Source organism: Typopeltis vanoorti, chromosome 18, assembly GCF_054136105.1.
Source record: "Typopeltis vanoorti isolate ZY-2024b chromosome 18, IOZ_Tvanoo_1.0, whole genome shotgun sequence".
NCBI lineage: Eukaryota > Metazoa > Arthropoda > Arachnida > Uropygi > Thelyphonidae > Typopeltis > Typopeltis vanoorti.
Genome location: NC_143566.1, coordinates 87,753,254 through 87,969,604, shown reverse-complemented (window position 1 = coordinate 87,969,604; position 216,351 = coordinate 87,753,254). Strand labels below are relative to the sequence as shown.

General features: G+C 36.5%; 2 protein-coding genes across 4 annotated transcripts; one reads left to right on the top strand and one right to left on the bottom strand.

The window, feature by feature from the left end:
* Positions 1-5,173: 5,173 nt before the first annotated feature.
* On the top strand, positions 5,174-111,406 carry LOC150096907 (kelch domain-containing protein 4). 3 transcript variants are annotated; one of them, XM_090408275.1, is made up of 9 exons: positions 5,174-5,374; positions 15,124-15,215; positions 24,127-24,205; positions 36,828-36,926; positions 43,156-43,385; positions 59,937-60,160; positions 67,010-67,401; positions 93,592-93,970; positions 111,172-111,406. In XM_090408275.1, the coding sequence occupies exons 1-9, from the start codon at positions 5,267-5,269 to the stop codon at positions 111,177-111,179; spliced, it is 1,611 nt and encodes a 536-aa protein (XP_090264401.1). In that variant the 5' UTR covers positions 5,174-5,266; the 3' UTR covers positions 111,180-111,406. The 3 variants fall into 3 exon arrangements, with proteins under 3 accessions (XP_090264401.1, XP_090264403.1, XP_090264400.1); XM_090408277.1 differs by having other exon boundaries at positions 110,766-111,406; XM_090408274.1 differs by having other exon boundaries at positions 110,400-111,406.
* Positions 111,407-129,277: 17,871 nt separating this feature from the next.
* On the bottom strand, positions 129,278-209,185 carry LOC150096906 (uncharacterized). The gene is made up of 6 exons (XM_090408450.1): positions 207,880-209,185; positions 182,070-182,347; positions 164,396-164,898; positions 143,841-143,959; positions 141,194-142,476; positions 129,278-130,261 (listed from the first exon to the last, which is right to left on the bottom strand). Exons 1-6 carry the CDS (start codon positions 208,289-208,291, stop codon positions 130,175-130,177), a joined length of 2,682 nt encoding a protein of 893 aa, XP_090264576.1. The 5' UTR covers positions 208,292-209,185; the 3' UTR covers positions 129,278-130,174.
* Between the last annotated feature and the right edge of the window lie 7,166 nt (positions 209,186-216,351).

Here is a 216,351-nt window from a genome sequence, read left to right as displayed (position 1 = left end):
GTTTACAAAAGTCCTTTGCTCATAGGATTTGTACGACTCTAGACTTAACACACCCAAAAGAACAGGCAGGCTATCGAAGTGGCTTTAGTACAATGGACCATATTCAAGTTGTACAGCAGATTATTGAATGGTGTAATGAATCAGTTACCATTTTGTCATGGTTTATTGATTATGAGAAAGTTTTTGATTTAGTAAAACTTGTGCAATACTTAAAGCATTATGATACGAACAAGTGGAGTCATATGCCAGGACCATCAAATCAGCATACACCAATGCCACAGCAGCAATTCATTTCAATAGAACCATCTCTGCTTTTGAAATATTCAAACTTCTTGATTGGGAAGGGAGAGGTCTGAAGATAAATGGAAGATACTTAAGTCCTTTACGCATTGCAGATGACATAGTTATCTTTACTTCAACTGCATATTAATTACAGACTCATATCCATGAACTCCAAATTGCTAGCAAAACAGCTGGCCTAAAGATAAACCTAAAGAAGACCCAAGTTATGTTCAATAGCTATGTCCAACCAGAAATAATAAAAATCAATAATGGGTAAATTAAACACGTAGATCGTTACATACTTAGGACAACAGATATCAATGGAACAAAATATCCTGAATAAAATTAGAGATGCACAATGCTTGGATGGAAAGCATTTGGAAAACTGCATTCAATATTCAAAAGCCAACTACCATTATGCCTAAAGAGAAAAGTTTTTAACCAATGTTTTTAACCAATACGTTGGTTAAATACAGTGGACATTAAATGCAAAGGAAATTTAAAAATTAAAAACACAGTTTAGTATGGAAAGAAGTATGCTTGGTATCAAAAGACTGGATCACAAAAGGAATAAGTGGATAAGGAACCAAACCAAAGCCTCTGACATCATAGGAAGAGTGAAACATCTGATGTGGCAATGGGCTGACCATATTGCTCGAAGACAAGATCAACGATGGACAAAAGAAGTATTAGATTGGATTCCACAAGAGGAAAAACGACCACGACGCCGACCTAAACCAGTGTGAATTGATGATATCATCAGATTTGCACGAGTGACATGGGAAAGGAGAACCATGGATAGACAGTTTTATAGTAATCTTGGAAAGACCTTCATCCAGCAGTAGATCAACAATGGCTGATGATGAGGAGGATGACATAGAGTGGTGGCCAGTGAAAATTTTAAGTGGGGGTACTGGCTGCATATACAAAAAAAAAAAAAAAAAACCACTTTTTTTCCCTTATCAGTAACGAATTTATTAATAAATAAATTTACATATTAAAAATTGCTTTGTTAAAAGTATTTCATCCTCACCACGAACAAACACCAATAATAAAAGTTTCGTATCAATAACAATGACAAGTGCAAACGAACATCGGCAGATCGCAGTGCATTTGTTTGTGTAACGATAATTGAAAAAATATAATTCTTTTCATATTTTCAACAGTGACACTCGTCATAATTTAGCCTTGTATCTATAATAAATAAATAATTTTATTTTAACAAAATAAAATAAGATTTACAAAAAATAGTTCACCACGCACATGCTCCAATAATAAACATTTCAGAGCCTCTGCTACTAATGGCTCAGTTAAGTAAGTTTGAGCGCGGTTAGTAGTTGGAAGGGATCCAATCGTTCGATGCTGTTGGCACACTCTCCCTCGATGAGTCTTTGGACTCCCTGGAGGTGTCAAATAATAATAATAATAATATCTCACAGAAATAAGGCGCTTAAACATACTAAAAATACACGGCCGTTTGAGCAGTTACAGTTGGGAATGAAGTAACCTTGCAATGCCAAGCGCAAACTATCGGCGTTAGATCGCAGTACATTTGTTTCGTAATCTAAAGCGTTAATCGAACAATTTCAATTATTAACTATTCAATCAATGTCAAAACATAAGCTGTAACCTTTAACATGTATTGCATTTATATAATGTTGTAAGCATTGTTATTATTTATAAACACAAACAAATTTTAATTTTTTCATTTTTTCCTTGGGGGTGCTGCAGTGGCGCAGTACTTATGCACGGGCCGCCACTGATGACATATGAAGTAGATTGAATGATTGGAAGCCGAGACATAAAAGTTTTCAAAAAAATCAGCTTACACCTTTTATTCCCGTATAGGGAGTAGGCGAGGCCGCTTTGAATACATTCACTGTCAGGGAACTTACAACCAATTCCGACAATCCATTACACTCAGTCACAAATCTCCATAGAAAAAATTTGGTTTCACACACCCTACTAACCATATTTTTACACAATTTCCACCGATTACCTCTAGTTCTCTGACTTTTGTAATATGTTGAAAAATTTCACTTTTATCGATTTTGTAAAACCCTTTTAATATCTTAAAAGTTTCTATCATATCCTCTCTTATCTGCCTATCAAATAAACTTTGTAACTCACAAACTTCAATCTATCCTTGTAGGGAGTATTCCACATACCTGTCACTATCTTGGTCACTCATCTCTAAATCCTCTCCACTTCTTCGTGTTTCTCAAGAAACCCAGGTAACCAAATGTGTGTACAGCAGTGAAGATGTGACTGAATCGTGGTCTTATCAAGAGGGATAATAACTTCCTTTTCTTTACTTGTTAGCATGTTTTTCAACATCCAAATAATATTTATAGCTATTATACCAACTTTTGCGATATGCTCTATGAACTTCAACTCTTGGTCCACCATTATCCCCAAGTCCTTAGCCTCATCAATTTCCTGCAATCCAATATCATCAATATGATTGTATTGACTTGCAACCTTTTCAACCTGATGTGCATATCCTTACATTTTGCAACAGTAAATTGGCAATCATTATCCTTTGTTTGGAGTGACAATTTATTTAATTCTTCCTGCAGGATATATATACATCACCTTCATCAACTATTGCTCTCCCTAGTTTTGCATCATAGCAAACAACTGAATATTCCCTCTTGAATCTCTTCCTATGTCATTGATATATAAATTAAAGAGATGTGACCATAGTAAAGAACCTTGAGACACTCCACTAGATAACCCTGATTCTCTTAAATTTTACTCCACCATATACTATTCTCAGATGTCTGTCATCCCACCATCCCTTCTAGTAGCTTCATATCCATTCCAATTTGCTCCAACTTTTTGTAATAGTTTTTCATCATATTCGGTCAAATGCATTTGTAAATTTCAGCAGTATCATAGTTAGCCATTTCCTTTATTCAGTTCTGTGAAGTTAGTATGGCAGAACCTACCTTTTATAAAGTCATGCCGCCAATTATAAAGTATCGCATCTCTATCCACTCATTGTATTATTTTACCTTTCAACAACTTTTTCAGTACTTTAATAACCACTCCCGATATATTAATTGGTCTAAAGTTTGCTACCTCTGTCTTGGAGCCACCTTGACGTAATGGTATTATCTTGTCCTCTGTCGAATCCCTTGCCTGAGATGAGACTTAGATTGAACAACTTCGTCAGAGGCAATGACAGTTCTCTTGCACATTCACGTAGTAGACGGGCTGATATGCCATCCAGTCTCACTACTGCTTTCACATTCATATTTTTTTAATATGCTGAACACCTCCTGTTCGTCTACCTCAATGTTGATATTGATTTCTGTATCATCAGCAACTGTGAACTCACCAAATGGATGATACACCTTTGCAAAATGATCACTCAGCAACTCAACTGTTTCTATTGGTTCAGTCACCTTCCTACCAACAAATTAATATGACTTATTACTAGGTCTGCCTTTTTTTTTTTTTTTTTTTGAGTATAAGGGTTATTACAGCATAGTCCTTGGCGAGGACGAGCTATCTCTGATTGACTACCGGTAGAGAATGAAATTCCCCCTCAATCCCCCATAAGGTAGATAAGCTTATCCCGTATAAGAAGCAGACCTCAGGGCCGGCCTTCTCTATAAAGGACCCAGGATGAAAGAAACCTTTTGGGGCCCTAAAATATTTTTCAAAGGTAAAAATTAAAGGATTCGAAATAAACGTATTGTAAAACCTCTTACTTGTAAATGATTTTGGCACAGGAAAACAAAAAAATACACATTCGAAATATAATACGTTTCCGCAAATGTGTACCGACTGTGCCCACTCGATCGTGGGGCCCGGGTACATTGTACCCATCGCACCCCCGAGATGGTCGGCCCTGGCAGGCCTCGCTTACTTCTTATATGGGATAATAGGCTTTAGCTGATTTTTTAATAGGAAAATGAAAACTTTTTACTGACTTCTTTGAATAGCCATTTTCGAGGAACTGGTCAAATAGGATTTGAAGTTCTTCTTTTCTTTTACTTCATCATTATCGGTGTATTTAGAGCAACATTTCTTAAGGTTTTGATAATACCTTTTTTGTGGGGGAGTGATGGAAAGAACGTGCATGTAGCTACCTACTCGTGTGCATTTGTTTCCTGTAAACTTCTAATGTAAATCTTCCAGCGCTGTATTTTTTAAAATAAGTTAATAGCAGGGTTTTTTCTCCCGGAAACTCGGGTTTTTCATCCCTCATACATACAAATCGGCCCTTCAGAACACACGCAATTTACAGACAAAAATTACTAGTTGTGGTAGTGTTGGAGGTGGGCGGTAGATGGCGTTGATTCGTAGTAGAGGTAAGATGTAGAGACAGTTGAAGATGTCCTCCCGCGATGAGTCTTCGGACTCCTTGGAGGTATCAGGAATAATAATAATAATAATAATAATAATAATAATAATAAGTTAATCTAGTAATAGTAATTTACTGCCCTTGATTTTCGAATGGCGATTATTCAGAAAATGTGCAAATTCTTCAAGATCCTTCTGGATGTGTTTTCAATTAATAAAAATATCATCAATATATCTCCTCCACACATGTGGCTTTAGGATAGACTGTGCTATAGCTTCTTCCTCAAAATTTTCCATATATATATATATATATATATATATATATATATGGCTGTTATTAAAAGATTGTCTTAATGTCTGCCACACAAACAGCGAAACATGACCGAGAATATCCAATTTTAATGATTTAAAAGTCTATGAGTCAAACCTGGTTAATCATTCAATAGTTGATATAAACTACTCGCAGTAAATTACTTGAAACATATTTTGTTCTATTTTATCTTGAAGAATTAAAATAAGAATTATTATGTGTTAAAACTACTTTGAACATTCCAGATGGCAGTAACTGTAGTACACGTGAATTCTAACGTTATAGTGTTTATGATTATTGATATTGTGGTAAATATGTGATATTCAGGTTTGGTTTTCTGGAAAAGAAAAAAATTGAATCATGGGCAAGAAAGACAAAAAGAAAGGTAAAGGAGCAGAGAAAACTGCCGCAAAAACTGAAAAGAAAGCTGTGCAAAAGTTGAAAAAAGAGTTGGCAGCTATAGGCGAGGTTGGTGGTAACAAGTATTTCAGCATTGTCAAGAAGTTTTTTTTAGTAAATTTTAACATGCTAATAACTTTTTAAATGGGTTAATGAAGAATAATAATAATAAAACATATTCAGGTATTCTGTATTAGAGTATCAAGATAAGATCTCACCCCAGGAATTAGCATTAATACTTATGTGTGAATGATGTAAGGAATGATCTCTACATTGATAGATTGAGAGTTGGTTGATAGGCCGAGAATAGGGGATATAATAGTAACATTTAAGTTACTATTATATCCCCTACTAAAAGGTTTTTATAAGATTGATGCAGGGAAAATATTTCAGCAGTGGGATAATGGTGGATCATCACTGGAAATTAAGGAAAAGTATGGTTAACAAGTGTGTGAAGATTAGATTTTTCACCAGGAGAGTGGTGAATGAATGGAATGCATTGCCTGACTCAGTTGTGAGTGCTTCCTCTGTCAATGATTTCAAGAAGAGGTATGATAGGTATTGTGTGGATAGGCTGGGTCTCTTGTAGTGGTGCACCCAGAGGGGGATCAGTGCCCCCCCCCCCCCAAAGAAAAAGGAAAAAAACACTAGAAAATTTTCCAAAAATCTTTTTCTAATTAAAATTCATTTTTTTTTATTTATGTTGTGTCATGTCTTCCATTTCTATACTGCTTATGAATTAGTGATCATTGCAGATGCTCAGTCATAGGTTGTATGCAATTGTATATTCTCAAATCGTCTACTCAACTTGCCCCCCCCCCCCCCATCTCCCCATGTTTAAATCCTGAGTGTGCTACTGGTCTCCTGTGATGAGTTTACTGACCTCATGGAGATACTCATATAATAATAATAATGTTAATACATCAAGCTGGCAAAGGTTGGTCGATTGGTAGAGCCTCTGATACTAATGGCTCAGTTAAGTAAGTTTGAGCGCGGTTAGTAGTTGGAAGGGGACCATTCGTTCGATGCTGTTGGCACACTCTCCCTCGATGAGTCTTTGGACTCCCTGGAGATGTCAAATAATAATAATAATAATAAAATGATAATGACAGGACCCAGAAGTTATGATTTATACCCATGATACATCAGTGTAGTGGAAGGACAGACTAATTAAGGAATCTTCTCTGGATATAGAATGGTATGCCCCTCAGGTCATTGTAGACCTGAAATAAGCAGTGAATGCTGGTCTCATACTAGGTGACGGAAGCAAACTACTTCTAGGAGATAATACAAACAGTCATGTTACAATGGAATTTAAACCCACATTCTGGAGATGGAAGAGAAGAGCAGAGATGCTATCCATTTATTCAGGCATTCTAGCAAACCAGGTTCTCTGCAGTATGCTACATCAGAATTGCTCTAAAGCTGGCTTATTTACATCATTAACAGCAGTTCTAGTGATGTAATCCATCAATATAGAAGTAAACAAAGGAGCTATTGCTTATATTCACTTTATATTTTTTTCCAACATCACTTCATCCTTTTGAAAACCAGGTGACGAAATCTGTGCACAGTAGTTCATGTCAGAAACATGTGTGGTCTAATCAGAGCTTTATACAATGGAACAAGAATCTTCTTACTTCTAAAATATTTTTAAAAGATACGTGTTTATCTGCAAAATATTTAAAAATCCAACCCATCTGCATCATCAGGACTCGGCATTTTGTCTCCATTCTTCTATCTTTTCACTGGTGACATAACTTTTAATACATGAAACTTTATCAAATAGTTCGCTGTCATTTATATTTAAGTTCCAAGTGACTGGAAATGAACAAAATGAACAAAACGCTTTCCTCGATCTTCTCCCACAGAGGGATTTCTCATGGTAGGACCCTTTCAAATACTTCCATTTCCACGAAAAAGCTGTCCCAGTTATTTAAATAATCAATGCAGGTTTGGTAAAATTTATGAATTGCATCTTTAAATATGTTGGCATCAATATTCAATTTACTATTTCAGTTCACAAAATAAAGGACAGAATGGCTATTTAAAAAAAAAAAAATCTGAAGTACAGAACAGTGAAATAAAGGACTTATAGTCACCATACATATAAGCCTTTGCCTCTCTTGTTACTGCAAGATATCTCTTGCAGTAACATGATATCAATAGAGATATCAATATCTCCACATGGATGATATCTCCACTCTTGCAAAGTGTTCGCTTAGTAATTGTACTATTTTGTCTGATTCAGTTACCTCTCCTCTACCATTGGCATTCATTAAAATCATTCTGCCATGAACATTTTTCTTTTTACTTGCAACATACCAAAAGAATTCTTTGGGATTATCTTTGGTCTTTTTCTGCTAATTTCCTTTCATACTCTGTTGTTTACCTTTCTTACCACACTGGTTACCCTTCTGGCCTTTGTACTGCCCATGTGCCTGCTAGCCACCTTTCTTCCTGAATTTCCTCCACAAATTTTTCTTGTTTTGTAGCTCCAGTTTAATGATGGTATTCATCCATTTAACTCCCACTTGAGTTATTTTTTGGATTATAGGTATGCATTCTGCTATTACTTCCTCAAACACCTCATTACCACTTTACATGCTATATCAAAATCCAGCCCTTGCAGTTTCATACATATAAGATCATACATAATCTGAAGAATAACAGATTGATTTGGAGAAAAATTATTAATAAGAAACTAGTTATATATTATGTTAGCTTAAACATATAGTACTGTCATTATATTATGTACATCCCTTGAGGGTCCATATCAGGAAGTTGATGATGATAAAGATGGTATTACATTGAACTCTGATTATTATACAGAAAAAGTGGTAAAATAATAGTTAATAAAAACAGAAATATTGGGCTGTTGAAATGGAATGGAAAAAGGTAGATGGAATAAAAGAAGAAATTTGAGCAGTGACCATTGAAGTACCTGTAGAATAGACACAGAACTAAAACTGTCTGTGAGATGGAGATTGAAGTGATTCTGTAAGATAGGGATCATCTGAACTGAATTGCTCTCCTATGGGCAACATCAAGTTTAGAGAAGTTTCAGGTGCTCCATCCCAAGCATGTGAGCAGTATTGTAATAAACATGGACATTTGAGATTTGTATGTAGTTAAGAGGATGAATATATTTATACATAAAATTTATATTGATATACTCAGTCATTCATATATATATATATATATAAATTCAGCTGATCTATGAAGTTAGGGGAACAAATATGAAATTTCTCATAAAAAGGGAGCTTGATAGGTTGAGACAGGGGACAGCTTGCAGGTGTAGCATGGAATAGGAAGTTAGCTGAAAAGGAGATCAGTGCTGTTTGGGTAATATTCAAGAACTGTCTAGTAGAAGCAATGTCTAAATGTATTTCAAGAGTCAGAAGGCTAAATAAGGTATGTGTGAAATGGATGAATGAAGAGATTAAGCATGCTGTATAGAGAAAAAAGACATTATGGAGGCAACATAAGATGAGTGGTAATAATCAATTCTATGAGGATTACAAAGAACAGGTAACGAGGATGGACTTGGTTGGTAAGGGTAGCAAAAGTGAAGTACGAGTAGCAGTTAACTAATGAAGCCAAAAAAAAAAAAAAGTTATGGTAGGATGACATTGATTGGAGAAAATGGTATAAGAACTGCTGTGGATGATATATTTGAGATATTTAATGAGCAGTTCATAAACCTTTTTCATTTTTGTGAATGTGACATTGTGGAGAGTGCATGATGATGATGAGAGACTGTGAGCAAAAGGTATATGAGGAATTCAGCAAACTTTATGTTATTAAGAGCTCAGTCTAGGGTAAGAGACATTATAACAGCCATTAAAAGATCCAAATGGCAATGGGTAGGTCATATTGCAAGAAGTAACACTAAAAAATGGATGAAGTTGATATCTGAATGGTATCCCAGAAGTAGAGCTGTAGGAAGACCAAAGAGACAGTGAGAGGACGAGATTAAAGAGATGGCTGGAACTCAATAGCATAGAAAATCTCAGGACAGGACTGGATAGAGGACTTTAGGGGACTTTACATCCAGCAGTGGTTAGATGATATTGAAGAGGATGTAAAATAGCATATTGAACGAGAGAGAGAGAGAGAGAATGCCTAGTTTTTTGGATGTAAAGGAAGCTGTTGATGTCATGTGTTTGTGCCAGGAGAGACTGGAGGTAAATGTTAATCCAAACAGAGAGATCTGATCTTGTCTGGTGATTTTGTATTGCTGGTAGTCAGAGAATGCGAGCTGAGATCTCTTTTGAGAGAGAAGAGGCAAGACTGTGTGTTGGTTATAGGACAGAGCATTGAATATGACCAGATTATTCTTTCCCCATTGAAGGATAGCATATAGATCAGTGTAAGGCATTGGTTGTAGATGATCTTGATCCACGACACTCATTGAATGACCAGAGAGGAAGCCTGAAATCCAATTAGGGCAGCAGGTAGACCAAAGAATGGCAGTTTGTTTAGCAAACCTCAGTACCAGACATGATTAAAGCTTGGGACATGTCAATAGCCACAGCACAAGTTTCTCCAAACCTTTCTGTCGCACACTTACAATGGTGGGTGATGTAAGCAAAGATGTCAGCTGCGGATCTGGAATGGTGGAATGCATACTGGTGGTTGCTTATTAATTGGTGGGCTTCTAAGTAATGGAGAAGTTGGCTGTTGATGACTTTCTCCATTATCTTGGAGAGGCCTGAGGTGATGGCAATTGATTGGTAGTTTGACATTAGAACTTCTCCACTACTTAGAATAGGCTGGATATGTAATTACTTCCACATATTGGGATAAGTACCAACTATATATAATATATATAAAGTGTGGAGAAAGAAAAAAACTTCAATTTAAGAGTGAAAAGAGTAATGAAGGTGATAGAAGATGCAGTTGAAGAAACAGTACCAGAAGAAGAGAAGATCAAGAAGAAATGGATTACATAAGAAACACTGAAGTTAGTACAGGAGAAAAGAATGTTGAAGATAAGAAGGGATACATCAGAGCAAATAGAAGAGCAATATAGAGGAAAGTGTAATGAGGTGAAAAAAGCAGTCAGAATGGATAAGATGAAATGGTTAGAAGCCCAGTGCAACAATATAGAACAGTACTGTGGAGAGCATAAAACAAGGGAGGTATACAAAATGATCAGAATCATTAATAGAAAGTGGCAACCAAAACATACCACAATTAAAGATGAAAATGGCAAAGTATTGATGAATAAAGAAAAAATTGTACAGCGGTGGACAAGATACTGTAGTGAGTTATATGAAGAAAAACTAGATTCAGATAGCATTGGGAAACTGACTGAAGAATTGAAGCAGATATCACCACCAGGTAATGAGCATGATATGGACATTTTAAGAGGAGAGGTAGAAAAAGCAATAGGACGGCTAAAACACAACAAGTGTCCTGGTAACGATAACATTACTGGAGAAATGATTAAATATGGTGGTGAAAGTATGGTTACAGAAATGCACCAACTATATAATATGGTATGGAAAGAAGGGAAAATGCCAGAGGAGTGGGTGAAATCAATATTAGTAGCATTATACAAGAAAGGAAATAAGCTAGAATGTAAAAATTATAGACCAATTGCCTTGATAAGTCACCTTGGTAAAGTGATGATGATCATATTGACAGAAAGATTGAGAACACAATTGGAAGCATACCTTGCAGACGAGCAAGCAGGATTTAGGAAGGATAGAACTACAATTCAACAGATTTTGACAATGAGGTTTATAGCAGAGAAAGCTAGGAGAAAAAACAAAAACATATATACTTGCTTTGTTGATTTTCAGAAAGCATTTGACAGTATTGACCAGAAAGTGACATTAGCAGTTCTGGAATCCTATGGAATTGATAAGAAACTAATAGCTATACTAAAAGATGTTTACCAGAATGCAATTGCAGCAGTTAGAATAGGTGATGGTTTGGAGAAATGGTTTAAAACAAGCAGAGGTACTAGACAGGGAGACCCAATATCACCAAGCATTTTCATCGCACATTTAGAAAGAGCAATGGAAAAATTGAAGGAAGATGCCAAAGGAATATCTGTATACAGAATGAGAATTAACAATCTGAGATTTGCAGATGACATTGTTGTTATTGAAGAAGACGAAAGAGAACTACAAAAAACACTGAAACTGTTAAATGAGGAAGGGAAGAGATTTGGACTTGTTATGAACTTGGAAAAAACAAAAACAATGGTATTTGGTGAGAAGAACATGAAACAAAAGATACAAGTGGATGGAACTGATATAGAAAATGTAGAACAATTCACATATTTGGGAAGTAAACTGACATATGACTTGGACTGTAAAAAAGAAATAAAGATCAGGATTGCAAAGGGAAGAACAAATCTAAAGGCCATGGATAACATCTGGAAAAGTAAGGTGATCAGTCTGCAAACAAAACTAAGAGTACTGGAAGCATGCATCTTCAGTGGTGTACTGTACAGATCTGAAACATGGGTAATAAATAAGGAATCAAGAAAAAGAATTTTGGCATTTGAAAAAACTTGTTACAGGAAGATTCTAAGAATAGGATGGGTACAGAAAATCACCCATGAAAAGCTCTATCAGAAGATACAACCAAAACAGAATCTAATGCAGAAGATTATAAAATGGAAGCTGCAATTATTTGGACACATCTGGAATGAGTGAGGACTGGAAGATAAAGACATTTATGTTTGGTATTTTGGATGGTTTAAACAGAAGAGGTAGACCATACAGAGAATGGATAGATGATATAAAAGACTGGTGTGGAATGGGTGTACAAAAACTGCGACACTGTGCACTGAACAAAGAAAAGTGGAAGAAGATAGTGAAACAGGCATCAGACATCAACGGGCAGTGAGCCCATGGTTCGTGATGACGATGATATATAATAGATTCTTTCTTTTAAGGTTAGACGGTGATCAGCACTCATATTTGTAAATTTAGGTACACAAAAACACACGTGTTGAACAGATTATTTTATTAATTACTAATAAAATAAAACTTGACGTTTCGACCCCTATATCGAGGTCATCATCGGAAGAATACAACTGTATAAGGAACCAAGCTACATGCTCATGCCCTGTATACCTGGGTATGTAGCATGTAGCTTGGTTCCTTATACAGTTGTATTCTTCCGATGATGACCTCGATATAGGGGTCAAAACGTCAAGTTTTATTTTATTAGTAATTAATAAAATAATCTGTTCAACACGTGTGTTTTTGTGTACCTAAATTTACAAATATGAATATGTAATAGATTGTGTGGTCAATACAGAATGTGTATTAGCTCTGGAGCACAACGTTTGAGAACAGTTGGAGAGATTCCATCAGAACCAGGAGACTTTAAATTTTGAATTTTGAAAAACTTCAAAATTTTTTCAAAACAGGAGACATACGGTGGTCAGATGCTGGTATGGTAGGAGGTGATTTCCCTTGATCATCAATGCAGGAGTTCAAGAAAAAGAGCAATCCTATGAGGTTCAGCTATATCTTTGGGTGAAGTGACAGTGGTACCATGAGGATGAGAGAGGAGTGGAAGTACAGGTGTGCAGAACTTGCGTTAAACAGCCTTAGCAAGGGGCTAGAAGCATGGCTTCCATTTGGACAGTAGTTAAGTTTTCTGATGTTGGCCTTTATGAAATCATATTTAGATTTACTAATGACTGTTTTGCATTTGTTGCATTCTTTAATTTAGGCAGAGTATTAAGCTGGGGTTCATGATGTGAGCCACCTGTAGTAAGCTGAATTTTTTTTCTTCGACTGCTCTGATACACTTTTGATTGAACCAGGGCTTGGAAAGCAGATGAGAATTTTGGGTGGAATGGGTGATGAAGGCGTTCATAATGGTGAGGATAATTTCTGTGACTTGTTCAGAGCAGGTGTTAGAGTTGGATGAGCTGAAGCAGTAGTCAGATATTGGAAAGGAAAATTAAAAATTCCTGCGGTCATCCCATTTGGCATTTTAGTGTTAGAGGATGCACAGTAACTAGTGGCTTGAGGAAGGCCATTCTTTGAGAGAGAAGACTTGTGCAAGATAGTGGTCTGAGTTGCCTGAGAGGGTAGGTGACCTCTACTGTGCATCTGGAAGGAGAACTAAATAAAAAGAGATCCAAGATATTGGGAGAGTGAAGAGAGTTATCAGAAATTTGTGTAGATAGTAAATGAATCATTTGTGTGAGATCATTGCTTGTTGCAAAGATATCTGCCTCTCATCCAGCTTGGTCATTGGTGTTGGAAAAGGGTAAAGAGTTGGAATTATGGATGTTGAGATCACCTAGGAAGATAACCTTGCCACTTGGATGGCTGGATTGCAACTGGTTGATTTTTATGGAAAGGAATGTTAAGATGTCTGAGTAATTATCAGAGTTTGGAGAAAGGTAAATGCAGTAAATGAATATTACTAAATGGAGCAAGGGAATCTTCAATCAGAGGAAGTCCAAAGCATGGGATTCTAAATTAACCACTCTCTGGCATGCAGTGCTAGTGCACTACTGTTTTAACTGATGTACCTTAAAATGGAAGAGGTTATGGATCTCTAAATATGTATGACATGACCTTGAAGGGTATTACTCTTTCATTGCATGGAGTAGAGAAGGGGAATAATGGAAACTGGAATTTGTCCTCTGGAGACCAAACATGGCATATGCCACACTTCATGCCTTAAGTATGCAAGATAGACTGAATTATTTAGATGTAAGTAAAGCATTACATTTCCTTAAATTAAATATAGAATTATTGTTGGTATGGCACCTATGCATAGCAGAACGATGGCGGCCAAGATGTCTTTGTTGGGTGAGCTAAATTTGCATCATTTTGTGCAGCATAAAATTTGTGAGATGTACTCATCATGAAAGTTGTGAAAGATTTGTGGAAGGAGAGCGTTTATTATTTTTCAGTGATAATACTGAAAGTGCAATGGCAGAAGGAGAGTGCAGAAGACCTGAACAAAGAAATTGCATTTTTACAGGTAGTCCTTCACAGGACAAAAGCATGAGATTGAATGGCTGCAAAACTGATAGGAGATCAGTCGAACTAAAAACAGGGAGGGGGGGAAGAACAAAGTCCAAAGCCAAAACGAAAATTGTAAGAATAATCCAGAGAATGAGCATAAGCAAATAATTATTTATAGCCATTCTATGATGAAGGAAATTCTTCATAAAAGTGCTACAAAATCTTGTTTCTGTTTCCCTTGTGCAAAAATTCATATTAGTAATACTGTCAGAATGCAGAAAGGGAAGGTGTGGAAGAATTGATTGTTTTGACTGGAACTAGTGACCTGAGAGGCAAGAAATATTGTATGGGAGAAGATGTCAAACAGTTGCTGGAAGAAGTGAAAAAGAAGAGCAACAGGATGAGTCTGCTGCCATGCTATGATAGAGGCAAACTGAGAAAGATAGTGATGATAGCTAATGAATTGATGCACAGGTTGTGCAGAAGGAATGATGTAGAGTTTGTGGACCTATGGCCTGAGTTTGATGGATGGAAAAAATTGTACAATTCTGATGGATTTGTACTTAAATGGATTTGGAGCTATATTCACCAAGAGTGTGAAAGTGCAAAGTCAGGAAAACTAAAGCAATAATGGTGGATGCAGACAAGCATGCGAAGGCACTCATGAAGCACATGAGTGTGTAACAAAAAAGTGCCCTCTTAAAATCCCTCCAAATTTTTTTTTAATTATAAGAAGGCACTTCTGCTGCAGAAACTGTTTTTATATATGGTATGGAATGACTGTTTTTATATATGTATGGTATGGAATGACAAAATATAGAATGACTTTTTTTTATGGAGGTGTTAATATTTTTTTAGGAAGATATTGAAGAGTTAATTGCTAAGTTTCAGGAAGAGGACAAAAAACGCAGTTTGGTAACTGAAGAGACTGTACAGCCACCATCAGCAAGGTAATTTAAATTTTAATCATTGGAGAGAAATAGATTGAACACCTGATAAATAGTAAATGAATATATTAAAAAAAAATTGCGATATCAGATAGTTGAATTTGGATCTGAATGAATTACAGATGTGAAACTTTTCTTAAAAAATTGAAATTCCATAGTTTCAAGTTGTGAAGTGCTATCTCATGAAATTGATATTTATCCATTAAATTTCTGCAGCAAAATAATTTTACTGTTAAATACTATACTTAAATACTTCATGTACATTATTATATGTATAAGCAGTTGTCACAATATGCAAATCATAAAAATTACTTAATAGTCAGAATAGTATAAAATTGTAGCAGACAACATAAAAATTAATTAAAGTCCCTGATTCAGCAAAGTCCTATGGTATCCTATAAATATTAACACATAGAGCCAAGGCTATCTGTTTCAATGATACCAATCTTACTACTGAACCTGTCTGCCTTTTGGCTTTAGCCAATGGCTATAACCCCCCCCCCCCCAAATAAATAGCACTAAATGCCCCACCCCTCTGATCATTGACTTTCATACACAAGACCACAGTAAAACTGTCAGAGCACATCTATAAAGATATCCTTAGTGCTTAATAAGTACATTCTCCACTCCACATTCAAGCATATCAAAGTAGCAGTCCTTATCCATGCCCTTAACAAATGTAATTCTTTATCACATTCAGGAGTATATGAACTGTCCTTTATGACCTTGCTTACTATGCACAGACAGGAAGATCTGCTGACTACCACCTCAGAAACTTTATATTCACCACCATCGTTATAGTCAGTCCAGACTAGTAGACCATGTTTTAGACACCTCTTAACACAGGATTGCTACAAAGAAGTCATTACAAGTCAATTTTTACAATCAGCAGCATCTATGAAATATTCCTAAACCTCAATAGGTGTGGCAGTATCAATTTGCCAAAAGTTTGGGAGATAGTCATTCTGGTGCCAAATTAGAATTTTAGTTCTTTATGTTCTCCATTGCAATTTTAAACTATTCTCACTATTGCTGTATGTATACTGTAACAAATCGTGCCGTGAAGATTATTATCAATATTAAAAAAAAAAAATCTGACTTCCTTTGTGTCAAAAGACCCAATGATCTCATTCCACATTCGTGGAATGAGATCAACACTCTTGTGCACAAAGATCATCAAACTGTGCATTAAACTGCATTAACAGTTTCTACACTCACTATACTTTCAGGCAGTGCATTCCACCCAACCACTCTCCATGCAATAATTCTTGTCTGCCCTTGTCTCCCTCTACTCAAGTATTTTCCAAACTCTTTTACTCATGGGACACTTTTCATCTCACAGTATATTTATGGAACACATTCAAAATAATAATTTGAAATACTGATAATTATCAAAATAATATTTATATGAGAATGTGTTACTTCAGTTATGCATTATGCTTACTTACTAATCTCATCATTGTGAAGGCAGTCCACATTGCACCACCAACACAACCTGTGTCAGCATTTCATCCACCTAAACGACATATGATATCAGTTCGCTACCCCCTCCCCTCAACCTGTGTACTCCAGACTAAATTACATGTGAATGGCATATTAGATCACCACATTGCTACTTTTTCACTGATCATTACCTCTATGCAGATCTCACCAAAAGAAAGTGTTCTGCAATCTGTTTGATTATTAGTCTGTGCCAGTATATTAATAACTGAAAAAAAAATGTTAAAATTATAATGATACTAAAGTGGTATATGCTACAAATATGCAAAATTTATTTTTTTAAATTATTAATTACAATTTTTCATGAAACATTCATTCATATCTCACAGAACACAGTTTGAGAAATGCTGCTTTGTGAACAAATTCCTCCACATTAATCTGGTAACAACCCCTCACCAACTTATACATCGCAATCATATCGCCTTTCTTTATTCTATTCACAAGACTCTACAGTTATATTCCCTCATCTTTCCTCATAGCCCATATTCCATATCAAATACCAGCTTAGTGAACCTTCTTTGTACCCCTCTCTAAGATATCTTCATCTGTACTATAGTCCATATGCAGCCTGATCAAGGCTCTATATAAGAAAACCATAAACTCTTTGTCTCTACATATTAAAGTCTTCATTGTTTTCATACCCTATTGAAATCTTACAATTTAGCACTGTAACCCCTAAACTTCAAGTTTCTGTCCACCATTACTCCCAGATGTCTTATCTCTTCCACCTCTTCCAAAATTTCCTCATTAATTGTATACTCTGCATCCCGTCTTACCTGCCAGATTTCAAGACTTTACACTTTGCAGCATTAAACGCAGTTCCTTGTGTTCCTTGTGAAAGGGGCTGCAACATCTGCTCTGCAATCTTTGCTCATGATGATGCAGATATTATTGTTACAAAGGCCATTATTGTCCAATTTCATTAACATAGAAGTTGAACAGTAATGGCCCCAAAACAGATTCCTGTGCACTTCTCTTTTAGGATAGTGACTTTCCTCTTAACAACAACTCCAGATGTACAGATTGGCCTATAATTTGCATCATCCTCTTATCCCCTACTTCTCACTTTCACTCCTTTGGAACTGGTCCTGTTGCAAGATTCATGTTAAACAGGTACACCAAGAGCGCTGTTAATTTCCTGGAGCATTTCTTCAAGATATGCAGTTATATGTTTTCAAGTCCTACCACAAATTTACTCATATCTCTTGCTTACTCACTGTCAGTCTCTCCTTCACCATACGAAATGTACTCTAGCTTTTCATGATGTCACCTTCATGAGAATGAGTACATTGATTCAGCTATATTCTCTGTATCCTCTATTGCCATCAATTAACATCATCCATGAATAGTCATTCCTCTTTCTTCTACTTTCCACAAATTCAAAGAACTCACTAGTATTCTTCACTTCATTGGGTAATTTCTGCTTACACTGTACTTTTGCTGTCTTTACAAATCAAGTCACTTTTGTTGCTTGCTCTTTGTATACCTTTTCACTTTTGGAATACACCACATTGATTCTATTAAATATCTCATTATCACTGCCCACACAGCATATGTGTCCTTTTCCATTCAATTTCCCTCCACTCTTCATGCTATAGCTCCTAGTTTTCTCTTTAGCTTTTCATAATCACTGGCCCTGTAGTTCCACATATATTCCTTCTTTACTGAAGTTCTCATGTGACTGCCTGCAACCCAGGTGATTTCCCCATCGTTACTCTCATTAACTGGGGTGGGGGAGGGAGATAAGACACTCATTTGCCATCACATTTGATGATATGATCAGATCTAAGACACTGAATCCTTGTCTTAAGAACTCAAGACATTCATTCCCCTTATTCCCTGAATACTCATTTCCTTCTCTTGCTCGCTAAGCCAGTTTGCCTATACATTTCTTTGTCTCGGCATTCCCCAGCCTATAGCAACACCTAACTAAATATCTTATCCTATCAACCTCCACCACACTGCCACTTTTCTTCCTTATATCTCAAACCTTATGCTGATATAATTCTCCCCTGTCATCAGCAGTACCTTCCCCTTCTTGCCTTTTCTATTCTCACATACAATATCATATTCCTCTATTTCTATTTCCATCAGGATTTATTCTAATCCTGCCATGTTTCACTTATTCAAACTATTTTCAGATAAATAAACTCAATCACTGCAACAATTTTGTCTCCCTTATTTCTGATACTCCTGCCATTTGTAATTAAACATAGCAATTTGTTCCTCAGTCTATAACTTTCTTGGTATTTCTTGATAGCATGTGGAAGTAGCAGCTGCACGAGGCTTATAGATAACTCTTTTTTATTTTAGTAAGTTGAAAGGACTTACTTTCAACTTTGAAGTTCTGTGTGTGCTTGTTTGCAAATTTTAATATGTGATAGCCTTCAAAATGTGTCTGTACCTTTTACATGGCACTGATGCATATGAAAATGTTTGCCAAAGCCTCTTGCTTAGTGAGTTTAGCATGAGGAATATCATTTGATGTAGCGAGTATTCAATGTACTCATTGCAATGAGTGAATGGTTTATGATAATTTAGTGAGAGTTGAGAGCGAATGTCAGAAATGTTTCATGTGCAAGTGCAAGAAATGCAAGTCATGTTGAAAGTGGGAGAATGAAGTAACTAATATTAACAATGTAAGGCAGGAAAGCGAAAGTGTTGTAGAGAATACAGTGGAGTTGATACAGCAGGAGAAAGAATGAAAGAAAAAGATAATGTTGATGATTAGGTGACAGGTGAGGAGGAGGAGAGAAATAGCACACATGTGGAGTCCCTCACAAGACAAAATATGAGTTTTGAGCATCTGGAGAAATGATTGGCATGGGGTACAGCAGGAGGGAGAATGAAAGAAAAGTGAATGGGGAATGGGTAAAGTATGAAAGTGTGAGAAACTGGAAGCAAGAAGAATGTGATGTATGAAGATTCAGTAATAGAAGGTTTATTTAATGAGAAAGTAATGAAAACATGTTTCCCAGGTGGTTAGTGAATCAGCTAGTCTGCAGAGTGAAGAAGTGAAAGAATTGATTTTTTTGGATGGCATAAATAATTTGAAAAGTGAGAAATGTGCATTGAGAAAAGATATGAAAGAATTACTGATGGAAGTGAAAAGAAGAGTGAGAAAGTAATGATTGAGTCTGCAGTCTTAGAGGATTGAATTGAGAAGAAGGGCCATGATTGCTAACAAGTCAGTGAGAAGATTATGCAGGTGGAATGGTGTGCAATTTATAAATGTATGGAGTGATTTTAATGGATGAAAAAACTAGTATATATGCCTGATGGACTGCATTTGAATGGTTTTGGTGTTAGGTGTTTGGAGAGAGAGAGAGAGAGAGAGAGTGTGTTCTTCACTTCTTGGTTGCAGTGCAAAATCAGGGAAACCAGAAGTACTTAGAGGGGGGGGGTGCAGTCAGCTGTGAGTTCAGCCATTCTTGGGATAAATGAGTGTATGTATGAAAAGAATTATGCAATACTAAATGCAGCTTCACAGGTTTCAAATCTAAATGGGCTGGTAATGACTCACAAGGGTAATAATGAGTCCAAGGGGATGTTGGAATGCACATACACAAATGCCTAAAGTATTAGAAATAAAGAGAGGAGTTTTTAGCGTTAGTCAGCTCAACGCGACCAAAAATTATAGACATCAGAGAGACATACTTAACAGGAAATGATATATTTACAAAGCCAGAAGATAAATGATGTTGTATTTTTATGGAGAATAGATAGAATACAGGAGGTGTCATATTGCTGATGATAGCTTAAAAATTTCAACCAACATAATTCAGTGTTAAAGAGGATTTTAGGTCTGAGAGAAATTGTTAATTCGAGGCTATCTGGTGCCAGGTAGAAACCAAGAAGACAAAATATATTGTTGGTTACTGCTGTAGACCAGAGGTTATACCAGGATGATGCAGATCCCGTGCATTGGCAGATTAGTGCAATGAGTGCAGCACAAGCCATGCAGTTATATGGGGGAGGGGCTTCAACTGTGGAGACATAGACTGGAGGGAGGAGAGGAGGCATGGCAAGATGGAAGTGGAATTCATAGTTTATAAGGGATAATTACCTGAAACAGCATGTCATAGAGGGTATCAGGGGTTTGAAAGTGCTGGACCTGGTAATAGTATTAGAAGATGTATTGATAACCAAGGATGTTCTGCCTCCCATTAGTGAAAGTGATCATGCAGTCTGGTTCTGTGAGGTTGCTAAACCTGTGTGGAATTCTCTGTAAAGAAAGCATTTATGCTGAAGTATAAAGCTGGTAATTATAAGATATTTAGGAGGCATCTTGGAGCAGCGGCCAGGCTTAAGAAGCTTCAGGGAAAGAAAATATGATTACATGGGGATTGTTTAAGAGAATCAGTATCAGAGTACATAGAGATATGAAGCAGGATCTGCAAAAATAGAATGCATAGTCATGAGCAGTACACATTGCAGGCAAGAAGGGGGACGGTTTGTTAAGGAAGGCCAAATTAAATTATGAGAAAAAATTTGCTAAGCAGCTCAAAGTAAATTCAAAAGAGTTTTTTTTTTTTATTATTATTATTATTATTATTATTATTATTATTATTATTTAGCAAATAAGAAAAAGAATGATCACGGAAGGTTGACTTTAATCAATTCCGATGGTAGGAAGGTGACAAAAGCAATAGTTGAGTTCTTCTTAAGTGATCACTTTGCCACTTTTCATCAAGGGGAAAATTTTGCAGTTGCTGATGTGAAGGAGAATGGTGTGAGAATTGAGGTAGGTGAACAGGAGATACTCAGCATATTGAAAACTCATCAATGTGAATACAGCAGTGGGACTGGATGACATTTTAGTCCGTGTGATACCTGAATGTTCAAGAGAATTAGCACTGCTTCTGACCAGGTTGTTTAATGTAAGTTTCAGCTCTGGCAATGTTTCAAAGAAGTGCAAAGAGAAGTTGGAACTAATGGGAATGGATATGAAGCTGGTGATATTGATAGGATTGTGGTTGACAGACACCAGAGAGTAGTATATGATGGAGTAGTATCTAGGAGAATAAGAGTGACAAGAGTGCCTCAGGATTCTATACTAGGGCTGCTACTCTGTTTAATTTGTATATTAATGATATACAAATTAATGATAGGGAATGATTTAAGGGGAGTTATTCAGTTGCCGATGTAGAACTGGGGAGTGCCATAGTTAGGGCTATGTAAATATTCTGCAGGATGATTTAAATAAATTGGCATTATGGGCAAAGGGTTATGGTGTTCATTTAATGTTGCAAAGTATAAGGTTATGCACTTTAATGAAATAATGTTAGCTCTAATATCCACTTTGCTTATATAATTATGCACTTTGGTTGAAAAGATCACACACATATCACATTGATGGTACAGGATTGCTGAAATTGATGAGGTTAGTGACAAAGAATTGAAGTTCAGAGGGCATATTGCAAAAGTTGGCAAAACAGCTGAAAGGATTACTTGAATGTTGAAAAACAACAGGAAAAAAATAGGGAATGTTTTATCCCTCTTTATAAGGCTATGATTTGGCTGCATATCTTGACCTTTGCACAGACTTGGTCACCTGGGTTTCTTAGTGATCAGGTGGTGGTGGAGAGGATTTAGTGACAAGCAGCCAAGCTGGTGACCACAAGCCTGTGGAATGCTCCATGAGGATAGGTTGAAGGTTACTAAGCAGAAAGGAGGGATAGGATATGATAGAAACTTAAAATAAATTATTAAAGGGGTTCTGTAAGAGTAACACAAATGAAATTTTGCAATACATGTCAAACAGAGAAAGAACTAGGGATTACCCCTGGAAGTTGTGTAAGAGTGCGCAGATTTTTTACTTGGAGAGTGGTTGATGAGCGGAATGGATTGCCAGAGCTGTGATTGTCCTAACAGCTAATGAGTTTAAGGAGAGATATGATATTTATTTGTGTGTGTGTGTGTGTGTGTGTGTGTGTGTGTGTGTGTGTGTGTGTGTGTGTGTGTGTGTGTGTGTGTGTGTGTGTGTGTGTGAGAGAGAGAGAGAGAGAGAGAGAGAGTGAAGGTTGTTGTTTTTTCACCTGTAATGTCTTCTGACTGAATTGAGATACCCATGTAATACTAATAACCACTCCTACCCATTCCACCCCTTATCTAACACCTGCTTATCTTTATCCTTTGCCCAGTGCATTTCCTTTAAATCAAGTACTTCTTATGCACACTAGGCCATCCCATTCCTGTGCTAAACAGTAATGAATGCATTCATTTCTATTCAGTACTGGAATTCACTCTCCTTATACTATCTCCATGGCTCTCCCTGTTTTCTTGTCCAACTTTCATTCCTGTTCTCACATTCTCATCTGTCAAACTACATCTATCTATCTCCATTCACAAAAAAAAAAAAAAAAAAAACCTACTCAATTTTGTTTAATCCACTTTCCTGTGTATTTTCATCACCTGTAACTTTTGCTGATACTTCACCCTTTGTTTACTAACAGGATTAAGTAATGCAATATCATTAGTGAACCAAAGAAATTTAAATAGTTATGTATGAAAGACAATAACAATTAATAAAATAATAGTAAATAAAAGTAAATAGTAAAAAATAGTAAATAAAATCTATCTGAATAAGTTTGCTTCTGAATGGAAAATATTTATCAAGAGTGGATGCTTTATCTAAATGAAACCAATAAGTCCCATTTGATTTTTATCCTAAAAAAAGTAGTCATTGCAAACTTACTTCCTGAATTGATTTAAAGATCATACTGTATCAAAAACTTCTTTTTATTTATTATATCAAAGTACATGGTGGTTTTGAATAATAATAATAATTATTATTATTATTACACAGGTATCTCCATGGAGTCAGAAGATTCATCGAGGTAGATCCATACTAACCTTTATACACACAATACCTATCATACCTCTCCTTAAACTTGTTTAAGGAGAGGTATGATATAAAAACTCCTTTAAATAACTAAGTTTTTATCATGTCCCCTCTTTTCTGTCTAACAACTAAAATTTGCAACCTGCAAACCTTCTTTCTATCCTTACAGAGCCATTCTATAGACCTATCACCAGCTTAGTCACTAGTTTCTGAATCCTCTCCACCACTTCCTGATCCCCAAGAAACCTAGGTGACCAAATCTAACAAGTAAAGAGAGGGACAATATTCTCCCTTTCTTTACGTGTTAGCACATTTTTCAACATCCAAGTAATCCTTTGAGTTATTTTGTCAACTTTTGCAGTTCCTTCTAAACTTCAACTCACTTTCCACCATTAACTGCAAGTTTTCCTAGCCAAACCAATCCTCATCCATCGATGCAAAGCACAGTGTGTAACTTCTTTATCTTTACTTTTTAGCATGATTTTCAACTTCCAAGTAATCCTTTGTAATAATATATTTGTATTTATTTCTAATAATACTAATATATTTTATTTATTTTTTGTTGTATAGAAGTAGCTTCACTCTGAATGCCCACCCTGACAGAGATGAATTGATATTGTTTGGTGGTGAATATTTCAATGGCAATAAGGTAATGATTGTAACAAGTTAATTGACTTTTATTCAGTTGAAGGTGAACATTAACTTTCTTGTTTCATAGTTAATTTGCTTGCATGTTTATTGAAATGTTAGATACATGATAGTCATCACTCCGTTTTAGTGTGTGTGTGTGTATATATATATATATATATATATATATATATATATATATATATATATCCATTTTAGCTGTGATGACTATCATGAATCTGTAAATAAATGAATTTCCATAAATTCATTTAACTTGAATGCCTACTGCTTTTGCACTTATATGCAAAGAATAACTATATATATATTCATTATTCAAATTAATCTAAATTATATATATATATATATTTTTTTTTTTTTTGCAAAGCATTGGCAGAATGCTGCATGATAAGTTGATATTTAAGTTGCAACATATGGGTTTAGATATCAGATTAGTGAATCAGATTGGAAATCAGCTGTGTGATAGATATCAGAAAGTTGTGTGTATGGGGAACAGTAACATCACCTCTGTTAACTTATTCCACTTAGTAATCACTTTGTACAAACAACAACAAAAAAAACTAATCTTTGTTACTCACCAATAATAAAAAGCAAGTACCATCACACTTGCTTTTTATTATTATTATTATTAAACTGCAACATTAAATTGGCACCTATTAACCTTTGCCCACCAGCTGTTCAAATTCTGCTATACGATTTCTGCATCAACTTTGTTTATTACGGTCCCATCCAGTTTGGCATAATCAGCAAACAGCTAGATATATTCCATCTAATCATCATCATTATCAGTAACGTGCAATTACACATCACAGAACCTGGTGGCATGCTTACTTATCCACTTCATGTTTTGTTTCTTCCAGATAGCTCTGTTTTGAGCTACCAATTTAACTTTACTCCAGCACTCCCAGACAACTATTCTTCGTTTTCCTTTCTGGGATCCATGTCAAAGCCACTCTTGGAATCTCTGTCATCTGCATTTTTTCATTTCATTGGTGATACGTTTTTTTCAGTTTATAAGTCATCATTCATTATATGTAGGATTAGCCAAAATATTTGTAATATTTTATGCAGACATTTTGTTTGAAAACTGTTTAATTTATCTTCTTCTTTTTTTTTTTTTAAGTATTCATGTCTCTGATCCATATAATAATATGGCCTTAATACTGCAATGAAAGATCTTTATTTTGGTTCTATTATGATATTTATAAGGGGCAACATAGTTTTGTGAAGGGTAGATCTTGCCTTAGCAATTTGCTCACTTTCTATAATGAAGTAACAGTGGAGTTGGATAAAGGAAATCCTTTTTCAGTGATCTGCTGAACTTTGCAAAGGCATTTGATAAGATTCTGCATAAAACTCTGTTGCATAAATTGCCAAGGCCTTTGACAGGATTCCACATGGAATTCTAATCAGTAAATTGCAGCATATGGGAATGGACATAGGGTTGGTGAGATGGATAGGAGGGTGGTTGACGGAGAGATATCAGAGAGTGGTTTACTCGGGAGTAGAGTCCACAAGACGGCCTGTGACTAGTGGTGTGCCACAAGGATCTGTTCTTGGACCACTGCTGTTTAATTTGTTCATAAATGATATAGGAAATGATCTGAGAGGAACAGTACATTTGTTTGCGGATGATGCGAAGTTGGGTAGGGCAATAGTGAATGCAGATGACGTCAAAATTTTGCAGGATGATTTGGATAGATTGGAGGTCTGGGCTAAGGAGAATGGATGTCAGTTTAATGTGGCAAAATGTAAGGTTATGCATTTTGGGATGAAAAGATTGGCAGCAGTTTACTGCATTGGTGGAACCCTGCTCCAGGAAATTGATGAGGCACGAGATTTAGGAGTGTTGGTGGATAAGGAATTGAAATTTAGGGGACACATTGCAAAAGTGACCAAAATAGCTCATCAAATCACTTGGTTGCTGAAGAATACGTTGAGAAGTAGAGACAAGCAGGTTATTGTTCCTCTCTATCGAGCCTTGATAAGACCCCATCTAGACTACTGTGCTCAGATTTGGTCACCTAGGTTTCTTCTTGATGGGGAGGAGGTGGAGAGGATCCAGAGGCAAGTGACCAAGATGATAGAATTTCTGTGGAATGAACCGTATGAGAACAGGTTGAGGATTTGTGGGTTGCAAAAATTGGTTGATAGGCGGAGGAGGGGAGATATGATTGAGACATTCAAATTACTGAAGGGTTTCTATAAAATTAATCCAGAAGATATTTTTGAGAACAGGGCTGGTTGTGGGAGGACTAGGGGACATCCATGGAAACTGGGCAAAAGTGTGGTTAGTAAAGGTGTTAGAGCTGGGTTCTTTACTTTTAGAGTAGTGAATGAGTGGAATGCGCTCCCTGAGTCTGTGGTGGATGCTGTGACAGTGAATGAGTTTAAGGCGAGGTATGATAGATACTGTATGAATGTCAGATAGTTGTGATGAATATGATTTGGGGCCTCCCTCGATGAGTCTAATGACTCCCTGGAGTTGCCCGTAATAATAGTAATAATAATATTTGAATGATTTCCATGTATTAATTAATTTTCTTAAAGCAGTATTTGCTTTTGTCAATCTTTGCAATTGGTTATTGTCAGTTCCACCTTCAGTATTATTTACATTTGCTCCCAAGTATGTAAAATTTTTAACTTCTTCTACAGCATTTAATTGATTTTAATTTCTTTGTGGCATTTGCTGTTTAATTTAAGGACTTCTGTTTTTTAGTCATATTTATTTTTAAAACAATAAATATGACCAATCAAAGAATAAATAGGTTGGGAGTGAAATGGTTGCACAACCTTATCAAGTAAGAGATCCACAAGAAGAAGATGATGTGGAAAGAATATGAAAGGAGTTATGAAATATATAAAGTGGAGGCCAGAAAAGTAGCATATAGACCAATCAGAATACCGGAAGTGGTGGTTAAGGTTCTGGAAAAATTGATAAAAATTAGAATTCACGACTGGGTGGACAGCAATAAGATTCTTTATAAGGGGCAACATAGTTTTGTGAAGGGTAGATCTTGCCTTAGCAATTTGCTCACTTTCTATAATGAAGTAACAGTGGAGTTGGATAAAGGAAATCCTTTTTCAGTGATCTGCTGAACTTTGCAAAGGCATTTGATAAGATTCTGCATAAAACTCTGTTGCATAAATTGAAGCAAATGGGTATGGATCCAAGGCTAGTGATTTGGATTAGAGGGTGGCTAGTGGATAGATATCAAAAAGTGGTTTATGGTGGAGCAGAGTCCAGTAGAAGGCAGGTGACTAGTGGTGTACCTCAGGGCTCAGTGCTTGGTCCTCTATTATTTAATTTGTACATCAATGATATTGGGAATACTTTGAAAGGAGATATCCACTTGTTTGCTGATGATGCAAAACGTTACTATATTAATGGAACTGAACTGCAAGAAGTTGATGAGACTTGGGAGTTATTGTGGACAGAGAACTTAAGTTTCGAGGGCATATTGCAAAGGTTGCTAAAACTTCACATCAGATTACATGGTTATTGAAGAACACATTGACAAGCAGGGATAAGGATGTGGTTATCCCACTTTATAAGGCATTAATAAGACCTCATTTGGACAATTGTGCACAGATCTGGTCACCTGGATTTCTTGGTGATATAGAAATGGTGGAGAGGATTCAGAGGCGGGTTACGAAAATTGTTGCAGGCCTGTGGGATGTCTCTATGAAGATAGATTGAAGGTCTGGGGGCTTGAAAAACTAGTTGATAGATGTAGGAGAGGGGGATAAGATAGAGGCATATAAATTATTAAAAGGGTTTTATAGGATTGATACTGATAACTTTTTTAAGACCAGTGCAGGAAGGGAGCAAACGAGGGGTCATCCATGGAAATTGTGTAAGAATGTGGTTTACAAGGGTGTTTGAACTAGATTTTTTGCTTGGAGGGTTGTAAATGGGTGGAATGCATTGCCAGAGGTGGTTGTGAATGCTTCATCAGTGAATGAGTTTAAGGGGAAGTATGACAGGTATTGTGTGAATAGCGGTTAGTATGTTGATGCTGGATCTCCCGCGAGAGTCTTTTGACTCCATTGAGGCACCTTATATATAATAATATAATAATATTGAGTGGAAAGCTAAATCGTAGTGTGAAAAGAAATTGGCTATGCAAGCTAAAGGATAAAGAATTTTATCATTATGAAGCGAGCAAAAGAAAGAAGAATGTGGAAGAATTACTTTATTGAATGCAGATGGTACTCTAGTGTCATAAGCTGATGAAATATTTCAATTAATGAATGCTCAGTTTGCTAAGATATGTCAACTAGATGTGTGTAACATGGTGCACAGTGCTACTGCTACATTGGATAAAGAATTAGCAATGCATAAAAATGAGGTTGAAGAACAGTTGCATAACCTGGATAAGAATTTGTGAATAGGGACAGATGGAATATCGGCATGTTTGCTAAAGGAATGTTCAACCAAATTGGCTAGGCTTTTCACATGTTTTTATAACTTGAGTCTCAGCTGAGGAATGATACCACAAGAATGTATGATAGTGGATTTACTAAAGGAAGGTCATGTTATTTTATAGCAATGTGTTACAGCCAAATTGGATAAAGGGGATGAATTCACTATGATAATCAGGGACGAATATTCCAGGTGTGCGGTGCTCATCCACTGAATACCAATATCACTGATATTATATTTTTGCATTTATTCCTGTTAAAGACTCTTCTAATTGTTTCCAGACTTCGCATGATTCCTAAAAGTAAACACAATATACTAATGCTTCATGAAGAGGACATTTTTCGATGCGTAAACATCGCATCACACTCACGTTTATAGCTGGGGTGTGTGCGTTCAAAATGCATATACCTTCGAGCCTTTTGAAAAGATGTCAAATGCTTAGCGTTCTAGTAGTTTTAAACTGCTCAGAAGGAAAGGCAGGGTGAGGTCTGAGACAATAGCACCTAGAGGCTGTGATTGGTTATTGTGTCCACCAATCCAATTGAATGTTGTCGTTTGTCATGAGCTGTTGTTTTTGTTTTCTGAGTTTCATCTGTTTTGCATGCATGAAGTGTGAACTGATGTGGTAGGCATGTTTTTATATATAATATAGACAAGTTTTTAATATTCAAAGGAAGATTCAAAGGAAGACTCTTATTATTTTTAAATAAAATTTACTCAACTGGTATCTCCCCAATAGAATGAAAAAAGCAATTGTAATTCCTATCTTTAAGAAAGGTAATAGAGATGACCCTAAAAACTATAGAGGTATCAGTATACTAAATTCATGTTACAAAATATACAGCAGAATCTTAAATAACAAACTAATGAAATATTCCGAAAACTTTATTCTAGAGGTACAAAATGGATTTAGAAAAGGACGATCATGTATAGACCCAGCCTTCTGCCTAAAATTAATAATAGAGAAAAGAAGAGAATATAATTTAGAAACACATATTGCATTTATTGACTTTGAAAAAGCATTTGACAAAGTTAAAAGAAACATATTATTTAACATATTAAAAGAAAGACAAATACCAAATAATATCCTAAAAGCTGTCACAAGTATATATGAAAATAATCAAATACAAATAAGATTAAATCATGAGCTATCATATACAAGAGAGATAAACCAAGGGGTCCGACAGGGATGTCCCCTCTCAGCAACTCTTTTTAATATCTACTTAAATGAAATAATAATAAAATGGAGTAAAAATTTACATCAAGGAATTAAACTTTCTCTTACAGTGAACTTAAACACTCTCCTTTTTGCCGACAACCAAATAATAATTACAAATTCTGAAGATAACTTACAGAAAGCTATTTTAAATCTAAATGAGATATCCAAAGATTATGGTATGATAATATCAACGGAAAAATCAAAAACTATGGCCTTTAAAGGACAAGATCTAGCAAGAACTAAAATAGTATTAGATAACAAGATCTTAGAACAGGTGAATTCATTTAACTACCTAGGATGTATGATCACTTATGAAAATGAAAAAGATATAAACATAAAAATTGCAAAATATTTAAAAATAACAGGAGTAATTAACTCTATATTTAAACCAAACCTAGTTCAAAAACAAACCAGGCTAAAAGTATACAATACATTAGCACTACCGGTCTTAATGTATGGAAGCGAAATCTGGACAATAAAACAAAAAGACAAACAAAGATTAACAACAGCAGAAATGAAGTTTATGAGAAAAACTGCAAAGTATACCCTATTTGATCACAAAAGAAACGAAGATATTATGAAAGAATTAAACCAAGAACCAGTAATTGAAAAGATTAAAAAATATAAACATAGATGGATGGAACATGTTCAAAGAATGAAAACAGAAAGATTACCAAAACAAGCCTTAAAATACAAGCCATTAGGAAAAAGAAAACCAGGACGTCCTCTTAAACGATTCAACGATGACTTCTAAGGCCGGAACAGGCCATACTAGGCCTAAATCCTTGATACGTATGATGATGATGATGAAGTTTTTAATATATAATTTTCGATAAATTTATAACTTTTTTTGCACATATTTACAATGCGAAACAGTATTGTAGTCGAAAGAGGTAAGCCTCGTCTTCCTTCTCTTCCAAATTTTTCACCTTTGAGTAATTCAAATATACCAACCAAATATAGCATTCTCCTTCATTATTGTTTTCTAATATACAGTATCTTAAAACAAAACAAACTCTGTTCCACTCTCTGTGCATATTTGGTTACAATTAATTGATAAATTAAAATATTCAAAGTTATCCTACAGTTAATTGCATTGGACCAATTAAGATGAGCACTGATGTGCTATACACTCTTAAAACTTTCATACATCGATAAAAATGCAATCATACATTGAAATTGATGGGAATTTTGTAACATTGGTTGCATAAAGAACATGACAGCACACCCAATTAAAATGGGCATGCGACGCCATTGATGATAATGTTGGATTTTGCTAAGGCTTTCGATAGGATACCACATGAAAGGCATAAACTGGAGAATATGGGATTGGAATATAAACTCTATATGTCCATCTGTCAACCATGGATGGTTGACAGATGGACGTCAAAAAGTTGTATATGTTGGGTGTGAATCTGCCATATTTAATGTCACGTACCTCTGTGTACCTCAGAGTCCAGTCCTTGAGCCATTGTTGTTCAATCTGTACATTAATGACATTAGGAAGGGTCTAACAGGAGATATGTAATTGTTTGCAGTTGATGTGAAGATAGGCAGGGCAATCAGGGATACTACTGATAGCACTTACAAAATGATTTGAATAGGCTGGAAATTTTAGCAAATGAAAATGACTGCGAGTTTAATGTTAGTAAGTGTAATCATGCACATTAGTGTAATGAGATTTCCAGCAACATATTATATTAGTGGGGTTATACTACAAGAAACCGATCAGGCTAGGGATCTTGGCATAATGGTGAATAGGAATTTGAAGTTCAAAGGTCACATAGTAAAAGTTGCAAATACAACTCAGAGGATAATTGGATGTTGAAGTCATCCTTGATGTGTAAGGATAAGGAAGTCATTTTGTCTCTGTATAAGGCCTTGATAAGACCACACCTCAATTATTGTGTGTGGATCTGGTCTCCCAGGTTCCAAGGGGATAGAGAAGATGTGAAAAAGAGTGAGAAGAAGAGTTACAAACATTATATCCAGATTATGGGATTTAGATTGTGATGACAGATTGCAAGTTTAGATATTAGTTGTAATGTAAAATTTAAATATCTTTTTATAGGAGATCTTTCATTATTGAACTTCTAATCATGTCATTTATATATATTTATATACTAGGGGGGGCTATGCCCCCGTGTTCCAGACTGGTAGACCATTCCCCATGAATTCTGATGACTGAGCCCCCCCCCCTCTTTTGAAGACTTGACACTCAGCTTAGCCCCTGAGTGTCGAGTCTTCAAAGGGGGGGGCTCCTCCCCCGTCACCTTATTTGCTAAACATGAGTTTGGCTCATGTTTAGAATGATTAACTAAAATCCATGTGCAAACAATTCCTCACACACAAGTCAGTCCCACAGCTACTGAAATATATGGTATTTCTATGCTCTCCTCAAAACTAATCGTGAAAAAATTGGAATATTCTAACATTTTGAACGACGTTAAAAATTATTCTAATTTTGTGAATACATAGAGCTCACATGATGTGCTCTTCTGATCCCCTTTTGTTAGATTAACTGAATAAAATTAAAACCAATCTTATATGTAAGGAATACAACAAAACTACCATTCAAAAAAAATTATTGATAATTATTGTCCTTCCACCAGACTACAATCTGATGTGAAAAGAATTTTAATACCTTGATTTAAAGGAACCTTGGAACAAATAGCAAGGATTTTTCGAAAATTCAATCTATACACTTCTTTCAAACCACTTTGGAAGATGTCTTCCTTTCTTCCATTCACAAAGGATGCATTACCACCTCTTTCCTTACCAGGTGTCTATCAAGTACCCTGCTCATGCCATCTTTGTTATTTTGGACAGACTCACCATTCTGGATTGATTAAAATTGAAGAACATCATGACTATATTAGATTGTTGGAATCTGACAAATCTGGCCCTGCATGCTTATATCCAAGTTATGGGAAGTGATCATTATTAACTTTTTTTTTTTTTTAAATCTATGCAACTTTTTACAATTGTTGGAATCTGACAAATCTGTCCCTGCATGCCTATATCCAAGTTATGGGAAGTGATCATTATTACTTTTTTTTTTTAAAATCTATGCAACTTTTTACAATTCTTCCTTTAAACTCTGATAGTGGGATATCATGTACTTTAGCTGCAACTGAGACACTAGCTAATATCTGCATGAATTGTTACTCATTATTGTTATGCATCTTTTGAATGTTGGTAATGGTATTGTAACGAAGGCTGTCTGCTGTGCTATTGTGATATCTTGTGTTATTTGCCTATATTGTAATATCTGATGTCTCTTTATTCTTTATTAGCAGTGTGCGCTTTTTCTCTCGTAATCTTTCTTACTTATTCTATTACGTACTATGTCTATCCACCTTTTGTATTTACTAGTCATATGCCTATGAACACTGGAAAATTTATTTGAAAAGACTGTGCCACCAGTATTTCTATATCGGCACAAGACTCAGTAAAACGTCCAGTAGATTTCTCTCTCTTACTAGCGTAAGTTCCTTCAACAAAGTTTATATAAACATAAAGAGTCCTGGTTCTTAAGTACTTAAACTGCGCTTTTAATGCCTTAGTTGTTTTCCGCTCACAAGTCCGATTATTTTTAGGAACAGTGCATTGTAAAATAAACAATCAGGCAGCACTCTATTGACATATAATTAAAACACATTTATTTACAATAAAAACAAAGTAAAGTACATTAAATAAGCCATAGGGAAGTTACTTTCTTTCTACCTATATATTGGTATAAAGAAACAAACTTTCCCTTTTCAATATTAAATGACTATACAATGTAATTACTCTGTTACTTCTCTGCTTAAAAAAATCAAATTGCCGAGACTAATTTTCTCATAAAGAGATTAGCTAGCTATGGCAAGAAGGGCCAGTGCGAAGAAAATTTAGGCGCCCCTATACATTGTCTCTCTATATATATTTTGTCAGCGAGTACCAGGATGGCTTGACTTATTTCAGTTTTTTATTATTAATCAAGGTTTTACTAATTTTTTTCGAAGGTTGTAATTTTTCCCTGAACTATGTAGCAAAATCTGGCACTCAGAAGTCTTAGCGCCCCTAGGCGATTGCCTAGGATTGCCTAATGATAAAACCAGCCCTGGTGGCAAGTTATCTTACAATTTACATTCCAGTTAACAACAAATCAGAGGACTCTCTTATAGATATTTCTTATTACTATTTCTTATCAGTCCATCTATGACATATCTCCTAGATTACAAAAAGAATGTACATAAAAGGATGTAAACACACTTACAGAGGCTCTTTGTCACGACACCTTCCAGAGTCCTGCATCAAGGTCTCTATGGTTTTTCTTTCATCTCAGGCTTTAGGTTTCCGTCCAGAGAGTCTTGCTTCAGGGGGTGTTTCATCGGAATAGCAGCAGGTCTTGGACTGTAATCTCCCCAGTACTCAAAAGCTCAGGCATTCAGGCTTGAAGATCGTTCTGCAGCTGTTGACTTCCCGCAGCACTAGGACATCCAACCGGCACTTGACATCGGCTGTTCTCCTGATTTTTCCTCTGGCTCTCTTCGGTAACAGCACTTCGCCTCTGCTCTCTTGGCAACTGGATCTTGGCTCCCCTCTCGGCAACCGGACCTGGACTCTCCCCTTTCGATGTTTGGCTCAGTTCCCTTTTATTTACCCCTTCTCGGGACCTTGCACCAAGGGTTGTAAACCCTGAAGAAATCGGCAGTTCTCCTTGATCCTTTTGTTAAGGCCGACCCCTTCTTTCTTCTCCACCATGCACTCTTTTGTCTTGTCGGACAGCAGAAACTTCTCTGAAACTAACGAATCTCTTTGATACTAACTTTGAAGGTGTTCACGCGCAGAGCTCGCAAACAACTTTCTCACACATTTAATCGTAAACAACTTTCTTGTGTTATTATACAAAGTTCTGATGGCAAAGCATTGCCTTTGTTTTTGACATTCTAGAAACTTTAGTTAAAACAGTGAATACAATCAATTCCCATAGGGTTATTTACATTAATATCTAACATAAAATGCATAGAAACAAACAAGGTTATTTTTGTAGCATTCTCATGGGACTTGACCTCTGTAAAAATCGATGTAAAGCGCTTTGGTATTTCCAAGCTACATTGAGTTTTACAGTATGTCTTCCTGATGAAGTCCATGTAACATTGGATGAAATATATTGGAGTTTTTAAATAAAATTTATGTAATTTTTTGCTACAGTTATAAGTAAGTTATTTTATAATAAAAGCATTTACTTGTTTCTTTTCTTCAGAACATATTTTCCTTCTCATACATTTTCCAGTGCACCATAATGTTGCAGTCTTTTGTGCTTCTTTTGGCAAAATATCCATATAATTTCTTTTATCTGCTCTTGTCTTGCAGTTCTTTTAACTGACTTGTCTTACTCTCTATAATTGACAAAATTAATTTCTTTAGTTCTCCGAGATTTAGCATTTTCAAATGCATTTTAACTTTATGCCTTTCTTCTATGGGTTTCCAGGTTTTGTCAGATAACCAGTCTTTGTTCTTTTTCCCTTTTTAGCACCCAACCTCTTGCAACTTCATTATGTAAAATTTAAATTTTTTTCCATTGCTCTTTAATCATGTCTTCTGGCATTCTACTTTCTAGCTTATTTTCCAAATTATGAAACTCAATTTTTTTATCATAATAGAAAAAATTTTCTTTATTTCATTCATTTTTAATTTATACATATCATATTTTATCTTTCCATTTTGATTTCTCATTTTTTTTAATGGTTAAGGTTTTTCCATCTGTGATATCCATGTCATTTTATGTATATCTTTATACATAAAACTCTCAGGATTATTCATTTCACATAAACGACCAGTAGGTGGTCACCATTCTCATTTCTTGGACTACCTGCTTCATTATGTTTTGCTCTTTCATCATCATTATTCCTTTTACCAACTTTAGCATCATGTCACTGATAAGAATAATCATATCATGCATTGCCATTTGTTCTATACATCTCTATAACTCATCATAATAGTTCTCTTTCTCTTTGAGATCCTTCTAATTTGTTTGTGCATAAACCTGTATCATGGTTAATTTAATGCATCTTGAATGTAATCTAGATATTATTATTCAATTACTTTTGGGCTTCCAATTTATTAAGCTTTTACGTGTCTCCAAACTTTAGTGTGATATAAGCGCCACTCCTCTTTTATGATCTTCATTCATCCAATCCTGAATACAGTATTTGATATCCATCTACAGTCTCACTCCACCAAAGCCTGTCCATTTCAGCTCACTTGTTCTTATAATATCTATTCTGTACTTTCCCAATTCCTTAATAACTTCTTGTGTCTTTCCATTTTGAAACAGTTCTACCATTTCATTTTGAATTACTGTACTGTTTTTGTGTTTTGGTGAAAGTGGTGACCTCATCTGTTTCAGATGTTCCTGTAGGCTTGACCCTTGAAACTTCATTCATGCATTATCCTCTAGCCAACTAAATAGTGGTAATTAGGAATCTTACAGGCCAGCACACCTGGTATATTTATTGGCTTACTTGGGTTCTAAGTTTCCATAATCTGGGAATTTTTACAGGGAAGGATGATTAGTCATTTGCCTAATCCTCCTCCTTTATCTGGGTTTGGGACTGGCAACGGGGTGACTTACCCCAAGGCGTAGTTCTTGATTCTGCTCCACCACATAGAGCTAACTCTCACTGCATTGAACACCATTATAAAAAACTCATTCACTAAAACAGCTACTGGGAACTACCAACCAAAGCCCCATAGACATAGTGCTATTGTAAAGGAAATTCACTATTGCTAACTACCCACTATAATGAATTATTGTATCTACATATTAGTTATAGTGAGAATCATCAGTTTGATGTACTGACCTTTGATGTTAACCTATCACTCACCTTCCTCTCAGACTGTTTTCCATGAATGTTTTTAGGAATGCATAATAGATTTTTTTTCTCTTATATTTATAACATGTTTATAACCATTTATTTTTACTATTATTTTTAGACTTTTATGTACAATGATTTGTACATTTATAATATCAGGAAGAACCAGTGGCACTTAATTCACTGTCCAAATAGTCCTCCACCTCGTTGTGCTCACCAGGTATGTAAAATATTAACATTTCATGATATTACTTCTTTTAGATCAGCATTTCCCAAACTTTCAGTACCCACATACCTCTTTTAAAATTTTAATAATTTTGTCATATCCCTTTCAGAAAAAGGCAATTTGGATAAATTATAATGTTGTACATGTAGATTTCAGTGGTTAAGCAGTTCTGTAGGTAGTTTTCGGTATTAAGACCACATTGTAATATAAAGAGTTTATTAAAAATAAATAATTAAAACCTGACAAGTTTCGTATGTAATAAGACTTGCATCATCAGGGTTTAGTGGTACATAAAAGTTTTACACAACAAAACCCCGTTAATGATTAATTACACATATTAGATGTTTTTTTATTAATTTAACAACTGTTAAATAATTGATAAATAACTGATAAATGAGAATACAAATGATAAATTCATTACTGCATGCATATTGGAACTTTGCTAGCTGTTGCTAGCATGTTCTTTGGTATCACGCATGCTATATCTTAGGTCCATGGCAGTTAAATTTTTGATGAAAGCAGACTATACTTGATGTAAAATGAAGCCTTGATTTCTATTGCATTGTGTAGGGATCCTAAGCAGCACTTGTGAAACAGTTATTATCAGTATATGACATTTTTGTTTGTTGCCAAAATACTTGATCGTCAGTGGTAGTTGTGTGGAATGCCAGGCCTGATTTATGCTCCCTTCTTTTTTCGATGTCTTTTACGTGTTCAGACATGCAGATCTCTCTCTCTCCCCGACCTTCTTGTCTGGCCTACATAACAAATGCCACAAAGGGCAATGATTGTTTTTTTTCATGGGGTAGTCTTGGCACATGTAGGAATCTAGATATTTTTATAAAGGTAAAAAAGCCACTTTTATGTTGTACTTGCGGAGCAATGCTGCCACTTTGTCTGTGATGTTTTTAATGTAAGGCAGTGTGATTGTGTTCTTGAAATCTTGTTTAAGTAAGGGAGTTGCAGGAGGTGTATTAAGAATGTTTTTGATCGTCTTGGGTTCAGAACCATCACGTGCAAGGTTCTGTGTTATGTAGTGCAGTTCTTCATTTCTTTTAATTGGTGTGCTAGATATATTGTCTGCCCTGTCTTGTAAAGTTTTAATTATGGCTATCCTTTGCAATGGATGGTGGTGTGAAGCATCATTGAAAAAACTTCCCGTTGTGGTAGGTTTTCTGTATACGGAGAAGGATAACCTTTTCCCTCTTCGTTTACTTCAACAAGGATATCTGATCTGATCCTGTGACTTCCTCTCTTTGAGAGGGTTGCAGCTGATTACTAGGGAGATAGTGACGCAAGGTGGTTTCCCTTTGCCTTCCTTACTGTATTTTTATGACTGTAGCCTGTGTGTTCACGGATCTGGTTTGCCTGCTTGCGGAATGAAAAACCCTAGATAAACTGGCAGAAAAAACCCTGCTGTCCATGCCCAAGACCGGCTAACTTAGCTATGGCTGAGGAAGATCCTTAAACTCCTCACGTCGTCGACGGGAATCGAACCTAGGACACTCCTTCCCCAGGCATATGGTTGCGAAGTGCATCGCCACTCAGCTAACCGCACAGACAACAAGGATATCAAGGAAAGATAATTCTTTGTGCTGTTCTATTCAATAGTAAATTTTATATTGGGATGTAAATTGTTCAGATGATCTGGATGAGCTGATTGCTTTCAAAGATCATCTGAACAACTTGCATCCCAATATAAAATTCACTATTGAACTAGAACAGCACAAAGAACTACCTTTCCTTGATATCCTTGTCAAAGTAAACAAAGAGGAAAAAAAAGGTTATCCTTCTCCTTATACAGAAAACCTACCACAACATGAAGATTTTTAAATGATGCTTCACACCACTATCCATTGCAAAAGATAGCCATAATTAAAACTTTACGAGACAAGGCATACAATATATTTAGCACACCAATTAAAAGAAATGAAGAAGTGCACTACCTGACACAGAACCTTGCACGTAATGGTTTTGAATCCAAGAAGACCAGAAAAATTCTTAACACATCTCCTGCAATTCCCTTACTTAAACAAGATTTCAAGAATGCAATCATGCTGCCTTACATCAAAAACATCAACAACATAGTGGCTGCATTGCTCCATGAGTACAACATAAAAGTAGCTTTTTTACCTTTACAAAAAATATCTAGATTCCTACATGCACCAAAACCATCACATCACCCCATGAAAAAAACAGGTGTCTGTGAGATCCATTGCTCTTGTGTCATTTGCTATGTAGGCCAGACAGGAAGGTTGGGAGAGAGCCTAAATCAGGCCTGGCATTCCACACAACTACTACTGGCCATCAAGTACTCTGCAACAAACAAAAATGTCATATTGTAATTAAAATAAAAAGCCAAAAGGCTAGTTTTCTGGCAATTGAATAGATATTAAATGGATAAGAATCCTATATTGTTATATAGCCAGTAAGTGAAACTCAAGATCGATAATTACGATCTATGAGTTTCAATGCCGAAAAACTATCGGCGAAGGCAATTCGAAGCAAAGGTGGAGCAACCTCCCTCACTATTCTTGATATTCTCTCATAATGTAAAACACAGCTCCTAGGAGATGTAATACTGTCATTACATTATGAGGGAAGGTCACTACCCAGACTGGTTTCAACCTTTTTTGAGGTCTAATCAGTGAGTAGATAGACCTGGAAAATATCAAAGCTTAGTGAAAAGAACTTACATACCTTCACTTTGCTTCGAATTGCCTTCGCCGATAGTTTTTCGGCATTAAAACTCATAGATTGTAGTTATCGATCTTGAGTTTCACTTACTGGCTATATAACAATATAGGATTCTTATCCATTTAAAAATGTCATATATTGATAATAACTGTTTCACAAGAAAATTTAAAGACTCACAAATGCTTAGTATCCTTACACAATGCAATAAAAATCAAGGCTTAATTTTACATCAAGTATTGGTCTGCTTTCATCAAAAATTTAACTGCTACAGACCTAGGATATAGCACATGTGATATCGCAGAATGCAATAGCAACAACTAGCAATGTTCCAACATGCATGCAGTAATGAATTTATCATTTGTACTCTGGTTTATCGATTATTTAAGTTGTGAAGTTATAAAAAAATCTAATATGAGTAATTAATCATTAATAGGCTTTTGTTGTGTAAAACCTTTATGTACCATTACCCCTGATGATGTAAGTCTTACGATGCATGAAGCTTGTCGGGTTTTTAATTGTTTATTTTTAATAAACTCCTTATGCTACAATGTGGTCTCAATACTGAAAATTTCCTACAGAACTGCTTAACCACAAAAACCTATGTTTACTTAAAAAATAAAAGTATCTAGGGATGTGAGGATTTGGAATTTGTATAGTTAGTTGCTGGGTGGTTGAAAATAGCATTTTGAGTGGAAGAAAATACCTAATTTTTTAGATGCTGAGGAAGCCATTGATGTGATGTGTTTGTCAGGAGAGGCAGATAAATATCTGTCCAAGGAGAGATCTGATCCTATATGATGATTTTTGTTTTACTGATGCTGAGGGTAAGTAAGCTTTCCCTAGCAAAAGAGAAAAGGCAAGACTTCATTTTAGTTTTGTTGAATGAGTACTCCTTATCCCCATTGAAGGATAAATGGAGATAGTGTTTAATGCACTGGTGTTGAAGATGATTGTGAAACTTGGGACATCTGAGCACTGTATGTTTTCATTTGACTTCTGGCATGGAGACCACATCTGTTAACAAGAATTAATTTTATTAAACTAACAATAAAATCTGATAAGTTTTAAGTCATTGGACTTACACCTTCAGGAGAGTATAAGACCTGTATAAAAAGACTAGAAAGAATAAATACACAACAGATTTTTCATGAACATCAACAGTTTGTTATATATAATGACTTAAATAATGTATAAATGTTCAAACAAAGCTAGTTGTTGCTGTCACATTCTGTGTCATAAAGCATGTCATATACCAGATCTGTGGGTGTTAGTTTTTTGATTAATGCAGACAAAACTTGGATTTTGTTACAGTGTATGTGGATACAGTGCATTTCTTTGGATTCTTTAAATTTTCTTATAAAACGATTATAATTAGTATATGACATGTCTGTTTTTTTGCTTGGTGGCTCGTATTTATTATGTGAAAGGCTAATCCTGATCTGCACTTCCTTTACTTCTCAACAGCCTTTTCATATTTTGGCATGCCTCTAGAACATCCTATCTGGCCAGCATAGCAAATACCACAAGAATAATGAATTTTATAAACTTCTGGTTTCTATATGGTCATATGTGGAGGTTTCATTGGATGTAAGAACCTAGAATTTATTTATTTATTTTTTTTTTTAATCAATTACTGCATCTCACTCACATTGCATGTTCCTTTGATACCATCATGTGGCTCATACTATTTTTTAAATAATCTATATATTTGATCACATTCGACTCTACCTCACATCGTGTAGTACTTACAAACTCGCAGCTACATGGAAAACTTACTAATATTGCAGTCATACCCTAACTGGATTCAAATCTTCTGATATCGTTAGCTTTACATCCCCCTCCTCTCCTGTCTTGTCTATCTTTCTTAAAAATGCTGTATCCTTTACATTTATTAACAGTTAGTACTTCTGCTTCTGAGAGCCAGGTCTGACTAATGTCAATAAGCTGAAGCCATGACATATTCACTGAGGCAAGAAACTCAGCTTCTTTGTTCCTGATACTCCTTATATTTGTTACCATCTAATAAGTTACCTCCATGCTTTTTTGTATACTCCTTTCTGTAGCGTGCATGACCCAGTTAGATAACTTTCATATTCCTGTTAAAACAGACATCCTTGCTTCACACCTAATAAGTCCAAACCAGATGAGCACCCAATCATCTTTTCATCATAATCACTCATAATATACTTGCATCACTTGGTTGCGCTTACATACAGATCCTCACCATTACTCCTATCATAATCTAGTTTCCCCCTAGCTCTCTGTATTAGGTCTCATACCAATAAATAATTTATTCAGATCCTTGTTACTAAACATATTCAAGTGCAAGCCATCCCTCTTATATAAATCTGTTCATTAATGTTCACCAGACTCACTTCATATATCAAAAAATGTGCTATCATTCTTCAATCCTTCTTTTTTTTTTTTCAAATAAAGTGTTGTTTTTTTGTTACGTAGGTGTCTCTTACCTAGTATCTGTAAGCTGTGTGAGATATTTAGAGAGAAGAGTAGAAAGAGACAGATGAGAGAGGTGAGTGAATATCTGGGGTCAACTATGAACCACTGTAGTATGTCTTACTAGTGTCTGTTAGGTGCTCCATAAATTCTTGGAATTAGATAATGTCTAGATACAAGATGTTTCTTGGTGTCAGCAATTTTCCACATTAGCATATTGGTGTCATCCTTGGGAATATTAGATGGAGATGTGTTCACCACATGGGCTAGCTCTCCAAACCAACTGCACAACTTCGTTGTTTATCTTAACAGCATTCATCCTCATATTAAGTTCACTGTTGAATTAAAAAACAACGACATATCCCTGACTTTCTCCTGGAGATCCCCAAACAAAAGAAATAGCTGTTTTCATTCTATAGAAAACCAATGTGCAAAGTCCGACCACCATCTATCACAAAACATTGGTATAATAAAAACTCTTTGAGACGGGGCATATGACATTTCCAGCAGCAAGGAGAAGAGAAGCAGTCATGGACAACATGTCAAAGTTATTGTGTCACTAAGGGATAAAAGTGCTTTCTTCCCACTAAACGTCTCAAGTGTTCTTTGACTTCCAGAACTCATTCACTCATCACTCAGAAAAAATCAGAAAAAATAACCATATATCTGTGATCTAAATCACAGATATATGGTTAACTGGTCTGATTGGCAAGTGGATAGCATTCTTGCCAACAGCAATAGTTTCCATCCCACAGTAGCATAGATGTTTGTGGGTCTTTAGCTGGTAGATGATTTTTGTTGCTTAATGTGAGGCTACTCCCCTACTTATTAGAGGCCTGAAATGGCTTGGAAAAAAAATTCCATGGTCTCTAGAAAGCAGGTTACCAGATTACCTAACCCTTATCAGCACCTTATAATACTAATGTGCAGTAGGTTTACAGACTTTCATGGGCAGAAGTGATTAAAATAGTGAAAATTATTCATAATCATTTTCTTTATTATTTTTATTATTAAGCAAAAACAGTTGATATACCATCTGACTCTGCATTTGTATCTTGAACTATTCAAATAGTCAGTAACAGTTTCTCAAAGAGGAGGGGAGCTATGGATTTTTGGAGGAGAGTTTGCAAGTCCCACAAGATCTCAGTTTTATCATTATAAAGATTTATGGGTATTTCACTTGAGTGAACGTCGATGGGAAGAGGTTAAAGCAACAGGTGGTCCATCCCCAAGAAGTGGACATCGATTAGTAGCATGCCAGAAGCAGCTAATAGTCTTTGGTGGCTTTCATGAAAACATCAAGTAAGTTTATTTAAATTGCATCAGCACTTTGATGTAAGTAAATTGCCAAATAAAACTTTATTTTACTTATTTTTTCTACTTATATTCTATAAGGTCATGAAAAAAAAAACTCAGAGTAGTTTACAATTCATTGGGTGCATCCTATATATATCCACAAAATAGCTTCTAGAGGAGATGCCATTCCTAGCTGAAGAAATACAAACAAAATTCTTCACCTGTTGAATGGTTTTCATTTACCACTACCATATTTATCAGAGACCTGAGGTGTCCTCAGTCCGTGTTTTTCTCTAAAGCATGGAGTAAACGACACATTATTACTATCAGTCATATTTAAGATAAATTTAAGGAAACCCTAAGGGGTGGGGGGATTTTTTTTTTTTTTTTTTTTTTTTTTTTTTTTTTTTAAATAAAGAAAGGTGCAATAATGAGAAAGGAAAGGAAAAATGAGGATATGAGCTTAGAAAGTAGTAAAGTAAGTGAAAAGAAATATTAGAGGTTCTTTCATTGAGTAGGTACAGAAAAAATGATTATGGGAGAATGATCTTCCATAATTATTAAATGAAATAGTAGATCATTTTATACAGGCAAAGATAAATTTGAATATGATATAATGGAAGAGACTGGTGAAGGAATAATTAACTGGAAACTTTTGGTATTGTGATTCAAACATAAGTAAGGTAAAAGGACTAGTACAATGTAACATATATATATTAAGAAAGTGTAATAGTACTTTCAATTTGGCTGTTTAATGAGATTTCAAAACTTTATAAACTTTTATGAATCCTAAACAATAAATATGAGATGATTTCTTCAGTCATCGGGGAAATGAGAGGATGAACTTCTTTAGAATATGATGCAGTTTCAGTAGAGTAACGTGAACAGATATTACAGTGAGAAATTGGACAATGCTTTCATCATTTAAAAAAGGGAAGCAGAATAAAGGGAAGAAAAATTAAGAGACCTGTTTAGTAGAGTAGTAAATGAATAAATAAACTTACAGAATTTGTTAAGCCCTGAGAAATTAAGGGCTAATAATAATGTCAAACATCTGCTGGATTTCTGCTTATTACATGGCTCATAAGTCAGTCATTACTATAATCATGAGCCAACCAAATCTGCGCATAATTTAGTTGTTTTACAACTAAATAGCTTACAGCACATCAATAGATTCCTATTGATGTTTTTTTTGAAAGATGTAGTTCTTAGGAGAAAATGTAGAAATCTGTTCCCAAAAATAAAGGTAACAAAAGAAGGGAATGAGCAATTCTTTAGGTAGGCTTTAAGCTGCATTCACTGAAGGATCAAAGCTAGCAGGTGACCTACATAATTTGTAATGTGGAGAACTTGAAGGAATCACTCAGAACATTATCCTTTCTAGATGTTTACCTCCAGTGAGAAATTGATGGTTCTTTCTCTTTCCACATCAGCTTGGCACTCCTCTGATCATCATCATCCATCCCCAAAATAACAAATAATTAAATCTGTTGACAGTAGATCACATTATATTTTCAGTTAAATCAATACTTCAGGCCTCCAATAAACAGAATAGTGGTATTTCACTGGATAATGAAGGTATCTTCCACCTAGTAGATCTAGTTGGCATTTCTTCCAACTAGGAAGATATTCCAGTTGGATAGATATTTATTGAATGTCTATCCAATTTATATAGATTATAACTAATCTATTGAAATCAGTTTGCAGCAATTCTATATTACATTTATTTTACTCTTCCTAACTTATCATCAGCAAATAACTGAATATCACACTCGAGACTTACCACAAGATCATTAATATACTTGTGAAACAATATCAATATAAGTAAATAACCCTATAGTTTGCCACTGTTACTTTTTTCCCCATAGACTCAGCAGCAGCATACATCACTTTCTGACACTTATCGGTCAACCACTATCCAATCCATGATACAAGTTTATTTTGTGATCCTTTGGATTTGAATAATAGCCTTCAATTTGAAATCCTGTCATATGTCTTGGTGAAAGTCCAGACATATTGTGGTATATCCATTCTCCTTATAGAACATGTGTGCTAATGCCAGACCTACCTTTAAGAGATCATGCTCTCCTCTATAGAGGATCCTAGTGTTGTCTCTCACCTTTCGATTTTATTCTTAACCATCCTTTTAAATGCCTTATGACACCTCTATTCATTCATCCATTATTCAGAAAGTTATGGGTCTGCCAGGAATGTATACATTATTAAAGTAATCAATTAACAACTCAGCTATAGCTATATCTTTATGTATATGACATCTCTTTACCATTCACGTTCACGTTCACTCAAGTTATTATTCTTTCATGGTCTTTCTTTCATTTTACTTGATATATAGTGATAATATTCTTTCATATGTGCTTTGGCCTGTTCGGCTAACTTATTTTCATATCTGATTTCTGATTTCGCCTTAATAACGGTGAATACATGAATAATAGGTCTCCTGCAATGAGAATTCTGGCTCCACGAAGATACCCGAATAATAATTCCATGTGTTTCTTCTTGGTCAAGGCTCTTACATGCTTTGTTACCTATCAAAATGATCACCTCATTTATAGACAGATATTTATCAGATGCTTTTATCAGATCCAATGTTCTTGTACTGAAAGTCTCTTCCATCATATGCTGCTTAAGGTAGTTATTCCAGAGTAATTCTATAAATTAATTTTTGCATGTTTTCTCCTACCTCCAGTCTATATTCCCATAGTGAAACTCACCAAAATGATAACCACCTTGTATACCATATGATTTAGTTGTCTGTGCAGTTCACAGTCCTCTTTAGATGATCCTGGTTTGTAGCAATACTCAACAATATATTTCATATATTGTGCTGTTAACCTCTTTCTCACACCAAACAGCCTCGAACACATTTACTGCATTACTTATACCACTACAACCTCCATTGGAGATTTTTGTTTTCATTGGATTTAATTCTTATGCAATCATTAGTAGTATTCCTTTGCCTTTGTCCATCAGTAAAATGAACTCATCACATTCTGTTCCTGTGATAGTATTGCTTTCTTTCAACCAGGTTTCACTAATGCCTATAATCTTTGGCATGTGTGAGATAATTTCACTTCATCTGTCAATGTTAAGAACTCCTTGCCTTTATTCCTTATGCTTCTGGTATTAGCATATACACATGATGTTGGCAAATGTATATATGCCGACTGATTGCAGATGACTTGAATCTAGAACCAAATTTCCCTTCTTATTTCCACAGTTAACAGTTTTCTTGTTTGATAAAACTAGTCTTGCAAGTTATCATTCTCACTCCTCTATCATTACACTCAATTTCTGCTGCTTAATCCAGACATGGTGTATACAAATTAGTGTACAAATGAAAACTGGGCCAATCCTTGAATCTTAAACCAAATTCCTCTTCCTTTTTTCCCACAATTCACATTCACTCTTTCACTGAACAATTCCAATCTGATTGAGATGCAATCTATCTTGCATATACATATTTCTTCAACCCTCAAAGGCACCCTTTAATGGTTTAAATACACCAGCAAAACATTCATTGCTCCTCATCCATATGCCTTTAATCATCATTTTCTAAGCTTTAATCTAAGCTTCAATTCCCTGTCCACAATCATCCCCAATTCCCTCTGCATTTCAGTTCCATCAATATAGTACACAGCTTATGATCTCTCCTTTCCAGAGTGCATCACCTTACACTTAGACTGGCAGCCATTTACTTCATTTATTTAAGTCATCATGTAGGATCTTCATTTGATCACCTTCATTTACTGTCACTTTTCCTAGTTTTGCATCATCAACATGCAACTGAATATTTCTTGTTAAATCATGTCTATATCACTGTGGTATACTATTGGTCACCTGTCTTCTCCTTGGCTCAACTCCTCCATAAACCACTCTTTGATATCTATCCATTAGCTGCCTACTAATCCAAATCATCATATTCATTCATATTTGCTCCAAGTCCAGCATTCCTTCACAAAACCATGTTGCTCCTTACAAAGTATCATATTATTATTATTATTACGGGCAACTCCAGGGAGTCCCTAGACTCATCGAGGGAGGCCCTAAACATCATGTCCACACAACTATACGACATTCTCACAGGAACTCACTCACCGTCATAGCACCCACAACAGACTCTGGCAGCTTATTCCACTCATTTACCACTCCAAAAGTAAAGAATCCAGCTCTAACATCCATGCTAACCACACTCTTGCCCAGCTTCCATAGGTGTCCCCTAGTTTTCCCACCACCAGTCCTGATCTCAAAAATATCCTCTGAATTAATCCTATAGAAACCTTTTAGCAATTTGAATGTCTCAATCATACTTCCCTCTTCCACCTATCAACCAATTTCTGCAACCCACAAATCTTCAACCTGTTCTCATATGGTTCATTCCATAGACCCACTATCATCTTAGTCACTTGCCTCTGGATCCTCTCCACCTCCTCCCCATCAAGAAGGAACCTAGGTGACCAAATCTGGGCACAGTAGTCGAGATGAGGTCTTATCAAGGCTCGGTACAGAGGTACAATAACTTGCTTGTCTTTGCTCATCAAGGTATTTTTCAACAGCCAAGTGAGTTGATGAGCTGATTTAGCTACTTTTGCAACGTGCCCCCTAAACTTCATCTCCCTATCCACCAACACTCCCAAGTGAATTATCTCTTTTTATGAATTTCTTCAATACCTTCCTGAGATATTGATTGACCTATAATGTGCTTCTTCTTTTTGGAACTTCCTTTATGTAGTGTCACTCTTTCCTCTTCTTTTCACTCCACTGTCATCTTCCCATTGCTGAGGCTTAAATTAAACACTTGGTTCAAAGGAATTGGTAACTCCCTTGCACATTCTTATAATACACAAGCTGGCATGCCATATAATTCCATAGCCATGTTTGTAATGATGTTCGGCAATATTTGACAGTATAATTAATTTCCTCAACGTTTGTTTTCCCATTTATTTGGTTTGCAGTTTCCTTATGGTCATTCATTGTGTGTCATGGTTGATGGCTTCCTCTCATCAGATTTCTCTATCAATGTTGGAATACACCAGGATTCTATACTCTCACCCACACTCTTCTTCCTTTACATGACTCTCTGACTTCAAAGTTCATAGTTTTCCTTCATTCCCTTCCTCATTCGAGGAACACTGTAGTACTCAAATGATAGAAGCCTTGAAATCTTCCATAACCAATGACTTAAAAAATACTGATCTCCTCAACATCTTCAAATGGGATGAAGACAACATAGTAAATTTCAATGCCATAAAAACTCAGGCCTGCCTTATTACCTTCAAGAAAGATCTTACTTCACTCTAAACTTGGCCTTCTAAACTTTTAGAAGGCCAAATAGAGGTTCAGGATCAGATTTTCTCAATTTATTACAAATAGTTGAGAAGCCATCAAAAAGTAACAAGGATGTGTATTTGATTTTTGTATATCTAGAAAAGGAAATGACAAGGTACCAAAAGAAAAGTTGTTCAAATCATATGTGATATAAATTGGTGATTTAATTGACAGAAAATGCATTGTATCAAGCAAAGTCTATATTTGAGCTTAAGTCTGTTAGAATAATTGAAGGAGTCAGAAGAAGATGGTTCGATGACTAAATCAAGTGTGAGACAAGGGGTACACATTATCTCCCCTCATAATCATCATCATTATGCAGAAAAGTGAGTGACATTAAACCTGATACCAAAATTGGATATAATTCAGCTGTGCTCTTTACTTTATGCAAATAGTGTATTATTGAAAAATCCATTAGAAGTCTTCAGGATTCACCAACTAAATTGAATAACAGCTAATAAATATGATCTGAAAAGCAGCAATAATAAGATAAAGACTATGAAAATAGGCATGAACTGTAAACATTAACTGCATTAAGTGAATGGAGAATCTATAAAACACATAAAACATTTCAGCTATTTAAGGCACAATTTTTAGTGAAGATGGCAAACTGCATATGGAAATAGACAATCCACAAAGTTGGTATCGTAGGAGTTCAAGTAGGTAAATTTATATAGAATCAACACAGTAGCCTATATAAGACTTTGTTCAAACCCTTTTTAACATACAGATCTGAGAGTTGTATATATTTCTCATATCTTGTTCTAGTAAAATAATTGATCTACAACAAGATATGAGACTTCTAGAAAAGCATTAGAAGAGTGAATAGGTGGTATCAATGGCATAACTATGTTAAAAAATTAGGGTATGATAGGAAGAAAGTTTGTTAGCTCTTACACATGTTCAGGAATATGTGTAACAGCTAATCTAAAATGGTTAGTCACTTAGGCAGAATGGGAGGAAAAAGATAAGAAAACAAACATTCCCTGCCAAGATGGCAGGAAAAAAAGACACAGATCAAGGTGGAGTGATACAGTAAGTCCCTTAGAATGACCTTTCTCAAGAAAGAGAATTTTCACTAGAGAATTTTATTAATAAATAATTTTTTTTAATCATAGTTTGTAAATTTTCAGTTACAGTTAAGAATATAAAATATTAAAAATGTTTTTTTTTACATAATTCCTGTAATTTTAATATGATAATATGCATACTTAGAAATCAACCCGAAAGAAACAAGAAACGGAAAATCACCTGGAGAAGATAAGCTAGGTTCAGAACTATATAAATACACAGGAACAAGATTCAAAGACAGACTCTTATTATTTTTAAATAAAATTTAATTGACTAGTATCCCCCCCCCTCCCCCAATAGAATGGAAAAATGCAATTGTGATTCCTTTCTTTAAAAAAGGTAATAAAGATGACCCTAAAAACTATAGTATACTAAATTCCTGTTACAAAATATATAGCAGAATCTTAAATAGCAAACTAATGAAATATTCCGAAAACTTTATTTTAGAAGTACAGAATGGATTTAGAAAAGGACGATCATGTATAGACCCGGCCTTTTGCTTAAAATTAATAATAGAGAAAAGAAGAGAATACAATTTAGAAACACATATTGCATTTATTGACTTTGAAAAAGCATTTGACAAAGTTAAAAGAAACATTATTTAACATTTTAAAGGAAAAACGAATACCAAATAATATCCTAAAAGCTATCACAAGTATATATGAAAATAATCAAATGCAAATAAGATTAAATCATGAGCTATCATATGCGAGAGAGATAAACCAAGGGTCCGACAGGGATGTCCCCTCTCAGCAACTCTTTTTAATATTTACTTAAATGAAATAATAATAAAATGGAATAAAAATTTACATCAAGGAATTAAACTTTCTCTTACAGTGAACTTAAACACTCTCCTTTTTGCCGACAACCAAATAACAATTACAAATTCTGAAGATAACTTACAGAAAGCTATTTTAGATCTAAATGAGATAGCCAAAGATTATGGTATAATAATATCAACAGAAAAATCAAAAGCTATGGCCTTTAAAGGACAAGATCCAGCAAGAACTAAAATAGTAATAGATAACAAGATCTTAGAATAGGTGAATTCATTTAACTATCTAGGATGTATAATCACATATGAAAATGTAAAAGATATAAACGTAAAAATTGCAAAATATTTAAAAATAACAGGAGTAATTAACTCTATATTTAAACCAAACCTAGTTCAAAAACAAACCAGACTAAAAGTATACAATACATTAGCCCTACCAGTCTTAATGTATGGAAGTGAAATCTGGACAATAAAACAAAAAGACAAACAAAGATTAATAACAGCAGAAATGAAGTTTATGAGAAAAACTGCAAAGTATACCCTATTTGATCACTAAAAAAGCGAAGATATTATGAAAGAATTAAACCAAGAACCAGTAATAGAAAAAATTAAAAAATATAAACATAAATGGATGGAACACATTCAAAGAATGAAAACAGAAAGATTACCAAAACAAGCCTTAAAGTACAGGCCATTAGGAAAAAGAAAACCAGGACGTCCTCTTAAACGATTCAACGATGACTTCTAAGGCTAGAACAGGCCATGCTAGGCCTAAATCCTTGATACGCATGATGATGCTGATGACTATGCATACTATTTTATCACACACTATATATGTCTCAACATGCAGTTGTGTAGTGATATGTGAAATGAACCACTATGTAGTCAGTGTATGCTGAGAAATGCTCTGTCTGTCTTCTACCCACGTGTAATCTGGAATGGTTTCCTCTGATTTTTGAGAAGAATGAATTTCTGCATATAGTCACTGTAATAACTTAATAAAAAGAAAACTTAGTTCATTTTTATCTATTAATTATATGAAACTCTGGATGTACTTTGGAATGCAAATCTAGTGAAGCTTGTGAAAACGTTAATAGAGAAATGTGACAACTATAGTGAAGATAAAATGTACGTGATGCAAAAGAGTCCTATTAGTGAAAATGAGTACTATGAAGAAATTCTTCACATAAGAACAATGAACAAAATGGAAACTGAAAATAACAAAAAAGTAGAAAAGAAAATATAACACCGATTTTTTAAAACTGGAATTTTCTTGGATAGGAGATGAAGAAAACCACACTCTAGTCTTGTGTTTTGTGTTTTGAATCTTTCAATGACGAGTAATGAAAGTCCACAAATTAATGTGTCATTTCCATGTTAAGAACACAAAGGAGCATTGGAAAGCATCTTTTATTTTTTTATTTTTTCTCCAGTATTTTGAATGATTTCAACTTTGCTTTGCAAGGAAACAGTGTTATAATCATCTTTATTGTTCAAGATTAAGTAAAAGTAATTTGCACTAAAATGGAACTATGGCAGAAATGTTTTCGTAATCAGGATTCTGAGTTTCACATCTCATCATCAAATTACTGCCATGTACCCTCAAGGGGGTGTACAGGATATGATAGTACTACATGAAAAATTTACATCATTACTAACTTCCTATCTACAATTTTCCTCCAAATCAGTCTGTTAATTGTCAAGACTCCAACATTATCAGATCTTATATTTCTATCGTCTAAGGCACATTGTACCATATCAATCCACCTATATCTTGGTCTTCCTCTAGGTTGTTTTCCTTCCAACCTGGCAGAGAACGCTTGTTTTGCTAATTTTCCTCATCCATTCTGTTTAAGTGACCATAATGTAAAAATTCGATGCAACAAGAATAAATTTTGTATAACGAACGCATCAAGTTTTTACAGTTAGGCAGAACCCAAAACACCTGTAAATAGTCTTTTCTCTTAACATTTAGTATTGTATGTAACATGTGTACAGGCCAACAGGAATTAGCTATCTCTTTGAACAAAAGATGTAAAACTTTCAAGGCTAAGGGAAACGCTCTACAGTCGGAACGCCGTTTGAAATTTTGTTTACAACTTCAACTCTAAGTGACCTCAAGGTCAATGCAAAAAGGGGGCAGCAAGATTTCAAATGGATGTTCTGCTGGCTGACTTAATGAGATTAGAACACGAAGACGGAGAAGAAAGGCCTTGTCAAAGGTTCCAGAAACTAGGAGTCATATGACAACATAAGGGGTTCGCGTAAGTGCATGCAAGGAGTTCATGGGGTTTAGAAAACTGAACCCAGGGTCTCGGAACTGATCGAATATAAGATGGGACTTCCAGAGACAGTGGGAGTTTTTTTTGCACAGAGAAGAAATGAGCATACGAGGAGACAATGTGATAGAAAGACTTAGAGTGATGTCCTGACGTGTCAAGGAGAGAAGCCATGTCACGCGCCGTCATTTAGCCGAGAAGTGTAGATGGCCAGGGGACGAAACAGCTGAGGAGCAGCCGAACTTGTCTGTGAGTCGTTCCGCTTATCTAAGTCTGTGAAGGCCCTGACAATTCGCGACCCTTCGCTAGTGTATTAACGTGCCGATGAATCGTCACCCACATCCCACAAGCCAACTTGATGAATGGCCAGTATCCCAAGGACCTGGAGGAGGAGAAATCCAAAACCCGAGACGAAGAAAAGGAAACATAGGAAGTCACAGCCAATGGAATTGGGGAGCGACTTTCTATGTTTAACCCAACAGAAGACAGCCCGTGTGAGTTAAAATGTTGTTTTATTTAGACTGTGTGACGCTATAAGAATAAGTTGTAGAGCTGGAAAAATGCATGTAAGAGGGATATTAATAGCCAGAATAACTTTTAGAGACTTGTTCTGTCTGGATTTTGATGATTGCATCTAAGAATGAGTATAGCTTTGATGATTGCATCTGAGAATGAGTATAGCTAATTCCTAGGAAATATTTTGGGTTATGATTTTTATCTAACGCCTGTATATAATCTTGTATGAATTTTCTTAACTAAGTTTACAATATGTTATATTAATCATAACATGTCCTTAACGCCGATTATTCAAGTATTAAGATGTTTGTTAATGATATTTCTTTAAGCTAGAGAGATAACATGTGTGCTTTATATTAATTGAAGAGAGATATATGTAGGTATTAAGAAATTTGTTAATGATAATTCTTTAAGCTAGATAGATAACATGATGTGTGCCTTGTATTAATTGAAGTAGAGATATATGCAAGATTGTTTTCAGAGTTTTTTTTTTTTTGAGAATTACAGAGGATCACCCTCAGTCTTATAGCGTAAAATATGACTGTTTGTTGACTATTAAATCCTATGTTGCATTTTAAATGAAGTTTTTGCCTGATCTTATTTTTAATTGCAATGCATTGATCTTAAATAAAAATCGAATCTAAGCAGGAAATGTTGATATAAATAGTAAGTGAGAAAAGGGCCAGGACTGCAAAGTTTTTGATAACTTGGGGACTTCCTGCAAAGCAAATTGATAACTTGGGGACGATAAAGAGATTTTGTTCAGAAAGATGTGATAACCTACTAGAATTACTATATTTCTTGCATCATATCGAGGCATGGATGGCGCAGTCATAAATCTAAATAAATATTTCCATTGCTCTCGGGTAGAAGGAGTATAGAATACAGAAGGTAGGATCTAGAGTATTAAAAGGGGAACCTATAAAATAAGTGCCGAGAATATTACATTGCCGCAGTATAACCTGAATGAATGTAAAAGAAAGAAACTACAATATATTATGATATCGCAGCATCCCTTGGATATATAAATAAGGAAACACAAAACATTACAAAGGTGCAGCATCGACAGGATATATAACCAAGAAAGGAAAAACTGACACGTTATACAATACCACCTGAGATTAGCTCTGCTAACACATTCCCAGATGCTGACAATATCAAGTTCTTTCCTAATATCCTCGTTTTTAATATGATATTGCCATTGATGCCATCTGTTCACGTCTCTAATCTTTCTCAGGACTCTCATATCCGCAGTCTCTATTCTTTTGGTCAAGTGATTTACTTCTGACCCAGCTCTCATATCCATAAGTTAAAATTGGTTCGAACACTGTCTTGTATACAGCTAATTTAGTGTTTCGACTAATTTCTCTCATATTCTATATGAATTTATTCAATTAACTTCCTACCATACCAGCTTTGTTGATTCTGTTGTCTATTTCCATATTTAATTTACCATCTTCACTAAAAATCGTGCCTAAGTAGCTGAAATGTTTTACATGTTTCGCAGGTTCTCCGTTCACAATGCAGTTGACATTTTCAATGCTTCTGCCTATTTTCATTGTCTTTGTCTTTTTATTGCTGACCTTCATACCATATCTATTACAATAGTTATTCAATTTAGTCAGGGAATCTTGCAGACTTGTTGCAGATTTATATAGAAGTATAACATTGTCCACATAAAGCAAAGAGCTCACATTAACATCTCCAATTTTGATATCATGTTTAATACCACTTTCCTTCATAATGTGATCCATATAGATAATGAATAACAGAGGGGATAATGTACATCCTTGTCTCACACCAGATTTAATATTAAACCATCTTCCTGTACTTCCTTCAATTCTAACTGCTGACTTACAACTGAAATACAGACTCAGTATTGCTTGATATAATGCCCCATTGACATCATATAACTGTAATGTTTTGAATAGCTTCTCTCTTGGCACCTTGTCATGTGCCTTTTCCAGATCAACAAATCTTAAATACAGATCTTTGTTATATTCCAATGATTTCTCCACTATTTGTCGTAAAGTGAAGATCTGACAGCCTCTATTTGGCCTGAATCCAGCATGTTCTTCACCCAGCTTTTCTTCTACAATTCTTCTCAACCATTTCTCAAGTATACTGGCATAAATCTTACCAGGAAAACTCAACAGGGAAATACCTCTGTAATTCTCACATTCAGTTTTATTTCCCTTTTTATATATGGGTACTATGAGAGCTCTACTCCAATCATCGGGAATTTACCCTTCTGTCCAGGCCTTCTGAACTATGCCATGCAGCCACTGTAACACCTTTATACTAGCATACTTCAGCATTTCTGGTCGAATATCATTTTCTTCAAGTATATGGATATGTATTCCTGACTATATGCCTGTTGAGTGTTTTTTACCACTGTACTATCACTGCTTGTTTCATTTAGCTATTTTTTGAAGTAATTACTCCATACTTCAAGGATATCTTTTTCTCCCGTTTTCATGTCACCTTTATCATCTCTAACTCCTTTTACAGCACTCTTTCCTCCGTTGAAAAAAAGAAAAAAAGTTGGTGAGTTGGTAAGACATGGGTTATTAATCAGTCAAATTGCTCTCCTCCATATTGAGTCAAGCATTTTGAGGGAGCTCTTATGTCCCCTCCCCCCACTCCAAATGTAAGAGCAGTATTCAATAGTTGGGCAGATTTGCCATTTGTATAAGGTTAACAGCTGTTCAGAAATGAAGTAATGGCTTGAACAAAAGAGAAATCCTAGTTTTTTAGAAGCTGAAGATGCTATGGTTGTGATGTGTTTATGCCAGGAGAGGCTTGATTTCAGGATAATTCCAGGAAAAGAAATCTCATCTTGTCTGGAAATTTGAGTGTTGTCAGAAATAATATTGGGATAAAATGGTTCTTTTTTGTGAGAAATAAGTCAGAACTGGGTTTTACTAGCGTTGAAATTGACGAGGTTATCTGAACCCCCATTGGAAGATGGCTTGACAATCAGAGTTGAGGACAGTAGTAGTTGATGTTCTGTAGGTTGAGGTGAGTTGTGTAAAGTAAGGTTTATCAAATGAAAGGGAGGAATGTAATGTGCTGTCATCTGCAAAACTGTGTATTGGTTGAAGGTCAACTGAAGTAGGCCATCGATATATAGAAGGAAGAGGGTTGGTGAGAAAACTGAACCTTGTAGAACCCCCAGCATTAGTTGAATGGTGGGAGGATAAGAAACCATCACTATCACACATAGTGTACATCCAGACAGAAAGCTGGCAGTCCAACTGCAGAAGTCCTGAGACAGACCGAATGATGGGCAGTTATTTAGTAAGCCTTTGTGCCAGACCTGGTCAAAAGCTTTGGCGATATCAAGTGCAACTACTAGAGATTCATCAAACTTCTCCATGGTATTTTTCCAGATATGTATGATATATGTGAGTAGATCTCCTTTTGATTGGCAGTGACGGAATCCATACTGGTGGTTGTTTATTAGGTAGGTGCCTTTGAGGTAGTGTAGGAGCTGGGAATTGATGGTTCTCTCTATTACTTTAGATAGGACTGAGGTGAGTGGGACAGGACAATAGTTTGACAGCAGTGATTTGTTGCCCTTTTTTCGGAATGGGTTGATTATAGGCCAATTTCCAGGCTGCAGGATAAATACCATTGGAGTAAGACAATATATACAGGTGACATAGGACAGAAGTCAATTCTGGTGCACAAACCTTCAGGACAATTGGAGAAATGCCATCAGTGTCAGGAGGCTCTTTTTTTTGGTCTAATTTGGAATATTTTTCTTATCTCTTTTTGGAAAAAGGATATAGGGGCATTGTATATTGGGTATCTGGAATGGTTGTGGGGGGGGGGATTTACCATTGATGGTTATACATGCATTGGAAGCAAAGCGTGAAGCTAGGAGATCGGCTTTTTCTATGGATGATGATGCAATAGAGCCATCGGGCATGATAGAGTGGGAATAGTGTTGAGTAAAAGTTACGACTGATTGCTTTGGCAAAAGAGCAGAATTCTTGACTGTCGTTTGGACACTGCAAATTTCCTGCTTTTTGCTCTTTCAAACTCTATTTTGAACTCTGATAGTTTCTTGCAGCTATGTAGAGCTTGAGTATAAGCATTAAAGGAGGATGGAGTTCTTGATATGAGCCAGTTGTGGTATTCTTGATTTTTTATTAGTACAGCCTTGGCACATCTCTTGGAGAACCATGATAAATTTGTGTACAGAGATAGCATATTTAGAGAAGAGATTTGGAGGTGTAAGAAGAAAGGTGCCATTGGCAAATAAGTCAGTGATGAAGGATTTCAGTGGAATGGTTGGAATGGTGGAAGTGGTGTATGGGGAAAGATATGAAAATGGAGCAGGTAGTAGCAACAATATGAAGAGTGACTGAGGCTGCAGGCAGGAGAATGAATGCAGAGAAGTTGACTATGCTGGTTGCAAAAAATAATTAGCAAGAAAGTGTGAATTGAATAACACAGGATTTGCAAGTTTTGCTAGACAGTGAAGTGTGATGTGAGAGAGAGAATTGAGTGTATTGCCAAAACATGATAGCATAGAGTTAAGGAGAAGAGCAGTGATAATTAATGGCATAATAGTTAGAATGTGCAGGAAGAGAGGACTTGAGTTTGGATGTATGACATAAATTTGAAGATAGGAAATAGTTGTTTGCTGCAGTGTCTGCATTTGAGTGGGAGTTGCAGTGGCTGGGTATAGTGTTGAGGAGAGAAAGAGAGTGTGTAGCCAGTCAGGAAAATGAAAACTAGATGGTGGGACTATGAATATACAATATGAATTGGGGCAAAATAATGGACAAAGGAAGATGAATATGAATACACAGAGAGATGGCCTCAATGGGAGCAGCAGAGTTAAAAATACTTGAATGATAGAGTAAGAAACTTAGAAAGGAAGAGGGTCCAGGGGAAAGCTACTGTGCTTATACAACAATGCAAGGAGTATTAGGGATAAGGGTGCAAAGTTGCCTTGATATAGTTAGTCCATAAATCATTGGGGTTAGTGAGACATGATTAATAGATGACATATTCATGGGAAAAGAATGTGATGGTTATAGTATTTTTCGAAAAGACAGAAGAGATAAAAGAAGAGGTGAGATATTACTGATGATTTTAGAAAACTTGTGTCCTCTCAGTGTGGAACTTGAAGAAAGCAATAATGGTAATAGCTTTGAGGCCATTTTGTGTGAGGTTGAGGTAAGCACAGATTTTAGATATTTAGTAGGATATTGCTACAGGTTCTGAAATGATGAGACTAGTAAGCAACCGAAGAGTGATAATAATGGGTAACTTTAACTACGGTAGCATTGACTGAAGCAGGAAATATCACGTGTGAGTAAGAAGATCGAATTCCTTGAGCTACTTAGCTACACTGTCCCTAAGTAGCTCAAGCAGTGTGTTGAAGCAATATGTAGGATTCAAATATATATTAATTGTAGTGGTGAAGGTGTTAGGGAAATTGGTTAGAAACAGAATACAAACCTGGATTGATGAGAATGAAAATCTTTCAAGAGAGAACTTAACTGCATGGTTTTGTTTAGGAGAAGTCATGCTTTAATAACTTGGTTACATTTTATAATAGAGTGGCTTGTGTATTATAAAGTGGAGTTGCTTATGTCGTGATTTATCTGGATTTTACCACAGTGTTTGATCAAGTACTGCATGATAAACTATTGTTGATATTGAGCAGGATGGGATGAATAGTCATTTGGTACTTGGTTACAGGGTTGATTGGCTGATAGGAGCTAACGAATTTTTTATGGACATGTAGTGTCCTGAAAAAGGAAGGCGATAAGTGATGTACCACAGAGTTCTGTTTTGAGTATGAGGACAGAATGAGAGAATCTGGTATTCAGAGCTTGGCAGATAAGAGATAGTGTGGTGATATGATCAAGATGTATAAGTTGGTGAGAGGAGCCTATCAAATAGATACAGTGGAATTACTGCATACAATAATGGGCAATGTGACAACTATAGGTCATCCCTGGAAATTGTATGATGATCATGTGAGTAAGTAAATGAAAAGGAGATTTTTTGCTTGGTGGGTATTTAATAGGTGGAATGCATTGCCAGAGTGGGTGATGAATGCTCCAGTATTGAATGTGTTCGAGGCAAGGTATGATAATTCTTGTGGTATGTCACTGTTTAATCTCCTGTCTTTAGACTCCATGGAGACTTGGAAGTAATACTAATCTGTATTTTGTGCAGTTCATAAATATGGATGGATGTGTGAGTGCAGATTTTATTTATATATGTTGTTGACATTCGTTTGCTTTTATCACATTAGATCTGCAATTTCTGATAAATCAGTTTTTATCAATTCTTTACCAAGTCTTATGCCTGAGGCTATGTCTACTTCATTGTCTCTGAACATCTAAAACTACTGGGCAGTTGACTAGATTTCAGTGAGATTGGGACACATGATTATTGATAATAATTGAATACTGATCAATATCATGCTCTCTAGTATCATCAAAGGATTATTAGCAAGGAGTACTGATAATGTAAAGTTTTATGTTTGCAAATTGTGTTTTTTCACCAGTATCAATAAAAATTACTATCTTCTTCTTTCAGAGATTATAAATACTTCAATGACATCTATCAGTTTGACCTGGAGAATTACCAGTGGCATAAACTAGAGCCTGGAGGTGTTGGCCCATCTCCCCGTTCAGCATGTCAAATGGCTCCACTTGCAAATGGCAGAATGCTGCTATATGGAGGATATTCAAGGGATAAAGTCAAGAAGGAAATAGATCATGGCATAGTGCACTCAGATATGTTTATTTTGCAGTCTGATGGTATGTTTATTCTTTTCATTACAGTTAAATACTATAATTATATTAAAAAAAAAGTATTCAAATAATGAGTGAAATTACCCTCCTTCCCCAATTTGCAGATGCAGCTATCAAACTTTGTAAGCAGAGAGCACATTTAAGCCTTTTTCTCCTAAGGTAATTTTTACCTAAAGAGGCTTAAAAATGTTATTGTTAAATAATATTTGAATCGGTACTGGTTAAATGGAATTTGAATCAGCATAATCTTGAAACTGCTGTTTTTAAAAATTAATTTCATTATATCTTTTTTAGATAAAATTAAATTAATTATTTTACTGATTACATTCATGCAAAAGGAATATTTGAATATGCATTCCAAAGGGCAAGGAATTTTGAACAGATATTTTAGGAAAGAACCTAAAATGAATAAAAAAGAATTTTATTTGTAGTATTTCCAAATGAAGTAGATTATATATTTATTTTGCACATTTTTAGCATATTATGGATACTCGTTAATGCTGATCTCATGGTTGGCATCAACCATCATAAATACTTTGGGTTAAATAATAAACATATTTAATTAGCCACAAAATGTTTTACTTTATAACCAAATTATCCTTGGTGTAGAAGGATTGTACTCATGCAGGATAGAGAGAGAAAGGAGGGCTGTTGCTATTAACAGCGGAAGAATTGCAAATAGCCAAAGTAGACGTTCAACAGTTGGCCTGGGGAGTATAAAGAAACATGGCTAACATGCATTGCCAAATTATCTCACCTAGCACAGGGTAAGTGCTCATTGTGAAAGGCATCAGCTATACATAGATTCAAAGGAGGAAAGAACATACAGGGAGAAAGAACTGGAATTTATGCAGCTATTGGGAGCTGCTTACCTGAAACAGTGTGGGATGAAAGGTACCCAAAGTTGGTTATAGCATTGGAGAATTTGTCCATAACCAACATAACTATCTTGTCTCTAAATTAAATTATCTTGTCATGAAGATACTTCACATGCAAACTTTGTTTGCTTACACTTGGGTAAAAGATTAAATAAGAATATAATTTCTTAGCAAGTATAATTTACTTTGTAACAGGTGAAAAAACTTTTTACACATTTTGTCTCTAATTGTGAGAGTGATCATGCAGGCTTGAATTGAGACATAGCTCAGCACATGGAATATTCAGTCTAGTAGTAAGGCTTATGCATTGACTATTCACAGTTGTATTTTTTAAGGAAATTGCAATGTAGATTTATATATTAAATAAAATAAATTTAATTAATACTTTCAATATTTTGGCAGTCAAATTGCTATCATCAAGCATCACCATTGACAAAGCATAATAGGATATGTGATACATCTTCATTACTTAATGTAGAGCATGCGGGCCTAAAAGTTCTAAATAGCATATCCTAGGGGACTAGGGGAAATTGAATGTGGAGGATGAGAGCTTCCTATATTTGGGGCAGTTTCATGCAACCAAATTTGTTGAGGTTAGGGTAGTTTAAGGTAGAAGCAACTGAAGGAAAAGTCTTTCATGTTTATATTTGTTGTGATGGAGAGAGGAAAGAGATTTATTTGCAAAATATAAATAGCTAACTAGTAATAAACAGTGGCTTTATACATTGATAGCTTTATAAATGGGCTGTCCTGTCTGTTTGGTTATAGTAGGATAGTTTACAACTACAGGTGACTGTTAAACACCTGTTAGGTCTAGGGACTGTGGTTAGTCTTTGGTGTAGCAAAGATTTTTGTTAGTTTTTTAAATGTGCCTTGGATATATGGAATACTGATAGCTTTGATGTAGCCTCTGTTCTGGAGAGGAGTTATGAGTTAGGGATTTAAATATTTTTTGGATATGGTAGGAATTGTAGCCATTGGCCAAGAAGGTTTTGTGGAGATGGTCAAGTTCATTGGGGGAGGGCAGTGTTATCTGAACTAATGAATTTATCCCTGTTGTATTAAGTTTTAATAATTCTGTACTTTGGGGGGGGGGTGACCGTGTGTGTGTTTGGGTGGGTTTCTGTAAACAGAGAATGCCATTAATCCATCAGACCGGCATTGAATTAAAGTATCTAGGAAGGGGAGACTTTTTTTTAATATGAACTGGATCCTGGGATGGTGATTGTTTAAGTGTATGTTAAACATATGTTGAAACTATCCAGGCCATGTGGCCTAATGGAAAACACATCAACAAAGCATAGCCAAACAGTGGATCTGGTATAGAGCAGAGTTTAGTGTTGTCTCTTCAGATGTTTCCATGAAGAAATTTGGTGGGGACGGGGGGAGAAGAGCGCCCATAACTGTCCCTGCTATTTGTTTGTAGAATTTTCCTTGCCATATAAAAAAAAGCAAGAGTTCATAGTGAACTTAAACAAGGCGGAGATATCGGGAGGAAATTTAATTTGAATAAGGTTTCAAAATTGTCTTTAAGTGGGACATTGGTGAACAGAGAGGAAACATTGAAACTGACCATAGTGTCAGTGTGTTGGAGTGTGAGGTTTTCTACACTAGCTTTAAAGTGGGCTGAGTTTTTTGTGTGTGTGCAGGGGTGGGGTGGGGGAAGGGTGTTGCCAGTATATTGAGAAAGCACTTTTGCTAAATATTTGGCTAATTTGTATATTGGTGAATCAATGACATCTACAGTTAGTCATAATGGCACATTCTCTTTATGAATTTAAGTCATAAATTCATAAAGAATGGCTGAATGGGCAGCCATTCTTTATGAATGACCAATGGGCAGGGATTTGCAATATATATGCAATATACCTCTCCCTGTCATGTCAACCCTGCCTTCTTACAGTGTGACCTGTTTCTACAAAAGGAACTCTGGAAAAATCAGCGAATATTCCTGCTACAAAGGGGATACCTTCTTGTTGGAGGAAATGCCAGCTAGATACTATGTGGTAAATGTTCTTCATTGCCCTTTGAAATACCACTGCCTGTTTGGTCTCCAGAGTAAGGGTTCTGGTTTTGGTTACCCCCCCCCCTTCTCTGTGCATTGTGAGTAATATCCTTGAAGGCCTTGACAAACATACTTAGAGACCTAAAAACTCCTCCATTTCGAGGGTAAAGTAGTTAAAATGATGGTGCTGCAGGCTGGCCAGCTGCCAGTTAGTGCACAAACCATAATCTGTCAGTAACGAGGCAGAAGACCTTCCTGATTGACTGGTACATAATCCCATTGCCACATGCTCAGCCATGTAATGCCTGGTGGGGAAGTCTGAGTAGTGGTATGTGAGGGGGCACTGTTGAGACCACATCATAGCGCAGAGGCTGGTTTCTCTCTGTATGGAAGTCATGTTCAAGAGTCTATCTTCCCTCACTGCACATCTTCACTATATTCTTCCATCTAATCATGAATAAACTTACTTATGAAGACGCTTACGAACAATGACAGTGACACTATGACAAAAGGGAATAGTGTTACTGTCATTGTTTGTAAGAGTCTTCATAAACTAATCATCAAAAAAAAAAAAAGTCACATCACAATCAGTCACAACATACAAACCAACCCAGAATCTCTTCACTAAAAACTCACTTTCATGTTCACTTTACTAACATCTGTGACATTAATACAAACATAAATGATGTTTGCCATCACTTGGAGTCTTCCAGACCAGGCATCTGACAGAAAACTTAATCACAACTCATCTACTACTGTTTACCTCCAATGCCCACATGATATACTTTATGATTCTTTTCACCACAAGGGTGGCATCTGTGTCTTTGTGAAATCTGACATAATCTGCCTGAGAATGGCTGATTAGAATCCCTTCTTTTGACCTTCTCTGGCTCTAAGTCTCCTTTTCTCATTTAGTAACATCCATTTGTTGCAGTTACCGGTCACCAGACACTTTCAGACCTCTTCACATTCCTTTCCACTAGACTTGACCACTTTCAGTCCAGCTATCCAAATAGTGAGGTCATCTTCCTGGGTGACCTCAACATTCAGATTCCAACTGGTTCCCCCTATTCCAACACCACTGGATGAGAAACAGAAGTTTTTACTATCAGTATCGACCTAATACAAATCATACATCTACCTACTTGAATTCCTGATGACACTCTTTGCTCTCTAAATACTTTGGATCTCTTTTTGATCAGTTCTCCTTCCAGATACACCATAGAGGTCAACTGTTTTCTTGTAAACTCAGATTACAATCTTGTACAAGTCTCCTCTCTCACAGAATGTCCTCCTCCAATCACTCCCGACCTGAAATCATACATCTACTTACTTGAATTTTGGATAACCATCTTCACTCTCCTCTTTTTTTTGGTTTTCCTCTTGGTTTTCCTTCCATATACACCATAGAGGTCACCTCTCCTCTCGGCAACTCAGACCACAATCTTGTACAATTCTCTTCTCTCACAGAATGTCTTCCTCAAACCACTCCTGACCTCACATCCTCAGGCACCACAAAGAAACCAGTTGGAATAACCTCTGTAATTTCTTCTACTCCTTTCCTTGGTCTGACAATTGCTTCCACTCATCAGACCCTAACACCTGCTGCAAATGAGTCACAGAAATGATTCTCACTAGCATGAAGGCCTTCATCCTCCATTCAGTCCATAATCCTTATTTGCTTTCCAAGCCCTAGTCTGCCGAAAGTGTATCAAAGCAGTCAAAGAAAAAATTCAGCTTACTACATGTGGCTCGCATCAAAACTCCAGCTTCGTACTTTGCCTATACCAAAGCACGCAGCATATCCAAATCTGACTTCATAAATGCCAGCAGCAGAAAACTTGCCTCCTGTCCAAATGGAAGCTGTGCCTTCCATTTGAAACGATGGCACCACTTTTACTTTAACCAAAGATGCTTATCCTCCTGGCATCACTCTCTTACTTGAACTTCCACATAGATGACCAAGGGAAATCATCTCTTACTATACCAGAATCAAGTACCATATGCTTCCTATAGTTTTCAGCAAAAAAAAGACATCAGAAAATTGCTTAATAACTTGGATACTGAAAGTTTTCTGGTCCTGATGGCATCTCTCCAGTTGTTCTCAAACATTGTGCTTCAGGGTTAACACCTGTCCTGCATCATCTCTACATTTTATTATACATATATGATACTTATCCCATTGCATAAAATCAATCTCATATCCATCCTATTTCCAAAAAATTGTGATAGAAGTCTACTGTCAAACTACTGACCAACTGCCATCACCTCAGTCCTCTCCAAAATAATGGAAAAAGTTATCAATGGCCAGCTCCTCTACTACTTAGAGACCCACAAATTAATCAACAACCGCCAGTATAGATTCCACCATTCAAGATCCACAGCTGGCCTTGTATCTTACGTCACCCACCACTGGACATGTGCCATGGAAAGGTTTGGAGAAACTTGTGCTGTTGCCCTTGATTCTTCCAGAGCTTTCAATTGTGGGTAGCCAGCTTTTTCTCTTGTCATTCTCTGTGAGTCATGTTAGATGGCTCCCTCTCTTTGAGCTTCACTACCAATGCTGGAATGCCTGAAGGCTTTGTCCTATTTCTTACTCCTGTACATAAATATCCTGCTTATAATCACCACTAATCCTATCCACAGCTTTGCAGATCATAGTATTCTCCACTCATTATATTCATTTGACAAACCATGCAGTACTCTTGGCATCCCAGGCTATAAGAATATCTGCAACTAGTGCCATAAATATTGATCTACATACTATCGTTCAATGTGAGGGGGGAGGACAACCTTGTCATGTTCAGCACCACCAAAATATAGTCCTGCCTTTTCTCTCACAAAAGAATTCTCAGTTCATCCACTGCTACTCTCTGTAATGTGCACACCTCCAGACTTCTGTTTGGAGTCAGGTTTACCTCTAGTCTCTCCTGGCATAAACACAACACATCAGGTAGCCTCCTAACATTTAAGAAACTAAGAATTCTCTATCGTTCAAGAGGCTATTTTACATCCATCCAATTGTTTACTATATGCAAATCCCAAATCCTCCCATGTTTAGAATACTGCTCAACTTTTTGTAGTGGTGCACCCAAAACTTCCCTTAAAATTCTTGATGCTGTTCAGAGGCAAGCAGTTAGGCTCATAAATGAGCCCTCTCTTACAGATTCACTTCAGCCTATCTCACAGATGCAGTGTTTCTGCACTGTGTCTATTCTACAGGTACTTCCATGGTCACTGCTCCAGTGAATTTGCAACCAACATTCCTCTGCTTTCTGTTACACCTTAATACAAGATCAGCAACTGTCCAGCATCCCTTTACTGTGCAGCTGCAAACACACCAAACCTGCTTCTCCCTCCTCTTTTATTCCATCTGCCTCTGTCCCCTCGAACAACCTTTCATATGAAGTATTCCCAAAGAACTAAATCTGCAGTTCCTCAAAAAGATCAATAAATTTCTATCTCTGTCCTCATCTGCACTCCCCCCCTCCCCCAGCACATAGCACTGGTGTGTTTATAGGTCTCTCAATCTCTTATGTATTGGATCAATAAAAAAAAAGATAGTTTAGTTATCAGAATGGCTAATGGCCTTCCTGCTGTGTTCAGATAAATGAATTACTGTATGTATATTCACATATATATGACAGGCATGTAGACATCAGCATGTTTCATTCTAAAACAGGATTTTCCCACTATTTAATTCATCTTGTTATATGTTCTCATCTCCTTTCCAAGACGAGGCCTACTACACAAATTACCATCGTTTGGTCTCCCTGCCACTCTCTGTAATTGGGTGACCAGCTTTCTCTCTTGTCGTTATTCATCGCTATCCTATTAAAATGAAAATTCATGGACAGTAATAATTTTATTATTTATTGTATATTATTTCTGGGAAAACTCCCATGGAAAGGGAAAACTCCTCTTATTATTTATTATTTATTTTTGCATTCTTTTTTTTTATTTTATCTATAGAAAAAATTCCTGGTTTGATCAAATGGAAGTGGTCTCAACTCAAACAATTAGGAACAAAGCCTTCACCCCGATGTGGTGTTTCACTAGCAGTTTCTCCTAATAATCGTGCCTATTTCTTTGGTGGTGTATGTGATGAAGAAGACACTGAAGAAATTACTGGCACCTTTTATAATGATCTGTACATTTTGGAGCTTGATAAGGCACTATGGCTTCCTATACAGTTGCATGCTAAGCAACAGATATTAGAAAAAAAGCACAGAAGAAAACAGAAGATAAATGAAAAAACTGATAGTGAGTGTAACTCAGATGATTGTAGTCTTGAAAATGAAATTGAAGAATGTAGTCCTATTGAAGACCCATCATTGCTAGAAAGAACTGAAAGGAATCCACAGGTAAGTAAAAACTAGTGAGTATTGTTAAATACAGTAATATAAATGTGATATTATTTCAAGGCTTAATGACTTATCATAACAAAACAGGTAAAAGATACAATTTTTTTTACTATATTTTGCCTCCAGTTACTAAAGCATTCTCAAAGTTATATAAATCTTATAATTACCTGGATGGACCTGTTGGTTTCATTCAGGGTTTCTCTACAAATGCAGCTCGCAAAGTTTCCGGCTATGGTGATCTTGAGCCATTCTTCTCCACTTGTGTCCTATCACTCTGGTTAGAGGGTCTTCCCATCTAGTTGGAAGCCAATAGTTTTCTCTTGGTTGATCTTGGATACCAGTTTGTGACACAGTAGGTCCACCTGTTGTCATTAAGTCTTACAATATGATCTGCCCATTGTGCCTTGTGGTCACATGTGGTTTTCACTACATTTTTTACTCCAGTTAATTTTCTGATAGTCATATTTGTGATGTGGTCTTTTTTTTACTTATCCCTAAGATTCTTCTTTCCAGAGCATGCAGGATGGTTTGAAGACTAAGTTTCTCTTTTTGTGTGTGTGGTGCTCCAAGTTTCAGAGGCATAGGTTAAAGATGAAAGAACACATCTGTTGAACATGCTAGCTCTTATTTTAATTCTAGCTCAGGATCTATGATTATGGATTTGATACGGTTAAAGGAGGTCCATGTAGCTCATGTAGATATTTCTTCAAAAATATCGTTGTCTGTGTTTATTGTTTAACCAAGGTATGTGTAGGATTCTACACTTTCTGTAGTGAAATTATTTAGTTGAAAGGTGTGTGTTTGGCAGTATTTATTTCTCATCCATTTGGTTTTGTCAGGGTGAATTTTTAGTCCTATTTTATTACTGGAATTATTCACTTAGTGAAGCATTGGTTCAGGTTACAGAGGTTCTTGAACTGTAAGTATTATATCGTCTGCAAACATTAGTATTTGGAGAGCTCTCCATCAATGTTTATGCCACCTTTTAAGTCGGTTTTCCTTAAAGCACTTTCCAGAGTACATGTAAAAAGGTTTGACATCTTGTCGCACACCTCGGTTTATGGTGATAGTTATAAGGTTATTTGTGTAGAGCTACCAGTATTAATTTCTTTAATTAGATTGATGTAGAACTGGATTGATGCCTTGTTCTAGTAGTGCCTGTAAAATTGCATTATGTTCTATGGTGTCAAAGGCCTTTTTATAGTCGATAAATAGAAAGCAAAGAGGGATCTAGTATTCTTGGCATTGTTCACTGAGTTGGGTGACTACTTGTATGCGATCTATTGTAGAATATCCTTTTTTGAATCCTGCTTTTTTTTTTTTATGTTGGATGCATATACAAGAGGTTGGCTGGTCAACCTATAGTATGTTAGTACCGTATATGGGTGGTGGGTTGCAAAAGGAGAAACTTGTTTACATTAGATTTGAACGCCTGTATGTTGTATTTCTTGGGAAATACGTCTGGGGGAAGACTGTTCCACAATACTGCAGTAGTAGGGATGAATGAGAAGGAAAAGAAATTTGTTCTGTGGGTTTCAAGGTGTACTGTGAAAGGATGTTGGGCAGCAGCTGTACTTGTTCCAATGGGCTTAGTACAGGGTAGGGGAATTATTGATGCTGTTTCAGATGAACATTTCCCATGGAAATATTTATAGAATATACAGATTGTGGAGACCGGGCATCTATATGAAAGTGTGGGGTTGGTGAGGGATAGGTCATTTATTAGTCTAATTGCTCTCCTCTGTATTGAGTCAAGCATTTTGAGGGAGCTTTTTTGGAGGCCCACCCTAGATGTGAGATCAGTATTTGAGAACTGGGCTACTTCACCTCTAAACAGCTGTTTAGAGGTGAAGTAGTGTCTTGAGCGAAAGATGAAGCCTAGTTTTTTGGAAGCTGAGGATGCAATGGTTGTGATGTGTTTATGCCAGGAGAGGCTTGATGTCAAGGTAATTCCGAGAAGAGAAATTTCATCTTGTCTGAGAATTTGAGTGTTATCGAAAACAATGCTGGGGGAAAATGGTTCTTTTTTTGTGAGAAATAAGACAGAACTGGGTTTTACTAGCATTGAAGTTGATGAGGGTTATCCCATTGGCTTATGGCTTGGAGGTCAGAATTAAGGGGCAGTGGTGGTTGATGTTCTGTGGGTTAAGATGAGTTGTGTAGAGTAGAGCTTGTCAAATGAAAGGGAGGAATGTAATGTGCTGTCATCTTCAAAACTGTGTATTGGGTTAGAGGTCAACTGAAGTAGGTCATTGATATATATAGAAGGAAGAGGGTTGGTGAGAGAACTGAACTTTGTGGGACCCCAGCATTTGTTGGATGGTGAGAGGATAGGGAGCTATCTACCATCACACATAGTGTGCATCCAGACAGGAAGCTGGCAATCCATCTGCAGAAGTCCTGAGGCAGTCCAAATGATGAAAGTTTGCTTAGTAAGCCTTTGTGCCAGAATCGGTCAAAGGCTTTGGAGATATTGAGTGCAATTACTTGGGATTCACTGAATTTCTCCATGACGTTTGACCAGCGATGGGTGATGTATGAGAGTAGATCTCCTGTTGAACGGCTTTGACGGAATCTGTACTGGTGGTCACTTAATAGCCGGGTACCTTCAAGGTAGATTAGGAGTTGAGAGTTGATGATTTTCTCCATTACTTTAGTTAGGACTGAAGTGAGTGAGATAGGGCAGTAGTTAGATGGTAGTGATTTGTCACCCTTTTTAGGAATAGGTTGAATATAGACCAGTTTCCAGGTTTTGGGATATATGCCAGTGGAGTAAGAGAGTGTGTACAGGTGACATAGGATAGGAGTCAGTTCCGATGCACAGACCTTCAGGATAATTGGGGGAATGCCGTCAGGGCCAGGAGATTTTTTTGTGTCTAATTTAGACAACAGGTTTGTGATGTCTTTTTGGCAAAAAGATACAGGGGGCATTGTATGTTGGCAGTTGGAATGACTGGAGGGCTTTTGCCATTGTCAGTTATGTGTGCATGGGAGGCAAAGTGTGATGCCAGGAGATTAGCTTTTTCTATGGGTAGTGTTGCTATTGAGCCATCTAGGTATGATAGAGGTGGGAATAGTGTAGGGCAAAAGTTACAGCCAATTGCCTTGGCAAGAGACCAAAAGGCACGGCTGCCGTTTGGACAGGCTGCAAGCTTCCTGCTTTTGGCCCGTTCAAATTCTGTTTTGGAAGTATTGATAATTTTCTTGCATTTTTTTCGGGCTTCAGTATAGGCATTGAATGAGGATGGGGTTCTTGATTTGAGCCAGTTGTAGTATGCCTGATTTTTTGTTTGTACAGCCTTGGCACATTTTTTGGAGAACCAGAGTTTAGTTAGGGGAACGACAGGTCTGAGTAGTGTAGGGAATATATGTTTTCATGCCAGTGAGGACTTTGGTGATGCATTCAGTGCATATGTTTGGACTGGAAGGCCAGAAACAACAGTCTAACCATGAGAATAAAGCATAGTAGTCTCTAAGACTGTCCCATTTGGTACTGTTATAATGCTAAGCTACTCTTGTGTAGGGGTGACTGTGTAAGCATTGCTGCATGGGAGAGATGAGCACTAAGTTGTGGTCAGAATTGCCCATGGGGCTCACTACATTCACTGCATATTTGGAGGAGTCATTAGTAAGGAAGAGATCTAGGGTATTTGGGGAGTGGTTTGGGTTATCTGGTATTCTGGTCGGTTTTTGAACAATTTGTGTGAGGTCATTAGTGACTACAAATGTTTCAGCATCTCTGCCTGCATGATCTGTATAACTGGAAGAGGAAACCAATTGGTGTTATGGACGTTGAAGTCACCCAGGAGGATGATTTCGCTGTTGGGAGAGTGGGATTTTAAGGAGAGGAAATGGAAGAGTTCAGAGTGATTGGTGGTATTAGGAGATCGATAGAGACAGCAGATGAATTTGACTGAGTGGGGAAGGGATATCTTCAGCCAAAGAAGGTCGAAGTTGGGCGATTCTAAGTTGGTTGCTCTCTGGCAGGGTATGTCAGAGCAGATATATGCACAGACGCCACCATTGGGTCGAAAGGAGTTGAATAGCGTATAGTTAGGAAGGTTGAGATGAATAGTGCTGGGGAAAGGAGAGATTTGAGTTTCTGTTTAAAAGAGTAGGTGGGGTTTGGTTTACTGCAGATGGTAGTGGATGCTATTAAGGTTGGAGTTGAGGCCACAGATGTTGGTGAAGTGGATATGCAAGGTTCTGTTAGGCATGGATTTGACCCCAAGGGTCTTTCACGTTTCCTATGCAGTGCCTGCATACTGGTATCCTTCATTGCTGCTAGTGGCATCGCTTGGTTTTTGTACTAGTTTGGATTGTTTGTAGTCTATTACCCAACTGTTGTCTCCATTTTGGCGTTTTTCTTCTAGTTGGCGTCTTTATTCTCTCTGGGCAAAGGTTGAATCAGGTCGAGCACGTATGCGCGACTGGGGGCAAGTGTCCTTTAACTTGTTGTTTATCACTGTTATAAATTTGGAAGGAAGGCACATCGTACAGAAGTAGGGCTGGTTTAGATTGGTAAAATTTTTGTGCGCAGATTCATTTATTTTCGCGCAGGAAATATGTAGCCGGCTGCAACAGAAATCACACAATATACCTTTTTTCCTTTCTTTGACTTCGGTTTCACAGCTGCGGCACTTTGTAATGTCATTTGGTTTGTTGGTGATCGGTGACACTATGCTGATGGGACTCGAGATAGTCTTCCGTTGTTTAGCCACCATATTTACTTCACACGGTAGGCATAGAGCTTTCACATGGCTGTTTTTTAGTTGTAAAAAATAACCAATTTAATGGACTATGGGTACTTACGAGTTGTACTGTAGTAATCGGCTGCTTAGTACCTTCTGTGACTTTTCTGTTTTCTGCTTATTTTGCACAAAAAACACTTACAATTACGATAAAATGCGGGAGCACAAGTTTAACATTATTTATCCACAGGCGCCACCTATAGTACGCTTGTTCTTACTATTGTTTTTTGAAGGGTGTTTTTGATTCTGTTTGATATAATTTTTGTCATTAATAAATCTTATAATAAACCTTTTGAAACCTTCATAGTAATATATATAAAACCAATAGATAAGTCTAAATATACATTTAAAAATGTGATAATAAATTGACAAATTATAAGTTCTGTAAATTTAATGAACAAAATACAGTTACTGATAAAACAAACTCTCACCCTCACAAACTGGTATAATATGCAACTTTCGAAGCATGCATTTTTTCCCCATAGATACATACATACATGCAAGGGGGGGGGGGGGCTGAAAAGTTCTGATAAACACCTAGAACAAAAATTACATTAAAGCAACTGATATAACCACAAACCCTTTAACCCCAATGTTTCGTCAAATTGTAATAATTTGTTCTTTTTCTTTTAGGATGTATAAGATCTGTCAGAAGTTTTGAAGAAATTCAAAGACACAGAGGTGCAAGTCATCATCAAGTTTTTCATGCTGCAAGAAAAGTCTGCAACTGAGATTCTCCAAACTTTGTATGAGACTTTACAGGACTGACCAACATATTCAACAGTTGCCAGGTGGGTGACCAAGTTTAAAACTAGGCATCCTGAGACAACAGATGCCCCCAGGTCAGGAAAACCTTCTGCAGCGATCGTACCTGAAAACATCGATGCAGTCATGGGCATTCACAGACGGTAGGCAAACGGGGCACCTGCCTCCCCCGGGATCGAGTAAAAAAATTCTACAAAGTATAATTGTAAAAGTGATTGAGATATGTAACTTTACACCCTCGACCATGGGACACTTTGTCTTAAAATTTTATTACAGGTTGGCCAGTTTTGGCCCTCGACTGGTAACCATAGAACTCGTGTTTTATCTATTGCAGCAATAAAACAACGTGGTATGAAAAATGGACAAATTTTCCTTCGATTGATGTTCCCCAAACTTTACCAGAAGTTTTGGAACATTGCAACTATTTCCCTTCTATTAATTCAGCAATAACTATTGGTATGGCATTACCTGTTACAACCTGTACCATTGAAAGAAATTTCAGCACCTTGAGACATGTGAAAACATGGTTAAGGTCCACTGTCTCAGAAATGTGCTTATCAGGGTTATGTATGATTAGTGTGCACAGGAAGAAACTAGAAGAGGAAGTGGTAAATGAAATTTATTGAAAATGTCATCAATAGGTTTGTAAGAGATAGACGGAGAATTCAACTCTTATATGATACGTGATTATTGAAATTATTATTTTATATGTATATATATGTATACAGTATATATTAATCCTTGTTTTCTTTATATTATTAATTTATATACATTATGTATGTGTTTTTTTATATTGATGCAATACTGTATTCTATAATTTACTTATGAAAAAAAAAAAAAAAAAAAAATTCAATAATTCAATAATAATTTATTGATGTAATTATTTGTCTCCAAGCTTTGCCCACCCCCGTGGAAAATTTTATGCATAGCATGATCCCTTGATGATAGATGAATACCAACCAAGAACATTGCAAAGACTCTGAGAATATCTGGGGAATATGTTGAGATCATTATTCACCAACATCTGGACACGCAGAAGCTCTCTACAAAGTGTGTCCTCAAATGTTTGAATGACGACGAAAAGAGAGAACATGTTCTGTCGTCTCGAGGGATTTTGAGTCATTTTGAGAAATTAGGTGCAAAATGTCTGGCTTGTATTGTGACTGTGGATGAAACATGGCTTCATCTCTATGACCCAGAGACCAAACAATAGTCAATGGAGTGTAGACACAAAGATTCTCCAGCCAAAGAAGTTCTGAACCCAAAAATCAGCAAGGAAGGTTCTTGCTATTGTCTTTTGGGATATTGATGTAACCCTTACCAAGTCCTCAAAAAAAGGTGAAACTGTTATTGTAACAATTTATTCAACAGCTCTGAAGGAATTGAAGAAGGCACTGAAGGAAAAACACCGCAGGAAACTGAGCACAGGTGTGTTGCTTTTGCCGGGCAGTGCATCTGCTCACACTGCTCATGAAACCCAACAGATGATATATAACTTTCAATGTCTGCCTCACCCACCATATTTTCCAGACTTGTCCCCGTTTGACTATTTCCTATTCCAAGATTTAAAGAAACACTTGAATGGAACAAAATTTACCATTATCTTCTGCAGCTGAGGACTGGTTTGTGCAACAAGGGAAAGATGTTTTTCTCACAGGATTGCAAATGATGCCACAGCATTGTAACAAGTGTATAAACACTTCATGGGGAATATGTAGAATAATGTGTAAGTTACATGGTTCTACCTCAATAACTTCAAGGTGATTATCATAACTTTTCAGCACATTCTCGTACATACATACATACATATATATATATATATATATCATCATCAATCTCCTGATATGTATCCCTAAGAGTTGTTCAGGTTACTACGATAGAATTACATGATTAAGTCATCGTCATCAAATTCCTGCCATGTACCTTCAAGGGGTGTACTGGATATGATAGTACAACATGAAAAAAATTACATTATCTAACTTCCTATCTACAATTTTCCTCCAAATCAGTCTGCTACTTGTCAAGACACCAACATTACCAGATCTTATATTTCTATCGTCTAAGGCACTTTGTACCGTATCAATCCACCTATATCTTGGTCTTCCTCTGGGTCGTTTTGCTGCCAACCTGGCAGAGAACACTTGTTTTGCTAATCTTTCCTCACCCATTCTGTTTAAGTGACCATACCACCTGAGATTAGCTCTGCTAATGCATTCCTGGATGCTAATAATGTTAAGTTCTTTCCTAATATCCTCGTTTTTAATATGATATAGTCATTGATGCCATCTGTTCACGCCTCTAATCTTTCTCAGGACTCTCATATCTCCGGTCTCTCAAGTCTTTGGACAAGTGTTTTACTTCTGACCCAGCTCTCAGATCCATAAGTTAAAATTGTTTGACACTGTATTGTATACAGCTGATTTAGTGTATTGACTAATTTCTCTCTTATTCCACACAAATTTATTTAGTTGTAAAAGATTTCAGCTTAAGTAGCTGAAATGTTTTACTTGTTCTATAGGTTCTCCATTCACATTGCAGTTGATATTTTCAATGCTTCGCCTATTTTCATTGTCTTTGTCTTGTTATTGCTGACCTTCATATCATATCTATTACAACAGCCACTCAATTTAGTCAGGGAATCTTGCCTTGTACTGGATTTATTTAGAAGTATAACATCACTTACATAAAGTAAAGAGTTGAGATTAACATTTCCAATTTTGATATCAGGTTTAATACCACTTTCCTTCATAATGTGATCCATATAGATAATGAACAGCAGAGGGATAATGTACATCCTTGTCTGACACTGGATTTAACATTAAACCGTCTTCCTATACTTCGTTCAATTCTAACTGCTGACTTACAACTCAAATAAAGACTAAGTATTGCTTGATATAATGCCCCATTGACACCATACAACTGTAATGTTTTGAATAGCTTTTCTCTTGGCACCTTGTCATATGTGTTTTCCACATCTACAAAATTTAAATACAGATCTTTGTTATATTCCCAAATAAGTCTCATTGTCTAGTTCCCCATTCTGATATTTGCCCACATCACTCTACTTGATATTGCATGCCATTCAAGAAGATTAGCCTCATATTTAGTGTTGAATACTATAGGTGCTCCTTCTTTTCCTTGATTGTCATTGCCTGGATATAACATTTTGTATTTATTGCTCAGAAAAATCGTCCAGTTTTTTTCTTTTTTGTTTCAGTCACTCCTGTTATGTTGATCTGGTACTTATCCATTCCTCAGCTAGCTCCATTTCTTTGCCATTCAGGCTTCTTATGTTGATAGTACCGATTTTGAACTCTGGTGATGTTGAATTGGGGATGTGTTTCAGTATTTGTTCCGGTAGCCGACTTTTTTGCTGTTCACCCTGGTTTCCTGGCGAAAACAATGGGGAGGGGGGACTTGTTAGCCGGGCGACACTCCAGTCGGCATGAGATAATTCTGTCATGTTATACCATCATTTTATATTGTGGTTTAAGCCAATAAGAATACAATTTGGTTGGCTAAATACTAAATTGCCAGCCTATCCTCGTTCATTCAGTATCCAAATAGATTCCTACAGCATGCACCATGAGAAGGTGATGATTGGGCATTAGGTCAGAAGGTCAGAAGCCCTGGTCACCACATTCCTTTAAAGGCTATGTGGAGGTCTCCTCTCAGTTATACAGCTTTGACCCTTAAGCACTCCATATATCCTTGTCTTACCCCTGATTTTGCATTGAACCATCTTCCTGTATTTTTTTCAATTCTAATTGCTGACTGACCACTTAAATATGGACTATGTATTGCTCCTTGAATAATGTTCCATTAACTCCATATAATTGAAGTATTGAAAAGCTTTTCTCTGGGCACCTTGTCGCATGCCTTTTCCAAATCTACAAAACTTAAGTAGATATCCTTGTCATATTTCCATGATTTCTTAACTCATCATCATCAAATTCCTACCATGTACTCTCAAGGAGTGCAGGATATGATAGTACTACATGAAAAATTTACATCATTACTAACTTCTTATCTACAATTTTCCTCCAAATCTGTTACTTGTCAAGACTCCAACATTATCAGCTTATATTTCTATCATCTAAGGCACTTTGTACCATATCAATCCACCTATATCTTAGTCTTCTTCTGGGTCGTTTTCCTGCCACTCTGGCAGAGACTGCTTGTTTTGCTAATCTTTAATCGCCCATTCTGTTTAAGTGACCATACCACCTGAGATTAGCTCTGCTAACGCATTCCTGGATGCTGACACTGTCTAGTTCTTTCCTAATATCCTCATTTTTAATATGATATTACAATTGATGCCATCTGTTTGTGCCCCTAATCTTTCTCAGGACTCTCATATCTGCAGTTGCTAGTCTTTGATCAAGTGATTTACTTCTGATCCAGCTCTCAGATCCATAAGTTAAAACTGGTTTGAACACTGTCTTTGTACAGCTAATTTAGTGTTCCTACTAATTTTTCTCTTATTCCATATGAATTTATTCATTTGACTTCCTACCATACCAGCTTTGTTGATTCTGTTGTCTATTTCCTTATTTAATTTACTATCTTCACTAAAAATCGTGCCAAAGTAGTTGAAATGTTTTACTTGTTCCACAGGCTCTCCATTCACAACATAGTTGACATTTTCATTGTCTTGTCATTGCTGACTTCATACCATATCTATTACAACAGCCACTCAATTTAGTCAGGGAATCTTGCAGACTTGTAGCAGATTTATTTATAAGTATAACATCATCTGCATAAAGCAAAGAATTGAAATTAACATCTCCAATTTTGATATCAGATTTAATACCACTTTCCTTCATAATGTGATCCATATAGATAATGAATAACAGAGGGGATAATGTACATCCTTGTCTGACACCAGATTTAACATTAAACCATCTTCCTTTACTTCCTTCAATTCTAACTGCTGATTTACAACTCAAATAAAGACTAAGTATTGCTTGATATAATGCCCCATTGACACCATATAACTGTAGCGTACTGAATAGCTTCTCTCGTGGCACCTTGTCATATGCCTTTTCTAGATCTACAAAACTTAAATAGAGATCTTTGTTATATTCCCGTGATTTTTCAAAAATTTATCGTAAAGTGAAGATCTTCACAGCCTCTATTTGGTCTGAACTTAGCTTGTTCTCCAAGTTTCTCTTCCACAATCTTTTTCAACTATGCTTACATAAATCTTACCTGGAACACTTAGTAAAGAAATTCCTCTGTAATTCTCACATTCATCTTTATTCCATTTTTTTATAGATGGGTGCTGTGAGAGCTCTGCTTGAATCATTGGAAATTTGACAAAGACCAGGCCCTCTGAATTATGCAGTGTAGCCACTGCATAACACACACACACACACACACACACACACACATATATATATATATATTTTTTTTTCCCTAAAACTAATATGATGCTTTTCTCCCTAAATAACTACATGAAAATATTTTGTGCCTGAATGACATAATCATGTAATCTTGACCTTGAAGGTAGCAAGGCATATGAAATTTTTAGTTAAGAAGGGATATATATAACCCTTCTCATTTTTTGAATTACAATGCTGATGATTGTAAAAAAAACTCAGAAAGCAGTGTCATGACGTGAGAATCTGTAGAGGAATGATGTTAGCCATAAGAAATTGTCAGTGGGTATTGAAGCAAAGCAGTATATCAGGTTGCATACCTAGTATGATAAATCAAGTAGGAGTTAAATTAGTGACTAGCATCATTAAACAAGAGCTACAAAAAAAAGGAAGGATATATTAGGAGAGAAGTGATCAGTTGGCTCATGAGCAATATAAAGCACTGGCAAGAAGAGTGACTAGCCTGATGAGAAGGCAAAATCAGAGGGAGAAAATTAGCTCAGCTGCTCAAAGGAAATCCCAGAGTTCTTTTGCTATATGGCAGACAAAGAAAATAATGCTTATGGACAATCATCTGTAATGGTAATTTGCTGATAGAAGATGCAGAAGAAAGAGAGGAATTACTGAGTGATCATTTTGCAAGTCTGTATCGTGCAGATGGAAGTAATGTAGTGGCCATTGTAACAAGATCGAGATGAATAGAAGTATATGAACTAATATTAATAAATTTAAGTGTAATAAATCTCATGTCAGCTGACATCTTTTCCATTTCATGGAGTTTGATGAGATTTCATCCATGTATTACAGAAAAGCGCAAGAGAAATTGTAGTTTTAACTGAAGTGTCTGTGCCAAGAAAGTAGAAAGGGAGTAACATAATTCCATTGAAACAACTGTAGATGAAGGATATACAGAAAACAGAGGTTCCATGACTGTTGAGAAGTGGAAGAAGGCCATATTCTCAGATGAGAGCCATTTCTTTGTCCAAGGAGAGCAAGTACCCTGTGTTCACAAATCAGCAGCTCAGAAGACTTCTCTCGCTCACTTCAACAAGCTCCTAAACACTAAATAGATGTTCTAGGGTTATTTTAAAGGTTATTTTACACATCGTGGTCCAGGATCACTTGTGCCTGTTGACAATATGATGAAAAGTGACCAATGCATAAAAATATTGGAGAAAAAGAGTGGTCCCACAAATCCAGAAAGACAAAGAACTCATCTTCCAACAGAATCTCACTCCGTGCCACACTTCAGAAAAAGTGAAAGAGTTCCTCTAAAATCACAACATCCAATTGCTTCAGTGGCCAGGTAACTGATTAACCCAATAGAACTGGGTTAGACTCCTGGCATTAACCCAATAGAAAATTTTGGGCCATAGTGAAAGAGACTTGGAAAAATTAAATTGTGATAAAAAGGATAACTTAATGCAATCCATATAAAAGTATGGTTTCAAGATGCAGAAATAAGAAAAATGTGGTCTATGTTAGTAGAGTTCATGCCTAAGGAAATTAATGAACTTATTAGGAACAGAGGAGCACGTTTAAATTACTAGGTAAAGTTGGAGTTTATTTTGTTTGTTACTGTATATATATATATATATCAAAGTTTGTATATATGTGAGGATTCTTCTATTCCCTGTTTCAACAGTGATTCCAAGATAGCTGAGGTTTTGATCAAGTCACATTCTTTTACCAAGTCCACAAAAACTAAACAGAGAGGTTTATTATATTTATTTGTTTGTTTGTCTGTCTGTCTTTTCTATAATTGACCTAAGTCTGTGGATATGATTAGTGGATCTGTAATTACATCTAAACCCTGCCTGCTCTTCTGATTGGATATACTCGAACTGTTGCATTAGTCTGTTATTATTACTTTTGTAAATGTTTTGTGTACTGCTGATAATAGGTTAATGTCTCTATAATTTTTAGTATTCTCCTTTTCACTTATTTTTATAAATAGTAATTATTATTAATGCATTTTATGCTTCTGTGATCTTTCTTTTTCTTTCTTTTTCAAAGTGTGAATTACTTAAGGGCAGAATTATGGATATGGATATATATGGGGGAGGGGATAGAATGGCTATGTGAAGTGTACATTTTATCTTAGTAATTTACACTTTTGCAATATAGTGATAGGAGTTGGATGATGGAAATGGCTATACCATGATATTGCTGGAATTTGAAAATGCATTTGGCAGAAGACCACACCTGTTATGGAGCTCTGTTATGTAAATTGGAGCAAATAGGAGATGAACATAGGAGATGAACATACATCTAGTGACATGGAGAAAAGATGGTTGATGAACAGACATTTTGTGGAATTGAAACAAAGAGAAGCTAACTGACCAACAGTGTGCCACAGGACTATGTACTTTGACTGTTGTTCACTTTCTTCTTGAATGATATTGGAAATGATATCTAGTTGTTTGCTGATGATGCTAAACTAGGTGGGGCAATGGTTAATGAGGCGATGTAGAGATCCCACAGTTGATCTAAATAGCCTTGTTTTGGAAAAAGATAATGGCAGCTAAGTCAGTGTATCAAAGTGGAAATTTATGCACTTCAGGATGCAATGCAATTCCATCCTGAGATGGAATTGCATTGCAAGAGATTGATGAGGCTGAGAGATTTTAGGAATAATAATGGATACAGAGAGGTTCTTTAAGGGTCAATGCTAAATTACTGGGAGGAGATCTCCATTACCCATTTAAGGGAATGAGGAAAGCCAACCAGGGCTTCTGACCTAATATCCGGTCCTCACCTTCTTGTGGTGCACTCTCTTAGGTGTCTACCTGAATATTAAATGAATGACAATGGGCTGAAAAATTGGAATTTAGCCAGCCAAGTGTATTCTTATTGGCTTAAACCATAATGCACAGTGATAGCACAACATGAATTTCATGCCAGTTGGGCCATTGCCCAATTAATCAAGTCCCCTGTTGTTTTTTTGTCAGGGAACCAGGGCGAAGCAAAAAGTCAGCAACTGGAACAAATCCCAGAAAATACCCAGCGTCTGAGATTGGCACCATCAACATAAGAATCATCAATGGCAAAAAAATGGAACTATCAGAAGAATTAGATAAGTACCAGATCGACATAATAAGTTTTACCAAAACAGGTGAGATCTTTCTAAGCAACAAATACAAGATGTTGTATTCAAATCATAATAATCAGGGAAAAGAAGGAGAATCTGTAGTATCGTTATCATCAACATCAAATTCCTGATATGTACCCTTGAGGGGGGGGGTACATGATATTATTATAGTGCTACGTAATAATAATAATAATTATTATTATTACATAACACCTCCAGGAAGGACGTCTTCTCTAGAACTCTCCATATCCACCAACCACAACTACTTTCATCATCTACACCAATGCCACCTACCACCAACCACCACCACTAGTATTTTCATAGACAATCACAAACATCCATGCCCACGGCGGGATTCGAACCCACAGTCTTTTGGCTGGAGAGCGGATACACTAACTGCTCAGCCAACCCAGGCCGGCAATATCTTCATATTATAATAGTACTACATGAAAAAGTTACATCATTACCAACTTCTGATTGACAATTTTCCTCTAAATCAGCCTGTTATCTGTCAAGACTCCAACATTATCAGATCTTATTTTTCTGTCTTTCTTTTAAGGCAACTTTTTTTATGTATCAATCCACCTACATTTTGGTCTTCCTTTGAGTTTTTTTTCTGGCATTAAACTGGCAGGAAAAAGACACACTCTTCTTTTCATATCACCACGATAAATCATATCACCCCTCCTTTCCTGTCCCATTCTCATTCCTAATATCTTCATTTTCAATATGATTCTGTCATGATGCTATCCATATCAATCCACCTACATTTTGGTCTTCCTCTGGGTCTTTTTTCCTGCCAATCTGACACAGTAAATCAGCTTGTGCTCTTAGAGAGTACAGAGAAAAATGTAAGAAAGCAAAGTACTATGTAAAAGGAGTTAAACAAAAGTCATTGGAAGACTTTGGTAAGAACATAGAAAATAAATATCAGGAAACTCGCAAAACATTTTGGAGGCTATCGAAAAAGCTTAGAAATTGAAGAAAAGGTGCTATAAATGGAATCAGATGATCAGGGTAACATGAAAACTGAAGATAAACATATTCTAGATAGCTGGAGTAAATATTTTGAAAGAATTTGAAAGAAATAATTGCTAAATGAAATATGCTGTGACAGAATGGTTGTAGAAAACACAGTAGAAATGCATCAGGCATACATATCAATACTTGAAGTAGCAAAAGCTATTAAGAACCTGAAATGTGAAAAAGCAGCTGGAGTAGATGAAAAAATCCTGTAAACCCTTTCAGAAGTTTGTAAGTCTCAATTATATTAGCCCTCTTTCTCCTGTTTGCTAGTGTCTGCAGTCTACAAATTCTCAGTCTGTCTTCATAATCAGTATTCCACAATCCTGATATCATTTTAACACTCTTCCTATATCAGAATCACAATGGAGACCAGATGTGCACACAACGATAGTCTAAGTGAGGTCTTGTAAAGAGGCAAAATGACATCCTTATCTTTACATGTCACAGTTCATTTCAACATTGCAATTATCTTTTAAGTTGTATTTGCAATCTTTGCTACATGGCCCCTGAACTTCAACTTGCTATCTACTAACATTCCAAGATCCCAAGCGTGATCCTTTTCTTCTAGCATATACCCATCAATACAATATGACATTGGATATTTAATCATGCCAAAGTGCATGACTTACTAGTATGGAGATGTCAAGTTTTACAGTGGCTACACTGCATAATTTACAAGGTTTGGTCAGAAGGTTGAATTCCTGATGAATGGAGTGGAGTGGAGCTAACATACTGCTCATTTATAAAAAGGAAAATATAGCTGAATATGAGAATTATAGAGGAAGTTTCCTGCTGAGTGTTTTTGGTAAGATTTATACAAGTATACTTGAGAAACAGTGCTGAGAAATTGTGGAAGAGAAGCTTGGAGAAGAATGACCAGGATTCAGGCCAAATAGAGGATATCAGGATCAGATTTTCACTTTGAGGCATAATAGTTGAGATATCATGGGAACAAAACTTAAATACAGGGATCTGTATTTAAGTTTTGTAGATCTGGAAAAGGCATGTGACAAGGTGCCAAGAAAAAAAAAAGCTGTTCCAAAATGCTACAGTTATGTGGTGTAAATGGAGCATTATATCAAGCAATACTTTGTGTGTATTTGAGTTGTAAGTCGTTATTCATCCTCTATGTGGATCACATTATATAAAAATAAAACCTGATATAAGAATTGGAGATGTGAAACTTAATTTATGCAAATAATGCTGTATTCCTAAACAAATCCAGTGCATATCTCCAGGATTCTCTAACTAAACTGAATAGCAGCTGTAATAAATTTGGTATCAAAATCAGCAATGAGAAGACAAAGTTAATGGAAATAGTCAGAAACACTGAAAAACATTCACTCATCCTGAAGGAGAATGTATAGAAGAAGTAAAACATTTCAGTTATTTAGGCACAATTTTTAGTGAAGATGGTAAATTAAATATTGAAATAACAGAATTAACAAAACTTATATGGTAGAAAGTCAATTGAATAAATTTATATGGAATAAGAGAGAAATTAATCAAAACACTAAACTAGCTGTATAACAGGATAGTGTTCAAACCAATTTTAACTTATGGATCGGAGTGCTGGTTAGAAATAAAAATCTTGATCAAAGTCCACAGATACAAGAGTTCTGAGGAAGATTATGGGAGTGGACAGGTGGCATCAATGGTAGTTTCATATTAAAAATGAGGATATCAGGAAAGAACTTGACAAAGAAGTAATAAGAAATAAAAAAATATATTTACATAAACAAAATTTAATTTTATAAACATTGAGTTTCAGAGAAAGAATGAATTTATTAAGACTAAATCCATTTAGTAACTTTTTTGTTTCTGAAACATAAATAAATTAATAATGAATATCCAATTTTTCGATTATCAAGATAAAAAATTCGTATTTTAAACTTAACTGTTGTACTAAATGTATGTTAATTATAAACAGTGTATAAATTTTAATGGAATTGCTCTCATGGGCATCAAGTATGTTATGTTTACATTTTATATATATATACACAAGAAGTTTTAAACAAAATTTGTCTCTTGGCATGCATCGACTTACCTTCTGTTCAAATCTTGTCTGTTTGACAGCACAATTGCATTACAACCACGTGGTTTGAACTGGCAGCATTAAAAGGTTAAATTCAAATAGTTCCAGCCTGTTTAGCTCTGCAGAAGTGACATTTGCATCCACAGCACTAGGCTGCATGAAGAAAGACCTAAGTTCAATTCTAGTTGCTGAATAGAGGAACTTTTTCTTCAAATGGTTCCTGAGTTAATCGATCTCTAGCTTGAGCAAACAGATTTTTTTCTCCCATAAACTCAAGATAACAGTCCTCACTTATTGCTTCACCATTTGTGCCTGCATTTCTTCATGTACCAGAATACACTGAAGTCATTTTGGCTACATATTAATAATGAATATCCAATTTTGTCTGAAAAAGCTCTTAAGTATCTTTTGTCATTCTCTAGTTCATATTGCAAAAGTTAGGTTTTCTGTGTTTATAGAATTCAAAAAAATAAAATAATTAAAATAAAATAAAGAAAAGTTTTCTTGACGTGTAGTCCCATATGTGGCTAAAAATAATAAATATGCCAACTAATGTCTTCCCAATAGAAACAATTCATGTTGTTAATTATTACTATTATTGAAAATTTAAATTTCATAATTTTTGTTTCTTTTTGTGTGTATATGGATTCATGTAACAAATGTATTTAATAATTAAAATATGTTTCACATGTAAATTATTATAATGCAAATGTTAAAAATAAATACTTTTATAATTATTTGTGTTTGAATGAAATATTACTATATAAAATTTCTCCTAAATTGGCATTCCCTGAGAAGGAGTATGCCAGTCTTACTAAAATTTTAAAAGGAGGTACACTACATTAGACTAATAATAAGTTTATGCTGAAGCTACTGGTGGTAAAATTTCACTGAAACATACATACTCTAGAAATTAACCAAGGACTTCACAAATTGAAACATCTTATTTTCAGCCATTTTCTGTCCACTGCTGGACGAAGGCCTCCTCCAGTTCTTTCTACCTTTCTCTGTTCTTGGCAATGGTTGACCAATTTTTCTCAACAAGATTTCAAACTTCATCACTCCACCTTCTTTTAGGGCATTCCCGGTCTCGTTTCCCTTCTTTTGGAATCCAGTTCATTACTATAGTGGTCCATCACACATCTTCTCTCCTGGATAGATGTCCAGCCCATTTCCATTTTAGTCGCTTATGGTGAAGAATGATGTCAGTGATGTGAGTCTGGCTTCTTATCTTTTAATGTTATGCCTAGCATCAGCCTCTCCATTTTTCTTTGAGTTGTTGTTAGTTTATTTGCCAGTGCTTTTGTTAGCGACCAAGTTTCACAACCATATGTGATGACTAGAAGTATACACTGGTTAAATGTCTTCCTTTTTAAACAGAGTGGGACATCATTGTTTTGAAAAATCTTTTCAATTTTCTGAATGCACCCCAGGCAAGTTGAACTCTCCTATTTATTTCCTTTTGGAGTCCACAGTTTAGGTCAATGAGATGACCTAAGTATGTATATGAAGAGACTTTCCAAGAAATTGTTTTCTATTATTTATTATGTTTTTTGGTGTTACAAAATGATTAAACATGATTTTAGTTTTTTTCTCTATTTATTTTTAGACTGACTTTTCTACTTTCATGATATAGGTCTTCTATCATTCTATTATGGTCTTCTGGAGTGTTTGCAAAAATGATGATATCATCTGCATATCTTAGGTGTGTTAAATTTCTGTTATTAATTTTTAAACCAAGGTTTGTCCAGTTTTTATTATTAAATATTTCTTGAAGAACTGCTGTAAAGATTTTGGGTGATAGTCTCTTTGTTGAACACCTTTTTCAATTGATATTTTATTGCTACTTGTGTGAAGTTGGATTGTTGCTGTTGCAGTGTGGTATATTTCCTGGAGGAGGTCTATATATTCTCCAGGAACTCTGTTTCTGGAGTGCTTTGAGTATTGCATTAGTTTTGATGGAATTGAATGCTTTTTCATAATCAATAAAGGCTAAACAGAGAGGCAATTAGTTTTCTTCTGCTTTTTCTATTATTTGTTTTATTGCATGAGAGATGGCGGCACATTTGAGCCGTCTCTCTTCACTGCGTACCGCTTAATTAGTGATAGCCTTGGGCCATCTGTCTCTGATTGGGTACCAGTGGAGATTGAACTGCCCACTCAGTCTCCAGAAGTTAGATAGGGCTAAATGGCCTCGCCTACTCCCGTATATACGGGAATAAAAAGGCGTTAGCTGATTTTTTTTTTTTTTTTTTTTGCATGAATATGATCAATTGTGTTAAAGCCTTTATAGAATCCTGCTTGTTCTACTGGTTGATTTGAGTCTAGAAGAGGGGTTAACCTGTTTGTTATTACTTTTGTGAGAATTTTGTACAGATTAGAGAGAATACTAATTGGTCTATAGTTCTTTACTTCTTCTTTGTCCCCCCTTTTTAAATAGCAGTATCAGAGTCGTATTTTTCCAGTTTTCTGGTATCTTCCCCTCTTCTATGCATAGATTTAGTAAGTTTGTGACATGGTGAATGATATTATTTCCTCCCCATTTAATTAATTCTGTATGAATTAGATCTTCACCAGGATTCATGACTTATTTTTCACGGTATTAACAACACCACACAATTTTTTCAAAGAGATGTTTTATTAACGCTTATATTTCACTGATTTTCAACTCAGCATCATCAGAGCACAACACACTTGTACACGTGACAGTGAGTGAGTTAAACAATATAATTGCAAAAGCAATTATATTGTTTCACTCATTCACTGTTGAGTTGAAAATCAGTGAAATATAAGTGTTAATAAAACATCTCTTTGAAAAAATTGTGTGGTGTTGTTAATACCATGAAAAATAAGTCATGAATAACCATCAACACCTAAGCTTATCTGTTAGATTGATGATTCTTCACCAGGATATTTTCCATTTTTCATTTATTTTAATGCTTGTTTTGTTTCATCTGAAGTGAATGGGGGGGATGAATTCTATATGCGATGGAGAAGAGTTATTTATGTTTGATTTATCTATTGAAGGATCACCATAGAGTTCTTTATACAATTCTTCTAGCCTGCTTAGGATTTGTTCTTGGTTCCTTATTATAGTTCCATTTTTGTCTTTTATTGCAGTTATTTGACTTTTGCCAACTGATAAATGTTTTCTTAGTATTTTCATATTTTTATTGTTTTCAATTGTTTCTTTTATTATTTTAGTGTTATAAGATCTTATTTCATTTCTTATCTTTTTTCCTTATTGTTTTGCATATTCTAATTTAGAAATTAAGTTTTTGTCTTGTTTCATATTTCATCTCTTTTTTAGTAGTTGTAAGGTTTCCTCTGAAAGTTTATGGTCTTTTCGCTGTTTGTTGCTTTTGAATTCGTTGCCTGCTGAGATTATTACTTCCGTTAGGTTTCTGCTTATTTTATTTATGTCTTCTTCTTCAAATATATTTATTAAGTCCAGTTTTTGATTGAGTGTTTCTTTGTAATCCTTCTTTTTGTTTTCAATAGGTTTTAAGTCAAAACTTTTTGATTTTTTGTTGTTTAGCCATTTTATTCTTTCCAATTTGGGGTTTATTTTAATTTTGGCTCTCACCATTCGGTGGTCACTTCCTGATTTTACTTGATTTAGTACTGACGTATCTTGAACTATTTCTTGATTGTTACACAGTATATAATCTATTTCATTTTTTATTTCTCCATTTGGACTTCTCCATGTCTATTTTCTTTTGAGGGCTTTCTTAAAAAATGTATTCATAATGTAAAGCTTGTTACTGATAGAGAATTCTGTAAGAGCCATTCCTGAGTTGCTGCTTGTACCATATACATGTGGTCCTATTGTGTCTATTTGGTGAATGGGATGACCTACTTTGGCATTAAAATCACCCATTGCTATAGGAAAGTTTTGATTGCTATTTCTTTTTTTTTGTCTAGAGTGTGCTGCAGTGAGTCATAAAATGCTTCTATCTCTTCATCAGTGCAGGATGAGATGGGAGCATATATTTGGATGATCCTGATTTTAAGTTTGGTGTTTATTTTAAATGTAATTTCTATTATTCTTTCATCTGTATAATTAAATTCTTTTATAAGGTGTGTAGTTGTTTTCTTAATTAGAAATCCAACTCCGTATTGTTCTTTAGTTTTCCCATAATAGTATAAGTAGTCTCCATTTTTTGGTTTTTATTAAATGTTCATCTTGCCTGCGAACTTCATTTAAACCTATGATGTCCCATTTAATGTGTTTTTTGTTCTTGCTGTAAGATGATAAGGTCTTCCTCTTCTTTAAGTGTTCGACAATTAAATGTTCCTATATGGAAGAAAATAGGATTGTATTGATTACTGTTATGTTTATGAATTCTTTGGGCTATTCCAGTATTGCTTATTATTTGGGAAAGCTTCCCCACCACATCATGCTCTGGTCTCCATAAATGGTTTCGATCAGAGTAGTCATATAGTTGGGGAAATTTAGTCACATCCACTATTTGCCCATTCTGGCCATGGGCTTAAATGTAATATGAATTTTAACTTACATAAATATTTTATTGGCATGAAATATTCACCCTAGTATCTTCAAGGGTTTGAAAGTCAAATTTGACTTAATTTGAAAGTCAAATTAAGCAACAGAACAGAAACTGATAGATACAACAATGAAAACGTACACGCTTCATGTACATTATGTAGAGTGTCATGATCTAAAAACATTAAGGTTCTAGTAAAAAATAACTTTAACAAGAAAAAAAATTAAATTAAATTAATTATGGAACTTGTAAAGAACTGTTTCCTATAAGAGGGATTATTTAAGTCTATCACTTCTATTTAGATTTGATTGGTATAGCAAGGTGTCACAAGTTTCTTTGTATAAACATTCTAAGAGATTATTACTTTTATGGAGAACCTTAATTTTCTTCAAAGGATTGATATCTGGTGGTGATAGTGTGTTCTTCAAGTCCTGATTGTTTTGGCAAATGGAATTTAACATAGTTCAAACGTTTATCATGACGCATGGCCGACGATCTACCTATTTGGCCAAAATCCACACTGACAAGGAATTTCATACATTCCAGAGTGGGCCAAAGGCAGAAGCTTAACTTTAGTTGAGCTTAGAAAAGTAGATATTTGTCTAAAAATCTAGACGTAAGAGGAAGAATTCATCATAAAATATTATTATCAGAATCACATTTAATTTAAATTTGTTGTAAGTTATTTTGAATATTTATTAATGCTAATGGAGCTATTCTCCTGCAGTCAGTGCACATAATATCACATGCTTTCAATTGAATTGTTCTTTTTTATGTTTTCCTATAACTGTATTATTGACAGTGGCTGTGAAAGTTGGCTAAAAATTTTACAAATCAAGGCATTTAAGTTAAATGTAAGTGATTCTGGTAATAATATTTTTTGATGAACAAAGCAGATATCTTATTGATAGAACAGAAGAACACTTGTAAGCCAACAGTTTGATTACACCTTCTGAGTCACTTTTAGCATAAGGTATGATAACACGGCGGACCAACTCTATATCACTATCACGGCAAGTGGCAAAGAAACTATAATTATCAATTATCTTATTGACATAAGATTTGGTAAAGCCATTAGCAAGGAAGGTAGGACGATGTGAAGAGATATCTATATAATAAATATTGAAAAGAAAAAGTATGTGTGAAAGTTTTAGGAAGAATCAAAAGCAAACAGCTTTAAGTGGTGAACTATAGACTAAAATGTGGTGAAGTTGGTTTGTAAGGATAGAAAATCTGAACCACATTATGGACTCAAGAAATTAAAGAGGCAGCCTGAAAAAAAAATAAAAAGCATATCGAAAGTTCATAGCAAAGTAACTCAGCAGATGTGTGATAGAATTCCAGAAAAAATTTAAGAAAACTATGCTCTGTGTAGAAGTAATTAAACAAAAAGTTATGGGTAGGCCAGTAAGAATATCATAGTGTAAAATATATTCTTAATACAACTGAAATGCTTAGTAATGGAGAAAAGAGTACTGCAAAAGAAATCAAAGTTGATAATATTGACAACTAAGGATTACATTAACATAACAACTGCAGTAATTTCATTGCCTTGGATGAGAGCACTAACCAGCTTATTGGAGGCCTGAAGTGGTTTGAAAGAGTTCCATGTTTGGTCTCTAGAGCAGAATTTCCAGACTGCATGTACTATAGTTTACAAAAGCCAGATATAACCAAATATAAGAATTATAATAGAATTTCCTTACTGAGTTCCAGGCTGGATTTATGTAAGCATACTTAAAGAAAGGCTAAAGAAGAACAAATGGATTCAAGCCAAATGGGTCAGGGTCTGATTTGGGGTACGTAAGGATCAAAGTTGGATAACTGAGAGGAGATCTCCACATAGCTTTTAAGGAATGCAGAAAAAAAACTGACCAGGGCTTCTGACCTAATGTTCAATCCTCAACTTCTCATGGTGCTCCCTGTTAATAAGTATCTATCAGGATACTGAACAAATGAAGATGGGTTGGAAATTATTACAGCAGTTATTCCATTTGGTTAGGGAATCCTGCAGATTGTCCAGGATTATTTAGGAGTATAACATCATCTGCATAAAGTAAAGTGCTGAGATTAACATGTCCAATTTTGATATCAGGTTTAATACTGCTGTCTTTCATAATGTGAACCATATAAATGATGAATAACAGTGGAGATAATGTACAACCTTGTCGCACACCTGACTTAATACCAAACCATTTTTCTGTACCTCCTTCAATTATAACTGCTGATTTACAACTCAAATAGAGATTATGTATTGCTTGATATAATGTCCCATTTACTCCATATAACTGTGGCCTTTTAACAGCTTTCTGTTTTGGCACCTTCTCATATACTTTTTCCAGATCTACAACACTTAAATACAGATCCTTGTTATATTCCCATGATTTCTCAACCGTTTTAAAGTGAAAATCTGATCCTGACAGCCTCTGTTGTGCTGGAATCCAGCTTGTTCTTCTCCTCCACAATTTTTCTTAGCTGTTATTCAAGAAAACTTGCATAAATCTTACCAGGAACATCAGTAGAGAAATTCCTCTGTAATTCTCACATTCAGCTTTATTCCCTTTTTTATAGATGATGAGTGCTCTATGCCAATCATCTGGAATTTGATCCTCTGACCAGGCCTTCTGAATTATGCAGTGCAACCACTGTCAAACTTTTATACCTCCATATTTGAACATTTCTGGTTGAATATCATCTACTCCAGCTGCCTCTCCACATTTAGGTTTGTGATAGCTTTTTCTGCTTCAAGTACCGATGGCATTCCTTTTGGGTATTTTCTGCCATTATGATGTCACTGCTTGTTGCATTTAGCACTCTTTCAAAGTAATTACTCCACACATCAAGAATACCTTTAGCTTCAGTTTTCAAGCCCCCTTTATCATCTCTAATTCCTTTAATAGCAGGGTTTTTTCTCCCGGAAGCTTGGGTTTTTCATCCCGCATACATACAAATCGGCCCTTCAGAACACATGCAATTTACAGACAAAAATTACTAGTTGTGTGGTGTTGGAGGTGGGCGGTGGATGGTGTTGATTCGTAGTAGAGGTAAGGCGTAGAGACAGTTGAAGATGTCCTCCCGCGATGAGTCTTCGGACTCCTTGGAGGTATCAGGAATGATAATAATAATATTACTCTTTCTTCTATTTCTGAACTTTTTCAATAGCCTCCAGAATATTTTACCAAATTCCTGATATTTATTTTCTGTGTTCTCACCAAAGTCTCCCCATTACTCTTGTTTAACTAATTATGTACAATGCTTTTCTTTTTTACATTTTTCTCTGTAATCCCTAGGAGCACAAGCTGACTTACTTGCCAGGAACTTTTGATATGCTTTCTTCTTTTCCTTGACTGCCTCTTTAACTATCTGAGTCCACAATGTCATTGTGATTTTTCTATCCTAGCAGATTACCTCATTATATGCCTCTCTGGCTGAATCAGTCAAAGTTTGCTTTATGATTTGTCACTGTATCTCCTAGGTTTGGTTCTTGTTTTCAAAGTCTTTCAGTTTTCTTGAATAATGTTTGTGTATTTTAGCCTACAGTTGACATCTGATAGCTGTTCGACTTTGATTTATTCCAAAACTTTCTTACACACCCTTCTTTTCAGTATAAAGTTCAATTTATTATACTCAACATTAAATGGTGATTACTTTCTATTTCAAATCCTCCATATACTCTTGTGTCATGAACCAGTATAAAAACATCACTTTCGACAATAACATAGTCAATGAGGCTTCTGTGGGACTATAAGCACAAATAAATCTCATTGTCCAGTTCCCCATTTTTGGTATTAGCCCACATCACTCTATTTGATATTGCATGCCATTCAAGACTATCCTCATATTTAGTGTTGAATATTATAGCTACTCTTTCATTTCCCTGATTGTTATTGCCTAAATGTAACATTTTGTATTTGTTGCTCAGAAAGATCCCACCTGTTTTTGTCTTATTTGTTTTGGTAACACTTATTATGTTGATCTGGTACTTATCCAATTCTTCTGCTAGTTCCATTTCTTTTCCCTTTATGTTTCTTATGTTGATGGTACCAGTATTCATCTCTGCTAATGTTGGTTGGGGTTTGTTCCAGTAGCTGACTTTTTGCTGTGCACCCTGGTTCCCCTAATGAAAGCAACGGTGGCTTTGTTTAACTGGGTGATGTCCCAGCTGGCATGAAATTAACTCATGTTGTGCTATCATTTTGAGTTATGGTTTAAGCCAATAAGAATGCAATTTGGTTGGCTAAATCCTAAATCACCAGCCCATCCTAATTCATTCAGTATCCAGACAGATACGCTATTGGATACACCATGAGAAGGTGAGGATTGGACATCAGTTCAGAAACCCTGGTTGATTCTCTGCATTCCTGAAAAGGCTATGTGGAAGTCTCCTCCCAGTTATTCAGCCTGGACCCTTAAGCACCTTTACCATTGATGACATTCCTCATTATGAGAAAGAAAGTTTTTAGGAGTGTATGAGATAGATACAAAGAGTTAATTCTCTGTGTCCTGTATGATCCTTCATTAATCTAACCTTATATATATATATATATATATATATATATATATATATATATATATATATATATATATATTAGAAGAATATCTGAATAATACCACATTATTTCTTTTTCTTTAGGAAACTGCTCATACAAGTGAAGATGGAATCTTTACAGTCACAATTGGGACTCAGTCATCTGACAAAGAGATAACAACACAAGTTGATGGAATGGCATGTTCAGTGCTTGTAAAGGAACCCTTTGTACCTCATCCTCGTATGAATGCAGCAATGATAATGAAGCATGGTATCTTATACCTTTATGGAGGAATTTTTGAAGACGGAGACAAACAGTTTACACTTTCTGACTTTTATTCACTAGATGTACATAAATTAGACGAGTGGCAGACAATTATACCAATGGATGTAAAATTGCAGGAATGGTTGGAATCAGATGATTCTGATGAAGAAGAGGAAAAGGATGATGCTGAGAAAGAAGAAGAAAGTTCAGAGGATTCAGGTATTATTTGTATTTCATTTTAAATAAAATATAAACTCACAGATAATCTTTACCTTTCTTCAATGCATATAACTGGTAAGATGTGAGATACTCAATTGCTTTATTTCATAGCCAAGTATTTGCTGTAGTTAAAACAAACACCGAAACACATAGACATGAGATCTAATAACACTTTATTAAATCAAATATTTAGATTTAAATATAACATCATTATTAGTGTTCAACACAGTAGAATAGCAAGAAGCCAGAAGCTTATAATACAGTACAATAAATGCAAACCATTAAAAAACAAAAGAAAAAGAAAACTACTGCTCACAACTAATAAGGATAAGACTCCCCCAAATTTTAGATAAAGAAAGACAGATATTATGGTTTAAGTTTGGACGAGCACTCTTTCTCTTTGAACAAATACTCAATTTAAAATGGCAACAATGTAGTAGTCTCTTTCTTTTAAGGTTACACGGTGATCAGCATTCATATTTACGAATTTAGGGACACCAAACACATGTGTTGAAATGATTATTTTACTTATTATTAATAAAATAACACTTGACATTTCAATCCCTGTATTGAGGTCATCATCAGAAAGATACATGTGTATAGGAAACCAAGGTACATGCTCTTGAACTCTATAAAGGTAAATTAAATCTATGCTGTTAATTAATCTTTTTCTTAACCCCTACCTCTAGTGATAAAAAAAAATAAAATAAAATAAAAATATAAAAATAAAATAAATAAACAACTACAATAAACTCTGCTAAAGTCCTCCTGTACTAAGATTCTTCTGGACTTGTACAGTTCAAGTTGCTATTGAATGATGGATGGGGGGGGGGGGGACCCTTCATCAAGTCTTCTTGTATTTTTCTTTGGCTTGTTCTGGCTGCTATAAAGGTTGCAAATGTATCCTCCACATTCTTGGAATGATTTTGTATCCCAAATTCGTACACATGAATGTAATAGTCTTATCTTAGACTAGAAGATTTTGCAGTCAGTGTGAACTCCGTGCTGTACTAGGCTGACTGCTCAGGTGTTTTATGGATAATATAAGATTGATGTTCTTATAGTCTTTTCTCAGTGGAACATCCAGTTTATCCAAAGAGAATGGTGTAACTTGTCTACTTTCTTAAGCAATGATGCAACAAGCTCTATCTTGAAGTTTCTCATGTACTGCTCAAGGCTAAACTTCTAACTTTTTTCCAACAAAGTTTAAAGCCTTGAGATGCAACAGCCAAGATGTGTATTTCTGGCAGTAATGCTTGCCAGGTATGTCACGGCCCCATTTGTGGAAATAGGCAATACCGTGGGAAGATGAGGATGATGTGATATGAGAGGCTATATATTGCATATCAACATCCCTTTAATAGCTCAAAGCGTGTTTTGCTGTCTCAGAGTGCCGTTAAACTCTCATTTTTTTTTAGATGCTTAATTCACCTTCAAGCTGCCCTTCCTAGATGAGTTTGGCTACCCATCACTTAGCTTCAAATAATCTCCTGCTACACACACATACACACCTTTTTCATTAGAGGAACTTCCTGGATCTTTGAGGTGCAAGAGTAAGTTTGCCAGTCTTGGAAAGAGAGAGAGAGAGATCGAGATATGGTGGAAGTTGAAAAGTAAATTTAAAAATAAAAATTATTTACTCGCCAACATATTTCCTCTCAGTGATACTAAGACTTTAAATTTGTAATTGCCCTTTACTGTTCAACTAGTTGTTTAATACATGCTGCTGTTTAACCACTGGACTGGACTTGACGTGTATGTACAGTTGACCCTTGAACATCACGGGTTAAGGGCACACCCCTCCCCCACGCATTGTTCAAAAATCCACATGTAACTTTTGACTCCCCAAAAACTTAATTACTAATAACCTACTGTTGACCAGAAGCCTTACCGATTAACACATATTTTGTATAAGTTGATTAACACATATTTTGTATGACATGTATGTATTATATACTATATTCAGTAAGCTAAGGAAGTGAAAATATATTTACAGTACTGTATTTATTGATACCATAAGTTTACGTCGTCTGTTAACAAGATGAATCGTGTGTCTGTCAGTACTTACATCAATATTGTCTTAATAGATACAAAACACTGTAGATGTGATATGTATTACTAATACTAGACATTAAAAATAAAATGATAATGTGAAGAAGAAATTCATATTTATTTACAGGTATAATGATTCATGCAATGAAGAAGCAGCAATATGATTGCTTTATGGTAGCCTAGCTTATACACTAATGAATCATTATAAAATTTTAATTTTATGCAGTTGTGATTTAATGCTGCATTACATTTCTCTCGACTGCAAATTGCCGTGTGTGGTCCATAATGGCCATGTATGTTATATGTGCATAAGTTTTAATAAATTTTAACCTTTTATGATAGATTTGTATACATATACTTTATGGTGGTAAAATAATGCTAAAATAGACTAGTGTCTACATATATTTTATGCATTCATGACATGCCTAACTTTTTCTTAATTTTTTTTTCAACATTTCTAGTCTATGAGATTTGTCTGCGAATTTTTTTAAATTGTCACAAATCTTCAAAAAAATTTTCCAATATATTTATTTAAAAAAAAAAAAAAAAAAAAAAAAAACTGTGTTTAAGTGGAACCGCGCAGTTCAAACATGCATTCTTCAAGGGTCAACTGTATATCCATAATTACATGGATACGAGTGTCCATTGTAGTCAGTATGACCTTTGGATATTATAGAAATAACATGGATACAAAGTACATATTTTTTTAATATGTTTTATCCACGTGAAGGTTGGGATGTTTATCTTTTGTTTTCAAATGTTGTACTTGATATGAAATTATATTCTTTATCTTTATGTTTATTCTTTATTCTATAGAATATTTTAAATATTCTATAGAATTCTAAAGAATATATTCTACATTCTTTATGTTTTAATCCTTTATCCAAGCAGAAGTCATATATTAATATTTATGGCTATTTTGTCTATTTTCTTAAGGAGTATTTATTCATATTTATTTACCCTTGTATTACATCATTGGCTTTTTACTCCAACTGACTTAAACATTAACGATATTTTAAAAACATAAACTAAAAGAAAAACATGGAAGGAATAATTTTTTGACATACCTTTGTAGAATCCTTGAGATTATCTTTTTATGGACCAGCATCAGAGATATTACCTTGATGGACCTGTGTTTCACTCAGGATTTCTCCATGCGTGCAGGTCACAAAGATGCCTCCAACGATCTCGATCTTGAGCCTCTCTCTTCCATGTTATACCCATATATTTCACTAGTGGATCTTCCCATCTTGTAGGTGGTCTTCCTGCGTTTGTCTATATTCTTGGTTGCCAGTTGAGTATTCTATATGTCCATCTGTTATCCCTGAGTCTGGCTATATGACCTGCCCATCTCATCTTGCTTTCATATACTGTAGTTACCACATCTTTTATGCCTGATCTCTTTCTTAGTTCCATGTTTCTAACATGTTCCATTTGGCTGATGTAAATTCAAATCCTGTGTTCTATTGCACACTGAGTTATTCTGAGAGTTTCTTCTTCTTTTCTTGTTGTGTTCCATGTTTCTGATCCATATGTGAGTGATGGAAGTATGTCACTATTAAATAGTTTTGCCTTTGCAGAGTGTCAAGATTTAGATCAGTAAGTGTTTGTTTTAGTCTGTTGAATGATAGCCATGCAGCTTTCTTTCTTTTTGCTAGTTCTTCATATAAATCATTAATCATTATTCATTTTTATTGTTTGTCCTAAGTAATTGTAGGAGTCAACTTGTTCTATGGAGATGTTATCAATACATGGGTGACTGTCACTTGTGTGGATGTTTTTGATCCATTTTGTTTTTTCTTTTTTTTCTTACTGCTGTTTGTGTATATTTTTTCACCCATTTCTTCTAGGTCTTTTGGGTTGTGGGATATCAGTACTAGATCATTGGCAAACATAAGGATTTGTAGTTTTTCACATCTATGCTTATTCCTCCGTTTAGGTCTATTTTTTTTCAGAATGTATTCTAAAGTACCGGTAAATAGATTTGGGGAGATCACATCCCCTTGACAGACCCCTCTCTTTATATCTAAATTTATAGGTTGATCAAATAGGATTATTTGTGTGGTCTGATTTTTGTTAATTTCTTTTATCATGTGGATGTAAGTAGAATTCACATTTATTTCCAGTGAGGCACTGACTGCAATGTGTTCTATGGTATCAAATGCTTTTTTAAAATCAATAAAGAGGGAGTCGATATTCTCTGCATTTTTCTGTTAGTTGTGAAATGACCTGGATATGACCTATTGTGGAGAAGCCTCTTCTGAATCCTGCCTGCTCTCTACTGGAGTTGTCTTCAAGAGTGTTTTGGATTCGAGGGAGTAGACAGATTGGACGATAGTTTTTTATGTCTTCCTTGTTCCCTTTTTTGAATAGAAGTGTGGTTTTTGTTTCCATTCTTCTGGAATCTTTCTTTTTTTGAAGTACCACATGAATCTGGCAGCCAACGCTTTGAAAATAATTGGTCCACCTTGTTGGATTTCTTCAGCCTTAACATGATCAAGTCCTGAGGCTTTACCTTTACTCATTTTCTTAAGGGCATGTTATATTTCTTCTGGAAGTACATCTGGTATCTTGGTTTTGGAATGATAGGTTCTGAAACTTGGCACTTAGTTGTATAGAGATCATTATAAAAATTCTGCACAATTTCTTCTATCCTTTTTCTATTAGTATGTTTTTCTCCTTGATCTTTTAAAGCGGATGGAATTGACTGTTTAAAATTGAAGTCGTTCTGTATTTTTTTCAGGCTGGTTTTTGCCTGCACTGCTTCTCTTAGTTTTTGTATCCTGAAAGCTTTGTAGTCTCCTGAATTCTTTTCCTTAGTAACTTACAGATAATTTTGTATTCTAGAAAGTTTTCTTCAGATTTCTTCAGTTGTTTTCTCTTTTTCAGTAATTCTATAGTTTGAGGTGAGAGTCGTTCTCTTTTCTTTTGTTTCACAGGTATTTCTGATTTTTTTTTTTTGCACTCATTGAATTTATTAATAAAGTCAATATAGTCATCATTTATGTAACAGTTCTTAATAGTCCATTCAGTCTCTTCTATGTACTTCCTGAACTTGCAGTAGTCTATTTGTTTGGGTTGTCTTTTGTGGTTTGATGTTGCCCTGATATATTGTTCTTTTTTGTGGTCTACTCTTATAATGACTCTGAGGAGTCTAGGGTCAGAATCTATGTTGAAGTATGTTTCGCCTGTTGTACCAACATTTTGTACCAGTCTTTTACAGTCTGTTAAAATGTAGTCAATTTCATTTTTTGTGTCTCCATTCAGTGATTGCAAAGTCCATCTTCTTCCTGGGCGTTTGTTGAAAAAGTGTTCATGATAAAGAGTTGTTCAGCTGCAGCAAATTCAGCTAATCTCTCTCTCCTCTTCTATTTCTTTCTCCCAGGCCTGTTTTCATCTGCGAGATTCTTAGCACCCCTGGCCTCACTCGGTGCCTTACCGCCACCGTAGAAAGGTGAGTGTGGGCCACACAGGACTCAGGGCCATTTCTATTGTTGTAATGGCATCTTTGCTGTGGTCGCATATACACTTCTCCTGACCAGGGCATCAGAGATATATTGATAAAAATTACATAACTTAAGAACTTCAGAATGAACTGGATGATGGACTATAACTCTTTAGGACTGTCATTTAAATACATTAGGGCTTTTTTTTTCCCCAAAATATAAGAGGCAAGGGAGAGGGGGGGAAATATATAGGAACTAAAAAGGCAGAAATTAAGCCAAAAACTATATATATATAGTAATTTCATAATGGTTTTGTATCAAGGATGAACTACAAAATTTTTTTTAGAAAAAGGAGAAAGATAAATTATAATAAATAAAGATTAAAAGTGGGAATCTTTATCTAGAGGATATTAATAGAGGACAATTTATCTTTCTCTTTTTTCTAAAAAATTTTTTGTAGTTCATCCTTGATAAAAACTAGTATGAAATTACTATGTAGTTTTCGGCTTTTAATTTGCATATCTTCAATTTCTACATTTTTAGTTCCCATATATTTTTCTGCTTATCCCTTCTTTTTTGAAAAAACATTTATCCAAATGCCAGCTCTAAAGGGTTATAATCCATAATACAGTTCATTCTAAAGGTCTAAAGTTCAGTTATATAATTTTTATCAATATATTTCTGATGCTGCTCCATAAAAAGATAATCTCAAGGTTTCTACAAAGGTATGTCAAAAAATAGGTGGCACTGTGATGTGTGGCTGGTGGTCGAGTTAGCTGTATAAAGTTGTTTACGCGTTTTAGTGAAATATTTTTGTTGAGGAGTATTTCTTTTAAAATTATGATGTTTAGGTTGAGCACATTGCATATAGGTTTGTGTAAATTGTCTATTGGTTTTTAGTGAGTATCCTTTATGAAACTGTAGTGATAGAGAATGTGCGAGTAACTAAGCCTAATTTGAGTAGAAGCTTATTATAGTACTTTGTTGTATGCAACTGCTTAAGAATTTCTGTCACTAGTACTATGCTGCTCAATTTAGTTAAGGAATCCTAATATAAGAGGAGGGTTAGCGAGGGGCCAATCACCCCTCCTGTAAAAACCCTATTGGTTACGAAACAAGCACCACAGAAGCCTCGGAATTCGAACGCCTTTGCGACTATGATTATTAATCGTTTTGGGACCCTGGAATATACGTAGTTTGGTGAAAGAAGGAGCTCTTTTTAATGTGACGAATGTCTTAAGACAGTATAAATTTGGGCTTTGTGCTGTACAAGAAGCACGTTGGCCAGGACAAGGCTCGACCCACAATCAGGGGTACACGCTATACTATAGTGGTGACGACAGAGGACGAAGAGTCCTCGGAACCACGTTTTTAGTTAGTGATAACTTTTTGTGTAATGTTTTAAATTTTGAACTTGCGAACAATCGGCTGTGTACTATTAGAGTTCAGGGACATTTTCAAAATGTGTCTATTGTGAACTGTTATGCGCCTACTGAAGAGAGCTCGGAGGAAGCTAAAGATTGTTTCTATGAAGTGCTTGAGCGTACTTGTAATAATCTACCGTCCTATGACGTCAAGCTAGTGGTGGGAGATTTCAACACGAAGCTGGGAGGAGAGCGTGTGTGGCACCCTTTTGTGGGTAGTGAGAGCCTACATGAGGAGTGCAATGATAACGGGATCTGACTTGCGAGTTTTGCCGCCGCTACGGGATGCTTTGTAAAGAGCACTATGTTTGCACATAAAGACGTCCACAAACAGACCTGGAGATCGCCGGATAGTAGAACAGCTAACCAAATAGACCATGTACTAGTGTATCGACGTCACCACAGCTCCATCTCGGATGTGAGAAGTTTCAGAGGAGCAGATGGAGATAGTGACCACTATCTGGTAGCCTAATTTCAGGCATAGAATTGCAGTTCAGAAGCCCGCGTGTCCTACCATACGATCGGCATGGGACCTGGACAAGTTGAAAACAGCGGAAGGCAAGCGGGCTTTCCAATTAGAGTTGCAGAATCGTTTTGGAGAGTTACAGGAGGAAGAGGATGATCCGGATGTATTAATATATTTCTATATTTCGGCAACGTCACACATGAGACTTCCTCAAATTTGGGAAACCTACATCAGAAGACCTTCAGCCCAATCGCCCAAGAATACCAACATTGCCCGCTAGAGGGCACCATCAGGACTTTAGGAGAAATAATAGCTTCATACTTCTTGCTCATTTATTGTTTTGCTGTGCCTGCGTGCACGTATCTTGTACCTAAGTTCTTGATAATGGCAGCGTGACGTTGCCGAAATATAGAAATATATTAAAATTTATTTTAATGTATATCCTAGTACGTTGTAATTTCCTGAAATAATATAGTGAAAATGCACACCCAACATCTAAGCCTTTCCACGAGAATCTGAAATCACTAGGTTAACACGCTCATTGCCAATCACGCGATATCACGTGATTCGAGTTCTCACCAAACGGCCAATGATGCGTTATCATGTGGACGTCGCTATCAAGTAAAAAAAATTTGGCCACCACACGAAATTCCAATTTTCGACTTGGCAATGAATGTGTTAAAGCACATTATTAGACAGATGACGAGGGAATTATAGAAGGTCAGGAAGTGTTTAGAGCAGGGATGCACAAACTTGTTAAGGCCAAGGGCCGCATAGTTCCACTGTTACTTATGGGAGGGTCGCCAAAAAAAAATTGAAATTTATCTACCATATATTGTTTATTTTATTTATACCTATCATAATTGCTACAAAAAAGGTAATAAAAAGTAAGTGAATCTAATTTGATGCGTGACATTGCATTGATTTGACAATTGTTTTGATATTTGGTTCGAGTTTTCTAGTAGCCAACTGCAAAATTGATTCTAAATTTTCATCAGTCAAGCGGTTCCTATTTTTCAATTTGTTAATATTCGTGACTGAAAAAGTTTGTTCACAAATATATGTTGAGCCAAAGAGGCTTGCACATTTTAATGCATTATCTAGCAACCATTTATAATTGTTTTTATCGACACAATGATAGAAGTTTAATAAATTGCCTTCGTTAAATTTATTTCGCAGGCTCTCATCATTTTGAATGTCGATGAGTTCAAGTTGTGCTGATTCGGGTTCATTTTTGGGTAAAATGGCAAGAGGATTGCTAAATAAATCTAGCAACGGTTTCACTTTTTTAAAATCAGAAAACCGATACTTTCAGGCGCAAACTTTGTTTGCTTACACTTGGATAAAGGATTAAACTAATTTTATTATTACGATCCTTGAAGGCTGATAATCTTTTCAACATACACAGATTTGAAGTTGACATTGACCTTTTCAGAAACTTTCTTATAATTACGAAAATGGATGTAATTCCCTGACTTCAGTTGCATTTGAAGTAGATTTAACTTGCACTGAAAAGACAAAATGTGGCCGTAAAGTTGAGTAACCAATTGATCTTTGCCCGAAGTCGCGTATTTAACGTATTTAAATGATTAGTAATGTCAACCAGAAAGGCTAAGTCACATAACCAATCCGGATTTTTTATGTCAAGGATGTTTTTGTTTTTTTCAGTCATGAAGATTTCAATTTCATCAATTAAATTTAGGAACCACTCCAGTGTTTGTCCATGACTTAACCACCTCACTTCTGTGTAAAAAATTAGTCACCATATTCACTTTCAATGTCTTCAAGAAACTTTTTAAATTGTCAGTGATTAAGGCCACGGGATTTTATAAAATTAATCGTTGAAACCACAACTTTCATGACATGTTCAAATCCAAGTTTCTTAAGGCACAAGCTCTCCTGGTGGATTATACAGTGGAATTGTATCAACTCATTGTTGTGCTGTCCCAAATGCTGTTTCAATAATGTTACCAATCCAGAATTAGCTCCTATCATGGAAGGAGCTCCGTAGTTGTGATACCTGATAATTTTGTCAGATCTAAATCAACTTTGGAATATTGTTCCAAAAGCCCAGTGAACATATTACCTTTCGTTTGATCTGACAATGAATTCATTCCAATCAGCTCCTCACTTACCTCAAACTTTTGCATTATTCCACGTGCAAATATTAACAACTGGGCTGTGGAAGTAATGTCAGTTGATTCATCAATAGCTAATGAAAAATAGGCAAATTTCTTTGAATAAGATGTTAATTGATCTTTTACATTTTCCGACATTGCAGTAATTCTTTGCACGGTCATCCTGTTTAACTGAATTTTCTCAACATTTTTGGCTGATTCAGGACAAATTTTTTTAGCAGCTATCTCAAGGCAATCTTTAACGAAATCTCCGTCTGTAAATGGCCGGCATCTTTTTGCTATAAGGTGAGATATTTCAAAACTTATTTCTGTTGCGATTTACGAATCTTGAATAGGTTGTGTAAACATCACTTGCTGACCTGTCAATTCTTGTTTCAAAAATGAAATCTTTTGTTTACGTAGTTCTTTGGGTAGATTTGAAAATGTAGAATGCAGACTTTCATAGTGTCTCCTTATATTGTATTCTTTTGGTATGGCTACAGCACTTTTTCAAATCAAGCACACAATATTATTAAACGACTGCACAAAACCATATTTTTCGTCCAGCTATCCTGAAACGGCCGTTTTTTCATCCTGTAGTTTGCGTTTCCTACTTGGCCTTGCTTTATCCATTGTAGAATTTGTTTTTTTACCTTTTCCTAGGGGTGATAATTAATTGTAGCAACTGCACCTGCAAAAACAAAATACTCATGACAAATAGACGAATTATAAAATTTGTTAACATTATTAGTAACCGATCATCATAAGTAGACAAGCAATCGTAACGTCACAGCTACTTTGCTTTGCGCATGTACCATTTTTAAAAATTACCTATCGTGTAACTTGTTAAAGTTAAAATAATACACGGTAAGGTGAGCCACCAGCAAATTAACGGAGGGTCGCATGTTGGCCACGGTCTGTGCACCCCTAGTGAGGAACACAGGAAGAATTTTTAAAAAAGTTCAGCAGCAATATGGAAAACAGCTATGAGTGAGTTGTAACATCAAGTTTTCCCAGAGCAGAAATTAAAAATATAACATAAGCAATGGAAAAACAGAAAAGAAAAGCAAAAGAGGTCATAATTCTGGTAGGTACCAGTTACTGAACTAGCGATAAATTCAGATAAATATGAGAGAGGATATGAAAAGATTGTTGGAAGAAGTGAGAGTGAAGAGTAAGAAAGCAAAAATCAATAGTATATTATGAATAGTATAAATATAATGGAAATGAATTACGAAGACGGGCTATGGTGGCAAATGATTTGATGTGTAAGCTGTGTAGAAGGAATGGATGTGTGGAGTGAGTGAGTTTGAGGGAAGATTGGATTTGTATAAGAGGGACAGCCTACACTTGAATGCATTTGGCATCAGAAGTCTTAAAAAATTATTAATTGTTATGAGATGTAATACAGAGAGTCAGGGAAACTGAATTCTGGTGGGAATAATCATGAGAATCTCTGTGCAAGGGCGATAATGTTAGGTAACAGTGTTAATGATGGGAATGCTTATTATTAAAGAAATGATTTCGAAGAGAGAACGATTCTGTGTCTGTCTGGTTCAGGCCTATCAGGCAATCGTAAAGAAGATAAGTAAGGAACTAGATAAGATCAAACATCCTCAAGTTGTCAAACTGTGTCATGCAAATCACTGACAAGAGTATACAAAAGAGCATGCAGGTAACTTATTATGTCTGTACACGAATGCTAGAAGTATCAGAAACAAAGGAGTAGAGTTTGTTGCCTTGGTTAATGTATTGGGTCTCATAGTGTAGGTATCAGTGAGACCTGGCTTCAAAAGCAGACATACTAATTGTTATTGAGTGCAAAGGGTACAGTATTTTTAGAAAGGATAGATGGGATAGGAGAGGAGGGAGTATGCTGCTAATATCAGATGACTTGAATCCAGTTAGAGTTGAGACCTAAGATGCAATACTAGTAATAGTTTTTTATGTGACAGTGAATTTGAAGCCATCAGGTGTGAGGTGGAGTCTAACAAGATTAAATGCATAGTGGAGTGTTCCTACAGACTTGGTGGATCAGTTGCTGTGACAAAGAAATGCATCACCAAATAAATATGATGGGTGCAAAAAGAGTAATCATAATGGGGGAGGGACATTAATTATCTGGACATTGATTGGATAGTTGTGAAATTGCATGAGAAGAATGTAACTGAATTTGATCTGTTGTGAAACAACTTTCTCAAGCAGCATGTAACAGAAGGAACTTGTGGTGAAAGAGCATTAGATCTGATTATGGTGTCAGAGGGGGTTTCAGTTAAAGACAACTATTGTGCCTCTGGTTGGTGACAGTGATCATGAGATACTGAGTTGGAAAGTTGGCTGAGTTTATGAATGTTCCATTCAGAAAAGGTTACATGCTGAACTACAAAGCAGGAAATTATGTCCACATGAATGTGCCATGGTTGTTGATATAGGAAGGATATGAACAGTGCATGGTAAGTGTTTAAAAAATACTTAAATTATGTGATATCAGAATGTGTCCCTGGAGTTTGAAGAATAAATAGAGTAGGAGTGAAATGGATGTGTAATCTAATTAATTTAATTTGGTTGTTCAACTGCCTGAGACTGGTGAAAATGAAAAACAAATAATAGCCTTTGGTTACATGATGATGAGCCTCCGTAGTCAGTCAGTATATGTGAAGCCCTATGGTCAGAAAGACTTGGGTTCGATTCCTGTCAGTGACGTGAGGAATCTTGATCCGGTCTCTTTCGACTAATGGTGAGTTAGCTGGCCTCATACAGAAGTAGGGGTTTTCTCGGAAACAGTGGTTTTTTTGTTCTCCAGAACAGGCAAACGCCCATAAACCAGCAACAGGCATAGGGCTAACCTCCTTATCCTCGATACAGTAGCAGTTAAGTGAATAGAACATCTTCGACACCGCAAGTTAAAAAAAGGAGGGAAGGAATAAGAAGTTACAAAATGATACGAGCTGAGACATTTTTTTTTCTATTTCTCATACTATCAGGCTCTTTTACACCCCTATACTATTTCACACCAATAAAGATAAAATCCAGTGTAGGTAGTGGCCCTTCTCATAATGTTTTTGCATGATGGGATATTGAAGCAACAAGTACACTAGGCATGAAGATACTTTACATGCAAGTTTTGTTTGCTTATGCTTGGGTAAAGGATTAAAACAAAAATGTGATTTATCTAGTATAAGATACAACTTGTGCCAGTATAAATATTTAATTATTCATCTTACTGTTTATCAGTATTAAATTAGCACCACAAGAACAAAATAATAAGATTGTTTATGGATTTTATTTATTAGCTTTAATATTTTGCTAGATTTCAAACCAGCATTTTCAGGATGCAACCTGTGCCACCAAGTGCTAAAAATCAGTAATAGAAGCAGTGCAAAATTGTAAGATCCAAATCTTAATAATCGTTGCAACATCTAATGTTTGTTAAAGAGAAGTTTATAGTTGTTAGATTGGAGTAAGTCTTAAATTGATCATCTCAGTTATGGATCATGTCAGACTATCCTTTGCAGTATACAGGAAAAAAAAAAAAAATCAATACTGGAAGATATTTACATGCTACTTTACTCTATCATCTGGCCCAGAAGCAAGGGAATCATTAAAACACTTAAGGAAAGAGAATACACAATATCCAGTGACAACCAAAAGGGGACAGGAAATAATTTACCTCAGGAACATATTCATAAAGAATGGTTCTAATCTTATATCTATCAATAACATTTTACATTTTGCACCTAAACAGCCTCATTCACCATGTAAGAAGCCAGGAGCATACAAAATTTTCTGCATATGTGGTATCTGCTACATCAGACAGACAGGACAATCAGGATAGATTTGCATGAAACGTAAACGTATGATTACGGTAAGTATGTGAAAGAAACAGAAGTAATAGTTGAATTAGTGAGTGATCACTTTGTAAATATGTATCATTCAGGTGGAGATAATGCAGTAATAACCAATGTGACAGGCATCAAGATAATAGAGGTAGATGAACTCGAGATGGTTAGTGTATTAAGAAATTCGATGTGAATACAACTATGGGGTTAGATGAAATATATTACATATATTATCAGTAAGTGCAAGCGAAATGGCAGTTATCTTAACCAGACTTTAATTTATGCTTCAACACTGGTGCAATGGGAGTGGAGAAAGGCAAAATGGTTTCATTACACAAGGAGACCTCCAAGAATAAGGTTTCAAATTTTGACCAATTAATAACCCATTAGTGTCAATTAAAGTATTGAAAAAGTTGGTTGGTTTATGACACTGCTCTGTTGTGCATGTCTACTGTAACAGATTAATTTGGAAGAAACGTGTTCATAGCGCCTATGAACACGTTTAACAATACTTAATCATGTAGTACTGTCATAGTATCTTGTACACTTGGTGAGGATGCAAATAAAATTTGATGATAAATAAAACAAATCAATAGTTTATGTTAAGTTACTTAAGGGTAGAATTCAAAAATGGATATATAGGAATGTACTATATGGGAAAGGAGAGGTCTTTTCTTAATAATTTACTCACTTTCTACAATAAAGTAAGAGTTGAGTTGGATAAGAAGAATAGCTATACTGTGATATTGCCAGAATTTTCAAATCTATTGAAAAGATATTTCATGGGGCCATATGTTGTTGTTGTTGTTGTCTGACAAAGTTAGGTATAGGCTTTTTATATCCTGTTCCTGCTCTGCAGATGAGGTTGATCTTTCCATCTTAATCTTGGATGTCCACAGTCTCTTCTTCCTGTGGGTTTATATTGTAGTGCTAGTTTAGGAATCCTATTGTTATTCATTCTTTCTATGTGGTGTAGTCAATTTTTCTGGTATTCCATATTATGTAATTTGGCAAAAACAGGATTGAACATGAAGCTGGTAACATGGATAAAAAGGTGGCTGATGAAACAGAAATCATGAAATTCCTGTTATGTATCTTTATGTGTGTACAGGATATTATAATAGTGCTATAAGAGAAGGTTACATCATTTCTCAACAATTTTCCTACAAATTATTATCTGTCAAGATAACAATACTGTCAGATCTTATCTTTCAGTCTTCTAAGATGCTACTTACTGTCTTTCCCTGGGTCTCTTTCTTGCCATTCTAGTAAAAAAAAAAAAACATTTTACTAACCTTTCCTCTCCCACTCTGTTTAAGTGACCATACCACCTGAGGTTAGCTCTGCTCACGTACTACTGAATGGTAACAACATCAAGTTCCTTCTAATATCCTCATTTTTTAATCATGTTGCTATTGATAGCAACTGTTTTCTTTCTCAGAACTCTCTCTCTTATCTTTGGTTCCAGCTTTTGATAAATGTATTAGAGATAGATGTTTCAACGCCTATCTCTAATCTAGAGTATTTTAGTAATAAGGTGTGACACTTTTTGACTACTTGTATGTGGAAACATGACTTCTGCCAAGGTTGAAGTAATCAACCTTGGTAGAAGTCATTAGCCTCTATATACGAGTTGCCCAGTCATGAAGTTACTTCATGTGCAGACTTTGTTTGCATACACTTGGATAAAGGATGAAACCAAGAATATAATTTCTTGGCATCTTTAATTTATAAGTTCTCTCTTATTCCATATAAATTTATTCAGCTGATTCCCTACAATACCAGCTTTACTGTCTATTTTCATATGTAATTTGCTATCTTCACTAAAAATTGTGCCTAAATAGCTGAAATGTTTTATTTGTTCTATAGGATCTCCATTCAGGATGCAGTTATGTTTTCAATGTTTCTGCCTATTTTCATTGTCTTTGTCTTTTTAATGCTGATTTTCATACTGAATTTATTACAGCAGTCATTCCATTTGGTCAGGGAATCCTGCAGACTTGTCCTGGATTTATTTAGTAGTATAACATCATCATGTTATACCCCTGATCTGAGATTATCATCACCAATTTGGATATCCTGTAAATGCAACTTTTATACTGTGATCCATATTGATGATAAATAATGTTTCAGATAATGTACATCCTTGTGTCATACCTGATTTGTCATCAAATCATCTTCCTATAACTCTTTTGATTTTAATTGCTGATTACAACTCAAATATAGACTATGTATTGCTTGATATAATATCCCATTCACACTATGTAATTGTAGCATTTTGAACCACTTTCATCATGGCACTTTGCCTTTTTTCAGTTCTATAAAACTTAAACACAGATCCTTTGTTAATATTCTCACGATTTCTTAACTGTTTGTCTTAAAGTGAAAAAACTGATCCTGATAACCTCTGTTTTACATGAAACCAGCTTCTTATTCTTCATGTTCTCTTTTCATAATTATTCTTAGCCTTTTCTGAAGTATGTTTGTATAAATCTTTCCAGCAACACTTGGTAAGGAAATTCCTCTCTTTTTCTTACATTCTGTTTTATTTTTATTTTTTATGGATGGATACTATGAGAGCTTTACACCAATCATCTGGAATGTGACCCTCTAGCCATTCATTCTGAATATGCAGTGTATTCCTCTTGAATTTTTTTTACCACCATGTTGGCATTGCTTGTTTTATTTAGCAATCTTTCATAGTAATTACTCCAGGTATCTAGAATATTTCATCTTTAGTTTTCCTGTCAACCTGTCATTTTTAAGCTTTTTCAATAGTTTGTCTGTAAGATATAAACATACTCTTGATCTTCTGAATACCCAATCCAACTAGCACTGTATAATATATACATATTCTCTATATTATTTTATAATAAACAAATCTGTAAAAGTGCATATTAATGAGCACAAAAGAGATATGTCATTATCATTCTAAAATAACAGTTATGGAAAAATTGATTTTTTTAAAAAATTTTAGATAAATTGAAAGAAAGTTAAACCAAGAATTGAATAGTTAAATCATAGAAGCAGTAGAAATTCTGAAGCATTCATCTGACTCTTTTTTTTTTTTCTTTTCACTACCTAGAAAGCATTGTACAAGTATAAAAGACATTCTACAAATACTGCTGTATATTTCTGCATCTGCCATTGTCATTTCATGCTGATGCATGATACTGATTTTTTTTCCTTCATTTTCAACAATTCTTCTTTGCGGCTTGAAAATAGGTTCCCCATAAAGATGCATGCCAGCACATAAAATGTAGAAAGTGACTATATGATTTTAATTTTTATTAAAAATTAAAAACAACCATTTTCCACATTTCACTGTTTATTGTATGTATAATTATTTTTCTCTTCTAATTGTTTTTGTGTGCACAATAATGGACTTCACTATGTAAGTAGTGAAATCCATTATTGTGCATTTGAATTCCAATACAAATGTATATTACAGATTAGCAGTTACAACCAAATTATTTCAGTCTTCCATCAGGAAACAGTTGATCTGAGATGGCCTTGTTATGAACTGTTATAATATGATCTTTATGAAATTCTTACTGTATACACCAAAACAAAACAAAAAAAAAAAAAATATGTGAATTGCTCAGAAGGCAAACAACATCCACTGTATTAGTACAATGACCTTTGGAAGGAAATATTCAATGGTAGTTGGTAATGCTACAAAAATGTGTTTGAAATTTGATTGTTTTTTTTAAGGGAAAAATCTTCCAATCTTTAATTTATGATAAAAAAACTGATTTTTTTTGTAATAAATTTCATATATCAATCCTCCTTTTATAAGTATTTATTATTGTATGTATCTCTGACTTTTTTTTAAATTTTTTTTTTTATTTTCCTAGATGCTTGAGTCTGTTATACAGGGAACTCAAGTATATAATTGTGTTGCTATAAATGCAAGTATTTATCAGAACTGTAACTTGAATTTTATCAAGACTTTGTATGTCATAGGATGTCGCAGTCATCTTGGCATCTTAATGGAGATTAGAAAGTTACAACTTGATTATACTAGATCTTTCCAACAGTTTGTAATTTATTTATGTTAACAATAAAGTTTTTTGTTGTTTTTTTTAACAAGACTGTTGTCAAAATTCCTTAAGACTTAATATATTTGAATGCATGTTTGTGTTATTTATTTGGAAAAAGGAAGAAAATCAAACGCTTCAGAATGATTGATTGGTGTGATTAGGAGAGCAATATGGACAACATATAATTTGATATGTTGTCCATATTGTTCTTGAGTTATAGACTTTTAGCCATCAGAAGGAAGAGATTCTAAGTCTCTCTCTCTCTCTCTCTCTCTCAAACACACACAAATGAATATCAGGTGATTGTAAATGGAAATTTGCTATCTGCAAAAACTACACTGTCCTCATTGATGATGCAACTGAGTCCATCTATATTTGTAAAATGGATTGCATCTGGAAGATTGGGGACTATTCGTTTTTTCTCTCCTGCTTATGCATTTACAACCTACACTTTGTTAAAATAGGCCTTGGAACATCCCTGGGATGTTCCAAGGCCTATTTCAACTGTACAACAGTGGCACATAAGTGGTCTATCTGTTCGTGATGTTAGCAAATGAACACAACACCCAATATCACATGTAGGCAAAGTTTCACTTAAATGAAAAGTGAGAGTGCTACTTCAGTCAAGAAACACATAAGTAGACTAAGTAAACTATCACCAAGAAACCAAAGTGTGATATGGCATTCTTGGCACACTGATCTGAAAAGAATCTGTAGAGGTTCAGGTTGGTGTCCAGAAGGATGTATTCTGAGGGATATGCAACACCTCAGAATAATACAATACTTCTTACATGTAATGAAGGATTTTTAATAGAACAGAGTAATGTATCTCTCAACACAACAATGCACCAAGTCATACTAGATGTTGCCAGTATTTCAGTTTTGTAGAACTGAAAAAAGGCAAGGTGCCATGATGAAAGTGGTTTCAAAATGCTGCAATTATATGGTGTGAATGGGATATTGTGACAGTGTGAAGAATATGACGTAGACAAACTTGACTAGCTTGTTCAGTCAAGTGTCTCCACATTTTTATCAAAATCAAACCTTTCAGTTGAGAAAAAGAGTTTAAGAAAGATTGCAGAAGAGAAACTTGGAAAATAACAAGCAGAGCTCAGCCCAAACAAAGGTTGTCAAGATCAGATTTTCGCTTTAACACAAATAGTTGAGAAATTGTGGGAATATGACAATGATCTGTACTTAAGTTTTGTAGATCTGGAAAAGGCATGCGACAAGGTGCCCAGAGAAAAGCTTTTCAAAACAATACAATTATATCGGGTCAATGGAACATTATGCAGAGCAATCCATAGTCTATATTTAAGTTGTCAGTTAGCGGTTAAAATTGAAGGAAATACAGGAAGATGGCTTGATGTAAAATCAGGGGTAAGACAAGGATGCACATTATCTCCACTCTTAATCTTCATTTATATGGATCACTTATGAAAGAAAGTGGCATTAAACCTGATATTAGAATTGGAGATGTCAAACTTAGTTCTTTGCTTTATGCAGATGATATACTGCTAAACACATCTAGTGCAAGTCTCCAGAATTCTCTAACGAAATTGAATAACAGCTGTAACAAATTTGGCATAAAAATTAATCAATAAAAAAACCAAAACTATGAAATAGGCAGGAACATAGAAAACTTCAGCTGCATTCTGAATGGTTATCCTATAAAACAAGTAAAATATTTCAGCTATTTAGGCACAGTTTTTAATGAAGATGGCAGATTAAATCTGGAAATAGACAACAGAATAAGCAAAGCTGAATAATTTTATATGAAATAAGAGAGAAATTAGCCAGAACACCAAACTAGCAGTATACAAACCAGTTTTAAGTTATGGAACTGAGAGTTGGGTTAGAAATAAAGCACTTGATCACAAATGAGACACCACAGATACGAATGTTCTGAGAAAAATTAGGATAGTGAACCGATGGCATCAATAGCAGAATCAGGTTAAAAATTGAAGATATTAGAAAGGAACTTCACATTATTAGTATTCAAGAATATGTCAGTAGAGAAGCTAATCTGAGGTGGTATGGCCACTGAAATAGAATGGGTGAGGAAAGGTTAGCAAAACAGGTGTTTGATGCCAAGATGACAGGAAAGAAACCCAGAGGAAGACCAACAAAATGTTAGATATGATAATATAGGATTGTTTACAAGTAATAGACTAATTTGGAGGAAAATTGTAGAAGAGTAATAATAATGTAGTGCTGTCATAGTAACCTTACCATCCATTGGGGGTTTATACCAGGAAATTGATGACTATGCTGTTCTCTCACCCATCCTTTTTCTTTTATTTATATCAATGACCTACTCAGTTGACCTGATAACAGTATATGTTACACTACACTCCTCACTTGACAAACCTTGCACTACAACCTACAGAGAATCAATCTGTACCACCCTAAATTCTGGTCGCAAACCTTTTATTCTTCAATAGGATTTGGATAATCCAAACCATTTCAACAATAAACAAAGCAGTGTGCTGCTTTATTTCCACAAATAGAAACTATTTCCTTCTTGACAACATCCAGATGTTTGATGAAGATGAGATTTCTCCTTCCTCCTCAACTTCCAAAAAGTTATAATTTTTCTTTTCTTTCTCTCAAGGCATTATATTACCTGCGAACATCTATTTGGCATTTGGGTTTGTGTCCCTAAGAGCTCCTAAAAATATTGTCAATATAGAAGAGAGTGAATTAGATCGATTAATGATCCATCTCTTACCAATTTGCTCTATCCACTTTCAGACAAGTATTTCATTTCAGTGTGTATAAATCTTAAATGCTTCCATGGTAACTAGCATTAATATTCTCTCATTGTCTAATCTCAGAAAACTCATGCAGAGTTACCTATCCTCAGTGCAACTCCAAACTCAAATAAATTCTATTTCAACTCTTATACTGCTTTCCTCTGGGACAGTCTCCTCTTGTATGCCAAGGAATATGATACGAAGAAAATCTTCATGTCAAATGTGAATAGATTTTTTTTTTTTCTCAGCTGTCTGTTCATTCAAGGTAGTAACATGCTATACATTAACCAATGAACCCTCTCTTGTATAGCATGAATGTTTAAATAAAAAAAAAAAGACACAAGCAATTCATTTATTCTGTCTGATTACAGATTAACTACATTCTGTATACAAATAAGCAGACTGTTTTGGAGAGTATTTTGTTCACTCTTGATACAAGTATAACTTGGATCTATTAGCAAAGCTTGGATATCTGCTTTTTCTGAAATGCACGTTAAGCTGAGCGCAACGCCTTAACTACCCTGTGCATTTACATTCGATAATCTTGACTAAGCATGTCCAATCAGCTCGCATTTTCATTACAACACAAGTTAAAGCTCGTACATACACTGCTTGGAAGGAAGTCAGCGAACACCATAGTGTGAGGAACAAACAGCCATGCGTCCATCTTAATAAGATGTAGGCCCTCCTTTTCCTGCCATGACTACAGCAATCTACGGGGCATATTTTCCCAAAGCGTACAATAGCAATGAATGGAAATTTGAACCATTTTTCCTGTAGGCATGTAATGAAGTTCTGAAATGTTGTGGGGCAGATTGTCCCTTGACCTCACCCAATGCTCCATTTCATCCCACAAATGTTCAATACAGTTGAGATCAGGGCACTGTGGAGGCCAGTCAGGTGTAGTGACATTCATGTTCGCAAACCATGCAGTTACAGCAGCCTAATGACAGTGCATTGCTGAAAGAGACAATGGTCATTCAAATGTAATGCTTCCAATAGGAAGCATTACATTGTTCAGATACCTCTCAGAGTTTAGTGTTTGTTACACTACAAACAGAAATCCAAGGCCAAAACAGGATCATACCATCACACCGCCACCTCTGAATTTCATAGTTGGGGTTATGCATTCTGGTAAGAGACATGCACCAGATATCCGTCTGCTTGGCAGAGAGTGTAGCATGATTTGTCAGTCCATAACATGGCTTTCCAAACTTCTGCATCCTACTGTACACTCTCTTTGCATCACTGAAGACAATGCTGCATGTTGTTTCGAGTAATGTAAGGCTTGCATATTGCAGTGCTACAATGGAAACCCATGTTGTGGGTTCTAAATGTTTTTGTACAGATTCGTGTTCCAGTTGATGTCCGGAATTCTGCTTTCAATGATAGCCGATGGATGGCGTTTTTTATATATTGTTCGGTGAATGATTGGTCGTCCACTGCAGGTAGCACTGACTCCCTGCACTTCCATCACAGTATGGTATGATTGTTGACCTGGGATCATCTGTCAAGCAAACTGTTTGCCAACAGTTTGCTTGACAGATAGGTCTACAACATGGCATCCTATCACAACACCTTTCAAACCTCCATCAGTTCCCTTCTCACAGCCATTTCACCTGTACACAGTTACAGTGACTTAGTTGTGTTATATTCCTCCAATATTTCCTCACTAATGCCAAAGGTTATTGGCATTAGTGAGGCATGGCTAACAAAAGATATGTGTTAGTGGAACAAATGTGAAGGGTATGGTGTGTTCAGGGAGGATAGAGAGAAAAAAAATGGGGAAGAGTGTTATTGATGATAGCCAATGAACTGCAACCAAAGAGAGTACAAGTTCAACTGCAGAACAATGAAAATAGCACATTTGAAGCTATCTGGTATGAGACAGAGGTCAGCAGAACAAATACAGTTGGATGCTGCTATAAACCACGGGATGGAGATAGTATGCATTCGCAAATAGACTGAATGCTTGGAGTGCAAGTAATTATTATGAGGGATTTCAACTATGGGAACAGATTGGAAGGAGGAGAGGACATATGAAAGGAAGGAAATAGAATTTATGCAGTTATTAAGGAATTACCTGAGACTTCATGGGATGTAATATACTAGAGGTTCAAGAGCACTCGATCTAGTAATTGCATTTGAGAATTTGTCTATAACAAATATGATCTCCAATATTGCCACGAACTGGTGAGTGTGATCTAATGGTCTTGACCTGGGAGGTAGCTAAATGTGGAATTTTCAGTTAATATAGGGTATATGTGGAATCACAGGGCTGGTAAGTATCACAAGCTTAGGAGATTGCTTGGATCGGTGCCATGGCAGGGGAAACTGTAAGGGCTGAATGTTGATAGTGCATGAAAAGTGGTATAGGAGTGTTTGAGGGAGGTAATGACAGACTGCATACCTAGAGTCAAGAGAGTATATCAAGATGAATATCATCAATTATGATGGAGCTAGTAAAAAAAAAAATTGAGGCAATTTATTTAAGGAGAAAGGTGACCAACACTGGTGCGGTAAGAAGAGCAGAAACAATGAAAGGATGTTAGAAATGTAGGCTAAAGATAATCCCAAACAGTTTTTTCAATATGCTGCAAGTAAAAGAATGTTTATGGCAGAATGATTTTAATGAATGCTGATGGTAGGGAGATAACTGAATCAGTTGAAATAGTAGAATTACTAAATGAATACTTTGCAGGATTATATCATCCAGGCGGTGATGTTGCAGGAACGAGAGAGCCAAAGGCTTATTCGGGAACTGAGATAAATGAAATGGAGGTGCATAGCATATTGCAGAACCTAAATGTGAATACAGCTGTCTGATCGGATGGTATACCAGCTCGAGTTTTACGTGAGGCAGCAAGGGAATTGTCAGTGCACTTGACCATTCAATCCAAGTCTCAGCTCTGGGTTAGTCCCAAGGGAGTGGAAAGAGAGAATATAGAATATTCCACTGTATAAAGGAGGCTCCAAAACTGATGTAGCAAATTATCGACCGATCAGCATATCAGGAGTTATCAAAGTATTGGAGAAGTTGGCCAAGAGCAAAATACAGGAATGGATAGTGGAAATGGAATTACCTGAGACTTCATGGGATGTAATATACTAGAGGTTCAAGAGCACTCGATCTAGTAATTGCATTTGAGAATTTGTCTATAACAAATATGATCTCTAATATTGCCACGAACTGGTGAGCGTGATCTAATGGTCTTGACCTGGGAGGTAGCTAAATGTGGAATTTTCAGTTAATATAGGGTATATGTGGAATCACAGGGCTGGTAAGTAATTGTATAGGGGAAACATGGTTTTGTGAAGGGTCATGCTTTAGTAACTTGTTCACGTTTTGTAATACAGTGACAACTGAGTTGGATAGAGATAATGGATTTACAACTGGTACTGCTGGACTTTGCAAAGGCCTTTGACAGGATACCACATGGAATTCTAACCAGTAAGCTGCAATACATGGGGATGGATATAGGGTGTTGGTGAAATGGATAAGAGGGTAATTAATGGAGAGATATCAGAGAGTAGTTTATTCAGGAATAGGGTCCAAAAGAAGGCCTGTGACAAGTGGCATGCTGCAGTGTTCTGTTATTATAGGACCGCTACTATTTAATTTGTACATTAACGATATAGAAAAGGATCTGAGATGAGCTGTTCAGTTATTTACCGATGATGCAAAGTTGGGTAAAGCAATAGTTAAACAGATGCCATTAAAATTTTGCAGGATGATTAGATTAACTGCAGACTGGGCAAAGGGAATGGGTGTCAGTTTAATGTGGCAAAGTGTAAGGTTATGCATTTTGGGGTAAAAAAAAAAGTTTACCAGGTGTATACCACATTGGTGGAAGTGTACTTCAGGAAATAAACAAAACCAGACTTGGGAGTGTTAGTGGATAAGGAGTTAAAGTTCATGGGTCACATAGCAAAAGTAGCCAAAGCAGCTGATCAGATTACTTGTTTACTGAAGAATACTTTGACACGCATGTTATTGTACCTCTTTTTTGAGCTTTGATAAGATCCCATCTTAACTACTATGTGCAGATCTGGGCTTCAGGGTTTTTTGGTCATGACATGATGAGGAGGTGGAGGGGGTCCAGAGGTGAGTGACCAAGATGGTAGCAGGTCTATGGAATGAATCTTACGAGAACAGGTTGAAGATTTGTTGGTTACAGAAACTGGTTGATAGCCAGAAAAGTGGTGATATGATTGAGACATTCAAATTACTGAGGGGTTTTTACAAGATTAATTCAGAGGAAATTTTTTAGAACAGGTCTGGCGGTGGGTGAACTAGAGGCCATCAATGGAAACTAAGTAGTGTAGCTAGAAGTAGTTTTTTTGCTTGGAGAATAGTGAATGAGTGGAATAGGTTGCAAGAGTCTGTTGTGAATGACTGAATGAATGCAAAGCAAAGGGATAGATACTGCATAAATGTTGGATAGTTCTTGACACGATGAGTCTAAGGATTTCTTGGAGTAGTCCGTAATAACATATACCAGCTATAAACACGTGATTCGTTACATGACAAGACGCATCTTGTCCATGAAGGTGTCCGTTTACTTCTTTCCCAGCAGTGTACATTGCGTGAGGTCCAAACTTTATCACCTCAGTATAGGATCGGCTACCTCACGATTGATAAAATAATTATTGGAAATTGGAAATATTCCTTTTGTAATCAAACAGGAATCGAATCCAAGTTTTTCGAATAAAAGAAAGCGAGGTATTTGACGAACCTGTTATATTCTTTGAGAACTCTGTATATGAAACATAGAAAGAAATGAGACACCAAACATTAAAAACACTTTTACTGATTGTCTTAAATAGCACTTCAATGTTTAAAGCATGTTGGTTTCTTTCGAAGTCTGTGCCTTTAAACTCCTTGAGTCATTAAAAGTCTGAAAGAAAAGTAAGGATGTAGCCAGTTCATGGTGGTTTTTCTTCTTATTTCTTTGTGTTATGTGTGTGTGTGGTTCTCTGTCACCAAAGTGCATTTTCCCTCCTAGTAAATTATCCCCCAGAAAAGCCAACTTCTACTTTATAAATGTAACCTTCCTGTTGTCAATCGTACAGTTAATCCATCTGAGAGGACCAAGGGTGTTGTGTAGTGGTGTAAAAACAAGACTTCGCTCGCTTTCAGAGTACCATTGGATCTGATGAAGACGAACAAAACTGCATAAACGCATGATATCAAAATATATTCCTAATCCATCTATACGCTAAAATCCAGTATCTAATCAGACAACCTATTGAAGACATGAAGAGGTCGAAAAACTACCATTTTTTGGAGGGGAGGGCCCCTTGGCCCTGCTCTGCTTGCTTAAAAATATGTAGCATTATTGGTTTTCGTGACTGTTAATGCAAATCTGAATTATTTTTGGAACGATCGAAATGAGAACAATAAAAAGATAATTTCTTGTTAATGTTTTTCCTTCGCTGTTTTGAAATAAATAGGTTGAACACCTCTACATAAAATAGAATATTTTTCTCTCTTGAAATAATGAACTACTCAAGACCCTTTTGACAACTAGAAATAATATTTTTTCTCCATTGTACAATAGTAGTTTTAGTGGATAATTGCTCAGGTGAAATGGAATTACAAAGCATTTACGTCTTGATACAGATTTTTAAGTGCCGTTTTCTTCAAAAACAAAGTACCCATTCTGCTTCGTTATTCTTCATTCATATATGGATCTACATCATTAACGCTTCCATTATATGAATGCTGCCTGTTACGTTCAGTGAGATTCCAAATTTTTATTTAAAAAAATAATAAATCTTACAACACTTTTTTTATCCCTGTCCAATAGGAGTAAGTGGAACTTTTTTTAATAAACTTTTGGAAATCGATTCATCCATATGAGTTCATCGCTACTGACGACATGAAGACTTAATTTGAACAATGCATCACTGTCTTCATCTCATGTATCTAACCTTATCTACTATTATTCTTTGAAACAGTGGTGAGTTCTCTAAATGGAAGAAATCAATCCCGAGTTTTCGTGAAAAAAGTACTTGCCTACGTCAAAGGATGACTGATACTCGGGAACAAGTAAAATAAATAAATAAAAAAATCTCGAAATGTCTTCCTTCTGGCAATTACTCTGGAAACAAAAATGTTGCCACCAGGTTATGTAGAACCCCCTTCTATCTTTTTCTTTATTGGTAAATATGTATGGATCAATTTAAATATAAAGATTTTGCAGATTGTAGCAAAGATGTCGAAAAATCACTGGCAATTGCCAACAATGACGCTGTGAGACATACAGTAGATGTTGGTTTGGTTTGAAACATTCATTTTAATGCTTACGATGGCCATGGCAGTTTCTCTTCTTTAGTACACCATCAGTATACCGTTGACCTATTAATTATACTTCTCCCACATTTCCCAAGTACTACAGACGGCTAAAAACTTAAATATTAAATGTGAATTAAGTAATTAAATGAAGTACATTAGTATAAATAAGATTATCATACAAGTGGATACGGGCTTGTGCTTAAAATTGACACGCGATCTTGAACTGGGCTTCTCTTAAATGTAAGTGAGCAAAATGTAATATTAATTACTTAAAATCAAGAAATCGCCATCAAATGTAGATGCAACTAATTAAGCGAGCGTAGGTAAACTAGTAAACATTGGCCATGTAAACTAGTCGAGTGGTCGCGAAAATTTCTAGTATGCTTAATTTGTTCCTAACTAAAAGTGTTGGATCATCCGTTTCCAGAAAATCGGTATTGTAATTCTAAACATGACTGCGACATGAATCTCCCCATAGCTCAGTTCATCATGGTAATTGTTCACCAGAACTGGTATCAATAATTCGCCTACTCCTCTACACCTGTTGAAACGCCACTTGAGTTCAACTTTCCCCTTATTAGAACCAATGGAATTGTTGGAACCTTTACCATGCTGTAACAATATCTCAAACTGCAAGCCGCAGAAAGCATTTTCCCCCTTCTTCTCTCATTCCATCTACTGTAGGCGTTTGAAATCTCCTCTGACTGCTCTTATGTGTTTCCTAAAATAGAGAATATTCCAGGTTTTGAAACCAACTACTAATAAATGGGAAAAGTTGAAAAACCTCACCTGTTTGAAAGATCTAGAAAAAAAACAATGCATAGCTTATAGTTCTTCGTTTCTTACAGTCCTGAAGGACTTTTGAAAATGGAGACATCTGTTTTTGTTTAGAATTATCTTCAACACTTTATTGCATAAAGTACAATGGTAGAGGTTGTCAAAAAACTTCTGAACCAGTAGAATTGATGCAGCTTTTGCCATTCTTTCACAATATCCTAGACGCGAACTGTAGCCTGCTCATTAAAATGAAAGAAGCTTTATAGGGAAGCTGCCAGTTTCAGCAAAAAATAGTTCTATTTGAAATGAAGATTGCTGCAAGCATTTACGCATATATTCAGAAACGCAAAAGCATTCCTTTTGTGGATGGTAATGTTTATCCAGAGATTTTACTGAAGAAAAGTAAATGAAAAACATTTGCTATTACTTTCCTCTTAAAAACCATTGCGTTTTAAGATGTGTGTGTGTCTGTCTGTCTGTGTACGCACACACACACACAGAGTGTCCGAAAAAGAACTCCGGGGTTTTCAATGAAATTTATTTTATGGCATTTTGAAGCAGAAATGTATGTAGCATATACAGTGTATTATCAAAGTATAATGTCACATAGTTTGATTACTTGTTAGCGGAACTCAATGTTTGCACCATTTACATCCCTACAGACATCAAAAGGAAATTTCACTTCTGACCACACTCGTTTAAGCGAGGAACTGGATTTTTTTCTTGATACACAATACCTTTTACGTAATCCCAAAGGAAGAAATCCATTGTAGTCAAATCAGGACTGCGCGTTGGCTAAAATGGGACCTCCTCCTCTGCTGATCCATTTACTTGGACATTTTCTTTTCATGAGGAGACAATTACGAATGTTGCATACCTGAATATGCTAGAGAACTTTACGTTTTCCCAGATTGAAAGTGTGGAGAGCATCATTTTTCAACAGGATGGAGCCTGACCAGAATATGCAACAGCTGTGCGGACTGTGCTCAACAACCCATTCCCAGGAAAATGGATAGGCAGAGAAAGTCCCATTGCTTGGCCACCACACAGTCCCGATTTGATTACAATGGATTTCTTCCTTTAGGGCTACGTAAAAAGCATTGTGTACAAAGAAAAAAATCCAGTCCCTTACCTACTGCGCCATAGAATAACAGCAATCATAAAAGCAATTCCTGGATATGCTTATCCGAGAGTGGTATGAGGTAACGCTCATACCACTAACAGGTAATTAATTTTGTGACGTACTTTTAAAATATATGCTACATACATTTTGTTTCAGAATGTCATAAAATAAGTTTCATTGAAAACCCGGACTTCTTTTTCGGACACCCTATCTATGAACAATGTGACAATTTCGATAACTGATCAAATGTCCTGTCACTGACGCCCTGCTAACACCTGGGTCCTTCGCAACTGCCCAATGCGAAGCTCATGAAACGCAATCTTATTTCAGAACAGGCACAAACAGAGATCCATATACTGAGAATGAAGATCAGTTGAATTTCTGGTTCGTTCATGGCCGGATTTAGCATTGTGCCATTCCTGAATTATGAATACGATCATTTTCGCTTATCTCTACATAATAATGAACACACTTCATTGTTTCTCTTTTGTTTACAATATAATAATTATAAACTATTTTAAATTTTAAAAGTTAAATGTAACTTTCTGTGCCTGCATAGCCTCGTAGTAACTTCCATAACGCCAGATGAAAGAAAAGTTTGCAGGTTCGAGTCAAGTAATCGATAAGAAGAATTTTTCTTGGCATTTGCCCAGCCTGTTCTCAACATAGTCAATCTTTGGCATAGGTAAGTAAGAGAGGGGAGGAGGATTCTCTCTCTCTCTCTCTCTCTCTCGTTCTTTAGCTTTCAAAAATAAAATAAAATAAATAATAATAATTAACTCCGTAACTCAAAAGAAGAAAATAGACTGCAGAATTTGGACGCCGATCTATTTCCAAAAATATTAGGACTAACTCAACACATTTGTAACCGACGTCGATGTTGTCTGTGTTATTTTTCAAAATGTAAATCCCACCCGTGAAAGGCTGCAAAATTACAGCACTTTGGTACGTAGTGGGACACTTTTTTATTTTTTCTTTAAGTATATTTTTTCATAATCTGAAAACTGCTTTACAGACAAAATATGCAATAATGCAATTTGCAATAATATATCATCCAGGTGGTGATATTGCAGGAACGAGAAAGACAAATGCTTACATGGGAAATAAGATAAATGAAATGGAGGTGCAGAACATATTACAGAACCTTAGTGTGAATAAAGCTGTGGGATTGGATGGTATACCAGCTCGAGTTTTACGTGAAGCGGCGAGGGAATTGTCAGTGCCCTTGACCATATTGTTTAATATAAGTCTCCACTCTGGGTTAGTCATGATGTAGCGAATTATCGACAGATCAGCATATCAGGAGTTGTTGTTAAAGTATTGGAGAAGTTGGTGAAAAGCAAAATACAGGAATAAATAGTGGAAATGGAATACTGTATGGGGGCAACATGGTTTTATAAATGTTAGGCCTTGCCTCAGTAAGTTGCTCACGTTTTGTAATACAGTGACAGCTGAGTTGGATAAAGATAATGGATTTACACTGATACTGCTGAACTTCGTCAAGGCCTTTGATGGGATACCATATGGGATTCTAATCAGTGAACTGCAGTACATGAGGATGGATATAGGGTTTGGTGAGATAGATAGGAGGGTGGTTGATGAAGAGATATCAGAATAGTTTATTTTGATAATAGACTCCAAAAGAAGGCCTGTGACTAGTATCGTGCTGCAGGGTTCTGTTCTAGGACCGCTACTATTTAATTTGTACATTAACGATAGGATAGCATCGGAGTGGAACTGTTCAGTTATTTGCTGATGATGCAAAGTTGGATAGAGTAATAGTTAGGTGATGTCAAAATTTTGCAGGATGATTTGGATAGATTGGCAGACTGGGCAAAGGAAAACAGATATCAGTTTAATGTGTAAGGTATGCATTTGGGGGTGAAAAGATTACCAGCTGTATATTACATTGGTGGAACTGTAATCCAGTAAATTGACGAAGCCAGAGACTTGGGAGTGTTAGTGGATAGGGAGTTAAAGTTTAGGGGACATTCAAAAGTGGCTAAAGCAGCTCATCAGATTAATTGGTTACTGAAGAATAGTTTGACTACCAGAGACAGGCAGGTTATTGTTCCTCTTTATCTGGCCTTGATAAGATCCCATCTTGATTACTATGCACAGATCTGAGTGTCAGGGTTTCTTAGTGATGATGAGGAGGTGGAGAGGATCCAAAGGCTAGTGACCAAGATGGTAGCAGGTCTATGGAATGAACCTTACAAGAACAGGTTGAAGATTTGTGGGTTACAGAAACTGGTTGATAGGCAAAAAAAAAGGGTAATATGATTGAGACATGAAAATTACTGAAGATTTTTTAAGATTAATTCAGAGAAAATTTTTCAGAACAGGTCTGGTGATGGAAGAACTACTGGTCCATGGAATCTGAGTAAGAGTGTAGTTAACAAAGGTGTTAGAACTAGGAGAGCTTTGCTTGGAGAATAGTAAATGAGTGGAATGGGTTGCCAGAATCTGTTGTGGGTGCCATGACTGTGAATGAGTTGAAATGAAAGTATGAAACATACTTCACAAATGTTGGAAAATTCTTGACATGATGTTTAGGGCCGCCCTCGATGCGTCTAAGGACTCTCTGGAGTAGCCAGTAATAATAATGATAATGATATCTGGCATACATTTCTCTTTATGAAAGACAATGATAAAGGTGTGCCAAATAACAATCCTTCAATAGCATGGTTGTCAAACAATTCTATAAGATGTTTACTCCAGTCAGCGAATTCCATATACCACTACTGTATCCATCTGAACAAAAGCCACTATTCAAGAAAAAAAAAAGAAGAACATAAGATTAACTCTGATTGATAAGGAAGTTGTTTTCCCCACTATTTAAGACCATGATACGTCCAAACTTGGATATTACCATGCTCAAGTCTGGTTTCTTGGGGATGAGGAAAGCAGTGGAGAAGATTCAGAGACGAGCAGTGAAAGTGATGAGTGGTCTGTGGAGTGTTCCCTATGAGAATAAATTGAAGGTGTGTGGATTGCAGAAGTTGGTTGATATGAGAAAAATAGGAGATATGATGAAAACATTTAAGTTACTTAAAGGATTTTATAGGATTCTTGCAGTAGGAATGTTTCAGCACTTGGCTAGAGGGGCCAGAAGAAGTTTCTTCCCCCCATGGAAGTTGAATAAAGGTGTGCTTAGTAGGGGTGAAAGGCCTAGATATTTTTTCTTCGAGAGTTGTGAATGAGTGGAATGGATTGCTAAAATCAGTTGTGAGTGCTTTGTCTGTTAACGGGTTCCAAGAGTGATATGATAAATTGGGTCGCCCGCAGTGGGTCTTCAGACTCCATGGAAGTGCTGGTACAATAATAATTCTTATAATAAAATGATCCCGTCATTGAAAAAGAAGAAACGAACTGAAACATGGCATGGAGCGACTATCATACAACAAAGCATTCGACTATCTCCCATATTCTTGGATCCTAAAATCACTAGAGATATTTGGAATTAGAAAAAGAATATATTCGTTTTTCGCCGCTGCTGCGACATCCCAGAAAATAACTTTGATATTCAATAATGAACAATTCGTAGATATTTTGCTTTAGAAAATTTGGAAAATTTCATGTGAAATTTTCCAAGGTGAGTCCTTGTCGCCACTCCTCTGCAACATTTCTTTAATATCTTTTCTTCTTATCTTGAAAGAAACAACTTAAATAGTAAATGCCTAAAATATAGATTTTTATTTTCCTTCTATATGGATGACTCCAAATTATATGGAAAATGAATAGACTCATTATCGAATTTAGTCAGAACTCAAAATGGAATTTGGTTCGGATAAGTGTGCATTTTTATCTATTAAACCAGGAAATAAGTAATGATACTAACAATATTAAACCAAGAAAAATGAATAAAAGTAATCTGAGTAAAAAAAATATAAATACAAAAGCATGTTTGGAGAAATAAACTTAATGGATTGAAACCAGTTTGAACAACTCTTTTGCTATACCAGACCAGATGGATATAACAACTGGTATGGTAGATTGGATAAAAGAAGACCTGCACAAATATAATGAGACCGAAAAGCTCCGAAATTAATGACCATGCATCATCTATTACATCCCCAAAGTAATGTTGACCGGCTGAATCCGCAATGAAGAATAGGTGGACGGGTCTGCTTCAAGTGACATAAACCCCTCGATCAAGAAAAAATTGGTTTTAAAAATGACCTCCACAGTCACTTCGGAAATGCTCCAAGCTGTTTCACAGGCATGTATTCTAAAGCAATAGGGAAAAATTCGATTTAAATAAAGAGCTACAAAATAATTGATATGAAAGCATTAACAAAGAAACCCTTGTATGGCCAACATTTGCGACACACCGAATCAAAAATTGACAACACGAAGACGTGGCAGCGGCTAATAAAATAAAAGTTTTATTCTAGCTGCTGAAAAACAGGTTTTGCAAACTAATGCAATTAAGACAAAAAATAATAATAGTAATAACAGAAATGTACTTTATGAGATCAGAAACAGTAGAACAGATGATCAGTGCCTGCAGAAAAATTGATCGATTACAAATACAGCAGTGGTCAAATAGTCAAGATAATTCACTGATATTTATGGAGGGGGGGGCGGGAAGCTTTCCTACTTCTAATAACTGATGGCAGCATAAAATCAAGACTGTATTGAAAAACGAAACAAAAAATTTTCGGGGATTTTATAATACACAGTGATCGAGTTTTAGACCACAGTAGATCGGACATTGCTGTAATCGAACATCGACGAGTTCGGATTATTGAATAATAATACAAGTAATATTACATTATCTGATGTTATAAAAGTAATCTGATGTTGTTATCGTTGGGTTCTGACATCGCAGCCCACCGATAACAAAATAAACAGCAAAGAACTTTTAAAAAACTACAACATATCGAGATTTGACAATGGAAATTCGTGGGTTGTGGCTAAAACAGATCAAGATCATCCCAATTATTATTGGTGCATTAGGTGCAATTTCAAAGCAACTATCAAACAAGAATTAAACATCGACATTTAAAGACATAATTTGCAAAAAAGGCATTACTAGGAACAATCCATGTTTTACGACTCACCCCTGACAGATTATAGATAGATAGATAGAATTTGAATTGAACTGTATCACCAGTTAGATTGTTGTGAATAATATCTGTTGTTTTAGATGTGTTTCGATTGTGTGAATAAATTAATAATAACAATAAAAACTGGGTATGGTCAAAACTTCACTGAACATACCCATATCATTTATTATGTTCACCTGAAAACTTCTTTTGCATCAGTCAAAAATAAAAGAAAAAATAAATAAATTTGACTGAAAGTATGAAATTTCGTAGCATGAATCCACTTCTGCTGTTCGACGAAACTAATCTAATAACCTCTAGCCCTCTCAATCCCCCCCCCCTCTCCCCACACTCTTCCTTTTTTTTTTTTTTTTTTTTTTTTTTTGAGGTGTACAGTAGCAACTCTTGAAGCAGGTCCAAGCAAAATCTGTGAAAAGCAAATCTATAATCGACTGACTTGATGACTTTCGGATGGCACTGCATAATACAAAACATGATTATTTTAATCATCGTCAAATGACTTGTATTTACCTCAGGTGTCGCACAGTACAAAACACGAATATGGGATTATATTTTCTTGCGAAATTTAATATTTTCTTTTAATATTGCATAGCAAAAAAGTATTGGAATGTTTAGATGTGCCCAATAAAGGCATCGCTAGAATGGGATCGCTGGTTGTTATTTATTATTATTATTTTTATTTTTTAAAATTTTTATTTTTGAAATTACTGTTAATTTAAACAATAACAATAATAATCATCATGTGTGTACTGCCTTCGTTGTCGCTCCAGTTAAATATTTGTATGACTAATCAAAAATTGTGTCAATCTCTCCAACAGGAACGTAATTCATTGATGATTAATTCCCTTACATTCAGTTGAAATATCCAATCATCAAAAAAATGAAGCGAATGAAACAGATAATCTTGTTTTTGAATATTTTCGCTGCAGAGCTAAAATGAATTTTAACATGCACAGACAGTTCAATTTCATATAACAATTTGACTTTCTTTCTTTTTTTTTTTTTTAATTTTAAGCTATAAGTTCTCTGTCAGGTTGTAAGAATTTTAAAAAATTTCACTGCTTACCACCGAATAGATCTTAAAACTGAACATATTAAATCCAATTAAACATATTTTTAATTGTTCATAAACGGCTTGAGTTTATCGATTTCAAATCGATGTTATTCTTTCGAAAATAATTGAATTATTTTACTTGTTTGTGAGCTTAGGTTAATCGCGCTGTTAAAATGTGCTATGAAAATAGATTTCTTTCTGTAATAAAAACTAGGAAGTGTCATAATACTCTGTTAAAATGAATAACTTTCAAAGTGCGATAAATCACTGTAACCAAAATCTCTTAGTTGATCGGATTCCCTCTAGCGGAAGTAATCAAATTACAAATTTGGACATAAATAAAAAGAAATAAATGTGTAATATTTTGAAGTTTTCTATTTCACTAATTATACATCTGCAAGTTCCCCAGAATAGAGATTAAAATAATTTCTCTTAAAGATACATCGACTTTTATTTAAGAAATGTGTAATTGTATGTTTAATTTAATGTATTGTGTAATACAGATTGCCATTTTTTACCTATGCAGTGAGCGCAAACGTGTCGCTGATTCCAATGTACGTGTCGTCTTCTTTTCGTGCACGACGTCTTTGCAGTGCAACTCTAGCAGCTTTGGTGAAACTTGGAAACTCACGTTAACAAATGTACCTGTATAGGCAGCAGACCAGAATCTATTTTTGTGAGTGTCTGGTAAAGTTCATTGTTTCCAGGAGGGAGAGAAGGGATCATTATGCTGTTGTTATTCAGTGATCTATGTGAATGGACTCTCTCTCTCTCTCTCTCTCTCTCTCTCTCTCTATCTCTCTCTCTCTCTCTCTGTCTCTTATAAAATTATTGCAACCATTTTAAGAAGAAAAGAATTTTATTTTCATTGGGATACAAAAAGTCGATGTACTGCAAATTTTTTGTTTAAAATCGACCTCTGCAGAAACGAGAGTAGTTAATTTTGAGTTCTTTAATGTGTGTGTGTGTGTGTGTGTGTGTGTGTGTGTGTGTGTGTGTGTGTGGTTCTTGAAACAGTAAACGTGCGAAAAAAATGGATGACTGTGCTTTTAGACGAGGCACTTGAATATAATCGGGTGAGTAGTATCAATAATTTGTCACTCTTCAACTCTGACTTTGCTTTAATTGTAGCCAAGAAACAAAAAAAAAAAAAAAAAACAGCAACCTCGCTTGTACAAAGGTCTTTTATTAGGAACACGCACACACTCACACTCACGCACACGAGTGGGGCGGTAATTCTCCCAACAATCCGCGCTCTAGTCAGTCCTAAGCCAGACACACACACACAAAAAAACAAACAAATAAACCAAGCAGCTCTGCTGGTGGCACAATGTAAGGCAGTCAAACAGAGTGATGCAGTCAGAGTGAGGTGGGACGGACCGTTCATTTCCAAATGACGGGACGGGCCCCTGGCTGAAAGTAGCATTCATTCACGTCAGGAACCCGGCCAGCCGGGGAATAATATCGCATGGTATAGGGTGGCGCGAGCTAAAACTGTCACCCTGACCCAGCAGCAGCTGCATTCGATATGCACGTGTATATATAGTAGCGTCCCGGTTTTTCTTCTTGCATGTTGTCCGGAGACGCCACCTGGTGGAACACGTTTCAGCCTTCAGAAGGTCGTCTGACCAGTTGGGTCCTTGGGACAAGAGTGGAGTGCTCGATGCAGGCACCGACGTGCAGTAAAGCTGGCTGCTCACCACCTGGACGTTGTCAGGAGTAGGTTGCACATCCGGGCTACGACAGGAGTTTAAAGAACATGATAGCCAGGCTGATGTTGATGAAGAGAACCAGCATCACTAGCTGTTGGCGGGAAAACCAGTCCTGAAAGGTTTAAAAAAAGTTACTTTTAGGATTCTGAAGACAGAACGAGCAAAGAGGAGGAGAGAAAAGGGTTTTCATTGCTAATCAATTTTCACAGGGATAACCATATACATTCATTAAAGTTACTTTCAGCAATTCGGAGTTTAATTTAATTTGAAGTTCGCTTCAACAAACTCTAAATTAACCTTACATTTAAATCAAAAATGGAGTTAAAATAAATGATCATTGAAACCAACCTACACTTTTAGTTTTAACTATAAATATTTTCATTATAGGAAGGGGAGGATTGATGACTGTTCTGTAATGAAAGGTTGTGTGTTTTTTTTTTATTTCCTTACTGTTTGAATTTTTTTTCTATGAAGGATTTTTGTGAAATTTCATGGACTAAAAAGGGTTTTGAAGTGTCCCAAGATATATGCCTGAAATGCTTCTTGCGCTTTAGATATGCTAGTCATAAATGCGTTGGTTCCGTTGATCATAAATTAAAAATGAATATATAAAGTAACATAATCACAGAAACAAGTCGATTGGAAGTACTCAAATGTTTGCTGAAAGCGAAATCGTGATTTTATTGCATATTTGAAGCAGTTAAAATTAATGTATTGGATAAAGTTTAAATAAAACTAATAACCAGGTAAGACAATTTAAGTTTAAAAAAAAGAAGACAAAAATACATCTTTGACTTCTTTTTTCAAATCATCACTCTCAAAGCGTTTTATTATTATTATTATAATTAATTATTATAATAATTTATTATTATTATTATAATTTATTATTATTATTATTCTTATTATTATTATTATTATTATTATTATTTAGTGGCGAAACGCAATGTCTTTCGTCAATGTAAACCGCTTTTATTTTACACAAGAAAATATTTTTTTTAAAAAAAAAAGAGAGTGAAAAAGTCACATTGTGGAAATGAGTCCTTGGACGGAAGACGCCACCAAATGATTGCCAGCAGTGTGTTAGCGTTTACATTAATATTTTTGCAGAGGAAGCCGCTGCTATCACTGCTCAGATTTCCCAAAGTACACGTTTTAAATTCCAAGTCGATGCTTCCTCTTGACGCCGTGCCAAGAATGTCCAGAAATGGCTGCGGTTCAACACTGACAGAATCTACTGGCCCAAACAAACGATGTCAGATTTAAATCCCACAGAGAATCTATCGTCTGTAGTAGATAAGAGATCAATGAAGTTACCAACCACAGAGTAAATTATACGAAATTTGATTAAGCAAAAGAGCCAAATGTAGAACTTGGTGTTTACTTCAATATCAAAGTGATATACTTCTGCAATATGTTACCAGAATTACCATATCTTATCTGGTTCAAAATATTCTTTCTTTATCTGTTTTTATTAAAATAAAGAGCCAAGAGGCTCCAGTTTGGCGATGCAAAAATTATAAAATTCAAGTGGAAATCCAGCATTAAGCCGAGTACAAAAACAATAGGAGGCTAATATAACGCCTCAGTAGCGCAATTGGAAGAACGACGGAACATTGCGCCCTTCGATTGGAAAAGGCCTGAGTTCGATTCTCGTCATGACGGGAGGAATCTTTATATGGACTTTTTCAATTGAAGGTGAGTTAGCAGATCTCATATGGAGGTAGCAGGGCTTTTTCTCCTGGAAACTCGGGTTTTTCATCCCGAATACAGAGAAATCGGCCCTTCAGAACACACGCAATTTACAGACAAAAGATACTTGTTGTTTGGTGGAGATGGGCGACAGATGACGCTGATGTAGTTGATTGGTAGTAGCGGTGGAGACCGAGAGTTGTACACTAAGCGTCCTCCCGCGATGAGTCTTCGGACTCCTTGGAGGTGTGGCGAATAATAATAATAAGCATATATGGACGCTTGGGCATAGCGATCACTAGGGCAATTCGTAAATGCCGGCGAGTGTATTCCCGTAAGCTCTCTGGTCAAATTTCATACGAAACGTTTATAGTTCGGCTTTGAAATAATGCTGGATTTAATATCCTCTTAATTTTTATAATTTCTTTATCTGTTTTTTGCTAAAGAAGTAGGAGTAAGAAATATATGCGATGTGCTCAAGTTTTAAATATTAAAGTTTAACACTTCCTCTTCTTCTTAACAGCTATTTTTCTGTCCACTGCTGGACGAAGGCCTCCTCCAGTTCTTTCTACCTTTCTCTGTTCTTGGCAATGGTTGACCAATTTTTCTCAACAAAATTTGAAACTTCATCATTCCACCTTCTTTTAGGACGTCCTCGGCCTCGTTTTCCTTCTTTTGGAATCCAGTTCGTTAGTATGGTGGTCCATCGCTCATCTTCTCTTCTGGATAGGTCAAGCTTATTTTCATTTTAGTCGCTTATGGTGAAAAATGATATCAGTGATGTGAGTCTGGCTTCTTATCCAGGTGTTTCGCTTCTTATCTTTTAATGTGATGCCTAGCATCGACCTCTCCATTTTTCTTTGAGTTGTTGTTAATTTATTTGCCAACGCTTTTGTTAGCGACCAAGTTTCGCAACCATATAAGATGACTGGAAGTATACACTGGTTAAATGTAAAGAGAGTGGGACATAATTGTTTTGAAAAATGCTATTCAATTTTCTGAATGCACTCTAGTTTGAATGCATTATAGTTCAACACTATAATGTAAAAATCTGTAAAAACTAATGACGTAGCTAGTCATTGTTTTTTCAAAATTTTTCTTTAAAACTTTTTTCCAGCTACCGTTTATTTTCAACACCGTAGTTACTGGAGTCTTAAAATGTTTTAGATAAAATATTACCTGTTTGATAAAAGTTCTAAGCTTGGTTCTAAGTTAAAAGTTCTAAGCTCTTAGAGTAAGATAATAACCTTATCTTACTCTAAGCCTACCCGTGGTACTTGATAATATAGATTTACAACATTTTGTGGCTAATATTATCATAAAAAAGCAAAAAAAAATCTATAAGCACCTGTCATTTTTTTCGACTATCATACTTTTCTCTTATTTGAAGCCACCATTCAGCCAAAAAGAAGACATCGACAACCAACAGAAGAGTCTCCTGTACAAACCATTTATGCACATTTTGGATAATTTAAACAGCCAATTTGCTATGCAGCAATCTGTCAAATGTATTTACAAATATATCGCAGTGTTTTTATCTTTCTCGTCAAATGAATATTTCTCACTTATAAAATATAACTACATTGCTGCAACAGACATTCCGTTAAAAGCTCTGCTGTCTTCCATGCCGCTCTCATTACCTAATCATAATTCCTAACCAACTGACTTTCTATGGTCTTATTCATCGGATCAGAAATGCAAAGTTACTAATTTCATGCATCTCTGTATTAGAACAACCATTCCATGTGATGTGACTCTGTTTTACCCTTCTGCCACTCTTTGGGCCATTGGCCATTGTTCGTTATTACACGACCAAAGATGATTGAGAATGTTAATTGTTCTGCAACTCAGTACAGGTGACGATGACCAGTTCAGTCGCACTGCTTTATTAACAGATTATAGAACTCTTCAAATACATTCAGCTCATCCATCCATCCATCCATCCATCCATCCCCTGAACTAATTCCCCACCTGGACTGGAAACACCATTTTCATAAATACCATATCGATGTAAAACACGATCTTATTTTTCGAAATTCATCACCATCTTCCAGCAAAGCCTCTTCATGACCAAGAACTTCCTCGAATTTCTTCTCGATTGCATTGCAAGTTTTTCTCATGCTGATATGATTTCTCTTTTCAACCATATTGTCACCCTTCTAACACACTTCAAACTCATCGTGCAATAAGAGTATCAATACCTGTACAGATAATGTTTAATTACGTCCCTTTACTCATTTCTCTCCCAACTTATTTGTTTTATACTTGGTACAATTCCCATCTTGCCCATTCCTTCAATCTCCTTGACTAAATCCAAAGTTTAATGCACTCTCTCATATTCTTTTAATATCATTCCATTACATTTATTCAAGGGGGTCTTCTAAGTTTCTTTCAACACCTTTTGTGCTATAATTCCATCCTCCCTTGCACATACTTGGCTACCCTCTGATAAAAAAAAAAAAAACTGCATGATCACCTCCAATCAGAGGCGAAATGACAATTCCATTCATATCACATTTTCTGTTCTTCCGTTCAATGCTATTTTCACGTCTTCCGTGGCCTATCTATGTTATAAGGACTTCTGTGAAACTCCATTTTCCGATGTGATGGCGAATTTCGTATTGATGGTAGATGTTGAGAAAAGTAATTCATGTCCTAGTGGTGTATCATCCCTCATGAAAAACCTGAATCTTCAGCTGTTTTCCTGCTAATGCAATGCACTGATTACTATAACTTGGAAGCTTTCCGAAACAGACTCATGTTTTGAACACGGCATACTCCATACAATATATTTCGAGATAAATCATATATGAGATGCGGACTGGAGTGGAGCGGAGTGGATTGCACAAAACCCCAGCGTTACTGTAACACACCCTTTGGTATTTTGATTGAAGCAAACAGCAGTGCATGAACACAGCGAAGGCAGAATGGTCCAGAATACACATTCGTTATCAGAGCGTAATGGAGACGAAGGGTAGACATGGATTTATAACTTAAGGAAAATTCCCTGAGTATGTGCAATGGAAGATTGTTCTTCGAATCCAAAATTAACGTGATATCAATACTCGTTTCAACATGGCGTGTTGACATATTAGTTCACTAAGTAGAAACCGAACATTTCTGGTTGCGAATTACAATTATGGTGTCATCGACTAGAAACAAAAACAGAACACGTCTTTCTATATAAAAATTAATGGCGTAAAATATTAAAAAAGTTACTTGGATGATATTCTAGCGATTTGTGTACATTGGTCTTTTCTCTTTTAAAACATTTGTAATCTCTACTTCCGTTAAAACTGTCCATCAGTTTCTTGATGGTGTCGTAATTCAACTAATCGCAAAGAAGTTCTTTTAGCACCATAAAATTGCCAAAAGATAAACTGTCTTTATGAATTGGGAAACATGAACGAAGATCAAAAAGAAGATGATTTGTATGTTCTAGTAGAACAATTATAAGTAATGACAGAACCATTACCTCTTATGTAGTGCTTGAAGTGCACTTCTTCTTAACGATGCTGAGAGGTTAATGACCGACTGCTACTGATTTCTAAAAAAAGATCACCATCTACTCTCATTGGGGAGTTGGCAAGACGTTGGAGTATTAATTTCATTTAATTTACACATTTATGAGCGCTTTACATGTAAGTAAATGTCAACACTGCTGTTGAACGTTCATGGCCTTCCAGTTCATCAGAAAGAGAGAGAGAGAGAGAGAGAGAGAGTCTGAAAGCAAACTTGAACTTAGTTCCGATTAGCCCTCCAGAGTTAATCGTAAAATGTCCGAGTACTGAATTTGTTTATTATTACAAGAATGGAGAAAATAATAAGCTCGAATTATAAACGAAAGCAACTTTATTTACATTTTACGCAGAGAGTTAATTATGCTATCGATTAGAAAACTATTAGAGGGGAAAAATGTTAACGACAAGATTAAAAGATGGATTTTCAGAAAGAAAATTTCAGTCAATGAGCAATCAGTAGCAAACTGTTAGAAATATGATGTTAGTTTAGCAGCTTTGGAAATTAATCGGTCCTTTGAAATGGCAACCACTTTTTGTAGTTCTCGGCTAGCATAGAGTTATCTGATACATGAAGACAAGTATGTGCTTTTTAATGCTTACGAAAGGTTTTAGTAAACCTATACTAAATCCATATCGTGGGTGAGTTAAATACTTTTTTCTAATTTTATTAATTTTTATTTTTTTATTATTTCGTGTTTTGATTTATTTCTCACATAGTCTAAAAACCATGCTCTGGAGACCAAGCATTCTTTCTATTTCAAGGTCCAATCCAGAAGCAGAAATTTTCCGTCCATCTTCCTTTGATGAAATAAAGTGTCCACTTCCAGATACTTCATCATCTGCAGGACCAGATGGATTTACTGAGGTCAAGTTTCGGGGATTCCTTCTTAATTGATCTATTTCTGCTTACCAAATGTCGACTATCGTAGCTTCGCCAGTCAAGAACAGTGTTCATTCCGAAAAAGGAAGATGCATCTGTATCCTTTGACTACCATCTAATTACAATTGCTCCTGTTCGTAAAGTGTTAGTTAAACGTCTACAGTCATACATCCAACATGATTTTAAGCAGAGAACCTGCCAACCTCGACCTCTGTTTATGGTGTCCCTAGACCTTCAAAAGGTATTTGACTGTCTCCTTTACTTCGAACTCTGTCTATTGTAGGATGTCCGGAAACTTTTCACCTGCATATCAGATATTTACTCTGCAAATTCCCTTACTATCATCCTTGGCTCCAAATCGACGTCCATCGCAGTCCTTAGGAGTACGAGTCTCTCTCTCTCCCTCCCTCCCTCTCTTATTTTCTTCAGTTGTGCCACTATTGACGACTTTCTTTGCTCTCTTCCAAGCCATAATATTGTAAGGCTTGTAAGATCTTCTCATCCAAGCAGTAGACTTCTTTCAAGTTCGAAGCCTAAATATCAATGTGACAAAGTCAAATTCGCTTTCTCCTATCCCTCAGGTAGAAACGAGAAATTGAAGGTAGAACTTTGAATTTTCTTTATGTCTTTGCATTCGATCTCGGTTCTGGAGGAGTGTAGAAACCTTGGTGTTCTCTTCTCTCCATAAAGCCCCAGTTAAATCTCAACAATGCCTCTTCAATCTGAGATATTTCCTTCTTCCTAGACGCTATCATAGGTCAGTCCTAGGTAAAGTCTCTTTCTCTCTCAGTACTATCCCGGATGGATGTAACATTTCTCTCGGCGATCCGTCCGTGGTTGCGTCTTCCTCACGATGTGCCTCTAGAATTTTTTCCATATCACTGTAAGCCGCGACATTACAACCAGACTATAGAAGTTCTCCCTCTCTACTTCAGAAATATGTCTTGCTACCTCTAGGACTTCATGTATTAAGGAGAATTATCGACGTGCCTCTGGATTACGACTGCCTCAGCTGAATAAAAGACAACATAGCCTTTAATTTTGCACCATTCGGTAGATGGAACTGCATTACAAGAATCTAAAACCCGTTCCCTCTCAGCATCAATGCAATGAATCAATATTCTACCGACTCGAGCTCGTGCAGCTCGGGTAAGAAGTGATGACAAATAATACAGAGCAGGCTGTCAGAGTACAGAAACTTACTCATGTTGCTCAATGCTGTTATCGTGCACATAGAGTAAACACGATGTAACAATGAGGATTATTGAGAACAGGTTGATAAATAACAGCGGTACAACTCCATTATAGGACTAACATTGGATTAGGGAAGCCTGACCTTGTAGTGAAGAGAGGAGATAAGTTAGTCGTTATTGACGTACAAGTTATGGGTTCTAGGCAACCACTCACTACCTTCCATTATGTGAAATCTGTCTACAAGGCTGAAAACCAAAATTGGACTGCTATTTCAGGAAGAACACCACAACGTATCAATTTTTTCCTATGGAACTGCATCCTTCAAAGATGTCTTGCAGGACACACTAGCAGCATGGAAGACCTAAAAGAATGACTTCTTGAATCCCTAGGTCTGGAGTCGGATAACACAGAATACTGTTGAGGGCTTAGTCCTCTTCACGTTCTATATATGGGACCATAGTGTGTAGTACTGTTTTCAGTGCGAAGTTAGAAAAATTAAAATAAGATAAAATCAGGTCTCTAATAAGCAGGCGATGGTCGCAAGCCAGGGAATGATGCTATCACTCCCCTAAAGACAATGACAAACATTCATTGTCTTTAGGGGAGGGATAACATTAGAGGAGTGATAACAAGAGGTTTGAACCCGGAGCGCATTGGTTGAAGAGTGGATATGCTAACCACTTGGTCAAACAGGACAGCAAATTAGGCTTTTTACTTATTATAATAAATTTGCACTATTGGACATACTACCTCTTTTTTTATTGGTAATCCCATACAAATATATGTTCATTGTATATCACCGTGAAATAGCAGCACATTGAAAAGAGGAAAGAGATCTTTTCGAATATTTCGAGAAATAAAGTGGTTTTAAAAAATATAACATTTCAGTAACAGTCAGACTCTATTTGAGAAGCATGCGCTAGGCTGCCCGAAGATAGACTTAAGTTCAAAGTGCCAATTGGAGGAACTTTCTTTAAGCCTTTCTTCCACCGGTTCTCGAGTTAGTCGATCTCTGGCACGAATAAATTGGTTTTTTCTTCCGGAAACTCGGGTTTTTCATCCACTAAACTCATGAAAATTATTTCAAACAATAGCATATCCCGTCAAACATATTGCATAATCATTTAGCACAGCAGTGTAAGAGATGGCAGCACTTGTTATCGTCTCTTCATCGGTTGCCGCTTATATTTAGTGATAGTCATGAGCCAAGCATCGCTGATTGGCTTTGGTGGAGAGTGAACTGTCCACTCAGTCTCCAAAAGCTAGATGGAGTTAAACGACCTCGCCTACTCCCTATAAGGGAATAAAAGGAATGATGGAAATTTATCTATTGATCAACTAATACTGCCTTTTATAAATAAAAACTACTCGTACTTCCGGAATCTTTTTTTTAATTCAATATAAATAAAGTTCTCATTTTGTTTCTTAAATTTCAGGCTCCATATTTGAATTTTTTTTATATATATATATAAAAAGTTTCTCTTGCGTTACATAAAGTTTTAAACCTAAATTCAAACCCTTTTTGCTACGAATTTTCAATATTAGAAAAAAAAAATTAAGTACTTTTTAATATGATTTTGAGAAAAACAAATGTCCAATACTGTAAGCGGCCATTTTTGTTCATCTTTCTTTGTCTGCTTGCTGTGACCTATACAGATCCGTAATAGTGAAGAACTATTACGGATCTGTATAACTCGTGCTCCATCTAGTGTTAAAAAACCTGTTCTACTGTCGATTTCACATATTACTGTTATTTTCCTCTAATTAACTTTTACGAATTCCTCTTACCCTCTTCCTTTTTGTGAATTTTTATTTGATGAAGTTATTTCTATTTAACTATATGACGTTGAGCAGAATGATTCTTTTTTATTATTTAGAGTTTAAAAAGTCTTAAATAAAACTTTAATTACAATTTCATATAACTAACTAACAATTGATAACAATGATGATGAAATTTCAGAAAAGCAGTTTCTCAGATTTGACGTAATCGAAAATTAACGTTTCTATTAAGACAGCTTATGCAGTAAAGGGACTTAGCTTTTTCCCGTTAGATTCTAAGATACAAAGGGACGCATGTTCGGCCAATCCTGATAGTTCTTGTTTATGATAACCGATGTGTTTTTGGTGCTCTTCGGTATGAGACAATGATCGTCTGGTTTGACCCCAGTAAGACAGGCCACAAAAACAACGGGATATGGATCTGATAAAGACCAGCACAAGAGAAATAAATATAACTTTTTTTTAGAGAAATTACGAAGGACGCAATTTCAAGAGGGAGAAAATGCAACTTTGAGATTGACGTAACCTGAAGAAGATAATATGTACATATGCAGCAGAGACGCTTGCAAAAAAGTACAAAAATTACACAAGATTTAAAAAAAAAAATAGAAGTTGTACAATATTTTCAAAATTAATAAAAACTCAAATGAAAGAATATGGCCAGTAAACGATTGAATCCAAAAAAAAGAAAAGTACGGATAAAATCATTAAATCATTTGAAAGAATGCAGGATAAACGATAGCAAAATCATCATCATCATCATCATCATAATAATAATAATAATAAAGAACTGGATTCCAAATGGAAACAGAAGCAGAGGAAGACGAGTGCAAAGATGGAGGGATGTCTTAAATTGCCAGCATATATATAACCGATGTAGAGACGTGCTAAAAACCGTAACAGCTTGACTCAATGATTTGACTATCTTCTTCTGGGAATGAAATGTTTCCATTTTCTGATATTTTTTTATTCTTTTGAGTCCAGTGAATTTCTGCGTAAACCTATAAGTGGTCAATTTTTAATGTGATTTCTCCTTACAAAAACTTACCAGTCTGGTTGAATGAATGGATAGCATCTCTCCTTGGTCAACAAGATTTGAAATTTTGTAAATTTGTCATACAAGTTTGCTTTGATGCTGTCTACAAAGGAACTGAATTTGACCAAAGCACTAGAATTTGACCTTACAAACACGGAAGAAATCGATTTCACGTTCACAATCAGCGAAACTACCTTCGTAGACTACAAAGTTCTGCAATCACTCTAATTACTGTCGCACTTATTATATGTGAGGCATTGAACCGACACGCATGGGAAGAGATGGTTCTTGTTTGCCCGCCAGTGAATAATGGGCCGAATTCGCTCTGTCGTGATCGTGCCATTATGGGAAACCAGGGAGAAGAGTTCGAAGCCAGCATGCTCTTCTCGCTTAAAGCATAAAACACAATTGAGGGGAGAGGTTAACTTGCGACCCAAGAGCCGTCACTCTTTCCACGCCGAGCTTGATACTTCACCTGAAGAAGCTACTGGCGAAAGAGTGAGTGCACAATGAGGACTTGCTATTCATATCTTTTTATATGATCAGTCACTTCAAGAGGAACGTGTGGCTTCCTAACTTAACGTATCCCACCTGAGTCAGATTCTTCCTGCTTTCTGGTCTTACTTTGTCGAACGAAACGAGCACACATCGTTCTTATTCAGAGTCTGGCTTGCGACTGAAGGTGGAAATTAGCACATGAACTGCCTACGCATGCGCAGCGTGAAGAACTTTCTAAATCACCTTCGTGTTTCCACAAATACCTGCATGATTTTGCTGAGATGTTTCCCAGAGAATTCTTCGCAGTTAACTTTTCTTCGCGCTCAGATTTTTGGAGTGTTTAAGGGATGGGGGAAGGAAGAAAGGGTGAATAGAGAGAGAGAGAGAGAGAGAGAGAGAGAGAGAGAGAGAGAGTGTGTGTGTGTGTAAAAACAGAAATGTTCTCACCTTCACATCTGGGTTGACGAGGTACAAGAGTGGGTTGGCCCGCAGTTTCTCCGCTTCCACCTGCTGCTTTCTCACTTCTTCTCTCCTCTGGGAGCTAAGGACCGCCACCTCCTCCCTGGGCATCACCTTCGCCTTAGGAATGGCGTCCTGGATGTTCGGCAAACTCTTTTTCCTCTTCGTGGTGACCGCTTCGGCGACGTGCAGTTGTCCAGGAGGCTTCCTCCTGCTCGGTGGATTCACGTACAAAGACGCGGTTCTCTGGAAGCTGAGGCTGTCCGCCACGGACTCCGTGAACACACTTTCGGCCCTTTCTGACCCCTCCGATTCCAGAGAGTGGGGATTGCCCGTGCTGACTGTCGGACTCGTCCGACCTTCCTCACTGTCACTAGGGGGCGCATAGCTCATCAGTCCGGAGCGGTCGGGGAAGCTGTCTGCGTATATCACAGAGGGAACATTGGAGCGTCGATTGGACCTGGTCGGGGACGCATCTTCATTGTCCATGCTTTCTGACACTCCCGAGTCAGGTGTGGCGTCTGGCCCGTAGCCCGACCTCGGAGGTTGGAATGGCGACACACCGGGCATGGGACTCATCTCCCTGCTCGACATCCGAGGGGGGGACGGAATTCGACGGCCGCCCTTGATCACCACGCGGGGTTTCATCTCTCGGTAGTGGTCGAAGTGGTCGTTCATGGCTTGTTGGAACGAGTAGCGTCCGTCCCCAGGCATGCGGATACTCGGGTTGCGTTGATGCATCTGCTGTTGTAGTTGGGGTTGTTGAAGTTGCTGCTGTTGCAGTAGAAGAAGGGACTGTTGTTGCAGTTGTTGCTGCTGTTGTTGGTGCTGCTGCTGAAATTGTTGCTGTTGTTGCTGTAACTGGGTTTGCTGTTGTAGTTGCTGTGGTTGTTGTTGTTGTTGTTGTAGCATTTGTGGCTGTCGGAATGATGGCTGCCGAACCGGGGCGTGCAGTCCAGAATCCGCCCATCCTTGATCTTGTTTAGCGAGATTCGATGCACCTAAGTAGGTGTTCGTCTGCTGAGTATGCGGCATTTCTTTCGAGTACGGTGGGTTCTGTCGGAGGTTGGTGTTCACATACCTGTCGTTCGGCACAGTCACATGTGTTTGCATCTCCATTTTACGGTGGTCGGTGGCATTCGCAAGATTTTCTCTGGATACAGAAATCACCTTCCTTTCTGGCGTTAAGAAGGGGGCTCGCCCCTGAGGTGTTGTTGTCTGCCTATCCATGGACAGTCGGTCCGTGATTTTTTGCCTTAGTAAGTCCGCACCTGCAAAATAAATTTTGAAAAAAACGTCAGTAAAGGGTGAACACACACACACACACACACACACACACGCACGCACGCACGCACGCACACTCACAGTTAGAGTGAGAATGTTCTATGCACAGATCTGTACGCGTTGATATTTTTTTGAGGCATTTTAAAGTGAAGGGGATTAGTTGGTGTCGCATGAAGTGTAGGTTTTTCCTCCCATTACTTTTCGGAGTAAAACTCTGCCTATAAATGTAAACACCTAATATACATGAAAATTCTGCAGTATACCTCTGTATATTTCAACGTATTTCGCATTAAGCAATGCGTATAAATAATATGTATCGTTTAACCACCATAGTGCCCTTGGTGTGTGTATATATTGTACTTCCATAATTACATCGATGCGAAATGTCCATTGAAGTCAATATAACATTGAAGTCAGTATATTTCGAAGTATATGTATATATACTTTGAAATATACATACACACTGTAAGAACAGTGTATACGTGTTTGGATAAAATATCAAAATTATGGTAAAATTTTCAAAAAAAAATTAAACATGAAAAAATATTGTTTATTATCGATAAAATTATAGACTTTAGTATAATTCAAAATTACTTAAAAATAAAATCCATTCCTTTAATTGTAATTAAAGGAATGGATTTACAATTTTTGGACATTGCAATTAAACTCTTTAATTGTAGTGTCCAAATATTTAAAGAGACGGAGTAAACACGATAAGCACTACGAACACTCTACTACTGGCGCAAACTGAATATAAACAACAGTGGAACTGCGCGACGGACAGTGCCGCATTACGCTAATAGCTCGCATCTCACTATGACGTGCATATGTTTGCGCGCATAGCAATATGACACTGTGGTAAACACGGTGCTGCTAACGTCCTTCGCCTTCCTAAGTGCTACAAGATGGATTTTTATGATTTTTTATACAAAATAAGAGAATTGTATAGGATTGTTGATGATAAAATTAAATATTACAAGCAAATATAAATAAATTGATAAATATATTTATATATCGAGAAAAATTGGGGTTGCTGCAGTTCCGCAGTGCCGCTGTCCCCGGATATTACAGAAATAATACGGTTACGAAGCGTATATTTTTGAAATATTTCATTCGTGTAGCTGCTTGGGGGTGGTTAGTACAAGGGATTGAGATTTAAGTGTTGAATCACACTGTCTCTTACAAATGGAAATCGGTCCCATAGTCAATGCACTATGTGTAAGTCTCCGTGCTTATTATTATTATTAGTCTTGCAACAACACCAGACTTCTCACTGGTTATGGGAATCACTTAACGTTCTTTGTATGTAATATTTCTATTGTATTAATCCTCGTTCTCTGCAACGACTTACCTGGGACTTGAAGTTCGGGCGCAAATTGCTTTGCCACGAGTCGGGCAATCTCTGAATCTTCTCCCGCGTGCATGGCGGCGATATCTCCTTGCTCGGCTTTTCCTCGAGCAGTTGCCGTCCTAAAAGCAAATAAATAAGAACAAGAAGCAGAAAAATAAGAAAAAAGTAAATCCTTAGTTAATTGGTTAATGTTATACATTAACTAGAATGAGCTCTTTACAATATATTATTGTATAGTCTTTCATGGGATTTGAAGTAGCATGTACATGCGTGCGTGAATGCGTGTGTGTGTGTGTGTGTGTGAGAGAAAGATATATAACACAGTTGATTTCATCAAAAACACAAGCCTTGATTTTTTTTTTAATTTGTTTATTTCTTCCAATATGAATCCTGCGTTTCTGTTGCTTGCTTCTACTATTGAACACGTATGACCTTTCAATCCGACGTCAGCACTTGAAGACGTCTTGTTCCTCAGAACCAGGGCCGAGCCGTGCCGTTGTGCACCACACAAGGGCGCTTTAAGATAGGGGCGCCATTTCACCACGGGAAATAATAAAAAAAAAAATTTCTTATTCTTGAATTATATCGCTTGAAGTGAAACGTTATCAATATTACCACAGATTTTATTTCACAGAGTAAGCATCGACTCAGCGAAAATTTTATAAATATGCTCGATTGTTTATTATATTTTTAGTGGAAATTGTTAGTTTAAGACAGACCGTGAATTCATTCTTACGCTGCGCTTTGCCCAGTACCGTCAACAGGATGTAGAATAGGGGCAGCCTGCCTCACGGCTCTGCTTAATAAGGGCGCGCTCTCGTTCAGCCGTATTACGGCAACAAGATATTTTACAAAGATACAGAATTTAGTTTACCAAATAAAAAAGGCGCCATTTCCTATTGACAGTTAAATATGTGCTTATTATATTTTATTAATAAAAAATATAGTCATACATACTAAAACTAAACATTTTAGAACTGGGAATATAAACACTAACTAATGAATCACATCTTCCCTCCAACAGAAACTGCTATATACAGCAGGTGCAACATATGGTTTTGCTTGACACTACCCCCCCCCTCCCCGTCACGAACGTGCTAAAACTAAGAAATATATAGTGAATGCATTTCAGACATTATGGAAATCGGTTTAAGAGAATTAGCATTTCAATTCAATTGTCAGCTTGTTTTGTTTGGGTCGCGCGATCTTTTGTTAATACCGCACCAATCATATGCACTTCTTAATAGTGGCTTTTTCTCTATTATACTGGCCTACAATCGCGCACATCTTTCACTTCTCATTAGTAATTTGTCAAGGATTGTTCATTACGTATCTCAAGTCTTAAATTACTGGTAATTTTTACTTGATATAATGGGAAAGAAGATAACTCCATTTGGGTAGATAACTTTGATTGCACACAAGGAAACCGCTCTTGAGGATAGAAGAAGTGATGAAGAATAGAAGCTTCTTGGTAAGTCATACCCATTTTCAGTGGGTTTTTTTTTTTCTGAAAACTTTAGTTTCCGAAAATCGCCGCATATATCTCGCAGCACGATTTATTAGTTTTAATTTTGGGAAAAAAGTGCGAGTTATAGTCGAGTAAATACGGTATTTTTTTTTAGCTTCAAATTGCAAAGTATGGATCATTGGTTAATGATCCATACTTTTTATTTATAAATTTATAAAACGCACGAAAGAGAGCAATATAGCAGATATAGAAATGGCAATTTCGCTCCTCTCATTTTTTGTTTAAATGTACATCTAAATTCAAATAAAACAGACATTTACAATGAAATATATTTTTATTTATTTATTTATTTATTTATTTATTTATTATTATTATTATTATTATTATTTGGTAATACCCTTATTTTTTTAAATACCCTTATTTAAAAAAATAAGGGTATTTTTTTCTGTCGCTTTTCTTCTGTGGGACATTGCATGGATATTGTCTTGGTGTGCAGGTTTAGAGCGGTGAAGTAATGGTCTGCTACTTTGCACTTTATGACTGATGCAGTGTAACTGTTTGGAGGTGCTCGGACGTTTATACGATCTAGACAGGAGGCAGTGATAGTATTTCCGAATATTTCGTCTCTAGTACATGATGTTATTGTTGGTATTAGATTGTTCATGGATAGCGTGTCTAGGTATTGTACAGGGTTGTTCTGGTTTTCGTTTGCAATATTTATGTTTATGTCGCCAATTATCATTAGGTATTCGGTTGAGCATATTTCTTGGCTTGAAATCCAGCAATTGAGTTCGTACAAGAATTTTATCATGTTTAGGTTTGGTGGCCTGTAAATAGCACTTAGTATTATGCTGTCTATTGGTGGTATTAGTGATTTCGAGGCAAAGGGTTTCAGCATGCTCAAACTGATAGGCCGTTTCTTTTGCTATTAATTTTTTTTTGATAAATATTAATATTCCACCCCTCTTTTTGTTTGACGGCATGATCTATGTTGTTGGAAGCCTGGAATTTGGTAAGTAGTCGCTTGCTTCGTCATTAGTTATGGATACTTCTGTAAGAATCAATATATATCAATAATATCAGTGTAATTCCTCAGATAAGCCTGTAACAATAACCAATGTTTTCGGATGCTTATGATGTTAATATGCAAGAGTGAGAGACCTCTCGCTTGTACTGTGTGTTGTTTCCATGCGTCAAGGGATTCGAAAGTACAATTACTGATGTATTCTGGTGTAATTACATCTATCTGATGGTTCACATTCATTTTTGTTGTGTTGAGATCTTCTTATTGAACTAAGTTGGAGTCTTTTGTTTCACTCTGGCAACCTGTCTATATCTTCCGAGCTTTTTATTTGTATAGACTTTGAAGTCTGTGACTTTCTCAAGAATATTTTACCGTCTTTGATCCATAAAAATTGATACTTTTTTTCTGTTTTTACTTTTCTTGCTTGGTTCCAAAGATTCTGATTGAAAGGTGTTAAATACTCAGATAGAAAGATTGGCGTATTGTCTTGCGATGCATTTAAATCCTTGACTACTGGTTTTTTCAGTCTGCTGGCTTTTATGAGATTGTCTCTTGTAGCCTTGCTTGTCCATAAGAAGTGCATATTTGTATAGACGAAATAGCGTCTATCCAAATATGCACTTCTTGCATTTTTTTCTTGCATGATTATAATCAGGTGAGGGACTCAGCTGATTATAAACATATTAATCAGCTGAGGGACCGTAGCTAAAAATCCCGTATATATGCGGGATAGACTATCGGCGCATCAGGCTGACGCGGCTCGAATTAAATTAATAAACATAGGTTATTTATGAGTCATAAATCTCTTTAGATGATCTTTGTTTACACATACTGCAATTGGCCCTTTCTTTATACTTTTTTTGGTGTATTTTTGCACCATTTCATTTTGTGCGTTACAGTAATTACAGTAACAGTGTTGCTGTTCAGTTGCCTTTTGTTTTATAAATATATTTATTGTTATTTAGTAAATTTTTTGTGAATTTGGATTATTATTCACGTAAAGTAAGTACATTTATTATATTTTTGCTAAGTTTGAAAATCAGTTAAATTGTTTCATTTTAGTTAATCATCTTATTTTGAAATACAAAAGATTTTTATGTTATGTTGGGTAGGCGTCTAGAAAATAAATAATTTTCAATAAGAGATTTATTTATATATTTGTTCTTGTTATGGTCGGAAGACATTAGAGTTGGGGTTCCGTTTACTAATTTCTTTAATAAATAATTTTATATTCTAGAAATTTCTTAATTATTAAACAGTTACCAGAATGTAAAAAATATTAAATAAATATCACTGAGAAATCAATCAGTGGCTAATATCTCTACATGTTAATTTTCAAAAAATATCTAAAATGTAAGCATATTTATTATTCAAAACATCTGAAAAATCAAATTCTGTAATAAAAAAAAATAGTCAATCTTGGGCCATTCACCTTAAAAATAATAGTCGATTAAGGGGTTAAAAAATAAGTTTAAGGGAAAATTTCAGAAATTATTATTTATTTTGGTGGAGACAACTTTTAACGCTCTTCTTATTTTAAAGTCTAACCAAGTGTGTTAACCCCTAGATGTCGGAAAAAAAGCCAAAGAAGTTATCTGGTACACAAAACAGGAAAAGACAATTGCAACGAGTACAACTGGAACATAAATTGGCTGGGGATCGCTGAATAAATTTTTAACTTCAGGACCACAAAAAACGAAGAACAGAAGTTCTGACGAAGCAAGTATCCGTGTAGCTCTACTACAGAAAAACAGAGGACACAAGATAACTATGAAGAAACAAATGTTACATGCGAAAATGAAGCTGGCCTGACAGGACTGTCTACAGAAGTTGCAGCAGAAGAAATATTGGATTCCGATTCAGCGAAACATGAAACTTCAAATTTTACTTTAAATTTTAATGTTAATGATCCAGGTACTTGGCCGAATCATATAACTACCAAAGTTAGAGATTGTTTAGTTGAGCATTGCCCGCGTCAAGTAGTTAAAGAATTTCCCAAAGATGAATCTGGCCACAAGTTTTCCGATTCATACTATTATCGAACTTTAGCAAATGGAGAAAAACTTTTACAGAGTTATTTAGTTTATTCAGAATCGCGAAATTCGGTTTTCTGTTATTATTGAAAAATATTTGGTAGTCAAAATTCCCAACTTACTAATGATTGGCAACGTTTGAGTCATATACTAAAAATACACGAGACAAGTTCCGCGCACATTAAAAACTGTTCAAAATACAGCGAACTTAAAATGTCGTTGATTAAGAAATGCATTATTGATTCACACAATAAAGATTGTACGAAACTGAGAAAAAAATATTGGCAATCTGTTATAGAACGGTTAATCTACATAATACAATATTTATCAAGACAGTGTATAGCTTTTAGAGGTTCTTCATAAAAACTTTTTGAAAATGATAACGGCAATTTTTTAAAGTTAGTAGAAACTGTCACTAAATTTGATTCGATAATGGCAGAACACTTGCATCGCAAACATCACAAAAAAGGAACATTGCTTATTATTTAGGTGATAAAATACAGAATGAAATCATCCGTATAATTTCTGAAGCTATAAACAAAAAATTTTAGAAATGGTTAAAAAGGCGAAATATTATTCATTAATTCTTGACACTACTCCGGATATAAGCTAAACAGAACAATTATCTATTGTAAGATTTGTTAATCAAAATAAAGATACAAATATAGCAGAAATTCATGAATTCATTTTTTGGGTTTTCAATCTGTAGAAGATACCACTGGGCAAGAACTATTTCAATTTATAAAAAAAAAATATTTAAAATTATAGAATATGAACATTTCAGATTTACGCGACTAAGTTTATGATAACGGTTCTAATATGCGAGGCAAATATAATGGACTGCAGAAAAAAATCCTTGAAATAAATTCAAGGACTTTTTTTTATTCCGTGTGCTGCTCATTCATTAAATTTGGTAGTTAATGATGCAGCTAAGATATCCTGTGAAACTGTAAATTTTTTGGGGGTAATACAGGAATTATATAATTATTTTTTCAATATCTGTGAAGCGTTGGGCTATATTAAAAAAACATATTCGTGTTTTAAATTTGAATCCACTTTCTGCTACTAGGTGGGAAAGTAAAGTAGAAGCAATAAAGCCACTTAAAAATAATATCAAGGAAATTTACCAGGCTGTTTTTGATATTACGGAAGACGAAACTAAAGATATCGATTCTAGAGTTTAGGCAGACGACTTAATTTCAAATGATAACCTGATAACCTGATATGGCTTGATGGATTACAGTCCCTTGGACTTCTATCCCTTAATCGGTATGGAATAGTCTTGTATTAAGTGTTAGCGAGCACCTGGCTCACCCTATTTAGGGTTGTACGGAGGTACCAGAATCGATAAGCAAAGCAGCTTTCGGGCGTTTATGTTTCCACCTATCGTGTTCGTCATAATTAGATGACTCTTGAATGAGTTGATTTGGATGAACAGCTGCTTTGGCAAAATAAGCAGCAGCACTGTTATGGAGGAAAGTGGAAATATCTGGAATATCGGCATCTCGATGTAAGAGAGTATTTCTTACAAACCACGGAGCGTTGAAGATCATACGGAGGCACTTGTTTTGTATAACTTGTAGCTTTTTGATGTTAGTGGCGGAAGTGTGACTCCAGGCCGGCGATCCGTAAGTTAACGATGGTCTGATAATTGTTTTGTAGATCCGTAGTTTGTTATCAGTACTGACTTGGCTTCTTCTATTGAGCAGAGAATAGAGTTGTACTATTGCAGAGTTTGCTTTTTTGCATGCATAAACTATGTGGGAGTTAAAGTTTAAACGGTTATCAAGTTGAATGCCTAGATATTGGTGCTAGATCTCCATGGGATGGCTGTGTTAAAAAGTTTAACTTCTCCAACATGAGATGCTTGTCTTCTTGTGAAAAGAATGGCAGTGCTTTTATCGGCATTTACAGATATTCTCCATTTTTTGAACCAGTCTTCTAAATTTGTTGCTGCAGTTTGTAATCGCTGAGTAGCTATATTAGGCCTGAGAGATCTGCTGAGAATAGCCATATCATCCGCATAACTAGCTATAGTGGTTAGTGATGTGCTAGGAACATCAGAAACAAAGATGTTAAAAAGAAGCGGTGAGAGCAGCGAACCTTGAGGGACACCAGCAGTGAATTTTTTCAGTGATGATCTAATTCCACGCAACTTAACCTGAATTTTACGGTCCTGTAGAAAGGAGTTAATAATTTTGGTAAGATAAAGAGGGATGTTGGCTGCAATTAATTTGTAGATGAGACCTTTGTGCCATACAGTATCGAAAGCTTTTGCAACATCAAGAAAGATAGCTCCTGTGTACTGTTTCCAGTTAAAGCCTGTAGTGATGAACTCAGTCAGTCTGTGAATTTGCTGTGTAGTGCTATGTCCAGTACGGAAGCCAAATTGTTCTTTCGGAATTATGTGATTTTTATTCACCTCCTCATTAAGTCGGTTGAGAATGACTCTTTCTGCTATTTTTCCTAGGCATGATAGAAGACTGATGGGTCTATAGCTCTGTGGCATCTGAGGCGCTTTACCAGGCTTGAGAATAAGGAAAATATCGGCTTGTTTCCATCTTGAGGGGAAATAATGAATTCTCAGAATTGCATTGATAATCGCTACTAAATGCATGACAGCTTTGTGTGGGAGGGCTTTAATTGTTTTGTTGGTAATTTCGTCCGGGCCAGGGGCTTTTTTGTTTTTAAGCTTCCTAATAATTGAATAGACCTCTTTAGGTGAGGTGGGGCAGATATTTTCACAGCTACAAGATCGCCGAAGTACAGAACGTACCCTACGATGTATCTTTTCTATGAAGACTAGATCCGCTTGTGCATAATTAGGACGGCACTGAAGTTGCAGGGCTTGAACGAGCGCTTCCGCTTTTTCGTTATCTCTGTAAACAAGGCCTCTTTCTCCGTGAATGGGCTGGATGTTAGAGCGATCTGTACGGAGAGCTTTAGTCAACTTCCACAGAGAATTATCTTCAGTTTTGAGAGAACAGAGTTTTCTTTCCCATTGCTGGTTTCTGTGATCTTTTAAAGCGTAACGGACTAGGTTGGACGCTCTGTTTAGTTCTCGACGGTCTTGCGGAGATAGCGTGTTGTGATAGCGGCGTCTGAGCCTGTTTTTGTTCCTTATCAGAGCAAGGATTTCTGCAGGAAGTAGGTTGACTTGAGCTGGGGTAGAAGTAGAGCAAGCTGCGGATAAGCCAGCCTGTATTTTAGATTCAAGATTGTTGACTGCAGCGTCAATTTCTTCACGGGTGGAAATAGTCGGTACTGAGTCTATGATAGTGTTCATTTTATTCTTGAATTTTGCAAAGTTTGTGTGGGAATGGCTGGGAATGAGCTCAGGCTCCTCCCCTAAACTTAAGAGTACTGGATTGTGATCTGAGCTTAGCTCGTCAATCACTTGAAGTCGGAAATGATGAGAAATATTGTTAAAAATAGCAATATCTAAAACATCAGGTCTGCCGATCGCTCCGTAGTGTGTTGGCTCAATCGGGCCTGCAATAACGATATTTCTCTTCAAGGAAAAGTTGTAGAGGATCATTCCGTTGTTATTAAAGCTTTTGCTGTTCCATAAAGGATGCTTGGAATTGAGGTCTCCAGCTACAATTACTGCTTCATTTGTATCTAGTAGCTGAGAGAGATCAGAGGGGAGTAGAGGTTTGCCAGGGGGGTTGTATACAGAAAAAATCTTTAAGCTGCCTGCATTGTTGGTAAGAATTTTTATGCCCGTCTCCTCGAGGTTAGATGTAGTAATCTTCTTAGTCTCATTATAGCGAATGTTTCTTCTGACAAAGATGGCAGTGCCTCCACCTCTGGCATTAAGTCTGTCATTTCTAAGTATCGAGTAGTTTCTGAGTTTGGGATTATCGCAGGGACGTAGGTGTGTTTCGTTAATGAGGAGAATATCAATTTGTAAATGATCTGTAAGCTCCTGTAATTCCAAAATTTTGCTGTTGAGACCGTTTGCGTTCCAGAATATTATCTGCATAGAATTTGATGTTAAAGCCGGATTAGTCATTAATCATGGAGAAGATGACTTGAGTATTCCGAAGGAATTTGTTGGTGTCGGCCTGGCTTGGATTTGTTTTGCTGAAGGCCATTAGCATCTCCCCAAGTGAGGCAGCGAGTATTGCTGAAGAATTTGGACTGCTAGTTGTAGGGAGTACCTTAGTGTTACTCGAGGAAACCACAGAAGCATAGGATTTGTCTGGTGTAACTTTCCGCCCTTGGCATTCAAGCACGGATCTCACAATATTTTTCTGAGTGGGCTGGGTTAATTCCTGTCTAGGCTTTTGAAGGTTGGATGGGTGGAGAGTGCAACCCCTGTAGTTTGCAGGGTGTGGGCCACTGCAGTTCGCACATTTAGCAGGTGTGGTCTTTGGCTTGACGCAAGTGTGCGAGGGATGGTTGCCACCGCACTTCACACATTTGTAGTCTGCTCTGCATAGCATTTGCGCATGCCCAAATTTTTGGCAGCGATGGCATTGACCAGCCGATGCCTTTCTTCGTAGTGGTTCGGTCTTGATGACCAAGTTGCAGACTATTTTAAGATCGTAAATTTCCCTCTGGTCTTTACTGATCTCTACTAAGACCAGAGGCATGGGACGCTTGTCTGCGCGATACATTCGCGAAATCTTGACTGGCTCCAAGCCTTGTAATCTGAGGTCAGTAGCTATTTCGTCTGTTGTTATGTCTTCTACCAAACCTCTGATCACTACCTTGAGGTTCTTTTCACTCTTAAGTTGGTAAGTATGGTATGGGAATTTATGATCGTCCATAAGTCTGGTTAACTGGCGGTAGTCCGTTGTTCCTTCAGGCTGTATACGTACTCCGTCATCTGTGTTTTTGGCTGACGAGAACTTGATGTTGCTTTTCTTCATCGTCTCTGCAAGCAACGACCACTTTTCTTTAGATCGCAGTACTACTGGTGGGATCCTCTCTTTGGGCTGTATTGGTATAGTTGTCTCAGTGCTTGCACTAGATTGTGCTGATGTGTCCATTTGAGAGACAATTTCTTGTTCTGCAGCAAGAGACTCTTTCTTCCTCTTCTTTCTGCTGACTTCTTGGTAATCATTATCGTCTGTGTCAGCTGTAGCGGAGGAATTGACGCTGTCATGTGTAGGGCGAGGAGAAAGTTCGGAGGTTCGAGGGTCTTCATTCTCGACCTCCATAATCTGGTGAATTTCTACCTTTCCTGGCCATTTTGTGTGCAAGATGTTGCCAATTTGCCGAAAGATAGCGAGAAGTTCTTTGAAGGAGAGATCTTCATATGGTGAATCCATAATGTAGACTTGAAGTGGGGGAAAGGACCTGCCTTGTCCCTTCAACCACCGAGTGTTGTACTGGGCGGGGAACAGGAGAGAACCTGGAAAATATTTTTGAAGTTGAAAGGAAAAAGTCTTACCTGCTCTGATGTTCGAGCACGCTGGTGGCGCATCAAATAATCACTATTTAATTTCAGTGTTGAAATAACTCTGAATTAAACATTAAAAACAATTAAAAACAAAACTTAACTTCACGCTGTACTACTACAAGGAGCGCTGATAAACACGTCTGAACTCACTGAAAAACAACAACAACTCGCCTCCAGGCCTCCACTAGTAATAGTCATCGGCCTCCACTTAATTTCAAAGATTTATTCGTTTAAATTTATTTGCTCTGTTCATGTTTGGTACGAAATCTTAAATCTCGTAAATGTTGCAAGCAAAATGATGCAGAATCCTACATTAGATATAGGAAAAATCACAGAAAATCGTGATTATGTTATACAAGAATTAAATACTCGCCGAACAGACCAATATTTTGAAAATATTATTAGAACTGCAAAAAGAAGTAGCAAACGATCTCAATATTGATCCTATTTTTTCCAGACATTCGCAGAAGAACAAAAACAAAAATGTTTGGTTACGAAGCATCGGATGAGACAACGCATGATCCTAAACAAAATTTTCAAATAAATTTTTTCTTCGCGATTTAAACACGACAATAACTTCAGTCACGGAAAGATTCATACTCTTAAAACAACATAGCGAGGACTTTAAAGTTATAAGAGACATTAGCAAATTAAAAGATTGGAGCGATGAAGATTTAATGAAGCATTGTAAAGATTTGGACTTAAAACTGAGCGACAATCAAGATTCCGACAATCGCGATATTGATGGTATGGCTTTATTTGAGGAATTAAAAACTTTGCAATGTTTTATTAAAAAAAGAGTCGACTCCTCAGGATGTTTTAAATTATATATACGAAAATGAATTAACCGACACACGTTTCCGAATACTGCGATTGTGATGCATATTTATTTAACATTACCAATATCCGTAGCATCAGGGAAAAGAAGTTTTTCAAAACTGAAACTAATAAAAAATTATTTGCGGTCAACAATGTCTGGAGAGCGTCTAACGGATTTATCAATTATATCAATTGAAAATAATATTATGGATTCATTAGACCAGAGGTTCTCAACCTTTTCCAGTGGCGTACCACTATATTTAATTCAAGATATTAGATGTACCAGTAAGGCAGTGGCTCACGTACCATAGGTTGAGAATCCCTGCCTTAGACATTAAAGATATTATTAAAAATTTTGTGGCGGCTAAAGCAAGACGGATAAATATGTAAAATAAATCTACATTTATACTAATTGTTATATAGTTAAAAGCATGAATCCAAATTATCTTTGTTATGTAATATATTAAAATAAATGTACATTTTTGTTTATATATATATATATATATATATAATAAAAAATAATATATTTTTAATATATATTATTAAAATATAATATATATTATTAAAATATTAAAATATAATTATATATATTTTAATATATATATATATATATAATAAATTTATATATATATATAATAAAAATAAAAATTTTTGAAAATTTTTATTATTAAAAATTCCTTATTAATGAATTTCAGTGATTACAATGTTCTGCTATTGTTAAATAAAATTTATTTTTACGTATACATATAAACTGTTTTGTACTTTTAACAAAGTAAAATTTTTCATGGAAACTTATTTTATGGGGGCACTGAAAAAGGTTTTGCACAAGGGCGCCTCCTACCACGGCGCGGCCCTGCTCAGAACATCATCAGCTAGAGTTGTATTAGCTGAAAAACTACATCCGGAGATATCGAGATCAGTCACTGCCCAATGATGTCTGTCCTACCGAGGTAATGAGGAGTGGAAACCGAACTGAACGCTAATATATCCATTCAACACCGGAAGTACAAGAGTTAAAAGAGATTAGAGGAGCCTGTATTTGCTTATATGGCTTCCATCAACGAAAGATTTGTTTTTAAAGCTGTAGTGCATTTATACCGTAAGAGGGCTAAGGAATTTTTTTTTCATTTTTATTTATTTTTTATATATTGTTTGAATTTTTACATAGTCCAGCAAACCCTGCTCTAGAGACCAAACATGAAACTTTTCAAGCCACTTCATGCCTCTAGTAAGAAGAGAGGTGGTCTCACAGCAGGGAGCGATGAAATTCATTTCCCACCTAAAGACAATCACAAATCCATGCCCTCGGCATGACTCGAACCCGCGAACTGTTAGTTGGATAACAGATATGCTGACCACTCGGCCAACCACGCTGTAATTTATATTTTTATATGCTTTTTATTCCCCCAGCGGGTTCCCGATTTATACTCGATCATCAGCATAGCCCAGTAGGGTCTCACTTCAAGATATTCGGGTTTTTCACACTGCCACTCAAGAAAACCGACCTTAGAATTTGCAGTTTTTCAGTCAAAAATATGTACTGTTGATCGTCCTGCACCCTTTGGGGGAGACTTTTCACCAATGTGCGGCAGACATTAGGTAGAATTGTTCGTTGTTGTTGTTGTGGTGGTGATCGGCTTGTGTGCCACTGCTCTTCCGTGGAAACCCAATCAACGGAGTTCTTTTCGTAGGGTATTAGTGCTCACATGGTGTTACTGGCGCTCTGGAACTCCTCACGGATGGTCTTTGCCGATTGTAGCTGGTTTTCATGAACCACCCGTTTTAACACCCTCAGTCCCTGGGTGTTTTCCTGCACTAGTGATACCAGGACGTCTCCATTTGTTGATCACATCGCCAACCGTTGATTTTGGATGCTCCAGTTGATCAACAATGATTTGTATGGACATGCCACCAATGTGACAGCCCACGATGACACCTCTCTCGAAGTATTTACTAAATGCTGTAAATGTCAACGCTTCCACTTTGGTAGACTGTGTCTAGTTGAACAAAAATGGCAGTTAACGATATTCAAATAATATCCAGATTTACAGACACTACAATTTTGGTGCTAATTTTTCACATAACAAAAGAAGCGAGGAGTCCCTTGGTGCAGTAATTAGATTAGAGTCAATACCACGACTTTTGATAAGTGAAGTTGACGTATCGTATATTTTAAATAAAGCACTTCTTGCTCTTCATGGTCTGTGTAGTTCTGTGAAAGTGACTGTTGCATCTGCAGCCACTACCTGAAGAAAGCCTGTTCTATGTTCAATTCTATTCACTGAAGGAAGTTTTGCTAAGTCTTTCTTCGACCGGTTCCTGAGTTAGTCAATCTCTGGAACAGGCAAGTGGGTTTGTTTGTTTTTTTTCTGCTGAAGGTCGGATTTTCACCCGTGAACTCAAGAAAATCGACCATAGAATCCACACTATTTCAGACAATAATTCATTGTGCTAGAGTTAGGACCACATGATGGCGGCACTTATCTGCCGTATTCCTCCATGGGCGCCTACTAAACTAGTGAATAGTCATGGAGCAGATATTCTGAAATTGGCTGCGGCTAGCTGTCCACTAGTCTTAAAAAGTTAGGGTTAAATGTTCTTGCCTAATTCCTTTGGAGGTCAGAAGGGTTTAGCTGTTTTTTTCTTCTTTTTGTTTCTCAAAATGGACCAAGTGCCTTCAGTTATATTTGAACTAAGTGAGTGACGTCGTGAAAGCATTTCATATTGATATGAAGATCATCAACATCCATACGAGTGTTGCTGTCCTCTGTGCAATCTTGTTTTGCTTACTTGTTGTGAGTCGAAGTTACACAAGTTGGGACAGTGTATATTGAGATGGGGGTTCCATTTTCAATAATGCCAAAGGATGCTGTTTTAAAACCCGAGGCATTGACTTCATCTCTTACACTTAACCTAAATCCAATCATTTATACTCTGAAAAGTGTTCGAGGTTACTAATAAAAATGGTGAGCCTTGGGCCACCAACCACTCTTGAGTAGATAACCACCAATTTTCACATCCTGAAACTGAAGCTTTGTACTAAAGAAGTGAAGTGATTACGATAGTGGATCCACGAACACTAATTTGCTCACAAAGGTTTGTAACTGTGTGAGTAAACCAAGAATAATTTCTTTGTGTGTGTGTGTGTGTGTGTGTGTGTGTGTGTGTGTGTGTGTGTGTGTGTGTGTGTGTGTGTGTGTGTGTGTGTGTGTGTGTGTGTGTGTGTGTGTGTGTGTGTGTGTGATTTTACTGGAGAAATTTTACTGCACAATTGATTTCTGAGCAAAGATGTTTTCAGCGAATGCGACAACTGTGTAGCCAATGAAAGAGATCTATTCACATATTCCTATGACGTCATTTGCATTCCAGAAGCTGTTTTTGTGTTTGAAGTGACCTTGGATTTTTCTAATTGCAATTCACTACTTGACTTAATGTATCTGCATTTTGACAGTTGGGGAAGGATTCGGGGGATGGAGGAACGTTACAGACTGTATGAACGTGGTCCTAATGCAGCTGGCCTCTCGCGTGATTGGCTGACTATACAGGGAACAGTTTGGCATACTTTTGTTTGTCGCTTGTTGCCATGGTAACTTGTCGAAACCAACACCCCATCTGCCAAACCCCGGGGAAAAATGAACGGAAAGTAAAAGACAGACTGAGAACAAATGTTTAAAAATTCAAATATTATGGAAATATTCCGTTGATCGTTCTTTCGTGTGCTGAAACCAGTTTACAGGGCACCGAAGTTTGCGCAAGTGCAACAAATATTTCATATGCGCAGATGGAAGTTTTATCAGCTTGTTTCTTCGCTCTTCTGTTCAAGTATGGGATGAGCAGATGGCGAATGGAAGGTTTAACTAAAAGAAAAAAAAAAAGAAAACGAATACACTAGCCTTGGAACATACGGCCCGATGTGCAATAATGAGACTAGTTTTGTACCAAATGCCGATTCTTTCGTATTTCTTTCGGAGAAATACGAAAAAAAAAATCTCTATGAGTTGTGTATAAATACCAAACGGCTCTCTCTCTCACACACACACACAGGACGACACCTCTCAAACAAGCACGTGGAAACAAACACGTCATTGCCGTTTTCTACTTATTAGTTGGATTCCACATGTCGTCTTAACTTCGATGCCTATAGATTCGGTTTCTGTTTGTGGTTGCCAGATGGCGATCTTTGTTCATGCGCAGTTCTATTACCTCACTGTGGATATTTTTCGATTTGTGAGCGCACTGGAGAGTTCTCCGGGAGAGTTGTCATGACAACCCACGAACTCGCAGCAGTGCGAACGTTTAAATGGACAGGCGCAGTTCGTTCTGAGTTTCGATTTTGATGAACACACACTCGTTGCGAGTGACGTGCGTCTCGTTCTTTCGCACACCAGAAGCGGTGTTGCTGTTTTCCGTCAGCAACATTTTCTCTCTCTTCCTCTCTTTGCAGGACTTTACAGTTTGCTTTATTGACCTGAAAGCGAAAAATAACTTTAAAAATGACCTCAACCGACTGGGTCAGGATGAAAAAAAAAAACATTCAAGCCGCACACAGCATAACATGGTGAAATTCGAAGTAACCGAAAAAACAATTGTTCCTAAGAAAGGAAACAATCCATTCTCCCCAAAAGAAGAGTTTAAAAAACAGTAAAAATAAAATAAAACAAATCGTAGAATCATTCTTCTTTTTGTTTTGTGGTGCACAGGCTACCCAGGTAGATAGCAATTCTCTCTCTCTCTCTCTCTCTCTCGTTCCTAATTTTTGTGAAGCTGGTTTTCTAGGATTTCTTTGTTTTTGCGTAAGCGAAATGGTAGTGTATGATGTGCGAGCAAAATCATCATAAGAAGAAAGCGATTTCTACAAAACGAATCTTGTCAGAATAAAATATAACAGTTTGCAGTCCAGATATCTCCAACTAACCCTCCCTCAACAAAATGTAAGGAAATCCAAAATCATTTCTTTATATTTGTAAACTGTGTGTAGTCGTGTCTTTTTTTTTTCTTCTATGTGTGTGTGTTTGTGTGTGTGTGTAATCTGAATCGATATAACAGATATGGGCGAAAGGTGAAGCATAGTCTTCATAAACCCTTTGCTTTTTTTTTTTTTTTTTTTTGCTTCATGTTCTTCCCAAGACTTTCCTCTGGTAATGCAAAATGGTCGTTTGCATTTATAGTTGCAATTCTACTCACAAATTTACAATAACCTTTTTTACCCTGCACAGTGTACATTTTTTTCCATCTTCATTATAGAATTAATTTTCAACCGACTCAACAATGAAAATAAAAAAACTACAAAAGCAAAGCATATAACTCTTGATTCACCGATTCAAAGTAATCTGGTTAATTTTTATACCCAGTTTCACTAAAATACTTTATGCCTCGAACTATCCAACTCCCTTCTCTCGATGCCCGCTTTTTTTTTTTTTTTTTCACCATTTCCCTCGACTTCTTTGAGATCGGCATCGACAACGGATGAAACCAAATCATATATGACTGATTTTTATGGGTTGATCCGTAAACACGTTGACGAAAGCTGAGCCTAGCATGATGAAGCGATTCAGGTGTACAGAAATGCAGGGGCAAATTTATACCCCCCCCAAAAAAAAGTGGGTGGGGTGAGGGGGATGAGAATGTGTGGTTATAAAGGGAACGAGATTTTATTATTATTATTATTACATAACACCTCCAGGGAGTCCAAAGACTCATCGAGGGAAGGCATTACTCTGCAACTTTCCGTCTCCACCACTCCACCAACCGCAACTACCTTCATCATCTACACCAACGCCATCTACCGAGACCACCCACCACTAGTATTTTCACAGACAATCACAAACATCCATACCCACGGCGGGATTCGAACCCGCAGCCTTTTGGCTGAAGAGCGGATACGCTAACCACTCGAGTGGTCATTTACTGACGAAGATAAAATAACACCGTAAAGTGCGTTTTGAAACGGATTAGAACGAGTCATGAAGAAGCCTGCTTGCTGAGGGACAATTTATTCTTTCCTCCATTACACTTTTATTCCGAACGCTGAAATGTTTAGAAATTAATGTATATGTAACAACACTCTCCATCATAAGTGACATTCAAAGTATGATTGCGATTTCAGTTGCGTGGAGTTCAAGGATTCACTGCGGAGGCCCACGCTAAGCACCCAATCTACGTATTCAATGGCATCTGCACTTCATCGCGTCTATTTAACTGTGTGTACTCTGTGGCCGATTCGCTTGTTTCGTGGGACGAATAACCCGACTTTCTAGGAGAAGAAACCCTGCTATTTCCTTATGAGATCGACCAACTCACGGCCAATTCAAAACGAGCTGTATGAAGATTCCTCTTGTCATAACGAGAAGAGGAATCTTCAAGCGCAAGTCTTTTAATTCGAAGGGCACAGTTCCCGTCGTTCTTCCAACTATGCTATGGAATTCCGGCAAAAATCATTAGTTTATTAATTTTAATATAAAATTATTTCATAAGGAATTTAAAACTCGTTTCAGGTAGCATTATTATGATATTAAATGCAAACGATTAAGTCCTTCACAACTGACATTATTAATTTCATTTCATTTGCGTGCATTTTTTAATCATTCTACGCATATATTCCTCCCTCGCCTTCAACACGGAAACGCATGATCCGCATGGGGCCTTTCAGTGATTGTATTATATTTTTATTTTATTTTATTTTATTATTATTATTGTTTGTTTAATCATACACACAATCACCATAAAAGAAAAATTATGCACTAAAAATAAATAACTCAAGTATGTGTTGCGTGTGTGTGTGTGTGTGCTATCGAAGCTTTTTCCCGTTGGAAAATTGGACTTCTCCAGTTTTATTATTACTTTTCGCAATTGCCGTGTGATCAAGCAGTCTTTCTTGAGTCAAACTGATTAAAATAAATAAATAAACTGTTCCTTGCTTACCGTGTGATGGTACAGTAGCCGTGAGTCCCCTTTTTATGGGGGGAATACGGCACCATCTAGTCCTCCCCCAAATTTTATCCGGGCTCCGAAACTGGCACAGGCTGACGAGTCGGGCTTATGGCTGGGTCTGTATTCCGTGTGTGTTCACAAGGCCGGTTTGCGGGATAAAAAACACCAGATAAACTTGCGAAAAAAACGCTGCTATCCACGCCCAAAACCGGCTAACTTGGCTATGGCAGATCCTTAAGCTCCTCGCGTCGTCGACGGGAATCGAACCAAGGACACTCCTTCCCCAGGATTATGGTTGCGAAGCGCAAAGCCACTAGGCTAACCGCGCGGACAATAAACTGTTGGCAAAGTTCTATATTAGTAAGCAATGGCTTTTCTCAGTTTAGGATGACATTTAAAATCAAGAAATTCGTCATTTTATCATTATTATTATTTTTATTATTAAAACCTCCATGGAGTCAAAAGACTCATCGCGGGAGGTCTCAATCATACCTGGTCTTAAATATGTTCACTCTCCGCACTAACCACACTCTCGTGCAATGTATTCCAGTCACTCACCATGAAAAAAAAAAAACTTCTTCATCAAAAAAACCTGCTCCTCACCCACCCCCCTTGCTCCCACTGTTGCCTAGGAATGACCTCTTGTTCCTCCCCTATTTTCACCCATTCTATGCAAAACCTCCCCGACATTAATCTGGTAATAACTTCTTAACAGCTTATGTCTCGTTCATATCCCTTCTCCACCAATTTCTGCAAATTGCACTTTCTCAATCTGTCTTTATAGTCAACATTCCAGAAAATAGGACCACCTTACTCAATCGTCTCCGCACTTTTTTCAATACATCTGTATCTTTTTAAAAACCAGGTGACTAAATCTGTGCACAGAAATCCAGATGTGGCCTTATCAAAACCTTATTCAAGAGAATCATAACATCCTTACTTCTACAAATCAGTGTTCAAGATATTTCCACCGATTGTGTGCTCTACATCCCATCTCTGCTTCTCAAATTTCAAAACCTTACACTTTGCAACATTGAAATTGATATCTCTACTCATTTACCCATTCAGCCAGCGTATTCAAGTCCTCTTGCAAAGCCACAGCATCCGCTCTATCCCTGATAGCTCTCCCCAACTTAGCATCATCTGCAAACAACTGCATATCGCCATTCAGATCTCACACAATATCATTTATATACAAATTAAACAGAAATGGATCCAAAACAGACCCTCGGGGTATATCGCTTCTCCATGGACAACTCGTGATACCTATCAGAAGCCAGTCTCCAATCCAGCGTTCTAATCTACTGTTTAGCCTCATCCGTTTCAATTTAACTACCAGCTTTTCATGTGGCAATTTATCAAAGGCCTTTGCCAAATCTAAATATACCATTATGTATGAATCGCCCTTATCCAATGCATTTGTCATTTTATTATAATAAGTAAGCAGATTGCTAAACACGATCTTCTTTAACAAATCTATGCTGACCACCAAAGAGTATTTTTCTGTTGTCAACCCAATTTTACTGGCGAAATGTTTTTAACATATTATGAAAATATTTATATTTTAATAAAATCTTAATTATCAAATTAATCTTTTTTCAAATTATTTTTATTTCAAAATAACTTTAATAATATTTTATTAAAATTATTAATTGAATATTTCATTGCCCTTCTCTGTTTTGTTAATATAAGCTTACCCTGGTTTCACATGTTTCAAAATTTGTACAACCTCTACTTTGCGGTTGTGATGATTCAAAAAAAAAAAAAAAATCGTCGCTGTTATGACTTTTTTATACGAAATGTTTTATTGCATTTTTAGTAAGATGACCAAAGGTTTTTTATGGTAAAATTATGATGAGTTCTACTAATTTTAACTGTGTAACAATAGCGAAAGAGTATCAATGTTTGTGTCGTCCTGATATTTATTTCATCATTTTTGTTATTTATTGCTTGTTTAATGCATATTGCAGCGCCTCTAGTGATAGACAACAGTCTGCGCTTTCTTGCTTAGAGAAGTGCCATAAATTTTCGTCCGAAGACAAGCGTGTCCAGGATTTCTGATTCCATATTTTTTAGAATTGGAAGAGGAGATGATCTCCCAACTGTGAGTAAAAATAATTTTGTTTGAATTAAGTACTGTTCTGAGAATGTTTTATTTCATATAGTATTTGACATCTACGTTGTTAATTAGGCCTAATTTCCTGAGAAGTTAAACTCGCTTTTCATAATTAGTAAGACTTATTAATCAAACTTAATGTTATTAAGTCAGGATAGAAATACCTTCGAGTTTAGATTATATTTTATATGCTGTGATTTTCAAGGGAAAGAAGTTAAATAGGAGAATTTGACATGTTGTAGTAAAATCCTATCGACGTTTATAATAGAAGAATAAAGGAAATTAAATTTTGCGTTTCCGTTAACTGTTGTGTTTGCTATAGCTGCGAGCTCTACTTGCCGTTGCTGCAGTAACGAACTGTTAATTGGTTAAAGAGCAGCAGACTTTTCACCGCAATCGTATATTTTGTATTCGCAATCGTATATTTTGTGTGATTACTAAGTAAAAAGTGAATCACTTTAGAAATGAATTCTCAATGTTAGTAAGTGTAATTATAGTGTGTATTGCTTGTTATTGGTTATATTAACATTAATCACTCCTGTTATTGCTGCTTTTGATAACAAAATGAAATGGGGAAATAATAAAATGGAACCAGGTAACCAAGAATACAAAGTGATTATTGAGTGCATTTTCGTGACAAACGACGAGGTAGTGAGCGCCACAGTGTCTCGCTGCCATAAGGAGATTTTTTTAAATATATATATATTTATTTATTTATTTATTTATTAATATTGAATGAATGCATGGTCACTCACCTGGTGATTCCGATGTCTGCCTTCTGCAATGAAATCTGGGAAGCCCGGACTGCTGCGTTCACAGCCGAGTCGACCCTCTCTCGGAACTTGGCCGACCTCAGCATGAACAAGTGTTTCTTCTTCCCTGATGACACCAGAACGTTGTTCTTATACTTTCCTTCCTCTTTGGTGCCGTCTTTGAGGGTCGTCACCCCGTATCCATATTTCTTGTTGTTGTACCACTCGCCTTCGTATCGCAGTCCGTCCGACCTTTCGGCAATGCCAAATCCGCAGCGTTTATCGTTCTTCCACTCTCCCATATAGCTTTCGGTCACCGCAGCATCCGTGACATCGTCCTGGCTAACGAAACTGATGTTGCTGTCCGTGTGAACGGACGTCTGAGTCATTCCAGACTGGCTCGATTCGGAGCTAGCAGAACTCAGGTTCGACCCCGAACTCCTCACCGAACCTACACCTCGACGGTCGATGTCGCCAGTGCTACGCTGCTTCTTTATTCGCAAACCCTAAAAGAAAACGATCAGCGATAAATAGGAGCAGTTGAAAGAATTGTCAAAAAAAGAGCAAAACACTCTTCAAATAGAAATATTTTATGCTCGTTTCTCAACCCGCACAAAATGTGGAGTGAACAAGTCGGATAACATTTTGGGTTTCGTAGTCCTGTTTTATTGTATTTCATGATGCATTTATGCATCAGGAATAAACCTGGACGATATTGGATATTTCATTCTGTCATTTCTGTATGCGCCTTCCATTTGAAGGGGAAAAAAAAACTTTCTTTGGTTTTTACCAAAATAAAGAGCCAAACGGCTTCATTTCGGCAATGTAAAGTTACATAAACCTTATCAAAATGGACCAATAGAAGGCAATATACGGATGCTTTTAGCGTCCGTGCTTTCCTATCAGGTTCGGCTATGGCAGGGGTCGCCAAACTTCTTTGACCGTCGACCCCTTCAAGGATTTTTTGACTTTTTATCGACCCCCTCTATTTTACTATTACGTAATTATAATAGGACAAGCAAAAAAAAAAAAACGCTCATGTGAGTTTTTAGATTGTTTATTTATTGTATGTATAATATGGTATATATTATTATATTGGCTTAACGTCAAAGGGATATGTTTTTGTTTTTGACGTCCTTCTTAACATTGCATATTTCATAGGAGGGATAAATAATATGTAAAATATAAAATTTAATTTACATAACAAAATAACAATAATACAGTCTTCCTTATATATATATATATATGAAAATAAGACTTAAATAAAAGAGCCAATGAGCTTCACTTCGGCGATGTAACATTATTTAAATGAAGGGGATATTAAATCCCACATTCGGCATGAAACTCTTTGATTCCGATCTTTGAGTTTCTTATTCGGCTTTGAAATAATGTGGGATTTAATATCCCCTTCGTTTAAATAATAAAAATAAGACTTTTATTAACTTAGTATACAATTTACTAACGTTGTCAATGTGAAGGGTGTGCTTCGTGACTCTTGACAAGATTAGAAATGTTGAGTTCAAAATTAGTAAGTTTCAGCCTTAAATCGCCACTGAATTCTATATCTAGCTTATTTCTTTGTTTGTTAAAATGGAATTAACATAACCGAAACCAGCTTCAACCATGTACGCGCCGGCCGGGCGGGAACCACCGCCATCCGTTTATTGGTAAATACGTCATTTTGGCCTACTTGATTGGCCTCCGTAACTATTTTTATGACCTTGCTCTATCTTATAGGTCCTATTCACGTCACTGTTCCCACGATTCACTCTTAATTGCATTGTCATTCAGGATGGAGGTAATTCAAGTTAACCGAATTAAATATTACCCATACAATGATGGGTCGATATCGACCACTTTGGCGACCACTGGGCTAGGGCAACTCGTAGTATGGCGGCGAGTGTATTCCCGCAAGCTCTCTGGTCATTTCTCGCACGAAACTTTTATAGTTTCTGTATTCGGCTATGAAATGATGTTGGATTTAATATCCACTTTCTTTGCTTTATAAATTGGAATATTTTATGAGTTATACTGCTAACACGCGATCTTCATGTTTAATATTCATTTTTTTATGCACGCTATAAAGTTTTTAATGAATTTATTAAGTAATATCTTGTCGTTTGCTTCTTTTCCAAATCGATTTATAACTTGATACATTAAAAAGCAGAAAATGTAATGTCTTCATTTTAACACTCTACTCATGTGTTTGCTGTTTTTTTTTTTTAATATTAAAAAGTGATATTGAAATATTGCACTCTCAGTAAGCAGCTGCTGTTCCTGGAACTGAATGACTGCCTGATAGAGCTTTTCTTTTTATTGTGGGAAAAAAAAAAAGGAATTCAAAGAAACGATCCACAACTCCGTATCATTTTGTCAGGAGAGAGAGAGAGAGATCTACTAAAGAGGAGACCAACTAAGGTCTCCGCTTTATTAGCTTAAAAGTAAAATTCCATTTGTCAGGTAGCCTGACAATGGATTGGGGGGGGGGGCGCTGTTAAGGTCAGTGGACTGGCGTTCTTCCAAATTTTATCCCACAGAAGAAATAAAGTATATGGTTGGCATTTTCTTCTGTTGCAGATGTTACGTTAAAAGTGGCAGTACTCTGTCGCCAGAGCTCCATTTGCGACAACAGGTCATACCACAGCATGCGGGGTTGGCAAATGACTGAAATAAACCAAGAAGTTAGACACGCATATCCCCATCTGAAAATCTATTTCATATAGATATACTTAATGAAATAAAAAATGGAATAGAAAAAAGGCCATCAAGGTATTGTTATTAAACTATTCTCTAAATCAAACCAATGTTAACTTAAGTCCAGCTGACCAGATGATAATTAACTTATTCTGAAGACAAACTCAGAAACCAATTCTAAACATAAAAGACATAGCGAATGACCGGGACATGATAATCTCAAACAGAAATAAAAATAATAATGGCTTTTAAACGCCAAGATCCTACTAGAAGAAAATTATCCTAAAAATAATATAATAAGTTCTGTATAAACATAACCGGGTACAAAAATAGACTGCTAATTCAACAATAAAACAAACAAAAAAAATTATGAGTTATGATTAACAGAAGCTGAAAAACAGACAAAACCAGCGAAGTATACCCTATTTCATCATAAAAAAGAATCAGTGTTCCTGATTGAATACATAATGAATTCAATCAGGAACCACACAAAATAAGAATAAAGAAATATAAACGCAGTTGAATGAAACATGCTAATCGAATGCAAACAGAACGATTTCCCAAACAAGTAGGTGAATATAAATCATCTGGAAAATGAAGACGAGGTCTTCCAATGAAGAGACTTGCCGATGGCTTCTGAGGCCGGAACAACCACAATAGACATAAATCTTTGAAATTCGTGATGCTGGAGATATTTACCGGAATTTCTCGAGGCACGTTAATTTTTAAGGAAAACCGGACGTTGTTATTATTCAAATTATGCAAACTGCTATAAAATTAAAGGACTTAGATTTTGTTCTTACTAGTTTATTTTTATGTCATTCCTATTCAAAGCTTGTAAACGTATTGTATGTACATTCTGGCCTTCTTCAAGTATCGTGAGCGGGCTAAAGGTTTGAAAACCAAATACAATACTAGAAATGTTTTTTTTTTTTTTTCTTCGATATTACTCCACAAAAACAAACCAGATGGGATATATAATACTGATTTTTATTGACGGCTCTACTAGTTTCGTGAAAATTCTTTTGTTTCACATCACCAGGATAATTATGTGAATAAACTAAAAAACTAGAAAACAGGTAATAAGAGGTAACAACCATAGTGAAAATATTTGAACATGAATAGCAATGGCAAACGTGCATTTGATATGCCGTTGTTTGTTTGTGTTCGGTCTGCTACGTGCGTGCGAATTCACACTTGGATTCGAATTTACAGTCTGTTGATTGGACAGAGGGAACTCTATCCACTCGTTCAACCAGGCTGGTTAGAGAATAATAACATTAGTGACATTCTTAATATTCTGTAGAATTAAAGCCTTGATTCTGATGTCATGAAGTATTCTGGAGATGGGGTTACAAGGGTATATTTTGCTTAGATTTTTTTATTTAGATTTTCGTTACAACGCTACACCTCTAGTCTTTTTCTTTTGATGGTCCTTAAGTCCTTTAAAATAAGTAATTAGAATCGAATCCTGTCTTATCGAAACTTAGAATTTGTGATCAGCTGAGAGTTAATTTTTTTTCCTTAATCATATAGGAGGTAAAAGATTCCTCATTGTCTTCATAACAATGTTTCTTTTCCATTTTCTGACCTTCTTCACCCTTTTCATTTCATTCCATGCAGTAAGTTTTTATGCAATTATGGCCGAAGCAATTAAGCCCAAGAGACCAGTCTATTAATGGCCATTAATTGCGCGTGTTCTTCTGTCCGGTTTACATTTTCGGCAGAATCAGTTGCCGGAAGGAAAAACCTGGTACGTCCTGTGATATCGATCAACTCACTTTCTGTTGAAAATTCCTTATCTTCACATAATCATGAGGTACTTCATTTTCATTTTATAAATTAAATATTGTAATGGTTTAAAAAATTCACGATTTTTTTTATTTTTTTTTTTTAAACTTAGTCTTATGACGTTTCAAAACGGAACTTTAATTTCCGGTAGCTTGAACTTGAGAAGTGCACGACAAGTGTCAGTTGGGCTGAAGGTGACTCCGAGACTTTTTTACCGTATAGTTCTCATAATAATTACCGACACGCCTGTCGTTGCTAAATGTCATTAAACAGTGCACATAAGCTAAAATAGACGGTCCTCTGCGAGCATTCCCCTCGCTACCCTTTTCCCAGAGATACTGCTGCCAAAGTCAAGCAAATATTTTGCACACCTCCCATACTCCCCCCTCTCCCTCCAAGTCGAGCTGGTGGCTTGCGCAATGCGATGTTCGAATCTGTTTTAAATGCGACTGCTATCCGTTGAATTAAGGCTCCGTTTTCATCGAACTTCATCGGTGCTAAACGAGTTGTGTCTGTTTTTCGCCAACGTCTGTTAACTTTCATCGGTGCTTCAGCAAATGCGTTCGTTCGTGTTGCGTGCAAAGAAAGAATGGTCGCTATTATTCTTTCGAAGTATTGATTTTTGTTGCCTCTGTTTACACAGTGCCTACATCGTTTTCGCTATTGTTTGCAATCCATTCACAAACCCAATGAGAAATATCACGTGCGTGGGCGCATAGGAAAGCTGCTGACAGCAGTGGTACGCTTTCGTATCTCTCGATCGTTTTGCTGTTCTTCAGACGAAGTGCAGCACTGTTTATATGTAATGTGTGTGGTTATATATATATTCAATACGAATACATTCATTGAGGAATGATATTTATTTCCAAAGGGTGGTTGCGAAGTTCATAAAAAAAAAAAAAAATGGAGAAAATAAAATAGATAGCCAAAATTTCCACGGACACTTTTTTGCACTTCGAAACTAACTTGCTTCATGGGAGCAAAGTAAACGACATTTAAACTTTCATTAACGTATGCCACAGTTCTGGAAAGTCAGTCGTGCAACTACTTCTCAACAGGACATAATAAAGTTACTGAAAAAAAAAATTAAAAATAGAGTTCCGTAATAATTTTCCTTATAAGTTATTCGGCTTCCAAATAAATATTTAAAAGATGGCATTATGAATGTCTTATTATAGTCTAACGTTTTTTTTAATCCTTCCATCCCTAGAGAGGACTGTGTAGCTCAGTGGAAGTGGTGCTTGCATCTTCTGCCCTAGGCCGTCTGAAGATAGACTTCAGTTCAAGTCTAGTCGCCGACTGGAGGAACTTTTTTATAAGCCTACCTTTGACCAGTTCCCGAGTTAGTCGATTTCTGGCACGGACAAACATGTTTTTTCTCCCGGAAACTCGGGTTTTTCATCCCGCAATCTCAAGAAAATCGACCATAGAACCCACATTAATCCAGACAGTAACATATCCTGTTAGGGTTAGATAATAAGAGATGGCAGCACTTGCTTGCCGGTCTTTTCATCGGTGGCGGCTTATAATTAGTGATTGTCATGGGTCAGGTGTCTCTGATTGGCTACAGTGGAGATTGAACTGCCCACTCAGTCTCCAAAAGCTAGAAAGGTTAAAAGGCCTGCCTACTCCCTATATGAACACACCCCAGGTTAAGAACCAGGGCTGTGTGCACCCCTGGGAGTGCGAGAAAGCATTTCCAGGGGTGCGAGAGAAGTTTCTAAATTTTCGATGGAAACTACCGCCTGACCGCCTGTGAGAAACTAGCGAACGCTACGTCGACTTTTGGGACCCGTACCCCTACCCTCTTTACCTTTGCCTCAGCGCATCGCACTTACCAGCACATGTAGTACAATAAGAAACTGGTTGATATGCGCACGTGTTCGCATTCTCTGAGTACGAACGTTAACGAGGTGGTTTGACGCAGAAACGAATACTAATTTTCTTTAATTTACCAACATTAAACCAACATTAATCAGTTATTAAAGTCCATACCGGATATGATCAATTGATTACATAAAGGTTTCCTGCAAATTTTGAAAAATTACAATTATTATTTTATCGATTGTAGTAATCCTCGTTATGTCGAAAAAACGCCAATGGAAAGACGATTATTGCTTATGGATTCTCTTGTACAACAAAAAAAGATGGCACGCAACGACCAGAATGCATTTTATGTTGCAAAATATTTTCAAGCTCCAATCTTAAACCGTCAAACGTGTTAGAGCATTTCAACAATCAGCATGGTGGTGAATCTGCAGGACATACTCTTAACATCTTGAAGTATAAGAAGGCACGATTTGATACCAGCGGTACTATCACAAAATTTGATTTTGCGGCAGTTCAAAAGCCCTTGTTAGAAGCTTCTTATCAAGTGGCATACCTGCGTGCTAAGAAAATAAAAGGTCATACAATAGCTGAGGAATTGGTAAAACCATGTGCACTTGAAATTGCAAAAATTGTATTGGGTTCTGAAGCACAAAGGAAAATTCAGCAGATTTCGTTATCGAACGATGTGATTCGATCGCGCATTCAAGATCTCAGTGTTGATATTTTACTGCAAGTAGTAGAAGATATCAAAGCCAGTCCTCTAAAAGTGAGTATTCAACTGGACGAGTCAACTGATGTTGATAATTGTAGTCAGTTGTTGGTATTTGTGCGATCATTAAGGAAAAAGAAATGTTGGAAGAATTTTTATTTTGTGAGCCACTGGAGTTGAAGACAAAAGGAATTGATGTTTTCAATAATATTAAAAACTTTTTTTGAAACATCAAATACTCGTGAATGTGATAGGGCTCAGTTTGCACTGATGGTGCCCCTGCAATGTTGGGCAAAAATTCTGGATTTTTTTCATACATCAAGACAGAAATACCGCAAGTTACAATAACGCATTGCATGTTGCACCGTCGTGCACTTGCATCGAAAGCTTTGCAAAGAATTTAAAACAGCACTTAACTACTGCAGTAAATGTAGTAAAGTATATCCGAGGACGAGCGCTTAATCATCGTATCTTTGTGCGAAGAAATCGGTGCTGTTCATACTGTGCTTCTTTATCACGCTGAAGTACGGTGGCTCTCCAAGGGCGGTATGCTAAGCAGGATTTTTGAATTGCGCGAGGAAATCCTGCTTAGCATGCCTCCCTTGCCCTAGGCTAACCAAAATTGTGATTTAGTTAAAGCTTTTGAAAAAAGAGAAGCAATACTTCGACTGTCCGCGCGGTTAGCTTAGTTGCTTTGCGCTTCGCAACCATATGCCTTGGGAAGGAGTGTCCTAGGTCCGATTCCCGTCGACGAAGTGAAGAGCTTAAGAATCTTCCTCAGCCATAGCCAAGTTAGCCGGTCTTGGGCGTGGACAGCAGGGTTTTTTCCGCCAGTTCAGCTGGGAGTTTTTCATCCCGCAAGCAAGCGAAACCGGCCCGTGAACACACAGGGATACAGTCATAAATACTTAGAGGCATAGGGGTGACCATTCTATCCTCGTATTTCAGTTACGAAATCCAAGCATGTCTGGAAGGCTGTGGGCCTTAAAGGCCTGTTAAAGCCATTGGGCTAGGAATACTTCGACTAGCCTACTTAGCAGATATATTTAGCCACCTGAATGAATTAAACACATCAATGCAAGGATTTGGTAAGAACATAATAACAGCTAGTGAAAAATTATCTTCATTTATTGAAAAACTAAAAATTTGGAAACGTCGAATTGAAAATGGGAATTTTGCAAACTTTCCTTTGCTTGATTCAATCGTTCTAGAAAATGAGAAAATAATAATTATACCTGGAATTGCAATAATACACCTCCAACAATTGAGTGAATCATTTCATGGATACTTTACTACGGGAAATATTAACAAAGTTCAGAGATGGATACTGGATCCATTTCTATTTGACCCAGATTCGATGGACGGCAGCTATTTAATAAAAGACGGTCTTATTGAAATACGAGCCAATGCACGTATTCAAATGGAATTTGAAAAACTGGACTTAGAACAATTCTGGTGTACACAGTTACAACCTTATCCACAGCTGGCAAAAGCAGCATTGCAGACACTTTTACCATTTGCCACCACCTACCTGTGTGAAATGGGATTTTCATCACTTTTGCACATAAAAACAAAAGCCAGAAATCGCTTAAATGCAAGTGATGACTTACGCGTGGCTCTTTCAAAAAAGAAGCCTCGCTTCAAAAGTATTATTATGAATAAACAACAACATAGCCATTAAAAATTGAGATATTGTTTTGTACGTATATGTAAATGTATGTGGTTATTTTTCAATAAATAAATTATCTTGCAATAGATGTAATTTCCTAAATAAAGAAATAGAAACACATTTTTCAAGGAGTGCGAGAACTTATTTTTAGATTCAAGGGGGTGCCGATCACTAAAAAGGTTAAGACCCACTGCTATATGAGAATAAAAAGGCGCTAGCTTATTATTATTATTATTAATTATTATTATTTTAATTCCCCGAATGGAATTCACAGAACTATTTTAGTCCTGACTAACTATGAAAATCAGTGGACAGTCGATCTTCTCCCTTAGCCGTCATCAATATATAAGCTTATATCTATAATATTACATTATAGCTTATATCACGCTTATATCAATTGGCGCAAGGCATCGAAGATACGCAGATAATTTTCACCATTTCTTCATCCTAAATCTTACCATTCACATTGTTGAAGTAATAGTTTGAGTTCTACATTCCATTTTTCTGAGATGCATGATTAAAACCTGATTCTGAAAATACTTCGCCTGATCTTTTGAAACCGTCATAAAAATTTCATAGAAAGCTCTTAGAATTTTATTTTACTTTTCATCTTTCCACTGGTTTTTACGTAAATTCTTAAGTTCTACACCTTTATAATTTTCCCTCAGTATTGCTATATTTTGAAATTTTGTGTTCTGTCATTTGCATTGCGAATTGTTTTAGCATATTATACTGCCGTAAGAGTGTTACGCTTATTAGTGTGCGTGTGTTACTTATGTGTTCATACTCACAGGAAATGGGTGCAGAATAACTCCCGAAGATTCAGCAGAACAAACTCACATAAGCGGTCTCTGTTTTTCAGACGATGTTGTACTGAGTGACTCTAACATTCAAACTGGCCAAAACCACCTAGATAACGTAACAGGACAATTACCTCTGGACAAAAATTCCCCGGACAATAACCCCTGGTTTAAAAATAACCACTTTAAAAAAAAACACCGTGTAAACAACCCCGGACATTAACTCAACCGTATAAAAATAAAATTCTTTAAATAAAATTTCCTTTACACAACAAACGATACAAAAAATTATAAAATAAATCTTTTAAAATAAATTTGATAAAATAAAAATTTTAACAAAAATTTATTTGACACAACAAAATATGGATATAAATTTAAAATTATACTAACACCTAATATGCACGTTTTAGGATATACACAAAGAGAAAAATGAATTCATTTAAAATGTTGAATCTTTTACAGGAAATGTTTAATATTATTAATTACACATTAATACTTAAAAAAAAGGCTGTGCGCAATCCCACGTATATAGTCCATAATGCTACGATCACGGTAGCTGCAAACTATTAAGAATCGGTGCATTTGAATCAGCATACTTCTTTCTCGGGGTTTGTGATGGATGACCTGCCAACATTTGAATGCAGTAAACTTGTTGCAATATTTGTTCTCTTTGGAGAAATCCAGTAAATGGTGGGATGGAAACTTCCGACATTGGACTGGAAACTTCTGTGCCATCCTTCTACCGAATTATTTGTTTTTGGTAATTCTTCTTCGGATTGTTGATACATATTCCACATATTAATGACATAAGTTAGTTGCTGTGGTCTTCCAATGTAAGAATCTTCGAAATCATCTGGAACTGGTAAGCTTTCTGTAGGTAGAAATTCATACAATTCTTCAAAAGCACCGACCACTGCGTCTGTTGGAACAAATGCAAGAGCCGGCATCATTCTTAATTTCGGTGCGAAGTCGGAATTTTCTTGGTAACGTTGTTGCAAACCACTCTCTTGAATTTTCCGGTAGATGTGGATGAAAGAAATATCCTTTAATTTCATTGTCTGGGAAACGTGTTTCTAAATTGTTTATAACTGCCAATTCAAAATCGATCATGATGCTGATTGGCTTCAAATTGACATTCAGCAGATTTAATGCCTTAAACAATTTAATATATGTATCCTGAGTTTTGTTTTGCAGTAATGCATAAACACATGGAATGGCTCGTCTATTAACTAGTGCATGAATGGTATACAGTGAAAGAGATTGGGTGATAATTTGCTGCGTTGCTTTGTCAGTTTCTTCTGCCAGTCTTTTAATTTGTTGAACTACTTTGAGAACTTGTTGTTGTGCTGGATCTGGACCATGAGAATGATCGTTTAACCGTCCCACAAGCTCTTCTCCACGTAGTTAAATTTTAGCTGTACATTCGTTCTTGTTACACCTTCTTTCACACTGAAATGATACAACACCATTCGTCAATTTGTTTGTTTGTTTTACATACAAAAATAACCTTCAAAAATCGCTTTCTCCTTTCCTTTATTCGATTTTACAAATTCCATCATGGATAGTCAAATATATTTTATGAATATTATAATAGACTGAAATAAAATATTTTGTTTTCGATTTCACTTTGACAACAGTTTTGACACGTTCGGTGTTATTATCAAGACTACAATAATTCACAAATGTAAGTTACTTATTTATATACAAATATTTAACCATAATGTTTACAAGTTTACAGTAATAAGACGAAACAGATTGAAAATTATTTGTTGGCGGAGATTCCTAATCCTATGATCTTAACATAAATCGCTTCATGATGGTCATAACAGTTAAAATTCCAGGAAAAATTACTCTTGTTTTGACATATAATTCGGATTAAAGAAACTGCAAGCAAATACTGTATTATTAACAAAATTACCTGATCCTAGAAATGTCATCGGTCCCTTTGATTGCGCGTTCAAAGATAACACCCGAAGAAGACTAAATTGTTATTCTGCATTCTATTTATTTTTTGTTATTGTAACTTTAAAACTTTTTTTTATTAATAAAATTTAAATGGATATTAAATCCAGCATTATTTCAAAGCCGAATATAGAAACTATAAACGTTTTAGCTTTGAAATAATGCTGGATTTAATATCCACTTAATTTTTATAAATTTTGCATCGCCGAAGTGAGCCCTTTTGGCTCTTTAGTAAAAAAAAAAAAAAAAAAAAAAAAAAAAAAAAAAAAAAAAAAAAATATTTCTTTTTTTTATCATATTTAATTTCATCTACCGATATTTCAAATGGGAGGGTTCATTGTTTGGGTTTTTTTTGCACACGGGGTTAATATCCTGGGGCTTTTTATATGGGGGATTTAATCAGGGGATTATTGATGGGGGGTTTTGTCCAGGGGATAATTGTCCTAGAAGTCCTATATAATTATGTAAAAATGCAGCACTTCTGGTTGGCAATCAACGGCAGTAAAACTAAAGTAAAGATCAGAAAAAGAAGGAAATATTAGGCTAAATGACCACATTCTTGAAGAAGTAAATGCTTTTCAGTACCTTGGTTTCTACATCGATACTCTAACAGACAGATGAAAGAGCTCTAAGACAGACAGAAATGGAAGAGCTCTAACAAAGCTCTTCCATTCCATAAAAGCCTAACTAATATGTAGAAATCCAATCTCATCACCACAGATACCAAAATTCGTTTGTACGAAACCACCAGTCAAGCCTTATTTGCATATGGTGTCCAGACACGGAATATCACTTCTCAGCGAGCACTTAACATCATCAATAGCTTTGGGACAGCATTCCTTCAGTTACTACTAGGATACAAATGACACATTTGGGACAGCATTCCTTCAGTTACTACTAGGATACAAATGACGCGATCATATTCCTAACACTGTTATTCTTGAAGAAAGCCAGAAAACACCCACAATTCAATAAAGTTCACCTTCACCTACATTCAGTGCTCCAGGAACAAAAAGACCAAGAAAACAGTTGAACACTTCTTTTTGAAGATGAGACTCATGAAGATAACGGAGATAAAGGCCGAAAACAGCCTTTATCTCCTTGAGATTTTGTCATAAGAATATTTCTCTATATATTTCCCTATTCATAAATGATGATGAATAATGTTGATTGTTGTTGTTGTCTTGTCCTTTCAAGAGTCTTAGATGTTTCCATGTGCTTCTTGAACTGCTTTGGCTATGTCGATGATTTTGTTTGTATAGAGCTGTTGTTCAGGATTAGAATCTATTTCTTGCAACGCTGCTGTAATTGCTGGACAGGTAAAGATGTGAGTGGGTGTCAATTCAGTATTGGGGCAGTTTCTATATGTTCTCGTATAATCTGTATTGATCTTCATTCCTCTATAATGTCCTGTTCAAAGTCTTGCTATCGTGGTGGAGGTCTTTCTGTCAGCATTGATTTCGGGAATTTGATGTTGTATCACTGATTTCAGCGGAATAAGTTTAGCTTTTGCTAGTGCGTTAGCATCGGCAAGATTTATCGTGTGAGTTTCTTGGTTGAGTTGTCTGACCTCTTGCTAATTTATCAGCTGCTTCATTGTAATCAATGCCTACATGAGCAGGAATCCATTGTAAAATGCAACTTTTTCCTAAACACTTTAGTTGATTTAAGAGTTTATGGGTGTCTTGTGTGAGCTTGTTATTGCCATTTTTGATTGCCTCTATAGCTGATCTTGAGTTACTGTAAATTATAATGCCCTCAGATTATTGAGATGATAATTTTAAGTAGACTTCGAGTGCTTTATTTATTGCGTAAAGTTCGCTGGTAAAATTGGAAGCAATTCTCCCAGATCCAACATTATTGAAAGTTTTTTACCTTTCGGGAGTAGAAGGAGAATACCAGCACCTCTATTAATCATATTGGTGTCTGGTGATCCATCGGTATAACAAATAACCTGTTTGGGGGATGAAAGAAGGTTGATAGTATTTAGGCCTTTTTCTTTGAGCATTTCTTTTGAATGCCCAATTTTCCAATGAAGAGATAGAAAGAATAGTATTGGTATATACCAGTTAACAGCCAGGAGGTGAGGAATATGTTCCCTTAAAACTTTGAAGATCGAAATCGGTTGAACAATGTGAAGTGCGCTGCATTTCATTTTTTGTCCAGCCCTGCAGGATCTTCTTCTCTGTTTTGTTGTGATTCCGATTGGGATCAAAATCCACCAACCGATGCGCCCTACGTAGTAGGGCGCATCGGTTGGTGGATTTTGGTGGAGAAGACTCTCGAGCGCCGTTCGTCTTTCATCGGTTGGATACAAGAGTGTCGAAAAGATAAAGGACACTTTTTGACTGTTTTGTTATCTTTCATTCCCCCCCCCCCCTCCATGAATTAGATTAAGACTTCAGATTTGACGAACTGTGTCCTGTTTAAACATCTTTCCAATGAAAAGTGTTTGATAAATAAGATTCGACATGGAACGAGAGGTACAGTAGGTCGAAAGCGATTCTTGTCGTGAGGGATTCTTTTTGGTACATCCCGCAAGACAATAAAACCGGACAGAGAGACACACGCGGTTAATTAACAGACAAGATATACTAGCCTCGTATACGTACTTGCTCCGGCCGTAAATCCGAATAACAACAACATCTCTTCGAGTGCTTGGCTGAAGAGTGACTGCCCGACTCTTGATTTAGTACTCGAACGTGTCTAGATAACACTTTGCGTTAATTTTGTGCAACTTGAGATGCGAGAGAAGTGATCATTGGACCGTAAGCGTGCAGTAAATAAAATGAAAGTCGACCGAGTACATCTTTTGTAATTGTTTCTCCATGTAGACATATTTGAAATTTTGTGTTCTGTCATTTTCATCGCGAATTCGTTTAGCATATTATAACTGCCGTAATAGCGTTGGTGTGTACCAATTCAATGGAATACACATTTGAAACTCATTCTTTCCGTCATAACTTTGTAGTGGGTGAGGATACAAAAGTCTGTTTGACTGTGTGTGTAGAAGCAACTCGATAGAAATTTATTCAATGAGAAGGGGACCAAATAATCCGTCATTTTCGTTTCAAGATGAGTTAGCCGATCTCATACGGAGGATACAGGATTTTTTTCCGAAAATTCCGGTTTTTCATACCGCATACAGCCAAATCGACAAGAGAACATGCGCCATTAGCAGACAAAAAATCACTAGACGGTAGATGGTGTAATGTGTATATAGCACATAGTGGCGTAGAGTGTAAATGGAAGATTAAACGATGTATATGGTGGGTAGTGTGGTGTAGAGTGCCTTCCTATATGTGTCTTTGGAGATTATAGGTTATAATAATAACAATCACAAAAAGCTTGAGTAAATCTCCAAAACACTGTTGGGCTGCGTAATGCTTTTACCGGGAATGATTATTTCGTCTAGAAATACGGACGAGATACTGGAATGATTAATTCTAGAACTTCGTCTGCTTTATACTCTCGTCACCAGCAGTAAAGAACATTTGCTCCCTTACACAGATCTTCTCTACTTCCCTTATTAGTACGAGGTAAATATTAGCATACAAACTGAAGAAATAAAGAAACCTACAAGCAAGCCAGACTTGCTTTATCTCTTTACATCTAGCGCCATTGCGGAGATAAATAATAGAGTGAACGTGTTTAGTACTGAAAACGAGGGTATAGAGTAGAGCACCTGAAGAAATCGCGTTGTCAGCGATTGAGGGAAAATTAAGAACTTTTGCTTCAATCATTTTAGTCAAAGTCGAAAAATTCTCCAAATCCGTCATAAATATCGCTCTCATCAGCTAGCCATCAGAATTGACTAAAAAGCAGAAAGTCTTGCTGTTCAATTCGTAATTTGTGTTTTCACCGAAGAGCAATAATCCAAAGAGATCGCATCAGCACTTGCGCATAACAAAACGTTCTTTCAGGCCTCTAACTAACTCTGTCTGATATTATTCAGCTGCCATCTCTCCCCCCCCCCCCCCCGTGCTGAAAGGTATGCAGAACTCGAAACCCAACCACTTATGTCTTTCTCACTCTCGTGCATTGAATTTTGGCATAAATAAAGTCGCGACTTTATTGGTTACTTTTAATGTGGAAACATTAAAGAAGCAATATTCCACAGAGAATTGGAAAGGATCGAATTTTTATTTTAAAGTGAAAACGTGCTTTGTGGCCGTTACAGACGTGGCCTTGGGCCTTCTGTCCAATCGCACTTCCTTAACGACTTTCTCTTTGCGTGTTTCTGCGCGATGAAGTGAACTTTTGTCTCCGATTCGGCGCATTTCTCTAGCGAATTCCAATCTCTCTCTCTCTCTCTCTCGTTTCCGACTTGCTTTCATCTGAAATTATTTTATTTGCATTAATATATGTTAGATCTCCTCTACGTAGCAGCCTGACCGCTTGGTTCTCTCATCGAAGATTGGGGGTTCGAGGGGAGGACTTTAGTGTAACGGGACCTTGAAGCTGATAGTACATTTCCGAAAGAAGCACGCAACATACCTTTGCACGCACAAAGTGGTATATTTTCTCAACTTTTAAAGTCCCCCAAGGTACAAAGCAGAAGAAATGAATAATAACCTTCATTATGCCTGTTCTGCAGCAGGTTGGTCTGGTGTCGGTTCGCCGTGACTACGTTCTGTTATACCAGTTCGCCGTCTGTTATACCAGTAGACTTAGTGTGTGCCCTTAGAGGACCATTCTGTTTCTTTTCTTCTTTATTTAATTTTTTTTTCTGGAAAAAAAATATATTTTACCTGAGACCAATCATCTTAACCTTTTCCTGAAGAGGTCTAAAACTCGTAATGAATGAGATTTGAACACGAGTTCAAATCCCTTTCAATCCATCCCCAGTGCTTACTTTTTTGTCGTCCATTTCAAGCTGCAGGCCCATTTCATGTGATGACTCATAGGCAACACATAAAAATGTAGTCTCTTGTTCAAGACTTTCGAGGATCTTTTATCGGGGCAATATTTTCTGATCAAAGCAGGACTTGTAAACAGAAGTGTAGAATTGCAAAACGTTACAAACCATTTTCCCAAATGATAGCGAAGCATATTTGAGACACACCCAGACCAGTACCGTCAATGGTGAAACCCATTGATGACGTCTTTTAAATGTGATGAATAACAAGATCTGAGCACTGAAATTGAACGTCAGTATAATCCAACAGGAATTGAATTAACTGATTGACTTCACTTAGGCAGGGAAGTTAGGCAAGGATTCCTACTTTCTCCTTACCTATTTAGTATCCATGCTGAGGACATCATGCGTGTGGCATTAAATGAGTTGAATAACGGAATTAGGATACGTGACAGATTGATCAGTAATCTGAAATACGTTGATGATACAATATTCCTTTGTAACGATTGGGAAGAACTAAGACGAATCCTTGATGAGGTTAATGAGATCAATAAGAATAGAGGACCAACTCAACGGAGAAAGAATTGAGGAGGTCAGCAAGTTCGAGTATCTGGGATCCATTATTAATGTGAAAAACTGCTGTTCAGAAGACATGAGAAGAATATTAATAACAGCTAAAAACAACAGTCAGAGACTTGTCTAAAAGGAAGGATTGATTCTGAGGATTCTGGGTTCAGCTGATTTTCTTCTTCTTCTACTTCTTCTTCTTCTTCTTCTTCTTCTTCTTCTTCTTCTTCAATAGCGACTTATGGATTTGAGACTCAGTATCTTAAAAAGTCGTAAAACAGAAAAAGGTATCTGTTTTTGAGATGTTGTATTACACGAGACTTGAGGATATTATATACCGAAAGGAGGACAAATGGATGAGCTTGAGAAAGGATCGGTAGAACTTGAAGGCTTCAAGATTTTGACAGAAGAAAGCTGAAATACTCTCGACACATTAAAAAGGATGGAAGGAGAAGGTCTAGTTCCCGGAAAAAGAGAAAGTGGTAGACCCTTAATGAGATGGGCGGGTGGATGGTGTGTCTGAGTGAATAGTCTTCATAGAGTTTAAGCCTCCATAAAAACATACAACTGGACCCCTTGTGAGGACTGGTGTGGCACATCACCAAGGAACAGCATAACCATACGGCATCTGATTATATCTCCATTAAATCGATCGTTGAATGGATGGATAGACTAGATCTCAGTTTATTATTGGAGAGGTCAACCTTTTTTTTCATTGGGAAGAATGAGACTATCTTTGCAATGCAAATGAAGTCATTTACTGCTAATACTTTAAAGAGAATTGGGATGGCACCCACCTGCAGAATGGTCTTTTTGAGATTCGAAGATTTCTCCACCAAGGATCGCCGACGGGTCGGAGGTTCGTCGCTACGTGACTTCAGAACGAAGCCGCCTCGAAAATCGTCCATCTTTCGATCTCGCTCACTGGCCGGGTCCGCTTGTTCCACGGGGAGAGAAGTCATGGAGCTCTGCGCGCTGCTCTTCGGGCGGTAATGAGACGCCAGGCCAAAAGTAGCACTCGTGCGTACCCCGTAGCCGTGCCTCATTCCCCGCATCCACTGACCCTGGAACGTGCCTGCAAAAAGATTTATAAGCATTATTATATGCGCCTACATATGAATTAATATTTGTAAAACTTTCGTCTGAATTTTAAAAATAATGAATGAATATGGAAAGATAAATTTGCTTGAACAAACAATCAAAAACCGGCATCTTATAAGAAATACAAGATGATTCCCACCTCACTTGCCATAAACTTGAAAAGCGTATTTCACGCTTCAAAATTGTCAAAAAAGATTCCAATAAATATGATTGCGGAAACTTGGTATTTCCAAGATACAGTCCTTTGTAATGCAGCACGAGTCCCAACAACCTGTAATGCAGACAGAAGGCAAAATGTCAAGAATAACCATAAATCCCTTGATGACTGGCAAGAGAAATTGTAGGATGGTGGGATGTATGCACCTCGCAGTAAGCGCTGAAAAGTTCGTGTCTGATGGCAGTGCATGCATCTTCACAAATTCCTGAGTTCATCAGCATTCCTTAGTTGAGATGGAATGCACCAATGATTTTAATTGACCTGACAGATATTCATCTTTCAATAAACCGATTAAGATACCTTTAGGCCTCACAATTGAAGTGAAGTGAAGTTCGTCAAAAAAACTTCATCAGCACATCACGGAAGATGTTTTCTACCAAGGTTTAAAAGAAATGTCACGGTTTAAAGAACCCGTAAGCCTGTCTGTCAAAACATACCAAAGACACCTTTATATATGTTGATGGAAATTTTGCTTCTGATGTCTTTTTTGCTAAATATCATCGTGTGAATTTTGATTGGCCCACATGTACTTAAGAAGTTCATCTCGAGTGAACATCACTTCATACGTAAAAGCTTACAAGAAAGAAATTGTTGGTTCCCCACATACACTAGTTGAAACCACCGACAAAATCCCAATAAAAATGGTAAATCTGGGAATGGGAGGGATAAACCGATTTTCATGGCTCTCATACAGCTGCTTTGGAGACACTCTTCCATTGCGACCTTCCACGTGTTAGTGCGTAGATTCCGTTCAGTATGTTTCCCTCCGTTTCTGCTTCCATCACGATTCTTTGACACCCCCCTTCCTCCGTTCATGTGTAGTGCAGAAACTGCGCCACGCTCACAAAGGGAGCAATGAAGACAAGTGACCGTTCCAGAGCACGGAATTCTACGACCAGGGACCTCTTAATGAAGCGGACGTGTTTAATGTGCATTTTCGCTGGCATAGTCGTAATGAGAGTGCATATCAGCCAATTCAGTAACGAGAACTCATCCCTCCACTCCCAAATACCGACCTATATAACTTAGAAACACTGAAACAAATAGTAGTTGCTCAGAGCGAAATTATTAGACTGAAAGCAACTCCAAGCACGTCTTGCGTGTAATTCTGGTTGCTCGCAATCACGTGATTCATCAAGTTGCATCTGCCTGCTTTGCATGTTGTTGCAGCTAAACTAGGGCTGCATCTCGGAAATGCGAGGCTTCGAGATCCATGTTTATTGCGACCCTTACTTCAGTTTTGAAATGTAGAATACGCCTGTAAATTTTAGGAAAGGGTGTGGAATCACGGGCGTGATCCGCCCCTGTCATAAATGACACGAGATTTCACGAATGAATTCAGACAAATTGTTTTTCATTTATATTATAATTCATACATAAGGTTCATTTTGAACCTATGTTAGTTTTGAACCATTTCGAGCAATAATTTTGTTCAATACATTCTCCGGTTGATAGCTAACTTGTACAGTAAGCAAGAAGCATCGTTAAAAACAGGTGTTGGATTAAACGGTTGTCTTCAAGTAGGCAAGAATGCCCACTTTCTCTTCTCTTCTCTTGTTTCGTATCTATGCTGAGGACTTCATGCGTGCAGCACTGCATCAGCTTAAACCAGGAATTGGGACATGGGCTGCAGATGAGTCAGCAATCTGAGACAGCTAATGATATAGTACTCTAAAATGACTGGAAAGAACCAGAAGGAATCCTTCTGGATAGAGTTAATGAGATCTGCAAGAACAGAGGACTTACGTTCAACCCTAGCAAGATAAAGATTGTGGTTCTTGTAGGAAATTTAGGGAAGATCCTGAGAAACAAGTGCACCTAAATGGAGAAATAATTTAGGAAGTGGACAAATTTTAATACCTGAGATCCATTATCAATGGAAAATTGCTGTTCAGAATACATCAAAAGGAGATCAGGAATAGCTAGAACAATAGCCAAATACGTAAATAAGTCTAGAAAAGCAGAGACATCACAACAGAAACAGAGCTGAGGATTCTGAATGCAGTTTATTTTCTTCAGTAGCTACTTATGGCGTGAAAATTGGAACCTAAAGAAGTCTATGGGAAAAGGATAGCAGCTGCTTTTGTAAAACGCTGCAACTGTCTATGGCTGCTATGGTTTAGTAAACAGCTCCATTGTCTGCCTTTCATATAGTGAAAGGCAGGCAATGAAGCTGTTCTAGAAAGGATAGGTAGAACTGTAGTACTCCTTAAGAATATTGACAGAAGAATATGAAATACCGGGTGATTATAAAATAACGTCAAGTGCTTTCTAGCGAGTAATTCAGAGCCTTCTAGCGAGTAATATATTGGACGAAACACACCAATATTCGGTAGACGTACACAGTGGAACATGGAGATTCGATTTAACGAAAAAAAAAAAAAAATAGCACCAAAAGTCGCCAACAGGGGAAATTTTGGCGCTGTCAAATTAATTTGAGTATGTGTGAATAATGAATGACTAAATGGCAAATGAGAGACAGCACACATCAATTTCATGACGTTTATTGTTAATTACAAATGAGGTTCAATATGACCACCATTCTGATGTTCCAGGAACTGCATACGGTGCACGACATTTTCCACAGTGGCTCGCAACATATCGGAATTGATTTGTCTCATGTGTAGCGATATTCGATCTTTCAAAGTTGGAATATTGGGTACATGTCCTTGATACACAATGCTTTTAAGAAATCCCCACAGCCAAATGTCACAAGGATTGAGATCAGGCGATCTCGGTGGCTATGGCGTGGGAAATGCACGACTAATGATTCTTCTGTCAAAGAAATGTCGCAAAACACGCTGTACCTGAAGTCCGATGTGGGGTGGTGCACCATCCTGCATGAAGATGGTCGAATCGAGACATCCTCTTTGCTGCAGTTGTGGAACCACAAAGTTCTAGCATATTGGCATACCTGTTAGCATCGTCGGAACAGGTCACTGGTCTATTTTGGCGATTTTCTTCGTAAAAGTATGGACCGATGATAAAAGATGCCGTAAATCCGCACCACACTGTGACTTTGGGCGAGTGGATAGGCATCTGCAGACATACGTGCGGATTAGTTGCAGCCCGAATGCGACAGTTGCGTGTGTTAATATCGCCGTTCAAATAAAAGTGCGCTTCATCACTCCATAAAATCTGCCACGGCTATGCATCATCCACTTCCATGCGCACTAAGAATCTCAAAGATAAGCTGATTCGTGTGGTCGCATCACCAGGGCGCAATTCTTGAACATGACCGCTTTTATAGGGGTAAAACTTCAACATCTGGTGTAGGATTTTCCACACCGTTGTGTATGTGATATCCATTTGCCGGGATATTGCTCGTGCACTGCTGGTACCCTGCACATTCGTCATCTCCTGTTCCACAATAGCAGTTGCAACTCGTTCAACTTGTTGGTGATTGATTGGTTTGCGCCCCCTGCCTACCTGCACTGCCAGAGTTCAACTAGTTTCAAATCGCCGAATCAGTTTTCGTAAGTTTCTTACGCTAATCGGTCCTTTTCGTAAATTTTTCATACGCCGAAAATCACGAAGACAAGCACTGGCATTATTGTTCCGCTGATAATAGAGTTTGACTAACAAAGCACGCTCACGTAAGGTAAGAGGCATCGAAAAGCAGTTCGTCTACCAATGATAAGAAATCTCACAGGTTTTCCTTTTATTGCATGATCGCTCACAAGAAACGCGATAATACAAATTAATGCATTTTACTCGGTAAACAGCGGCAAAATTTCTCCTGTCGGCGACTTTTGGTACTATTTGTTTTTCGTTAAATCGAATCCCCATGTTCCACTGTGTACGTCTACCGAATATTGGTGTGTTTTGTCCAATACATGACTCGATAGAGGACTCTGAACACTTGACGTTATTTTATAATCACTCGGTATATCTCCTCTACCCCCCGAAGAATTAAATAATATAGGCTTGCTTTCAATGTAAGGGGTTAATACAGGCCAAACATCAAAGAGTTCAGAGAACTGGAGGATGAGTTTTAGTTTTGGTATAAAAGTTCTCAGCAAACTTTTCTGGATATAGTGCTCATCACAAGATATTTTGGTATGTGAACTATTCAAAATTCTTGTGATATCTTCCTGGAAAAAGACTATAAGAAGCATACAACGTATTATTTTTGGAATATATATATATATGAAAACTTTTTTACCTTGGGGATAATATATATTAAGGATACCAAGTAATTTTATAAACTTGTTTTTTTACTCCTTTTCCCAAGTAAGCAAAACAGTTAAGTTTGCGCCTGAACGTAGTTCAAGTCTAAAGGTAGTGCAACACTAGGGCAACTCATTGTAAAGGTGGGTAAAGCTCTGATCACTATTCTTAGTATTTTCCATAATGTAAACATCTCACTAAGAGATGTATACTGTTATGCATTATGGGTGTGTGTGTGGGGGGGGGGGGTCACTACCTTTTTTGAGGTCTCCTCAGTGAGTAGCTAAAAATAGTGATATACTAAGAATAGTGATCAGAGCTTTACCCACCTTTACAATGAGTTGTCCTGGTGTTGCACTACCTTTAGACTTGAACTACGTTCAGGCGCAAACTTAACTGTTTTGCTTACTTGGGAGGAGTAAAAAACCAAGTTTATAAAATTACTTGGTATCCTTAATATATACATATATATATTTTTTTTTCCCTGAGATTGTCCGATTAAGTGAAAGCATCTGTCCATGTTCAGCAGCGCACTGTCTATGAAAGTATCTGTAGAAGAACCATAAAGCAGAAACTGAACATCCATGAAACTGAACATATATACTGTATATATATATACATATATATATTGGTGTACCATCCCAAATATGAGAGCAGTGCTCGATGGTTGGGCGAATTTGGGGCTTTGTATAGAGTTAGCAGCAGGATGGTGTGAAGTAGTGTCTTGTGCGAAAAAGTACACCACATTTTGGCGGCTGCAGAAGCTGTAGCTGAAATGTGGTTGTGCCAGGAAAGATTGGAGGTGCGGACCAGTCCAAGAAGAGAAATCAGATTGTGTTTAGATATCAAGTACTTACTGTAGGTAAGGGGGAGGCACGCGACCTCTTTCTTGCGAGAGATCGGAAAGCACCGTGTTTTGGTGGCATTTAAGTTTGCAAGCTTGTCCTTTCCCCACTAAGATATAGCTAGGAGATCTGTGTTCAGGTCGCTGGTCGTGGTAAATCTTGATGATTCTAATACTTGAGCGCTACAAGGTTTGTTGAATTGGAAGGAATGGAATTGGAAGTCTGAGAGAGCAGGCCATTGATATTCAAAAGAAAGAGAGTGGATGAAACAACAGAAGTGAGTGGTGTAAGCAAGAAGATCAGCTGTAGATCGCGAGCGGCGGAATCCATACTGCTGGTCACTGATTACTTGGTATGTCTCTAGGTGGTTCAAGGGTTGGTTGTTGCTGACCTCCTCCATAGTTTTAGAGAGAACAGAAGTGAGAGCGATTGGAAGGTAGTTTGTTGGTTGACTTTTATCGCCTTTCTTTGGGATAGGCAGGATATGGACCTGTTTCCATGTTGTTTCCAGTGTAGATGCAAGTTGAATAGCATAAGTTGAAAAGGCGACACAGGATAAGTGTTAGTATTTAATTTATAAATATTTAATTTAATATTTATAAATCAAATGTATTTAATTTATGATATTTATGATCATGAGGAGATTCTCTATATAGAAACTTTAAAGCATGGGTGTCCAAACTTTTGGCTTGCTGGGGCCACATTAAGTGAAGAGGAATTGTCTTGATCCGCATATAAAATGGATAATATAGTTAATGTATATAAGTAACAAACCTTTCTTCATTTTTTTAACATTTTTTATTATAACATTAAAAAACAGAGGACAGCATAAACACAAAACTAGTGAGATATTTGGCCTTGTTTACGTGAAACCAATGCATCAATGTCTGGTTCGATGGAAGTGGTTGCAATTCGTAGTGAGCTCTCAAGGTTCTCGTCAGAAATTTTTGATCTAACTTTACTCTTCGTGTGCTTCTTTCTTGAAAATAGTTGTTCACAAATGCACGTACTACCAAAAAAGCGATGACATGAATAAAGGGTGATTGTGAAGCGAAGGATATTTTTCTCTGGGAAGATATGTTTTATAAAAACCTAGCAAATAGACATAATCAAATTTTTCTTTGAGTTGAATATCTGATTGCAGCCCTATACATTCCATTTGAAAATTCGAAGGTACTGTATTTATGTCGACTGAAATGGAGTCGCGAATATACAAAAAAAATGATATTTTTTTCTGAAATCTTGAAACCTATTCTTTATCAAAACGGAAAGAAAGCATATTTTTCGTATCACATAATAATGTTAAAAGTTTAAGATCTTATGGTGCCACATTACTAACAATCTAGGGCCACGAGTTGGACGCCCCTGCTTTAAAGGTTGATATATACGAGGTATTCATAGCTGAAATCTTCCAAAAAAAATCACCTTCGGGGATTGAGTGGTTGAGTTACGTTTAAAAAAATCAAGTTTATTTAATTATGCGACCGATATGGAGATTGATTCAAGGATAAACTGAAACATCGTGTTAAACATCAGAAATCTACAAAACGTTTTAAAATTTTAAGTTCAAAATTTTTGACTTCTGCATTGGACCGCTTGAAGCACATTATTTTGGAAGAGTAATTAGTATCACATTTAAACCCAGAATCAAATAATCTGCCTTCAGACATGTCGATGTACATAATAGCTACTTACCGATTATGGACAATATGTTCGGGGAGAGCTACCAATTCAAGGAATTCATCCCTGAAGTTTGTCGCATTCCACCGGAGGAATACTGTATTATATTCTGCCAGTGTAATTCTTGTCGCAGGTTGTTAGAGGACACCAATAGAAAGGGGAGAATCGTGACTTGGAACAGTTAGAGTTTCTTTTGTATGCAACTTTCTTGATCACGGAAATTCACGAGAAAGAGAAGCCATTTCTGAATTTTCAATAAATCGATTTTTCAATAGCCGGCATAGTAAGAGGAATCAGAGATGATCAAGGTGACATGAAACTGAAGATAAAAGATATTCTAAATGTCTGGAGTAAGTACTTTGAAAGATTGCTAAATGAAACAAGCAGTGTCAGCACAGTGGTAAAAAAACACTCATCAGGCATGAAGTCAAGATTACACAAAGTAGGAATGTCATCAAAAACCGGAAATATGGAAAGGTAGCAGGAGTAGATGATATTCGACCAGAAACTCAAGTATGGAGGTATAAAAGTCTTACAGTGGCTACACTACTTAATTCATAAGGCCTGGTCAGAGTTCTCGTAGTTCCCATCTATAAAAAGGAAAATAGAACTGCATGTGAGAATTAAAAAGGAATTTCGCTACCGAGTGTTTCTGGTAAGATTTATGCAAGTGCACATGAGACACTGGCTGAGAAATTATGGAAGGGAAGTTTGTAGTAGAAGAAATGGGACTCAGGCCAAATAGAAGCTGTCAGGATCAGATTTTCACTTTAAGACAAATAGTTGAGAAATCTCTGGAACATAAGGATTTGTATTTAAGTCTTGTTGAATCTGGAAAAAGTAGATGACAAGGTGTTGCCATGAGGAAAGCTCTTCAATACGCTACAGTTATATGGTGTCAATGGGGCGTTATATCTAGCAATACTTAGTCTTTATTTGTGTTGTAAGTCAGTAGTTAGAATTGAAGGAGGTACAGGAAGATGATTTGAAGTAAAATCAGGTATACGACAAGGGTGCACATTATCTCCACTGTTATTCATTATCTATATGGATCACATTATGAAGGAAAGTGGTATTAAATCTGATATCAAAATTGGAGATGTTAATCTCAGTTCTTTACTTTATGCAGATGATGTTATACTCCTAAATAAATCCAGTACAAGTCTGCAAGATTCCCTGACTAAATTGAATAACTGTTATAATAGATTTAGTATGAAGGTCAGCATTAAAAAGACAAAGTCAATGAAAATAGGTAGAAATACTCAAAATATCAATATCCTCCTAAATGGAGAATCTATAGAACAAGTAAAACATTTAAGCTATTCAGGTACAATTTTTAGTAAATCGGTACGAAGTCAATGAATAAATGTATATTGAGGAATAGAGAAATTATTCAAAGCACCAAACTAGCTGTATACAAGACAATGTTTAAACCAATATTAACTTATGGATCTGAGAGATGAGTTAGAAACGAAATCCGTTATCAAAGAGAAAGATATTCTAAGAAAGATTATGGGACTGAACAGATGGCATCAATGAGAGAATACTAAAAATGAAGATATGAGGAAAGAACCTGACATTGTTAGCATTCACGAATGTGTTAGCGGAGCTAATCTGAGGTGATATGGTCACTTACACAGAATGGGAGAGGAAAGAATAGGTAAAGAAGTGTTCTTTGTCAGGATGGCAGGGGAAAAAACACGCAGAAGACCACGATTTAAGCGGAATACCATAAAAAGAGCCTTAGAAGATAGAAATATAAGATCTCATAATATTGAAGCCTTGATAGATAACAGACTGATTTGGAGGAAAATTGTCGATAGGAAGTTAGTAATGATGTAGCTTTTTCATGTAATACATTATATCCTGTACACCCCCTGGATATTCCTGACATGTACTCAAGGTACATATCAGGAATTTATCTTTAAATATTTTAATCTAAATATTTTAAAAGATATTTTTTAAATTCGATAAAAATTTTTAAAAATAAAGAATATAGACAATCTAAAAAATAAACAATCTTGGTTGCGAATTGCATTTGAAATTCTTTTTCCTGTTATCTCGAATAGGAGCTTGTGTAACTCAATTCTTGCTTCAAATGACTGTTAATACTTTGAGCCTGACAAGCCTCTACACAGATTGTGAAGCCACACTTTTTACATTTTGCACTTTCTTCATTAGAATTCTTAATAAAATATTGCCAAACAAATGATTTTGTATCAGACACTGAAGGACTTAAAATGAAAAATAAAAAAAATAAGGCAGTAAATGTACCTCGCAATATGGATGACGTGGCGGCAACTGAGTCTGAATCTGTGGGCAGTGTTGCCAGAATATCAAAGCTTAAATATTTTATGATGAATAAAGAATATTCAATTTTAAAACGAATATTGTTTATTCAAAATTATCGAGCTCAGGAAATTCATTAAATTCAAATTATTCACCAAATCATTATATTTTTACGAATTATAATTATTTAGTGAATAACATTAGCAGGCCTTCGCGTTTCTTTTGATGGAGAAAACATTATGCATTTTCTGAGTTAAATGAACATCATATCATATGATAAGTATTTTATATATGTATTAGGCCTTGAACAGGCCTCATACGGATAATTGTGCACAGATGTGCTCACCGGTTTTCATGGTGACAAGGGAATGGTCAATTTACATTAACTTACATTACATTGCAATTTACATTTTATGACTGAGACATAAGCTGGTCAGGGGTTGTTATCAGATTGACATGGAAGAGACTGTTCATAGAATGGAAGAGTGGGGTAGAACAAGAGACCATCCCTGGAAACTGTATGAGGTTATGAGCAGAGGTGTGAGGAGAAAGTTCTTTACATGGAGGGTGGTTGGTGAGTGGAATGCATTGCCTGGGTGCGTTGTTAATGTAGACACACTGAATCAATTTAAGGTACGGTTGGATGAGCATTGTGTGTGATAGTGTGTACCTCCCACGATGAGTCTCTGACTCCATGGAGGTCAGATGTTAATAATAATAGTAACTAAAAATAGATTTTTTTTTAATCTAGAGAGAATTGCATCCCCACGGATGGAATTCTCTCTAGAATTCCATCCGTGTTTTTTTTTGTTTTTTTTAATTGATATGTTAGGAGTGGATTACTCTTTCTTCGAGATGGGCTGCTATTTCAGATCAACAACTTAGCCAAACACGAAACGTAGTGTAACATCCCGTAATGAAAACGGACGCGTTAACCGCCTAATTAGAGGATATGCATTCAACAGGATAGCATTCAACTGCTGTCTTTCCACTGGTAGAAATGTTAAAAACTAGGAAAACAAAGTCCACAGAATCTCCCCACCCCCTAAACAAAAAATTACACACTTTTCGGACAGCTTCCATAGCTCAGTCAATGAGTTTAGCCATAGGTTTTAATGTCCCTCACATAAGCATGTATTTGGTGGTGCTTAATATATCCAGGAGAAAAACACGGTCCAGTTATTACGGACGAACATGTTTATGCCATAAAGTTGATGACACAACTATCCCAGAATAAGTCAAAAAGTCGATCATTTTGGTGTTCCAAATAGGTGTATATCTATAATACAATTTTTTTAAAATAGATGGAGCTGATGTCTATAAAAATTTGACATTAATTACTTAAACAGCGATGAGACAGGAAACTAGAACTACTGAACTGTGGACCTACGGGAGTTTGACGATATTTAGTACATTGAACCATTGGGTATGCGAGGATTACATAGAGGTGACATTTTCCTTAAATAACTGCGGCTATAGTTGGTGGGTAGTGATGCGAGACGCCATGGATTAGATATACGAGGATTAAAGAGGGATAGTTAGTACTGTCATTTCGAGGCCGACTTACGAAAATGTGAAGATTCGTTGCAGCTTGTGTTCACAAGTTTCAAGGACATTGGAGAGACTCTAGATGTCAGCAAAGACATCCGCTCGCCAACCAACAGACTTTGGGTTCGAATCACACCGTGCCATGAATATGTTGGCAACAGGGACGAAAGCTGGTCTTGAAATTCACGCTTGCTCTTGTTATTATTCAGGGTGTGATTGAAGTCTGATTAGCGGAATAATGAATTACTGACCATTTAAAACTATATATTTAGAAATGTATGTACATTTAATAATACAAATACAACATTTATTTTACAAATGATATTCTGTCTTTTTCAATTTAGCTACTTGAATACAAATTCTACCCTACGGTTCTTCTTTATGAACTGGTCAGTAATATCGTCATAAAAAGTTGGTTGTAACTTAATTTTCCCAAGCAGCACGCACACTTGTAAAGGCTGGCTGAAGCTCACTGGCTAGAGCTACTTTGACTTCGTATGGCTTGTGTTTAAGCAACAGAGTGAGACGACAGTGCTGCTGCGAGCACCTGGAAGCTCCTACAGTACAACCGAGCAAGCCAAGGTAGCTTTGACTAGACAAGCAAGCATCGGCCTTCGATACACAACGCAAAGCTCAATTATTGACGCGCGCAAGCTTAAGACGTCTTCTGTCTACAAAAATAAATGCCTAAATGGAATGCTTATAAATGCATGCATTTATTAACAAATAATGATTACTTCTTTCTCAATTAATGAGCTTGCGCAGCAAGCATAGCAAGCATGGAGAATTCGCTCCTGGTTGGCAATGTCTTTAAGGTGGGATTATAAATTTCATTTCTTGATACGAGATCATCGCCCTGCTTATGGGAGGCCTGAAGTAGATAGAAAAATTTATCAATCATGAAATTATACACATAAATAGCATATATATTTATTTCTTGTGATTTCATTTACTGTTCATATGACTAATGCATAAAGAGGCAAAAAACTCTTCTGTAAATGAAGCAGCGAAGCAGATTGCTTTCCAGTGGTATCGTATACATATGGAGGATGTCATTCACTTTGCCCATTCAACACAGCACAGAAGCAGAGAAGGTATTTATGACACGCAAAGTTTTTGGGCCTGAATTATTCGTTGTTTTCTTGCAGAGAAGAATGAAACAGTATCAAGAGGAAATGTAATTCGCGCTTCATCTTTAATTAAGAAGCTAACTAACGCTCTACTTTCGGTTTAATTATTAAACAGGAAGTATCCTATTTCCTTTGGTTACTATTTCCTTGTCAACAGTGGAAAACACACAGAATTAAGCAAAACTATTCACATTGTCAAATGAACATACGTTTCCTTAGAAACAGGCTTAAGAAATGCTTTAGGTTTATGATATCGGGGGAGAGGATGCCCAGAAAAAGTTTCATCTACTGCTTTAAAAATATAAATATTATTTTAAAAGAAAGGCTCCTTTCTTAGGTAATAATTAATGTCATTAGCAAATCAAAATATAAAAGTGAAGCTGGATGTGCCTGTTTAGTTAAACAACACAGAAACGCATGCGCAAATAAACGTTCATAACTTTATAATTTTTGATTCGTGACACTTCTAAGAGACAGTCACACACACACACACGTTAGTATTTAAGATGTACAGAGAGAGAAAGAGAGAGAGAGAGAGAGAGCTAACATTTTTCCTGCCATTTCAGGGTGCGGAATCCAAAGTCAACAACGGTGCCGAGATCTTTGTGCGAAGGACCTCCATATTTCATTCGAGCGATGGGGACTGAAAAACGCATTTTTGCTCGGTGCCAGCAGTGCACCGTCAGGGAGATCTTTGAACGGCGATCCAAAAAAAGCCCGAACCTTTAACACAAGCAGACTGTCTGGATCGAGGAATGCTTTAATCATCATTACCGAAATAATCGCGTAATTATTCGCTCGTGTCTAAATACAAGAACAGCCAAAATGGACTCCCGGGAATTGAAAGGGAGACACAATAGAAGACAGCGGTGAAGGGGTGGGGAGAAGAGCTTCTAAAATCACACCTCGCTTCCTGATTTCAAATAAATCTGAACACGAAAACTCCGATGAGGGCATTGACATGACTCCCGGTGACCAAATGCCTTGGGTTCCTTGGCGTGTGTCGGGTTTCAGAATAGTCTACATTCGGATCATCGGCTTAACTTGGCGCAATTGAAATGTTTTGCCTTAACGGATCTTAAAGCGCGAGTTGGATGTTTAACCTACTGTCTCTATAAGTTGGGTATATGCAACTTAGAGAGAGAGAGAGAGAGTAGGCCAAACAGTTAAGTGCATTTAAATTTTCTAGTATTTAAATACGGAAAGCTAGCCATGATCTAAACTGGTGATAACGTAAAAATGTGGACATTGCTTTATCAAAAAGGTTTCGCGAAGGCAGACCGTTTTGAATAATTTGAAGGATGGAATATTTCTTAATAACATTACCGCAATGATATTATAACTGTCCAACCGACAATTCAGTTGATATACTACAAATCACTTTAAGGAAAAAATGCAATCATTTATTTGAGATTGGAAGATTGCGCGATCAAATGAAAAATCAGCACTACAAATAACTGCAGCTCATTCAAAAGAAACTTGAAAATCCACCTCTCTCTCTCTCTCTCTCTCTCTCTCTCTCTCTCTCTCTCTCTCTCTTTCTCTCTCTCTTTTTCTGCAAGCTCTCAAATATATTTCTTCCAAGTGAAACGCGTCAATCACCAATACAAAATCTCTCGATTCATGTAGTTCACATCATTGAAAGGTATGTAAAAACAACTTCAGCGAACTCCTTCCTCAGTGATGGTATAAAAGGTTTTTCTTCTTTTATTTTCATCGTAGTGTATGATGTTTATGTATAGGGTTATCCTGTATACCCGTGTTGACTTGAAAAATCAAGTTATCCTATACTCGAAGAATATAGAACCCAAACTAAGTAGAGAAAATAGGAACTGCAAAAGACAAATATTTAACCTCCATGTAAAGACTGGGCTGTGTAATGTGTTTTGCATGTTTTTATATTGCTGTCTCATATAAAAAAGTATGCGAAGCAATTGCAGTAATGGTAACGCATTTCCCGAAGACTTTAGCGTTACAGAGAATGCAGATTACAAAGCGAGTACTGGCATCAACATATGCCAAACACAACAAGGTATAGCTAATTTAGTGGTGAGAAATAATTTTAATTGTCCAGTCTGTGACTACCATACTATTGGACGTCTGCTGTTGCATGAAAAAAGGTATAGAGATTATACAACTTTTAGATCATGCACGGTTCTAAATGCGTTACAGGTTTCACACTTCTCCCGGGTTCACAAGTTAAAACTTACTCCTTACGCAATTCAATTATTAACTGATGACCTCACGATTGCTATTTCATTCCACTGTCTATCGAAAACGTTCAGAACGTTTTCGATGGACAGCAGAACGTTGACGTTCTGCTTCGTGCATGCTACTACACATATCAGCTGCATACATTCTTTTCCACTGTTTCCCTTATCCAACCTATTTCAGATATGTAGCACTACTATCAAAAATATTTCGTCTTTTTTGGTGTAAAGGGAAAAATCGGAGTACAAGGACGAAACATCTGGTTTCTCCCACTGTGGCCAAATGGATATGAACAATGAGGTCCCCTACTTGAATGACTATCTCGTGTATATTCATAAGCTGATTCGGCTCAGTCTCATATGGAGATGGCGGAGTTTCCCTATTGGAAACTCGGGTTTTGCGCAAGTTGGCATATCTTTAGCTACTTCAGCAGTAATTCCAAACAATGCAACCAAATCCGATCCTGCACAATTTCCTTCATATTTTTTTCTGAATAAATTCGGATTCTCTTTGACATCCACTAAAAACCTTGGTAAATATGGTCGAAAGTCATGCCAATATTGGCTTGACGTGTGTAACTTATTTTTTCCACAAGTGGTGGTTTCGTTAATTAAACTGGCCATCTTCTGAACTTCACTGATCTTCTTACAGTATGATTCCCGAACTTAAATTCGTTATCGACCAAAATCCCCAAATCCTTTATTCATCAACTCTTTCCAAAGTTGTTCCACTCTATTAGTAAGGTGTACATATTTCCATATTCAATTTTAAACCAAAACTACAGTCATCTGAAAATCTGACCGCTGTGTCCAACTTCACATCGTCAGCAGCAAACAGAGAAAATTTTTCTCTTAATGTATGTATTTATATATATATATATATATGAATATTGTTTATTCATAAATTTATGAATATATTAAATATCGAGATATCCTAACTCCGAACCTTTGTGTACTGCACGCCTAATCACGTGACTTTCAGAAGACTCATCTATTTTCTGTTCTTCACAAGTCAGCCAATTTTTTAACTTATCTAGGTAAAATAAATAAATAAATCAGCTAACGCCTTTTATTCCCTTATAGGGAGTAGGCGAGGCCTTTTAACCCTATCTAGCTTTTGGAGACTGAGTGGGCAGTTCAATCTCCATCAATAGCCAATCAGAGATAGCTGGCCCATGTCTATCACTAATTATAGCAGCCACCGATGAAGAGGCTGGCAAACAAGTGCTGCCATCTCTTGGTACCTAACCCTAACAAGGTATGTCACTGTCTGAAATAATGTGGGTACTATGGTCGATTTTCTTGAGTTTACGCAATGAAAAACCCGAGTTTCCGGGAGGAAAAACCCGCTTGCCCGTGCTAGAGATCGACTAACTCGGGAATCGATTTATATCGGTCATTTTAAACCCCTTCCTCACCAAAAAAAAAAGAAAGAAAAGAAATCATCTGCATAATTAGTATGAAATGTTGCATAACGCAAAAGGTTTTATTTTTTAAATTACATTTTATATCCCCAGCTAACTGTAACTCAGAATTTGCAATTCAATGTTTAATCAACAGTTTAGTTTGCCTTCCCACATCGCGCTTGGTTTTGTGGCTTCTAGTCTGTGGAGTTGATATTATTAATGTTTTACCACTAGTTGTCGCTTATATCGATCATACTTAATGTTGATTTAGCGAATCAATAGTTTGCCATAGCGTTTCAATTATACGAATTCCTTTGAAAACTTATATTTATCCAGCCAATTTCACAGTTATTATGAAATTTACTTCTGGGTATAAATTCAACTTGATATTAAATTCGGTGAATATCACCGTGCAGCGTAAGAATATCAGATTGCTTAGTGGATGCCTTAAGTGGCTTTTAAAAAATTTCATCTTTGGTCTCTAGAACAAGATTTCCTTACAGTGAGTTTGGACTAATCCTTATAACAAATCCAATGAATGCACGATAACTTTGTAACCAATTTTTAGTGAGTTTCACAGAAAGACAGTTCATTTACTGTCATTTGCATAGTTTAGAACTTATTTCCACTCAAACAGACCTACTGAAACCGAAACTGAGACGGCTCTACAATTTTACGTAACATCTTATACACTAATTTTGTTAATTTCCACGCAAAGAGAATGGGGCTATTGACGTCGTTTCTAATCATTTGGAGATATTTTCTTCCAGCCTCCTGGATATAAAAACTGATCTCGATCACATTTGGAGATAGTTACATTTACTGTGAAGTTCATACACAGTGGGCATTTAAGCCAATTCATAAATTTAAGTGGTTGCCACTGAAGATGAACTTGTTACAAGGGTGAAATGCAGATGATGATGGTGATAAGTGATGCCGACAGACTCTGCCAAAGTGAATGCTTTGTTAGATTGCAGTCTAGCAAAGTATTAGTAGAATACTTAGTAGTCAAAACTACTAAGTTCTATTACAATCCTCTTAGTGGGATTCTCACCTTCCTTAAGATGACAATTCTACTTAAGTACCAACAGGAGACCAAATTCACGCAGCGTGGAAAATTCCTTTCTTTGTTGATATGAGCATGTACACTCTGTTTCTTTTTTTGCTGAGCCATCATCTAGTAATTTGGCGATATGAACAGTGGATCTGTAATTAGTGGCAAGTTGCCAAAGTACTGAATGGATAGAGCGTAAATGAGGAGGTTAGCGAGCACAGTGGAAAAGCTTTGAGGGCTCTAAAAAACTATACACGAATAAATAGTGTACATAATCTCTCTCTCTCTCTCTCTCTCTCTCTCTCTCTCTCTCTCTCTCTCTCTCTCTCTCTCTCTCTCTCTCTCTTTGTACCTTTGACCACAAAGCTTGCCCGTGACCAAATAAGCACGACTCTCTTGTTGTATGTCACAAGCACTCTGCAGTCCCTTTCACAGGGTAAAACTTTATCAGATAAGAACATTTCTATTACTCATACAACTGCAGCATTCCAATGCTCACAGCAGTTATTTAACTAAAGCTTCTCTGCCGTCATTGAGAACTCAATGCAGCATTCTCCTTACAAAAGAAAACTGGTTAAACGCACGGAAAGGAAGAAACCAAATTGATAGATTTTGGTTTTTTCTTCCTTTTTCTCTATCTTTCTAAGAAAGATAGAGAGAGCGAGAGAGAGAGAGAGAGAAAGACGATTTTGTAGGTGTGTGTGTGTGTGTGAATTCCAATGAAAAGTTGTAAACTTGTTTGTACATTTTAGTACGAACTTTTTTAAACCACTTCAGTTCTCCAACAAGCAAGAGTGTGATGATGGAGGTCTCGCAGTGGACAATGAAATTCAACTACTGTCTAAAGATGATCACAAACATTTATGCCTGTAATGGCATTTGAACCGCAATCATTTGGAAAGATCAACATTGTCGGCCAAATATGGTATGAAAAAACAAACCTTCAACCAGTATTCTATCGTCCGAGAAAAAACAAATGATGATAATAACTTTGTACGTACGATATACATCGTACGTACAAAGAAAGCACTTCCCACTTTACTCGTAGCATACTGTTGCAGTCTTATCACTGAATAGCTCAGGAATTACCTTGATGTATAATAACGGATGATTTTCTGTTATTCTTTTACCTGAATAGACGTATGTTTTTTTTTAAGTTCACTTAAATTACTTAGTTATTACGATACTCTGATTAATTTTATTAAGTCTAGAGAACATTCGACAGATATTTATTTTATTTTAAGGCACATTAATCTGGAAAATATACCTGAACTACACTTTTCTGCATTTCGACTGTCACTTTGCGGATCTACAGAAAAGCCGTGAAGATTTTCAGTAGAAAAGTATTTTAATCCAAAAATTGAAGTTTCAATTCCCCGAAACCACTTTTCCAAGAAATTTGCTCTCTATGACTGTTCTGAGAAGTCCTCTCATTCTTGCTGTGTCCGAAGTAATCAGCCTTAAAAACGTATGGACGTCAATTCAAATCTAGTGGACATGAATGTTCTTCGGTTGGAGGTGCGATGTTAGACCACCATTTTGTTTATTGGAGGTCTGAAGTAGATTAACTCTACAGAAGGATTTCGGACTATGCAAAAAAAAATAAAAAAGCATGTGAATATGTAAACGCTCACTCACCCTACTAATATACTCCTGGTTTACAACCTTTCGTGGGGGAGTATCGCATGAAGAAAAAAATCCCTCAGCTAAGCTTTCTCGAAAAAATGGAGGAAGTTATTCATAATTAACTTCTTCGTCACTCCCTGAGGTCCAGCAGTTAATTATTCACAATTGGATACAAGCATGAGAAAATTCAGAAAAATGTGTCTTTCGCTCTTGATATTTCCAGGGCATCTGATCCGATATGGCATAAGATTCTTCTAAAAAACAAATCAGTTCTTTTGCCTACCCGGTTTCTTCTGTACATAAACAACTTTCTTTCACTGACCTCAAATCCTATAGGCTGTTCCTTCTTATTTGATAATCCTACTGCTGAAATAATCCTAGCTATAAGATCTTTCAGAAGTAATATCCTAAATGCTGATTTTCTTCAATGGGACGAAGAAAGCCTCCTGAATGCTAAGAAGGGACAGTCAATACTCCTTTGACAATATTCATATCTCAGAGTTTATCCTCTCTACAAATCCCAGATCACTATAACCTGTTCTCATATTTGGAACAACGTACCAAAACATGTTCCTAAGAATTCTTGTTCGAAAGAATGCAAATGTAGAGTTTGTAGTGAACGTTGTTCACTACAAACAACGTCCACAAACAAGTCCACAAACTTAGTCCATAAATAAAACTTAATTTGATAGATTTTATACTTGTTAATAATTTATATTTTGGAGATTTATTTTTGTTTTTCTGTAATGCAACTATTTTACGAGTTGATGTTATAAAAGTGCTAGTGTTTGGAAACAAAGTTAGCAAATAGCTGTATTATTTCCCTGATGAGCAGTGGATCTCATCTTATTTAGATTGTTGCGTGAAATTGGCCCCCGAATACCTTGAAATTTCAATCGCAGAGACAATTATTCGTAATTTAATCATTTTCAATTTCGCTGAAATATCTCCTTTGATCATCAGAAAGGTCGTTTTCACGCACAGTTAAATGCCAACAAAATCGCACTCAAGTTTCACAGCTTTATTCACCACAAACGTAGGCGCATGTCTGGTGCCAGTGATTTGACATTAGTTTTGTTTTATATATTTTTTGAAACGTTCTTTCAAAACTTTCAAAGAATAAACTGCAATACTGGTTTATATTTAGCAATAATTTTTTTTTCTTTCACAAAAAAAAAAAAAAAACGATAACAAATTTGTTTTTCTTCTCTCCCAAACTTCGTCTTCTTTCATCTTCCATCGTCAGAAGCGAAACTAAAAACAAAACGTAGTTAAAAACCTTTCTGAATTTAGTGTGATCATCCAATGGGACCGTTCTTTTTTATCTATTGTTAAGTTTAAAATTGTTTAAGATATCATTGCTTAGCTGGGTAAAAACCGTAATATGCAACAAAAGCGATTTAATTAAGGTTTTTCTTCCTCGTTGGTACAATACAAGAGTTTCTATTTGTTGAAGCAAATAAAAATAAGCTATTTTATTATTATTATTAACATTGCTTTGTTATTTTAACAGTTAACTGAATGATGTCAAAGCAACAGAAAACGAACTTGGAATTTGAGCAAAAGGAGGCTGGAGAGTTGTTTTGAAGCAAGACCAAAATCCTTTGTGTGGACCTCGACAGTTGAATGCAAAGTAGCATCAGTCAAACAATAACCCGAACTTTGAAGCTATGAGCGCGATATTTTGAAGAGTAGCCGGCAAGCCACGAAACAACGACGAGCAACCACAAACTGAAACATAAGTCACGTTTTGATTGTGACTTTTCTGTTCGTTTCTGCATTTTAGTTTTCATTATTTGATGTAATCGAACACTTTTGGTTTGGTTAAATCTCCAAAGAACAACATAAAATAAAAGTCAGTCAAAATTACGAAGGTCTTAGGAAATGAAGTCCCTTCTTCGAGTTAAGAATGGAGCGTACGTGCAGAATAAACACCGACTCTGGAAAGAGTTCCTTACTCCATACTGTCGAAACGATATCTGATCGATTTTTGGTGGCCTCGCTTAGCCAGGTCACTGGCGGCGCAGCTCTTCTACAACTACTTTAATCCCGCTGCTGGCGAGAAGTCCTCAATGGATCACGTGACAGCTGCCGCGGCAACAGCGAATCCTTCGGGTGGTGCTGCTGCTACTCTAAGTTCTCAGCTTCTTCGTTCGTACTATCTTGTTCATACGAGATCCAACAACTGATTAACAAGACTGATTTTATTACGACGGCATTGACAACGCTAGTCGATTAGGATATGGGCGTCTATGCGTGAGTTCTGTTCGGAAGGAAAGTTGTTTTGATAGCGATGGTAGGTGAGTTTGGAACAACGTTGCTTTCGTTGAGGTGTTCTCTGATTCATTCGTCATAGAAAGAAGCGACAAAATCTTGGAATCGAATTCCTATGAATGATTATGAAATGTTGAACCGTGTTTAATGGGCAGTTTTGCACCTTTGCTTCTTAATGGATGGGTGAGATTAACGCAAAAATGATACTCGTCATGCTAAGAAGCAACCAGGATGTTCAGTAACACTCTGCATTACAATTGAAAATGCTATCAATGGAAGATGTTTAGAAATAAACAGCAGAGTAGCAACACGGAACTAAATGTGAACAGGGAATCGTAGAATCAATTGCAAAATGCAACCGGTAAAAAAAAAAAATAATAATAATAAAAAAAAAATGGTTGCACAAAAAAATATATTTCAATTTCGGGAGGGAGGAATTACAGTTCTGAAACACTTACAGTCATCGACTTAGCCTTTTCTGATTTCTTTCTTTCTCAAAATTAAAAAAAAAATACCTGAATGTCTGTCCGTCTACAAACAAAATACAAAAATTCTTTTCATCAGCTTGACAGAAATTGATTTCTATGCTAGAGATGGCGCTGTAATTCGTGTTGCTCTAAAAGATTACTTTAAAATATATTACTTGATTGAAGGAAATATTCTGGGGTAGATATTAATTAGGACAGTGTCATAATTTATTGTTGTGCACTCAGTTTTAGATCCAGCACATTCTCCTGACCCATCATAACACATGACCGAATTATTTTTCTATTTCTCACCCTACATATCAAATTCCAGAGTTTTCACCTTACTGTGTTTCTTCCAGCTTTTTAGTTCCGCGAAAACACCGAATTAGAACTGCATTTAATATCCATTACTCTCTGACGAGAAGGAGAGGAAATAAGTTTTGCATTTATTTTTAATGAGAGACTCCGTAGCTCAGTTAGTATAGACGAAGCCCTTTGATCGAAAAGACCTGGGTTCGATTCCCGTCAGTGACGTGAGGAACCTTTATCTTACCTCTTTACGAAAGGTGAGTTAACCGGTCTCATACTGAGGTAGAAGGTTTTTCTTCCCGGAAACTCGGATTTTTCGTTCCCCAGAACAGGCTCCGTGAACACACGCATCTACACATAGGGCACTTAGAGGCATAGGGCCAACCTCCTTATCTTCGTATTACGGTTAGGAAATACAAGGATACTTGGAAGTCCATGGGCGCTTAAGTGCCTCTTAAAGCCACTGATGGATGGATGGATGGATTTATTTTTAATGTTAGTATGATTAGACAATCATAACTGAATAATTAAAAACATCTTAATGTTATATTTATATATTACATACAGAAGGCATAGAGGTATTCTTACCCAGATACCATCTTATGTTCTCCCTTCTGCGCCTTATAATTTGATCACTGGTTTTCTCTCAGGTCGTCGATGCCTGTGATGGAGGACGGTTTCCTCTCATCAGATTTCTCTGTCCGCACAGGATTTACAAAGCTCTGTGCTTTCGTTCACGTTCTTTCTTTCTTCTATGCATCGATGAGCTTCTCTCTCTCTCTCTCTCTCTCTCTCTCTCTCTCTCTCTCTCTCTCTATCTATCTATCTATCTATCTATCTATCTATCTATCTCTATCTATCTATCTCTCTATTCTCTCCAACTGCAAATCCTATCCATAGTTTGCTGATGATGGTACATTCAATTTCTCCTCTTCAATCGAGAATCTTTATAGTGTAGAAATAATTAAAACTTTTTTAGATCTGTAACAAACGTCTTGATTGCAGATCTTCTCGCCGTTCTCAAGTAGGGTGAACATAATCTAGTGAATTTCTTTGCTACCATAAGAGAATCCTATTTTGGGAAGAATGATCTTATTTCATTCCCCCTTACTTCTGATAATATTCTCATCCTTATCTTTGATAATATCATCGCCTCCTCATCCTTCAAAAAAAATTGGTGTCTTCTTTGAAAGAAATGCTACTTTACACCTGCACATCTTCTAATTTAATAACTCCTTAATCAGCCTTAGAACATGTTCTCACAGATGGAATACGTATCAGAAACCTTGCTAATGTTGGTGTTATCCAGAAGAGGATAATCCGATGATCAAACTCCCTCCAGTCGCTTTCTCACAGACATAATGTTTCTCCATTTTGTCTTTTTTTTTTTTTTTTTTTAGATATTTTCATGGGCGCTGCTCCTCGAAATAGCAACCTATATTTTCCTCCACTTTATTCTAATCATATATAAGAACAGTTTAGCCTTTTCTTCCATTATATCTACCTTTGTTCTTTGAAAGAACCTTCCGCATATCATCCTCTCTAATAAATACAGCTCTTCAAGAAACTCGTGAGCTGATTCCTTACTGCTCCTTAATAACTTGCCTTCTGCCTGTGCAATTGTGTTATGGATATTTTTATTTTTGGCCTCCGGTGTGCATGTGTGTGTGACATTAAAATTGACATTAAAATATACACTATTTAAAAGTAACAACTACATTCTCTATTTAATTGTTTTAAGCTCATTATTTTTATAGACAAAGTCGATATGTGTATAAAAATACCAAAGCGTATGTTTTTTCAGACCAATTCCAATCCCGATAAATATTTCAAGACCAAATGCAATTAATAAATTAGCAGTTATTAATTAATTAATTATTGAAATCGCTTAAATTAGAAATAGGAAAGTGATCATGCTCTAGAATGATGGAGTAGTAGGATTGTTCGGACTTACGGCCAAAGAATTGGCTTCTTAGCCTTAGTTAAGGCTAAAAATCCACTGCATCGTGTCTGTAAATTTCTAGAGAGTTTGTCCGTTTTTGGTGATAAAAAAATCGAGTTTACCAATAATTCATTAAGAAGGTTCACGTTTTAGATGGGATTCGAAGCCATATTTTTCCAAAGGGCATCGTCGATCCCAATGACTCTATGAAGGTTCCGGTGAAATAGCTGCTTCATCTGAGCTAATCATGATATAAATACAGTATACGAGTATGTTAATCATAAACTTGTGACTAAAACAAACTACATGTATTAAGATAATGAGGTCGCAGTTTAAAAGAGTTGTGGTTCCATATTTAAGAAACTCCAATAAACGGCCATGAGTACATGCTATGAATTGAAATAGAACATAATTGCACACAATAAACAAAAATTAAACGACAATCAGATGACCAAAAAAAAAATATATATATATATATATATATATATTTTTTTTTTTTTTGTGTATATATATATATATATATATATATATATATATATATATATATTGCTTGTCTTAACATACAACGGGTTTATAATTAGTTTCTGTTAAGAAGCTTTCTCGAGTGTAATAATTATGATTATTACACGTAATTTTTTATCTGTCTGTCTTTTCCCAACCAGTCATAATAGAACTTTCCACTCGTAATGCCATAAAATATTTTCAACGTGTTCCAAACTCTTTAATTTTCTAAGGAAAGTAATTTCATTATTATCTTCAGTTTTTCCTATATTACTTTCATTGAAATTTTATTTCACTTTTTATCATGTTTTGAGGGGGGTTTTGAGGTTGTTTTTATTTGTAATGAACGTTTATAACGAGACGTTTTGATCTCGTGAGGCATATATATGAGAATTTTTAATTTTCATTGATAGAATTATGTTCACGGAGTAAAAATGCTTCCCAATATTCAGGTGGCGTTGTTGTCTGTTTAACAGGAAGCAGTGACTGGACATCGTCTGCGAAGACTGCGTGTCTTGTTAACTGATTTAATGACAGAATAATGATTTTTAAAACTAAAAATAGACGTTTGTTCTTACGTAAAATATAGGAAAGTATTTAAATATAGTGTTATTATTAAATCGCTATGTTTATGTCATTTACTCTCCGACGAGGAGGGGGAGAAATACATTTTATATTTATTATTAATTTTAGTAATGATTATACAAATTCTCAGATTTCAGGTGGCGTATTTAATGGTATCCGAAAGCACTTGATAACTTCCGTCGGGTGTGAAGAAATTTGTATGTTTAACTGATCAAAGAGTGATATCTATTTACAGAAATCACCAAAATAGGTTACAGTTTACGTGCAAATACAAAAGGGCAGTGTTAATCACATTGTATTGTTATCTTTGTCTACTGAAATGTGCGTTTCCTGTATGAAGCTGGTGCTCTACGGGAAAGTAAGTGTTATCTTTGCGAAATGGGCTGCTAAAGTGTAGGTCATGCCGTCTAATAATTCCATCGCCGACACTAAATACATCACGAGCCGTTATCTTTCTCAGAACACTACAGTAAACGGGAATTCCTTCGTGACAGTCGATTGTAGTGGTTGGCCGTTTGCCAACCAGGCCACAATGTTGGAGGCTAACTCACAGTTGTTTATTTATAAAATCCTCATTTCTGGCGCCGAAAATGTCAGCTACTGTATAAGTGCTAGCGACGTGTGTGTGTGTGTGTGTGTCGTTTTCTCAGAGCCGAACGGCCTTTTCTGGGATGCGGTTACACTGCCATCTATCAGTAACTTCACATACTGACGATCACACCTAAATATAGACTCCCGTTATTTATTTCTGGGCTGTGAGGAAGTCTGTCTGGCAAGAGGTGACCTGCGCTAAGAAACGCTAGCTACAGTTTTTCACGAAGAAGGAATTTGCTTACATAAGGACTTTGGAGTAGCACAAAATAGAATAGGAAGAGACGAAATCACTTCTCAATTTGCTCTGCACTTAATATTAACTCTACATTAATCAGAGGATTATCTGCTAAGTTGAAAAAATGCACTGCTGCAATTGAAACTCGCCGATGACTAAATGAACATGTATAGGTGGAACCGGCGTTCTATTCTAGTCTGAATAAAGAAAAATTAAGGACATATATCATCAGTTTCATTTCTACATGCGAGCGAATGACTATAGGACTTAATAATATAGTTCATTAGTATTGTGTGTAATACATGTACTATGCATGTATTCGATAACATGGCATAACATAGCGCGACAAAATATGGTACAAGAATGGTGTGTGTGTTGACACATATTTCAGACAAATTATAACGAACACAGCTGCATTACTAACCTCCATCCGCGTAGGTCTCTGTTCCGTAGCCATCTTGCAATCCATTTGCCCATGTTCCTTCGTATTTGGATCCTGAATTGATAGACTGCCGGACACCGTAACGTCCTTTGAACCCCTGGGTCCACTCCCCGCGGTACAGCCACCGTCCTCTGGTCTCTACTCCTAGTCCGTGCCTCTTCCCGTTCTGCCACTGCCCTTCGTACGTACTGCCGCTGGGCCACGTGTAGATACCGGACACTTCGAATCCGAAATGCCACGATCCGCTGTATTCCCCTTGACCTTTCGGGCCGGTGCACACCCCATGGCCGTGCGCTTTTCCGTCTTCCCATCCGCCACAATACGTTCCCCCATCGTCAAAGTCGAAACGTCCACCCGTGGCGGCTGTCGGCGTGTCGGTGCGGATGCTGGACATGACCTTCACATGAGTGGTAAGGCGAACCGATGAGGGGGGGGGATAGGTACCGTTCACCGAGGGTGCACTAGTCCGACGACCTCTTTCAACGGCACGTGTCTAGTTCTCGAATACACGCTAAGCCTGACGCCGCACGGATGGGGATGTCGGAAGACGAATCTAAGCCTAAACTGATGCTGCTGGGATGTCTACGAGGCACGTATTCGGACTGTAAATGGTCCTGCACTGGGCCCAGGCCTCGCCCGTCACTGAGGGGGGCCAGAGCAGGATCGCACTTGTGTGTCTCAAGTTCCACTTCACTTACGTCTCCCACGGTAATGTCGTCACTATCGCCAGTCTATTGCGCAGTCGCTCACCAAATTCCCAGCCGAGAAAACGCAAGAAAGGCGAAGAGGCAAGAGAGGACAACGGTCATTTTTATCACGTGATTGGAGGTCAACAGTTCGAAGTTCGTTCGGCTACTTGGCTTGTTCAGAAGGGGTAATCGCCAAACACTTCTTGCAGGTTTGTAAGAGTGGAATGCGTCGTCAGTTCCCCCGCCTACTTTATCTCACCATGGCAACGGACATTAATAGCACGAGGCAACGGATGACACTGTAGCGGACAAGTCCACATATGGCTGCGGCAAGGCTCCGATCTTCGTCAGCTGACGGTACGTCATGACGATAGGACCACTTCCTCAGAGGGTGGGCTAGCTCCACAGGGATGCGGAATCGTTTTTGAACCGTGCGGCCGACTTGAAAAGTTCCAGAAAAGTGGCACGAGCGAAGTGGAAATGCGCGGTTTTCGATTAAACGCAATCCGCGCTGCTTCGATGACTCCCACCACCATAGGTGGACTTTGACTGCGTCACAAGCTTTGGCTCCGGCTAGCTGCTCTCTCCGCCCTGTCTGTTACGGAAGTGTCCGTATTGTAATGCGTGCAGAAATGTAGCGGTTGAGAAATGTCGGAGGAAAGCCAAGAAGAGACGGAAAAGCAATTAAGCGCTGAGGGAGAAATGAGAAGGAAGCGATAGACAAAACGGCAGTTCTGCAGAGTCCTCGAAATACGAATATTTCGCGCACTCTTTCGTTATTTTCGACATGTGCGCAAACAGATCACTTCCATTGGTGTTCGATCTTTGTTCCCGTTAGCTGTTTGAAGATGTTTTAATGACCGGTTTCTAGCCAGATGAAGTTCGGAAACTTTCTTCCTGTCACTGTTCAGCTTGTAATCAACTGAACATCTGAGAGCACAACTGCAAACAAAAATCACGTAATCCCCAGTTGCCATTTGTTTCTTTTGAGATACTTTTATTTTGTCTTCGTATACAATAACGGCACATATGAAACTTGGAAAGCCACACACGCAATCATTAACATGAATACAAGCCGTTGATCGGCAGGTTTCAATGTTTTCGAATACTTCTGAAGTGTTTAATGAAGGATGGGAGTGTGCTGATTTTAAAACGTCCCGAGCTTGAGATTTCTTCAGGGGTAGTTCGACAGACTCTCTTTTTGGCGAAATAATTCTATTCAGAACAAGATGAGAAGTCGATGATTTTTCCGATTAAATAGAAAAAGGAAAAAAAAAAAGTTTTATATCCCCTTTTTTCTCCTCCTCGCTGTTCTTAACGCATTCTCGCAAGCACGTGGGCTCCATGCAGAAATTCGAGGAAGCAACGTGTGTTGCAGTACTTAACATCTCTCCGTGTACGGGCAGGGGGGGGGGGGGTACTTACTTGAGCTGGAAGCCCATTATTATACCTCTGTAGTGGGGCGTTTTCCTACTTAGTATTGGGACGTTGCCCAGATCGGCAAGCACAGATTCGCAGAAAAGAAAATTGAATAAAATGGCAAGAATTCCACAGTGCAAAGTGGTAACTGAAATCAGCAGATCAAAGAACTGTTTTGAAGAAAAAAAATAAATGTGCAGCCTTCAAGCAGACTAGCATTTCTCACTTTAGTGCACATAACAGACAATAGCTCTTCTTTATAGAAACGCATTGTCGAATTCGTTAACATTTAACAACGATGTTGTTAATTGTTAACGAATTCGACAAGCGCAAGCAAGCAAGATGGAACGAATGATGATTTCTTGTAGAATATGTTGCCAAAATGGATATTTTGTGTTTTTTTCTTTAAGTGAGCAATAGAAAGTGCCTGACAAGCAAAACGTGTCAAATTCAAGACAAGAAGTTCAGTACTGCATACGGAAAGGCTGAATTCTGTTAAAAATAGAGAAAAGTTATAAAATTATGACGATATCATTACGATGCCAACTTTAGACTGCATCCAAGGATAACATGCCCAATTCAAAAGCGATAAGCTTGGTCAAGAGATGGATGATTTGTATTCTTTGTTGTTAATAATGGCTGTATAGTACCAGGTGTTACAGAGCATTTCATAGCGCTTATAGCTTGTGAACCTGTTGGTAGCTTCTTGCATCCCCAAGCAGATTTACTGTGGACAAAAAGCGAGATGAAGTCACTAACCAGCCTTCTCCAGCAAGGCTTCATCTGTAGACTTAGTCATGCTTATTTGCCGTGCAAAATTGAGTTTAATTTCAAAATTACTGTTTAATTTGGTAAGCGTTTTATTTTGTCTATTTTTTCTTAACGTCAACTTGTATCGCGTTATTTTAATTTTTACCAATATAATAAAATCAATTTTTGTTATTAGGAGCAGTATAAGGGCTTGAAAAAGCTGCGAGCGTCATATAAATGGTTGAAATTGTCACGCGAATCCATGAAAGGTAAAGCTTTGGAACTTATGCTGTCACCAGGAACGTTTCCAACTGTGATTTGGTGTGGCATTTTATGCGAAATCGATATTTCCTACCAGTTACAGCAAAAGGAGAACTGTAACCGAGATAATTGCAAAAATGGGACAATTTGTTTTTTCAAGAATGAAACAACCAACTGGAAATTTATACAAAAAAATTAAACTTTCTTTTTCATGGAAATTAACGCTTGTGAATTTTTTTTTTTAATGTGTGATATAATTCTTGACACAGCCGTGTTACCTGTGAAGGAGAATTAAAACAAAAATAAGAATATATTTTTTTTATATGGATCTTTTTAACATGCAGGATTTTTCTCTGCCTGAGTTTGAAGAAAATCTTTTTTTTTCTCCTGAGCAAAACACCGACTAACACTGGAAGCAGCTAAAGAAAAGGGTGAACAAAAATTCTCCGAATCGAATCGGTGATTATAATCAAACCTTTCTTCTAATGTCAGCGCAAAAATTACTTACGGAGGTCTGTAATAATCAATAGTTTTCTGTATTGGATGAGAAGATGTGACTTAAAACGAGTCCCTTAACTGTTGGAAATATTCTCAGAAACTTATTAATAAAATATAATCTGCGTATCCCCCCATGGGAGATTTAATAACTTAATGTTATATCATCTCGGTGATTTTTTAAGGAGTACCGACGGGAAAGGAGTGTGTGGAAGAAATCCAGTGCAAATCAAGAGGTCCGAAGACCTATGAAGGGAATTTGTTGATGTTTCTTCAAGACCCGGGGATTGTAATCATTGAGATAAAAACAATACGTGGAAAGAGAGGCGAAAGATCAGAAAAATTAGGAAAGAGGAGGATGAGAAGTTAGTTCGATAAGTTTGGAGCTGAACTATAATTGGTAGTTGAAGGGACCATTTTTTTTTTTTTACATGTCCATACGCTTACACATTTTATGAACATTTTACAATTCAAAGTAAGATTTGTTTTTGGATTAAAAGAATAGTGCACAAATTGTGAAGTGCAATTGTATTTGATAATTTTATTGAAACGTGAGATTCAAATTGACCAAGGATATAAATATTGATCACCCACTTCAGACTGCAAACGTATCTTAAATAAGCATGAACACTGTGGGTGTGTGCCAAGGATTAGACAATCTGGAAACACTACTCTATAAACCAAACTTGGATAGTTTTCAGGCCTCCAACAAAAAGATGGGTGGGTGAGTGATGATTAGTGCACGCCATATAGTCACTCCCGTAGGGCTTTGGGAGTGAAGCCTTCTGCTAAAAGAAGTGGTAGGGTCGCAGTGACCTTTCCACACAAAGTTAGTAGGATAATCACAAACATCCATGCCCATGGCAGGATTCGAACCCTAAACCTTTTGGCTGAGAGTGAATACATTACCAACCTATCGACCAACCAGACCGGCTAGTTCACACTGAGTGACTAACGTTTTCTGTCACCTAATACAAATGGTTCCTTACATCTTGGAAGCCCGTCTAAAGAATCCTTAAAAGCTTGGATACCAACAAATCTCCTGTTCCAAATGATATCCATGAATTGTAATAAAAATTTACGCTTGCGAATTAATATCCACCCTATACGTCTCCAAAGTTATCACATCAAGAGCAAGAAATCCACAGATCTATCCCCAAAAGGGAAATAAACGCCATTACTTCAGTCTTCTCGAAAACAATGGAAAAGGTCATCAACAGCCAGCATGTTCACCACATTAAAATCCAATAACAAAATCGACTCACAACAGATCGGTTTTATTCATCTTTGAACACAAGTCATAGAAAGATTAGAAGATGTATCATGTGATCAATCTTCACCTTTCCAGGGGCATTTCACTGGATTGAGCCCCAATGAAATACCCTAGACAGAGAGCGCTCAAACTTTAGTCCAAACATTTCCCCCCTGCATTCTTGCTATGCTCAGACTATCTTCAAGCAGACTCTGGCACAAAATAATTACAGCAGGATTATTCACCGGCTGGTTGAGAAACTCCTGATGCGTTACCATCAGATTCGTTCGTGTGTACCATCTATCAGACGGCAGTCAGAACCAATTTACTTCTATGCCTCGAATGGAAGAAAAATTGCTAGCTGCTTAGTTAATTAATTAGTGGTGAGCATGTCCGGCAAGACCTTCGCTTCCCTTGCCTTGCTCGGGAGAGCAAACATGACTTTTAAGACGCTACTTCAGGGCGTAGCAAGCAAACATTGAACAAGATCTTCGGTCTCACACACTGGACAACGAAAATCGTCCGTTATAATTGGACCACTTTCGTGCTTTTCTTTTATTATTAAACAACACTGCCACGATTTGGAGAATTAATATAAGCAAGCGAAGTGGAAGGAGGTTTTTTTTGGGGGGGGGGGGGCGATAGGGATGGGCTTTTATTTGTATTGAATACCCTCTATTTCTGTTCTGTGGATGACGACAAGCTTTAAGATGTCGAAATCATAGGCAAACTTTGTTTAATGAGGAGAAAGAACAGACGATAGAAGAAATGGTGGGTATTGTGATTTACAAACAAACCTCCCAATAAGAACTGCAAGCAATTAAATAACATAGGATGAAAGTCCTCCTAAGTAATTTCGAAACCTGCATCCAGTCTGTTGCCCTGCATTGTCGTAGAGAATCATTATTCGAATACCAGAACTCTATTCAGAGCGTCCATAGCTCAGTCGGTATACACGAAGCCATTTCGTCGGAAAGACCTGGATTCGATTCCTATCAGTTCCTCACATCACTGACGGGAAAACCGGCTAACTCACCTTTGGATTAAAGGTGAGTTAACCGGTCTCATACGGAGGTAGAGGGTTTTTTCTCCCGGAAACTCGAGTTTTTCGTCTCTCAGAACAGGCAAACCAACTCCCGTGAACACACAACGGATCTACAGTCATAAAATACATACTTAATCCCTCACTTGGAGGGCTCAACCAATCCTAAGGGACGGCAAGGAACCGGGGGAACCCCCACACGAATAAATAAATAAACTAAATCATGATCACGTTTCATGAGTACTCTCATCATCTGCTCATCCACCAAAACAGACGTTTTCTTTGATGTTTCAATTAGAACCACCAGGAAACCGGTTTCTGGTGGTTGATGCAGGCTTGGAAGACTCTTCTGAGGGTTTAGGAGCAAAGAAAGATAGGAAAGAGGAACTGAAGATCTAATCCTTAGGATGAAAGCTCAACTTATGCTGGTTGGGGAATTTGGGGTTCCTGTACCCCAGAATCCATTTTGGGACCCCAAAATGGATTCTATCTACTCTATGGACTAGGCAATATTTTTATATATTTTTCTTATTTATATTTTGTTCTTTATTTTATTTTATTTATTTATTTTAGACAGCCGCATAGTCTCTGAATGAGGTGGATATTTGACAATTGAATGCGCCGTGGTAGCATCCTTTTCCAATTTTTCTGAATGAGACATTCTGAACGAGTAGATGACTCATTTCGCTTAATGGATTTTGTTGGCTATTCAAAGAAAACAGCACATTCAGAGATTATTCATCAAATTACTCTATCAAATTCATCATCTTACTCATTAGTCAGATGATATCGTTCATAGGAGAGACAGGCAATTTCTGCATACTTCGAAAACTTTTTCCAGTATGAGTTATCTGCATTATCTTCCGATATTCCAAAGAAACCAATAGATCATGGTCACAGTATCGGTCTATCGCAGAAAAATATAATTTTTATATAAAGGTCTGAACTTTACTATTATTATTATTTTTTTCTATTTCAATCTGTTGTATTATTCTGGCGGAATATTTTATTGGCGGAAGTTTCATCGAAACGCTGTCTAGTTCTCATTGAGATAGCATAATTAATTAGAGTAATTCAGTGTAATTATTCTGTGTACATTAAAAATTAGGAACCTTTATAGCTAAGTAAGTATCGACAGTATTCTTTGATTGGAAAGAACTGGGCTCGAATCGCGCCGGAAACTTTTATTATTATTATTATTAATAGAGGCATGTTAAACTAGCCTCAATAGGTGCCGGTCCCAAGCCCGGATAAATGCGAGGGTTGATGTCAGGAAGGGCATCCGGTCGTAAAACTTCAGTGCCAACTCAAACTATGATTATGAGTCGAAGAGAAAACGATATAAGGGCTAGGGCGTACCCCTTAAGCGACGCGCAGCCACATCGCCCTACAGCTGTGAGAAGTGGACGAGGGCTACCGCATCAAGGGCGGGTGCGGTTAAAGAAGCGAGCCCAGCAGGTGGAGAGGATGTTGCGAGTGGGAACACTGAATGTTGGAAGCATGACTGGAAGGGGAAGAGAGGTGGCAGACATGATGAGGAAGAGGAAGTTGGACATTTTATGTGTGCAGGAGACAAGGTGGAAAGGGGGAAAGGCAAAGGAACTGGGAGATGGATTTAAATTGTTCTACTCTGGAGCGAATAACGAGGGAAGAAATGGTGTAGGAACTGTGGTGTGTGGCAGAATGAAGGGTGAAGTACTGGAAGTGGGTAGAAGGAACGACAGGATCATGCGAATGAAATTGGGTCTTGGAGAAGAGCGGGTGGTCGTATTATGTGCATATGTCCCGCAAGTTGGTTGTACAGCAGAGGAAAAAGATGAGTTCTGGAACGTGTTAGATGAAGAAATGAGGGAATTGGAAGAAAATGAGATGGTGATTGTCGGAGGAGACTTGAACGGGCACATAGGAAGACAGAATAGAGACTGTGAAAGGGTGCATGGTGGCCATGGAGTGGGAATGATGAACCAGGAAAGAGAGAGGGTTGTGGACTTTGCAGTAGCGTTTGATCTGGCAATTGTGAACTCGTTTTTCTTCAAGAGGGAAGAACATTTGATAACATTTAGAAGTGGTAACAACAGCTCACAAATTGACTACATTTTGACTAGAAGAAAACATCTTAAGGTTGTGACAAATTGTAAGGTAATTCCAACAGATCAAGTAGCACAACAACACCGACTGCTGTGCGCAGACTTTAAATTAAGATCGACGATAAGAACTTCTGGTTGCCATGGGATGAAGACAATTAAGTGGTTTCGCTTAAAAGAAGAGAGTGTGAGGAATCGTTTTAGGGAGAGAGTGTTAGAGAGGATTTCGGATGGACTGGAAAGTGTACAACATTGGTGGAAACATAATTCAAAAGTAATCCTGAGCTGTGCAATCGAGGTGCTTGGTGAGACATCTGGAAAGATTAGAGAGCAGAAGGAGGGTTGGTGGTGGAATAATGATGTACAAGTGGCAGTGACAGCTAAGAGGAAGGCAAAGCAGAAGTGGGATGAGTCAAGAGTGGAAGAGGACAGAGAGGTGTACAAAGAGAGAAAGCAAGAAGC

Bases quoted from the DNA above. Each gene is read 5' to 3' on its own strand.
- LOC150096907 (XM_090408274.1), top strand. From the start codon at position 5,267: ATGGGCAAGAAAGACAAAAAGAAAGGTAAAGGAGCAGAGAAAACTGCC. The intron at 15,216-24,126 runs GTAATTTAAATT...TTTGTTGTATAG, and splicing joins GTACAGCCACCATCAGCAAG to AAGTAGCTTCACTCTGAATG. The intron at 60,161-67,009 runs GTATGTTTATTC...TTTTATCTATAG, and splicing joins GTTTATTTTGCAGTCTGATG to AAAAAATTCCTGGTTTGATC.
- LOC150096906 (XM_090408450.1), bottom strand. From the start codon at position 208,291: ATGTCCAGCATCCGCACCGACACGCCGACAGCCGCCACGGGTGGACGT. The intron at 164,899-182,069 runs GTGGGTGCCATC...GTTTTCTTTTAG, and splicing joins TCAAAAAGACCATTCTGCAG to GGTTTGCGAATAAAGAAGCA. The intron at 143,960-164,395 runs GTGAGTGACCAT...ATTTGCTTTTAG, and splicing joins GCAGACATCGGAATCACCAG to GACGGCAACTGCTCGAGGAA.